This window comes from Eptesicus fuscus, chromosome 15, assembly GCF_027574615.1.
Source record: "Eptesicus fuscus isolate TK198812 chromosome 15, DD_ASM_mEF_20220401, whole genome shotgun sequence".
Classification (NCBI taxonomy): Eukaryota; Metazoa; Chordata; class Mammalia; order Chiroptera; family Vespertilionidae; genus Eptesicus; species Eptesicus fuscus.
The window spans coordinates 57207384-57425493 of NC_072487.1; the positions used below are offsets into that span (position 1 = coordinate 57207384).

The 218110-nt window shown below is 40.8% G+C and overlaps 1 protein-coding gene across 5 annotated transcripts; it reads left to right on the forward strand.

Moving 5' to 3' along the window:
- Positions 1-59008: 59008 nt before the first annotated feature.
- Positions 59009-211543, forward strand: SLC44A1 (solute carrier family 44 member 1). Of its 5 annotated transcripts, none has more exons than XM_054726933.1 (16): positions 59010-59504; positions 102216-102305; positions 112084-112226; positions 133786-133922; positions 142278-142368; positions 150520-150689; positions 152723-152812; positions 154541-154680; positions 156344-156530; positions 158009-158174; positions 158929-159085; positions 159781-159864; positions 165888-166025; positions 169204-169440; positions 171993-172073; positions 210840-211543. In XM_054726933.1, exons 1-16 carry the CDS (start codon positions 59469-59471, stop codon positions 210852-210854), a joined length of 1962 nt encoding a protein of 653 aa, XP_054582908.1. In that variant the 5' UTR covers positions 59010-59468; the 3' UTR covers positions 210855-211543. The 5 variants fall into 5 exon arrangements, with proteins under 5 accessions (XP_054582905.1, XP_054582908.1, XP_054582906.1 ...); XM_054726931.1 differs by lacking the exon at positions 210840-211543 and adding an exon at positions 175072-177454; XM_054726932.1 differs by lacking the exon at positions 210840-211543 and adding an exon at positions 177027-177454 and having other exon boundaries at positions 59011-59504.
- Positions 211544-218110: the final 6567 nt, after the last annotated feature.

Genomic DNA, 218110 nt, shown 5'->3' on the forward strand with positions numbered 1-218110 from the left:
GCAGGCATGAGAAAGGCAGGTGTTAGATTATAGTCATCGAGAGCATGGACTTTGGAGCAAACTGCCTGGATTCAAATCCCAGCTCAGCGGTTTACTCAAACCGTGAGCCCCGGCAAATTAGCTTCTCCATCTATAAAAGGGAGGTGACCATAAACCAACCTGGAGCTGTTGTGACTTTAACGAGCTAATAGATGTGCACACTTGCTAGAGTAAGATCCAGCCAGCATCCCCACCCTCTGGCCCTTCACTCACCCCTGCACGGGTGGGAGCCTGGGGCTAAAGTGAGCCAGCTCTCTCTGGAGCCTCCCCTTCACCTTCATTTCCGCCCAGCACTGGGCACCTCTGAGCAGAAATTGCTCGGTCCCCTGAGGGGCTGAGGCTGGAGCCCAAGGGAAATTTATTTTCTCCCGAGTGCTCCTTCCATCCCATCAGGCACTGACTCAGGGTGGATGAGGATAATTAAAGGAGTGTAGAGTACTAGCAGCTAAAGGAACTCGGCCTTTTCATGAAAGCAAAGCATCACAAACGGACCAGGATGACTTTAGTCCAAGGAAAAGGAGGGGTTTGACAGAGGCAGTCTGTGCCCTGTAACCCAGCCCTTCAGTTGCTGAGTCTCCTGAAGCTCTCTCTCTCTCCCTGGGCTTTCATAGGGTGGGACTCTCTCCTCTGTGTCTCTCCCTCTTTTTCTCACTTCTTTCTTTCTCCTTCTTCATCTTTTCCTCTATCCCTTCTGCCTCTGCTCCTACTCCCCCACCTCTCTCTTTAAAATCTGCTGCCCTAATGCAACAGGACTGGGTCCTAGGAGTAAGAGACACCCGGAGTCTGTGCACAGAGGAGCAGCCAGGGAGAGGCCTCACCAGAAACCAACCCTGATCTTGAACTTCCAGCCTCCAGAGCTGTGAGAAAATAAACATGATGTTTAACAAAACAAAAAACCTGCTTTACATGGGTTTTTACATGGGTTTTGGTGCTCGGTTATCTGTGGATCCATAGTTCTCAGTACACACACATGTTTTCTTCTCAATTACACCACCTGGGATCTCTTTCAGTCCTGTCACTGACACTGCGATGTGCAGCAGTGATATTAATAGGAAACACGTACACTTAATGTGTATCACTCACTCTTGTGAGTGCATTGTGTATAAGGTTAACTCATCTAGTTGTCAGGGCAACCTATGCATGGGGACTTTTATTGTCATTAGCTTTGTCTGTGGTAAACGAGATGAAGAGTCACCAAGTATTTTGGTTTCCCTCCCTGCAGTGCTCCTGCCTGTAGCAGACTTAAACATCCCCACCCTGTTGGACTAAGGAGTGACCATATGATTTTATTTTGCCAATAAAATAAGGGCAGATGTGTCACGTGTCATTTATGGGAAGAAGCTTTAAAAGCGAGTGTGTGTTCTGCTGTGTTCTCTGCTCACTGTGCCGTGATGCCTGGCAGTGTGCCTGCTGGGGGCTGCTCTGGCAGCCTCGGTCTGAGGGTGAAGATGTCCAGCTGGTGAAGGACATGCATGGTGAACAAGAAGCACTTGTCAAGGCCTATCATTGAGGTTTCTGGAGTTGTTTGTTACTGCAGCACAACTTAGTCTCTCCTGACTGACAGTACTCATTTTCAGGTAAGGAAGCTGAGCACATTCAGAGTGTGTCAGGGAGCCTGGCTCGGTCTGAGCTCTTAACAACTACTCCATATTATCTCAATGACCCTCAATTCCTGGCTTATGAGGCAGGGTGATCTGTACCCTACTTGAAAGCAATGAGTGCTATGTCTTTTTCAGTCCCATTCATCTGGCTTTCACTTTAGCCTGCTTTCTTTGTAGCTTTAAACATGTTAGGCTGGTTAAGCTCAAGGAAAATGAGGGAGTTCACAGCTGTCTATGGACGTTTCCATCATGTTTATAACTAGAGATCCTTATTTTCCATGTTCCCAGCTCAGGACACCCTGAAGGAAAGAATTCTCAAATCTCCACTCTCCCCACCAAGCTTCCTACCCCTGGTATTTGGGAAAAGATGGCAATAACTGTTAGTCTTTATTAAGTATCCAACAACCATACAAATAGGATTTCTAATTACTTTTTTCTTTTTTAAATATATATGTATATATTTATTTATGTCAGAGAGAAAAGGAGAGAGAGAAGAAACATCAATGATGAGAGAGAATCATCGATTGGCTGCCTCCTGCACATCCCCTACTCGGGATCAAGCCTGCAACGCAGGCATGTGCCCTGACCAAAAATCGAACTATGGCCTCCTGATTCATAGGTCGACGCTTAACCACTGAGCCACGCTGGCCAGACCCGGGATTTCTAATTCTTAAAGCCACAATGTAAAGCAGGAATTATTCTCATTCTTGACAAGGAAATTGAGGTCCAATCACACTACATAAGGTGTCTAAGGTCGCACACCTAGCATGTTCAGGCTCCTGGTTCCACTTCAGAGCCGCCTGGCACGAAGGCCTGTGTTCTCTCCACCAGGCTGGCTGTCGTAGCAAGCTCTGCTCCGCCTGGTTTTCCAGTGCTTTCTCTCATCGTTTGGGACCTGGAGGTATCTGAGCCTCATTATAGTCTATGCTAAATAATAGTTAAAATGCTTCTGAAGAAGGAAGTCAAGAGGCGGTGCACTGGATCTAGGCAAATTCCTAGGTAAGCCTTCATGTAACAGAAAGACAGAGAGGCTTGAAAACCAACTAAAACAGCCTGAGCAGTTTGAGGTTTTGTATTTTAATAATAAGGCTGAGCATAGAGCTGAGGAGTCTTTGATTCAACCTTTCTGAGCTCTCAACTAAACCGTAATGAAGCAAACCTCCAAGGGAGGCATCCCAATTAGCCCTGTTTTCCAGATGATCTGACCAGGACCCCGAAGTCTGATTTCCTGTCCCTGATGCTCATCTTGGAACAAAATTATCCCCATTGAGAAGCTGTGCACCAAATACCACATGTACAAACGACTGCCTAATTTTTCCAACAGGCTGATGTTGGACCATGGATCATGGCTGTGCTGCAATAATTTTTTTCCCCCTGATAATGAGCCAAATTATATTCTAAAGCCAGACATTGTCAAGCCTGGGCTCTTTTTTCAAAAAATGTATTATCATAATAATTATTATTTGGTACTGCCATCTGGGTCACACTTTAAAAAAGAGAAGGCTCTCTTGTGTTTCTGAAAGCTACTTCTTCTGAGATAGTGTGTCCTCAAGACACCCCACAGCATGACCTCACAAATAGCCTTCTCCAAACACGTTCTCCTGCGTGATCCTATTTTTCCACAAACCCCCTAAATCATAATACCCGTGTATGTGCTCAGCGGCCACTTATACAGAATGCCTGCAATATGCCAGGCCCCTTGCCGGATGCCCTAAAGAATGAAAGCTATATAAGCCACAGGCCTGCTCTTACCATTCAGTCTAAAGGGCGTTAAATAAAAATTAGGACTCTTATGTTAACCACTGGAAATCATGTAGGGTCTTTCACTTTCTGGAAGGAAATCAAGGTTCCATTCACTCTGCCAAGCCTCATTCTATCCCTACAGTCAAGGAAATGGTGAGGATATGAATTGATCAGGTTTACTATTTCTTGGACCACAGTGTCAGGACATGGTGTTTTTAATGTGAGAAGGAAAGAATCTAGAGTGCTCAGGTCCCCTGGGACTCTTCCTGGCCTCTCTGCAATCTCCTTTCTCCCTAGACTCGGGGAGTAAGACAGGCCCGGGGCTACCTCCCTCTAGGAAGGACCTTCTGTTTCCTGGAGTGGGACCACAGTGGAGCCCAGGGGGAGGCCACCTCGGCTGGCAAAATGCTTTCTTGTAGTTCCACAGGAGATGACATTAGGGCAGGAGTTAGTAAGGGGTGTAGTAAAGGGTAAAGGGGGTCAACTATATGGTGACGGCAGGAGGCGACTTGGGTGACTTTGGTTGGTAATCACACAACGCAATATACAGATGATGTAACACAGAACTGTGCATTGAGACCCACAGAATTTTATTAACCAATGTCACCCCAATAAATTTAATTTAAAAGAAAGAAGAAAAAAAAAAGAATACGCCTGATAGGATTTGGCAGGTGATTAGCTAAGGAGATGAGCCAGGCTTCTTCCCCGGAGCTTCTGTGTGGATGGGGGAGTCAAACAGCACACGAGGCCTGGGGTTTGTGGGAGCAGGTTGCTGAGCAGAGCACGGGTGCTCCCTGGCATGCCTCTCTGGACCATGAACTGAGCCGTGGGAGGATGTGATAAGCTGCCTCTTTTTCTTATCCTGTTATTGTTCTCCTCATAAGCTCTTTTTCTTACCCCGTTATTGTTCATGTGGTGTTACTGCGTGCAGTAGGTTTCTCGCTGCACGTTTTAGGGAAATTTGGATGTGGTGAAACTGTTAGCTGGATCTGCTTTATTCTGAAAAGAAGAGACTCCTGCCCTAGGTCGGCATCAAGATTTCCACAGTTTTATGAACCAGGAAGCCCTATGCTTTCTCACAAAGGGAGTGGTACTTGCACATGCCTGCTTTATCAGAGTGCTACACCAGAGGGCAGTATGGTGCTCTGTTCTGGAGAGGCCCTTTTTTCCTAGTGTCCAGCTGAGTAATGGGTCTTCTCGGGAGTTTTCCTGAGGAATGAAAGAGGAAGGGAGGTGTACTCATTTTCTACTGCTGTGTAACAAACTGCGAAATGTGTAGCTTAAAACAACACCCATTTGTTAGCTCAGAGTTCTGTAGGTCAGAAGTTGATTGCATTCACAATCGCCAGTGGGTGGCAACAGTGGGTGTGGCTGGCTAGGAGAAGTGATCCAGGAAATGAAGCCTTTTATAGTCAAGCCATAAACTTGGCTAGTGAACTCGCACGCTACAGCCACTTTAATCAAGGGGGGAAAGGACAGGAGTGTTTGTAAAGAGCTAAAGAGCGCCAGGGAGCAGCTGAATTGGGACTTTCCTAGGTTTACACGCTTTCCTGGGTGTTTCTGAAATTTGACTTCAGATCAGAGTTTTATTTCCTGTGACAGGATAGTTGGGACTGCGTTCAATTCATCAACACACTAAAATTTTTCTAAGTCTCAAAAGAATAACAACAAACGTCCTGACAAGAACTTTTCTTCTGTTGTCTAGACTCCCTTGAGGCCGCTCTTTAACTGTTCTCTTTTCCAGGTTCCCTGGAAGAAAATGAACCTTTCAGGGCTTCAGAATGACCAAGCAGCCAGCCTTGGCCGGAGTGACTCAGTTGGTTGAAGCGTCACCCAGTACATGAAAGGTTGTGGGTTTGATTCCCGGTCCCAGTTGGGGTACGTGCAGGAGGCAACTTATTGGTGTTACTCTCTCATATCGATGCTTCTCTGTTTCTCCCTCTCTCTTACTCACTCTCTCTCTCCCTCTTTCTAAAAATCAATGAGGCTTTAAAAAGAGAAGAAAAAGCAGCCAATCATCCATAAATCCACAAATGACAAATGTTGGTGAGGATGTGAAGAAAGGGGAACCCTTGTACACTGTTGGCAGGAATGCAGATTGGTGCAGTCACTGTGGGAAACAGTATGGCGTTTCCTTAAAAAGTTAAAAATGGAGCTATCATTTGGTCCAGCGATTCCACTCCTGGGCATATATCAAAGAATTTCAAAACACTATTTTGAAAGAATATATGCAACCCTATGCTCATTGCAGCATTACACTCATTGCAGTAATGTTTACAATAGCACAGAAGCACCCCAAATGCCTATCAATAGACAAGTGGATTTAAAAGCTGTTGTACATATATACAATGGAATACTACACAGCCATAAACAGAACAAAATTTTACCGTCTGTGACAGCATAGATGGACCCAGAAGGTATTATGCTAAATGAAATGTCAGTCAGAGGAAGACAAACACCATATAATTTCACTTATAAGTGGAATGTAAAGAACAAAACAAATGAACAAAACTGAAACAGACTCATAGACAGGACAGACTGATGGCTGCCAGAGGGGGAGGGAGTTGGAGGACTGGGTGAAAAAGGTGAAGGGATTAAGAAGTACAAATTAGTAATTATAAAAAAGTCATGGGGATGGTAAAGTACAACATAAGGAATATAGTCAATAATACTGTAATAACTATGTATGGTGCCAGGTGGGTTTGTAAGTTATATACATGTCTAATCACTATGCTGTACACCTGAGACAAATACAGTATTGTATATTAACTGTAACTGACCAACTAGTCAGAAGAAAAAGAGCGTGTGAAAGGGCTCTTCAGGGAGAAATAGCAAATGCTCCTCCCTCTGCCTCTCTTAGTGATGGTCCCACTTATAGGACACGGTTGTTAATCTACAGCAGGAAGGAGATGCTAAATCTGGTGAGAGTGAAGAAGATAGTACAATGAGGGAAAAGAAATTAATCTATTAAAAAAAAAAGGAAAATAAATTTTTAAAAGGAAAGGGAAAAGCAGCCAAAATTCTCCCTCCACATGTTATTGCTTTTGCAATAGATCACAGATTTTACTTGGCTAAAAGGAGAAAACTTAAGAAAAACTGGGTTTATTTAGTTGTACAGTCCCAGCCTGTAAGACAGAGAATTTGAAGCCTGCCTTTCCTTACCTTCTCAGACAGGCTGCATGTCTCCATCTTAAAGAGTGGAAGCAGCGGAAGGATGTGTGTCCTCTCTGGGCTGGAGGCATTTTTTTACAAAACTTTGTTAACCAGTTAGGAAGCTTTACTTCTCTCTTGTTATTTAAGATTTATGGGGTTTTGCTGTTCAAATTCAGTGAAGAATCGAGTGCATTTAAGTAATATCTTTGGTTCCAAGATGTCAGGAGAGGCTGGATACCTCTACTGACTCCTTGGGATCCAAGTTACCAACTAGTCACAAGAGAAAGAGCACGTGAATGGGCTCTGCAGGGAGAAATAGCAAATGCTCCTCTCTCTGCCTCTCTCGGTAATGGTCCCACTTATAGGACACGGTTGTTAATCTACAGCAGGAAGGGGATGCTAAATCTGGTGGAGAGTGGAGAAAGATAGCACAATGAGGGAAAAGGAATTAACCTATAAAAACTTGGTGGGGAAAGGCTTATTACTTTGAGTTGACTTTGAGACATTTCATTGCCTACTTCGTTCGGTGCCGCCAGCTGGCTTCACATGGACCATAAAGTCTCCCAAAATACTTTGTGTAGGACTGTTGTTTGTCTTCATTAATTTATGCTGGTGACTCCAGGTGGGACATCACCCCGTAAGGAGAAGCGGAGTCCCAGCACAGCCATCTAGCCACTCATTGAGTTACCAATGCCCAAATGTCACACATAGCCATTTACCCACTACTTCCTTTTTGGCAGCCTTCCCTATGTCTGAGGCTGCACCCTACTTCCCTATCAAAGCTGACTATGTATTTCTCACTTTTATCATGCATTTCCACTCAGTAGCCAAGCTGTCCCGGACCAATGACACTGTCTAGTCAATATGCCTAGCACATAGCAGACCCTTAAAATTCATTAACTGGATCCAATATTTCCTCCTTTACTTCCAAATTAACATTTTCTTTCAGCTGGATGGGGCTTATTCCTTCTTTGATCTAGATGCAGTTTTCTCTGGACTTTCCATATGAGTACAGAAGACAAACTATCCCCACTTTTGAAGACACAGCCCCACCGAGGTGTCACATACGTGTAAAGATCCTAGGCATTCATTTTTCTAAACTCACGTGGAGGATAGTTATACATTAAGCTGTTGCTCCTCGGTTCCTAATGGACAGTGGGCTTATTTAGGGCCTTGCTGACAAGTAAATTGTCAAAGCACATTACAACTTTCCATCTTGATACCACAGCCTCTCTTCTTCAGGTCGACACCGGAGAAAACACTTTAAACCTCTGGACACAGGAGGGCACTGAGGAAGAGAGAGAGGGGAGGAGAAGAAAAGGCCAAAAGGGAGGTAGAGTCTACTAGGAAAAAATGAGACTATGCTGAGAAATAACCCCAAAGCAGAAAAATGCCAGGTATGGAAAAAACATTCTTGGCATCCTTGCCTTTCAAAATTATCTTAGCCTACATGTCCAATATTAGAGGAATTATAATCTATTCATTCAATGGACTGTTGGGCAGCCATTAAATGTTTATTTTGAAGAATGTGTCCCAGCAGAGGAAAAATGTTTATGAAATGAAGTGATAAGTGGGGAAAAAAATCACCAGAAAATCATATTGTGCTGAGATCTACTTATCCATTTGTGTGTGTGAGGAAAGTGTAAGTTGGGGCAGAGGTCAGGTCAAGGCTAGAACCCTGAAGAAGACCGACATCTGTGGGATGTTGAAGGAAGGGGCACCTTCAGAGAGACAGAACAGATAGAGCAAAGAAACCAAGAAAGGGAGTGCATTAGGAGAGCATGTGCAAAGCGTCAGCCACTTTATATACATTACTACATTTAGTCCTCACCAAAAGTGGGAGATCCTGTTATAGCCATTGGCAACGAACAAATTTTGAGCAGTTTCAAGAGAAAATGAGCAAGTTGGACAACATCGCAGGGTAAGGAAGAGATGGGATTTGAGCTGAAGTCTGCTTTACCCCAGTTGCTTCCCTGCCATGTTAGAAATACCTTCTGAATGTACATGAGGTCATGGGTTAAGAGGGATCCGTCAATTGTATTTTCTTTCTTTTTTTATTTTCTTTTAATTTTATTGAATTTATTGGCATGACATTAATAAAATTATATAGGTTTTAGGTATACAATTCTATAACACATCATCTCTATATTGTATTGTGTGTTCACTACCCCAAGTTAAGTCTCCTTCCATCACCATCCATTTGTGTTTTCTATTCAGGAAGTTCACCTCTGATACAAGAACAGTGGAGTAAAGAGTGAGAGAATGGACCCCAGAATGATGGATTAGTGTAGGGATTGCAAACTCCATTGCCTAAAGGGCAGGTACGGTAGAAGGGGAAGCAGAGTGGCACACTGGAGCATGCACACTGTCTAAAGAGTGCAGGAATGCAGGAATCTCACCCACTGTTGTCAGATATTCTCATTTGTTTAGAGACACCAGAATTCTGGGTTTAATCTTCCTTTGTGAAATTTTCCATTTTTAAATGTTGGGATCTAAATAAAAACACTTTACACACTGTGCAGACAAAAGAAACCTATGGAGTAGATTGGGCCAGGTTTAGAGCACTATCCCTCTGAAGGTAGTTTGTCTTCAGGAAGCACACCTTCAGTTGTGCTGGTTCTATACAGAGCCAATCCTCAAGCTAAGAGGAAATCCCTGAACAGGTCTCGGGTGGGGGTACCTTGCTTTCCATCTTCCTTTCCCAGCTGGTCTCACTGGGCCAATCACTCAACCTTCCATGATGAATGCTTTGTTGGATGCTGTTCCATGGAGTTAAAGGAGCATGGAGTGTCTCTCATCACAGCCCTTCTTTTCTAGGAAAATAAATGGCCAGCTCCCTGGAGTTGGGGATTTTTTATGCAATGACTTTCCTCTACGAGATTTATTGCAGCAGCTTTGCAAGAGATTTGTAGTAAGTAGTGTTCCGGCTGTAGGTCTTAAATCCTCAATGCCACAGCCATAACTCTCCAGGAAGGAAATGATAGAAGATCACAGTGGCTAATATTGCATTATGATGATACGGTCTCAGCTGAAATGATTGCCATCTTGCTGCTGTTGTCTTATTTAGGCATCGTGAGCTCTTCAAACGTGCTTGAGGTATCTATGGGGTGGGGCAAAAGTAGGTTTCCAGTTGTGAGTGGGAGAAACACAGATTTTATGTGTATTGTTCTTTATTAATTATTGTATTATTTTCCATGCGAATAGCTGTAAATCTACTGCTGTCCCACCCTGTATCCTTGTGGTGCTTGGTGAAATCCAGAAGAACCTACAGAGGAGATGAAGAGAGCAAGCATTTATCGAGTGTCTTCCAGTCCCCTTTTCACTGAGGCACGAAGAAATTAAATAATGTTCCCAAGGTTTCCAGCAGCAAAGCCTCTCTGATTCCAAAGCAGATCTTGTCTACCACGACAAATGGAACATATTTTTATATATAAGAGAATGTCTAATGAATCCAAGTTGATAGGAGTGAAATGGTGAAATATTTTTATCAATTTAGGCTTAACCTGAATCTATTTCACTTTTAGACTTAGCGGATAGTGTCTGTCAAGCCCAGGAGATAAAGTCTCACTGACACCATGAGGAAACAATCAGACAAATCCAGACTGTGGAATAAAGATAAGTATCCTGGGCATTTCAAAGAGTCATTGTAAAGGTGAACAATGTCAGGGTTATCTTCTAGATTAAAAGACATAGAAAAGACAAATTAACAAATGCAATATATAAACCTTGAATCCTGGTTCCAAATGGAATGATATAAGATGCCTTGGAAGCAACTGAGAAAATGTGAATATGGACTGGACTTTAGATGATATTAGAGATTATTATTAGTTATCTCAAGTGTGATAATGGCATTATGGTTATACTGGAAAACAGCCTTATTCTTAGGGAGATATGTGCTGAAGTATTTAGGAGTAAAGTATCATGATATCTCCTCTTTCATTTCAAATGACTAAGAAAAAAATTATGTAGGTGTAAAATAGTATCAATTGCTGAATATAGATGGTGAGTATGTAGTTATTCATTACATTAATCTTTTAATTTTTCTGTTCATTTAGATTTTTTCATAGTATAAAGTAAAAATACACAAATAAAAAACTTGATTGGGTTAAGCTGCCTTAGAATGATGGAGAGGGGGCTGCCTTGAATAAAGTAAAAACAGTTTGAAATTCCTTTAGGAGATAAAAATTATGGCCCAACTTATATAGCTTAGAATGTGTTCATTATAGTAAATATAAAATATATTTTTAAAGGACAGTTGTACATAACTACAGCCACGTAAAAATACATTTGCAGATGGATAAGAATTAGAAATGTACCCATTAGGTTAGTGGAACTAGAGGTAAACTTTTGTTGTTGCTGTCGTTAATCCTCACCCAAGGATATTTTTCCATTGATTTTTAGAGAAAGTGGAAGGGAGGTGGAGAGACAGAGAGAGAGAGAAACGTCGATGTGAGAGAGACACCGATTGGTTGTCTCCCACATGCACCCTGACTAGGGCCAGGGATCGAGCCTGGAACCAAGGTACATGCCCTTAACTGGAATGGAACACGGGACTCTGTAGTCTGCAGGCCAATGCTCTGTCCACTGAGCCAAACCGGCTAGGGCTGTATTATCTTTTTCACTAACATAATCTCAAAAAGTAAACTCATAAATCAAGACAGAATAAAATCATAACTCATGCTCTGGTGTGGGGTTATACATGAATATTTTTCTTTTAAGAGCCAATCTTGAAGCCCATTGAAAAGAAATGTTCTGTATTTTTATAATCAGTAAATTTATTGAATTCATTGTATTACTAATAGCAAATCATCATGGGAACTTCAGCTTCATAGTTTTATGATGGTTGAAAAGATTTGGGGGAAAACAACAATAAATGAAATTAAATAATTAAAATTTTAAAACAACTTCAGAAAGTTAGAAGTTTGGTTCATGAATGGTCAAATAATTTCATCTAAATTATAAGAATAATTATCTAAAACAGGGGTCAATAAACACAGGTTGGCCATGGCCTCCTGTTTTCATAAATAAAGTTTTATTGGGACCCAGCCATGTTCATTCATTTATATACTGTCTCTGGCTGCTTTCCTCCTACAGCAGCAGAGGTGAGTGGTTTCAAAAAAGACTGTGCGGCATACAAATCCTAAAACACCACTATCTGATCCAACAAATAGTTTGCCCAGCCCTAGTCTAAAAATATATATGTAAATGAAAAAAGGATTAAATGAGAATATGGAAAACTAAAGTTGATTTATTATGGTGAAGGGATTGTGATTTTTTATTCATATTTTAAAATTTTACACCATTGTTACAATGTGGTTTTTTCATTAAGTATTTTTAAGAAAAAAACAGGGTGAGGCCTATTACTATTTTTATAATGCATAAAATAGTGATGGGGGAGCAAATAGCAAATACATATTACATAGTTATTAAAGCCTGACATGGAAATTCTAATACTTACAGTTGAGGATTAGAAACAGAGGGAAATTACCAATGTAATTCTCACAGGATTGTTCATAATAACAAAATAGTGGAAATAACAGGGTAACTATTAAATAAATTATGGTGTCTATATGATGGAATATTATATAATCATAAAAATGATACCTTTTAAAAAGTATTACTTTTGTAACCAGAAATAAATATTTTCTGTCAGGTATTCACTGACAATGAAAAATGTTCATGATAGTGATATTTAAGTAAAATCAATTACAGAACATTTCAAAATATCTATAAGCATTTTCTACACAGACTTCAAATATATAGGAAAATATAAATTATACCATCAATAGTGGTTAGGAAGTGGTATTTGGGAAGACTTTTCTTTCTCCTTAATATAATTATAGAGTGTTTAATTTTTTAGTGAGCTTGTACAGAAAAAGAAGAACTATATATATCCATCTTTTAAAGTAACACATTAAGCCTGGTTTGGCTCAGTGGTTAGGATGTCGGCCTGCGGACCACCAAAGGGTCTTGGGTTCGATTCCTGGTCAAGGGCATGTACCTCAGTTGAATGTTCCATCCTCCTTGTGGGGGAGGCAATCAGCAAATGTGTCTCTCTCTCACATCAATGTTTCTCTCTCTCTCTCTCTCTCTCTCTCTCTCTCTCTCTCTCTCTCTCTCTCTCTCTCTCTCTCTCTCTCTCCCTCCCTCCTTTCCACTCTCTCTCTCTAAAGATCAATGGAAAAAAAATATCCTTGGGAGAGGATTAAAAAAAGAATAATAACAAATTAAAAGATTTTAATGACCTAGTAAAATGATTATGAAAAGCTGAATACAAAATTACAGAAAGAATATGATCTCAAGTTCAGAAATAAAATGTGTACAAGAAAAGGACCAATAATAATGACTTCTACTATTCAACTCTACCAGGTCCTCTATTCTGTTTCACACTTTCTGGTCTCCTTCCCTCACAGCGTCCCAAAATCTGATATGTCATTTCAACTGGACAGGTGAGAGAGAGAGAGGAAGAAGACAAAAGCACTCAAGCATATATTTCCTGCAAGGCTCCTGATATTATGGAAAGGATGAAACACCCAAGTCCTTACAGTGGCCAACACATGATCTGTACCCTCCCACCTCCTGACACACACACTGCTCTGACCTCATCTCTTAACACTCTCTCCATCATTTACATTTCCTTCAGGTCCCCATGTAAATTTCATCTTATCATGGATACCTAACTTTGGCTTTCACCAATCTACCAACTTGCTTTTAAGGTATAATTAAAATACACTTTTTAAAAAACCTGAATGAAATTATCCTAAAAGCTAAAAGTTATGTGATTGTCAGCTCCCAAGATGGCCTTCTGATTTTCATATCCTTGGATAGTCCCTCCCACAATGAATACAGCTGACCTTCATAACCGCAGGATGCGGCAGACAGGACAGACTGTAGCTTCCAAGGTTAGATCACAAGAGACATTGGATTTCAGCTTTGCTCTCTTGGATCATTTGTTCTGGGGGGAGCTACAACGATGCCATGTAAACACTCAAGGAGCCCTTTGGAGAGACCCATGGGGTGAGGAACTGAGGCCTCCTGCCAACAGCCAGCATCAACTTGTCATCACGTGTGTAAACCATCTTGGAAGCAAATTGTCCAGCCCCAGTCAAGCCTTCTTATGACTGCAGTTTTGGCCAACAATTTGACATTAGTTTCATGAGTGAGCTTGAGCCAGAACTACCCAACGAAGCCACTCCTGAATTCCTGACCAACAGGTACTATGAGGGATAAAAAATCCTTACTGTCATTTAATACACTCTTTTTGGGTAGTCTCCTCTCCCGTGATTCTCTTATTTTCCATCCAGAACTTTACCTAAGTCTCAGGGTAAAAGACAGTTCCATTTTTGGCCCCTCCTTCACCTCAGGATAAATAATTAGCGATAAATGATATGCTCACTAACCTAACTCTTAAGTCCTTTTAATCCATATATCTCTAATTCCTTTAAGTGATACACCTCTCCACACAACTCCACACAAACTCAGGCAAAGAAGTAGACCATTATCCCTGTGGTTTGTCCCAAGTACCATTCTACATGTCTGGTCCACTTGGACTTTGCTTTTTCTACTTCCCTGTGTATCTAAGGCACACCCCTCTCTATTATTCAGTGAACGATATCCATTTCAGGCCTATGATGCTCTCATAACAGGTTTGGGGCAGATGTCAGCCTCCACCCTCTCCCTTGATTCTCTTATTCTCTATCCAGAACTTTACCCTAAGTCTCAGGTAGAAGACAGTTCTATTTTTGGCCCCACCCTCACCTCAGGATCCAGACAATCTAGAGTGCCATACCTCCCCCTCCCTGTGTGTGGGGGAGAGGCATTGAACAATTTACATAGGCGCTTATTTGAACTAGTCTCCCTCAACCTGCTAGGTGGGTCAGATTTTGCAACCCAAACTATTGCAATGATAGACAGCAGCCCCATCTCCACAAAGAAATAACAATTTCCAGGTAGAAGAGGATCAGTCTTCCCACTTCCCCTGATTTTTCATCAACAATGTTCTTTAGTTCTCTCTCAGCACCTTACTGCCTCCATCAACTAGATGAAGTTTCATCAAGAAACATTCTCAGTATGTATAGCATGAGCCCCTAATTCTGAGAGACAGCATGCATATGTATCTGTATGTATGGTATGTGTATCTATATATCTCTCTGTGTGTGTATGCTGTGTATATGTATGCATGTGTTTTGTGTGTCTATATGTTCGTCATGCATCTCTGTCTCTGTGTTGTATGTTTTATGTATGTCATGTGTGCATGTGTTGTGTGTATCTATTATGGTGTGTGTGTGTGTGTGTGTGTGTGTGTGTGTGTGTGTGTGTGGTTGTGCACACATCCAGTTACATCAGCCTGGGGTTCATACAATTTCCCTACACAAGGACACATAATGTACAACTTTGATAAGTGTACGATTGTTATGTAAGATGTTGGCATTAGGTAAAGCTAGATAAAGGGTATATGGGTATACAGTAACTCTTCTGTCATTCTAAAAGGGTTCAAAAAACATTTTTTTAGAGTTATTGCCCAGATGAGCAAGAAATCCAATCTTCCCCTCTTCTAAAACTTTCCAAGGGTATTAATTTGGGCCCAAAGTCACCATCCTGGTTGTGATGTTCTCATCAGCAGATTCAGAGTCAGGCCTTTGCCTCCCCCACTATAGCTCATTCGGACAACTCTCTAACTTGTCCAATTGGCATTTCAGTTTGCTAAGCCAACAGTGTGACCACTAGCTATCCAGATCCTCTTCCAAACTGTTTTTTCCTCTGTAAAATGTATACTAAAACATTTTACAGAGGATAAAAATAAAAGAGAATTCTTAGAAAAAGACAAAGGAAAAAAGCACAAATTGGCAGCCAATTTAGGGCAGAACTGCATTTTTAAGGGACTATTTTAAGGGAGGAGACAGGTCTCCTGCCTGGCTTTGATTATTCACATCCAGGCAGGGCTGGTTTCGGGTTGGGCTCAGAGGAGAAGGAGCAGAAAGCGGCCTGCTAGGGGGACTTGGGCCTTCAGTATTCAATGTTGCCATGGGCTTGACATTTTACAGATGGCTATCTTGGGTTTAAATATTCCTCCCCCTACCATACTCCACAAGTCAATTAAGACTTCTTCGGAGAAGAGTGGGTCTGCCCTGCCCTGCTGGACTGGAAACAAAGGGATCAGCTCCTTGAGGGGAATGTGGTCTGTCTTCTCTCTCAGCTCACTAAGCAACCTGTTGACAAGCTTATAATTACCAGAACTATGCGCTCCACAGTGAATGTTCTTGGGAATTTTAATGATCGAAGTGAATGAATATGCTTCAACATTTGGAAACGTGCTTGAGAAGAATAATTGCTTAAAGTGTTTCATAAATTGTTGCTAGGAGACCACATAAAGATAGGCTTTTTTACTTACAACTTGAAGTTCAACTGGCAGGAAATTCTCCCCATTCAAAATATAGATAAGCAAACAGAGCAATTCAGAAATCTACTACTGGCTATTAGAGAAAATCTTTCACCTGAAAGAAAATGGACAACAGGAGGCAGGAGAATGTTGATGGCAATTATGGACTTGCATCTCAGTTCCTTCTGGTTATATTATCTTGAGCAATTCTTTTAATGTCTTTTATTCTCAGTTTTACCATCTGAAAAATGGGGCTATCAGCTTCGTAGGATTAGAGATAATGAACATATGAATGTATTCGGCACTTAATATTTAATTTGTTTAATTATTTACACTCACTTGTTTCAAAAGATTTTGAGGTAGCTTACAAAATCATTTCCTATCTTAGATCCCCTCTGCCTCCCCTCTGTCCCATCCCCCCACCCCTCCACTACCACTAAAAGCAGCTCCCCCGCCCCCTCCCCCCCCCTCCCCCCCCCACCACACAAGGAATTTGGTATAGGTGGCTCATTTGGCAGGTATTACTGGAAGTTCAAGTGAGACTGTGAAGGAAGGAAGACTGGGAAGGGAGAAAAGTCAATAAATCAATGAGCAGGGAAGTCCACTATGAATCAATTCTGCTAAGAACTCTCTGGAGCACTACAGAGAACACATCTCAGAATTCTCCTGCTGAGGGATGCGGAAGCTCTGGTTTTATCCATTGACTCTCATCTCAATGGTTGAGAGATGCCCCTGGGACCTGAAATAACCAGCACCTTCACAATGCCATAAGCGATCTGATAATTTCTTGTAGAACAGGAGAAAACCATCAGGAAGAGAAGCAGGGAATACCGGGCATGAGAGGTAGGAACCTGCTAGTGTGCCCATGGACTATCCTACTCCAGCTGCATGTGAACTCAGAGGGGGCCAGAGGGATACGGGTGAACCAACAACAGAATCTGCAACACTTAGGATCCAACAAGGTAGAATTAAGATGAAGAAATTGGGATCAGATAAAAAGTGGTACTTCATAAATGTTGCTGAATCTAACAAATATTTTGTAGAAATGCTGGCTGTGATGACTGATAACATTCCCCCCTCCCTCTTTTTTCCCCCCTAAACTTCTAATCAACAAAATAGCCTGGAATTTGGGCAAGGGTTCCATATTAGTGTGGGCAATAAGTGGTTCAACAAATCCTTTATATATGGCAGTCCCTTGTTGATCATGTTCTCTAGGAGGTCTAGAACATTCTTTTGTGATGCAGCTGTGGCTGGACTTCAGACTTCAAGCATTAAATTTGAACTCTTGGCACCAAATTGTATTTGGAAATTACATTCCCCTTCCACATGGTTCAGGAAGGAAGTACTTTAGCTACTAGTAGTCCCTCTCCTGCCTGACAGCTGGTTGCTATCGAAATCACTAAAAAGTCAGGCAGGGCTCAAACTTAGCACTCCTTAGTATAGAAGAGCAAAAGCAGTGAAATGTTATTCTCCAAAGTTTTCTCAGCATGTCTGTTCACCCATCTCTGGGAAGAGACTTAGCGGCACCGTGATGCCCCCCAAAGGAATAAAAAGCCATGCTGACAGCATAGACAGGAAGCAAGGGGATAAGGCGGGGCAATAACCCAGGAAGAGGCAGTACCTCACGCCATACACCCAACCTTGGGCTACCCTGTCAGGAATCAGGAAGATGAGATATGGAAAGGAAAGAAGGACGTAAAGAAGGAGGGAAAACAAGCAGAAGAGAGACGACCAGACAATCATTAGACGCCTCCTGATGGAAGAACACAACCCCACTTATGAAGGCTAAAAAATTGAACTACAGTTTGATTAAGCTTTGCAGAGGACAGAGTAACATGTTATGTAAATGCCACCACAGGGCTGAATGAAAAATCCAGACTGTGGGAAACTCTACAGAATAAACAAACAGATTTTTTCAATAAATAAAAGAGAAACCTATAGATTAAAAGAGTCCTAAAAGATATATTAACTAATTGCAATGTGTGAATCTTATTTAAATAATGAGGATAGTTTCTATCTTACTTCATACAAATGATTTAAAAATTGAGTTTCTGAGAAAAGAAATTTGAATACAGACTGAATATTAAGAATCATGATATTGTTAATTATATGAGTCATGTGATAATGGAAAAAGAATCTGTATCTTTTAACGATACATAATTAAATATTAGTAGTGAAGTTATATAATTTTTGGACTATTCTTTTTTTTTAATATATTTTACTGATTTTTTACAGAGAGGAAGGGAGAGGAATAGAGAGTTAGAAACATCGATGAGAGAGAAACATCGATCAGCTGCCTCCTGCACACTACCTACTGGGTATGTGCCCACAACCAAGGTACATGCCCTTGACTGGAATCGAATCTGGGACCCTTGAGTTTGCAGGCCGATGCTCTATCCACTGAGCCAAACCAGTTAGGGCTTGGACTATTCTTTAAAAAGAACACAGGAGGTAGAGGTAGGTAAACAGGCTTGGTCATGAGTTGATGATGGACACCCGGAGCTCTTAAACTATTTTGTCTACTCTTGTGTATGTTCGGGATTCTCCACAATAAAAAGGTAAAAGTACAATACAAAACAACAACAAAACCCATTAGGAAAATGCGCTACCTTTAGGACATGACCAAGAGGCACATGAAGTCTGTTTCAGCAGGGGGTGTATTTTTGATCCGAGGATGTGTTCTGCTTGTGAGCAAGCTCTGGTTTACCAGCTCTAAATAGGATCAGGATGAGGTCCAGAGTGGAGGGAGCAGGATGCAACAAGACTGACACTTGATATTTGGGATCCAGCTTCCTGCCCTATGGCCCATTACTAGCCAGCCCATAACACCTATGTCTGATTCCAGAACCCACCCTCTTTATGCTTCTCACCCATAGGCCAAATTGCCTACCACTGAAAGGACACTGGCCTGAATAAAATCACAGGTCCATTTGAAAACTTTATAAATTATTGATTCCCATTGTCTAATGATCCTCTGACTCATGGCTGCCCAAGCCCTGGGCACCATGCCCATTTCTCCAAGCCTACTGGTTCCCCAAGCCTGTAATTTAACAATGTGATAGAGTAATTCTCCTTTTCGCTGATTCTACCCAGTGCTTCTTCTCTATCACAACAGGGGTGGGGTGGGGTGGGGAGGATAGGGCAATGAGTGTGTGTGTGTGTGTGTGTGTGTGTGTGTCTGAGAGAGAGAGAGAGACTGCCTTAAACAAACAAACATAAAAGAGGGAGGTAGCATTCAGCTTTAGTCTAGATAATCAAACTCAACCTCTTTCTTCATCAATCTCCACAAGATAATCATGCAAACTAAACATCCCATTCATTTGGTATATTTTACCAAAGATTTGCACATCACCACTGCGGGAAGCCACCGCTTTCCCAATACTGTCATAAGAGTGCACCAAGAAACCCGGAAGGCTGACGGACCTTGGGCGTTAGCAGGACTAAGGCCAGCACCATTGTTCTGTTGAGATAGTGGTGGCTCAAAGCAATTTCCTGACTTAATAGCCTCAAAGTAAATGTTTACTGAACCTTACTGATCTTTACTGATCTTTATTGACCTTAGAGACAGTCTGTCTGCTACCTGTTCGCTGTGCTTTACTGAGGGCAAGATGTGTATCTAAAATTGAATAAAAAGTGGATAAGGCCAGGTTTCAGTGTGCCTCTCCAAGAGAGAGGTCTCCACCTGGCCCCCCATGCCTTCTAAATTCATATTTCTTGTGTAATGTTTTCATTTGTACGTCGGCCCCTTCTTCAGATCCTGAACCCCGGCTGCAAAAGGTTGTGGCACACCACAAAGGGTTGCATCGTGCAGCAGACATCAATCTGGAATTGCATTGTGTTTGTGCTTTCTTCCCTCCACCTCCCTGCCCTCCCCCGTTTTGTGCCCTCTCTTAGGAGCAATACTATTCCTCTCCTGGTCTCATGCAAAGCAGGTTAGCAGACATATTTTCTTGATGGAGAAGGCCCTTGTGACTTCACCTTCCACTCCAAATGTCATTTCAATGTCTTTCTTCTCATCAAATAGAGAGCTCTCCCTAAGAGAGTCCTGGTGGCCAACATTTTCTCTGTTTTATTGCTTGTCCGTCCTCACAGGTCTGCTATTTGGAGGACGTTGGGATAAAGCCCAAACCTCAGGCCCAAACCAGAAGAGTGGATGGTTAACAGAACACAGGGCTAAGGAGCCTTTCAGCTCATCCCTCTGAGTCACCACGCTGCCCAGAACAGTGTCCGGCTCGCGTAATGGCTATTTGATACTGTTTGTGCAATACAGAGGAGTTTGAGTGATTAACCAGAGTCTCTCACAAGGCAGAGAAAAGATCATACACAACATTTGGAGAAAGGCAGAGCCTAGGAGGGCCTAGCAGATCCAGATGCCAGGCAAGAAGGGGTGAAGGGAGTCATGTACATGTCCTCCCTTGGTAGAAGGTAGCTTCCTGTTCCTAGAAAATGTGTCCATTTTTCTGCATTTAGTGTCTCCTAAAACTACATGTTCCTTTTATGTCCTTGTTTTTTATTTTATTATTTATAACTACATATATCCTTGTTTTTTATTTTATTTGTTTTGGAAATAGAAGCCTGAGCTATATAAAAAGAAATCAAGATGTTCTGAACTGACCCAAACTAAGTAGGTCGTTCACTCAACAGCCTCCAGGCTCTTTGGGTAGACATCAGTCGCCTTTGGTGCTTACATGTGGGTGGTAGCCTACAAACTCTACATTACAACCTGTACACCAAGTGAGGTCTTAGACCAAATTCTGCCAAAGCCACAGATGTTTACTAACCAGCAGGTACAAGAACAATCTTACAATTGATTCTTGAGGCCTTGGAGACCCATTCTCTGCCTTAGGCAATACAAGTAATGCAAGCATAATAGTCCTAAGGTGGACACAGAATGGTGATAGGACCGGCAGCCTTTTATAGAGTCAAGTCTCAGCCTTCGTGAAGGAGAGAATCACAGGACCAAGGGAACGCTAGACCCCAATCACTGTACAAAAAGTCTGACCACTGAACTTGCTGGAGCCATATACTCATCCATTCAAGCACAGTGGGGCTCATGTCTTGGACCATCACTTATTTTTACCTATTCAAAAATATTTCTAACATTCCTTATATAAATTAAAAACCTTCCAGTAAGATTTTGATAAGACTATTTGAAGTATTATGTAGCCATCTTTGGCGTGTTAATTCCTGGTGAGAGACTTTTAAAACTAACCACTCTAATATATAAGCATGAGTTCATATGTATGCATTGATATTGAACCACATGTAAAAGGTATTTGTAAAGTAAATGACCATGCAGACAATGTAACATTAAAAAATAGTGCTGCCCTGGCCTATGTGGTTCAGTTGGTTGGGCGTTGTGCACCAAAGAGTCGCCAGTTTGATTCCCAGTCAGGGCACATGCCCTTCCTCTCTCTCTAAAAATCATAAAGAAATCTTTTTTTAAGTACCTATTCCATGATGGAACAGGAGTTGTAAAGTTACAAGGAGAAAGTAAAAGCTCCCTCTTGGTAGGGGCACGAGCGGGAATACAGTAGGAGAATCTTAGGGAAAGGTGGAAGGTACACATTTGGGGCTGGAGTCTGCCCTGAAGGCCAGCTGATAAGCAGAACTTCCCTCTCCTTAAATATCACATGGCTTGTGTTTGTTTTCATGCTGGAGGCTGTTACATCCTCTCTGGATTTGAAAGAACTAATTTCAGCTCTCCCCCTGTCAGAAGGGACGTTATTCTCCTGCTGTCAGCAAATCTGATTGCACCTGTAGTTACCCACTTGCAGCCACAATTAGCCATAAGCACTCTCCAAATATGGCAAAAGCAGTTAAGCATGCCTGCAATTAACTAATTGTGGGCATCATTAGTTGCATCGTTAGTCACATGAGTAACTTTTATGGTCGCCATGGCTACCTTCTGATACCAAATTACCCATCCAATGAGGGAGCACTGGGGTTAAAAACTGACCCCTCCTTTTCCAATGTTGTGATTTTGTGTTATTTTCCCCCCCTAATTATTTCACATAAATGAATGGGGAATGTTTGCAAATACAAATTATTTATGTCAAACCAAAAATAAATGGTCACCCTGGGTCCTGTGTATTATCCATTCTTCTTCTTTTTTTCATTTAATATAAAATAAATCAAAGCTAACTTCCCCCCCTCCCCCAGGAGAATAACTCGCTTGTGGTATCTAGGTGACAATGCAATTTTTCATTTGTATATTATGTTAAATAAAGGTTTTTTTTTATACCAGAGTTATCATTCTCCAATTTTAATATCTGCTACAAATTTTCAATTGGAGACCTTTACTTCCTATTTGAATTGAAATGATTAGATGTTTTTTCCCACAGATAGTTTTAATCTGAAAGGGAAATGGGCTCAGAGCTAGGAAGATAGTTCCTGCTTGGAGAATGATGATCTGTGAAAATGTCCTTAAGAAGTGTATTCTTAATGAATCACCAGCCTGAAAATGAAACATCATATTCTAAGAAATCTAGGTGCATATAGTAGAGCAGAGTAGGGTAGAGAGGTGCATGTTTTAATCAATATTTATTCATATAATAACTTCAAGATGCTTGATATTTCAACATATTAATCATCCCTCACTAAGCAGTATGTTTCAGATCTACACATCCCAGAGGTAAGTAGCTAGAGAACCTATCCACTCCCATTTAAGTGTTTAGAAAGTATGGAATAAATGACTGAGTGGCTCATCCTCCATCTATTGGGCATTCATCTATTGGCCTCATGTGCCATTTGAAGAGAGTAAAGATTCTATCAGGCTTTCTGACCATAGTGACTTTGGACAAAGAAGAAAACCTGTCTCTAGAGCGTGCTATCCATCAGAACTTGCTGTAATAATGGAAATGTTTTCTATCTGCACTGTCCAATATGTCAGTCACCACCTACATGTGGCTAGTGTGTGCTTGGAATGGGACTAGAATGACCTGATTTTAAAGTTTAAGCTTTAGCAACACCACCTCTAAGCTATATGATCTTAGATAAAACACTTGTTTCTTATCCCAAGTTATGTTTTAAAAGTATCATGCTGCTGAAACCGGTTTGGCTCAGTGGATAGAGCGTCGGCCTGCGGACTCAAGGGTCCCCAGGTTCGATTCCGGTCAAGGGCATGTACCTTGGTTGCGGGCACATCCCCAGTAGGGGGTGTGCAAGAGGCAGCTGATCGATGTTTCTCTCTCATAGATGTTTCTAACTCTCTATCCCTCTCTCTTCCTCTCTGTAAAAAATCAATAAAATATATTTTAAAAAATAAATAATAAAAAATAAAAAAATAAAAGTATCATGCTAATGATGGTAGGGTGGAGACTGGAGAGAAATCAGGGAAGATCACAGTGAACCAGCTTGTCTTCCTGTTGCCTGGGTGTCTACTGTCTGTACAGTAGAAGACTATTCAGGTGAGAACACCAAAAGAGAAGCAAGATAGGAAATGTTCTTACACAAATTAGGACTCCCTTGACTACAAGTGGCAGAAAAACCCAACCTAAACCTGCCTTGAGCAAAAAGGAATATAATATCAAGGGGTCATATCTTAATCCTTAGACCTAGTGCTAGCTTTGGGCAAGTGGATTTGTTGGTAGCAAAAATGGCACCAGGTGCTAGACCTTTGGAGTCAAACTAAACCTCAGTTCTGCAACCTCAAGCTATAAGAGAAAGCTTATTTAGAAAGTCACAGAGGCGGGAAAGTGAGTTGTAGAAGAAATGGGCTCAGGAAACAAGTTACAGAGGCAAAAAGAGGGGGTCCTTGGAGCTTAGGAGGGGGAAATGTAAAGGAATCATGCCTGGGGGTGGAGAAGAGGGGATGGGAAAGGCACCCACATGCTCCCGACAGGGAGAGTGCACTGGGTCCTCCATCCTAAGGGCTTTTCTGAGTAGGGATTTTAGGGGTGGTCCCAGGGAAGGATCTCAATAGAATATTCATCAGCTTTCTAGTCATATCCTTTAAAGGCCATGGTCTCCATTGATTGCTTGATGCCAGGGCAGGTGGTCATAAGTCAATGCAGCTGATCCTGATGTCAGCCATGGCATCCCTTGTCTGCTTTTGCTGCCTTTCTGGGCCTGAAGCTAAAACACAACTGAGGCCTAGACCCTAATCCTTAGAGGTTAATGCTTAAGTGTGTGGTGTGCAGGGACCTGCATGGGAGTCGCATAGCTCATTCTTCAGCCCCTTGTTCCTCCTCCGAGGGGGTCTACTGCATGACTAGCAGTAACATGCCAGGAAAGGAAAAGTCAGGGGAGGGTCCAAACCGCATGACCAGTGATATGAAAGGTCAGGGGGTCTAAACCGAATGACTAACAATGTGCTAGGGGAAAACAAGGTCCTTGTTTTCTCAGTTTTGCCCATTGGTAGGCACCTGGGGCTCTCTACCCTGGTGACCTTCTTTACCTGGCCCACCGTCCTTGCTCTGCTCATGTCTGCCTAACTGCCCATCACAGAGTCAGGCTTCATTTGAAGTCATCTGGGTCTAGTTTCCTCTAATCTCTTGGCTCTGGCTCTACTATGCTTGTTTCAGCCTTGGGGTGTATGTGGTAGCAATACAGCAGCAACAGGCCAAGTCCCTATAAATTCTCAAGTCTACCTTCAGGGTAAAACAGTGATCCCCAATGTGGGGCACATGCCCCACAGGGGGGCAATTTGATTTTTAAGGGGCGCAATTTGAGAATGAGTTATTAACAGTGAATTTTTTGCATTTCTTATGGTTCTAGTAGCATCATATACAGTATATAAATATCTATTGTGACATATTTATGCATTTCAGTTCTCTATTATGTTTTGAAACTTTATTTGCTATTTTTTCATATCACTTCATATTATTATTTTTAACAATTTCTTCCTCAGTACTTCAACTGTCCTTTCGTTCTTTTATTTTTTTTCTTTCATGGATGCCATGGTCTTTGGAAGCTTGTTTAGACCAAGTTAAAGGCCTTTTAGGCTTCCTCCACATGACTAGGAGTTCACTTTTTGAATAATAAGAATTGTATGTCACAAGAGGGGCATCAGGATTTTAGAGATGCTTAGGTGGGGCATGGCCAAAAAAAGGTTGGGAAGCACTGGGGTAAAGAATGAGAATATCTGTCGCATGTGTCTTACAAAGATCCTTCATTATGGCTCATTGACCCTCGGAAACCAACTCGCTGTGAGTGTGTGTGTGAAGTCCAGGTCTCTTCTGTTGCTCAGCCTTGCCCAAGCCACAGAGGTGGTGAATGGAGGAGGGAGCTTCCCAGAGGTAAAGCCGAGTACTTCTGGGAGGAAGGTGAATTTTTGCATTGCGGCAGAAAACAACCAATGTCCTCTAGAGTCCTGCTTCCAGGACTTTGAAAGAATGAAGCTATGATCCCTTGAGTAATCACAGCAGCAATGAACGTAATTATCCACTTTCAACAAACACACCCTAACACTGCCGGGGAGCCTTCTGTTTCTAAGCAGATACATGGGGTAGTCACGAAAAGTTACCTTATTTTGGAAATGTATCTAACCTTCCACCTTCATACATAGTTCTGCTTATATAACAGATCAGACTTAAGTCTTTTCTACCAGCTGGATTCTAGGATTTTGTATCCTTCAGGGATTGTGCTAAGAATGGACAACAGTTCTTCAGAGATTCAATTTCCACTTGATTGAATGACTTGAGTGGCAGAGATCCCAAAGGTCATTCATTCATGCTGATAATGCTGCCTGAGAAGCCAAAACGCAATGTCGGTTTGCTTTCTTCACTCTCTACTATTCTAGGGGGAAAAGGAAGAATTGGGCAGTAGAATAGCTGTTATTAGTTTATCCATTTAATAACAATTATGCCACTACTATGTAGGTAGTTGGTGCTGGAAGAGCCACCAACATCGCCAGCTACTATATGAGTGTTGTGGGTAAAAAAAAAGCTCTGGGCATCAAAGACTTGAGTTAAAGTTCTGACTTTGACAGTAATTATCATTGTTCTTTGGAAACAAAGGCCTTATTTGGAAGATTTCGGAAAAAATCCCTTGAGCTGAAAAACTCTCAGATTCCATAAAAGGTTAGATCTCCATTAGCATGACTGAGGCTTGCTGCCTGACCTTTGAGAAATAAGAGAAAGAATACTCCCTCACCCTCAGAATTCTCCACACAATCCTCCTCTGGGATTCAAGCTGAGAGCATCAAATTAAAGTAGGAGACACAAAGGGAGCTTTTCATTAACTCTTAGAAATTGTTTTCTCCTTGGGACCAGCTTATTACAAAAGACTCCTTAGGAGCTGGGACACACCTCTACTGCAGGGTGGGGCTCAGAGAAGGATGGTCTTGCACTGTGAGCAGAATTCACCAACTGGATGGGTGTGGGGAAGAACATTTCAGGCCTTTGATAGGCTGAAGTAAGGCAAAACTAGAAGTGGGAGGCTGATAGCAACAATGGAGATAATTTGCTCCTCTGGAACCTCAGTCCTGGGAGTGAAGAAGGGGTGGTTCTCCGAAAGTAATGAAACTGCACTGGCCTTTTATTTTTTATTCCCCCCTTTCCCCCCCCCCCCTCCGCCCAGCTTTGACTCAAACTGGCCTCACCCAGCACTCTGACTCACCCATCTCCCTCTTAATCATTAATCAGGACAATGAGGTTCTTGTTAGGACTATAGGGCAAAATAATCCTAACAGCCATTTGTAAGTTTCCCACCACAGGATAACAAACACCAGGAAAAAGTTGCTGGACCCAAGAAATCAGACCATATAAGGAATTAAACTGTCCTAAAGACACCTGATTGCACATCTGTATTCCATCCGAATTCCAAGCCCACCGATTCAGCTCCCAGACCCACTGATGACAAGAGCTTCCTTCCAGTAACTGCATATAAGGATCAAACTCCAGCTCCTGGGTGCCTCCATCACTGACCCAAAGTCTGCTTGGCTCGGTGCTATGCAGCCCTTCCCTTTGGATATCCAATCTCTATCCTCTCCCCTTAAATAAATTCAATGTTTCTTTATCCACCATATGAGGTGGCTATTTAGTCTGCCTGAGTACCACCATGCTAACCTTTCAGTTCTGGTCAGTATCCAGTAGTCTTAGGAAAAAGGGTCTACTGACCACAGAAACAGAGTTTTCAATCAAACTAAAGACAGTATCTTGGCCTCAGTTGTGCTTTAGCTCTGAACCCAAGAAAGCGAAATGATACAGGGAAGCAGAATCTCAACGGATTGAGATAAGGCTCCAGAGAATGGCAGTTTTGCACCTTGTTTTATACACTGAGTGGCCAGATTATTATGATCTCTGAATGCATAATAATCTGGTCATTCAGTGTGTGTGTGTGTGTGTGTGTGTGTGTGTGTGTGTGTGTAGTGAGAGAGGGGGGGGGGCTGGTGCATGAATTCGTGCATGGGTGGGGTCCGGCCAGCCTGGCCAGGGGGAGGGGACATGGGCAGTTGGCTGGCCTGCCTGCTGGTCGAACTCCTGGTCGAGGGGACAATTTGCATATTAGCCTTTTATTATATAGGATATACACTGAGTGGCCAGATTATTATGCGTTCAGAGATCATAATAATCTGGCCACTCAGTGTACATTACAATCAGAAGGTTACATGAAAACCATTGGTGATAGATTAGGAAGGTGGGAGAAAGCAAAGCAGGGAAACCTCTGGGATTGGATAAAAAGTAAGATAATAGACAAATTTCCTTTACTTAGGTGGGTGCAGGATAGTTAACAGTCAACAATTAACTCAATAACAATGAGGGTGCTGTAAGCAGCAGGAACGGCACTAAGTGTCTGGCTGGTGGGTTCAGACCAAACCTGGGTTCAGCAAACTCGGTATTTGGGTTCTGGTTAGGAAAGAATTCAAAGTCCAGACCCAAACTGTAAAAGAACATGTACTAGGTAAATTACAAAGGTAGAAAAAGTAATTCCTAGAAGAGATAAGCTTAGCAAACAAGTTATGAAGTTAAAGGAAGGGCCCTTGGAGCTGGGGAGTGAGGAAGCTAATGGTAACGTGCCTGGAGAAGGGGAGGACAAAGGTAATGGAGAGGGAAGGGAAAGGCGTAGGCATGCTCCCTGGAGGGAGAGCACACTGGGTCCTCCATCCTAAGAGTTTTAAGGGTGGAGATTTTAGGGGAGGTCCCAGGGGAAGATCTCAATAGAATATTCAGTAGCCTTCCAAGTGTGTCCATTCAGAGTTGTGGTCTCCACTGATTGATTAGCTGGCACTAATAGAGTAGGGGGGACATTATTCAGTGCAACTGGTCCTGACGCCAGCCAAGTTATCTCTAGTGAGGAAAGGTCAGGGGGACCACACCTCATGACCAGTGAGTGATATGCTAGGGGAGGAAAAGTCACCCTGGGGGTAAGGTCCCACCCTACAATTGATTGTCCATTGCCAGGCTTTCCATACTTGTGACCTTCTGTACCTGGCCCATCGTCCTTACTCTGCTCTTGTCTAACTGCCTACAGCAAGGGGATTCGTGGTCGCTGCAGAGCAATGCCTGTGCTTTGAGGGGTCAGAAAAAAGAAAATTACTCTGACATTCCAATGGTATTTTACATAGATGCAAAAAGACAATAGACAGGCTCAGTTAAGGTAAAGATTGACCTTTGTCAGGTAAGATACCATCCTAGGACATGACTACTCACCATAAACTGCTTTTTACTTTAAAACGTTTTAATTTCAGACCATCCTTTGTAGTTACTTTAGGTCTCTGAGTTTGCAAGACTGCCATACAGGCCTTCCCTGAGCTAGTCAGGTTTAGTATATGGCCCCTTTTCATCCATGGCTGATATCAAAACCAGATGCACTAACCAACCAGTAGATACCATGACCCTAACCCCCTTAGTCTCCATGATTTATGAGTCTCCCCCCCCCCCCCCGCCCCCATATAATTCATCCCTGGAAGCGATTGGGGAGCCAGGTCTTTGAGCATTAGCTCACCTGTGACTCTGGGCATGGAGCCATCTTCTTAATGAATAAATCCTTACTTTCTTGGCTGCAAACTCCTGTTCATGTCTCATTGGGCTTTGATGTGTGTAGGCAAACAAACCCTTCAATCCACCAACAGCAACCATACTTTTTCCAGGTTGGCTTTACATATCTACTAGTATAATCTCAAGTTAGAGAACTAGAGTTCCAGATGGATACCTAAAAGCTCTTTGAAACCACCCTGTAAGCAAACTGGAGCAAGAGTTATCTGGTCCCCAGGGTTCTTGCCCTGCCATGCCTTGGAGAGCCTCCACTGATATGTGGCACCTGGGTGGAAGAATGGAGCCCCTGACCTCTCAGCCAGTCACCAGAGCTGTAGGATAAGAAATGGTGGCCTGTGTGGGGGTTCAGAATGAGCCACCCCAAAATGTGCCCCCGTGGTATGCAGACTATTTTGAGCTTAAGGCAAATTTAGCTTCAGGCTCAAGAGAAACTTCTTCCCCTCCATTTAACTACCTTGAACTTGAATTAGGGGCCTTGCCCATAATAAGAAATTATCAGAGACAATCTCTCTTTGACCTACCTACACGGCAGGGCAAACTTTTATTTACTGAACAGTTGAGTTTTCATAGTCTGCAATGACCCTTTGAAGCCCCCAAAGTTCACTACCTAATCCCTAGCTCAGAATATCTGATATACCTTAATCCTCTTTCTATCTCTGAACCTCTCATATGTGTGGGGTTCCCCCATGCACATAAGATTAAATCTGATTTTCTCTTGTCCATCTTTTTATATTGATTTGATTTGGCCAGCCAAAAGAATTAGAGGACGGAAAAGGTAATTTTTCTCCTTCCCCACAATTGTTTCCCTATATCCCTTGACTGGGAGCTGAAAAAAAAAAGAAACTCCATTTTCTTTTTTTCTTTTTTCACATTTTAATTTTTTTATTCGTTAAGGTATTACATATTTGTCCTCATCCCCCAAAACTCCATTTTATTGATAATACTTTCCCCAATCAGAGCTTGTGTCATCAAGTTGAGACGGGATGTGGAGAGGGAGTAGGTTGTGCCACAGATTCTTGCTGTTCTGATCAAGATATAATAGATTTTCTTTAATGAAGATTTCTTCATTTGCCATATTTCTTAGGACAATTTCCAGAGATTTTAATGAAAAAAATTTCCACAAGGAAAAACTTTATTCAGGTGAACAGTTTGCAAAACAGTAAAATGCAAAACCAAGAAAGTGAGCTCCACTGAGACAAAGAGGAGGCTACATTTTTTTTTGACATTTCCCTCATATTATTTTATTTTATTTTTTGTTAATCCTTGCCAGAGGATATTTTTCCATTGATTTTTTTAGGGAGAGTGGAAGAGAGAGGGAAAGACAGAGAGAAACAGATGTGAGAGAAACACATCAATTGGTTGCCTCCTGCACAAGCCCTGACCAGGGAGAAGCCTGCAACCAAGACACATGCCCTTGATGGGAATCAAACCTAGGACCCTTTGGTCCACAGGCCAATGCTCTATCCATGGAGCCAAACTGGCTAGGGTGGGGAGGCTACCTTTTATAGAAAAAGTTCCCGACAAAGCTCCCAATTGATCCAATTTTATGCAAATGAGGTTTCTAACTGGTCCCATCTGATTAGTCAGTATCATGCATTCTAATTGGTCATTATAGAGTAGTTCTGATTGATCAGTATATATGCAAATGAGGGTATATTGTGCAGTCCTGATTGATTGGGGTACGATTCAGCCCATTGGTTGGAAGATGAAACCAGGGCTTCCTTGACTCAGATTGTAAATAAGCAGGGCATAGTGCAGGAAGCCAAGAATTCAATCTGAGGTTCTTCCCAGTATACACAGTACACCAGGAGCCCCTGTCAGCAAAATGGCTGCTAGACTCTTATTTATAAAATCTGGACCCTCAGTTGACCATGGAAAGTCCTTCTCAGCACATAAATTCCTTCTTGGGGTTTACATCAATGAATCTTTCCTCACAGGGAAGAGTGGGTCCCCAGAGCTCCTCATATCACTGTTCTAAAAGTGAAACCCCTGGGGATTTGAAAAACGAATTTTAAACATGATCAAATGATTCTTCTGGCTATTGGGTAAAAAATGGATCAAAGAGAGATCAGAGTGTAAGCAGGAGATAAATGGAGTTAGAAGATAGATGGACTACCCAAATGAGACATAATGGTGATGAAAGTGATGGTGTGGAGATAGTGAAATGGACAGGAACCATATATATCTTTTGTTCATTATTGCAATCTCAGCACCTAGCACATTAGAAGATAGATACTCAATAAAAACTTGCTAAATGAAAGAATGAATGACAACTGCCAACTTTCTGCTTTGGAAATAAATTTACACATTTTCAAGCTTCCCATCATTGACTTTTCTTTTACTCTGATTCTGAAAAGACTTGTTCTGTAAAAAAGGATGAAAAGTTAGAGTAGGAATTCTGGTATATCAAGAAGCCTTTTTGTATTCTCAGATGGATCATTTCATCTGAGGCAGGAAAGCTTCACAGAAGACATTTGAGGGGCGGGGTCAATCGGGGGAAAAGGAGACATATGTAAAACTTTAGACAATAAAAAAAAAGAAGAAAAGACATTTAATCAGGGCCTTGAATGATAATGCTAGTAATGCTATAGAGGAAAAGTGCATATGTGTGTAGGGGCGGGGGGGGGGGGGGGGGATGGGGATGGGGAGACAAGGAGGATATACCAGACTCCGCTGACTACTTTTTTTTTTAGAGGAAAGAAACATTTTAATTAGCAGAAAGTCTCTGGAATATTGGCTGCACTTATTAGCCTAATAAATTTATCTTTGTCCTTTCCTCAGTGTCCTTAAATGTAAATTAAGGCGGTGAGTGATATGATCTGTGCAAATCCTGCCAGCTCTAACCTTCTAAGAGCCTGTGCACCCATGAATGGAAACCTGCAAGGAATAAATTATGAAAGAAACAAAAGCTCTTTCTACCAGATATTAAACTTGAACGAGGACTAATGCATTTATTTGGAATATAAGTTTTTTTTTTCTTCTTACCCTTGAACATCACACATGTGGAAGTGTAGTTTAGAAGAAATCAGAAAAAAAAATGATATTATTGCACAAATAATTATTATTTTGGTCACTGGCAGAGAGTTTGACAATTCAGCAACATTTAAATTAATAAACACTAGTAAAATCTGCTGCCCTTTTCCTGTAGTTGTTTGATTTCTAATTCTAATTTCTATTTTCAATTGAATTTTAGTCATATTTTGGAAATCAATGGATCCTCTGAAAATCTTATGAAATATATGGGACACAACATAGTAAAATACACGTATCCTCCAAGGAGTGCATGAGACTCGAGGAGGTTCCCTAAAACTTAAAGGCCCAGGGTTCCAGATTAAGTTTATACTATGATTTACAATTTACAAAGGACATTTTATTTTATTTTTTTGTTAATCCTCACCCAAGTATATTTTTCCATTGATTTTTAGAGAGAGTGGAAAGGAGGGGGAGAGACAGAGAGAGAAACATTGATGTGAGAGAGACACACTGATTTAGTTGCCTGCTGCATGAGTCCCTACCAGGATCGAGCCTGCAACCTAGGTACATTCCCTTGACTGGAATCATACCCAAGACCCTTCAGTCCAAGGGCCGATGCTCTAACCACTGAGGTAAACTGGTTAGAGCTACAAAGGGCATTTTAAATCTTGCTTAACACTTATAACTCCATCTTGCATAACACTTATTTGCTCCATCTTACATATGAAAAAATTAGATCTAGATTACTTTTTCCAGGAAGGTAAGAGAAGGCACTAAGACAGCTTACTACAAACCTCCCCAGTGCTACTGGTCTCCCAAGACAAGGAGAAAGGAAATCAGAGCCCAATCTTGCCCAAGACTGATTTCCTAAGAAGAGACCCCTTCATCCCAAAGAAGTTGGGGCACCAAAGGGTTATCTCTCTCCCCCACTTCAGGAGCTATAAGAAAATTGCCTTGTTGCTGAGTCCCAGGTACAGGAGGGAAAGACTAAAAGCTGCAACAAGTTACACTCAAATTTACAGTCTACATTCAGATAATTGAATTTAATTGATCCAAAAAGTTGCAATTTCTGAATTTATTTTAACATGATCCCAAATTGGCAATGTCTTTGAGCACTTGGCAGAATCAAATGTATATCCTCTCTAGAGGAAAACACTTTTGTCCTAGACCCTTGAAGGGTCTCTTATATAATTTTTCAAATATAAGAGCAACACATGGTAAAAAAATAATCAAGCACACAAGCATGGAACTATGAACAAGAACCTTTAAAAATAGTAGAACAAGCAGAAATAGACATTCAGATATTTCTTCTAATGTCAAAATTATGAGATCCAGGCTATACCCACTATGTTGTTGTTTTAATATATGGGAAAGGATATTTAAAAGAAAACCATGGACAAAGTAATCTAACATATTTGAAAAGAAAAAAATAAGAGGAGGGGGGGAGGAGAAGAGTGGGCTGGAAGCAGAAAAAAGGAGAACCTATGAAATACTTTCAACAATAAAGATGAAAAGAAAACAAACAAAAAACACACACAAAAGTAAAATTTAAAAAATAAGAATGCCTATAAATAAAAATTATAATAACCAAAATTAAGCCCTCAGTAACAAATCTATATATATAAAAGCCTAATATGTAAAGTGTCCCCTCGGGAGTTTGACCTACTAGGAGTTAGATTACTCGCTATGATGTGCACTGACCACCAGGGGGCAGCGCGGAATGAAAGGAGACCCCAGCTGGCAGCTGCTAGGGACCCTTCCCGTGCACGAATTTCGTGTACTGGGCTCTCTAGTTAAATATAATTGTATACAGAATAAATGAACTAAAAATAGAGCCAAAGAAACTACCAAGAATGTCACATGACAGATAAATATATGGAAAAGATGAGCATTAAGATACTTGTAGGATAGGAAGGTCTGATGTGTAGACCATTGAAGATCCAGGAGAAAGAGAAAGAATGGTTGTTTTGTCTCTTAAATAGTTTTATTTTTTTATTATAAAATTATTTAAAAATAAATGAAAAAGTAGAGAGTATAGTGAGAAGGCAAACCCCTATTTTGTAAAAACTACTGTTTGGAATTCTCTGCTGTTGTTTTAGACAGACTCTTATTCTAAAATATAACTTTGATTTCTAGCCTGCTTTAGCCTGCTTGAATAATGAGGAAGATAAACTTAGCTGTCTGACCTTGTAGGGCAGAGACTAGATATGCCCATAATTTCAATGCCATGCCAGGTGCATTTTTTAAATGGATAGAACTGTGTTGTTTTCAAGGCCAGCTGAGAGATAACCACTAAGTGCACATAGGGCTGGCTCCTTAATAAAAAGAGAAGTTCTGCTTGTAGCCTTGCTTAGAATTTGAATTCATTTTCTCTAAGCCCACCGCGGTGAATAAAGTGGATCTCCAAACTCTCCTGCATTGTTTGATTGATCTGAATCTCTGTAACAATAGTACTGAAAACCCCATATATCTGTCACCCAGATTCCAAGATTATCAAGATTTTGCCACATTTTTCATTTTCTCTTTCTCATTATGTCTATGTATTTGAAAGTCATTCCCAGAGATTATATCATTTTGCCCAAGGTAATATTTGAATATTGAATAACAGAATTTTCCAAAACCAATGAAAGATATCATCAATGTAGATTCAAAAAGTTCAACCATTCCTAAGCAGAATAAAATCCACATCTGGATACTTGGTACAGAAACCACAGAATACCAAAGAGAAAATCTGAAAAGCAACCAGGAGCTTACATAACTTGCTCAAGGCCATGTAGCTAATATATTACAGTCAAACCTCTTTTCTGGGTGATTTAGTTCTAAATTCCACATCTTTCCTCAATACTACATTAAGCCTCTATGCCCCTTGCTCAGGTACCATTCAGAGAGTTGATCTATTTATATCCTCCTTCAACACTGGGACCAGAAGAATGAATATCCAGTCCTTTACTGTTCTGTTTTTACTAGAGGATTAATTCTAGGCAGGGGTTTAGAGCTCAATGACTTTGTGTCTTCATTAACAGATAAGGAAAGTGAGTACCATGTGTTGAGACATGTTGAGGATCCACAGCTAACATATCATTGCCCGGATATTCAGGAAGCTTATTCTTGTGATAAAAACTGCTAACCATGCCCAAAATTTCTGAAGAGAGCTAGTTACAGGAAGAAATTTTTAAAAGATGGGAAAAAATATTCCTTCTGATTGGAAAAAAAGCTGGGCTGTGTAAATATTTCTTTCTTTAATTTCCTATTGAGAAAAAGGAATTGGATGTCCTTTAAAAACAGCAAAGAAGTAAATGAATGCCTTCTCCCTGAGAGGTTAGGAGCAATCAAAGAACTGGTAGAATTAAAGCCACTAACAGTTGAGAGTTAGAGGGCACATGAGAGAAGACAATAAAGAGACATGTACTTGCAGTGTAGTCCAGACATTGTTGGAAAGTGTGAGCTGTACAGAACATTTCAATCAAACTGTGTACGAAAGATCAGGATTCAGTGATTGCTGAGTTGACGATTCGCTAATTTTTTTTTGTTAGAATTCTCATTTATTCATTCAGTAAATATTTGAGACGTTAATTATGTCTCTATATTTTAAAAATATTTTTATTGATTTCAGAGAGGAAGAGAGAGACAAAAACATCAATGATGAGAGAGAATCATTGATAGGCTGCCTCCCTCACATCCCCTACTATGGATCAAGCCTGAAACCCGGGCATGTGTCCTGACAGGGAATCAAACCATGACCTCCTGGTTCATGGGTCGACACTCAACCAATGAACCACACCGGCTTGGCCATCAGTTTATTTTGTTCATTAGATTCCACATATAAGTGAGATCATATGATATTTATCTTTCTCTGACTGGCTTATTTCACTTTGCATAATAATCCAACATTTTAAAAATAAATTGATTAAAAATGTTTGATTTCACATAGAAATTTCACATTCTTTTTATAGAAATTTCACAAAATATTGCAACATATATAACAATAAAATAAAAATCATCGATAATTCAGTAAGTAAGAGTTAACCATTGGTAATGTATTACTGTTTCCTCCTCATCTTTCTTCCATGTACATAAATATGTTGTTTACAACTATCGCTGTGATAAATATCCTTACTCATAAATCTTTGAAAACAATCCTGTTTATTTCCTTTGAATATATTCCTAGATGTGAAGTTATAAAGATATAAAATAGCAGAGTTGTCAGGAGATTGGGCTTTTAGTCAAACAGATCTGTATTTGAATACCAGCTTGCCACTTATGAGCTCAGGCTTGTAACCATGGGCTACTTATATAACTTCTCTAGATCTCAGTTATCTTGCTCTGTAAAAAAACCAAAACAAAACAAAACAAAAAACAGTAAAAAAAAAAAAATGAACCTACTTCATAGGTTCACAATAAAAATTAAAATAATGGAATGAATGTGCAGCTTCCGGGATACAGACAGTAAGTGATCAATAAATTATTATTACCATTGTCTTTGGATAACATGACTAGAGGCTTTTATTGCCATTTGTATACTTTTAAAATAATTTTATATATATTTTAAATTAAAAGGCATCTATTGCTATTATTACAGAAAAACATTACTCTTTTGAAAAGATAATGATACTTCTTTATTGGGAAATTAAGTCATATTTCCATGTCTTTGTTTTTTTCTCTCTCTGAAACACAAAAGAAAGACCCTAGGAATCTCTCTGGTTTTAAAAGGCTTGTAGAGAAATAGTAACAGTTGATGCATGTTGAGTGCTTACTACTAGTATATGCCAGGAACTTCGCAGTGGCACACCAAGGGCAGGCAGTAGGAATGGCTGGCTCTGGTCAAACAATAGGAGGTGCATTGTCTTGAAGAATTTAAAAAAAAAATTAAGCCCAGTTTGTCTGCTTTTTATCATCACCATATGCCCACGATTTTAAGATTTCTTTTAAGAGAGAGAAAGGAAGAGAGAAAGAGAGAGAAACTTCAATGTGAGATCAACACTTACCAACTGCCTCCAGCACATAACCCCAGGCATGTGCTCTGACTGGGAACTGAACCAGCAACCTTTCAGTGCATGGGATGACGCCCAGTCAACTGAGCCACACCGGCCAGGACAATGCCCACAATTTTAAATAACTCAATGATAAAATGCTTTTCCCTAAAGCACCTTTGGTTGGTTTACCTTCAAAATCATTGTTTTTTGTTTTTTTTAAATTAATATTTTTAATTGTTTAAAGTATTACATATAGTAGTACATATATCTCCTTTGTATTCCCCCATTGACCTTCCCCCAGCCTCCCCTACCCCGTCGCATGCCTCATCCCACCCCCCCACCCCCTGTGTCTTGTGTCAATTGGTTGTGCTTATATGCATGCATACAAGTCCTTTGGTTGATCTCTTTCCCCACCTCCCCAACACTCCCCAGCCTTCCCACTGTAATTTGACAGTCTGTTTGGTGCTTTACTGCCTCTGTATCTATCTTTTTGTTCATCAGGTTATAATGTTCTTTATTTTCCATAAAAGAGTGAGATCATGTGGTATTTTTCTTTCATTGCCTGGCTTATTTCACTTAACATAATGCTCTCCAGGTCCAACCATGCTGCTGCAAATGTTAAAAATTCCTTCTTTTTTATAGCAGTGTAGTATTCCATTGTGTAGATGTACCATAGTTTTCTAATCCACTCATCTGCTGATGGGCATTTAGGCTGTTTCCAAATCTTAGCTATGGTGAATTGTGCTGCTATGAACATAGGGGTGCATATATCCTTTCTGATTGGTGTTTCTAGTTTCTTGGGATATATTCCTAGAAGTGGGATTACTGGGTCAAATGGGAGTTCCATTTTAAGTTTTTTGAGGAACCTCCATACTGTTCTCCACAGTGGCTGCACCAGTCTGCATTCCCACCAGCAGTGCACAAGGGTTCCTTTTTCTCCGCATCCTCACCAGCACTGGTCGTTTGTTGATTTGTTGATGATAGCCATTCTGACAGGAGTGAGATGGTACCGCATTGTCGTTTTGATTTGCATCTCTCGGATAATTAGTGACTTTGAGCATGTTTTCATGTGTCTCTTGGCCTTCCTTTTGTCTTCTTTCGAAAAGATTCTATTTAGGTCCGTTTCCCATTTTTTTATTGGATCATTTATCTTCCTTTTATTAAGTTGTATAAGTTCCCTGTAGATATTGGAGATTAAACCTTTATCAGTGATAACATTTGCAAATATTGTCTCCCATACAGTGGGCTTTCTTGTTGTTTTGTTGATGGTTTCTTTTGCTGTGCAAAAGCTTTTTATTTTGATGTAGTCCCATTTGTTTATTTTCTCTTTAGCTTCCATTGCCCTAGGAGCTGTATCGGTGAAGAAATTGCTTCAGCATATGTCTGAGATCTCTCTGCCTGTGGATTCCTCTAGTATTGTTATGGTTTCCCGTCTTATGTTTAAGTCTTTTATCCATTTTGAGTTTATTTTTGTGTATGGTGTAAGTTGGTGATCTAGTTTCACTTTTTTGCATGTATCTGTCCAATTTTCCCAACACCATTTATTGAAGAGACTGTCTTGACTCCATTGTATGTTCATGCCTCCTTTGTCAAATATTAATTGAGCATAGTGGTTTGAGTCGATATCTGGGTTATCTATTCTATTCCATTGGTCTCTATGTCTGTTCTTGTGCCAGTAGCAGGCTGTTTTGAGAACAGTGGCCTTGTAATACAGCTTGAAATCTGGTATTGAGATCCCAACTACTTTGTTCTTCTTTCTCAGGATTGCTGTGGCTATTCAGGGTCTTTTTTTATTCCAGATGAATTTTTGGAGAGTTCTTTCTAGGTCTGTGAAATATGCCGTTGGTATTTTAATAGGGAGTGCATTGAATCTATAGATTGCTTTGGGTAGTATGGACATTTTTTTTTTAAATATATTTTATTGATTTTTCACAGAGAGGAAGAGAGAGGGACAGAGAGTTAGAAACATCGATGAGAGAGAAACATCGATCAGCTGCCTCCTGCACACCCCCCCACTGGGGATGTGCCCGCAACCAAGGCACATGCCCCCGACCGGAATCGAACCTGGGACCCTTGAGTCCGCAGGCCGACGCTCTATCCACTGAGCCAAACCGGTTTCGGCTAGTATGGACATTTTAATAATGTTGATTCTACCAATCCATGAACATGGTATGTACTTCTATCTGTTTACATCTTCCTCTATCACTTTCTTCAGTGTCCTGTAGTTTTCCGCATATAGGTCTTTTACCTCCTTAGTTAAGTTTATTCCTAGGTATCTTAATTTTTTTAGTGCAATGGTAAATGGGATTGCTTTTTTAGTCTCTCTTTCTGTAAGTTCACTATTGGTGTATAGAAATGCCATAGATTTCTTGGCGTTAATTTTGTATCCTGCTACATTGCCAAATTCATTTATTAAGTCTATTAGTTTTTTGATGGAGTCTTTCAGGTTTTTTATGTACAATATCATGTCATCTGCAAATAAGGACAGCTTTACTTCTTCTTTTCCAATTTGGATGCCTTTTATTTCTTCTTCTTGTCTAATTGCAATTGCTAATACTTCCAGTACTATGTCAAACAGGAGTGGTGAGAGAGGGCATCCCTGTCTTGTTCCTGTTCTTAGGGGAAATGTTTTTAGTTTTTGCCCATTGAGTGTGATGTTTGCTGTGGGTTTATCATATGTAGCTTTTATTATGTTAAGGTATGATCCTTCTATTCCCACCTTGTTGAGAGTTTTTATCAAGAAAGGGTGTTGGATTTTGTCAAATGCTTTTTCTGCATCAATTGATATGACTATGTGATTTTTATCTCTTAATTTGTTTATGTGATGTATCACGTTTATTGATTTGTGGGTATTGTACCATCCCTGCATCGCTGTCTTGGACAAGGTGTATGATCTTTCTGATGTACTGCTGGATCTGATTTGCTAGAATTTTGTTGAGGATTTTGGCATCTATGTTCATGAGGGATATTGGCCTGTAATTCTCTTGTGTTGTCTTTATCTGGTTTTGGTATTAGGGAGATGCTGGCTTCATAGAAGGAGCTTGGAAGTGTTCCTTCCTCTTGAATTTTTTGGAATAGTCTGAGGAGGATGGGTTTTGGTTCTTCCTTGAATGTTTGGTAAAACTCCCCTGTGAAGCCATCTGGCCCCAGGCTTTTGTTTGCTGGAAGCTTTTTGATGACTGCTTCAATTTCTTCCATAGTTATTGGCCTATTGAGATGTTTAGATTCTTCCTGATTGAGTTTTGGAAGGCTGTATTTTTCTAGGAATATGTCCATTTCCTCCAGGTTGTCCAGTTTGTTGGAACAGAGTTATTCATAGTATTTTTTAACAATCCTTTGTATTTCAGTGGGGTCTGTTATTCTCCTCTTTCATTTCTGATTTTGTTTATTTGGGTCCTCTCTCTTTGCTTCTTGGTGAGCCTGGCTAGAGGTTCATCAATCTTGTTTTTCCTTTCAAAGAACTAGCTCTTGGTTTTGTTGATCTTTTGTATTGTTTTTTGGTCTCTATGTTGTTTATCTCCGCTCTGATCTTTATTATTTCCTTCCTTCTGCTTACACTGGGCTTTTCTTGTTGCTCTCTTTATAATTCTTTGAGTTGTAGGGTTAGGTAATTGATTACCATTGTTTCTTGTTTTTTGCAGTAGGCTTGTAGAGCTATGAACTTCCCTCTCAAGACTTTCGCTGTGTCCCATAGATTTTGGATTGTTGTGTTTTCATTGTTGTTTGTTGCCATGATGTTTTTTATTTCTTCTTTGATCTCTCTGGTAACCCAGTCATTGTTTAATAGCATGTTATTTAGTCTCCATGTGTTTGATTTTTTTGGATTGTTTTTATTGTAATTTCCAGTTTTATGCCACTGTGATCTGAGAAGATGCTTGATATGATTTCTATCTTCTTGAATTTGAAGAGACTTTGCCTGTGACCCAATATATGGTCTATCTTTGAAAATGACACATGTGCACTTGAGAAGAATGTATATTCTGTGGCTTTGGGGTGAAATGTTCTGAAGATGTCAATTAAATCCATCTGTTCTAGTGAGTCATTTAGGATTGATGTTTCTTTGCTGATTTTTTGTTTAGAGGATTTGTCCAATGGTGATAATGGGGTATTAAAGTCTCCTACTATGATTGTATTGCTGTCAATCTCTCCCTTGATATCCTCCAGGAGTTTTTTTATGTATTTGGGTGCTCCTGTATTGGGTGCGTATATGTTTACCAGAGTTATTTCTTCTTGCTGGATTGCTCCCTTTAGTATTATGAAGTGGCCTTCCTTATCTCTTTTTATATCCTTCACTTTGAGATCTAATTTGTCAGATATAAGTATTGCTACTCCTGCTTTTTTTTCATTTCCATTTGCCTGAAAAACCTTTTTCCATCCCTTCACCCTGAGTCTGCGTGTGTCTTTTTTTCTGAGGTGGGTTTTTTGTAGACAGCAGATATATGGGTCATGTTTTCTTATCCAATCCGTTACCCTATATCTTTTGTTTGGGGCATTTAATCCATTTACATTTAAAGTTATTATTGATGGGTACTTGTTTTTCGCCTTTTTTTTTTTTTTTTTTACCCCTGTGTTCCTTCTTCACTTCCTATTTGTTTTCTTTTATAGCAGACCCTTTAGCATTTCTTGCATTGCTGGTTTGGTGGTAATAAACTCCCTTAGTCCTTTTTTGTCTGTGAAGCTCCTGATTTCACCCTCAATTTTGATTGATAGCCTTGCTGGGTACAGTATTCTTGGAGTCAGACCCTTCCTTTGCATGACTTTGTATATTTCATTCCATTCCTTTCTGGCCTGATGTGTTTCTGTTGAGAAATCAGTCGCTAGTCTGATGGGGGATCCTTTGTAGGTAACTTTCTGTCTCTTTCTGGCCGCTTTTAAGATTCTTACTTTGTCGTTGGTGTTTGCCAATTTAATTATAATGTGCCTTGGCATTGGTCTTTTGGGGTTCATTTTGCTTGGAAATCTGTGAACTTCTTGGATTTGTGTGGGGTTTTTCTTCCCTATATCAGGGAAGTTTTCTGTCATTATTTCTTCAAACAGGTTTTCTATTCCTTGCTCAGTTTCCTTTCCTTCTGGCATCCCTATTATGTGTATGTTGTTGTGTTTCATGTTGTCCCAAAGTTCCCTTAGGCTCTCCTCCTGCTTTTTAATTTTTTTTTCTAGAAGCTGCTCTACTTGTGTATTTTTCCCCATCTTGTCTTCTATCTCACTGATGCGGTCCTCTGCTTCTTCTAGTCTACTCTTGATGCTTTCTATTGAGTTCTTTACAGCAGCGATGTCATTTTTCATTTCTTCTTGGTTCTTCATTTCCTCTTGGTTCTTACACATATTGTCGAATTTGTCTTCCATTCTTTTCATCCACGTTATGATCGTTTCTCTGAATTCTTTCTCTGACAGGTTGCTTGCCTCCATGTCATTTACTTCCTTTTCTGGTGATGCTGGCTTTTCTTTCATATGTGGGCTGTTTCTTTGTCTCCCATGATCTCTCTTCTCTGGGTGTCTGGTTATGCAGTTCTCTCTCTCCTGCATTGATTTAAAGGCACAAAAATACAACACAACAAGGTACAACGCACAAGGCACTGAACACAAATGTATTCACAATATTAATAAACCCAAGTAAAAGTGACCACCAGAGAAAGGCGAATTAGAGGACAGAAGAGAAAGGAGAAGAGTGAGAAAAAAATAAAAGAGTGCAAAAATGAAATTGGGAAAAGGAAAAAAAAGTAAGCGAAAAGAGAGAATGAGAAAGAAGAGGGGAAAAAACTATATATATGGGGAGAAAACACCAATAGAACAGCCACTAATCCCAACACATGCCAGCAACAAGTACCTGGAGATGAATGCAAACTACTAACAACAACTAATATCAAGTGAGGCGAGGGAAAACAGAAGCAAAAAACAAACAAAAACAAAACAAAAAAACAAAAAGGAAAAGCAAAACAATCTCACAACAAGCACAAAAAAATCGATATAATCATCGATGAAGCAAACAACAACAAAAGGACAGAGAGAAAAAAATATTTGGATAGTGATGAAAGAGAAGAGAGAGGTGTGTATGGACTTGGAGCAGGGGATTGGAAATTAGATATATAAGTAGGGTGAAATTTTAACAGGGGGTAAAAAGAAGAAATAGGGAAAATCTAAAGTAGAAATAGGGTAAGAGAAACAAGACAACAAAAGGGGAAAAGTGAGGAAGCGAGTGTTGGCATAAAGGTAAAGTTGAGATAGAGTAAAATGATGCTAAAGGAAAGATGAAAATAGAATGTAGAACACTAATCCCAAAGTAAAGTAAAGAGAAAGTACAATGACACTTCTTTAAAAAAAGTAAAATAGTAGTAGTAATAATACTGATTGAAATAAAAATGTAATAATTAAAAAGGTAAAATCAAGTGAGGGAAAAAGAAAAAAAATTTAGTTTCTTAAATAAAAGATGAAAAAAAAAATGTGCAGTAGTGAATGTCATTCACTTCCTCTACTGTTCTGTTTGGCACGCCTGTTTCCTAGTTAGGACAGTATTGAAGTTCCCTGCATTCCACTGCTCCTCAGTGTGGTAAGCCAGTCCTGATTTTTAAGCAGGCAGTTTACTTGTGTTTACATTTACACAAGAGTCAATTTGTGCTTCAACCCCTGGGTGGCAGTGTTTCTGGCTTGACCTCCGGGTCTATAGGTCCTCTCTAGCTAGTGTTTAGGTTTGATTTCCCTGTGACACCCAATACCGGCTTGGGGGAGTGGGTTGCCCCAGAGCTGGTTTTCTGATGGTTATTCTCCGCTCTGATCCCCAGGTTCCAGAAAAACAACTTTCTCCTGCAGTCTCTTAGAGTGTCCCCAATTGGGTGATCCTATGTATTGGGCCCAGCAATCAGAAGCAAGGATTCAAAGAGGGGGAAAAAAAAAAAAAGTCAGAGTAAGAGTGCGGACTCTGGGGCTGCGCGCAAGTCTGTGCAGTCTTTTTTCCCCTTGGGTCTAAGCAGCCGGCACACTTTTAAAATTTTTAGGCTGTCCTTTTGCGCCCAGATCAAAATGGGTTGCTTTTTAGAGTTCCCTTCTGTTAGCAGCTCTGCGGACCCCCTTCCACATTCACGGATCACGCTAGCCCCAACAGCCACGGATTTTTCTAGGCACAGACTTCCCCAGGTTTCCAGCTACTGCTGTGCGTGGATTTCTCTCTCCTGCGGGGAACACAGATCTCACCCTATCCCAGGCGAAATCTGACCTTTTTGTGAGGGAGTGTAGAGCTCCTCTGAATCCACATGCTTGTGGCACTTGGGGATTGGTGTTCTCGGGTTCGCAGCTGTTCAATGGGTGCCGTAGTTGTAGATTCCACGGGCTTCTCAGGCTTCCGATAACATCCACTTTCCCCTTCAAGATGGCGCGGTCTCCGCATCCGAGCGGGTCGCTCTGGGAGGGGACCCAGCAGCAGTGGGGGCTGCCTGGTCAGGGGAGCCCCGTCTGACAGTCCCCCACAGTCTCCGGGAGTATAGCTGTCCCTCAACTCACCAACAAACACTCCCCGTGCGACCACACACTCTCCCTTTGCTTTCTCGCTCACACACTATCTTGCAGTCTGCCTTCGCATCAGCAGCCATCTTCTTACTCCCAAAATCATTGTTTTAATAATATGTATATACCTATGTAATAAAAGCCTAAACGACCATTACGGCGGTACGACCAGAATGACTGGTCGCTATGATGCGCACTGACCTCCAGGGGACAGACGCTCAATGCAGGAGCTACCCCCTGGTGGTCAGTGCTCTCCCACAAGGGGAGCACCGCTCAGCCAGAAGCCAAGCTCACAGCTGGTGAGCTTAGCAGCAGTGGTGGTGTCGGGAGCCTCTCCCTCCTCCACTGCATGCAGCAGTAAGGAGCGAGGTGTCCTGGACTGTGAGAGGGATGTCTGACTGCTGGCTTAGGCCCGATCCCGATCGCTGGGGGGATCAAGCATAAGCCAGCAGGCAGACATCCCCCGAGGGCTCCTGGACTGCGAGAGGGCGCTGGCTGGGCTGAGGGACCCTCCCACCCAGTGCATGAGTTTCATGCACTGGGCCTCTAGTATTACATATTATGTATATATAACTTATAAGTATATAACTTTATCATATAACATGTATATATAATACTTCAAATTAGCAAAAGTTTATTACTTATCTCTTAATAAATATTGTATTCTGATTGAAGTTAATCCAGAGAACCCCTAGATACACAGTCAACCCTGACACATGTGGACACAGCTTCACAGGTTTGCTTCAAGAGTAAGTTCATAATGGTTAGGAATTGTTCAAGTTCACTTAAGGAATTTGTTCATGTTTCCAACCCCTGTGGTAGGACCTGTCCCTACATTTAAATTTTAATATAAATAAACCGTGATAACACAGTGGCTCTAAAGATGAAGACACAAAACTGGATTACTTTACTTCAATCATTCTATGTGACAATTTTAAAAAACACTTTTGATTTTTTTCTGTGTGTGAGAAAGGGAGAGGAATAGAGAGACAGAAACATCAATGAGAGAGAAACATTGATCAGATGCTTCCTGCATGCCCCCTACTGGGGATTGAGCCCGCAATCCTGGCATGTGCCCTGAACCAGGAATCAAACTGGTGATGATGGTTGGCTCTCAATCACTGAGCCACATCGGTTGAGCAATTTGTTTTTTAAATTAAAGTTTAAACCTAAAACAGTAAAACTACAAGGTGTAATTGTTTAGTAAGAGTATATTTCAGCTCAAACTGTGGAGAAGGAAAAATAACTCTCCCTCTACTCTTCTAGGTTCTTAGCTGAGACACCATGTAATACAAAGACAGATTAACAAGAGAAAAACAAACAAGTTTAATAGCATGTTATATCTCCTGTATACATGGGAGATACCCAGGAAATGTGAGTAACTCTGAAATGGCCAAAGTCACCACCTCAAATATCATCTACAGCTAAAGACAAAAGAAAGATGTTGGGGGTTGGGACGCCACTTGTAGAGGGTTACCAGGAAAGCACAGTAAACAAGGGTATGTTTTTTATGCAGATTTGCCAGTACCTTCTTCCTTGATAAGAGTTTCTAGGAATTTGGTCATCCCCTCTTCCCAGTACAGTGAGGGAGACACCCTTACAAACAGAGATTTCCCTTATACAGGTGTCTCTTACACAAGGGTAACTTCTACCTGGTTTTCAGAGCTTGCCCTGTGTGTGCTGTTTCTTTAAAAAGAATTAGGCTAGTTCTCCCATCCAAGTACTAACCAGGCCCGACCCTGCTTAGCTTCTGAGATCAGGCGCATTCAGGGTGGTGGAAAACAGTATGGCGTTTCCTCAAAAAAATTAAAAATGGAACTTCCATTTGACCCAGTAATCCCACTTCTAGAAATATATCCTAAGAAATCAGAAACACCAATCAGAAAGGATATATGCACCCCTATGTTCATAACAGCACAATTTAAAATAGCTAAGATTTGGAAACAGCCTAAGTGCCCATCAGCAGATGAGTGGATTAGAAAACTGTGGTACATCTACACAATGGAATACTATGCTGCCATAAAAAAGAAGGAATTCTTACCATTTGCAACAACCTGGATGGAGCTGGAGAGCATTATGCTAAGCAAAATAAGCCAGTCAGAGAAAGATAAATATCACATGATCTAATGAACAACATAAACTGATGAACAAAAACAGAACCAGAGTCACAGAAGCATCGAATAGACTGTCCAACCTATGAGGGAAGGCGGGAGGTAAGGGGGTAAGAGATTAACCAAAGGACTTGTATGCATGCATTTGAACATAACCAATGGACACAGACCTGGAGGGGGCGGGGACAGAGATTGAGGGCATGTGCTGGAGGTTGGGGACGGCCAGGGAGAGGTCAATGGGGGAAAAAGGAGACTTATGTAATACATTAAACAATAAAAAACTTAAATTAAAAAAAAAAAGAATTAGGTTAAAATAATCACTATGCCAAAGAAGCATATTTTGGGGTAACAAATTCTGCTGCCCTTCAATACAAAATGCACATTTAGATATTAAAAGTTAAATTTATTCTTTTAAATTGTTAATTACTTTAAAACTAAAGGACAAATTAAGAAAACGATTATTACTGAAAATAATGTTGTCTAAAGGAGTGAATTTAAAAATGATCTGTTCCAGGTGTCAAACATGCCAGGTACACCATTTGTGACCTTGCAAAGTGCTATCCTTCATTTAATAATCACGATGCAATGTCACAGATGAGGACACAGGAGCTCAGAGGCTACGTAACCTGCACGAGGTCCTTCAGCCAGTAGTTTGCTGAGCTGGTTATCAAACCCACATTTGTCTGATGCTAGAGTCCAAGACTGCAACCCGTGTGTCAGGATGCTGGTTTGCTGATGCTAACAAGAAAGGCTAAGTAAGAAATAAAAGTTGTGGTGCTTCAGGCTCCTTTTGAAAAAGGAACCTTGCTTCAGGGAAGCTCATTACTTTTGCCCTGAATCTTGACTCCTAAAATTGTAAATTATCTCTACCAATACTCTTCTAAACAATTACCCTGGGGCCTTCTGAAAGAATTTATGCATCTTCCCACAGGAAACCATTAATTGTCCTTTCCCAGGAGATAAAAGCCCATTAAGCTTACAAATAAGACTTGTTTTTCTTATTACCTGGTCACTTTAATTTTTTTTTTCTAAATAACATTAAAATAACATAAAGGACCTATTTTCAGAGTTTAGAAGAGGCTGCAATGATAAATAGGTTGATACCTGAAGGCATTGGCATTCACTCCATATTAATGTGCCTTGATATTTGCTGCCTAGAGAGGCACCAACATTTACAGTGTTTTTAAAAGTAAAACAGCTCTTAAGCCACAATTTTTAATTCTACTGTGACATTATCCTTTCCTTTCACCAGAAGTCATGAATGAATTGTGCTAAGCAACACATGAAGAAAATTGCTGATAGGGAAAAAGGACTGGTAACATAACCAGAACTTCAATGCCAGAAGTGTTGGGATCAAGTTACTGAAGTCTTTCCTCTGGCCAAATTTCAACAAGAACTTGGAATGAAAGGTCTCACTATGGAAGTACTTACATCCTTGGAAGGCACTTGTGTAAAAGAAAGAGGGGAAGGAGGAAGAAATGATAAGAATTCAGGCTTAAACATTTGTTAAGGGGATGTTGTATGTCAAGAAGGTTCCCATTTTTTAAATCTTCATAATTATCTAAATGAGTTTTATTCATCCCTACTTTCTAGATGGTAAAACTCTTCTTAGCGGAGAGGCTAAGGGCCTTGCCCAAGGTCTCACAACAAAGTCAGCGGCAAAATGGATATGCAAACCTATCTCTGTGTCAAGGCCAGGGATGTTCCTCCGATGCTACAGCTGCCTTCCACACCATGGCCACTTCTATCCCCCAAATGGCATGATGAACTTATGAGAAGAAAATGCAATGGTTAAGAGCATGGGCTCTAAGAGTCAGATAGCTTCGGTCTAGATGCCAATCTTGCCACTTAATAGCTATGTGATGGTGGGCAAATGATTACCTTGTAAAGCTGTGATAGTAATGCTTACCATATATCCCATTTCTTCTATGTTCTTTCCCCTTACTGTTATGTGAGGATACGTGACTAATAGTAGCTAATGAAATACAACCGAAAGAATGTGTCATTTCTGGGCTGAAGCAGTGTCAAATCCATGGGTAATTATCCGTTCCTTTCCTTCTCTCTGATAAGCTGAAAGACCTCAAGTTACACAGGATGCAGCTAAAATATCTTTGAGTCTCCATAAGCCTGGGTAACTGAATGACTATGTGGAGCAGATACTACCATCCCACCTGTCCCCAACTGGGTCAACTGCTGTGTCATACAAACTGTGAAGGAGAAATAAACCTTTGCTCTATTAAAGCACTCAGAGTTGAGGGTAAATTTATTGTAACAACATAATCCAGTCTATTAAGATGATTTGTTACACCTCATTTTCCTAATCTCTAAAACAGTGATAAAAGATTTTACTTAATAGAATTATTGTGAGGATAAAGTGAGACTTTTTATAGTCTAGCAAGAGGCAGGAGGAAAAAGTTGAATATATGTCAATCTTGGTGAATCGTTGTCTCTTTGTTTTTTCCAAAAGTAGTGGAAAACGGAGTACATAATTAAAGGTGCCTTGCCACCAACCTCAACATTCAGTTACTTCTCACCTCTAAATTTCCCTCTCACCTCTAACTTTGGTTATTCAATTGTTTGACCCAAATTTATGTTTGACCTCAAAGGCAAGTTATAGGAAGGGGCAATCTGGATTTTCTCTAAATCCAAACTGAAAATAGAGTATACATTTTTTTTTTTTTTTATGGATGGACATATACTTTTTTAAAAAACATATTTTTTATTGATTTCATTCCTTTCTCTAAGCCTCACTTTTAAAAAAATATTTTTGATTGAAGAGAGAAAGGTAGAGGGAGAGAGAGAAACATCAATGATGAGAGAGACTCATTGATCAGCTCCCTCCTGCACGCCCAACATGGGATCAAGCCCGCAACCCAGGCATGTGCCCTGACCTCCTCGTTCATACGTCAGTGTTTAACCACTGAGCTATGCTGGCCAAGAAGGATATACTTTTTATGGGAATGGAGAGAGGATGGTTTGGAGAACCTTGGCATAGTCTCTTTTCCTGAAGAAGCCATAAATGAGACCCTATAGGAGGGAATCTAGGGAGGCTGGTGATAGCCATGAGATGGCCCTTAGGGAGGGGAACAGCATGTCATTTTTACTTTAGCACTCCTTTTAAATGTCTTTCTACATCCCTGTAACTAGCTGCGAGGGAGTAAGAGAGCAAAGCTGTCAGAACAGCAACATCTTCATTATGGAGATTAGAAATATTTTATACAATTGACACAGCCTCTACTAAATTACATAGTATTAGGGAAAATGACTCTGTCTAGTGCCAATGAGAAAGGAGCTTGGAGAAAAAGAGCAGGTGGATTTCAACAGTTTGTCCAATAAAATAATAATAGCTGGGGATGGGGAAACTACTTTAAACACCAGGCTAATGCTACCATTTTCATAGCCTGACAGAAATCTTTTAACAGGACTTGAGGGAAGCTGGGAATGACTGTTGCTAGTCCAGCCAGACCTCACAGCCTCCACTGCCCCACTTCCCTTCATCTTGTTCTGCAGCACCACGCTAGGAAACGGAATATTGGGAAGTGAGCTGGTGGTCAAATCAGGCTTGATTCCCAGGTAATCTATGCCCTTCATTCAGCTGGAGAAATATCAGTTAGTAACCCCAAAGTGGTACCTTGGTATTCTCAACAAGTTCAATGACCTACTATGGCCTAGTAATTTCCTGCCAGGCATAGGCATAGGAACATCTGGTCCTATAAGAATTGAGACCCATTCAGGGCGTCCAAAGACTGAATGCTTTGAGCAGAATATTTAGGCATCATTTTACTGAATTGAGCAGCTGAGTTAATGCGTAGGGGCAACAGCTCTAGCACCTACTGTTTTTATTTATTTATTTCTTTATTTTAAAATATATTTTTATTGATTTCAAAGAGAAAGAAAGAGAGAAACATCAATGGTGAGAAAGATTCAATGTGCCCTGACCGGGAATCGAACCAGGACCTCCTGATTCATAGGTCAACGCTCAACCACTGAGCCATGCCAGCCAGGAGCACCTACTGTTTTTATTTTTTAATCTTGCCTTCCTCTACATGCCCCCACTATCATCATAGTGACCTCCAAATCCTCTGCTCTTCTCCTGTGTGGGAGGTGCAAACTCCAAGGCCTCTGGGAGCCAGCGGGTAATGCAGATGGGAGAAGGTGGCTCCTGTCAGAAGAGACCTCAGAGAGTGCTGGGAACTGTGGCAAATTGGAGAGCTCACGACAAGATCACCCATCCCACATGCTCTTCTCATGATATGACATGGACATTTCTTCCACTGGGGATGATGGGTGGTGGTAGCATCTGCAGTCCGTTCCCTTGAATCTGAGTGGGGCTGTGACTATAGCAAAAGGCATGTTATCTGCTTTCTGAGGCTGGGCTATAAAAGATAACGACGCAGTGTCGGCCTGGTCCTCTTGGAACCCAGCCACCATGCTGCCAGGAAGCCCAGGCCACCAGGCAAGGCTCCATGTAAGTATTCTGGCTGACAGCCAACAGCCAGCATCAACCACGAGGCCTGGGAGTGAGGAAACTTTGAGATGACTCCAGCCCCATCCCTCTCTGACTGCAACCACATGATAGCCTCCAAGTAAGAACTGCCAACCTACCTGAGTCTACTCAGTCCCCAGAACTGTGAGAGATGATAATATATGATAGTTTTAAGTCACCAAGTTTTGCTTTACTTGTGATGTAACAATAGGTAACTGGAACATCCAACAGATCTTATTCATTTCTAAGACTTTACTCTTGCTTATGACATTTTATGCCTACAACTCTGCCACCCTCTCCCCCCATCTTCACATATTGAAAACCTTCCTGTTGATCAAGGACCAGCTCAATGCTGCTTCCTTCATGAAACCTTTCCTAACTATCACATTTAACGGTGCTCTGCTTTCTCTGTACTCTGGATACTTTGCATATTTTCACCATGATTAATAAGTCATTTGGGGAGAACTTCCTTCCCTCGTCAGTCATTTTATAAAAGTATGGTATTTTAATATAGTTTAAAAAACAGTACATGCTTTTGTCAAAACTACAAACAATACAGAAGTCTATACTTCAGAAAGTGTCTCCAATCTGTCTTGCTCTATCTCACTCCAATTTACCCCATCTCCTCTCCAAAAGTAACTGCTCCAATAGAGTGATATATACAGTATTCCTCAGAACCTCTTCTACACACACATTCGCACGTGCGAGCACACACACACTATTCACTGAAACAGGATTCCATCACAATACTGTTTTGTAAAGTGCTTTTTTCAGTCAAAGGTGTATTGTAGGTATCTTTCTTTCAATTAATACCCACTGACCTCATACTTTTTAATAGCTGTATAGTATTTCCTATTTAACCAATATTCTATTTATAGAATTTATGTTTTCCCCCAAGTTTTCCTTATTGAAAACAAGACTGTATTGCTGTTAGATACATTCCTAGGAGAAGAATTGCAGCAGTTTAAAAAAAAATGCACCTTTTAATTTTTGGTATAAATTCTTAAAATCCTCTTCAGAAAGCGGTAATGATATCCCCATCAATAGCACAGAATACTGTGACATTCTCTGACACTGAATATTATCAAGCTTTTAAATCTTTGCCAACTTGTTAGGTGAGGGATGAAAGCTCCTGATTTTTAACTTACAGTTTTGTTATTAGTGAGGTTGAGCAGCATTTCACATTTTATGAGTCCCTGTATTTCTTCCACCATGAATTTTGTCTGCTATGTGCTTTGCCCATTTTTCTATGGAGTTTTTAAGTTTTCGTTTTTTTGTTTGTTTGTTTTTTAAAATAGGAGCTTTTTAATGTTATCTATACATATAAAAGCCTAATATGCAAATTGTCCCCACAGGAGTTCAACTGGGAGATCAATCGCTCACTATGACATGTGCTGACCACCAGGAGATGGCGCGGAATGAAGGAAGGCCCTGGTTGGCAGCTGGCAGCTGGCAGCCTGGGGAAGGGAGGCCCCGGCTGGCAGCCGGAAGGCCCCGATTGGTCCTGATCACCGGCAAGGCCTAGGGACCCTACCCATGCACAAAATTTGTGCACCGGGCCTCTAGTGGATAATAAATGTCTTGGTCTGCTCAGGTTGCTATAACAAAATGCCATAAACTGGGTGACGTATAAACAACATCAATGTATTTCTCACAGTTCTGGAAGCTGCAAGTCCAAGATCGGGGTGCCAGCATGCTTGAGTTCTGGTAAGGCCTCTCTGGATTGCAGACTGCTGACTTGTTGCTGTGTCCTCACATGATGAAAGGGGCGAGGAATCTTTCTGGAACTTATTTTATAAGGCACTAATCCCATGCATGAGGTCTCCACCCTCATAACTCAAGCACTTCCCAAAGAGCCAACTGCTAACACTCCCATTTTGCGGGGTTAGAATTTCAATATAGTAAACCTTGATTTTGTGAACCTAAATTTAATGGACTTTGGATTTAACAGACAAAATTTCGGGCCCATATGTTATATGTGAAAATCAAAACCCTGTTAATTTTTAAATGCTTATAATTAAACTAGCAGCTCAGTGCACAGATTTGTGCACATTGAAAGAAAATTAATTAGAAGAAAGATTCGTGCAGTAATTACATTACTGAAAAAAATTACATGTCAAAATCCTATATAATAAAAGGCTAATATGCAAATCGACCAAACGGCAGAACAACCGGTCGCTAAGACCACCAGGGGGCAGACCACCAGTGGGCAGACGCTTAATGCAGGAGCTTCCCCCTGGTGGTCAATGCACTCCCACAGGGCGGGGGGGCAGGGGGGCACCACTCAGCCACAAGCTGGGCTGACAGCTGGCAAGAGGCAGTGGCAGTGGTGGGAGCCGTCAGTTGGACATCCCCTGAGGGCTCCCGGACTGCGAAAGGGCACAGGCTGGGCTGAGGGACCCCCCCACCCCCCCACCCCGAGTACACTAATGTCATGCACCAGGCCTCTAGTAGTATATATAATATAGCATTATAAAATTAAAACACACATGTGATTGGTGCGAGAGCTTTATATGTATTGTGCATGTGCAAGTCAACGTTTATTTTTAAATTGCCAGTAAGCATCATATGTATTGGCCGGTCGGTCGGTTGGATGGTCAATGAATAAATCACAATGTGTTTCACATTGAATGTCAACAAAAACAACCAAATTCACGATCAACAATGACAGATTGAAACACACACATGTGCCTGGCACCAGTGAGAGCTTTATATGTATCATGCATGTGTGAGTCAACGTTTATCTTGAAATTGACAGTGCGCATCATATGTACCGACTGGTCAGACATACGTCCGGTCGGTCACTTATATATATATATAGATTAACTGGTTACTTTTTGTTATTAATTCACTGTTATTTTAAACAAATTTTAGTGAGTAGGCCATTATATTGGAAAATACACTGTAGTAATTGCGCCAACATAAATAAATAGTATATATCTACAACTATAGTCTACATATTTAAATCCAAGAGTCACTACTCCTAAACAATGTTATAATCACACCACATCACAGGCGGTAGGTAATTGGTTCTGCATGGTGTGACTTTCTGTAGCAGTCTTTTAATGTTTTTATTGATTTCAGAGAGAGGAAGAGAGAGAGAGCAATAGAAACATCAATGATGAGAGAATCATCAATTGGCTGCCTCCTGCATGCCCCCTACTGGAGATTGAGCCTGCAACTTGGGCATGTGCCCTGACTGGGAATCAAACCACAACTTCCTGGTTCATGGGTCCACACTCAACCACTGAGCCACACCGGCCAGGCTCTGAAGCAGTTTTAACATCTGCTGTCCATGTTCTGATGTGCGCTAAGCCATGGCCCAGCCGTGTGCATTTGTTTACTCTTGGTGACTGGTGAATGCACATGTTTACTAGACCTATTCAGTATAAATTTAAAATTACAGTAATTCACATAGAAAACTTTTCTGTGAAATTAAACTTTTCATACATAATTAACTTTAATTACACAAACGTACCTACATAAGTAAAAATAGGTAGACTAATTTGTCAATTTTTAACATATGCACTAGGAAAACCTACTTTATTATGTAACAGACTTTCACCTCTAACGGACACCTGAATTAGCCCATTATATCGAGGTTTTACTGTATATGAATTTTGGGGAACACAAACATTGAGTCTATAGCAGCAAGCCTTTTCTATATTGCTTTGCAAGTATTATTTATCTGTTTGTCCGTTGTATTTATTTATGGCACCTTTTGCATCTAGAATTTAAAAAGGTTTATGTAGTTAATCCTATCTGTTGTTGTTTTTTGCTAAGCCACTAGGCACAGGGTGTTTTTTTTAAAAAAGCCTTCTATATATTTCCAATATTATATAAATAAATATATATTATTCCAGATGTTTTACAGAAAAAGCCAAACATTGAAAAAAAGCTATCATTAAATAGCTCAGATAACGCTTTCTTTGAGACATTCTTATGTACTAACAAATCTAAATTCTTAGGAACTTATTGATAAAAAAATCATGTATTTCTTGAAGAAATAATTATGACACATTCCTGTATACCAAGCTCTTTCCTAGGCTTTTGGTATACAGCGGGACTTGTTGAATGGAAGTAAGAATATAAGGGTTAACAGGCAAAACACCTCATGTACCATTTTTATAAACAAAATGAATCAATCTCTGTGGATCTCCCCTGAGCTTATATAGTTTGTGGACTCCTTCCTCTCATTACATTTAATCTTTGCTCTAATTTTTGAATTAAATGTCTTTCTGCCTCACTAAAATATAAATGACTTAAGGGCAAGGAATGTTTCTCATTCACCTTTGAATCCCAGGTATCCAGCTAGGTATTTGGCCCATTGTAACAGCTCAAGAACTATATTGTTAAATAAACAGATTTCCCTACTTTATAAATTGTCTCTTCTAAATGAATATTCATAATCCTGCCTCCCTCCCCTCCTTCTTTGCCCCACCACCCCAAATAAAAACCAACACTAGTTTTATGTTAAAAAACAACTCAAATCCCCAAAGACTGATGTTTGCATATGTGATACTTGATCAAACACACTTAGTTCATAAGAAAGATTCAATTTAAAATACTGGATAACTACAGATAAAAAATGTTGTTCAGAAAAGTAAGAGGGGAATGCTATATCCCTCTAAACACAAATTCACTGCAAGCATTTTTGGAGAACTTAACAAATCTTCTGATCTTGTAACGAAAATCTAAGTGAAACCATAAATAAAAGTCAGAGTTATTCATTAACACTGGAGAAACATCAACTTACAAGTGTGGGCAGAAACCAAGTTGCAGAGCTAAGGATTTATGATTCTCACCTGAGTTTTGCTGGGAACAATGTTGTCATGTTCTGCTATATGCCCAAGTCCAGGGAAGCTCTTTTCAGGGGTTTCTAACTTCAGGGCTAAACTGGGAGGCTGAGATATATTTCCATCTTCTGGAATAGAGACCTGCTCCTGCCTCTCTGGAAATGAATGAACAGTTACAGCCCTTGGTTACAATTAGTTTTCCCTTTTGGAGCATTTCCCAGGGGTGAGTGATATGTGAATGCCTCAAGGAGGAAGTTGTGAGGCAGACCTGGAAGCTGGGGCTCTGCAGAAGCAAATGTGCTCTTGTGGGATGCGGCTGTGAACACAGTCTGTGCTAAAATGTAAATAACACAGCAAAAGCACCAAATGCCCCCCTCCCTCTTTTAAATCAGAGGTCTATTCTGAGCAGTTATAGACATACACACATGTAGATGCATTTATATTTCTGTTACGCAAAAACCTGAAATCATGTGAACAATGAGTCAGGCTTTATTACTGTTGTCGGAAAGACCGCTAGCTCAGTGCTTCCCCCCATGAGTGACCAGCACCAAGCCCTCCATCAGAAGCTGGAAACCCTGGAATTCACATGGCCAATTATGCAATACTAGACCACTGGGAAGCATTTCTGGCTGGCTCAGCTGGTGATCCGCTTTTACCCTGCAGCACCAAGATGGATAGACCTTGTAATTTTATCCTGGTTAGTGCAGATGCTGTGCTTAGCTAAGTTTTTATTTTTAAAAACTCTTTTTTTCTCAAAAACAACAACAAACAAAGACCTAGCCCTAGCCAGTTTGCTCAGTGATTAGAGCATCGGCTTGCGGGGGTGGTCTCAGGTTGGATTCTGGTCAGGGGCATGGATTGCGGGTTCAATCCAGGACCCCTAGTTGGGGCATGTGTAGAAGGCAACCAATTGATGTGTGTCTCTCAAACAGATGTTTCTCTCTCTGTCTCTCCCTCTCCCTTCTACTATGTCTAAAAATCAATGAAGAAAATACCCTAGGGTGAGGATTAACAACAACAACAACAAAACCCTAACTTGTTCCCAAGTGGCTTGTCTTCATGACACCTCTTGGTGGTGAGAGCAGTACCCTGATCACTGGCTAGGGGGGAAAAAAAAATCTCGAGATTTCAGAATTCTCAGGAGTTTAACTTCACTGAATGCTGTGTGCGCTTGTTTATGAGAATGAATGAAAAGAAACAGTATTTTGGCCCCCTCTAAATCACTCCTTTTATGAGGCTTCTTTGGGTGTGAGGGGGATGGGAAAGCGACTTGTTCTTAGAAGGTACAGAATACAAATTCAGGAGTGTAGTTTCCCTCATGCTAATGATGAGGCATAATTTTAAAACATCACATTCATATGCATATATGGGACATACATACATAATTAGTATATTTACAAAGTACCTTGCAGAACCTTAGAACTAGGTAGTTCCATTAACCCTTAAAGGGAAAGTTGGAGTTCAGCTCAGTTAAGCACAATGGAATGTGCTCCCTTTCCATTAGATTCACATTATCATCCAGGTCTTGGAAAGAGACCTCCAAAGAAATGAAATACTTTTTCTTTTTTCCTGAAGAACTGTAACAGTCTGTTCCGTATTTATCTATTTCTGCAGTTTTAATTACAAAATAAGCACTAGCTACTACAAGGAATAACTACACTAGCCAAAAAGATTTTTATAATCTGAGAGAAATGCTCCCATATTGACTACACTAAGAAAAACAACTCCCCTTGCCTTGATTATAGAGAAGGAAGACAGATGGCTTCTTGTTTAAGGCTGTAATTTTACTTTCAGCCTCCTCCCTCCGTTAAAAACAGAATGTACTTTGAGGCTTTAAGAGGAAAAATCTCAAGGGAAGGTTTTTTTTTTTTTTATTCCTGGCTACACTGAATAATTCAACACACATTTGAGATTGCCGAGGGAGAGACAAAGGAGAAGATGTTTTCCCTTGTTCTCAGGGAGTTTGCAATCTAATTGTGGAGAATTGGGGCTGGAGCCATTCAAGTTTTATTTTATTTTTTTCACTTTTATTTAAATGACTGAATGTTACTGGTAGCACTGAGAATTCACCACCCCAGCAGCATGATGGGCATTCTGATAAAATTCAAAGAGAACACAGGAAGAACGCAGAGGAAGACTTAATCACCTCAAGCAGGACTTGTTGAGTGCTTACTGATGTTATCTAATCTTGACAACCTTTGGAGGTCATCCCTATTATTCCCATTTCACAGAGGAGGGTTAGGAAGTGATTCATCCAGTCACAGAGCTAGGACACGATATAGGAGCACAACAACCAGGGTTTCTCCTGTGGCCTTTCCTTTGGCTGTCCCCAGGTTCCCATCTTTATTTGCTTCGATTCCCTTTCCAAAGCCCATTCAAGTCAACTTCGTTCTGTGCTATTCCTCCCCCTTAGACTTTGGGTGATCCTTAAAACTTGCTGTCTTTTATTTGGTCAGGCCATCTAGAGTCTCATGGCTTTGCATCTTTGCAAATAAACTTTTTTTTTTTTTTTTAACTGATTCTGTCTTGGAGACATTCTTTCACAGGATGAAACATGTAAAAAGGCTTGTAACAGTGCCTGGTACAGGTGATTCTCTTAATATTAACCACGATCTTTAGTTTTATTCGTGCCACCTAATAACTGTTCTCATCTCACACTATTTCCCAAGGACTCTTTTGGGGCTGCACATTTCTTGAAGGCAGTGACCACGCCAACTCTAACTTCTCGCCACGCTACAGTAACAACAGGTCCCTGTAAACTAGCAGACACTTGTCGCTTTTGTTCGCCTCTTTATTCCCAGTGCCTACAAGTTACTGGAACTTAGAATGTCCTCAGTAAAATTTTAAAATATGAATGAATTAATACTTGATTGTTGTGGACTACCCTGTACATAAGAAAGCGTAGTTCAGAGCCAGTATGGCCCTGGATAACTCTTTTGGGTGCTTTTCATTACGCTCTCGTTTCAAGGCTCAGTTTCCACATCGGCAAAATGGGGCCAGTAGCAACAGATGCTTGCTCCTCCTCGTCTTCTATCACTTACCCCTTCTCCAGGGAAGGTTTTTATTATTGTGTTCGCTTTCCTCTGGATAACAAGCGGCCGTCGGAGCAGAATAAGCCAACGAGGACTTCGAGTTGCGCTCCCAGCGGGGACAGCGAGCAACTCCGCGTGCCTGGCCCGTGTCTCCCGGGCCCGGAAGCAACCCGGCCCCATTTCTGCTGCGAGCCTGCACAGCCCTCGGGCGCCCTCTCGCCCGGAGCCGACGCTCTGCCTCGGTGCCACCGCTAAATGGGCTCGACACCGCGCAGGCTCCGAAGAGCGCCAAAGGGCCCGGCCTTGTTTTGGCCGCCGCCGCTCGGCCGCCCGCGCGGCGCTGCACTGGGGGCGGGGAGTCTGATGGGAGACGCGCGCGGCGCTGAGGAGGCAGCGGCCCGGGAGAGGGAGCGGGAGAGGGACTGGGCGCGGGAGGCGGGAGGCGGGGGACAGGGGGAGGCGCCGCCGCCGCCGCCGCCGCCCGCCCCTTTCCGCTGGGGAGCAGCTGCCGCAGCAGGAGCGGAGCAGGAGCCGCGCAGCCGCCGCCGCCGCCGCCGTGGGATGTGGCCGGCGCCCGCGCCCAGCCCCGCTGCCTCCTGAGTCCCCGCCGCCGTCCGAGCCGCCGCCGCCGCCGAGCCGTGCGGGGCCAGGCCGCGCCCTCCCCGGGCGCCCGCCGGCTCGCATGCCGAGGGGCTCCGGGGCGTAGCTGCGCGCCCGGCGCCGCCTCCGGGCTCCCCCGGCCCCGCCATGGGCTGCTGCAACTCCGCCTCCTCCGCCGCGCAGGTGAGGGCTCCCGCCTCCCGGCCGCCCGCCCGGATGCCTCCCCCGCGCCCACCGCGGGCGCCCGCCACCCACTTTCCTCCCCGCAGCCCGCGTTCCTCCCCGCAGCCCGCAGCCCTTCCCGCAGCCCACCTGCGCGCCAGAGCCCCCGCCCCCGCCTCTCCGCCCGCCTGTCCCGCAGATGCCCCCGCGCTGTCTCCGCGGCTGCCTACCCGCGGGCGCCTCTGCGCGGCCCCTGGGCGCCCGCAGCTCTTTGCCTCCCGTTCCCGACTCGGCCTCACCTCCCAGTCACACCTGAGCGGCCCGTCCCGCCCGCCCGCAGGTAGAAGCAACACGGGCGCCTCCTCTCTGCCCCAGGTGGCACCCCCTTCCCTAGCCTTCTGGGCCTGGCCCCTCTCCTCCCAGCTCGGCGGAGCCTCCCCCCTTCCTATTCACCCACTATTTTCTGTGCTTCCCGGAGGAGTGCCCCCAGCATGGGCTCTTCACCCCTCTTCCCCCGCTTCCAGCTTCTGCTACCTTAGATGTCCCTTTTCTCCGGCCTGCCGCCCCCCGATCGGGTTCGGGTATTTAAACGGGTCCCGCAGCCCTTCCACGGCCCGCTCCCCGTGTCCCACCCGCTCGCTTCCCACCCCATCCCCCCTCTGTGCCTTGACCCCGGGCTCCGCGGCCTCTCTGCACTCGGAGGCCCCCGGAGCGCCGGGACTGGGCCGGGAAGGAGATTGGGCACCTGGGCAGGGGGGGGGGGGGGGGGCGGGTGACGGGAGCGTTACGGAAACTCCCTCTTTGTTGCCAGTGTAACAGGAGGAAGAGGTGCCGAATTTAGTTTTTCTGTGGGCACTGGCTGACTGTTGTCGCCGAGGGCTGAGATGCAGAGATTTCTCCTCGCTTCTACCCTGCCCCCATCCAAATTTCGCCAACCTCCCTCTCCCTTGCGGATCCCAGCCCTTAACCTGGGGATGGAAATGTTGAGACAACTGTGTAAGGATCAGATGTAATAGGACTTGACTGCTGGCCGCTAATAACTGAGAGGACCTGTTTGTAAATTACCCAATTGAGTGGATTAGTGAGTGTATTTACAAATACGATAAAAAGCAATCAGGAATACTGCATCAAACTGTCTGGTGGTGGTGTGTGAAAAATAGGCTCTGACAACGCCTGGGATGTAATCACACAGTTTGATTAGCGCAGAATTGAACGGTGGGCTTTGATTTGTTTATTTGGGGGGGGGGGAGAGATAAGGGCTTTTGTTTTAAGAAATAAAGGCTGATCGGTTCTTGGTGAAGAAAAATTCTAGTTTGGAAGAAAAGATTCCTCCAGAGATCTAGCATCTGTGATAATGCCAGAAGTGTTTTGCTGCTGCTAAATGACTATATATAACTCAGTTTTAAATAACCTGCATACTTGTTCCGAAAATCTGCGATCTGTTAGAAAAGGACTAGAATTGCAGATGAATGGAGGACGTTTATGTTTTATCAAGTACCCATCCTATTTGTCCAGTTCTTTTTTTTTTTTTTTTTGAGTGTTTGCTTACCCGTGTGTTGTTGTTTTTCACAGGCTGATTGGCTTAGTTAGTTAAACCTTCCTATTTAGTTAGAATAGCAAAGAAAAACTACTATGTGGTGGTACTATGAAGGAGAGGTCAATAGACCAGAGTTTTCTTATTAGCAAATGACGGTGTAGCTTTCAACTGGTTGGGGATATTTGGGTGGAGGAGGGAATCAAGTTGGGTATTTTCATCTAATGTTAACTTAAATGTTATTTTCAACCAAAAAGCTATCTTTTATACTGCCTTTCTTTAAAGAACCGGGTAACTTGACATCCTCTTTTGATGGTGAAATACCTTTAAGGCAGGAAAGTATTGATAATTTATGGATGACTTGTTCAGTGACTGAACAATTAATTTTGGGAGGGATGCTGCACCAAAACTCTGCTCTGATAACAGGTAGCGAGTGAGTCTTGCCATTTGTCTGGCTCCCTATTATACTTTTCAGGACGCTGTCACATACATTCTCTTTGCTTTTTTCTCCACTTGGAGCCACTGTTTCCTTCATGCCATGTTCTACAGACAAGATGCATGTCACGCACCCCAAGGGGTGCATTTTTTTTCCCTGTGAATTCCTATAACCAATCAGCAGCTGTCACATGCCTTTAAGTTCAGCTGTAGGGACTTGTAGTGTTCAGTGGAGCATTGAGAAGCAGGTTTTGTGCGGAAGAGCTCATCCTTCCCTCCCCCACCCCTCCTTACTTGAGATTTTGGCATCATTCTTCATTTGTGAAATGTTACCAGTCTGCTGACATTTTAATGCCCCTTTCAGGAGCATCACCAGCTTTAGAATAATACTGTATCTATGTGTGTTATGCTGAAACACAGTAGGGACGCAAGAGGCAATCTTCTCCAGTTGAGAACCTGCACACCACTTCGAACCTCTCTTAGAAGCAGAATATGTCTCTTTCATCCCTTCTGCTGGATTGTAAGCTCCTTGAGTATAGGAGCTACTTTTGTTTTCCCCATCCTCGGAATCCACCGCAGTGCCCTCTGTACCTTGTACATAATAGTTGTTCAGCAGTAGTCAATGAACAGAATTATGTACACAGATTCGAACATCTGGCTGCCAAGTAACATTGACTATGAATCCAGCCCTGATCCAAGTGTTTGACTTTCTCGGGCTGGTTGACTAATTCCACCAAGCATCCTCTTCTAGGAACTGTTTAAGATTCACTTACCTGCCTTTCTCACATTCCTTCCTGTTTTGTCTATGGTCGTGTCCGTTTGCAAAGTTGAGTAGGTTTTTCCTTTTCTCCTGGGAGCTTCCTTTGGAACAGGGGCTATAACACCTTAAAAGAGCTTGTCTGCAAACGCTAATGATGACCTGCAAGGCACATCAAAACACTGTGCTTGGAGGTAATCTGCATTTCAACTGAAGCTTTTCTCAGTGAAACCCTGGCAGGTCTTATCAATGTAAATATCGTGTGTGTTTTTTTTCTAGTAGAGATTCACTTTTTTATTTTCCCCTGCTTTGTTGTAGACTCTCATAAGAGAGTTTATGGCCTTCCAAACTGTTTCATCTCTTTATAGTCTGTCCTGGTATTATTTTCATAGTTTGCCACCAGAATAATTATCCTGTTTTAGGATTTAGATCAAAGGAAAGTGTCACCATTCTGTGTTTACTTGTATTTTATTGCTGAAGGAGCAGGTTATTGGCAAAATAATTTGTACTGTATTGGGTGTGTACATCTAAGAATCTTAAGCGTGTCTGATGAGTCACGGCTCTTATAGGACTCTTAATTACGTTTCCTTTTTTTTTTTTAGTGACCACTACAAGTTGTTTGCTAATATTAATACTTGCTCAAAACAAGCCAACACATGATAGTCTTTGCCTAAAAATCTCTTTGAAGAGAACATAAAAGTGATACAGTGTTCTTGTGTGTTTTTTGTGAGGTTGTTTTTATTTTTAGACTAATCCTCCCTAAGACTCTTAAAATTTATTCCCAACTCTCCATAATTCATTGGTTCTGTTCTAACCTGACATAATTTCTACTCTTATAATGTCAAACTTCAAAGTTCACTTGTAAATCTTTAGGTTTATGAAATATTCTTTCCGATTGACAAACCAGTTTAAATGAAGGAAGCTTTTGAAAGATTACTTAGCAAATTGCCCTAAGTCTTTGTCATTAATGGCTAGATCATTATTTCTCACAGCAGTGCCTTGGAGGCCAGGAGAGTTCCCAAGTGCTCTCAAGTTCTCTGTCCTTCCCTTCTAACCTTAGGAATTGTGGGAGGGATGGAGGACAGTCTCTCTGATTGAATGAACAAACTGCCCATCTGTCTGACTTCAGGAGAAATTGTACTTGCCTACTATCTTGTCCCATGGTCTTTAAATTGAGAGCTATACATGTAACTGTCTTTTTTCTAGCCTTTGTATCATGGGAGTAATGAAAAACAATCAAGTGGTTCATAAATACTGGTTAAATTTTGAGTATGTTAACTGTTCCTCAACAGATTTCTTTTATAATACTGTAGTCTCCATCTGCTTTGTGGAATTTGAAGTCAGATGATAATGAAATGTGAAAAATGTAGTGGGAATTACCAGCAGAGACTAAGTTGTTCCACTAAAATATGTCCAGCAACGTAGATTTGCTCTACTTCGGAACAAAAAAGTCATGGCATGAAGATAGTTTTGTTTTTGTTTTTTTCTCCTTTATAATACTGTACCGGTAGCAAATAAGAGCAACTCCTCAAAAATGTAAATGAAAGTTAGTGTTCAAATTGGCTGGAAATAATGTAAAAGTAAAGTATTGCTATTTTTCACAGCCATTTTCATGTTTTAATTTCTACAGTAACTCTGAACGTCCATTGTACAGCTAAGGAAATGGAGACTTGGGGACTGGGAAACCTGGCTGACGTCACAGAGCTTCTAGTGATCCAAACTTCACCTCAAGTCTTCTGACTCTGAGTGCTCTTCTGTGTTCACATGCATGCTTCCCAAATCTTAAAATTGCAGCTCACTTTATCTTTAGAAATGGTCCACTCAATAAAATTTTGAATGAAGGAATTTCCAAGTTAAATTCATACCACTATTTTGAAGTCCTTGCAGTTACTAGCTGGGGAGCAACAAGTACAATATAGCAAAACTAGTCCAGTTAGAATTTTCCCAGGCTTAACAAATACTATCAAATACTCTTTGATGTATTCTCTCATTAAAAATGTTATTGGCTGGCCCTGGCCAGTATGGCTCAGTTGGTTGGGCATTGCTCCCTGCACCAAACTGTTGCCAATTTGATTCCTGATCAGGGCACATTCCTGGGCTGTGGGCTTCGTTCCCTGTTAGGGGTGTGTGGGAGGTGGTGGACCCATATTTCATTCTCACATTAATCTTTCTCTCCCTCTATTTCTAAAAATAAAAATAAAAATTTTAAATGTTACTGGCTGGGGAAGATTATTTATAAAAATATATTCTGATAATTGGTTAATACCCGTTTTCTATTGCCCCCCCCCCCCCAAGAAAAATATTTTAATTTTATAACGTTGGCTCAGATTTTTGAGACTCTGGGGGGATATCAGAGAAAAACTAGTCCTACTATCTCACTCTTCTGTTGAGCTAAACTAGAATTTGGAGATACGAAGTAGTCTGAGGCAGAGATACCTTAAAGTGAGGTAGCTAGGACTAGAACCCTGTTTAGTCTCTTACTCTTGATCTTTCTGAAGTACTGGTCATTCTTAATGTCTTAAGTCTGGAAACACTTGAGAACTCAAAGAGCACTGATGCCAGGTTCCCACTCCCAAAGATCCTGATTTTATTTGTTCAGTACTGCCTGGACGTCAGGATTTTTTAAAGTTACCCCAGTGATTCTCATGACCTGCCAAGGTTGAAAACCTTTCTTCCCCCTTCCTTTCCCCCTCCTCTTCCCCCTTCCCTTCCCCCTCCTTCTTCCCTTCCCTTCCTCTTTCCTCCCCCTCCCCTTCCCTTCCCTTCCCTTCCCTCTCCTCCCTCTTCCTTCCACCTTTCCCTTCCCCTTCCCCTTCCCCTTTCCCCTCCCCTCCCCTCCCCTCCCCTCCCCTTCCCTTCCCTTCCCAATATCTCTACGACATATGTCTGATATTTTGCTGCCTATGGATTCTTCTAATATTTTTATGGTTTCTTGTCTTGTGTTTAAGTCCTTAATCCTCTCCCTGGCTGCCCTCACCCCCTACTCTCTGTGTCCATTGGTTATGCCTATATGCATGCATACAAGTCCTTTGGTTGTGAGATCATGTGATATATATCTTTCTCCAACTGGCTTATTTCACTTAGCATAATGCTCTCCAGGTCCATCCATGCTGCTGCAAATGGTAAAAGTTCCTTTTATATATATATATATATATATATATATATATATATATATATCAGCGTAGTATTCCATTGTGTAGATGTACCACAGTTTTTTAATCCGCTCATCTGCTGATGGGCACTTAGGCTGTTTCCAAATCTTAGCTATTGTAAATTGTGCTTCTATGAACATAGGGTGCATATATCTTTTCTGATTGGTGTTTCTGAATTCTTGGGATATATTCCTAGAAGTGGTATTACTGGGTCAAATGGGAGTTCCATTTTTAAGTTTTTGAGAAAACCCCATGCTGTTTTCCACAGTGGCTGCACCAGTCTGCATTCCCATCAGCAGTGCACAAGGGTTCCTTTTTCTCCACATTCTGGTTACCACTTGTCATTTGTTGATTTGTTGATGATAGCTATTCTGACAGGTGGGAGATGGTACCTCATTGTTGTTTTGATTTGCATCTCTCAGATGATTAGTGACTTGAGCATGTTTTCATATGCCTGTTGGCCCTCTGTATGTCCTTTCGAAAAGTATCTATTTAGGTCCTTTCCCATTTTTTGATTGGATTGTTTATCTTTTGTTAAGTTGTATGAGTTCCCTATAAATTTTGGAGATTAAACCCTTATTGGAAATATCATTGGCAAATGTGTTCTGCCATGCAGTGGGTTCTCTTGTTGTTTTGTTGATGGTTTCTTTTGCTGTGCAGAAGCTTTTTATTTTGCTGTAGTCCCATTTGTTTATTTTCTCCTTAGTTTCCATTGTCCTAGGAGCTGTATCGGTAAACATGTTGCTACGACATGTCTGATATTTTGCTGCCTATGGATTCTTCTAATATTTTCATGGTTTCTCATCTTATGTTTTAAGTCCTTTATCCATTTTGAGTTTATTTTTGTGTATGGTGTAAGATGGTGGTCTAGTTTCATTTTTTTGCATGTATCTGTTCCATATCCTTTCTCTAGGTAATTTCATCTCCTCCTGTAGTTTCAGTCACAGCCCATATGCCGACAATTCCCAAACTGAATTATTGAAATACTAAATTGAAACAAACTGTCCTAGCCTCTGATCCTTATAGCCATCTGATTACTTAGCACTTTCACTAGGGTATCTTGTACACAACTCAAACTTGGCATGTCTAAAACTGAACTCAAAATGTGTATAACACACATACTCCCTTTTCCCAGTATCTCTGGTTCACTGAATGATACCATTTTCCTGGCATGGAAACTGAAAACCTGAATCATGTGGGAACCTGCCTTTCATTAGGTTAGCAGGTTCTAGTCATGACATCTTGCCTCTTTAACCTTCTAAACACCACTGCCGGCACCCTAGTCCAAGCTCCTGTCGTCTCTGGCCAGAATCTTGCTTACAGATCTCCCTCTGTTCATTCATGCTCCCTTCTAAGTTTTCTCCGTACTGCAGTTTTAGTGATCTTTAAGAAAATACAAAGCTGATTGTGTCCCTCTCCTAGCTGAACGACTTTAGTGGTTTTGGATTGCTCGTAGAACAAAGACTAGAATCCCAGACCCTAGCCAGCAAGACCCTCTGCCTGCTCTTCTCCATCTCTCTCCAGTGTCATCTCACGCCATGCTTCTTTGTGCTTCGACCTCACAGATTCTTCCGTCAATTGCATTCCTTAATTTAGGGCTTTTGCACATGCTGTTCATTTGTGTAGAAGGCTCTTTGCTTTTCTCCCCTGCCAGTGGCTGGCTACTACTCATCCTTTTAAGTTTCAGCCTAAAAATCCCTTCTTTGGAAAAGTTTCCTTGATCATTCAAACCAGGCTATATCTCATCATCAAACTCTCACAGCTTTATGTATTTCTCCCTTGAGTACTTAAAGCAATAAACAAATGGTTACACAGTTAATATTACTGTCTAAACCAGAAGTTGGCAAAACTATAGCCCATGGGCCAAATCTGGTCAACTACCTGCTACTGTGTGTCTTGCAAGCTGATGATAAGCTGGAACTTATCATCAGCTTGCAAGCTGGAACTCTTGTTGCAGGTTCTTGTCCTACGAAGTTTGAAGAATAAAAAATCACAGACTAAAGGATTTTAAGCAAAAGTGTGGAAATTTATTGCAAGCATATACAAACTCCTCCCCCCTGGAGAGGGGTCCCCAAATGTGAAAAAGTGAAAAACCTGTTCTCTCTCTCCAAAATGGGAAAAAAACAGTGAAGTCTCTTTGTCTAAGGGTTTATAAATGCTGGCAGCTTCTCTGTCTATATGGCTACCTTCTAATTGGACCCTTCCCCATCTTATGTCCCCGTGCTTTTCCTAATTGGCCACTTTCCCCCTTTTCCCTGCATGATATCAGTTTCAAAGTTTTAAAGCTCACCTGGTGCCTTCCTCTTCTTCTTCCCCTCATCTTGTAACATTCTTGTAAACAACCTCCGCCCATCACCTATACATTCCTCTCCATGGACCCCCTTTTCCCTAACTGCCTCTCCTGTCTCTAAAATCCTCTCACTAAAAATGCTAAAAATGGTATCTGTATTTCTAAATGGTTGAAAAAAATCAAAAGAAGAACATAATTGCATGAGAAATGTATTTAATAAATATTATATGAAATTTGAATTTTATTGTCCACAAAGTTTTATTGGAACACTAACGCTCATTCATTTGCATATTGTCTATCGCTGCTTTTATCCTACAAAGACAGAGTTGAGTAGTTAGATGTGAAAGAGACCTTCTGACCTATAAGTGTAACTATTTACAGAAAATATTTGCTAACCCCTGGTCTAGACTCAGCTGACAGACTTCCCTCCCCTCCCTTCCCCTCCCATCTGATTTGTTCATTGCTCTTATTTTCTCTGCTTAGCTGGTACCTGGTATATGATAAGTGCTCATTCAATATTTGAACAAATTAACGTCTATGGATGGATGTGGATGAGCTAGCAGTTCTGATGTTTTGAAATTCAATACAAAAAAAATTAAAGGATAAATACTTTAGAAGATTATGAACAGAATTTTCAGAAGCAATCTTAAGCAGCTTCTATGTTGCAGGTGTACATCTACTGTATGAAGCAAGTGTACTTATTGAGGTATTAGTTACCAGGTCAAGGTGGATGGGAAAAGACTAGTCCACTTCAGTAATGAGCCATTTGGATTTACAGTGCTGGTGTTTTTATAGCAGATGCACATGATGGGACTTTATGTGTAGTGTTATAAAGAAAAAGTGTTTGATGTAAGCAATAATAAAATTGAAAATTCTCACCATTATTCACAATATCTATTACATAAAGACCTTTCACAGTATAAAAGTTGCATCTCTGCAACCAATAGTTAATTTACAGAAGGGGAAATAAACTAATATTTAAATATGTTCAGTCTTACTGATAATCAAATGAACTCAATTTAAAGCACAGAGACACCCTTTTACATCTGTAACTTTGGTAAAAGTTAACAGAATGATATTAATTGCTCGTGTGGTTTTGACTCAAGTAGACTTTATTGATTTGCTGAATAAATTGAAATGACCCTGTGGGGACACTGTTTGACAACATACATTGAAAGCCATAAAAAAAGTTAACATCCTTAGTAATCCAAAAGTAAAATTCTATATGCAAGAATCTTTCCATATGGCATTATTTGTAATAGCAAAAGAATTTAATTTTAAACATAATTGTTTCTGGTGTAAAATTTCTTAAAATAAAATTCAGTTGAATTTTGTCTATTATATGTGTCTCATTTTGCCATCATCCCCAACGAAATGATCCTCCCTCAATGGATGAGTGACCTTTTGCTGTCCTTGTAAGAAATCCTTTCCCTATTGCTGCTCGAAAGGGCTCCTAGAATTCAGAGAATTGAACCCCATCTTCTCCTGGCAGGAGTATGGACTGTATAACCAGATTGTAAGGTTTTGAATTTCAGGCCTGTCACCAGCTGGGTTACGTGGATCAAGTCCTTAACCTTTGGTGCCTCAGTTTCCCCAGCTATAACATGGAAACAATCATAAAACTCACCTCATTGGCTTGTAGCAAACTGCACAACCCATGAAAATATCTTAGACATTACAATATTAATATAAACTAAATCTCTTGGATGTCCTCATATCCATTAATCCTCCATAAAAATGAAATTTAAAAATCCTGTGTATGGGATTTGGAAAAAGGACCTGACTTCCAAAATTTTTAAGCAATCAGGAAGATGACTGCTATGGGTGAAATAAATAGCAGTAATAGTAAGGACAAGTTAAATTGGGTGGTTAGGAGTTCAGGGAATTGGGGAAATCGAGAAGGGTGGACTATTTGAAGTCTACTCTTGGAAATGACCTTTGATCTGGCCTTGAAGGATGGATTTAGAAAAAATAGGATAGAGAGGTTTCAGTAGAAAGCAGGGAGAAGAGAGGACATACCAGTAAAAGGAATGGTTTGAGCAAAGGCAAGGAAGCCTTTAACTTAGTGCATGTCAGTTTCAAAAGTAGTCCTGGCTGGAGTAGAGAGAAGAGAGGTTACATGCAGGGAAGGCATTCATTACTTCAAGGGGAAAGAAACAGGCTGACATGGAGGGTTTTTCAGAATGATTGAAGGAAGATTCAACTGACAGCATAGTCTGTGCCTGAGGTGGCAGAAGGGAAAGCAGTTGTTCACTAACTGGAACCAAATAGTGTAAATGGGGAACAGAGAAGCGGCATTATGCAGTTGAAATAGGACAGACTTTCCTGACTTAGTCTGGATATGTGGGATGAAGGAGACGGATAAAGCCAGATTAGAATGCCACATAATTGGAGAAAGGTCTTGTAATTGTTAGACATGGGAGTTGAGATGGAAGCTAGTATCTGGGGAGGAGAAGATGAATTCAGTTTTATATAGCCTGAGTTTGAGATGATACTGACGTTAATACCTCCATGCAGCAATTTCCCATAGGCAATCGAAGACCCAGCACTAGATTTCAAAAAAGGCTTTAGGTCATTTGCGTAGAGGAGATGCTTTTAAGGATGGGTGGTCTCTGAAGGGAAGGGAAGTGCATGAAATAGAGCAGACAACTAGGGAGTGAGTGCAGGGAATAGTGACCAGCCATTAACGGGGTTATTCTGCACTCGTTTCCCTGCTTGTCTGCTCTCATATAATTTCATTTTACTTCCGCAACTCAGATGGGTACCAGTGTTAGCCCCATTTTACAGATTAGGAAACAGAGGCTCAGAAAGTTCAGCTAGCTTGCCCAAGGTCCCCCAATTAGTATACATCCAGAGCAGTTGAAAGCCTTCCATGTCCTGCTGCTCTGCAGTTTCCTTCTCTCTGCTGGACTGAGAATTGCTACATTTAAGTAGCATATTAAATGCACCTTGGATATCACTTCTCTGTCACTTAAATTCAGAGATTGTGTGTACTGTTTACTCTCACTTTAAAGAGTGAGTATGTATATGTGTGCGTGTGTCTATAATGGGAGGGATGATGTTGCTTTTAAATCGGTGCACCTCAAACTAGAGGTCAAAATGTGAAAATTTTGGAGCAGAGCCTGTGTAAGTGGTGGTTATAAACTTCAGACTTTGGGAACCCCTGACCGCTGTGCATTTTCTCCTGAGCCTTTCTGTCCTTTCTTCTAAGAACTTAAGTCTGAACAAGTCTATTATGGCAATAAGTTTACTAAGTGTGACTACTGTTGTGATCTTTCCTCTTAACTGAGATTCTTGATAATACAGTTTTAAATAAAGAATATGTGTATAGCCCGGCTGGTGTGGCTCAGCAGTTGCGTGTCGACCCAGGAACCAAGAAGTCACCAGTTTGATTCCCACCCAGGACACATGCCCCAGTTGCAGTCTCCATCCCCAGTGGGGGCGGTGCAGGAGGCAGCCGATCAATGACTTCCTCTCTCATCGATGTTTCTATCTATCCCTCACTCTTCCTCTCTCTCTAAAAATCAATAAAATTATATATTTTTAAAAAAATAAGTGTGTTGCCGAAACCGGTTTGGCTCAGTGGATAGAGCGTCGGTCTGCGGACTGAAAGGTCCCAGGTTCGATTCCGGTCAAGGGCATGTACATTGGTTGCGGGCACACCCCCGGTGGGGGGTGTGCAGGAGGCAGCTGGTCGATGTTTCTCTCTCATCGATGTTTCTAGCTCTCTATCCCTCTCTCTTTCTCTCTGTGGAAAATCAATAAAATATATTTAAAAAAAAAAAAAATAAGTGTATATATTTAGTCAATTTTTGGAGATTCATGGACTCTGAAAAGTTTAATGTAGTTGCTGCTGACGTTACTTAATAATGAATACCAACAAGGCTCCGCAGAGCTGTTAGGAAAGAGAAAGGTGAAGAAAACGGCCACAGTGAAGTTAACTGTAGCACAAATAATTAGCATGCACATTAGGATCAAATACCAAGGCAGAGATTTTTCACCACGGGCAAAAGCTGAATTTTTTTTTTTTTTTTTTTTTTTTACTTTTTACTAGACTGCACTTTAAAAAAATCAGCATATTTATGAGAGCTTTATCCCTTATTTGTTAGGCCCTAACTTTTTTCACATCTCCTTTGCATGTGATTTTGTATTTTCATGACAATTCTAAAAACATCAAGTGTTTAAAAACAATTCTAAGACAAGTTTTTCCCGGCCGGTGTTGCTCAGTGTTTGAGCGTTGACCTCTGAACCAGGAGGTCATGGTTCAATTCCTAGTCAGGACACATGCCTGGGTTGCAGGCTTGGGGGCATGCAAAAGGCAGCCGATCAATGATTCTTATAGCCCTAACCAGTTTGGCTCAGTGGATAGAGTGTTGACCTGTGGACCAAAAGGTCCCAGGTTCAAATTTGGTCAATGGCACGTATCTTGGTTGCAGGCTCCTCCCCTGCCTGGCGGACCCTGCTTAGGGCCCGTGCAGGAAGCAACCAATCTATGTTTCTCTCACATCGATGTTTCTATCTTTCCCTCTCCCTTCCACTCTCCCTAAAAATCAATGGGAAAATATCCATAGGTGAGGATTAACAAAAATAAAATAAATAGAAATAAATGAATCTCTCTCTTCATTGATGTTTCTATCTCTGACTCCCTCTCCCTTCCTCTATGAAATCAATAAAAATATATTAAAGACATCAAGTTTTAAGTCTAGTATATTAAATGTTTTTTGAAACTAGCCATACATTTTCAACAAGAAAAACAGTAGAGATTTTAGTTATGAAGATTTGGAAATAATTCTATTTAATAAAAGGCTAATATGCAAATTGACCGAAAGGCAGAACAACCGGTCGCTATGACACACACTGACCACCAGGGGGCAGATGCTCAATGCAGGAACTGCCCCCTGGTGGGCAGTGCGCTCCTACAGGGGGAGCGCCACTCAGCCAGAAGCTGGGCTCATGACTGGCGAGCACAGTGCAGTGGCAGGAGCCTCTCCCGCCTCCACAGCAGTGCTAAAGATATCTGAGCCCTAACCGGTTTGGCTCAGTGGATAGAGCGTCGGCCTGCAGACTCAAGGGTCCCAGGTTCAATTCCGGTCAAGGGCATGTACCTTGGTTGTGGGCACGTCCCCAGTAGGGAGTGTGCAGGAGGCAGCTGGTCGATGTTTCTCTCTCATCGATGTTTCTAACTCTCTATACCTCTCCCTTCCTCTCTGTAAAAAAATCAATAAAATATTAAAAAAAAAAAAAAAGATATCTGAGCCGTCCTAAGCCATCAGTTGGACATCCCCCGAGGGCTCCCAGACTGCGAGAGGGCACAGGTTGGTCTGAGAGACGCGCCCCTCCCCCCCCCAACCGGGCCTCTAGTACTTTAATAAGACACTTCATTTTAAAATTGAATGCAGTTCTAGTTTTGATGATAGTTTTTAAAAGTTTATACTTAATCTGGGAAAGTAAGCCAAGACCAAGTGGAAACACATGTGACCAGCAAACGGAGCAGGGAGCCTCCTGTGGGGAAGGAACACTTTCCCAGGACCTGCTACTCACCAGGCTCTACCCTCAGTGGGTGGTGTGCTGTGTGCCATCCCATTTAAGGATACAGATGTTCTCATGTAAGGTACTTTAATCAGTGTTTCCCCAAGGAGGTACTCCCAAAGCATCGGGATGCTCCTCCAAGATGGTCCTCCAAGGAAGGCTCTGAGGTCAAGAAAAATTTGAGAAGTTCCTGCTCATTCCATACCACTTCCCCAATACCTCCCCTTCCTCTCCCCATATGCATATTAGCATATTAAGGGCTCTTTGCTCCTTATCCGTACCTCCAGGAAACCAATTTAACTAACTTTGCTTATCTGGCCTTCATTGAATTTAATTTGTCCTTAATTTTTTTCATTATATCTTGAACTATTCTTCTGCAGAACACATTTTAAGAAACAGTGCTTGAAATACTCCTTCTCAAGTACATTCTTTTTGTTGTTGTTGTTAATCCTCACCTGAGGATATTTTTCCCATTGCTTTTTAGAGAGTGTAAGGAAGGAAGGGAGGGAGAGAGAGAGAAACACCCATGTGAGACAGACACATTGATTGGTTGCCTCCCACACCCCTCCATCGCAGGTATGTGCCCTTAACCAGGAATTGAACGTGAGCCACTTTTGTGGGCAGCCAATGCTCTTACCACTGAGCAACACAGGCCAGGGCTCAATTACATTCTTCTTCTTTTTTTTAATCTTTACTGTTGAAAGTATGACATATGTCCATCTTTATTCCCCCATTGACCTCTTCTAGCTTGCGTCCTCCTCCCCCCCCCCCCCCCCACCACCAAGGCCTTCACTCAATTACATTCTTTTAAGTGGCAACTAGAATGTTCTTTGATCTGCAGACTTGAAACAGAACTTCAACATGCTCTTTAAAATAGTGGCAAAATAATGTACATACATTTCTAGTCACTCAAGTATATTATAATTTAAAAGCCTTTCATGTGAACTGTTTCTCAGGTGAGTAGTTCGAGGTCTCCAGGAAGTTAGGGAAGAGTTAGAGGTTTACACAAAGATCCTTTAAGTTTGAAACTTCAGAATCTGAACTACTGTGAGGCCAGCTGTGCCAACAGCAAGAGGGAACCAGCCCCGTGTGCTGGGGAGTTTCCTTCTTTCCCCCGGGTCTGCGGCAGGGACACTAGAGGCACTTGAATGGCCTAGCTCTCCAAATGGCCATTCAGAGCTGGGACCAGCTGATCGAATGCTGCCTATCTTTTGCTGAAGAAAGAATTGAAGACAGAGATAATGTTATATGGGCTAAGCAAATACTAGATCCTCAATAAATGTTTATTGAATAAATATTGTGTGTGTGTGGGGGGTATGGGGTACTCAGAAACTAAAATTTCAGTTTATGATGCTAATGATACTTGTCAAAATTACTATTTTATAAGAAAACGTAATCGGGAGTGAACCTGAAAATTAAAATTAACCACTGTTTGAAATGGTTTGAAGTTAATTCTGCTGGTTTTAAACCTGACCCTGCTAGCGTGTGCTCCTACATGATAATGACACTAGAGGCCCGATGCACGAAGATTCGTGCAAGAATGGGCCTTCCTTCCCCTGGCCTTTTTGCTCTGGCCTGGAGCTGCCTTTCGGCCTTCCCATGCTGCCCAGAGGTCCAGAGAGGCTGGGGCGGTGCAGAACGCCTGCGTCATCGCGCCTGCATATGCAAATTAACCTGCCATCTTTGTTGGGTTAATTTGCATACTCCTGATTGGCTGGTGGGCGTCGTGAAGGTACGGTCAATTTGCATCTTACTCTTTTATTAGTGTAGATCTTGGTGAAGATGTTAATACTAGCCAGCCAGGGAGAAGGAAAAAAAAAAAAAGCATATCATAAGCTAGCAACCTCTGAGCCCTGTCAGCACCTAAGTATGCTGGGTAATCAGCATTGGTAGATGCACAGATTTATAAGAATGAGGCTTCCCTTCTGCCAAACCTCCTGCTCCCTTTGTATTTTGCTGGCCCGCCCTGTGGAAGAGCACAGAGAAAGCTCTTCGGGGCCACCTCCGTGCCTTCCTGGGAGCACAGTGGGTAGAGATGCAGATCCTACATTTTCAAAGGAAGACCTGAAGCGTGGAGAACCCTTCTACAGAAATGACCCCTGCTTGTGTCTGGAGTGCAGGAGTGAGGAAGCTCCAAGGGTGGTGGGAAGGCACTGGAAAGAAAATGTAAAAGAATCAAGGATGTTGATAGAATAAAGAGAAAAGTCTTGGCCCATCGCGTGTTTCGGTTCAGTTGGACATTTATTGACTAGTGTGCTGCTCAGGCTGCTAAGTACCGGATTCCATCAAGAAGGAGGCTTTCCCTCCAGAAGTCTACAGTCTATTAAGGGAGACGGGACAGAGGGGTGGAGGGCCTTCCACAGAGTGTCAGAGCACACCTGAATCTTTCTTCTTTTTTTAATCCTCACCTGAGGACATGCTTAGAAGGAGAGAGAGAGAGATCATTCGATTGCCTCTTGCATGCTCCCTACTGAGAATCGAGGACCGAGCACACAACCTGGGCATGTGCCCTAACTGGGAACCGAACCAGTGACCTGTTGGTTCATGGGTTGACGCTCAACCACTGAACCACACCGGCCGGGCTCTGGTGGCTTTCTTGCTGGTCATCTACATCTGTTGACTGAGTCACAGACCTGTGTCCTTTCACCCTGTCAGGAAACCCAAGTGCTCTTGTCATGACCCCAGAGTCTCATACCTGAGTGGGCGCTGTGCCCTGTTGTTTAATGTCCTCTGGCCACTGAACTACAGGGTCCCGAGCGATTATTCACTTCATCTCTTAGTACTACTCGGACCATCTTCCTGTTTTTCTCCCAGCTTTCTTCCACTCTTCTACTCTTTTTTAAAAAATATATATACTGTTATTGATTTCAGAGAGGAAGGGAAAGGGGAGAGAGAGATAGAAACACCAATGATGAGAGAGAATCATTGATGGGCTGCCTCCTGCATGTCCCTACTGGGGATCGAACCGTAACCACGCCAGCTGTGTTCTACTCTTTTAAAGTATGTGTACCTCATTTGCTCTCCAAAATATTTTAGATGATTTATAAACAAATGTAAATACATATAAGACTTTTGAAATGAAAAGTCGAAAGCTGAAAGGGTCTATGGAGGTAGGGTGAAAGGTCCTAACGTGCCTGAGCTTCCTTATCAACATGTGCTTCCAGTCCTACCTTCGCATGGTACTAATTCAAAGGAGATTTATTACATGGAATCCCTTCACAGAATCCCAAACTGGAAAGACTTAAGAAGTCTGCCGTCCGATCCACCACTAAGGTATCATGTTCACCAAGTGGATTTTGTCTGGGCTCTGCTTACATACCCCCCATCTAAATATTACATGACTCAGCTACGAAGAACATTTACATAGTCACTGCTTTCTGAGGCAGTTCATTCTATTTTCAGACAGTTTTAGAAATTCCTTTTTTTTTTTTTTTTTGCACAGCTGAGCTCTGTGTCCATGTAACTTCATTGTTGGTTCTTATTCTCTAACCATTAACCAGATAAGAATAACTGAACAACTGAAGGTAGGACAACTGAAATTAGCCTTTAATGTGTGCCATGTTTTGTGTGTGTGTGCGTGTATATTTTGAACCTAACTCAGTTCATACAACCATTTCTAAATGTCATGTTTCCAGATCCTGTACTATTCTGAACCACCTGGAGCCCCCTCTTTTCTTCTTATGCTTTGATTTTTTAAATTTAATTTTTATTTTTATCAAAGCTACCTGCATACATTTTAAAGAGCCAAACATTTCTATCAGGATTGTTAGTATCTTTTTTAAAAAAATCCTCTTTTTTTTTTTTCTGTCCTGTGGCCATCACTTTCAAATCTTTGAACAAAATCTTTTGCTTTTCCCTCTATACTGAAACACGCTGCCCCCTGATTCTTCCAGTTTTCGGTCTTGCTTTTGGCCTTCACTATGGAAGATGAAGATCAAGCTCCCTTCCAGTACTATTCTTTGTCCCTCTCCCATGTCCATATACTTTCAGTCTCCCTTATTCTTCTGCTGTGGATATATTGTAATCTTGTTTGGTTCAATGTTCAGTCTTTATGACTTGGGAAATGTTCTTCACAGCTGAGTCATGGAATATTGCATCATTCCCACATAATTTTTTGTTGCTCTAGAGATAGTAGTTGACTTGTTTGGCTGTTTACCTATTTTTTCTATGTACTTAATGACTCACTGACCTCTAAGTTCCTTCCTGGTTCTGTGAATTTCTTTCTGAGAGCTCAGATACCTTAAATACTCTTTCAATTTCAGTGTGTGTGTGTGTGTGTGTGTGTGTGTGTGTGTGTGTGTGTGTGTGTAACATCAATTTCAATTTTTTGATGAGATCTCTGCCACAGCTCCAATCTGGGCTGGCCCCTTTTCAGTCCTGCTGCAAAGCTGTCTATTTGAGATCTCCCTTCACATCATACTGTCTTTTTTTAATTATTGTTGACATACTATCTTTCTTGTGTTGGATTCCTGATTACCTGGATCTTATGTACTTTATAAGCATTCATTTTTTTAAAAAAATGTTAATGGCTGTGTGGCTTCCTTATTTTACAAATCTGTATAAGGAAAATTAAGGAAGAAAAGGTGAAGTATTGTTAGAGGAAGAAACCTTCTATTCTGCCTTCAAACTAGAAGGTCTGGAAGGAGTGCAGAACATCTGTATTTTTGGAATGAGACCAATGGATCGGGTCAATATGATGCATTGAACACAGGCACTTATCTCTGCTCCTCCCCCTAACTCCTTGGCATCGCATAAATACAGATCCAGCTCACCAGGAATCCAAGGCCCAGGGATGGGGGAGAGGGTGAGAAGAGAGGCTGAAAACATCAGGACTGATTGAACACTGTATCAGTAGGTAGACCCTCAGATCACTTCCCCTACCAAGCAGCTTAGGTAACACAATATTTTATTTTTACATTCAATAGTTTACATTTTTACATTCAATAGTTCACATTTTTACATTCTATACTTGTTCTGTGGTCCATTTTGAATTTGTTTTTGTATAAGATTTGAGGTATAGGTTTATTTTTGGGTTTGGGTTGGTTGGTTTGTTTGCATATGGGTGCCTAACTATTCCAGCACAATTTGTTGAAAGGCTTTACTTTTTCCATTGAATTGTGTTTGAAACTTTTAAAAATGTCACCCATATATAGATACTTGGGTCCATTTATGAGCTTTCTATTCTGTTTCATTGATCTGTTTGTCTTACCACTAATACCATATGGCATTTGATAATGGTAGCTTTGTAGTAGTATATATTGAAACCAGGTTATGTGAGTTCTCTTTTTTCTTTTTGAAGAACTATTTTGGCTGTTCTAGTTCTTTTGCCTTTCCTTACACATTATAGAATCGGCTTGTCAATAGCTACAAAAGTTCTGCTGGGATTTTTATTTAGCTTGTGTTGAAACTATAGATCAATTAGGGAAGGATTGTCAAATAATATTGAGTCTTCCTGTCTGTGAATATGGTATAATACTCCATTTATTTAAGCTTTTGATTTCTGTTCTGGTGTTTTCTTTCTTGGTTTGTTACCTTAAAAAGACCTCTTTTAATAGCTTCTTGAGAAAAGATACATGAAATAATTGTTTTGATACCTTGAATGCTTTTGTTCTTACCTCATATACATTTAATGTTTGTCTGGATGTAGAATTCTGGTTGGAAATTCTTTTCCTTCAGAATTTAAAATGTGTTGTTCCTTTGTCTTCTTGCTTCTAGAGTGGCCACTGAAGTCTGATGCCATTCTGGTTCTTGATTTTTTTTTTTTTTTTGGTATTAAACTTCTTTTATTATCCCAGGAACCTTTTAGGATCTTCCTTGTAACCCATGCTTTGATATTTGTTAGTGATGCGCCTTTTGTGAATCTGTTTTCATCCATTATGCTGGACCCAGGGTCTTTCAATCTGGAAATTTGTATTTTGTAGTTGGGAAAAATTTTCCCAAATTCTTTCTTTGATTCCTTCTCATCTGTTTCCCTGTTTATTTTCTTTCTTTCTTTCTTTTTTCTTTCTTTCTTTCTTTCTTTCTTTCTTTCTTTCTTTAAAATATATTTTATTGATTTTTTACAGAGAGGAAGGGAGGGGGATAGTTAGAAACATCGATGAGAGAGAAACATCAATCAGCTGCCTCCTGCACACTCCCTACTGGGTATGTGCCCGCAACCAAGGTACATGCCCTTGACCAGACTCGAACCTGGGACCCTTGAGTCCGCAGGCCGACTGCTCTATCCACTGAGCCAAACAGGTTAGGGCTGTTTCCCTGTTTCTTAATTTTTCTGTCTTTTCTTTTATTTCTGAACTTCTTGTCTTCTCCTTATTCTGATAGACTTCTTCAATTTATCTTTCAGTATTGCTATTGCATTCTATTTCTGCTATGAATTCTTAATTTTCTAGGATATTTAATTTCATTATCTTCAATTTTTTTGGCATCATCTGTTCTCTCCCTCTGTGCATATATATGTGCATTTGTTTTAAGTTCACTTCTCTGTGTATCTGCATCATCTGTTTCTTCCAACTTTATTCTGTCTGCATTCTTGATAAAGTTTCCTTAAATGTCTGGTGGTCCTTGGCTATCTGCTTATTTAGATATCTGTTATTTAGATACAGATATCTGTTATTTAGATACAGGGCTCTAAAAGGTTGTTTGAAAGCATTGTATTCATTTGGGAATGGGGTTGTTGACTCAGTTCATTGTAGAGTAATCTGGCTGGCCTGTTTCCTTGGGAGATGCCTCGTGTCAGTATCTCTTCTTGGTCTTTTCTCTTGGAGGGCATTAGTCTGGCTGTAAGCATTCTGGGACCCAGGCAGGGAAAGAAGGTTGGAATGGGAGTTGCTCTCAGTATTTAACATACGAATTTCCACTTTTGTTTTCCTGAGGTACTCCTATCTCTTTTGGGTAGAAGAGGGCCAGCCAGTTAGTTGCCCAGCTCACAGAGGGTTTAATTGCTCTTAAGCAGCTTTTCACTAATCCTCCCATTTTTAGCCCCATTGTTACTTCCAGTTCCAGGGATATCTTATATCACTAGTTCCTGAGGTTGAGAGGAGTTTTGTGGCATAAATTGGTTTGCTTCCTGGCTTTTCCCACTGTTGACTCAGAAATTAACGTTTTGGACTTGGCTGGGTCAGCTTTCTCCCACAGAGAAAGTTCCAAATATTTTCAGTCCTTTACTGTCATTTTAGTGGTGTTTTAGAAGAGAGCAGAGTAAAATGCATGTATTTGGGTAGCATTTACTGGGAGTACTATCCAAGTCTCTCAGCTGTGTGAGTTCTAGTGTTAACAGTTTTATTAAAGTGGGGCGCACAGGAACTCATTAACTAGATATGGTCAGTCCTTTCTTCTGGATTCTTAATGTTGCCTAAGGTGGAATTTGCCTTTTCAACAACTTCACTTACATTAGCTTGCAGTCCACCAAAGCCTTGTCATTTCCCCCCCCCTTCCTTGTCCTGATGTTCCTTCAATGTTGAATTTTTAGAACAGAAGAATAAAAGTTGAATTTCCCTAGGAAATTTTAAACTCTTGATTTTTGGGGGGCCTAGTTTTCTAGGCTGTCATGAGCTTTTGGAATTCGGACTTTATTAACCAGTATAGTTGCTATTCCTTTCTCAAGTGTTTATTATCCAATAATTTGGTCAGCAAGCCAATTATGTCTTCATATTCATTGGGGCAAGGGCTTGTTGAGTGTGGGTTTCACTGTAGTGTGGTCTGTCTGGCCTTTTTCCTTTGGGAACCTCCAGTGTCATTATCTTTGTCCTTGATATTGTTATCTTTTACTTATTATTAAAAATATTTTTTATTTACTTTCAGGACCTCTCTTTTCTCAAGACCATTTGAGCCCTTCCAAATATACTTGACCCTTATTTTAGTCCTTTTCCCCCCATCTCATCCCCAGAGATAGTTTTAGAGGTGGGAATCAACAAATTTTAATAAAATTCAGGTCTATTGTGTACTTTCCAGTCTCCATTCTCCTGTCTATCAAATAAGAACATGACATTAGCCAGGTATGGCTACATGTGCTGGCTCTTAGTGTTCCCTTTTTCTTCCTCTTCTAAGTGCCCATAAATCTTCCTTTGATCATCTGTTCTAGAATTTTACTCAGAGTTGAAGGTATGCTCAATTGCAAAGCTTATGGCATTCACTTTTTTCTCCTTTCTAAAAATTGGGGTGCTAATGTCTATGTTGCATTCCTCTCTCATTCTCTGCTATTGCTCAAAGGTTACTGACGCAGATCAGCAGGTTGCACGAGTCCTCTTGGTGCTCAGGCATGTAACTTGTCTGGACCAACCAGGTGTGAACTCTTCCTTAGGAGACAGGAGAGGCAGTGTTTTCAGAATACTGCACTGGTCTAACATGGAGGAGTCACTCTGTAAATACTTATTAATTTGAAACAGTGTAGGGTTCCTTCTGAATTCCCTCACCTATTAGGGCTTTGGTGTTTACAGACCAATTAAAATAAATTTTGGTGATACTTGTAAGGGTATGCTTTCTTACTTGTGTTTAAAGTGTCAGATTTATTGAAAAACTAGTGGTCCGGTGCACGGATTCGTGCACATTGAAAGGGAAATACTTAGAAGAAATATTTTAATATTGCTATTTGCCCTTTCTCCCTCAGTGCCTAGGAGCCGGGCGGCAGCCCCTCCTGCCGCTACTGCTGGTTGCCATCTGCAGGGCGATCAGCAGGGTGATTGGGCCCCCACCTGGCTCCCTCAGTGCCTGGGAGCCAGGCGGCGGCCCCACCCCCCGCTGCTGCCACTGTCTGCAGGGTGATTGGTGGGACAGTTGGGCCCCTGCTTGCACCTGCATTGGCCTGGCGATGCCCACTCACCTGCTCCATCATCCCGCCACAGTCCCGCTCTCGTCAGGGCCCATTGGGCCAGCAGTGCCTCCCCTGCTGCCTGCTGCCAGCATTGCGTCGCCAATGCCCGCCATGTTCTGGTGGTCAGTGCACGTCATAGCGAGCAGTCGAACTCCCAGTCGAGGGGACAATTTGCATATTAGACTTTTATTATATAGGAAGTCTTTTAAGAGTACTTGCTTGTGTTCCCAGCATTATGCTGGGCTTTGGAGAGAGAGCAACAAATAAGACAGCTCCTGCTCTCACGGAGCTCACCACCCACAGAGGCGGAGAGGATTAGAGAAGTGCTAACAGTGAAGTTTCGTGCATGACCCATCCTGTGCACATGTTATGGCGACATTGAAGGTCATTTACGTGATGCTTCCCATTTTTCCAAAAGTTTTCTCTTAGGACCGCCTCTTTACATGCCACATATGACATGTGCCAAGTTTACTTCCACCATCCTAGCTCACTATTGTCTCACGTTTAGGTGTCTGCAGTCTTTTCTCCACACAGCAGCCCAGGTGACCAAAAGACTAATTCAGATCCCATCTCCTCTGAGCTTAGAGCCCTCCAGAAACGTTCATCACGTTTAAATATAACATCTAGACTTCCTCTCCACCTTAGTCTGTCTGTGTTTACCTCTTCGCCTCCCCTCCTGGCATTGATGTCATTCATTACGTTCTGGCTGCGGTCACTGTTTTCAGACATGCCTGGATTCTTCTCTCTGCCTGGCTCTACCCTCAGATCTGTCAGACTTGCTTCCTCAGTTCTGAACAGCCCTCTGCTCCAGCCTTGCCATGTGCTATTTCTTTACCTGGCTGTGTTTTTCTTTAAGCTGATCATCACCCGAAATCATGTATGTATTTTTATTGACTTTCTCCCTTCATAAGCTCCATGAGGTTTGTCTCTTACCGATTGCTGGATCCCCACTGTTGGACCAGGCCTTGGCACCTCGGAGATGGTCAGCCAATGTTTGTTGAATGAATGATGCATTATAGAATCAGTTCACATCATTTCTTCCGCCTCTCCCTTTTTTAGTTCAAAGCCCTTCTGTTGAGACAGGCCAGTTTCTCAGCAAAGACATCCTTCCAGACTTAATAAGGCGCCCTGTGGTAGAGTTAAGAGCTTAATCTACCTGTAAAAAACGAAATCCTATTCTTTGATGCCATCTGTGTAACCAGTAGTTCACTTTCCACATGCTTCTTAGTCCTGTTGGAATAATAGATAAAAAGACCCGCTGTGGCTTTAAGTCCTGTGGTTTCATAATTCCTGGGTACTTTTCTTAGATTTCAGCTACTGTTTTTTGTTTGTTTTTGTTATTTTATAATCTTGACAAGCTTTTTTTTTCACCTCTTGGATTCCTCCTATTAGACCTTCTTAGGCTTGTTAATTTTTTGTGTAGCATGACCTGATGGTTTTCTAGAAAGTTCTGACAAATCCTCGGTCTCATATTTATCTTTTAGCTCCTCTGGTACAGATTTTTTCATTTCTTTCTTCTTCATCTATATTCCCTGGTATCATTTTTTTTTTTAATCTTTCTTTAGTTTCAACTGGGCAGGGTGAAAGACCTTGTGAAGGAAAAGGAATAGGATTTGGTCTTGAATGATGAATAATAACTTCAGTGGGACATAGTAAAGGGACTCTAGCCTGCAGGAATGGCATCAGCAAAAACATAGAAGTTGTAAACTGCATAATGCGTTTGGCAGAGTAGTTTGGGATGTCTGGAGTATGTTTTTATCTAACATGTGAGGTCTGGCTGAAAAGGTAGATTGTGACCTTCAGGGCTAGCCTGGGGATTGTGGAGGGTATGCACTCTGGCCTCAGTAGTTTTGTTTCTAGACTAAGAATTGTTTTGTTCTTTTTATATATTGGCTATTTGAAGTTGAGGGACTTTTCCTTTTTTCCTCTATCATTAACAGCATATAGCCAGTGTTAAATGTTGAGCTGAATAAGAGGGTTTAATCTTCCCAAGAATCTAGGAGGCCAGACTTTTTCTAGAGAATTAATCTTAGAAAGGGTATATATGTAAATTGCACACCTTATATGAGTTTGCACTGTGGATGCTCATTTTTTGTCTTCGTATTTCCCATATCACTTTTCCCATTTATAATATGTGATCACGACCAAAAGCAGTGCTGGCATCAAGGAGAGAGGGGCTGGGAGGTACTTAGCTTCCTCCGTATCTCTACCGGATCCTTGTTCTTTGATAGGAAAGTTAACATTGACATAATCTTCAGTGCAGTGATGTGCAGAGGCATTGTCATACACCCACTTCCAGTCAGAGAACTACCTCTGTGTCCCTCAAAGAAGAAAATCTAGGTGCACCCTTAAGAACAGCCTTTCGTGTTAGGTGTAACTATCCTTTTTACAGATGAGAAAACCAGTTCATGAAGGTTAAGGATCTAAGATTATTTAGCTGGTAAGCAAATGAGCTAGAATTGGAACAAAGGTCCAGTGTTACTTTTCCTTCCTGTATTTTTTAGGCATCCCAAATTTCCCCGTAAGGTTAATGAATGGACTGCTGGCCAATTGGGAAAAGTGCAATTTGTGCAGCATTGGCCAGTGCATGTACATAAACATCCCCATCCGCTCAGGGATGTGGGCCTATTCAAAGCCTCTGATCTTCCTTGTGGCACATACAGGAAAAAAGATAATAAAAAGAAAATAAATATTTTATGCCACATTAACTATTATGTTAAAATAATTTCACTCAACATGTTTAGTTTTTCATTTTCTTGCCTGTATTTTACAATGATGATGTAATTCTAAAAGGGGCTTTCTCCATTTGGCATAAACTATTGCTATTGACTGATAATTTTAATTAGAATTAACCAAAATTTGTTTCTGGGACATATATAGTGTTGATAAATTAGAGGTAGGGGTGTTATTCCTTATTGTCAACATGGTTAATGTGGACTATGGAGATGAGTGGACTCCATCTGGTTTCATTAATACTTGTCAGCTAGGTTTCTCCTTTTTTTGCTTTTTTTTGTTTTGTTTGTTTTTCAAGTTCTGATTGAGTAGGTGCCCATTGATTTGAAAAATCCATATGTAAACTCAGGATGCTGGATTCTTATACCATATCATGATGGATGATTTGTGTAAAATTGCAACTGAGTGAGTTCCACTCAAGCAGTGGGACTCTAGAAGATGTGAGTCCATTGCTAAAAAGTGCTCTGCATATATTGCCTCATTCTTTACCTGCAGTCACAGAACAGTAATAGTTTATACTATTGTACATATCAGTACCATAATTCATTCATCAGTTTGGTTTTGCTCTAAAATTACAGTTCCTATTTTTTTTCCTCAATAGAATGTGCCTACTTTGGGGGGAGGGGGTCGTTGGTAATATTAATAATAAGCTATGTTTCCTGGCCCTGATGGCCTTTAGAGATCAAACAGCACTTTTGAGTTGTTGTAAGGGACCGTTAGCCCTGTTGTCTTCTGTATTTTATCCACACCCACAGTCACATGGGAGTGAATAACTTAGATAGTTCTCTAAGTTATTACTTCTTTATGCACACAGATATGTTCCACAGTGCTAAAGGACAGGGTAAGGTAGGAATACTGACATAGATGTTACAGATAAAACAGTGAATAAAGCTAATAAAAGATAGGATATATCAGTAGAATTTTGCTTATGCTCATTTTAGCAAATTCTTATTCATGTATTCATTAGATAAACCACTAATTCTTACTTAACTGGATGTTTCCCCATAAGCGATACAAAGCTTTTCCTTTGTCACTTTTATTCTATTTAATAGTATATCTTTTATACCAGCATTAAATTCAAAATTCCCCCTCAACTCTACCCTCAGTTTATTCATTTGGCCTTTGTCTACTTAACAAGAATTCTACTAGAGATACACTTTTTGAATAAGCATCTTTACTCTGCCCTACTGCTTTTTCTTATAATGTTCTCCTTTCTTTGGAATTTTCTCTTTTCTGTCCAAATCCTGTCCTGATGAGCCAGTTCATATTCCTTTCTTTCATGAAGCCTTTCCCTTTAGTTCACACCGATCAGTCCCTTCTCTGAACACTTAGCATTTAATTTTACACTAGCCTGGGTATTATCTCAGTGTTTCATGTTATGTACTTACTAGAGGCCCGATGCGCAAAATTCGTGCAAGGGGCTCAGCCCTCACAGCCGCGGCGGCTTGCCTTGGCCCTTGCAGCCCTGGCTTCGTCCAAAAGGTCATCCGGAAGGACATCCAGAAGGTCATTCAGCTGTCCGGTCTAATTAGCATATTACGCTTTTATTATTATAGATATAAATATTGACTTTCTGAAAGTATAGAGATGAGGCCCTGTCATTCTGGGCATGAAACAAGTCCTCATGGCCAGAATTTTAAAAAATATATATTTTTGTTGATTTCAGAGAGGGAGAAGTAGAAACATCAATGATGAGAGGGAATCATTGATTGGCTGCCTCCTGCACACCCCCTATTGGGGATGGAGCCCACAACCCGGGCATGTGCCCTGACTGGGAATTGAACCGTGACCTCCTGGTTCATGGATTGAGACTCAACCACTGAGCCATTCTGGCTGGGCACAGAATTTAATAAAAGTAACACTTAACTATTTATCAAGTGTTCAGTTTGCTAAATGTACTACTATGTATTTTACACATATTATCGTTAGTCTCACAATGTTACAGAAGAGGAATTAGGGACACATTGGTTTAGTGAATTGCCCCAGGGTCAGATAGCTTCTTTGTAGTAGAGCCAGTATTTGTAAACAGGTTTGCCCAGCATCAAAAGCTGTGTTCTTTGTACTATGCAAAAAAATATATATTTGTATCTCTGATTCACACATTTGTGTGTGTGAATCACTGATAGAAATAAATAGAAGTCTTTGTTTCTCCGGACGTGACTTGCTTTTTTTGACAGACACTGAGCACTGCTACCCCATGGCACTATCATGGGCCCAGGTGGTGAAAGCTAATAATTTAGCTGTATCTGTCCTGAAAGCTCTAAAATCTAATGGGTAATATAGACATATATATGTTGTTACTTATATGCAAGGCCTGTGCTTTTAAAGTCATAAGTTATATAATTTGAAATCCATACATCTGTGGGCCAATGTGAAGCTTATTGAATTCTTAACAATACTGACATAAATAGCTCTATAATATTAAAATTTCAAAATTAATTTAAAAAATCAGTTTGAAAATAATGAACTTATTACCCCCCAGCATGCAAAGTCACAGGCCTGGAGTTAGTCATAAGCATTCTCGTGTTGTTTTTTTAAAATAGATTTCAAAGAGGAAGGGAGAGGGGGAGAGGGAAACATCAATGATGAGAATCATCGATCAGCTGCCTCTTGCATGCCCCCCTCAACCTCTCCCCCCACCCTCCCCCCAGGATCGAGCCCACAACCTGGACATGTGCCCTGACCAGGAATCGAACTGTGACCTCCTGGTTCATAGGTTGATGCTCAACCACTGAGCCACACCAGCTGGGCAGTCATAAGCATTCTTGATGTAATGATAGGAAAGTGGCATTTATGAAATAACCATACCCTACAACTATGGGGATATAGTCAGGATATTTTAGTTCATCATGACTTTAGGTTTACATCATAGATGGTATGGCTTCAGTGTTGATTTCAGCCCTTTCATGAAAAAGAATGTTTTTACAGCATCAGAGATAGTAAGCATGCCCCAGAGTTGAGTTCATGTCAGTTTTAAGACTGCTTTAAGCTTTGTAAATTCATCTTCAGAATGCCATGCATATTGACTTTTTGTTGGTCAAATTTTGTTTTTACCTCTTGTGTTTTTGTGCAAGTGTGAACCATACCAGCAGGACAAATGCTTCGTAATTCAGGCTTGTCCCTGAAGGGCGCACTTCAAAGGCAAACTCAGACACTGATAGTGTGCCTCTTTCTTTCAAAAATGGGTGAATTTCTTTTGGAATTGATTGATAAGATTCTCTCATTTTTAAATTCAGCAATCCAATGAGTGTGGGGGCTGGTCAGCTGTGGAAAATGAATGTAAGTTTCCAGTTGCCCGATTCACCTGTCCAGTTTGCGTCGGACACTTGTATTTCCCTGGTCGTATCAGCAGAATTCCTTCCCCCCCTGCAGTTTCAGTGCCCTGTGCTCAGATGTCTTGTCACATCATGCAAGAACAATCTCGAGAGTCGCCAGGGGGTCTGACAAATCGGGCCACTCAGAGCCGTTTAATTCCAAGTGTCCTTGATCTGCGGAAGCTGCTCAGTAAATCTCTTGAATAAGTTCTCTCAAACCTAGACATATGACTGCATTAAAATAAACTTCTCTGCACGGCTTCACCTTCTTCCAAGTATTCCTTGAATTTGTACCGATGAAGGCCGTAACCTCAAGAGCCATAATTTGTTACTTCCTTCATCACATCCTGCGGTGAACCTGATTCATTCATTTAGTAAGTAGTTATTGAGCATTTCTACGTGCCAGGAATTATTGTAGGTATTGTAGGTTATTGAGCACCACGCTTTTCTAGTGGACAAGACAGGTACATAAATAAGTAAAATATACAGTTTAGCAGATTAAGATACGTGCTGCTATGGAGAAAAATACATTAGGAAAAATCACAGGTGAGCCGATGTGACTTCTCCATTATACCAGCATCATTCATCTGTTTGCCAGTGAGGTAATGTGTATGAGGTAATGTGTTTCAAAGAAACACATGTGGCAGAATGGACTATACTGCTGATTTAGGACTCCTTAGAGCTGACACACACATCAGGACCGAACTCAGATCTGCCTCCTTGGATAGTCTAGAATTTTTCTGTTTAAAATAGGGTATTCAGTAGAAAAACCATAAAATTATATCAATAGTATTTTCAAAAAACATTTGGAAAAAAATCAACATCTGTTCCTTTAATAAGCTATTTAAGCACAGCAGGTGTGGCTCAGTGGTTGAGCGTCAACCTGTGAACCAGGAGGTCACTGATTTGATTCCCAGTCAGGGCAGATGCCCAGGTTGGGGGCTCAATCTCCAGTAGGGGGCGTGCAGGAGGCAGCTGATCAATGATTCTTTCTCATCATTGATGTTTCTATCTCTCTTTCCCTCTCCCTTCCTCTCTGAAATCAATAAAAATAGTATTTTTTTAAAAAAAACGCTTTTAAAAAAGTAGAAACTAAAAACTATATCTTTATTTAATAAGATTTACTGTCTTAAACCAACAGCCAGTATCGTACTTGACAATGACGGATAACTAGAGGATTTTCTGTTTATTTCGGGAACACATAAACAAGTCTTCTAACACCATTAACATTGTTCTAGAAGTTCTGACTAGTGCAATAAACCACAAAATAAAAATAAGTATAATGATCAAAAAGGAAATAAAATACAAAGGTCAAGAAAAGCAACTAAAAATCATCAATAAGGGCTGTATATGGTAAGTATAAAAAATTAATAGCTTTCTGAAATATCAACAATAACCAGTTAGAAACATATAATGGAGAAAAAATTCCATTCACCATAGTCACAGCAAATACAAAATACCTAGAAAATGCTAACAAGAAATATGTGCAATTGAAATGAAAAAGACTATAAAACTTTTCTTGAGATTTATAAAATAAAACTTGAATGAACCAAAGGGACATATCTTGTTGCTAGATGTAAAAATTGGAATACTGAGATATCCTGTTTTTCTTTCTTTTTTTATTTATATATATATATTTTATTGATTTTTTACAGAAAGGAAGAGTGAGGGATAGAGAGTTAGAAACATCGATGAGAGAGAATCATCGATCAGCTGCCTCCTGCACACCCCCTACCGGGATATGCCCGCAACCAAGGTACATGCCCTTGACCGGAATCGAACCCAGGACCCTTCAGTCCGCAGGCCGACGCTCTATCCACTGAGCCAAACCGGTTTTGGCCTGTTTTTTACTTTATTTGTGAATTTAACATGATCTGAGTAATAAAACATATATATTTTAGAGAGGCTTTACAAAATGGTTCTGAGCCATAAACATAAAAGAGAGGTTAGTATCAGATAGTAAAACTCAACGCTATAGCAGTTAATAGTGTGTAAGTTTCATACAGGGGTTATCACTGTAGGTGTTGGAGGTAGAGTTCTTGGGGTCCTGGCTTGTCACTTACCAGGAATGTGACCATGATCCAGTTATTTAATCTCTTTGAGCCTGAGTCTGCTTGCCTGTAAAGCATGAGATTATGTAAATAAAAAGCTAAGGATATTGCTGGAATATGGAAAGTACTCCAAAATAGCTCACTGCTATTGTTTTGTTGTGACACAAGAGTAAAATAAGTCAGTGGGAGAGAATAGTCTAAATAGAGACCATAGTATAAGTAAGAATTTGTTATATACTAGAGGCCCAGTGCAAGAAAATCATGCACAGTTGGGGTCCCTAGGCCTGGCCAGTGATCAGGGCCTATCGGGGCCATCTCGCCCAGTCCCGATTGGGGCCAGGGCATGCTGGCTGCTGGCTGAGGCCTGGGAGCCTGCTGCCAGCTGACAGATGGGGTCTGCCAGACAGGGGGAGAGAAGTGGGGAGGGACCACAGGAGGTTTGCCAACTGGGGGAGGTTGGCTGGCCATGGGAGGTTGGCTGTGGGAGCGCACTGACCACTAGGGGGCAGAGCATCTGCCCCCTGGTGCTCAGTGCATGTCATAGCAACTGGTCGAAAAGTCGGTTCAGTTGTTAGGGAGTAACAGTTGCTTAGGCTTATGTATATATAGATAAAAGGGGCAATTTTGAATCTGCAGACAATTGGTTAGCTATTTAATTAAAATTTTTTGGATAACTCACTATACATGAAAATAAATTTCAGGAAACCATAAGCAAGTAGGATAAGAAAAAAAATCAAGTAATTGAAGAGTTTCTAAAACCAGTGAAAAAAAGTCCGAAGTCAAATTCATTTGGCTGTCTGTTTAAAAGAAAACTCACAAGTTGGATGACAAACAGGCTCACGAAGTAGTGTATTGGTAAATATTTAGCAATCAGCTCTGCAAGGGAAGAAAGAAAATGCCCAGATTTGTCACATTTGCAGATTTCCATGATATAACTACTTCAGGCTTCCAAGGTGAAGTCGTGAGCAGGAGTTGGGAAGAGCTGTGCTTCGCTGGCTCTCATGAGCTGGTGCCAGCTGGCTGCAGCCCACTACTTGCACAGACGTGGCAGAGCATGCCGAAAACCGCCTAGAGAGCCCAGGCAGACCACATTCCTGCTTGAAGCTGACTTCCCTGGGAAGCATAAAACAGAGATAATTGAGAATAAAAATCCACTGTGTTTCATCATGGAGGGTACCTTGAGCTGGACCTGTACAAGCATAAGGATGCTGGACTCATAAAGGGTCTCTGGGGTAGAAAGAGTCTTGTAAGGTGGCTGGGGCCTACCCTGGGAGCAGCCTCCTTGGGGCCAAATCATTCAATGGCTGAGGACTAAGGGAAGAGGTGTTGGTAGGCAAATGCCTAGCAAAAGACCAGTTAGACCAGAACAGAGGGTGTTTTGTTCCTTGCTTTCTTCTTCTGAAGCCCATAGAGTAAGTACTCTTGGCAGTGGTGTGTGTGTTTTGCCGCCTTCCTCTTTCTCTGCATATTTATATTCTCATCTCTATTTTTTATTTTCCTTAAGATACTGTTAAATTACTATCTATTATAGTTTTCCTAAGTATGGTCACCAGAAAGATCAGTCATGGGGGGAGGGGTGCTGTACAAAACTATGAATGCTTGTGTCTAGACAGTGATAAGGTGACCCAAGTGGTATTTTTTAATAGACCAGGAGGCCAAAGATGTGTCTCATCGTGGCCAGGGATGAGATGTTTCATGGGCTTGTCAGGAAGAGAAGCTGCAAGGTTTGGAGCCTCGGGGCCCTGTGTCATGTTGGTTAGATGCAGGGATTCCATTTGGGGCATGCACTTTTACTCCACGACAGACTGCTAGCTGGTCATTTGGTAAGCCAGTCTCACATGTGCTATCTTAGAATGGATTGTATGTTTGTGTGATCATATCTGTAGTTCTAACAGAAGATTGGTTTATTACAAAGTTTACTTTGTACAATGAAGAGATATCTTACTGGATTGCAGAGAAGTGGAGACTTGCTGAATATGGGAGCAATCTTGTTAGAAGTTGTATAGTTTGAAGCCTGTGATTTTTTTTAAATATTTTTTTATTGAGGTATTATATGTGTACATATCTTACCATTACCCCCCCCCACCCCACCCCCATACATGCCCTCACCCCCCAGAGTTTTGCGTCCATTGTTTATGCTTATATGCATGCATACAAGTCCTTCGTTTGATTTCATATCTCCCCCACCTCTCCCTAACTTTCCCCCTGTAATTTGAAAGTCTGTTTGATGCTTTACTGTCTCTGTATCTATCTTTTTGTTCATCACTTTATAATGTTCTTTACTATCCATAAATGAGTGAGATCATGTGGTATTTTTCTTTCATTGACTGGTGAAGCCTGTGATTTTGAGCATCATTACTTTGGGCAGTCCAGAAAGAACCAATTGGTATGGCGTGGGATAGGAAGTTAGTTACTTTTAAGGTGTTAATGAAAATTAACGGTGCGATGTGAGAGACATAGTTTTAACAGATACATAGAGGACTGCCTGGTGGGAGGACAGAATTGAATTCAGACCAGTCGAAATATAAACAAGGTCTGCATGAGCTTGAGACTTGGCCTGGGAGATGGACAAAAATGGATTCTTATGAGTGGGATGTTTTTTATGACTCATTGGGCATGGAGATTTACAGATGCTCATGTTTTTAGAGCATTTACTCAAGGTTGGTCCGTGAGCAATAATTTTTCTTGGTTGATTTTTTTAAAAAGAAAATTTAGTATCTGTCATTTACAGGGCTATTAATTTGATGATTCACTGTTCCTTCTCATTTATTTGGGTGTTTCTTGTCTTTGTGTGTGTGTGTTCCCTCTAACCATTTTAGAACTTTAGCTGGCTTCATTAATTGAGCTTCTCCTGAAAATCTTCGATGATTGTGGAACCATTGTATCTCACTCAGGGTTGGAATGGACTGTTACAGTCTTCTAAGCCAACTGTCAATTTGATGCTTGGATCCCCTGTATTATTCTTTTCTATCTCAAACTTAAATACTTGATGTCTTGACTTTTAGTTGAGTTTACCAAGAAGTAGAATTTGGGGGCTTTATGATAATATAATAGTCTCAGACCTAGCAATCATTTGGAGATAACTAATTATTCATACTTTGGGGTGGTTGAGGGCCAGCTGGTTAACTGATGCATAAATTTTGGCATCATTCAGTGGCCCCTACTACAGGGTACTCTGACCTCTAACTTTAAACTTTGGGCTGTGGATGAGATGTAATTGGACTTGGGACTGAGATTTTAGGGCCAGGCTGAACCCAGGACTCTCCTGTTCCTAGGGCTTCCTCAGTGACTGATCTATTCATGGGCAGGGAGAGCGTGTTGATTGGTGGTGGTATAGAACTATCCCTTTGCTTCCAAAGCTCGGAGCTGCCTGTTTGTAAATTATGCTGAAATGCTGGGAGAAGTTCTCTGGAAAGGTTCTAAATTTTGCCTCTTTACTATTTTCTGCTTATAGATTTAAATGCAGAATACTTGGTGTGGTTCAGGCTTAACCAGGGAAGCCTAGCTGAAGGCTGTGAGGAGGCTTTACCAAGTATCATATATCTTAAAACTATCTCACAAGTCACCAAGCCCCAGAGCTTTGAAGACTCAGAAACTTAATTTTGCCAGTACATCCTTCTGTTAATAGGAGACTCACGTGAGCTAACATCGTAAGACATGTGTCAAGTCAGGAGGCTGATTTATTAAACTGACATACCGACCAGAAATTTTTTGTCAGATCAGCTAGTACTAAGGGAAAGCCAAATTATTATTATTTAAGAGTTATCATATTTATTTCGAATAGAAAAGTAGTATGGTTAGATTTTTTTAATCCAATCCAAATATGGAAATGTGTAAGTAGAAAGTCCTTTCTGATCTCACCTCGTGAGATGACAATTGTCAACAGCTCAGTCGGTATGTATTCACCCAGACTCTTCGCACATGAAAGAACTCTTTTGCTCTGTTGATTTGCTTTTGTGTAGCTCTCGAGTCATCAACTTGTGGGAAGCCAGAGGGAAGTCGGGAGGCTGCCTAATGACACGGAATCAGGTGAAGGGGGGTGCGCTGGATGACTCACGGAGCAGCAGCGTCCCAACTCGTCCCTTCAGCAGTCTGGAGTCTGTTGCCCTGGCAGCCCTTCCCAAGATAGTTGCAAAGGGCAGTATCAGTGTGTATCTCTCAGATTGTTATTTTTTGATGTAACTGGCCAAGCACACATCCTGGCACCTAAAGGTGCTAACTAAATAGCAGCTGTGCATGTACTGCCCTGTCCAGTCCCTTTTTTCTGGCAAGTACATTCTTTCTGTAGCTGTGTTTATACCACAATCTAGTTTCGCCTCGATGTGTGTGTCCTCTGGTCTGTTTAAGATGACTGTTCTATCTCTACTTTGATCTATTTTATCTTTTATTTCAGTTATCTGCAACCTTGTTTCTTGTATCCCTGTACTGCCTATAGAGGGACTGAACTATTCTGGGGAAATCAGCACTTTCCCTAGTAATTCTTGTAACTTCTGATTTCTCAGAAAAAAAAAAATGCAGTCTTCCATCACATTTCTTTATTACTCAACTCTTTGCCTTAGTTAAAACTATTCTGCTTTTAGTTTGTTGAATACATAGTATAGCTATGTCAAAAGGGTTCATATTGAGTCTGTCATGAAATCAGCAGAACTCCACATGTGAAGTGGACAGTGTAGAGCCCTTTTAAGTGTTTTGGGTGATTTCTTTTATATATCAACTTTGTTGAGATATAATTGACATAGCATACTGTTCACGCATCTAAAATGCACACTATTCAATGGTTTTTAGTATATTCACAAAATTGTGTATCCCTCACCACAATCAATTTTAGAAAAAAATTTTTTAACTTTAATGGGTATTTGGTCACTTAAGAGTTCTTAGGCACTACTACAAAACTGAACATATATTTGTTTCTGTGCAAGATTGCTGTGGATGAAAACATCTTCATCGACAAAGACAATGTCTGACTTTGATTTAAAACATAAATTTATTGAATTCCTCACCCATTAGCTGTGTTACGACCAGTGTAATTTTTAGGTTCTTCTCCATAAGTCAGTATAGTCTTCATAAATCAGTTTTTACCTGTTCCATCATGGAAAGGAAGCAAGATTGGAATGAGAATCCTATATTGTTTTAAAAAAACAATGGTTACGGTATAGCAAGAAAAGTCAGGAAACCCAGTAGCTCTCTGAAAATGGCTGTACTACAACAGGAGCAGGTGCAAAGTAGAGCTTTGGTCCCACCAATCTGTCATTGGTATCTTCACATACTTGAAGAAGTTCTCACACTTGTAGGATGTGATGAGGAAAAATGAACCCCATAAAAACTGTATACCTTTAAAACATTACATAGTAACTTAGAATTAAAAACATTGCTCACCACTGATTCAGAAAAAAAAGACAAATTAGAAATACTGTTTTAAGATTCCAGACAAGGCTTGGCCTATATAATTTTGGTCATGTTTCATTGATAATAGAGGTAAAAGATGCTGTTAGCTCTGTTGCACAACAGGATGAACTTGGCCTCTGCCCAGTAATTGTCATGTGCTCGTGTGCAAGTAAGACAGTTACCGAGAAGTCTGATGTAAGGACATCTAACAGGCCCACAATGATTATTTTTGAGGCGGTTAGAGGAAGAGTGAAGACATTGGCAAGAACCTCCCCATGATCTTTCTATCGCTGTATAAATACATAATTTACAAAGCAGCGCTAGGCGTCATTTCCCCTTTTTCCCTTAAACGATGCATGTTCGTGGCTTAGCATAAAGTTCACGAACTAAGAAAAGGAGTTGGGCACAGATGCCTGCATTTTTCCACTCAGTACATCTTATTACCTTTAACTTCCTGCTAAAATCATGCTTTTATTTTTACCTTTCAAATATGAACCGCCATCACCAGGCTTAGCAAATGAAACGGATTACGTATAGTAACTGTAAGTAGTTTTGCACTCCAAATCCTTGACAGAGCTTTCCCAAAGGACAGGCAATGTCTTTCAGAAATCCTATTACAAGATTTTATTTGCAGGTACTTATGAACAGAAAGCTAAAAGCCTCCATGTTTTATTGCTACCCAACTTCATCAGGTCTGCTCACTCTATTGAAAATTGTGGCAGAAATGATACACATCAGCTCTTTTATTCTTTTGTTACTACTCCGCACAAATAAAAGCATATTGGGGAATTTAATGAGGCAGTATTCCCTGGGAGCGAGCTTTGAGGATTTGGAGTATATGACTATTTGTCTTTAATACTGGAGGTGTTTGTGTAAAACAGATGGGCGTGAACAAAATAAAGTCCTCACAGACAGGCCAGCGTTTGCCATGCATGTACTTCAGTCACACACATGTCTCTGTGAGCAGCGGCTTTGGAGATGCACTCGGTGACTGCTTCCGAGTGTGTCAGGCTTTCTGAGTGTGTCAGGCAGTAATTGGGACAATAAAGACTGTTAGCAGAGCTGGAACTTTGAGGCTGTTTTTGGAAGGAAGTCGGTTTACCCAGAAAGTAGAGACTGTGATGGATCAATAAAAGAAGTAGGGAAGGGGGATTTGATGATCCAACAATTTAACCCACACTTCCCAAGGATGCATTCTGGGAATCGGTGCTGCGTGAGCGGCCACATCTCAGCTTGCTTTGGCCTTCACATGCAGCATGGATCTGTACGGCAGAGATCTAGGCACACTCTAAGGATGGGCATTTGTGTGCCTGTCAGTAGGTGTAAGCTTCAGGTTATTGTAATTCCTAGCCAACCAGTCCAGCTCTCCTTTGTTCCTGGCCTGTAGGAGTAAAAGCATGCATCGAGGTTAATATTGATTCTGCTTAAATTTCTAAGCCTCAATACTTAATTATTAGTAATGCATACTTGCAAACTGATAAAAACACCGAAGTGTGAGCAGTGCTGTAGTTGTGAATTTCTGGCCCAAATGCTATTGGAATCGACTCTGGTTTGTCTCCCCACTCCCCCTTCTTTTTTTTTTTTTTTAACATTGCCTGTACATCAGTTCTCTCCCTCTGGACCAGCCTCCCAGATTGCCACTTATTGTTGCCTTCAATGTAAGAGAATTCAGTTCTCTGGCTTATCTGTGGAAATGACAAGAGAGCCTGTAAGTCATGTAGCCCATCAGCAATTCCAAGTTGCAGCAACTCCAGATGTATGTGACCAGGTAGTACTAACTCAGTGGTAGCAGAAATCTCACCAATGGCATCAACATGAAAATACTATTCTACTAGCTTAGCAAATATAGCGCTGCCCTGAATGTGTCATAAAACAAAGGAAGCTATATTTCCTGTTTTCCAAGACCGAAAGGCCCCTGCCTAAGGGAGCAGCCGTACGTCTGTAGTACAAAGAAATCTTAATGGATACTACATGAGAAATGGCTGGTGTGTGTGTGTGTGTGTGTGTGTGTGTGTGTGTGTGTGTGTGTGTGTTTTAACCCCGTGGTCGGCAAACTGCGGCTTGCAAGCCACCTGCGGCTCTTTGGCCCCTTGAGTGTGGCTCTTCCACAAAATACCACGGCCTGGGCGAGTCTATTTTGAAGAAGTGGCAATAGAAGAAGTTTAAGTTTAAAACATTTGGCTCTCAAAAGAAATTTCAATCGTACTGTTGATATTTGGCTCTGTTGACTAACGAGTTTGCCGACCACTGTTAACCCAACCGAATGTTCCATTTGTTTACTACTAAGTATTTCTGAGTGGGATAATTGTTATTTGGCAGTCAATATTTCCCCATCATAGCTAGCAAGAATTTTTAGTGTGTTCTGGGCATAAAACATATTCTATTTAATTTATTTATTATCCTCAACCGAGGATTTTTTGTATAGTTTCTGATAAGAAGTTTGCTTAATCTTTGGTTCTCTGTATGTAATATGTCTTTTCTCTTTTTGCTGCCATTAAGATGATCTCTTTATCTTTGGTTTTCACCAGTTTAAATATAATATATGCAGGGTGTGTGTGTGTAAGCGCCTTCGCACTCTTCCATGCATGTGTGTTAATCCTGTTTGTATTAACCCTGCCTGGATTTCTCTGAGCTTCTTGGGTCTATGCTTTGATTTCTTTTATTATTTGGAAAATTCTCAGCTATTATTTCATCTAAGATTCCCTCCACCCCATTCTATCTTCTCCTTCTGGGATTCCAATGACACATACGTTAGATGGTTTGGTATTGTCCTATACTTCTTGGATGCTCTGTTCTGGATTTTAAATTTTCACTTTTTTGCTTTGTGTTTAACTTTGGGTCCTTTCTATTGAATTATCCTTGAGTTTATTGATTCTTGGCTGTGTTTAGTCTACTGATGAGCCTGACCGTGCATTCTTCATGCCTGTTACCATGTTTTTTTATTTCCAGCATTTCCTTAACTCTTTCTTACAGTTTCCATCTTTTGGCCAGAGTCTGAGGACCCAGGATTCACAAATAGATTTTCCACTTATTTTCTCTAAACTTAGGGTTTCTCTTTTACAAAAAAAAAAAAAATAGTGGAATATATAATAACTAGCAGAATTGTTTTGAGGGTCAAATGAGGTTCCTTGGGCAAGTCTCTTCTTTCCCTTCCCCCGGTCTGTGACTCTCATGAAAGGCTTAGACTGTGTCATTACTTTGGTCCTATTTAGTTCCTAATTGTATGACTCTGTGAAGCGAAGGTGACTTAACATTTACTGACAGCCTGTATTAATCTCATGTAGAACTTGAGAAGCAGATAAAAGTCACATTTAAAAAGTGCTTTTGCAAAACATTTTACTTTTGCCAGGTCTGTGTGGATTTTAATAGGAGGAAATAGGCAGCATTAAATCCAGTTGCCACTTGGTTAAATCTGTTAAAGAATCATTAAAATTTTTCAACTGTTGGGTTTCCTGACTCGTTTGAGATATTTTATGGTTCATAAAACATCTCACTTTCTTCTCCTGTGCCTACTTGAATTTAAAATTATTGGATTGGCTCCCAAATTTTGCAGGGTGAGAAAAAAAACTCATGGAGGTTTTTGCTCTTTACTGACTAGTGCAAATGGATGACATTCTCGTCGGGTTTGGCTTTGCAGTAATAGATTTGGGTTCATATTCTGATTGCACCGCTGTGAAGCCTTGTGATCATTTCACTTCTGAGCCTTGATTTTCCGTATCTGTGAAATGGGGACGATATCTACACCAGAGAGCTGTTTTAAAGGTAGACTACATAATGTGTGTAAAGCTTTGAGTGTAGTGCCTAGTCAGTAGTAATCAATAACTGATAGCATTAAAACAGTAGCTAAAATGAAATTTGCTACCATTAAGTCAAATTTTTAGTTAATATAAGGGGAAAGCCAAGTTCTATATTCTTTTTATTCCTCTTACTGGGAAGATCCACTTAGTAAAAGGATAGTTTAACAATAGGGAGAGGGTTAACTGAAAAGTGAGTGTTGATGAATAAGACTGATGGCCAAGAATTAGAGCTTTACCAGGTGGCAGGTGCTCACACCTAATCCTCAGAACAGCCCTGTGAAGTAAGCTGCCTCTGCTCTGAGGAGCTTTTCTTGATCTGAGTGGGGGTGACCCCCCCACCTTGGGTTCTTCCACTCGGTACTATGTCACAGTCCTTTCCGGATACTCCTCCCCCCTCTCCATTTCTCATCCCCACTGAAAGGTTTTCTGTGTATTTGGCCCAGAAGTGGCCCACAGTAAGTTGAATTGAATTGCCGAGATATAGAATCCTCTTGGGTATTTTTCTGGTCAAGGCTGAAATTCCACTTTCTTTATGTTTTAAATGAAAATTAAAGCATTGAAAACCGCATGTTGGCCCCAGGCGAAAATACTAAGAAAATAGTTGTGGATAAAGAAATCAATCTGAGGTCCTCTGCCCCCCTAATATATACTGCTTGCTAAGATAAACAAATAGACTGTCTTAAAGTAGCTATTACTCTGGAAATTACCTTGGAGTAAATATTATGCATTTCAGAGAGGTGTCCACATTCTGTGTTTCTAAGTAATTTTACTGTAATGGGTATTATTCAAGATTGAAATTATTTAATACAAAGAAACATTTATTTATTCATACTGTGAGAAACTGTCATCCAAAACACAGCTCATAATATAGGCATTCAAGTTGAATAACAGGAATAACGTCAAATTATTTTTGCAGCTTTTTTTCTTGTCATAACAAACATTTTCACAAAACTGCATTCCTGATCATAGATTTTTAGAGTTGGAAGGAACCTACGAGGTCCAGTCTAATTCCTTCCTGCCACCCAGAGGTATAAAGCAATTTATCTGAAGTCATGCAGCTAACTAATGACAGAGCCAGGGAGAGAGCAGTGTCCCTTATCCATTTGCCATAATGCTGCGTTCCCCTGGAAAAAGCTGCCTACTCACTCTTGGTTTTTAATGCTGGAGTCTTGGGGTGAGGTTTTTTTTCCATGACTAACTAGTGTTCTTTGTTCTTGTGTGGGTGTCTGGGAGCCAGCTATCAAAAGTGGTGGAATGTTTTTTGTTGTGGTTGAACAACTGAACCGTGTAAGGCACTCAACAAGGAAAAGGCATTTATCTAGTCCCCACTTAAGGGGTCAGAAGGAAGTGGTTGGAGTTCAAACGCTCTGCCCTCAGTGTTGACAGGCAGGTATTTTAAGGTTGAGTTTCTTAATCTAAATTCCCTAAATGTTTATGAAAATTATGCAAATATATGCTTACCTCCCCAGAAATGCATCTGCAGCTTTCATCAAGTTATCAAAGGGTACATAATGAAAAACTCTTGTTTTCAGAGGGAGGCAAACCTAAGCAAACCGGGCTGAGGACTGGTTCCCCACTCTTAGACGCTACATTCGAATTTATACTAGAGCGTTTCCTTATCTCCAGCCCCTTCCTCTGCACCCCTTCCCACCGGCAAGCCCTCCCCAGACGGCTTCCTGGATCTTGTCATGGAAGCCATCCAGGAAGCCGCTGGAGGCTCAGCCTTCTTTCCGCAGGAGCTTTGCCCATAGGTTTCCCAAGGCTCCCTTCTCCCTCCCTCTCTGCTTCCTGCTTCCAGGAGAGGGTATGAGACCCGGGGATTTTTGTTTGTTGAAAAGCTCAAGAGTGTTATTTCAGTTATTATATCGTGGTTAAAAGGAATTTGTGAGCTGACTTGAGAACCTAAGACAGTTGTTATGAGAAAAAAAATGTAAGTCGTGACCCGGGGCCCAGTTTGTTAGAGCATCATCCAAAAGGCTGTGGGATCCATTCTCAGTCAGGGCACGTGCCTAGGTTTCGGGTTCGATCCCTGGTTGGGGCATGTGCGGGAGGCAGCCCATGGATGTTTCTCTTTTACTTTTTACCCCTCCCTTCCTCCCTCTCTTCCTCTCTAGACATATCAACGGGTGAAGATTGAGAAAAAAATGTAATTAGAATTCCAATCTAATACTTTGAAAATTAACTTTTATTTATTTTAATTTGTCGTTATTGTTGAAAGTATTATAGATGTTCCCCCTTTTTTTCCCATTAATCTCCCCACCCCCACCCTAAAGCAAATTAACTTTCAGAATGCCTCTAGTTCTCTAGTTAGGCAAACTCCGTGTTTGAAATAGAAACTGTTGGCATTTTCCAGAAAGAGAATGAAAATTTATGGATGGATGATGATTTCGGAGTTGCCCAGATCTGTCTGTAAAGTTGTCTTAATTTAGGGTTTTTTTTTCCTCCCTGAATTTTATAAGACTTAGAAGAACCTACCTCTGAATAGGAATTCATTTTAATGGGCTTCCTTCCTAGGAAAGAACATATGGAAAGCACTTTCTAAATTTTTAAATCTAGCATCCAGACACACTAAGAAAAAGCTACCGCCAAAATTGAAGTTGGAAGAACTTGTTCATTTGTTTATTCGTATGAAAAACACCATACTGCCCTGCAGGTGTGGCTCAGTAGTTGAGTGTCGACCTATGAACCAGGAAGTCACGGTTTGATTCCCAGGCAAGGCACATACTCAGGTTGTGGGTTCTATCACCAGTCGGGTGCATACAGGAGACAACTGATCAATGTTTCTCTCTCACATCCATCTTTTCTTTCTCTCTCCCTTCTTCTCTCTCTAAAATCAATAAAAACATTTTTTTAAGAGGGGATCTCGGTGTAAGCGGTAGGTTTGTGCTTTCCTAATTTTAACGACATTTAACATTTACCATTCCCTTACTTTATATTTTCAATTAGAGCTCCAAACGAGAATGGAAGCCCCTGGAGGATCGTAGCTGCACAGACCTACCATGGCTGCTGATTTTTCTCCTCTTCTGCATTGGGATGGTAAGGAAACTCACAGATGATAAGAACTTGAACTCATGATCCAGGGGAATGATGGGGAGTCGGTTTAAAGAGGGAGCCTGTTATTTATTTATTTATTTATTTATTTATTTATTTTTCATTCCTCCTGATACTGCTCATATAACGAGGTCATAGGGTACCACCGAAGCAAGTTATTTTTCTGCCATACAATTTACTGGTACTCTCTGGTACCCCTCGGTTTGATCCCTGGTCTGGGCACATACAAAGAAACAACCATGGAATGCATAAATAAGTGAAACAGCAGTTCGATGTTTCTCTCTTTCCCGTCTTCTCTCTCTCTAAAAATCAATTTAAAAAAATAGAAACCATCAAAATTTAAGTGATCATTTCAGAAAGCCAGATTTTTGTTTTTTAAATCCTTACCTGAGGTGTTTTTATTGATTTTTAGAGAGATGACAAGGGAGAGAGAAATATCGATGTGAGAGAGAAATATCAATTGGTTGCCCCAACCAGGGATTGAACCCACAACCTTTTGGTACCCGGGACAACCTCCAACCAATTGTGCTACGTGGCCAGGGCAGCAAGTCTGATCTTGGTGGGGTGGTGAACAGAGCACGGGCCATGGAGTCCAGGGTCCTGAGTATTTATCCAACCTGGTTATACAAACGTGACGGCTATTTTTGTGTCAGTTCATTTTCTTCTCATGTTCCTTTGTATAAAACTAGAGATTTTGCTAGATGGTATCTACAGTGCTTCTAGTTCTGACATTTTTTAGTTCTTCCTAAATGGGGTGGCTGGTTGCTCACTGCTCCTTCCTCCTTCTGCCCACACAGGCCCCTGCTGCCTGCTGTGTCTGCTGTAGTGAGTGGCATCTCTCAGTGGAGATCAAGGAACCTGGTGACTTTCCAATGCGTGTAGAGGTTGTAGGAGCAGAGTCCCTGGTGCCAAGTGTGGGAATGTCCTTCTCCAAAGTGCAAACCCACTCTGCCCTGCAGTAATTTCTGATACAGGCTTCAAAAAAGATAGAAAACAGCTGGCTTTAGAGCTAATGGATGTTTAGAGCTAGAAAAGACTTGGAAATCCTCATCTGGTCTGTCACCCTTAATTTTGCAGGTTGAACACGTCAGACCCAGAGATGGATATGACCATCCCAAGACAACACTGCTAGGGAATGGCAGAGCTGGGAACAGAGCCCCAGTCTCATAACTTCCAGGCCGGTGCTCCTTCTGCCGCCTGGTTCCTTCTTCCCCAAGGGGGCTGTGCAGACAGTACTCCTCTGTCTCATAGTCTTCACAGCTCAAAACAAACATGCTATCTCGGGCAGCCCCTTGTCCACATATGCGTAGTGTTTTTAACACCCTCCCCCCCTTTTCCATACCTTTTATAGAGATGCTTTGGGAAGGTCTTATTCTGTGTGTCTCTGTAACTGCCCACCTCACAAATACCATTTGAGAATTACAGAACAACCCTAATCGTGGCTTCTAGGCCTAATTATAGGTGCCAGTTCTGCCCCTGACACACAGAAAAGAAAGCAGTACATTTTAATGAGATAGAATAAATCCAGCAAAATTTTAAAAAATGATAGACAGCTCAGTTTCAGCAAACCTAGGATATTTAGAAAAGTCAGAAGTACCACTTCCTAACTTAGGACTTCTAGTGTTCTCAAGAGTCCAGTTAGTTTAGTGGCGTGGCCACGGCAATGAATATGCATGAATATGCATGAATATGCACGGAGACTGTGGGAAGAGTCTTTGCTAACAGGATGAGTCCGCAGCTTGTCCCCACCCCCCGAATTTAACCCAGGGACAGAGAGCAGCTTAACCTTTCAAAATTAGGTTTATGAAAACATGTACCTGCCACCCAGGTAGATGTTTTGATTTTCTGAGCTAAAATAATTCAGGAAAGTGCAGTCATTCATGTTAACAGGCTGGTTTGGGAGTGACTTGTGAGCAAGGAGCTGTTTGTTTACTGAAATGGTTTAATGCAGTGGTAGTTAATATAATGTTGACTTTCGTGCGATGATGATAGTTAAGACCCACTGTGTGTACTTTTAAATGCAGGCATAGCGTTGTTTGTTTTGGAATGATTCTTTTAATGGATTACTACCTTCATCAAATTTGAGCTAACATCACATTTTGCCATGTGAAACTAGAGAAATCTCCAAGTTCTGTTACCCAACAGTAGTTCTCTTCTGAGTATTTATTTTATATGTTGTTGTTTTTCTTTTGGATTTTATTCTGTTATTAATTTAAAGAGAAACAGTCCAACAACCATTGAGAATTAACTTATGCTAGAGGCTTTCCTATATGTATTTATCTCATTAAATTCTCCCAGTTATCCTGAGATAGGGTTATTCCCAGTTCACAGACAGGGAATAGCAAGGTTAAATATTAGTTTGTCTAAGAATATACTGACGGTAATAAATGGCAAAGATAGAAGTGGAACTTTTCTGTTCTGTTCTTTTCACATGTGGCCCAGCAGCTGCTTCTTTCAAAGTCTCCTTTCTCGGTCCTCCTGTGGCCTAATATTCAAACCATACCTTGTTCACTACCTTTACTTGCAGCTCTTTGCTCTCTCCTTGACTATGCTCCTGCTCAGAAATGTGTTAAGATCTTGCCATCTTTCACTCATCCTCTCCAATAAATATTTTTATTTATACATGCTCACTTTATTTTCATCGATATTTGTACTTTTATTTCTTCCCTTTCAGGGTTTTTCCACACTTGTCTAGAGCTTAGGGTATTTTTCAAAGTAAATTTCTATCAGTATTCTTGCAAGCTGTCACCTTCCACATGAGCTTTCATCAGTATTTTGAAATTATTGGACATAGGTTATGGGGTTACCCTGCTCTAAAAAAAAAATTACATGTCACATTGTACTTCTAAAGGTTTATTTTTTTCATTAAAGTAGTAAAAAATGGTGCTCAACCTTAATTGCACATGAGAATCAGCTGGGATCTTTTAAAAAGTGCTCATTCCGAGGCCCCACCTCAGTGATTTAATCTCTGTGATTCTTATGTTCAGCCAGGGTTGAGACCCACTGATAAGCCACTGAAGAATTCTGAGCAAGAAATGATAAGATTGGGTTCAGGAAGATAGCCCTGGTGGCCAATGTTAAAGATGCTTGTGCAGCCTTAGTAAAGGAAGAAGGGATTCAGGCAGACCACTGTGCTGGCTGATGCAATAGTCCAGATAAGAGGTGAAAAACCGGAAATAAGAAGAGAAAAGAGAGATTTTAAAAGTAGAATTTGGAGTCATCAATATTGCAGCCAAGGAGAGAGAGATTAAAGATGACTAAGAGGCTCTTAATGTTAGAAGTTCAGGGTAGGGCTTTTTAGTTCAAGTCCTACATTATCTCATCGGTTCTCATAATATTTGTACTTTTTTAACTTTTATATTCATAGATATTTGTACTTTTTCCCCCCCTTACTTTCAGGGTTTTTCCATACTTGTCTAGAACTTAGGGTATTTTTCAAAGTAAATTTCTATCAGTCTTCTTGCGAGCTGTCCCCTTCCACATGAACTTTCATCAGTATTTCAGGCTTTTCTGTACACATGAGGTAGCAAGAATGGGGTGGATAAACAAAGTGGTACTTTATTAGAAGCTGAGCAGACACCTGATTATTATATCCAATAAATACTCCATTGTAAAATGACTTGTGGAATAAAGCTTGGGCTAAGGGTCCTTCCCATCTTGGATGGTCTCACTTAATTCTGTCTCAGGGAGAAGAATATGGGAGGAGAGAAGAGGAGAGAAAAGAGTCAAGTCAGCCCAGATCAGCTTAACAGAAAAGACAGGAAAGAGCCCTGGCCAGTGGCTCGGTTGGAGCATTGTCCCATACACAAAAGGTTTCGGGTTTGATTCCCGGTTAGGGCACATACCTAGGTTTTGGGTTCAATCCCTAGTGTAAAGCAAGCATGTCAAACTCGCGGCCCACAGTACTTGGCACAGAAACATATTTAATTTTCAAAACTGCTCAATGAAGTAGACATTATCATCATCATTCCCATTTGACAGGTAAGGAAACAGAGGCACCCAGCTGTGTTAAATAGCTTGTCGAGATCACACAGGGGCAACACTGAACACAGGAGAGAGAGAGAGAAAGAAGGAGAGCCTTCGAGAGAGAATCCCTTTTGTTGCCTGGAACGGGGGACAAAAGAAAAAGTTGTTCAGAACATGGACCTGTAGGACACACGTCACCTGCCAGTAAAATGTGGTCCAATCAATATTTCAGACACTGAACAAATAGTCGAGCAACACCGCTTCCTCTGGTGTAGAGTTAGGAAGCTGGGGTGCTGCCAGAAGCTGTGGCGAGAGAACTGAAGCAGCCTCTCACTCCTATCTGACATGTGCAGTCTAGTGAATAGGGATGCTCCAAAAGGAGAGAGGGTATATGCAGGAAAGGGAAGTGGTTTGGCGAAATGAGAGGATGGCTTTGGCACACAAAATGTATGGGTAAGGAGAAGCAATTGGAAATGCAGAGTTGGAATTTGGGGCAATGATCTGGACTACAGCTGATGTAGGCGACATCATTGCAGAGTTTGTCCCTCCAGACTGCTCTTGAGGATCTTTTTCGTTTTATAGCCTGGGTCTAGTTCCCAGAGCTCAGGGTTTCTACCTCATTGACTGTTGTTGAGAGCAGCACAGAGCGAGAGACTCAGACTCACTGCAGTGTTTTGTCACCTGTGTGATGGTCTGTGCTTTGCCAGGATCATGGAATAGGAAGAACAGCATGCCAAAAACTACCTTAGACTACCTGATCCAGATGATTACCTACTTTCTGTTAAATCCTCTGTTTTTTGTTTGTTTGTTTTTCTTTAAAAAATTTTTAAAAATTATGGTAAAATATGCATAACAAGACTTACATAATGTATATTTTAAAGTACACAGTTTTGTTAAATCCATTTTAACTTTTTAAGCGTACAGTTTAGTTAAATCCATTTTGATTTTAGTCTACTCTTGTTTTTTTTACTTCCTTGGTCACTGTTGTGGACCAAAGGGATTTATACTTACTTCTCTCTGCAAGTATACCCTGAAAGCATTTACTTTGTACCTACTTTCCCGTAGAATCATAAAATTGTGGAAGCATAAAAGGCTTTTGAGATTAATGTAGTCCAATCATTGTTACAGGTGAGGAAACTGAGGCTCAGAGAATTGAAAGTGACTTGCCCAAGATCATGCGTATTTGCAGCAGAGCTGGGTTCAGTCCCTGGTAGCCCTTGTGTTGTTTTGCTTGTTTGTTTGTTTGTTTGTTTTGCTTAAGCTGCTCACAAAACTGAGCTCCCTGATTTTGCTCCCTCACCACCCTATTATCTTCTTCTCTTTTGAGACATTTCAGGTTTTCTCGGGTATACTTTTTTGTATTAAAGCCCTTTTGTACCTTGCATGAAATCTTTCATTTGTATGTGTGTACTTAACAAGTGTTTATCGAGTGGATATTTCCTAACTTCCCATCATTATTGTCTTCCACTCTCCTCTTAGAGTAACGCATCCTACTTAACTTTAAGGAAACCTAGCAGATTGGCAGAAATTTTAACTCAACTTTTTTTTTAGTTTGTTTGCATGAACAATAGTTCTGCATCGGGCATTCTAATCCTACCCTGTCTGCTGGGTCTAAAAGTCTTCCTGTTCTCAGTGTTCTCGGGAGCAACAGGCCAAATATTGCTCCAAGGTTTGACAAACTGGCTGTCAGGAGACTGATGCTAAACATTGGTTGAGATATAGTATTGGAGGGGTTGGAGGTGGGGCGGGGAAGGAAGAACCTGGATATAATTTAATTAATTTCTGGGAAAGGGCTGTGTAAGCATAAGTCTTTTTTCCTCTCTTTTTATTTTGAAACATTTTGCCATATTCATATGCCATACTCCCTCTACCCCTCATGTTTTTGTTGACCTTTTTGTTTCAAAACTAAACTAAGGCTTTCTACCTTTCCATTGTACTGTCAAGGCTCCACATGTGAACTTCAGCATGCTTGTGAAATAAAATATGCCTGTTATTTTGACTAATAATGAATGAAGCTAAGCAGAAGCTCTTACATCGAGCTAAACCTTGAGATATTAAGGGAAAATGAGCACCGTTTATGATCTAGCAAATTGTCTTTCTCCTCCTTAGCAATAGGCACTTATTAGTCTCCAGATCTTGCCTGAGACCCACCCTCCCTGTATGCCTTCATCTGATTTGAGGCACTTCTTGTTTGTCATTAGAAGTGTCTGCTCCTCCTCTCTCTCTTCAGAGCAGTTCTGAAAGCACTTCAGTAACTCCGTCACTTTTAGATGTTAGCCGTGGTTTTCTCTTCCTTACTAATAGGCTTACTTTCTCTCTGTGATTGCTCCCGATTGTCGTAGGATAAAAGCTTTCCTCATCTCTCTTATCATTTGCTTTATGAATGTGATTTCCTTCTGTTGAGTGCTTGCTCCCACCCCACCCCCTCCCTCTATGAAGGCATTACATTACTGTGTTCTGTAAAGCTTCTCGCACTATTTTAATTTCATGTACGATATTAGCTTTCTCATCTGAAACTATATTGTTTCCCGTATGTGGATTTCAGGATCTCTTTTTAAAAGAGGTTGTTTTTTTTAATTATATTTGGCCTCGTTCCCCATTATCAATGCTTGTACCATATGGGAAGTCCCTGGGATAACCATCATGGTTTCTTTCTAGCTTATTATCTCACTCCTCTCCTTCCTTCCTCCCCTGAAGCTTCTCACCCTCTCTACTCGAATGCTTTTGGGAGCTACATGGCCGATATGAAAATACGTTAGTGCTCCATTTTACCATATATTTGTGCCATTTATCACTTATACTCTGATTAAAAAACAAACAAACACAAACCCACAAAACCCACATGTCCAACGGTACTATTAAAAATAGAAGGGGAAATCACAAATCATTTAAAGGAATCTGCAACACTAGGTACTTATCAAGCATAAGAAGAAAATTCCTATGAAAAGTGAAAGAACATAACCTCAATTATGTAAGGACTTTGCTATTTTAGACTAGTATTGAAAGAAGATTGTAACTGTGGTCTGAATATTTCCGTGTAGTAACACAATTACTGACAATAGTTCTCAATTTTATCCCCCAAGAAATTTTTGTTCCAAAATAGAGAACTGAAGGGGTTTTTGTTTAGTTAACCTCTTTAGTCTGACTTAACACAAATTTACCCCTAACAGCTACCGTATATTGATTACCTGCCATGTATCAGACCAGTTAGGGCCTAGATATGTATTATCACTTTTAGTTCTCATCATTATGTTGTGATATAGGTATTACAATAGTCCCCCCTCCCCAGCCCTGGCCAGTGTTGCTTAGTGGTTAGAGCATCAGCCTGAGCACCAAAGAGTTCAGGGTTTGGTTCCTGGTCAAGGGCACATATCTGGGTTGCAGGTTTGAGTCATGGTTGGGGTGTGTGCGGGAGGCAACCCATCAGTGTGCCTCTCTCTCACATCAATGTTCGTCTCTCTCTCTCTCTCTCTCTCTCTCTCTCTCTCTCTCTCCCCGCCCCCTTCCCCCTTCCTTCCACTCTAAAACCAATGGGAAAAAATCCTCAGGTGAGAATTAACAAAACAATAACAACAAATAGTCTCCCACTTATTCACAGGGGATACCTACCAGGACCCCCAGTGGGTTCCAAAACTGAACCCAACTATACTATGTTTTTTCTCCTATATATGCATATAGTTTCACTTACAGGAAATACTTTATTGCTTCTCTCTGGCATATCCGAATTGCCAGCATCACTACTCTTATACTTTGGAGCCATTCTTAAGCAAAATAAGGGTGATTTGCCTACAAGCACTGTGATACTGTGGCAGTTGATCTGATAACCAAGAGAGCTACTAAGTGACTAATGGGGAGGTTGCCCATACAGCCTGGATACCGTGGACAAAAGGATGATTCATGTCCCAGGTGGGATGGAGTATGGAGTGAGATTTCATCACGCTACTCAGAACAGCATGCAATTTAAAACTTATGAATAGTTTTATTTCTGGAATTTTCCATTTAATATTTGCAAACCATGGTTGACTATGGGTAAATGAAACCTCCAGTAAGAAGCCTCAGTACTCTGTGTTAGGGATGAAGAGGAGACACTCTTAGTAGGTAATTGGGTCAAAGTCACACAGGTAGTTAGTGGCCGACTTGAGGGTGTGAATCAGGTCTTTTTGGTTCCCTTCCTATTGCTTTGTGATGCTTTTTGTTAAAGATCCCTATTGGAGAGTTTAGCCATTAACTTCTTGAATTTTGTCCAAGTTCACACAAGGAGAAAATTGATCAGTGCAGGGTTATCTGACCCACAGCCCATGGTCTTTCCATTACAGCATGTTCTCATTTCTAACAATAATAGCTAATATTTACTCACCTCTTATTTATCAACCTCTTAATATTTATTGAAATCTTACCACTTTACTGGATTATTTCATTTAATCCTTACAGCAGCCTTATGAGCTATCACTATCTCCATTTTACAGGTCAGTAAATTGAGGCACAGAGAGTTAAAATAACTTGGCAAGGATAGCAAATCAGGGATAGTCACTACTGAGTCTACTTTCTTACAAAGTGTAGTTTCAAGAAGTTTCTACTACCAGAGCTATACACTCTACTCTCCCTGCCTCACTTTTCCTTACTTAAATGATAAAAATAGAGATTATTTAGAAAAAAAGAATTTGTTCACCTTTTCAGGGAAGCATGTTCAAGAGAGGAATACTATTCTCTGAGGAACTGCATATGAGTATAGTTATTACCACTGCAGGCCCGAGATCTTGCAGGGCTACTTGGTACTACTCATGATACTTGGTTATGGTGGGTAAACAGTGGCCATCTCTGCCTTCATTAGCCACTTTAATAAAGATAACAAAAACTCAAGCTTGTAATGACCAAGAATATGTCTTAACCCCAGTCTTCCCTCCCAATTCAGTGTATCAATGGTGATTCACCCTACTGCCTATACGCCAGGCAGCCTGCAGTGGAATACAGGCGGTACTGCTTTGTTTTGGCCAGCAGCACGCACTCCTCCACTTAGCAAGCCCAGTGCAGCCGTGAGCATCTGCCCTTTGCCTTTGGCGCTGTGCTGAAACATGTTCCCATAAAATGAAGTGGCCTTTGTGGCACCCGGACCCGGGCCTCACTCTCCTGGATTCTCCAATATTAAGAGCATGGCAGTGCTTCGTCGTGTAATTCTTTGGCTTATAAACAGCTTTATTGCAGGAAGCAAATAGAAGTTGTGTGCACTGAAGTGATAATAATTCAAAACCCACAGACCTATTGTTCTTTGGTGTGTTTTTTCTTCCATCCATTGCTATTGTTTATTTAGTAGGACTCCTTTACAACCAAAAAAAAAAAAAAAAGAAAGAAAGAAAGAAAGAAAGAAAGAAAGAAGAAGAAGAAAGCTGGGTTTAATTCTGTCCTGTGTCCTTGGAAAAAGTATTGGACCTCTCTGGGCCTCAGTTTCCTCGTCATGAGGATTAGCTATAATGTATGGTAAGCACCCAGTACAGAGCCTGGCATAGAGCAGATGTTCAATACAGAGAGGCTGCTATTATTAGTATAAAATGCAAAGACGATCTTATGATGTAAAAGCTTAGAGATTTCTTTTGTTATGCTAGTAAATAGTGTTTCCCGGGACTACTTTGTGCTGCTTATGCGAAATCCTAGGAAAACAGTGGAATAGTGTTTGCAACAAGGAAAGAGCTCTTTGTTCCTTCAACAGACAAAAGAAGCTCATTATCGTATCAAGTAGTGACTGTTGCTATTGAAATGATTTATTTGTATGTGTGTTTTTTTTTTCTGTTTTTCTCCCTAGGGATTTATTTGTGGCTTTTCAGTAGCAACAGGTGCAGCAGCAAGACTAGTGTCAGGATACGACAGCTATGGAAATATCTGTGGGCAGAAAAATGCAGAGTTGGAATCAATACCATACAGTGGCATGGACCACACCCATCGGAAGTGAGTAGAATGTTCCTGAATGATGAACACAATGGAAATTTTGAAGGGGGGCGGGGAGAAGTCTGCTTTTCTTACTGTTTTAAAGATATCTTTCTGAATATTATTTTTACATGATTCCTGTTGATTTTTTTTTTATAACTGTCCACTTGAATCATTCCTGGCCTATAAATACATTTTCCAGGGAACAAAATTAGCCACCATGTTAAAATGGGGTACCTTGAGGTTTTAATGAGGAAAAGCTTGATTTGAGTGAGCTGCTCTTGTACTTGTTTTCCCGTTAGCTTTATGGTTGTACAGAAAAGAACATGATATTTTTCTTCCTACAATTATACTTGATGGGAGACAGAGGGATGATAATGGATTTTGAAACATTAAAGTTATAATGAAACATCTTGCAATGCATAATTTATAAGTACACATCAATCCAATTTTATAAAAGATGCATTTGTTTTGTCAGACATTAAAATTTGTTTTGGGTTCTCAAGGTTCATCTTTTGGATTTCATGAAATTTCTGACTTAATTGTGTGTTTTTTTTTCTTCAAAAGAGCTATTTCATTTTTAATGTCTCGGGGGAAAACGTATTTTATCAATCGTTATTTATATATGATGTCAGTATATTTGTTTAAACTATATATTTATATCTCCATCAAAATTTATTAGACAGGTCTAATAAATAAAGACAGGACTTCAGAATTAACCAAACTAATTTTAAGGTAACCGGTTAACCAATTCAATTAATGAACTGTATTGGAAAGGCTAAGGAGATAAAAAAAAAAAAAATAGTTTTTAGGCTGTATTTTTATTATGAAGCACTTTCCAGGGTGTAATAACTTATATTTATTATGAGATAAACCTGTTGGTCAAATCTGGGTCCCTACTGGAAAGTGTAAGATTAATTTGATAATTTTACAAATGTGAAGAAATCCTAATAGTTAATCACATCTTAGAGATATTCTTCCATTTAATGAAGGAATAATAAAGTATATATATATATATATATATAATTTTATTTATTTTTCAGTATAGTTTTATTGATTTTAGAGAGAAAGGGAGAGGGGAGAGAGATAGAAACATCAATGATGAGAGAGAATCATTGATCGGCTGCCTCCTGCACATCCCACACTGGTGATTGAGCCCGCAACCCAGGCATGTGCCCTGACCAGGAATCGAACTGTGACCTCCTGGTTCACAGGTCAACGCTCAACCACTGAGCCACGCCAGCCAGGCCTACATAAAATTTTAAATGATAATAATGAATATTTGTGGAGCACACCAGAGTCAACAAGCATATGACACCACCCTGTGAGGTGTGTGTAGTGGAAGCTTAGAGATACTGAAATGACTTTTCCAAACATCTGGTGGGCAGTGGAATATCCAACGCGGACCATGACCTTTCCTCTTGTGTGCACCTGCATCCGTGACAGGAGAAGTGAAAACCAGACTCTCAGGGCAGCATGAAGGGTTGTTTCCTTTATCCTTTCTGATTGCCTCATGAAATTCACACAAATTTTAGGCCTCGTGTTATTTCTTATAGCAAGACTATCCCTATATTTTTTGCTTTTACTTTTTATTTTGAAATAATTTTAGTTTCATGTAGAAGTTGCCAGACAAGTTAAGAGTTCCACATACCTTTTTTTTTATGTAGCTAGTGTCCATGCTGTCAAACATTGTTTAACTCTTTAATGCTGTTGACATGTACCAAACATAAAATATTACCGTTTCGGTAATTCAGGAAATAGGAGGAAAGGGCTCTATCCCTCAGGTGTGCTGCTCACATGAGGTTCTAATTATTTTTGTGGCTCCCTTTACAACTTGCTGATGACTCCAAGAATATTCTCATTATAAGGCTTGTGCAAATGTCACTTTTCACACTTAACCTAATAGAGGTTCATTTGGTCAATTTTTAATTTCAAATCCGTGGATTATTCTATGTACATTTTGACCTCTTACAAAGAGACTCTGCTATTATTACAAAAAGTGGTTCCTTTTCCCTGAATGCTTAACATAGTCAAGAGCCATTCATGGATAGCTGTAGGGGAAATAATTTCCGAAGTACAGAGATGCCCTAACTCGTGTAGGTTTAACATTTACTAGTATGTTTAATCTCTACTTGCCTCATCTCTGCACATGAGCATTTTAGTGCTGACCCATCTAAGTATTTCTATCTATAAATTGTACTTAAAAAAAAAAAAAGAATGGTGCATTTTGAACATATGTTTCTCAGGTAAGTCTGAGTTTGGAAAGAGGCAGAAAATCTTTATGTTTGTTACCTTTATTCCATCCTCTCCTTTTTTTCTGCTAAATGCATTGGTTTTCTCCTTTTTCACTCATTTCCTCAGCTATCATTGGCTTTATTATGAATGCCCGGACCTTCTGTAGCTATAGAATACATAATTTTACACCTGTTTTGTGTGCTATAACCTCAACTTGATCCCCATCTCCAGTACCTAGTACTTCCATACATATTTTTTGAATAAGTTAATGAATGAGTCCTCTAAAATCTTGAATACAACTAACTCTTTCTTGCCTTCATGAATATTGTTTTCACTATCAGAAAAAAACAATTTCTCCCATTCTTCATATGGCTAAACTAAATTCCACTCATCCTTCAGTTATCAGTATAAATGTTACTTCCCCCAAAAAAAGTCTTTTTTTATCTCACAAATTTAAATCAAGTATTTAAAAATACTCTCATTGTGTCCAGTAATATGTGTAAGAATACATTTATTTTGTGATTATTAACTAAATGTTTGTCTCTTCTAAGTTCCACAAGAACAGAGATGAGGTCTGTTTTGTTCATTGCTATATCCTCAGTACCTAGAACATAGTAGGCACTCAATTAACTGTTTGTTGAATGAGTAAATACATTTATTTTCTTTTTAGAATATGTCCTAAGAAGTGAATTACTGGGTCTGAGGGTCTGAATAGTTTAAGATTATTAATGCATATTTTTTAATGGCTTCCCATGTAAGCTGTTCCATTTACATTCCCACCAACAATGGGAATAAGGGCTTATTGAATAACGATTGCTTTACCTTTGCTAGTAGCATTACTAGTTTTTATTTTTAACTAATTTGATCAACCAAAAAATGTTTCTTTTGTGTGTCTTTGATTATTCATGAGTGTGAACCTTTTTTCCCTCATGTGTTTGTTAGCGTCTCATGAAGACTTGTGCTAGCATATTCCTTCCTGGTCTTACCTCTAGTCTTCCCCATCCTTTATACTGTGATAAGAGTAAGTTCTTTAAAACACCTGATTGTCATTGCCCTGCTAGTGTTGTTGCCTATAGCATCAAAAAAACGAGCCCACTCAGCTCCTGCCACTCTAGGCCTCCCATGATTCAGACCCTTCTCTCACTGTTCCCCAGTGTAGTAGTGTTGATATTCAGTTGACTCTGCCTCTGTGTTGTTTCCCCTACCTCTCTGCCAATGAATTCTGGAAAGACATAAGGTGGGTTTCATAACTAGTCTCTTTATGAAATATTTCAAAGTTAACTTTATCTGTCGTGATCTTACCTTTATTACCTGAACTTCCCTGTTTCACATTTGTTTTTCTGTTGCCTCTAAGTTGTTCTCTAATTATATTCTATGTTTCCACCTGTATTAATTATCAGTAGCGAGGTAACACTATTACCATAAACGTAGTGGCTTAAAATGGGATGCAGACACATTACTATCTCACCATTTCTGTGGCCAGGGGTCCAGACATGGCTAAAGTGGATCTCCTGCTTCAGAGTCTCTCCCAGGCTGTAGTCACGGTGTGAGTCAGGGCTGGGCTCTGCTGGGAAAGCTCCCCTTCCAGGAAAGTTCCCCTTTGTGGTTGTTGGCAGCACAGCCCTCGGGGGTGGTTGTACTGAGAGCCTTAGCTATTTCCTGGCTGTCAGCTAGAGGACTCCCTGGCTGCGCGCTGGGTGGGCCTCCCCATGGGGCCTAAACCACTCCCTATAGCGGCTCACTTCAAAGCCAACCAGGGAGAGCATCCACAGAGAGTCTGCTGGCAAAGTGGAAGTTACAAACTTATATAATGTGTTTATAGAAGTGACATCCCATTCCCTTTGCCATATTCTACTATTTAGAAGCAAGTCACAGGTCCCACCCAAAGTCATGTCTTTTATACACGAGGGCATAAATTCTAGGACGTAGGGATAATTGGGGCATTTATCCCTAATTATCTGCCACAGTGCCCAACTCAGTCTCCCTGGACACCCTGTTTTATATAACTCGCGGGTTCGAGCACTCGAAAGTTACTTCAGAAGGGCTTAGTGAATGGCAATAAATAGGAAGGAGGAAAGTCAGGAGGGACGGGGAAAGGAACGCCTTTGACTTGTTCTATCAGAAAATTTAAGATGCCAAGATGACGATAAGAATCCTATTAATAGTAAAGAAAAGGCAGTATTTTATTTTCTTACTTTAATTTTAATGTGCTCTTTTTCGCCAAATAATATTTTTGACCTGATAATTTGTTCCCTATAGTAATAAGGATATAGAGCAGGGGTCCTCAAACTTTTTAAACAGGGGGCCAGTTCACTGTCCTCAGACCGTTGGAGGGCCGGACTATAGTTTAAAAAAAAACTATGAACAAATTCCTATGCACACTGCACATATCTTATTTTGAAGTAAAAAAACAAAACGGCAAAAACACCCGCATGTGGCCCTGCGGGCCGTAGTTTGAGGACGCCTGATATAGAGGAAAATGGCAGATAATATTTTATGAGAAACAGGAAGGCCCTGTCTTCATAGATTATGTTCCCAAAGTTGATTTTTAAATTGGTTGCTTAAAATGTATAGAACTTTTCTGCATAGAAACAATGCTTTACATAAGGTTCTGAGAATGGCTCAATTTAAAAAAGCTCATTTATCTTAGAGCCATAAAGTGCCAGAGATGAAAGGGACCTTTAAGCTTGCCTAGCGTGTAGCCTCCTTAAAACATCCTATCAAATATTTGTGAGAGCCAGCCACAGCCTGGAGGAGAAAATGACTTGTTTTGTAGCTCAGCTATGGTGATTAGTGGTAATGGTACCACATGGCATGAGTATGGCTTACAACCAGTGTTTTTTTGGTCTTGGGGAGTGGGGTGGTGATAATAATATATTTTGAACTCAGGTTGACAGTTCCAAAAACACCTCTTCTGCCACATTCTAGATTGCCTACAATTTTCCAAACCATAAAGCTAGCCTTAAAGTGTAGGTATCAACTTTTAGACATACAATGATGATGAAGATGATAATTATAGTAATTATAGTAATTGCTCCCAGACAGGAAGCCTTCTCCCCCCCATCTTCCATACCAGTTTGGTGTAGAATTATGTCCATTGACATGGAATCCTATATAATTAAAGCCTAATATGCTAAGTGTCCGGTCGTCCATTCAACCAATCAAAGCGTAATATGCTAATGATATTCTAAGGCTGCTCAACCACTCACTATGACGTGCACTGACCACCAGGGGGCCGACAGTCAACCAGTCAACCAGTCACTGTGATGTGCACTGACCACCAGGGGGCAGACACTCCTACCGGTAGGTTAGCTTGTTGCTGGGGTCCAGCCGATCAGGACTGAGCGAGACAGGCCAGACACGCTCTGGAGCCCTCCTGTGGTCCCTCCCCAGCTGGCCAACTTCCCGCATCCCTCCCCAGCCCTGGTCGTGCACTGGTGGGGTCCCTCAGCCTGGCCTGTGCCCTCTTGCAATCCAGGCTGAGGGACACCCCCCCCCCCCCCGCAAGTGCACAAATTTCATGCACTGGGCCTCTAGTATCTACATAACATTATTAATAGAAAAATAGGTTAAAAAGCAATATAGATTGTATGATTTTTATTTACATATATAAAAATATACATGTGCATAGATAAGTATAAAATGACTTGTAGCCCTGCGCATGAATCCGTGTGCCAGTAGCTCGCTGCCGCCCTCCTGTAGCTCCCTCCACCCCACCCCACCCCCGCCGCTCCCTTATAGCTTGCTGCCCTGCCCCCTCCTGTAGCTCTCCACCGCCCACTTGTAGCTCACTGCCCCCACCCTCCTGCTGATCCGTGATCCCGTCGTTATGCGTTCGGTCGTTACGCTTCACAGCATAATGATCATTTGCATATTACATCTTTATTATATAGGATAAGAAAATGTCAAGAGTGTGGTTAACTAGTGAATTATGGATGGTTTTAATTTTCTTTTACACTCATTTATTCTTTTAAGTTGTCTGCAATCAGTATATATTGAAGAAAAAGACACCCATAGTCTATGTCCTTGAAGAGGTTGCATTTGAGTGAGGAAGACAAAACACACAGATAAAGCTATGACAATGCAATGTGGGTCAGCCTATGAAAGTGTGGTATAATGAGAGCTGGGTGACTCTAGTTTCCTGGGTTCCTAACAGCAGGCTGGTGGGGAGAGGAACATAAGGCAATTGGGTGGTAACATTGGGACCACCGCTGCATTAGTTTCTACTACTGTTGTAACAAACTTAAGTGGCTTAAAACAACAAAGTTCTGTAAATCAGAATTCTGTGCACAGTATGGCCCAGCTGGTTCCCTTCTCCAGATTTCACAGGTCTGAAATCGAAGTGTTGTTAGGGCTGCCTCCCTTACTAGAGGCTCTGGGGAATGAATCTTCTTCCAGACTTATTTAGGCTGCTGGCAAAATTCAGTTTCCTTGTGGCTGTAGGCCTGAGGTCCCATTTCCTTGCTGACTATCAGTTAGGAGTTGTTCTCAGCTTCTAGACACAGCCTATATATTGTGTAGCTATATTCTGTGGGTTGTCATAGTCTGCCTCCTTCAGGGACAGTGGGTTAAATCCTTATGCTTCAATCTCTCTGACCTCCTCTTCTTCACAGTAGCACCTTGGTTCTCAATTGTCCTTGTGGGTTGAAAAATCTCTTAGCCAGTGATGGGTGGAGGGGGGCCGGGAATTCGGGGACACTGTCATTTTAAGTAGGGCCTTAGTGCTCCATTTGGGTGGGTTCAGAGAAGAGCTTGCATTCTAGCAGGGGAAAATCAAATAAAGTACGTCTCTGGAAGGGGGGCACACACAGTGATGATGGAGGAAACCTGGTGAATGAATGGTCCAGAGGGTTCTTGAGTAGTGGCTTCAAGGGCCCATCTCTAGTGGTGATGGAATTTGAGTTAGAGCACCAAGCTTAGTTCTTGTTGGCTGAAGAGCATGAGCTGAGGCTACAGGTTGGAGTTCTATAGACCAGGCTAAAGCCCGGTGAAGAATGGCAAAAACAGGAAGGAGTCCCGACTCTGTCTTGTGGAGTTGCAGAGGTTTAGGAGGGAGGTGAGGTAGTGCCTTTATTCACTGTGTTAACCTTTTGCACTCGGATGTCGAGTGTGACTCGACACAGTTAGCATCCGTAGCAGCTCGAGAAAAAAGCAAGCGAGTGCAAAGTGTTAATACCTGAGATTTGCAGAATGTTTGGAGTATTCTTCAGAGCAGCCCGGTAGATCACTTGCTCATTCCCACACTCAGGGATAAGTCTGAACAAACGGAGACACTCTAAGCCTTGGACAGTTCTGGCTTTGCTTTGAGGGAATGTGCTCTCCCCTCTGCCTCCTGTTAAATAACTCTGATTTCAGCATTAACTTACTTCCTCACCTAGTTTGGCTCAACATGAAATAGAGCAGCCTGTGTCGATACTTCACTTGAACTTGCATTTGTGGGCTCATTTCTCCACAAATTTATAAGCATTTAGAAACAGCAGCATTTATGAAGTTCTAAATGAAAACTTCCCGTATTTATTCAATTTTTCTTAAACTTTTATTTTTCTCTCATGTCAAATTTTAGAAGTTGTAAAAATGAGAGCTAAATGTTCAGAAGGTGAATTTATGGAGGCATATTTGGAATATATTTTTTTTCATTTTGTAACCACACTACTCTTTAGCCTAACATTTTTTTTAACTCTTTACAAAGGTAATATCTGTATTACAAGTGTAATTCTGCCTCTAGAATAATACTTGCTAAGGATGATACTGCTAGCAATTTGAAAGAAGAGATCCAATTGCATACCTTAGAAATTGCAGAAGTTGAAAGTCGAAATGTTTAGCAGATTCTAAATAGGGAGGTAAAAGCTACTTAACAGAATTAGATGACATGCGTGTGCGTACCAAAGCAAGAATGGGGTGGTTGGTTTTTCTCTGTGTTACCTGCCTGGGTGTGTATACTAGTCATATCTAAGGTAAACAGCTCAAACCAGAGTCTCACTACTAGGTTTGGTTCCAGGTTAACCAGGCAACTGTGAAGATTCTAAAAAGCTTTCATCAGTAGAAATGAGGTCATAGATTTAGATAATTATTAACTACTTCAACTATGAATTTTTATAGTCACCAGTTTACCACCTATTTATGTTTAACTGGATATGAGAGTTGAGGGCAACTGAGAAATTAGAGTGTTGTGCATAGCCCACACATAGCCAGTCTCACTTCTGACACCAAATAAGTTCAGGGGTCCACAAGACAACCCACAGGTTCTATTATTGCCAGAAAGCCTCTCAGAACTCACTGAAATCTCTTATACTCACAGTTACAGCTTATCACTGGGAAAGGCTACAGATTAAAATCAGTCAATGAAAGAAATACACAGGGCAGAGCTTAGTTGCTCTTCCCCAGAGAGTAGTCAGGACATGTTCCCTTCCTGGCATTGATGTGTGACAAGTACACATGGTGTACTGCCACCTAGTAAGCTCACCCAAACTTCAGTGTTCGGAATTTTTGTTGGGGCTCCATTACTCAGGCATAGTTCATTGCCCACTAGCTGGTTCAGTTTTCAGCTCCTCACACCATGATCCAGAACTCCCAGTCTACATGACATTGCTGATCTAAAATTGGTCAACCCACTTCCTGCATTAACCCACTTCCTGCGTTCTATCTGGTGTGGCCTGCCTCCCCCACCCCCCCCACCCCAGCCCACCCCCGCCCCCACTCCCTTCCCCCAAATCACATTGTTAGGCTCTCTGCTATGACCTGGAGGCTGGGAACCCAAGATCAAGGCCCCAGGCAAATAAAGACTGCTGGAAGGTTTAGAGATTAACTCCCAGAAGCCCAGGGCAAAGTCCAGACCTCTTGTCTAAGCAGTTTTAAACTCTTTACTGCACACTGGGACTCCTTAGATTAAGTTGGATTTTATAAAGTATATTTTTTAAATGAAACTTAAAATATTTTATCTTAATACTTTTATTAAGGTATAATTTACCTATAATAATTTACCGATTATAAGTGTACAGTTTGAGTTTTGGTAACTGTATGCAGTCGTATACCCTCCACCACAATCCACACTTCTGCTGTTGTCCTTAAGAAAATTATCTCAGGCCCCTTTGTTGTCAATCCTTGCCTGGCTCTGTCCCTAAGCAACCACTGATCTGCTCTCGGTCAGGATAGTTTTGCCTTCTCTAGAATTTCATTACATGGAATCATATAGTACAGAGTGGTTTTACATAGGATTTTTTAAGCACAGCATAATAGTGTTATTGAGATTCATCCATGTTGTTTAATATATCGGTAGTTTGTTCTTTTTTAATAACTGAGTAGTATTCTATCATGGGTATACCACATTTTGTTTATCTGTTCACTGTTTTTTGGATAGTTGGGTTATTTCCACATTTAAAATTATTTTTTTTCTATTGTGAATAACACTGCTTTGAAATTTTGTGTATATGATGTTGTATGGATATTTCATTACTGTTAGGCAGATCCCTAGGCTTGGGATTGCTTGAGTCACATGGTGAGGGCATGTTTAACTTTATAAGAAATTGCCAAACTGTTTTCCAAAGGGGTTGTACCATTTTGCATTGCCACTAGGAAAGGAGGGGCGTTATAGTTGCTGCATCCCCTCACTAACATTTTGCATTGTCAGTCTTTTTAATTGTAACTGTTTTAATGTGTGTATAGTGGTATCTCATTGTGGTTTTAAATCGCATGTTTCTAATGACCAATGATGTGGAACATCTTTTGACAAGCAGAATATTTTTATTTTGATAGTCTAATTTATCCATTAGATACATTTAAAACCAATCACACAAAAATGTGTCTTTTTCATAGTTTATGCTTTTCATGTTCAAGCTAAGAAATTACTGATGTATCCCAAAGTCTCAAAGGTATTTTTTCTGTGCTATCTTCTAGAAAATTTTTTATGTAGCTCTTATATTTATGTCTATGATCCATTATGATTTCATGTTTGCATATGGTGTGAAGAGGTCGAGGTTTATCTTTTCCTTCCATACAAAAATCTACTTTTCCATAATCTTTTATTGAATAGACTATCTTCTCCATTGAATTACCTTGGCACCATTGTCAAAGTAGATTTTAAGTCTGAAGCCATGAAAGAAAGCTGATGGAATTTCTATTCATGGCTAAAACAGTCTATCTAAAATTAAACAAAACAAGAATATCACATTTTTTATTGTGGATTGTTGTAAATAACTAGCTGCAACAAATCATATAAAAGAGATAAATTGAATGTGTCTAGGTCAATAGAGAGAAAAATAATGCTATTAACCAATTACAAGGGACTATAACCTGCATGTTTAGATTGAACAAAAATGTATCTTGAAATGAGATGCTTAAATCATGTGTTATAAAGCATACGCCTAACTGAATTTAGTCATTTATCAGTAGACAAAATATGAAAAAGATAATACTTGTTTTATTAAAAACTAAAACCTGACAAAAATATGGGGTCAAATACAGAGAATTATAATATTTTAATAGAAAAGAAAACTAATAAGAGATAGATATATAATCTACTCCTTGCTGAGTAGTCTTAATAGAATAAAGATGACAACACTAACAAAGTTAATTTATGGATTTAATACAATAACAGTTAAGATCCCAATAGGATGTTGAATTGAACTTGATTGATAGTATAAATCACAGAGTAAAGGAGCAGCCAAGAACTTTAGGGGGGAAACCTTTTTAAAAATTACTCTTGTTCATAGAATAATTTGAGAGCGTTAGAATTAGATGAATATATTATAAAATAATTAAACAAGGGATAAAAGATCAGGAGCCATGCCAGGAAGTAGAGAAGAGATTAGACTAGAGATCTAGGCTAAGTATAGTTTCTGAAGTTGAACACCAAATTAACTGTAAACTTTCTGTCATTGATGGTAGAAAGGGAAACTGGATTCCACCAGGGGTTGCAAATCCAAAGGCCTTTAGGCAGATACTGTAAATCACTTATGTGGACTGGAAACGAGACAAATGTTGGGTACTTTGGGCTTTATATGTGTGTGCCCCATAAAAGGAGATAGCTGCTACTCAGCTGTAGCTGATTTTTGGCATGTGGGTTGATGGGCCCAGTGATGCTAATTTTTCAAAAGAAGCTAGGAGCAATCTATTGGCAGAGGGAGAGTAGGGGTACACACAACCTATTGTCTTTGTTTGGGCTGCTTATAGCCAACAGAAACTTATCTCTCTTGGTTCTGGAGGCTGGGAACCCAAGATCAAGGCAGCAGCATGATCACATTCTCATGAGGGTCCTCTTTCTGGTTCATACTGGCACCTTTCACTGTGCCCTCACATGGTGGAAGGGGATGGGATCTCTCTGGAACCTCTTTTATGTGGCACTAAACCCATTCACGAGCACTCCACAGTCATGGCCAAATAATCGCCCAAAGGCCCTTAAAACCATCATCTTTGGAAACTATAATTCAACATGAATTTGCGTGTGGGGACACATTCAGACCATAACACCTTTGGATCTTCTGGTTTTAAAATACTGGCAGTTAGTGTACTGGCCATACAAACCATGTAGGGGCGTGGGATTACTTGGTAAGGGTCATGTATCTATAGTTGTCATTGTCTAATTAATGATTGTGTAGAGGGAGCAAAAGGAGTGGGGTTTTGTTTGTGTGTGTGTTGTTGTTTTATTACTCCTCACTGGAGGATATTTTTTCCATTGATTTTTAGAGAGAGTAGAAAGGAGGGAGAGAGGGAGGAGTACAGAAAGAGAGAGAAAAACATGTAAGAGAGACACATTGATTGGTTACCTCCCGCATGTGCCCCACGTGGGGCCAGGGATCAAACCTGCAACCCAGGTATGTGCCCTTGACCAGAAATCGAACCAGTGACCCTTCAGTCTAAGGGCTGATGCTCTAACCACTGAACACACTGGCCAGGGCAAGGAGTTTTGCATTTAATACCGAAACTATTCCAAAGTATATTATTAACAGGACTACCTGAATGTAGATTAATTACAGTGATGGAAACAAAATAGAAATATCAGAAATAAACTGATAGTTTAATGTATCTACACTAATAAAAGAGAAAGATGCAAATTGACCGTACCTTCACAACGCCCACCAGCCAATCAGGAGTGAGTATGCAAATTATCCCAACAAAGATGGCTGGTTGATTTGCATACATATTATGACGATGCAGGCATTTTGCACCGCCCCAGCCGCTCCGGGCCTCTGAGCAGCGTGGGAAGGCGGGAAGGTAGAAAGGCGGCTCTGGGTCGGAGCAAAAGCAGAAAGGCAGCTCTGGGCCAGAGTGAAGGCGGTGCTGGCAGCCAGGGGAAGGAAGGCTCATTCTTGCACGAATCTTCGTGCATCGGGCCTCTAGTTGATTAATAAAGTAAAATAAAAACTGAAAGTAGTTGATGTTTAATAAAAGACATTGTTGAATGACAATATGAAGAAAACTACATATACATCTAATTTAATCTCAAGTCATGCAAAATAAATTCCAGATGAGTTAGATATTTTAAAGCAAACATACAGTACTTACCTTTGTTGTGGAGAGGAGATCATTTATACATTGTTGAAGCAATAAGATATAAAGTAGTACCAAAGTGACCATGTTTGATCAAAAAGTTTGATTCTCTGGCCGAAACCGGTTTGGCTCAGTGGATAGAGCGTCGGCCTGCGGACTCAAGGGTCCCAGGTCAAGGGCATGTACCCTGGTTGCGGGCACATCCCCAGTAGGGGGTGTGCAAGAGGCAGCTGATCGATGTTTCTCTCTCATCAATGTTTCTAACTCTCTATCCCTCTCTCTTCTTCTCTGTAAAAAATCAATAAAATATATATATATATTATATAAAGTTTGATTCTCTGATATAAAGATAAAAGCAACACAGTGGGAATAGTATTTGTAGTTTTTCTATGATGGTAAGATTTTTCATGTAATTGGAGATAGGTCTATAAAGGTAGATTCAGTAGACAGATAACCAATGATGATATACACTGGAGAAAGTCACAATAATATGTTTGGCCTAAAGATCTTCATTTGTAAAATGAGGATAATAGTAGTACTTACTTGCTAGGGTGTTTTGAAGAATTAATATGATAAATGATGCATACTCCTTAACTCATTGCCTGGAACCATAAATGTTAACTGCTATTTATTATAATCCTCTTCATTATCGCCATCTTCCAAAATAAGTTTCAAAGCTACATGTCAAAGCTTCTTCCCTTTTTTTAACCCAGATGGGCAGACTCAGCTATTTTAACCACCTCTGAATTCATGCAGTTTACAAAGCACTTTCACATATTCTGTTTCATTGATTTTCATGCCAGCCCTGGGAACTGTTTGAGTTTCTTCTCAGTGGGGGCATTCAGGATTCACTCTTCCAAAGTCACAGCTTGGTCTTTGTCATCACCCTTAACTGCTCCACCTATAAAATCAATTCACACTAATTACTGAAGAATCTCCCCATTCTGACCACAGCCTTCTCTCCTCCCAGCTTACATGTTCTGTGCCCACTGGAGCCATTCTTTTACCTCTAGTCCAAATCATCAGAAGGGAAAAGAGAGAGAGAAATGTCCCCTTTCTGTTCCTCAAACACTCCAGCACAATCTCACATTGGGGACATTGCCCTTCTCTCTGCAACCTGGGCATGTGCCCTAATGGGGAATCGAACCATGACCTCCTGGTCTTAGATCGACACTCAACCACTGAGCCACGAAGTCAGCATTTCTTAGTAGAGATTCAGTAGCCTCCTGAGCAATCTCCCTACTTTCTTGCTCACTTTTAATTCAGACTCCCCATTGCAGCTGGTGGACTTTCAGTGGCTTCCCAGAGTCTTTAGGATGAACTGCAAACATTCTAACATCTTTAATACCATTTTCAGGGCCCCACAAGATCTGGCTCCTGCTTGCCTGCCCAGCCATCTGTGTCTTTCATCACAGTCCATCTCAGCCATCCTGACAGTTTTCCTTTTCTCAGTTATGCTATGCTCTCACTTTGTAAGCCGCTGCATGCTCTCTTCCCGCCCTGCTCCCACCTCCATTCCTCCACACTTTGCAAACTCTTACTCATTCTTTAGGTCCTGGCTTTATTTATTTTTTTAAAATATATTTTATAAATTTTTTACAGAGAGGAGGGGTGAGGGATAGAGAGTTAAAAACATCGATGAGAGAGAAACGTTGATTCAGCTGCCTCCTGCACACTCCCCACTGGGGAATGTGCCCGCAACCAAGGTACATGCCCTTGACCGGAATCAGATCTGGGACCCTTCGGTCCGCAGGCTGACGCTCTATCCCCTGAGCCAAACTGGTTAGGGTAGGTCCTGGCTTTAGATTGGACTCCTATCCTGACTCTCCATTCCTGGGGCCCTTTCGATGCATCCTCTGCTGTCCTCTTTTCTCTACTGTTTCATTTACATGCTGTTTTGTAATTGCCTCTCAACTCTCCAGACTAAATGCTGGGAAGGGAGACACTTGGTGTTGGTCTTATTTATCACGGTATCGCTAGTGCTTATTTAGCCCTGCACCTGGCAGAGATGTTAATACATTTCTGTTGTATGAATGAGAGTATTTCGTTCTACCTAATATATCTTCTTCCTTCCTTTCCCTCCACCCCTGCCTCACTTGGCAAAATCTTACACAATCACCACCCATTTATTAATTCAACAAATAGGAAAGGAGCTTCTTCCTCACCCCAGGCACTATTTTAGGATCTGGGGATATAGTGATGAATTAGGCAGTTAGGGAGCTGGCGTTCTACCTGTGGAGACAGATAATAAACAGATTAAGTAAAATATGCAGTGTGTTAGTGAGCGTAAGCGCCGAGGAGAAACAAACGAAGCAGGAGAGATGGATAAGGCACATCCGAATAGAGAGTGCTGTTGGCATTGTAGATAGGGTGTCTGTGGAAGGCTTCGCTGAGAAGGTGACCTCTGAGTGCCGACTTAAGCAGGTCAGAGAGCTAACAATCGCTGTGCTGCTTATCCGAGAGGGAGTAGTCCAGGCAGAGAGATGGGCAACTCCCCCAAGGTGAGAGTGTGCCCAGAGTGTTTGAGGAACAGAAAGGAGCCGATGGGAGGTCAGAGGGTCGGCATTCTCTGTGTAGAGGTGTCTTAATCTGACCTCTGGGCATCCTCCACAGTTTTAGGTTGTTTTTAGCTGTCAGTGCTATGAGTTTACTGGGAAAGCCCGTGAAAGTTCCTCTTCTTAGAATCAAGGACTCTGGAAGAGACAGCCGTGATACTGAGACTTCAGTGCTTCCTTGCACAGGTCCAAGCGGGGCATGCTTAGGCATTTCTTCAACAACTGCTACCTCTTTCTCAGGATATTTTTGCATTTTCCTCATTAGGATTGGGGAGGCAGTGGGGCATCGCTGCCGTCGAGCTCATGGCTGGCTTCCCACAGCTTGGTCCTCTTCTGTTCTCCGGTCTGTGTTTGTAGTCTTGGCCGTTATGAACAAGGTGCAACTCTCGCAGCCACTTTCGAGAGTTACAGCTTTAAAGACACATTGCTGCTGTCAACTTGTTTCTCTCTAACCCATCGTTTTGTCCCAGGAAGTTGAGGGCCAGCAAAGTTTTAGTTGACTATGTGTTGCAGGCAGTTGGGTTGGGTCATTTTGGGTTGTGCCTGCGTTCGTGTGCCGGCCCCAGAGCTCTGCCTTGTACACCCCTTTGTGGCACAGTTGGGTCCCGCCCGATGGAATGACTGGAATTGCCTTGCAGGCACCCACATGGGAGAAAAGAGGGCTTCTCTGGGCAAAACTCCACTGTGGGTGGTGGACAAGTCCCGGCTCTCTACGGTCTCTATTTAGCAATAGCTGAAGCCTCCATTAAGCTGTTTTCCTTTTGGTATGATTCACTAGCAGCACCATACTCTGTAGAAAGGGGCTATAAATTGTAATTGATATGAGGCAATAATTGGACAAATGATCAGACTCCATTTTTATTCCTCTCTGGGGAAAGCACGTGTCAGGAATCACTAATGCAGAAGACGACGGCGGGATTTTTCAGCCAGCTTCCCCGCGTTAGTGCTTCTCTCCTGATTAGAGAGGAGAGAAGCCAAATTCGGCAGGAGGCGGCCAGCAGACCCCGGATCTGCTTGCCACCTTTTGCTCCAAAGAGCCCTGCCGCAGAGAGTTGCCATGGCAGCAGGAGGCAGTTTAATGGCAGAGGCTCATCTCTGGAGGCGCGCTGCTGGTGCCCTCTCTGGCCTTCAACCCGAGGGGCTGGCTACACCAGGCAGCACCGTGCCATGGCCATTTGAAAGCATGTTGCCTAATGGAATTGAACTGTAAGATCCTCCAGATTCCAAGGACGGCTACCTCTCCCGCCCCCCCCCCCTCCCCCCCCCCCCCGCCCGCCCCGGCTTCTCCTTGGCGCCTAGCCCTTTGATGTCCCGTCCCGTAGCCCACCTTATCAAGTTATTTGCAGTTCCTTGAATAATGCTCTTTCATGTTTCTGTGCTTTTTACACATGCAGTTTCCTCTGTCTGGAGTGCTCCCTTCCCCAGCTGCCTGGAAAATTCCTACTCACTTTCAAAATGTGGCTTAGATACTGCCTCCTCCTCCATGCTTCCCCCGGGACCCCTGACCCCCGTGCAGAATCGCACCCTTTCCTCCACCATCTCAACCTCGCCACGTAGCACAGGATTTTGAAATGACTCTGTATTTTTGTCTTTTCTTCTCTAGACTCTTAAGTTACTTGCATTCCAAAGTTGTGTGTTTTTTATGAATTTCATATCCCCAGGGCCTTGCTCAGGAGTGGCCACCTAGTTAACACTTAAGAGTGTTTGTTGAATGAATGGTTTCTCCTCATTTATTTAGTCCTTATCATGGGCGTGTTGCATACGACAGGAGGACAGCACCGTCGTGTCCAGAAAGGGCTTTGTCTGCTCTGGGGTCCCAGAGGATCGCCCCAGTTTAATCAGCTGACTTGATGGGTCTGTAACTGACACTCCATTACATTCATTCTCACTCTCCAGTGTGAATGGGCATGGCGGTGGTGGGAAGAGCCACACTTGGGAGTCGGTCTCCCCAGGGTTCAAGTCAGTTGCCCAATTTGTATGTCTCAGTTCTCTCTTGTTGAATTAGAATGTGTGAGGGCAGCGCCGAGGTTCCTTGTGGCCCAAAGTAAATTCTTGGTAAATCTTCCTTTCTTTACCTTCGCCCTGAATTCCGGGAAGAAAGTGAAAGCAACATGGAAGTTTCAACTAGTTTCTAGTTTTGAACCTTCTCGTGTATCTTTACCTACATCAGATCATTCAGTGCTATCTCCTTGCTCTGAGCACAGCTTCAAAGGTCACCCCTCTTGTCCCTGTGCCTCTTGTCTCATTTCCTGAGCTGCTGTGAGGTAGTGCCCTTTTGTTCCTCAATCGCCCGGCTTTCATCTTTGGTGTATCTGTCCCTTTGAGTTCGCTGTGTAGATAGACATTTTTAAAGAGATTTACACTGAGTCGCCAGATTATTATGATCTCTGAACGCATAATAATCTGGCCACTCAGTGTATATCCTATATAATAAAAGGCTAATATGCAAATTGTCCCCTCGACCAGGAGTTCAACCAGCAGGCAGGCCGACCAACTGCCCATGTCCCCTCCCCTTGGCCAGGCTGGCCGGACTCCACCCATGCACGAATTCATTCACCTGGCCTCTAAAATACACACACACACACACACACACACACACACACACACACTGAGTGGCCAGATTATTATGCGTTCCGAGATCATAATAATCTGGCCACTCAGTGTATTTTGGAGAGAGAAGCATCGATGTGAGAGAGACACGATTGGTTGCCTCCCATACACGCCCCGAAAGGGGAATGAACCACAACCTAGGTAGGTGCCCTGACCAACTGAGCCACCCAGCCAGGGCTAGATAGATGTTTTATTTAGATATCTCTCCTCTCCTGTCTTTTTGGGGATAACTTAATGTATTTCTAGAATTTCAATTTAAAATAAATTTATCTTTTTTCTCTCCTTTGATAATTCCCAGAAACCACTTTGACTATAATATATATTTTGTTTTTCCTTAGTTTCTTTTTTGTTTGCTTTATTTTATTTTTGTTTTGTTTTGTCTTTTTTCTTTTTTGTTGCAGTGTATATTTACATGCCTTAACTGCCATCCTTTATATTTACCTTACAGTTTACTCCAAGCATTTTTCTTCATTCCCTTAACTTACGTTATTAATAGGTCTAGTAAGAGATTTAGTGAGGATAGCAATGAAAATGTACTCTTAACTCAGTTATCCGTGCCAGTGGGTCTCCCCCCTCAGAGGATGCGGCCAAGGGGCCAAGGTGTGTAATCAGAGTTGCCTGAGATGCTTTTTCAGATTCATATGCCCCATCCCTTTCCCAACCCTGTTCCTGGAGGCAGAATGAAAGTAGGCTGAGAGTTTTAAGAAACTTTTCTAGAATGTTTTACAGCCTCTCACCTGGGGTCTGTCACCCTCTCGGTTGAGAAACACTCATTGTATATTTGTTAGTTATTATAGTCTGGTCTGCCAATGCCATGCTTATTTGAGAGTTGGGTATTAGTTTTATTTCAAGAGAACCAGAAAGCAAGCTCAGGTTGGTCTGACCCCGGTGAGGTATAAGGCTGCTGCCCAGTCACTGGCATATCAGTCAGGGTGATGTGCTTTAAGGTATGAAAGAAGCTGGAAGTATACTGAGGGCACTTTTGGCTTTGGATTGGGGAGAAGCCTGCAGGACAGTCAGACCAGGCATCTGTCCTCGGGAGGCTGAGAGAGCCACTAGCGTTGACCCAGCGGCCAGACCCTGGACGCCTCTGGCTTTCTCTCCTTTCCTCTAGCCTGCTATCCTGCTGTCCCGTGGTTTCTCCAGGTATTTCCAAGGCATCACTTAAAACTGTGCACCTCTCCCCACCCCAGTTCCACTGCCCACCCCCCACCTTCCCATGCAGAAGCGTAAAACGGGATTGTTGTGAGGATAAATGAGTTAATATGTGTAAAGGGTTTAATAAGGTGTCTAGTACATAGTAAGGACTCAACAAATGTTAGCTACCATTATTTTTATTTTTTTGTTAAAATAATAGTATTATTCGTGGTGGTAGTAAATAATCTAAAGGTTTTTATGACACCTTCCTCAAGGACCGGTGTGTTCCCTGGCCAGGGGCTGGCTTTGTGTGGCTCATTGCACGGGGTCCCAGGCATGGGCATGCTCAGTAAGATGCACAGGACGGAGAGGGAGTTAGTAAGGGAGTGAGTGTCTCCACACACAGGTTGGCAGAGTTTTCTCTGTGCTGGTTCATCGTCATCAGCCACAGAAGCAGTCCCACTTCCAAACCACACCTTTCTGCCTGGCTTCTTTCCTTTTTTTCTGTTGAACATGAATGGTATTGGAGTCGTTAACAGGGTTACACAAAAATTATTTATTTTAGTTTCGCGGTTTGTAGCCATGCCTGCACGTGTCGTCCTCCTCCCTCCACTTCCCCACAGCCCCTGTCCACTGCTCCACGGAAGCATGCCAGTCCAGCGTACTCCACCTGCAGGGGTCTCTCTAGTCCCATCCCCCCACACACATACTGTTTTTTCCTATTTAACTTTTTTCTTTATATGTATTGACTTTATATTTTTAATTACATTTATTGGGGTGAATTGGTTAGTAAAATTCTATAGGTTTCAGTTGGTTTTATGTTTTTGCTTTTCAGTTTTCTCACCTATTTCTTACGTTTTGTTATATTGCCTGAATTGAGTCATAGTTTGCATAGCAACGGAGTTTAACAGTGTGGGGAAGGCTATTGGCAGATGCATGATTAACTTTTCGTATGGACCCAATAGAATTGAACCCAGGGTTGGGGGTTCTTTAGCTATAATCTTGCATGAGAGCATTTCTATTTGTGCTCCCTCCCTTGACCCACAATATTAGGCTTTGCTTCTCTCAGTTAAGAAGATTTGGCTCTTACTTTCTCTTTGGGCAAATGATAACATGTGCAATCTTTGTCATCTTTTCTACCTCAAAACATTAAAAAAAAAAACCTGTTTTAATGTAATTTCTGATTAATCTTTCCTTTTCTCAAATATGTACATTTGTACAGTATACAAAAGGGATAACTTACAATTTGGGAATTATTTTGTTTCAATGAAATGGACTATTATACTAAATAATATTTATTATAGTATCAATTCAAAAATAATTTTCATTCTTTCTAGACAATGAGAATTCTAAAAAGTAAAAGAAAATTAAAATTAATGAAAAAAAATTAATGGCTGTTGTTAAAATGTTAGTATATTTTCCTCTAGTCTTCATTCAACTTTATATATTTAATTTTATAATGCATTTTTATAATTATATATTCACTAGAGGCCCATTGCACAAAATTTGTGCACAGCCCAGGGAGGGCGGTGCCCTCAGCCCGGCCTGCACCCTCTCCAACCCAGGACCCCTTGGGGGATGTCTGACTGCTCCTCGCAATTCGGGATCACTGACTCCTAACCGCTCACCTACCTGCCTGATCACCTCTAACCCCTCTGACGACTGCCCGATCTCCCCTAACCACCTCTGCCTGCCTGCCTGATCACCCTAACTGCTCCCCTGCTGGCCTGATCGCTCCTAACTGCCTCTGCCTTGCCCCACACCCGGGACCCAGGATTGCCTCCTCCAGCTGGTTGCAGGCACCTGGGACCTGGGCTTACCTCCCTCTGGCTGGCCGCAGGCACCCAGGACCCAGGCCGGCTTTGCCCGGGACAGCCGCAGCCACAGGGGACCATGGGCGGGCGGTTTCGCCTGGGCCACTGGCGCCCGGGACCATGGGGCAGGCAGCTTGTCCCTCTCCCGGGCTGCAGCCTGGCTGGTCCCCATTCCTCTCTCCCCAGTGTTGAGCGTCTGAGCCATTACAACGTGACGGTGTGACAACCATTTGCATATTATCTCTTTATTATATATAGGATTAGCTAAAGTTTTATATACTCATTTTTATAATTAGACATTTTATATATAATTATATATTCATTAACTAAAGTTTATATATAAACTACAATTCATGTTATATAGCAGTATTGCTATATTCCAGTAATTTTGGGGGGGTACAAGTTTGACCAAAAAATAAAAATAAAACCAATTATTTTTAAAGATGAAAATAGATCATTTCTAAGTATAAAATACACATGACAAATTTTAATTTTGGAAAAACAGATCATGAAAAAGGAGTCCTACAATTACTTTTCATCCCTGCTTTTAATAGTATATTTATAAGCAATTCTTCTTTAAAAAGCTTATCTGTGATTAGATTTGTGAAATGTTCCCGCATCTATGATTAAATTTGTGGAGGAGTATGGAATAGATGTTCTTTGCTTTTAGGCTGAGTCAGATGCGCAGTGAACCAGAATGTATTTTGTGGAAATAGTATCTCAATATTTTTCTCCATGCTGTAGGTATGTGTTCTTTTTGGATCCGTGCAATCTGGACTTGATCAACCGGAAGATCAAGTCTGAAGCACTGTGTGTAGCAGCATGTCCAAGACAAGAGCTGAAAACCCTGAGTGACGTTCAGAAGTTTGCAGAGATGAATGGTGAGACTTTAGGCATCTGAGTCTACACCCCAGTCACTTATTCTCACTTAAATTTTATGTGTTTGCCTTCTAATATAAGTTTGCCTAGTGTTTAAAAATAAAAGTCATAAAAAAAATCGTAAAAAGAAAAAGAGACCTGAAAGTACTATAGAATTTCCTTGATATACAAATGTTATAGTCACCTAGGAGCTTGTTAAAACCAGATTCCTGGGCCCCACCCGGGAAATTCTGACTGAGTAGGTCTTTGGACACTGGAAATTTGTATTTTTAACAAATGTCTCAGGTGATTTTGATGTATCCTAATTGAGTACTTGGGAATTACTAGACTACACCAGGTAAAATTGGGGGGGAGGGGGGGTTTCCTTCCTAAGTAACAGATGTTTATTATAGGAAATTGGAAAAGTTCAGAAAAGAGATAATGAAGTGAAAAACAAAGTTTCACCATTTTCCAGTGTGTTATCGTATATAATTTTGTCTTTTGCCTTTTTAATTTAACATTATGTCTTAACCATTTTTCTAAGAATGAAGTTTTGAGAAACTTTGAGGTCAAACGTATGAGAATTAGCTGTGAAAACAAGCTGTCAATTTCTTTAACTCTGGCTCTGTTCTCTTGATTTTCTAACCTCATCAAAATTCTCTCAGATAATTTTTTTAACCTCTTTTTGTGAAGGGCCACATACTAATAGCCCCCAAAGCCTGTGTTTTTTAACTTGCATGAGGTTTCATGTGTGTATTTTGTGTGTAGGAGTCCTCAGAGCTGCCACAGTCCTGCCCAAATGCATAGTCTAGCTCTAGTTTCTTCGAACAAGGGTTGACTCAGGTATAACTTCTAGCTGGCTGGAGAAACAACCTCGGGACACAGCTATACACACTAGCATGGCTCCACAATCTATCTAATGGGGATGCTAGACGTCTGAGGGCAAAAACTCTACAGACTGGCCGTATTCCTGTCCGCTGCTAAATGCCCGCAGCATTAGGTAGTGGGAAGGGCATGGGATTAATTTGATCTGGATTCTGCTTCTGCCTCTGTCACTGACAGGCTCTGTAATGAGAGACAGAAGGTGTAGCCTCTTTGAGCCTAGATCTCCTCATCTGATAAAGTATGGATTTAAAATAATGCTCCCCCTCCTAAGTTGTTGTGAGGATTAAATGAGATGACACATGAGGAATACTGGACACTTACTTGGTGGGCATTGAATAAAGAGGCATCAACTACTCTTTAAGATCTCATTTTCTCTTCCCACATGATATCCTCAGATGTGTTGATGTGCTGAGTCTGATGCCAGAACTATCAGCCTTGTCATTATCAGGTTTCTTAGGGAGGGATGAGTTATTCTTTAAGGGGTTTTCTAAAATCTTAGACAGTGTGAGCTTATACATAGTGTACTTTGGGAGGTGGTGCCATTGAGTGGTTAGGAGTGTGGGCTCTAGAGGTAGATTATCCAGGTTCATAAATTGGTCCTTCCATTTAAAAGCTGTGAGGCTTGGACAAGTTACTTAATCTCTCCATGCCTCAGTTTCCCCATCTATGAAATAGGAATGATATAGGTACCTGAACTACCTCATAGCGCTGTTATGAAGAGTTAATACATGAAAAATGACTAGAATAGTGCCTGGTAAATAGCATTTTGCTACAATATGGATAAAACTTGAAGACATTATGTTAAGTGACATAAGCCAACTACAAAAGGACAAATACACTGAATGATTCCCCTGGGTAAGACATATACACCTTCATTTTATTATTTTTACCACTGACTTCTGAGCAAGGGATTAACATGAGCTGGAAGTAGAGAGGGACTTGAGGCAGGAAGACTATTACATTCCACTGGTGGAATAATAATAATAATAATAATAATAATATTGCAACAGTAGAATGGTGGTTGCCGGGGCTGTAGGGAGAGAGGAATGAGAAGTTGTTGTGTTATGCATAAAGTGTTTGAATTTTGCAAGAAATGAAGAATTTTGGAGATGGATGGTGGTGATGGTTGCACAACAATGTGAATGTACTTAATACCACTGAACTGTACACTTAAACATGGTTAATACGATAAATTGTTATCATGCGTATTTTACCACAATTAAAATGTTCATGAAAGGGAAAGAATGACAGTTCATTTTAAATGATAATTGTAAACCTTATTTTAAAGTTCAAGATAAAATAACATTTTTCTTACCAGAATGAAAAGATAATATACATCCTTTTCAGGGAATTTTATGTTTCCATGACAACATTTGGGAGTACTTTTTAGCACTTACAACTGTTCATTCATATGAACTCCTATTACCTTTACAAATCATTTAAAAATTTACAAAGGAAAGCTCTTGGCTCCTGTAGTAAGAAATGCATTCATTAGGCAAATAAAATATTTCCTCAATTTTTGTTTCTTTTAGATAAAAAGAGGAGCTGTTTTCTTGGACATTTACGTTTGTGGACCATTCTGTCCAGTATGTCTGACTAGAATAGAAAGTTTGGAAGAAATAGCTGGAAATTAGATTGGTCATGTAATATGCTCTCATATTACAAAGAGTTTGGAAAGCAAGCAGAAGGATTTAGGTGAATATAAAAGTATAAATTCTTGTATGTGTGTTGGGTGGTAAGTGTACAAATGTGCATTTTATTATTATGGTGCATAGTTTATATGTGACATAAATATCACAAATACATAATGCCAGGGATTAAAATAACTTAAAAATTGCTCTAAAAAAGTGAAAGTTGCCAAATACCACAGGGACTGAGAATTAAACTTCTTTGTTTTATCATCTTCCTTCAGTAGTGCATGAGTTTCCTGGGGGCTGGGTCATACTCTCTTCATCTTGGAATATCCCAGCCCTAATATAGGACTTAACATAGTAGCTATTCATAAATGTTTCCCGAAAGAACCACGGGCTGAACTTCCCCCTTCATCTCTGTTGCCACTTACTGATTTCCCATTCTCTCAGCGTACTATATAGCCTTTGCTCAATTCTGTATCCATGTGAGTTGCCACCAGCAGGTAAATTGTTTAGCTTCAATCTAACCAGAATTGCTGTGAAATCAGTTCTTTTTATTCACCTCTTAAATAATTCATCTTATGTATTCATTCATCTCTCTCACACATATTCTCCAAGTGATTATTCGTTCCATTTTTTTCTTTTAAGCCCTCTTGTTTTTCCTCTTTCCTAATCTTATTCCCTACAGAGAAACTGCAACCGGCCGGGGAGAGCTCATTTTCAGCAGAGCATGAATTCCATCAACTTTCGCTCCCTCCAGTTTCCATTGAACAGGTTTCTGTCCTCTTTATTATCATTATTGTTGAAAACTCAAATAATGTGTACATTGTAGGGAGTGGAAATAATCCTTCTCCCGCCGCTGCTAACTTCATCTCAACCCAGCCAGACCATGACAGGTGGCGAAGGGAAGGGAAGATAATGCCTGTTCAGCCGGTTCTCCCCTCCTCTCCCTTCTCTAATTCTGGCCCGACCACCACCTCTGGCCAGTAGACCACCCTTCACTTTACTCCAGGGCCCCATTGTTATCATGGGCATCTAAGGCTGAGTGGATAAATCCTACTTAAGCCCTGTGTTGTGTTTGAGCAGACCACGTATTGGCACCTGCCTTATACCATGCACTGTGCCAGAGGCGTTGCATGTCATTTTAGCCTTTCCACTTGCGATCTGAATTCTAAACAACAGTTTAGAAATGAGAATAACCTGTGGTCAGGTTAGGGTGCTAATATTTTACATGGAATTCCTTATCATCTTTTGCATTATTCCTATCCAACTATTTTATAATGTATGTTTTGTTTTTCTGTAACCTAGTAGTAAACTGGCAGAAACTTTTATTTTCCCTTTGTTTGTGCCCCGTTTATAGCTTGTAAGAAAGCACTCCCACTTAAGAGTGCTTCTTCGATGTTCTGTAGTTTGGGTCCATTTTGAGAGCTTTGTGACCTGCCATTTGGACCACGTTCAGATTTTGAGCAGAGCCATGCAGCTTGGTGCTTTCTTGGTGATCATCGCTTTGCAGTTGAAAATCTTGAAATATTATGTGATCCATTTAGATAAAATTTGTGAATATTAACAATACTTTTGATTATCATTAACTAATCAGTGATAATACAACTTAAACCACAGAGTTAGTATGGATTCTTTTTTTTTTTTTTTTTTTTTTTTTGGTACACTGAAATCAAAAGATTAGAATTGTTATCAGTTATAATGAATGAAATAATCAACCCTACCAACTGATTTGATTGACTCCAAGTCAGAGATCAGCAAGGGAAGCTTGATTGTTAAAAAGTGGGAAAATTAAAAAGGTGAAGGGGTTAAGTAAAAAAAAAAAAAAAAAAATCAGACATAGACAATAGCATGGTGATTACCAGAGGGAAAGGAAGGTAGAAAAGGGCATAGGGGGGATAAATGGTGAAGGAAGGAGACTTGACTTGGGGTGATAAACACACATTACAATATGTAGATGATGTATTGTAGAATTGTACACCTATATAACTTTATTAACCAGTCACCCCAGTAAATTCAATTTTTTAGAAAGTGGGAAAAATTCTTACATTTGATAATGCAATTTAAACTAATTCCTCATTCTACAAATAATTAATTAGTACTTGTTAAGTATGTGCCAAAGAGACAAAAACAAGGTGTAGTCCTCATGTTTAAGGAGATTGCATCACAGTAGACAGTCACACTCCTCTTTGTCCTCCACAGTACATAGGAGTCTTGCACATATATGTCAAAAATTCATTCACTCAGCAAATATTTATTGTGTGCCTAGTATGTGCTACTTAGTGGTTGGCTTGATATCACACCACCAGCTGGTTACTGGGTGCTTCTTAGGTGAGGGAGAGATAGAAACATCAATGATGAAAATCAATCGGCTGCCTCCCACACGCCCCCTACTGGGGATCAAGCCTGCAACCTGGGCATGTGCCCTGACTGGGAATCGAACCTTGACCTCCTGGATCATGGGTGGACGCTCAACCCCTGAGCCACTCTGGCCGGGCAGTATCTTGCATATCTTGAATGGCATGGAAGGACAGTAGATAAAGAAGAAGAGGAAGGATGACTTCCACATTTCATCCTGGGGATTTCACGGAGCCATTAACCAGGATTGAAAATATATGGAAGGAGGCAGAACAGATTTGGAGAGTGGGTGATAGAAAGGTTTTGGGTTTTTACAAAAATATGTTGTTTTGGGATATCTATGGAACAATATATCTTTTGCCTAAGAGCTTATTGAATATTGGTCTGATTACGATTATTAGGAATGACACAGAAGACGCATTATGGCCTAGAAGAATTCTGCTTCTAAATTTGCTAGTGATTGCTCATAAGGCCTTGGAAGTATTAGCTTCTCCCCCATCTGTAATGTTTAGAGTGTGGTGATGGAAACATAACCTCTTAGGGGAGTTATAAGTGAATTGAGCTGCAGAATAAATGATTGAATATTATAAGGCATTTGAAAAATTGTGGTAGTTAAACATTCTGGGAGCTATAGAAACCGTTTACTGAGATAAATGTGTATATACAAACGTTAGATTCCTAAGATCATTCATTTTGATGGCATTTGAATAACATAGGCTGAGTTGCATGGATTGCCTCTGGTATGGTTGAGATAAGCTTTTTGTTTTTTGTTTTAGACTTTTCATTACTCAAGTATGTTTTTTCCCAACTCTTTGCATTAGAAAAGAAAACTTTGTTTTACTGCTTATAACCAAACCTCTTGTGCTAATATTGTTTATACTTCCATTATTTTTTTTTTTAAAAAAAGATAGATACTACCTTAAAAATGTTCACTGAAAATGCATTAGCTAATAAACATGGAAAGAAAAACAGCAACTGTAAAACGTTTGCCATTACTGGGTTGTCTTAATATTCTTCATTGAGGCTTCTCTGTCCATCAGCCCTTCAAACAGGAAGCAGTATAAGGTTTCTTCTGATTGTTATGACTAGCACATTGTAAAGATCTTTCTCCTTTAATCTATTTAGTACAGGATCTATTTAGTACTGGCCTGTGTCCCAGAATACCATCAGAGATAAGGCTATTATCCTTTCATTGAGCATTATCCTAGGAAAGTATTTATAAAATTGAACTCTGTTGCACCTGCTGACCTCCTTTTTTAAATGGAGAGAGAGAGTGGGGGTGGAGATTATGTTCCCAGAATTCAGATGGAGCAGTGTTTGACGGCTCCGACGCAAAGTGCTTTAGTTGGGCCTTTCATATTGTGCAAATCGATTCCATCTTGGACTCTGAAAGAAATAAGTTGACAATTCAGATCAGGAAGTTGATCACATTGGGTGCTCTGCAGTTATTGGCACAGTTGCTGTTTTTTTTTTTCATGTGCAATTCCATAATAGGACTCCCAGCTATTTTAGGGATTAATCTGAAATGTTTGCTTGCCATTGCTGTAAGTGGAGTCAAGTGGCATTATCTTCATACAGGAAAGACTAATTTCAGAAGAGGTGGGTTTTTAATATTTTGCGAACTTAAGTAGTCATTACAATGGAAAAGAATGCTTAAAAATAATTCCAAAAACTTTGTTTCCTATTGAGACTATCTTAAAAAGATGAAGAAACTTGAAGAATAGTGCCCTGTAACTTCCAAGTACCTCTTGAATTATCTTTATATAAAATAAATGGTACATGTATTTATGTAAGTATGCTATTACAGCCCACGTATTTAAACACTTGACAAGTTGGTTGCTGGTTTGGGGGGCAGCATTACTGAAGTAAATGCAGGTTTTGTGGCTTTCTAAAATCTTATTGTTTGATAGGACAAGATATAAATGAAATAAAATCACTTCCATTTGTGTTGTCCCAACAAATCTTTTTCTGTATTTCCTTCTAGTTTCTTCTCACATCCTTACATGATGTTTCTGTAATTATTTCAGTGTTAAAATCCAACTTTTTCACTTCACATTATATTTTGCACTTTTCCTGTGGTGGTACATGATAAAAGTCCCTTTTTTCTATAACACAAATGCAAAGCTAATCCTATTTGTATTTAATAATAAAGTATTTGATCAAATTAGTAATCTGGTAAGAATGTCAACTAATAAAATATAAAAGTTTACATGATATAAGGCTGTAGGTCCTCGGAAAAATTAGACTATAGTCTAAATCTCCTCAGTTAACAATATCTATTGTACAATGAACCTTACAGTATTTTAGTTGCTATATTACAAAGTTATCAAGTTCTTAAAATATTTATCCATTTGGTGGATTGTACTCATCTGAATTTTATATATTGTGTAGATATATATTAGCCATATAGTCAGAGAAATAGATGGTTGCATAACCAATCTAGGATTGAATTTAAGTTGTTTTAAACTATCTGAAAATTGAGGATTCTTTTATCAGTTTAATCAATTTGTTCAGTTTATTTAATTATCATGTCTTGCCTTTTAAGTAAGAAAAAAGTAATGTATTATCTGAATGTGCATGTGCTCTATGCAATAATTTTAAATAGTAATGGAAAACATAGGAAAGAGAAGCAGCATATGTAGGTGAATGTGGGTTTTGTGGTCAAAGAGATCTAGAGTTTAATCGCACCTCTACTGCTTAGTAGCTGTGTCATTTTGGGCATGTTATTTACCTTGTTTCTTGGCCTCTATTTCCTTCTCTATAAAGTGGGTTTAATAATACATACGTGCCTTATAGGGTTATAGTAAATGATACAATTAATATTTATGGGATGAAAGGAGAGGCTTACCCCACCAGTAACTTCCTAAGAGTTCCCAGCATATGGGAGGAGGGGACAGGTTACCCTTCCCCACCACCACTCGCAGCCCTCCTCTGGAGATGAGAACCTTAGGAATGGGCTGCTTGGCCTAATCCTCAGAAGCAGTAGGGCTGGCAAAAACTCTTGGTTTCTTCAACAGGAGAATTTTATCATGTTTCTTTGGTTTATTTGTTTAGAGACATTCTTGGATGCAGTTTGGTCAGTTAGAATTGCAGTTGCTTATTTTTAAAAAATTGTATATATATATATATATATATATATATATATATATATATATACACACATATACACACACACACAGATAGATAGATAGATAGATAGATAGATAGATAGATAGATAGATAGATATCTTGACATATGGCAGGCAGCAATCACTCAATAAAGGTAGTTCTAGTACTTGTTATTACCCTTAATACTATCACTTAAAATTTGTATGTAAGTTACTGCAGGAGAAACGTTTTAAATGATGGAGGACCAATGCCATAGACCAAATCAGATTCTTTTTGATTATATAATGTTTGAAAGTTGTATGTGTTGAATTAATATTCACATTCAAAATAAAATTAAGTGCCTTAATAAGAGAACTTATTCAGACTGTTTGCTAACGTTTAACTTTCTTTCAACAGGCTCAGCACTATGTCACTACAAACTAAAGCCTTCTGAATATACATCTGCAAAAGCATCTTCTCTGTGCCCCAAATTACCAGTTCCAGCGAGGTAAATGTTATCGTATTTTTTTAACTTGTGACTTTTGTTTTCGTAGGTGGATTGTAAACTGTATGTTATTTTGAGAAAAGAGTCGCTCGATGATACCAGTTGTCTAAGTCCAGTACTTTTACATCTAAAATTTTAAAGTAGTAGTAGAAATAAGAGCATCTAATTTACATCTTAAAACACACACACACACACACACACACACACACACACACACAAGCAAACAACTTTTCTCATTATCAGGTATTTTGCATTTCTTGTGGGGGCTCCCCCTTTTTTTAAATGCCTTAATATTTAAGTATACAAAATTGCTGAATCATACAATCTGCAGTAAACTTAGAAGCCAAGCCTCACAGTCCAGAGATTCTTTGAAATTGATCCTACAAATACTAACGAGGATTATTTTTCAATTTATTTTGCAAATTAAAAAATATATATATATGGCAGGGATTATTCTCCACAGTTTATTTCAGGCTATCTCCTTCAGGTATATTCTCTGCTATAGGCTGTTTGCATATCTTATCCAATGTCTTATTCAACAAACATTTATTATTAAGTACCTACTGCATATAATGGATACAAGGATGAGGAATAATCTCACGGTAGTTGTAAGTAAAGCAAATTTTAAAATTATACCAGTAAATAGGTTTATAAGAAAGGAGATAGCCCAGCTGGTGTGGCTCAGTGGTTGAGCGTTGACCTATGAACCTGGAGATCAGGGTTCAATTCCCAGTCAGGGCACATGCCAGGTTCTGGGCTCATCCCTGGTGGGGGAAATACAGGAGGCAGCCAATCAATGATTTTTTCTCTCATTATTGATGTTTCTATCTCTCTCTCCCTCTCCCTTCTTCTCTGAAGTCAATAAAAATATATATTTTTTAGAAAGGAAGATAAATTTTCAAGCACTGTAGAAAATAGCCTCAGAATTAGGCATACAGGATTTGGAACATGTCTGATCTTCAGAACCTTTGCATGTATCACTAATCAAGTATGACATGAGTCAGATTCTCTAGGAATACTGAATTGAACCACTTTTATTGTATCTCAGTATATTATAGCAAGCTGTTGTTTAAAATTTTGACAGTCATGTCTGTTTTTCTTTGGATTGCTTATAAGTGTAATTTGTGTGTTATTAACTTGAATTTGAAATTTTCTGTTGAAAAGTAGACAAAGGACATATCCATTAAATTGATTTCAGCTTTTAGTCTTGTCAAGTTGCTATTGATGTTAAAATTTTAAGCCTTTGGACGTAAAAATAAAGGGACTATTTTAAAAGATATTAAATAAAAGGGATCTACAAATTATGGGCTTAGTCTAATAGGTAAGGAGACTCCATTTGTGAAAATTGAGAATATTGGGGAGGCTATCACAGTAAAGAAATAGAGGTCCTTTGAATAGAGTCTCTAGAGAAAATTTATCAATGTAAAAAAAAGCTATATCTTACTGAACTGTTAAAGCCTGTTTGAAATGCATATTTTGAGTAGAGTCACTATTTTAAGGCATAAATGTATTCTAAAAGCATGACCAGAGAGCCTTGGTCTGAGAAGGAGGTTGCTCTGCTTCTATACAGTATGGGCAGCTCATACCACACATTCTCCTCCGCCTCTGATCTCTGATCCTACCATGTTGGGGGCTCCCTGTTTCTGATTATTTGAGGTGTTTTAGTCTTGGCTGCACAGATATACACATCTCACATACAGCATCCTAAGGGCATTCCCCAAAAGACAAAATCTAGTAAGAGGGGCTTAGATTTTAGAGATGGACAGACTTGGCTTCTAACAAGGTTATCCACTAATGTGTCAGTAATCTAAGATGCAGTGATGAACCTATACACCTGAAAACTAACTATATACTATGTTTATCCTTTATTTAAAAACCCTTATAATCTAAGTGTCTTATCACTTTTGTCTGAACTCAGCCTATTAGAAAATAGGAGAAGAAATAGTTGATAGGAGGAAGGTAAATTATAAATATTATTATTTACTATTTGGCAAGCAAAGTGAAAGGATCAGCAAACAGAATAAATTGGTTTTAATAAAACACTTGGGACGATACCTTGTTCCACACTAATATTAGGTACCAAATCTAAAAAGTCGACTAAGATCTAGTCTCTGTCCCCAAGAAACCCTGTCCTTAAAAAAATTAGGGACTGTTTTGTACATGATGAATATATCTATATATACAAAAGCCTAAGCGACCGAAGGACTGAATGACCAGTCAACCAGTCACTATGATGCACACTGACCACCAGGGGATAGACGCTTAATGCATGAGCTGCCCCCTGGTGGTCAGTGTGCTCCCATAGCCAACCTCCTGCACACACACCCCTGTACCCCACACCGGCCCACCCCTATGATCCTGATCAGGGCAGGCTGCTGGCCAACCTCTCACAGCCCCTCCCCCGGGCCTGCTCACCTGGATGGGTCCCAGGCCCCAATCTGGGCAGGAGACAGCCCTGATTGGCCCCGATTGCTAGCCAGGCCAAGGGATCCCACCCGTGCACGTATTCATGCACTGGGCCTCTAGTATACCAGTATATATATTGCTCTAGGCAAACTTGTGATGCAGGCAAGTGGCCCCTGGCATCTTTTATATCTCTTTTCTGTCCTCCTGGGGGCACCCTAGTGGGACAGAAAGAGTTGCACTTTGAGCCCAGATAAGCCTGGAAGTGAATTTTTTTTTTTAAGTGAATTCTCTGTCACCACGTTCTCTTGGTCAGCTTGAGCAAGTCTCTTAACCTCTCTGTAAACAAAGTTTCCTCATACGTGACATGGGAATTTAATACCTCTGCCATAAAATTGTAAGAATTAAATGCAATAATATGTGTTACACTCCCATTATTGTGCTTGGCTTTTGGCGTGGTAGTATTATTTCTCTCAACCTCTAGAGCAGGAGTGGGCACCGTCCAGCCCAGGGGCCTGTAAGGCCTGCGAAATCATTTGGCCTGGCCCTGCCAAGGCGTTAGGGGTGAGTTAATTAAATGTTTGACCGAATATAGCAGGCTAATTTTTAAGTTGATAATTTTGTATGGCCTGTGAAGGATGTTATAAATATCTAAATGGCCCTTGGCAGAAAAAAAGCTTCCCCGTCCCTGCTCTAGCACCCGCCCTCCTTTACCCCCAAACTTCCTAGGCACCCAGGCACGGTCTGCAGCAGAAGGCAGTGCCTGTTTTAGAGAAAAGCAGTTGTAAACTAATTTCCAGTAAAACACCAGTGCCACATAATTGCCAGTGGTTGCTATTTTGAAGAGCTTTTGACTTTTAAAAACAAATGCCTAGAAAGGATCATATTTTACTCAAATTCGTAACTCTCTGTTGGTGACATGCTAAGCAATAAGGAGGCAATCTAGTCTGTATACTTACAATGCTTAAAGGTTTAGGTACAGACAGAGAAAATCGAAATAATAGGAACAGGTTACATAAATTTAGTTTATTCATCAAACATTGATTTGGGTACCTCTGGGTACCAGAAAGGATGCTGGGTGATGGGGAGTTAATAACATAATTTGGAGATGATAAACTAACAGCCAAGAAAAAAATGTTATCTATTTATTTTTAAAATGAAGGATTCAAGGTAATTTTTTTTTAATTTAAGGTAAATTAACATTTATAACTCATCTTCTGTATGCCAGCTACCATATTAAGCTACTCATATATTGTTAGGAATCAGAATTTGAATCTAATATCTTGTAAAGTCTATCCTACAGTTCGTTTTTGTTTTGTTTTTTGAGAGGGGGGTTGTTTGTGTTTTAAAGAGAGAGAGTACAGGAATGAGAGAAGAGAAAACAATAAAATAAAATGTATGAAAACCATTGCATTTTGCCATTAGATTCTTGACTTACTCTTTTCCTACCTTTTCTGTGCTTTGGAGATATTGTCAGAATCCTCTATTTTTTTTCTTCGTTCTTAAATAAACCTCTTAAGTAGAAATCAGGTGTAATTGTTTATTTATAACCTGAGGTGTGTTTTTTTTAATTGAGGTAACCTTGGCTTATAACATTATATAAGTTCCAGATGTGCAACATTATAATTCGACATCTGTGTGTATAGCATATCATGCTCACCACCAAAAGTCTAGTGTCCATCTGTCACTGTATAACTGACCCCCTTTACTCATTTCACCCTCCCTCCACACCCCTTGCCCTCTGGTAACCACTGATCTATTGTCTGCCTCTATGGGTTATGGTTTTTGTGTGTGTGGTTGTTGTTTGTTGTTGTTGTTGTTTTATAAAATAATTGTGTGAGATGCCAACACCTGTCTTCTCTTCTGAAGGCATATGGAGAAGAGATATTAGGCATACTTTGAGGGAGCTCATTAATTGTGATAGTCTGGGCTTAAAGGCAAATGGACAGTATGTTTGCCAAGGTAAGATACAATTTTCCTATGAGTGGCTAATTTTTAAAAAAAGTCTTTAAAAGACTCATTATAAATTCATTTTGTTCTTGTTCACTAATGTTTCAATAATGTGAAACAGCAACATTTCCTAATGGAACAACATTGACTTCTTAAAGATTCAGTGTTCTGTGGGCTTTGAAAAGTAGTAAAACTTACTACAAATATAGTTCTTTATGCTTGTCCTCTTAACTAAGAAGCACAGAATGTGTCATATAGGTTAGTCACTAAAGCAGAAATGATCCTATATACTAGGTTCTCAGAATTATTACTTTCTAAGAGGTAGATGAAATCAGCTAACTCATCTAATCCTAAATTCATTAGATCACATGGGATTTAAATAGTCAAATACAAGACAAACCATAATGCCACTATTACATAGATTTTAAAATAAGGAAACAATTTAAGCATTCACTCATGGATGGTGGAATTATTTTGGGGCAAGAGTTGAGAAAAAGAATGACATAAAGGGATCGATTGCTTTTTACTTCAAAGCTGTGTTTAACTTCATTTCTTACTACTCTGTCCAGATATTATCTTCTCCTTTGCCTTCTACTTCTATTACTCTGTACCAGTGAGAGCAGATTTTGACCATTTTGACCGTCAGCTAAAAAATGTAGTTAATCAGCTTGTGCTAATTTTATAACCTTCAAATTTAGAGCTGTCAGGATTTTTTTTTTTTCCTTAACTGACATAGATTGAATGATAAGGCCAGGGACTATTGTTATTGTGCTTCATTTCTTTGAGGGATACATGTAAAAGTACCCTCTTCAGTTGCCATGGGTTTATATACATTATAAAAATGACGTGAAAGGGTAAGTTCAGAGCAGATATTACTCAGTCTTTCCTCTTTAAAAAATGAAGGATTTGAATTTTAACAGAAGAACCCTTTCCCTTTTCAAGTAATCTGTTCTCATTCTAAGTCTGAAAAGCAGAAACATACTAAAGATACTGTGCTTGCTGCTTCTGTGAACTTAGAATCACTCATTGCTGGGTGAGCATAACATTATTGTTATTATTGCTGTTCCTATCAGAAAAGACAGAGGACTTATTCCTACCCTTTCACCTAACAGATGGAACAACTGAGAAAGAGGGAGGTGGAGTGATGTGGAACTCTGTCATGTTAGAAGAATCGCCCAGGGCTTTTGAACCCAAGTCCAGGTTTCTTTCCTTGATCACAGGCTTCACTCTCTTTTAAAAATGATGCGTGTTTCTTTGAGTATAAAAATACATCAACATGTTGCTGGTTTGACACAGCAGATAAGAGCATCAGCCTGTGGACTGAAGGGTCCCAAGTTCGATTCCGGTCAAGGGCACAAGCCTGGGTGGCAGGTTCAATCCCCAGTAGGGGGCATGCAGGAAGCAGCCAATCGGTGATTCTCCTCATTGATGTTTCTGTCCCTTTCTCCCTTTTCCTTCCTCTCTGAAATCAATAAAAATATATATTTTTTAAAAACATCCTGTTAGGATATGGGAGCTGTAGGTGGAGCCACCTCTGGCCAGGGGATCAAGTTCACTGTGGTTATCTGACAGGAAAAGGGAAACAGGAAAGCAGGGCCAACAAATTGGTGGGAATTAAGTATGAGAAAAAGACATCGGTAGTACCCTTAAGATGGATCGATTTTATGTTTAAGGTTGGAGGCAAGTGAGTTCAACAGAGGCTGCATCAGAGATGAAGGGGTAACAAGGCAAGTGAAGATGTATATAATCATGGACTCAAGAGGACTTTAGTTTTGAAGGCTAGAGAACCTTAGTTAAACATAGGGTTAGGCTTCCTTAGATGGGACATTAACCTGGTAGTAACAGTATCTAGACAGCATCAGGAAAAAATACCACGCACATATACACACAAAAATGAAAAACAGTTGTAGGTCCCAACAAAGTTACCAGTTTAAAGGTTTCTTTCCCCTAAATCAGCCTCTATTGACTTAGGAATTTATAGTTAATCTTATTTGATCTTTTTTCTTGTACTATGTCTAAGTCCATCTCATTTAAAAGTATTCTGTAATTTAATATCTTTGTATATCATTAGTGAAACAACTTTTGGTGAAAAAAACACAGTATGATTTGCATACCCGTAATACAGGCATTACTCAGAATGCTTCAGCTTTCTGCAATTTCTGCCAAAATATCAAATCCTTGGCATCAACTTTCACCAAAACTATTTTACTAACACCATTTTAGAGGTATACACAGATACACCCATTAATCACAAGAGGCAAATTTTTACAAATCAACATTCATGTCACATTGTCACATCATTTTGGGATACATTTTACTGAAGCATAACTGAGGTAAGGCAAGATCTTCAAAATTGTATTGTTTTATTATTCCATGAAGTTTACCAGTATGGAAGGCGTTGCTTATTCTGACTCCCAGTGGTGCTTATTGGTCAACATTTGAGAAGGGAAACCAGGATAGTATTTTGCTTGTGGTCATACAAAGTTGCTTTGCTGAGATTAGAAACCTTAGAATCTGATGCTTAACCATGTACTCTTACCTACTGATTTGACCCAAATACAGTGCCAACCAAGAATAAGAACATACTTATATCATTCTAGTCAAAATGGTATATTAGAAGTGTGACTAACAGTCCTACAAATAATTCGGAAGATGTGGGATTTACATTAGCCATGGCTAAAATCTAACTTCATGCACACATAAGTGTGTATTCATGCATTGATACACACATGGAGCTGTCTTAGAATCCAAAGAAATCTCAGCTGAGGGCATGTTCATAGCGCTTTCTTTAAAATCTCTTAGTGATTAGATATATACCATCCTCTCAGAAGCTAAAGTAGAACCATGTTAATAACAAACCTGATTAATGTCATGGTGCACACTTAGCTATGTTCCTTCACAAGTAAAACTGCAGTCCGTACAAGCCTGAAGCAGCAGATTATCTCATTTTTGGACACTAATAATCTTAAAGTGAAAACATACAAAAAGAAAGCAAATAACCCCAAATCTCATAATACTACCAAATAGAGATTTTTCATTTGTTTATATTTTTTGTCCTGATTCATATGTATATATCTTTTATACAGAGATGCAATCATCACATTAGATATAGATACATATTTTTGGTTATGTTTCCCCCTTGTGCTCTTACATCATCCTTATTTCCATACATCAGTATTCATGGTTATTGTTTTACATAGCTGCATATTGTGCTGATTAAGTCATGCTCATGCCTCAGTATGACTTAGTTTACATGAGTTCCTAAGCTTGTGCCCAAGCATCTTTTTAAATCTAAGGTTTTGTATGTCGTTCTGATAGAGGAGACCATTCCATTAACAGGGGCACATTTCAAGCAAAAGCCCATGTGTGTCTTTATTTTTAAATAGCTTACGGCAAAAATTCATTTTCAGTTCAATGAAGGAACCTTTGTAAGTGTTGTCATCTGCCCCTTGATGGATAGATGTGCAGGCTGAGGAGTTCAAGTGTTTAGGTTTGTTTCTGGAGGTTGTATCTGTGTGTACGTGTGTGTATATGTGTGTGTGTTTCTTTTCAGAAGGGGAGGGTAATGTCTTCTGTTGGAACATGCACTCCACCCTCTTTGATAAGGTTTGTGGTAAGAGTTGCATCACTGCCCATGACAGCCATCTTCATAGCATTAAGCTCACAGCTCTTAGCCCCCATATGACGTGTGGAGGGTGGAGTGTATTGCAGTCACATTCACCTTTCATTTGTGTGTTTGATGTGGCATTTATATTAAGTAGGAGTAATTTTTTTTCTGATTTTTTTTTCTTGTGTCACCAGTGCACCTATTCCATTCTTCCATCGCTGTGCTCCTGTGAACATTTCCTGCTATGCCAAGTTTGCAGAGGCCCTGATCACCTTTGTCAGTGACAATAGTGTCTTACACAGGCTGATTAGTGGAGTAATGGCCAGCAAAGAAATTATATTGGGACTTTGCTTGTTATCACTAGGTAATTGTTTTTCTCATTATTAGCTATTGCATAGTACTGCAGCAGAAGACTGTTTTGTCTTTTAACCAAAAATATGAATACAACTGGGGATACTTGTAAAATGTTTCACTTCCCATAGCCAAAATACCTGTTTCAGATTATATATAGTTATATATATCTGAAACTCATTTCTGTTCTTTTCCTCTCATTGGAGAAAACTAGTGTTTTCTCCAAACTTTGGTTACTAAGTCTATAATAACCTCTAACATTATAGCAGGAGGCTTCTTTTAACAAATCAATGCCCCTTTGTTTTTAGTTATGAATCTAATCTTTGGTTTATTCGCTTATAAAAAGAGGCCACATATTTCTATATATTTTTCCATCAAAGAACATAGATTTCTGATTGATTACTTTTGAAGTGTTTAACCCTCCCCACCCCCCATGCAACAGGTCATAATATCACTCTATTGCTGGGAAAATTAGAAAATCTCCACTTGTTAGCCATTGAGTTTTCTCATCAATAAGTAGACAATATAATCAAATAAAACTGTTATTTTTAAGATGTAAACACCCTATATTATCGCAGAACTATATGTAGCCATATTAGAATTTATAGACTTTTTTAATAAGGGAGAAGGAAACTGGTAGGAACCAAACAACCATTTCATTTTTTACGTAAAATGGTATTTATGCCTGTTAACAAGTATAGTCATAGGGAAGACTAGCTGTATTTCCATCTTATCATTAGAGAGTCTTTTCTTTTTGCTTAGGGGTAGTACTTGACTCAGTTGAAAAAAGATTGTCCATATGAAAAGCTATTTCTATGATATTGAAATGCTCCTATCTATTTTTGGTTCCTATATACTTTTTGCAAACGTGAGTACCCTAATAATGTTACCTAGTCACAGATCTTAATTTTTTTGGCTTTGTGAATGGCCCATAGAAGCTTGACTATTAGCCTGGTTTTATATAAAAACTCGAGGCCCGATGCACAAAATCTGCAAGGGGCTCAGCCCTCACAGCCCCGGCTTCGTCCAGAAGGTCATCCAGAAGGACGTCTGGAAGGTCGTTCGGCTGTCTGGTCTAATTAGCATATTATGCTTTTATTATTATAGATTATTTGGTTTCTGAAGTAGTTGAATAATTCACCAAGAAAAAAAATTTAAACCTTAAAAATAGTGATAATAATGTTAAGTCATTGGAATTCCGGCTTTTTCTTAGAATGCTTCTCTTTTGAGGCTTAAGATCTTTGTCCATTTGTTTTTGAAGTGGGCCTTTAGATAATTAAAAGGTGAACAAGTTATGATTTCAACAACAAATTTCGCCATAAAATGGGCTAAATCCCCCCACTTTGTTTTTTGAGATTTTTTTACTCAATATTTTAGCATGTTGGAATTTAGCTGGGGATGGGTAGAAGGGTTAACTAAATAACTCAAACTTTGCTCCAACCCCAGTTGAGGAATGAGGCCAGAGGAATTTTGGCTTCAGTAGGCTTCAGGATATTATCCCATAGCGTCAGACCATCTCTTGGAATTTCAGAGGAGAAACAACCAGAAAAAAGATAAAATACCATCTAGTTTATTGACCAACCATCAGAGAAATTGGTCCTAAAATGTATAAATTACTCAAGGAAGTGTAGCACCTAATTTAACTGCTCTCTCTCTCTACGTGTAAGAATTTTTCTAGTCACCAACATGACATGTCATTCTCTGCACTTTGTGTGTTGGCATGTGTGTTTGCATGTGAGTTCTGATGCCTTTCTATGGTGAATCCACAACAGTTCTGTGCTGTTTTTGAGTCACCATGTGCATTTGCATGTATTCTTTTCTGTGTTTATACACCCACCGTTAGGTGCCTTTGGTTTCAAGTGGCACAAGTACCGAAGTCAGAGTGCAAAAGCAACCTGTTTCCTTTGTTACCTAAATTGGGATCATGAACTTGTCAATAGCAACAAATTATTTCCATGGGAGAAAACAACTGAAAGAATTTATCTTTATATTTTCTAGTGTTTTCCAAATAATATTCTACATGTTCTCTATTTATCTTCCCTGCAGTTCTATCCATGATTTTGATGGTGATAATCAGGTATATATCAAGAGTACTTGTGTGGATCGTGACAATTCTGGTCATACTGGGGTCACTTGGTAAGCTGCTTATTTCTTTGTTTTTCAGTAATTAGAACTGAGAATTAAAGCTTGTTTCTGACACTGCCTCAGTTTGGAACTACTTTGAGTATTTAAACAAAAAATTTCTGCTTTGCATTAATTTAAACTGTAAAAAAGACTGATAAGTGGATTACATTGAAGTTAGGTCATGCTGAGATCAATAAATCAAATAAAAAGGTGAGGTAGTTGGCAAATGGAGATTATTTTTTAAAGGAGCTAACTTTTTTTTTTTTTTTAATTTGGGGGGAAGAACCCAAGAGAAAAGACAGCAATCGAGGCTCTGTTTGGCTTCCGGCTCATTAATTTTCACTTGATTCTTCCAATGTTCTCTGCCAAGCAAGTAAAGGAACCCTTTCCTTTTATCTGGCACTTTGTAAAGGCCTAAGTCAGCCATTGTAAGGTGTTGAAGTTCTTTCTGTTTGAAAAGTGTTTCTGGCAGAATAAGGTGTGTGTGTGTGTGTGTGTTGTGTGTGTGTGTGTGTGTGTGTGTGTTTAAAATTTATCACTTTTCTGTCTATTGACTTTCAATTTTGTTTACTGTTTGTAATGATACTTTCTGGGCCTTCTGTGTTTATTGTCTTTTTTTTTTTACTTTCCCCTTCCCACTTAGAAATGTGATAACTACTCATGGTATCTAACTACTTCTGTGGTAGAAAATAGAAATATAGAGAAGAAAATAAAACTTTTAATTTTTACATGCTATATCTTCTTTTTTAGAATTTACCTCTTGCTTAGGATACTCTTTTCTTAGTTTCATAGATTTTTTTCTCTTCCTGGTTTTGTTTTGCTCAAATCCATCACCGGTGAGGCCTTGCTTATCCATCTTATATAAAATTACAATGCTTTCCCAACACCAGCACCTTCTATCCCTCTTACTAGATGACTTTGTTCTTAGACTTTACATGCTGTGTTTTTACTTTTTCCCCCGATTTTTATGTTTCCCCATTGCTATGTAAGAAGCTTCATGAGGTGTGAGGGTGGGGACTTGGCTTTGTTCACTGCTCTATCCCCAACCCCTAGAACAGGAGATGCTGTTAGACATTCAGAATATTTGCTGAATGGATTGAATGAAGGGTTTGCCTCTGTCTTCAGTCCAGTTCTCGGAATCTCTGAACCAGCAATGGAGATAAAAGTTTCCATCCCTAGCACCCACCACTATCAAAGATTTTCTGCATTTGTTTTTTACCTTTGGTGGGAACTACTCCTTTGATCTTCATTTATTCATTGTACAAATATTTCATCCGCTGCATGACTGTCGGCACTCGGTGCTGGGGTGACTGATGTGTTCGCAGAGAAGATCTTTGTCTTTCTTGTCTCCGTTGCTGATTTCTATTGTCCCTTACTTGCTCCCTCCAGGATCTCTAGCTTAAACCGATGCTGAGGCTCTTTTTGTAACCAGTTCCTCTTAGGTTATCTATCTATCTCAGCGTCAAAGTCAGTAATCATGACAGTTGAAGGAAGTGTATTTGATGTACTGAAAGATTTGTGAGTGTCTAATATGGAAGGTGGAGTGGAGTAATTGGAGCTCCCCCTATACTGGCAAAAAAGTTACAGCCATGCACCTCCCAGCCAAGTGGATTGCTGCTGCACTAGTCTCATGATGATACGTAGGAAGGATCCAGAAAATTGAGGATTTGTCAACACATTTTCGGATGCTAATTATTGCAAAAACAATTCTTTTTTTTTTTTTTTTTTTTTTGTCTCCAGGTGGCACAGGTGTACTATGGTGGCTATATGCAAAACAAAGGAAGTCTCCCAAAGAAACAATTATTCCTGAGCAGCTTCAGATAGCTGAAGACAATCTTCGGGCCCTCCTCATCTATGCCATTTCAGCTACCGTGTTCACGGTGAGTATAGGTTCAGGTTTATGGTTTTATTTACAGGAGATCATTAACGGAGGAGAAACTCACCTCTAGCTATGGCATGCCTAACCTTGATCTCCATTAGATAAAATCTCTGTCCCACAGCTGGCTTCCCTAATTGATGAGTGCCACTGACAATGACGTTTTGCTCTGCACAGCCTGCTTTTTGAGAGGATTTTCACCTAGAATATTTACATTATTATTTACTAGTAGAACATATTTCTTATTGTCACAAGATAATGTAGTAACTTTTTTAAAAAGCCTTTCTTTTTACTATAAAAAAGTATGGTAAGAAATGTCACCTCATCATTTCATTTACTTGTTTACTAATTATTTCCCATTTTTCCTTGTAAACTTTTCTTTTTAACAACATTATTTCAAAAATATAGGTGAGCTTTGCTACCTAGCACCTGTACAGTAAAATTACTAATTAACATGGGGTTAAATCATCTATATGCATATCTTTGGTTCATCTCCTTCTCTCTGAAAAGAGAAAAAAGATATCTCCCTCCACTTCTAGGTATAATCCCAAGCTTTTTTTAAAAAAAAACAAAACAAAAAAAAAACAACGTATATTTTTAATTGATTTTTAGGGAGAGAGATAGAAACATCATCGATTGGCTGCCTCCTGCATGCCCCCTACTGGAGATCAAACCCACAACCCAGGCATATGCCCTGACTGGGAATCGAACTGGTGACCTCTTGGATCCTGGGTCGTTGCTCAACTGCTGAGCCACACTGGCTGGGCCCAAGCTTTATATTGAGCATTAGAAACAAAAAAAATAAAGCCATTGGTGTAAACGTATATGTTTGTTATTATTATGCAAATATTTATTAATCATCTTTTAAGCTCAATTATCTATACCAGGGCAGGAGGATAGAGGCTGGTGAACAAAGAGTGAATCTGGCATGGACCCTGTTCTTAAGGAGCTTTTGCCTTAAGTGGGAGATGAGGCACAGATACCCCCAGTGCTCCTGTGCTCACAGCATGTAGTCTGCTCCTCTATTTTTCTTTTTTTTGTTTTGTTTTTGTTTTGTTGTTGTTGTTAATCCTCACTCAAGGATATTTCTTTCATTGATTTTTTTAGAGAGAATGGAAGGGAGGGGGAGAGACAGACAAACATCGATGTGAGAGAAACACATCAATTGGTTGCCTCCTGTACATACCCCGGCAAGCACTGTAGATCGAGCCTGCAACCTAAGTGCCCTTGACTGGAATCAAACCTGCAACCCTTCAGTCCACAGGCCAATGCTCTAACCACTGAGCAAAACCAGCCAGGGCTGCTTCCCTATTTTTCAAAGTGACAAGCACAGAACTATTCAAATAAAGGAGGTGTCTCATCCTGTCTGACAAACCACACATTTTGATTGGTAAGGGGGGAAGAAAGAAAAAGTGAGACAAATTCTAGGATTTAATAAGAAATTGAGAAATCTTATTTAGCTTTAAAGGACATTTTCAATATACCGTTGAAAATGGTAAGTGCTGCAAGAGAGATGCAGACCAATAAAGTATTCCTGGGATTCAGAGAATGAAACTTCCATGATTTAGAATGAAGGTGTTACAGTAAAAATTTCCAACATTGTCCAGTTTCAGTTTTCACTGTTTAACACAGTAACTAACCCCTTTCCCTCTATTCTCCCCACACAGGTTATCTTGTTCCTGATCATGTTGTTTATGCGCAAGCGCATTGCTCTCACTATCGCCTTGTTCCACGTGGCAGGCAAGGTCTTCATTCACTTGCCACTGCTAGTCTTCCAACCCTTTTGGACTTTCTTTGCCCTTGTCCTGTTTTGGGCGTACTGGATCATGACACTTCTTTTTCTTGGCACTACTGGTAAGAAGACATGTTGCTTTTTTCTCTCAGGGATGAATCTGATTCACATTAACATATTTAAAACATCAAAGAGATATAAGTCTTCAGACATTGATTGACTAAGTTCTAAATAGCCATCGGAACTAGCAGGGGCTATGGTTCTTCAGTAACCCATTTTCTAATCATGAGCTTTATCATCCTAGCAAAGTGGGTGTCAACCAGGTAAGGCCTGTAATTGCATCCTGGTTTTGAGATGGTCATGGATTTGAAGTAAACTCCTCTAGTCCCTCAGACATTTGGATCCATTCTAAGATGAAAGAATGAATGTGATGCCACTTTGGAATTGCCTTAAAACTCAGAGCCAAAGCTCAACTTGCTTCCTTGGGATTTTCTAGTTTGGAAATGACCAGAACCTAGCTAGAGCTCCTAGTGGTGATTCAGTTCATAGACTCTCCGATTTGCTTGTAGCCATACTTTACATCAAAGGCTACATCTAAATGGAATTCATTGTGAGGAGCAGTGTAAGGTTAGTACACTTGTATGTGATTTCTCTGACCTTTCAGTACACATTCCGTTTTCAATTGAATAGAATATGAATTTCTGTATCTTGCTAAGAATTTAGGTCTGTAATTATTAGACAAGTAATAGCTCTGAAAAGAAATTTAAATATTTGCAAATTCATGCTTAAACTAAATAACTAATAATGTGGTAAGAACTATATTCAAACAAAACAAATTATGTATATATATATATACATGTATATATATGTATACATGTATATATATATATATATACATGTATATATATATATATATATATATACATGTATATATGTATACATACACACACACACACACACACACACACACACACACACATATATATATTAGAGGTCCAGTGCACGAATTCGTGCATGGGTGGGGTCTGGCTGGCCCGCTCCGATGGGGGCCCATTGGGCCGGCCGGTGGGGTGAGGGGCCGCAGGCTGTTGGCGGCTGGCCCCACCCCCGATCAGGATGTTGGGGGCCAGTCAGAGGGTGCTAATTGGGGCGCAGATCAGGCTGGTTGGCTGCCGCACTGCGCATTATAGCCACCGGTCGTTCCACCATTCCAGTCGCTGGGCTTGTGTGTGTGTGTGTGTGTGTGTGTGTGTGTGTGTGTGTATACACACAGATTTAGATAGATATATAGATTTAGATATATATATGCATATGTATATGTAGATATAGATATAGATAGATATAGATATAGATATAGATATAGATATAGATATATCATGGCTTTGGGGAAAACAAAATGCTTAACTGGGTAATATTTGGCTTCACAACTTTTCAAGTGATAATTATTTTTGTCCCTTAATGAAATAGCACTGTGATTATAAGTTTGTGGTTTGGGTGTAGGGACCTGTTCTTGGAAAGTAAATCAATCTCTTAAATTAAGTAGCCATATTTGTGGTTTCAACTTTATGTGATTCTTCCTTCCTTCCTTGCTTTTTCCCAGGCAGCGCTGTGAAGAATGACCGAGGCTTTGTGGAGTTCAAGGTCTCTGGGCCTCTGCAGTACATGTGGTGGTACCATGTGGTGGGCCTGATTTGGATCAGTGAATTCATTCTTGCCTGTCAGCAGATGACTGTGGCTGGAGCGGTGGTGACATACTATTTTACTAGGTGAGAATTCATACGTGTCCAACAACTTAAGATCAGCTAAGCATTTGTGCCTGAAGGGAATGGAACTGAAGCTTGTCAGAGTGTCATTTCTTTAAGAAGTAATTGGAAGTGAACATGACAAAATGTGATAGTTGATTGTTCTGAGAGGTAGGAAAACGAGAGGTTGCTATTTTATTCTTTGCACTTTTCTAAAACTTTCTAAAAAATGAATCAGAACTGCAGGCCCTGATATAACTGAAATTATATTTAACAGAAGAATGAACCTTGTTGTAGTGCCTTATGTACTTTGGCTTTATATGAAAGTCCATCAAAGGAAAACAAGCCTCTTTAATTTGTTTGGATCAGAGCAATTGTGTGGCTCCCTTTCCTGACTGCGGAGCTGAATACCCGCTGTAGGCCTATTGTTGCTGTTGTAATGAGGTGCCTGGTTCAGGTTGAACATCTTTTTAAGTTCCGTTTTCTGATTGTACAATTAACGTCATAAGTATTTACTACCAAGAGCTTTCAAAGCACAGTTGTATTTAACTTAAAATATTAGAGCTCAAGAACCCCATGAAACTACTGTAGAGAAAGGACACATTAATTTTATATGGTACATGTGTAGCATTTATATTAGTTATACTGTATTACTTTGACATTTTTGTCATAAACCTACAATAAGAAAAATGAACCCATTTTTCGCTCCAAACATTCCTATGTTTCCTGCCTGGCCTAGGCTCTGTTTTAATTGTCTTTTTGGTCATTTTAAAAATAGGGATAAGAGGAATTTGCCATTTACACCTATTTTGGCATCAGTGAATCGCCTTGTCCGTTATCACCTTGGTACTGTGGCCAAAGGATCTTTCATCATCACATTAGTCAAGATTCCACGAATGATCCTTATGTACATTCACAGTCAGCTGAAAGGAAAGGTAAGGGGGAAAATACGTTCTTGGACTTTCCGTGGGCACATTCCAGACCTCACTTCTGCACCCAATGACGTCATGTCCAAAGCTGCAATTGTTTTCTTCACATTCCTGACAAAGTGGAACCCAGCCCTTTCTCCCTCGCCCCCACCCCCCTTGCACTCCATATGCTCAAGCAAAATCCATCTCAGCACCGGTTTCCAGAAGTGTCCCTTCCTCTGTGTCAACTCAACACCTTCCTCCTTAGAACCTCTTCCCTCTCCTCGACAGTGGAAATAACATGCATGTGAACATGGCTTAGCTCATTAACACCTCTTCCAAGAAACCTTCCCTGATTCCTCCCATCTCGCAAATGATGTCTCTCTCTATTCTCCACTCTCATAGCACTAGCACCTATGTCAGATTCTGATTCTAATCTTTTTGTGTATTTAGCATTTTCTTTCCTCCTCCTAGATTGTAAGTTCCTTGCTGGTCTTCTATACCTCACTGTATCTTATATGCAATAGGTACTAAATAAATGTTAAACTGATTAAAAATAATTCAGTCAGTCCATCTTAAGGGAAAAGGCGAGTGGATATGGAAGCTTGGAAGCATAGTTTGTGCTTTTAAAATGTTTTATTTTTCTAACATTTGGATTATTCTTTATGATGGTGTAATTCTTTGAGTTTTCAACAATTATTTCAACTTTTGCTCCTTTCCAGGAAAATGCCTGTGCTCGATGTGTGTTGAAGTCTTGCATTTGTTGCCTTTGGTGTCTTGAAAAGTGCCTCAATTATTTAAATCAGGTAAAATGTTTTAAAAATAAGTCTAAGATTCACTTTCAAAGATAGGTTTGTCGTTTCTTCTTCCAAGATAAAAGGATTGAGCTTACTTGAAAGGTGTTGGTTTTCTCATGGTGTTGTACATTGTGCCTTGATCAAGTATCTCTATTTCAATCATATTCTTATTTTTAAAAGTAGCACATGCACTTACCAAGGCTCATTATTAATTAATTGTAATACATGGATAAAATATTAGGGTTCCTATCTCGGGAAAGACATTTATTTCTTATGCCTTAATTCGTATCCTTTTATCTTTGATTTTCCCTAAGAATTTGTCTACTCTAGCCATGGTTCTTTAATTCTTTAAAAAAAACAAAACTCTGAGTGGGCCAGAGCAAATAGGTCTTTAGGACACACAATGTCAGTTTTCATGGGCCACCAGTTTGTTGCCTCTGCTTTAAAGAATTTAGGGGATAATAGTAAACAAGAGTGCTGATATGGAGGAAGAGTAGGCCAGAGTCATTTTGCAGCACAATAGGAGATTCCTAATCCTAAACCATGCTCCACTGCCACGCCGCACGGGAAATACAGTTGGCTTCAAAACAGAGCTTTAGATATTTTAAATGACCCACTTAGTATTTGCAGCATAGGTGTTAGTTTTACAAATAAACAGTGAACTGTGAGCCACTCGTTGTTTTTGTAGGTGCTTATCTTAATGGGACATGAAGGTGATTATATATCTAATCTAACAGGTAGGATTCACTTTATGTAGAGAGATTGTTACAACCAGGATCTGTTTCTCTTGGGCATTGGATTACGCAGGCCTTGGTTTATCTGGCACTGTTTGAAGGTAGTACATTTCACACTGGAGAGCATCTGCTCTCTGGCTGATAAGCTCTTCGGATTATAAAGCTGTTCTCTATATGGTATGAGTGGAAGTTGAGAATATTTTTTTGAGCACCACTAGCTGATACTACAGTAAGCACTTTATGTATATTATCACTTTCCACAACTCCGTAAGGAAGGCTCATTTCCCCTGTTTTTTAGATGACAAAATTGAGACTGGGCATCTCATGACAAATAATCACATAAGCTAGAAGTGGAGGAAGTTTTCAAATCTTAAGTTCATCCAGCTCTTCCCTTAATATTACACTGCCGCTTGTATAAATATATACATGTTTTGTGCAACATAAACTATATAAGTTATAGTTTATTATAGAGAAGAATAAGTAAACATCTCCAATTTTCATGTATCGTGCTGTAAGCTAAGACAAGTGGTTTTAAATCTATTTTAATTAATATTTTCAACATCAGCTTAATTCTGATGACCCCTAAAAAGTCTAAAAACTTAAAACCAAACTGAATGAAATCTATGGTTTAAGTTTGACTTTGTGCCCCTTTCACCCCTCACTCGAAATAAGAAAGGGATCATTTTAATTGCCTTTTCCCTTATTTCATTTATAATGATCCACACATAGATGTGCACACATCCTATTTACCTTTTCCTACCATTGCTGACTAGCTTGCCCTTATCACCTGAGTTATTATGTAAGATTTTAAACTTTAAGAGAGTTTCTAGATAATTAAGTGAAGAAAGGAAAGAAAGTGTGAGACTGTGGAAGCTGTGGTCTGGGACAGATGGCCACACAGGTGTGAGTTACCTGCATGGTGCCCTCTGTCCTAACATATTCCTTCCACATGGTCACTACTTTCACTATATCCTGTCACACAGGAATGCTACCAGTGACCACGTGGGCTAATAGGCATCCTTGTAAAAAGATCCCTGGAGGGTGAGCAACTTTGGTCTTGCGCTGGGAGTTAATTAGTTTGAGGCCCCTGTCCTGCCTGAGCAGAGGTTGGGCAGGAGCAAAATGTTAATCAGTGATGCCCCTCTGTGCGGGTTAGCCCAGATCAGGAAGGCTGTCAGGGGAAGCTGCAAAGGACTCTGGATTCCTTGAGAGCCTTCGCACGAATCCTTTTAGACTAGGAGGTACAGAAGCGGAGGGAAATGTTATTTTTCTTTTAATATATTTTATTGATTTTTTACAGAGAGGAAAGGAGAGGGATAGAGAGCTAGAAACATCGAAGAGAGAGAAACATTGATCAGTTGCCTCCTGCGCACCCCCTACTGGGGATGTGCCTGCAACCAAGGCACATGCCCTTGACCGGAATCGAACCTGGGACCTTTCAGTCCACAGGCTGACGCTCTATCCACTGAGCCAAACCGGTTTTGGCAACGGAGGGAAATGTTATTGACCTGCTGTGATCGGTAGCACATTTTTCTTTCTGAAGAGATCATCTCGACTTGTGTGGATCACATGCAGCTCATCTAACTGCCTTGGGAGTGGGAGGAAACTCATAAAATATCCCCTCAGTTTTCAGTTAGGTTGCACGCACAGATCTACAGGAATATTGCCAGGAAATGTCTATGGAGCCCATCCAACCCTGGAGTTGAGAAGTAAAGAAATGAAATCACTGCCTCCTTCCATGTCTACAAATAAAAGGGCTTCTGCTCTAAATGAAAGTAGATGGAATGGGTGGGGCAGCGTCCAGAGAGAAGAAAGAAGAAGCAGAGGTGGAATACTAATAGTTCTCAAATAAACTGACTCTCCGGAACACTAATGAGGGCAACGGGAAAGCTTTTATAGTTTACGTTGGAGGTGTTGGGCCTGTTCCTGGAGGCAGCTGGTCTGGTGATGATAGGAGAGAAATTGCAGGTGGTGGCTCCTCTCTTGCTTCTGTCTCCTTTCAAGGAAAGTCGTACTCTAACTGCAGCAAGGAGAACCGCATAATTAAGAGAGTTGTCTGTCCTTGAGGGGGTGGGATTAAAGACACTACGTAGTTGGTTTAAATGGATTGTTCAGTGACCTTGATTCTTGACATTATAATGCTTTTTTATACTTCAGGAAGCATCTCATCATCTATATATTTAATATGACATAGGGGATTTTCCTCTGAAAAACAATTAAATACAGTTGACCTCACATATCTGTGTGTTCCATATCCACAGGTTTCATATCTGCATATTTAACCAGCCATGGATAGAAACATGGGGGGGAAGGGTGCTATGGTGTTGCTGACCTGTACTATGTGGTTAGTCCTGTGATGGCTGCATCTGTACTGAACATGTACAGACTTTTTTTTTTTTTTTTTTTTTTTTTTACAGAGAGGAAGGGAGAGTGATAGAGAGTTAGAAACATCGATCAGCTGCCTCCTGCACACTCCCCACTGGGAATGTGCCTGCAACCAAGGTACATGCCCTTGACTGGAATCGAACCTGGGACCCTTGAGTCCGCAGGCTGACGCTCTATCCACTGAGCCAAACCAGTTAGGGCATGTACAGACTTTTTTTCCCCTTGTCATTATTTCCTAAACAATACAGTAAAACAACTCTTTACATAGTATCTACATTGTATTAGGTATTGTAAGTAATCTAGAGATGATTTAAAGTATATAGGAGGATGTGTGCATAGGCTATATGCAAATACTAAGGGACGTGAGCCTGGTCGGAATTTGGTGTCATGGGCGTCCTGGAACCAAAACTCCTGCAGATACCGAGGGACGACTGTAACTGGTTCATTGGTCTCTTGATCATGTCTTAGAATAAGGGGAGTAATCATTTTTGGTGTCGTGGGCCATATAGTCTCTCATAGTTGCTCAGTTCTGCCATTGTAGCATGAAAACAGCCCTAATCAACATGTAAACAAATGAGCATGGCTATGTTTCAATAAAACTTTATTTACAAAGTAGGCAGCAGGCAAGATTTGGCCCATACACAGTCATTAGAGGACCCCTGCTTTAGAATAAATTGCTAAGTCGGTGTGCTTTTTAGTGAGGACATAGGGAACTGGTGAGAACTGAGAGCTAGTTTGGTGGGTTTTTTTTGAGAATTGTTCAGATGAAGGCAGTTCTCCATGGTTTTTCAGAAGAGTTACTATTGCACAAGATCAAACGTATGGTTATTTTGATGTCATGGAGGCATTTAGCAGAATGTTTCAAAAGGAGCTTTGTAAAAAATGAAGAAATGTGGGCCACTGCAGTTAGGTAGTTAACTCTTTGGTGCCTGCTATCTCTTAACTGATAAGAAAAACAGTGAGATAACAATAGAAGAGAGTCAGCAGCAAATGGATGCTGAGAAAAACTTAAGAAAATGATTTCTTTAACATACTGTATATATTAGCTTTTGAGATAAAAAGACCTGCAAACATAATATGGTCATATATTCTGAGAAGAAATTACCCCATTCTGTGTGATGGAATTTCATATGTTAAAATCATACTGTGTTTCTCAAAAAAGCATGGTAATTTCGTACTGCTCCATTTCTGAAAAAAGTGTCTGAACCTTAAGTAGCCTCTACGCTGTCCAGTACTCCTTCCTTGGCCCTCAAATGCTCTGCATTTTTAATCAGTGAATTTAATCATATAATGGCAAATTAAATTTTTGATGAGTCAAACCTCATCTCCATACCAGCATTAACAAGCATTCAGTTGGAACATTCAGAAATTAAAGACTGTCTTTCCCTAGCTCAGTGTTGAAACGTTATAGACAGCACAGTGTAGAGCAAGCATGTCAAACTCAAAGGCTAACACGGGCCAAATAAACGAGGCATGTGGCCCACGGGCCGCAAGTTTGACACGCTTGGTGTAGAGTCAGCTCTTCCTGCCCAGCCGTCTCCTAGCCACTTGAACATTTGGGACCCACCAGTGATTTCTTGAGTTGGCACTAAACCAACAGTTCCTCAGGACCAAACATTTTCATCACAAAATTCATATACTTTCCTAAGGCTCAGACATATTTGACATTCTAGTACTTATTCACATTTCCCAGAAAATGTCAATGCTCTTCTCAAATGTAATGTAAAAAAGAAGGGAGGAAATCAGTCTGTGACTAGTGGGTCAAAGAGGACACGGGGCAGCAGATGCAGGTATAATTGAATAAAAGTATGTCATCTGGGACTCAGTGCTACAAGGGACAGAAAGCCAGCTCAGTCTGACCTAAAAAAGAGAGAGAGAGAGTGAGAAAGGGGGAGGGAGTGGCAGGAGAGGGTAGAGATTCTTAACAATGTATGAGCTTCTGCAACGGAAAAGCCCAGAAATCTGGCTAGTTCCTAATGATGTCAAATATTGTCACCAAGTGCAGGGACCTGATTTCTCTCTGCTCTGACTTCCGTGGTGTTTGCCTCACCCTCAGTTTCACACTGTGACCGCCAGCAGCTCTAGGCTCTTCCCATTATGTTGGCAAAACATCCATGGCAATTCATACCCTCAGAGCTCCTCATCCAGGAAGAGGAGAGAGCTGCTCTGTCAGGATCACCTATGGATGAAGAAGGAAACTTCTTTTTCCCAGAAGCCACAGGGGGGTGTCCTTTACATCCAGGGGCCCTGGTTCGTTTATATGCCAGTTTCTGAACCCATCCTTGCCCATCGCCACTGCTGAAGGTGGTGTCAATTCCACTCAGACGCTAAGACAGTGGGGAAGGGCTGTTTCCTCAAATGAGAGTTCAGGCCCCGCTTCCAGATTGGAGGGGTATAAAATAGTGGGCAGCAAACCACGATCGCTACAAGAGCTGTGAGAAGTAGACAGCGGAGAAGAAAGCACCAAGGAGGAGGTGGTAGGCGTTCCAGATTAAACAGCACCGCAATCTGATGCCTTTACAATTTGTGTAGCTTCCAAAGCATCACTGAAATGGTACTAATGCATCGTGGGTTTTCACAGTGACAGACCTGAGACATCTAGGCAAGGTTAAATTCTGTTTGATTTACTCAGACAAGGGAGAAGTTCATGGACATGGGAAAGGTAGTCTGTGTTATCATAAATATCAGTGTTTTCAAAGGACCAAAACTAAGTCTACTGAACAGTTCTTTTTATCATATCAGACTTTTTTTTTTTTAATATCTCATATTTTCTTGTGGTTCAGAATCGTACTCTTGTATCTCACCAAAGCCATGGGTTTAATAGTGATATATTGTTACAAGCTATGTTTAATTATATCTTAACAAAGTAGGATTATATTTATTGATGAGAATATTGTTTTTGCCTCTGCCCAGAATGCATACACAGCCACAGCTATCAACAGCACCAACTTCTGCACCTCAGCGAAGGACGCCTTTGTCATTCTCGTGGAGAATGCTTTGCGAGTGGCTGCCATCAACACAGTAGGGGATTTCATGTTATTCCTAGGCAAGGTAAGACCAAGTATATTACCTGAGATGTACAGTAAATTTTCTAATTTCATGAAACATCTGGCCCACCAAAAAAAAAAAAATTAAAAGTAACTTAATATATCGCAAGCACGTACAAACTCCTTAATATGTGCTAGGCACCTTTCTAAGTACTTTATATATGTATTGTGCTCATTTAATCCTCACAACAGATTTGTAAAGGAAGGTCCATTGTGATTATCATTTTATAGGTGGGGAAACTGAGGCCCGGGGTGATTAAGTGTAACTTGTCTATGTTTTTCCTTACATGTTTTGAAGTAGTATTAAGTAACAGTCTGTGTAGTGGTTAGGGCTACTGCATCTGGAGCTTGACTGCCTGGATTTAAATTCTGCCTCTTTTACTTACCAGCTGTGCGATCTGAGGCAGGCTACATAACCGCTCTGTGCCTCAGTTTGCTCATTTATAAGTTTGGGATAATAATAATAATGAAGCCAAAACCTTAGGGTTGTGAGGATTAAATTGGTTAATACGAGAACCTAAGACATTGCTTGACACATTATAAGTTCTCAATAAATGTTAGCTGTCATGATTGCTATATATAAACCCCTTTAAAATAGAGTTATATGTCTAGACTTTGCTAATATATGCATTATAAAGTAAAGTATAAAAGAAACTGTAAATACATGACAAATAGAACTAGCAGCTCCAGGTGATTCTCTTAAACACTCCCTGGGGTATATGTACTACACCATCACTGATATAGACCAGTACTTCTTACAGGCTGTGGACTGTGTCAGAGTTACCTAGGGCACTTTTTTTTTAATCCTCATTTCAGGATATGTTTTCATTGATTTTTAGAGAGAGAGAAACATCAATGTGAGAGAAACATCGATTGGTTGCCTCCCATACACACCCTATTGAAAATCAAACCCACATCCTAGGTAATGTGCCCTGACCGAGAATTGAACTGCAACCTTTTGGTGTACAGGATGACACTCCAACCAACTGAGCCACCTGGCCAGGATATGGGGCACTTTTAAAAAGCATATTGCTGCACTTAGGTCCAACCTATCAGACTTGGGGATGTACCAACTCTACAAGTGATTTCTAGTTGCCTCTAATAGTTTGAAACCCCTGTGTTCTCTGCTTGAATAAATGAGTGACACCCTTCGATTATATTTGGGAATAATTAGTACATTCTTTGACTTCTTTGCCTAAATATTAATAATTCTCGAAGGTTTTTCTCACGTGACAATATCCACCTTCCACCTCAACAGCTTTTTCTCTCATCATCTAAGTTTGTCTGGGCCCCACCTTCTGCCTATAACTAACTTAACATTCCAAATGTGGCTTAACTTTTAGTGGCATAATGAGACCACAAAGAACCTCAGTCTTTCTATAGGGTGGATATAAAAAATTTGAGTAAGAGTATAAGAAAGAACTCATTCTAAAATTGAAGCCAAAAGAGTGGAAAGTGAATGTGATTAGCTCTCTGTGGAAATCACCTCAGAAAAGTTACTAGCAGAGAAGTGTCATAAGAGTTGGCCACAGAAATGGAGCGTGCGTGCGTGCGTGCGTGTGTGTGTGTGTGTGTGTGTGTGTGTGTGTTGGGGGGTTGTTTTCCAAATCTTGGACAGACCCAGATTTGCTCCCTAAAGTCATCTGATAGAAGGATCACTTTGCAGCTTAACCAGTATGTTACCCAATCCATTATAACTCCCAGTTAAGTTCATGGTGAATGGGAGACACTTTGTTGTTGATAAATAGTAAAGAAGAGATGAAAGAGGAATTCTTGGTCTGACTGTCCTCAGCACTGGACAAGGGAAGGCCACGGTAGTTCTGGAGGACTCTTCCTTTGTTGTTTAAGGCTTGATGCTAGGCCGGTAAAGGTCAAGAGTGTGTCTGAGATTCAAAATAACCTATTCCTGCTTTGTATAAGTATCCACGTATTTTCAGAGTTTTTACCTGGAAAGGGCCCTGAAGTTGGCATCATTAGACCATTATTTGAGTGGTATCTGCTGACCTTGGGTGGGTTGGCTAGCATGCTTCCCAGTCTATAAAATGAGATGATAATGTTTTCCATCAACCATTCATAGGGTTGATGAACAACTGATCCCTAACCGGTTTGGCTCAGTGGATAGAGTGTCGGCCTGCGGACTCAAGGGTCCCAGGCTCGATTCTGGTCAAGGACATGTGCCTTGGTTGCGGGCACATACCCAGTAGGGAGTGTGCAGGAGGCAGCTGATCGATGTTTCTCTCTCATCGATGTTTCTAACTCTATCTCTCTCCCTTCCTCTCTGTAAAAAAAAATCAATAAAATATAGTTTTTAGAAAAACACAACTGAAATAAAATGTACTGAAACACAGCAAAAAAATGTAAAGTGTTGAGTATGAGGTAATGAGGCATCAGAGTAGGTGGTTCTTGACAATAATCAGATTGGTTATTTCCTTTATTTTCATGGATGTTTTTAGCAACCCTTTTTCTCACAGATAGTCCAAATCTAAACTTCATGGCAAATTATATTAAATTTGCCCCATATTCTATTTGAAATAATGAAAAGGCTCTTAGTGATGTTTGTTGCAGCATTATTTATATCTGAAAACAATATACATGTCCAACTGTAGGAGAATGGTTAAGTAAATGTTATTTTGTTGTTAAGTAAATTTTAAATCACCCATAAAATGAAATTATGTAGCTGAATAAGTATTTATGAAACATTTATAATGCTACTATAAATATTAAGGAAGAGTTTTTAATGATTTGTTTATACAATACTACTTCATAAATGTAAAAATGCTTAGGAAAAAATCTGTAGCAGTACCCTGAAATGTCGGTAATTTTCTTCTTCTGAGTGCTAAGAGTGTGCATAATTTTTCCCCCTAAAAAAAGCGTACATTGATCTTAAGAATTGCCACAGGTGCCAAATAAGGGAAGCTTTAGAAAACAAGCATAACATTTGGAAAACTTGATTATTTTTAATGTCAACAAGAATGATTTTTTAAATTTATATTATATGATCTACATGAATAACTCTGTGTGTAGGTGGTACATGTGGGTTATACTTTCTAATTTGGGATGGAAAGGACTCATGTTGACCATCAGATATAAGTAGTAAAGAAAATTTTACATCTGCCAACGATGAAGAAATAGTGGTTTCTACTGCAGGGTGTTCCATGTGGTCTTTGTTCTCTCTGCCTCAGGTGCTGATAGTCTGCAGCACGGGCTTGGCTGGGATCATGCTGCTCAACTACCAGCAAGATTACACAGTCTGGGTGCTGCCTCTGATCATCGTCTGCCTCTTTGCTTTCCTGGTCGCTCATTGCTTCCTGTCCATTTATGAAATGGTAGTGGATGTGTTATTCTTGTGTTTTGCCATTGATACAAAATACAATGATGGGAGCCCTGGCAGAGAATTCTATATGGATAAAGTACTGATGGTAAGTACTTCGAATGCCCTCTACTGCTTTAGGGATGAAAAGACTAATGAAATTAAACCTGGAACACTGGTGAATGAGGTTGGTCTTGGGGGAGCCAGGGAAGAAGGCCCTCTTGGCGTGGATGAGACCATTTAAAATCCACTTAGCTAGAGCAATACCCATTAATAGGCCTGAGCTCGCACTATTCCATTCTGCTGCCCCCTCTCTGCAGTTAGACAGACTTGAATTGACTTTTAGCCCTTGAATTAGAATTAAAACATTGGGCCATTGATAGTCTAAGTGCACTTTCCTGTGGGGTGGGGCTCAAAGACAAAAAGTCTTAGTTCCCAGGTTGAAGTTAGTAACTCCCTGTATTTCTCTATCTACCACTTTTCTAAGTATTATTGCTGTCTACCCCATTAAAACTCATTATCCTAAGTATGCCAGGCCAAATGAAAGGCATTTTGTAATGAATATAGGTGAACAGACCCATGACTGGTAGATTGTCTTGTTTTATATTATTCAAGATCTGAACCTTTACACAGGTACATTCAGATTCTTTATAGTTGTGTAGCCTCTGCAGCTTCCCTATATTAGAACCTCATTGAAACCTTTTATTTTTTTTAATTTAGAAATTATGTTAAACTAGAGGCCCGGTGCACAAAATTCGTGCACGGGGGTGTGTGTCCCTCAGCCCAGCCTGCACCCTCTCCAATCTGGGACCCCTCAAGGGATGTATGACTGCCCGTTTAGGCCCGAACCCAGTAGGATCGGGCCTAAACGGGCAGTTGGACATCCCTCTCACAATCCAGGACTGCTGGCTCCCAACTGCTCGCCTGCCTGCCTTCCTGATTGCCCCTAACTACTTCTGCCTGCCAGCCTGATCACTCCCTAACCACTCCCCTGCCAGCCTGATTGATGCCTAACTGCTCCCCTGCCAGCCTGATAGCCCCCTACTTCCCTCCTCTGCCAGCCTGGTCACCCCTAACTGCCCTCCCCTGCAGGCTTGATCGCCCCCAACTGCCCTTCCCTCCAGGCCCAGTCGCCCCCAACTTCTCTCCTCTGCCAGCCTGGTCACCCCTAACTGCCCTCCCTGCAGGCTTGATCATCCCCAACTGCCCTCCCTTGCAGGCCTGGTCCCTCCCAACTGCCCTCCCCTGCTGGCCATCTTGTGGTGGCCATCTTGTGTCCACATGGGGGAAGCAATCTTTGACCACATGGGGGCAGCCATCTTGTGTGTTGGAGTGACAGTCAATTTGCATATTACTATTTTATTAGATAGGATGGTTTAAATACTAGATACTACAAAATTAAAGGTGCTTTTTCTTTTTTTCATTTTCACCTGAGAATATATTTATTGATGTTTAGAGAGAGGAAAGGTGAGAGAGAAACATCAATTGGTTGCCTCCACCCACCCCCAACTGGGGATCGAACCCACATCCTAGGCATGTGCCATGACCGGGAATCAAACCCGCAGCCCTTTTGGTGCATGGGACAACACCCAACCAATTGAGCCATCTGGCCAGGGCTTAAAGATGTTTTTTAATAATACCACCTTGCTATTAAGTTATGAAATATTCCTATCTTAAGAGTGGATAATATTGAAGACTATCTTAATGTTAGATATTGAAAATAACAAGTCATCTTCCAGGAGAATTAATTTAAATTAAATTTATTTATTTAAAATAAATGTGTTAATAAATAAACTAGATTTTTTTTTTTTAGATTTTTTTTTAATTGCAAAATTATCAAATGAGTTAACTCACCTATTTGGTACTGATTATCTCTTTTACTGAGCACATCGTCAACTAAATTTTGGGCATTTTCAAAGTGGAATTTGGCCCATGATAATTGCATCTCTTTTGTGATTATAGCATTTAGGAGAAGCGTTTATTTTTTGTTTTTCAGCCACTGATCAAAGCAGAGCAAAAAATCCAGTTTTTCTCCTTTTAGTTATCTCTGTAAGATTGAGGAGGGTATTTAACGAAGTGCTTTGACAGGAGAGGAACGTTTTATTGGGGGCCAATCCCATCTCAGATACTTCTGACCACGGGTTCTGGTGGTTGCACCATTTTCCTGCTTTATGGTGTAATTCCAAGTCCAGGCAGACTTTTCTTTAAGTAGCTGATTTATGATTTGGTAAAAACAGTATTCTGTGCTTATAGTATCAGTGCTTTCTTTTACCTTCTAGGCTTGTTTTAAAGAGGAGGCTTATGGAGTACAATGTTTTTGCTATTCCATTTAACCATGATATGGAAAAAGTAAATCAACAAATAAAACAAATTCTCCATATGGGAAAATAGTCTTTTTTTTTAAGTTAGGTATTTTCTCTTTGGGCTAGAACTAACATTACCTCTCATAAGTGAGCTTGTCACAGTGAATGGATAGAAACATATATTACCTATCAACAGACTGCAGTTCATCCTCACACACTTAGCAGCTCTTATGTCTGCTGCTATTATTGATGGCTATTGTTTAAGGGTCTCCACTGACCAGTATTGAGTCGGAAATGTGAATGTTCTTTAGAATGTGAAAGGACCTAAGAATTTTGCCATTTGGTCCCTATTTTGCAGGAGTTTGTGGAAAACAGTAGGAAAGCAATGAAGGAAGCTGGTAAGGGAGGCGCTGCTGATGCCAGAGAGCTGAAACCGATGGTAGGTGGAGATGAGGAGGTGGCCGCCCTCCCCGAGTTTCACTTTCACTTCCTCTCTCTCTGTGTCTTCACCGACTGCGCCTCCTCTGGAGAGGCGTTTGCTGTTTGTATCACGCAGGACGTGCTGCTCTTTCTGTTTGTGTGTCTACCCATCACTTGGATGGCAGAATTCTTGTCACGCCTGAGACCGCCTTCTGTAAAAGTAAGCTGAAAGGAACACAGCATTGTCACAATGAAGAGTGGTCATGGCAGGGTAGGGCATAGTCTCATCCCTAAGGTGAAATTGCTGTTTCCGTTTTTTTTGGTTTTTTTTTTTTAATTTCCTTTGTAACTGTCAGTGGCTAGTTTCCATTGGACTGAACATTTGGTTGTGCACTCAAACTGACGGTTTGAGTTTTGTCATTTTGGAAGGTGATAAGAGCAGTTCCTTTCAACTTGCTAAAATCCATACTCCCCCATTTTTTTTTTTTAATATTAGTTTGTTTATGTTTCTGTCTTTTCCCCTTGGCTGACTTTTTCTTCTGTTGCCTGGATTGTACTTTCTTTGTTTCTAAAGCTATTTTTCAGTAGCAAACAAGTCTCTTTTCATCAACACCCACATTTTCTACTCAATAAGACAACCTGGTCTTCTCCAACTTCAGCTCAATTGTGAGAAGGATAAGTTACCTCTGGTCAGTGATACAGACATTCTACTATCATTTGGGGGCGGGAGGGGCGGATTGGGGGAAGGCACCTTAAAGTTAATCATTGTAAGAAGACTCCTAAGCTGATAGATGTTCTCACCACTGCATAACAACAGATGTCTCTAGCATATATTGGTCTAATTACTACATATTTTACAAATGTGTTGTTCTTAAATAGCAGGTTTATTTCAAATATTATATAATTGTCTTAAGCAATTAATTTTAAATAAGCTGCCTTCTAATTGCATATAGTGTCCAAAAGTGTGAGGTAAAGTCTCTCTTTTCTTCTTTATACTTTAATAAATGGATTGATTCATAGTTTTCCAATGTAAGAACTATATAATATAAAACAAGCCCATTTAAGTATGTAAGAGTAAAGGAAATGGGTTCATTTAAGAACAGTGGAGGAAGCTATATATATATGCATGTGTATATATATATGGAAAATAATCACATATTCAACCTAAATAAAAGTCTTAGCAGACTATCTAGATATAAATGCTTTTCTCTGAACCCCTTCCAATACCTATTTTGATATGTTCTTAATAGCGTAGATGATTATGAAGCAAAATTTCAGTGTTTAGATTCCCAAGGCACAGATCACTCTGATCATAAGTAAAAGAATGTAGCCAGTGGTTATATAGCTCTTACTTTAAAGTGTGCATTAGCCGGAACTGGATTGAGTGGGCAAGAGACGCCAATCAGCAATCCCGCCTGTCAGGTGCCTTGCCTCCCTACCCCTTCTCTCTCTACCACTCTTACTTCACGCAGGCCGAGGGGGAAGGCAGTGAAAATTGTGCCAGCCCTATGGTGGCATGGAAAAGTGAGGAAGACTTCTTTCTTACTACTGCTTGGTTGTCCTAATTACTCAGGAAATAAGGTTCCAAGCCTAAGACTTAGAAAAAGGTATAGAAAATCTTAAAATGTAAACCATCCTTCCCCCTCGCCCCTCCTCTGTCTTCCCAGTGGTTGAAGTTTCCATTCAATTATCGTGCAGTGATAAGCATTTAAAGAAAGGGAGAAATATTTGGAGGTTTGGGACTAGCTAGATTGACCATGTAATTGATTGGCATGTAGTTCTGTATTCTTGAGGGACAGATAGAAGGATTGTGGTAGACCAGAATGCAAGTTTACCTAAACCCCTTATTCATAATTAATAATACTAGGTTATGTGGCATTCTACCAGAAGCCAAAAATTGAGAAATGTTTTCCCCCTCTAATTGCTTTCAGTTTTAAATTAATGACACTTAACTCAAACAGTGCATTCAAATCTTCATTCAGGTTTTTTGCTTTTATTTTGTTGTTGTTCATAAGGTCATTGCTTGCAATTAATGGCAAGTCCCCAAATACATCTTTTACGTGCATTGTTCTTCTGGTGCTCTGGACTTTGTAGTATTTGGTCCCTAAGAATGATGGTGAAAGTGGCGAAAAAAAACTCCTCAGGAGAGAAGTGTGAGATGGTGCTCACAGGGCCATTAAAGTCTTATCAGTACCTCTAATTCTTACCTCTTTTCCACGGTTTGCATGGTAAGAGTCTACCCCATACTACCACCACCATCTTGTATGTGTCCCTAAAGAACTAGCTGAGAAATTCCCCCCTGAAGTTTGGGGACTGGTAGAATTGAGTATACTGCTTTGTATTCGCTTGATTTAATTGACGTTATTCCCTTAGATGAGAGTTCCTGAATGCTGGCATACCTAGTTCGTCATATTTGTAGAAACGCTACTGTTTGAGTTCACTGTCTACCTCCCTCCTTATGGGTTATTTTAATTTAGGGTTTATTTTTAGCCTATAAAATAATGTTCAGAAAAAAATGAGGTTTAAAATTTTCCTTTTGACAAGAGAGATCATTGAACTGGATGTATAAGTACTCCCAGTTTTCCTCTTGGACTTTTTTTTTTTTTTTTTTTTGAGAGAGAGAGAGAGATTCTGCTAGTGAAGAAAACTTGGAAGGTTTGTGAGGTCTCTCTCTAAATCTTTGAAAATGGTTTTAGGAAAATTTGCCAAATGTGATATAGAAGTTTAAGCAAGAGACATCTGGTCATCTGCAGGAAAGCATCTACAGAGGAAAGGGAGAGGAAAAAACCCGGGCACTCTAGCAGCATAGGCCAGAGAGGCTGCAGAGCTCGGAGATTTTTCAGAACAGCGCATGCAATCGCATCACAGCCCCTGGCATATAGGCTCAGGGGAGAAGGATTCTCAGCTCCTTTTGCTTTGTTGCTGTTTGTGACCATCTATGCATTTGTAACATCGTTCATGATCTCCTTCTAATGTTAATTGTCTAAGATGATACTCTGTGTGACTTTGTTTTCTAGGCCTCGGGAGCAAGTTCCGCTTGAACCTAGCCGACCTTTACGGAACCCATTGACATTCCAAACCAATATATACACATAACTATATGTGTGTGTGTGTGTGTGTGGGTGTGGGTGTGTGTGTGTGTGTGGGTGTGTGTATATGTATATGTATGTGTGTATGTATATGTATACACACACACACACATAATCAGCCAAAATCAGAGAAAAGGAACAGGGATTTAATACCTTTTTTATGATTATTTTTGTCGAACATGTACTCCTTTCATACGGGTGGCTTTTACAAGGCAACTGCCGTCATTTAATGTTTTCAATTGTAATTGTCTTAATGGAAATGTTAAGATTCATATCTGATTAACATTTTTAATAACTTAGAGGAGATTTTAACTTTAGTTATTTAAATTAGATAAAATTATTGTCCCGAATTCTCTGTCTAAAGTTTATTCAGGGGTGATTTCCCTGACAAGTGCATAAAATCAAGATCTTATTTTCCTGATGAACAAGTCCTAGTGGGACCAGACTAGGCGTATGCTTTCCGAGAAATAAGGAATTATTCCAGTTTTCCCCAATCAAAGAAGCCATGTCATTTTACTTTGAGAAACACATAAGAGGACCCGCTATGGGAAGTTTCATAATCGCTCATGCATTTGTCAGCCAACATTAAAAAGTAACCAACTCCTCAGGTATTTGTAGTTTACCCTAATGCTTCTATAGGAGAGTAGGTAAAAAAGAAAAGGGTAGATGATCTTTCTTATGCAAACTTTTTTCTTATGGTTTGTCTTTTTTTTTTTTTTACTTTAATAGCATCTTTCACACATTTTGTGCCTAATTTGAGAGGAAGCTGGAGCACCCAATGAGTTTATGTAGCCTCCAAATTTCTGTGTATTGATTTGCAGATTAAGTAATGCTGGGGGGGATAAAGAAGGGAGAGAAACACTGAACACAAAATTGACCATTCCAATGGTTTAGGGCTAAATAGGCATTTTATTCAAATGCTATAAACTTGGAAAACAGATTGGAGGGTGCTCCTCTCCTTGGCAATTCATGAAGCATCCAGAATTCTACAATGTTTAACTGAAGAATTGGTTAATGTTCTGATCCTCAAGTGTTGAACGTTTTTGTTTGTTTGTTTGTTTGTTTGGGGCTGAGTTATGGGGTTCTGTTTGTTGGTTTGTTTGTTTGATTTTTCTATTCCTGAAGCTTACCAGATATGAATGGCTAATATTCCATTGTTCTGCTTATTGTAATGGTGAATGCTTTAAGAAGAAAAAAAGTGTAATTTGCTAAGAATAATTCATGATCTGTTTATGCGATAACTCCTTTTTGTTACAATTTTTTTAATAAAAGCTATTTTTGTTAATGTAAAGTAAATATTTCAGAGCAAATTTTTTAAACTTATTGCACTAAATACAGGCTCTGTACAGAAAAAGAAAAGCCTCAGCATTTTATCATTCCATGGAAGGAGAATCTTTTGAAAGAAAGCATTATCTCCTACCAGAATTAGACAGTGAATTGGACCGGTATTATGGAAATGCATACAATTAATGTCAGTAGGGATTAATAAGCAGCTGTTTGCTAATGTGCTTCCTTTCAAAGGGTTGGACCTTTAAATTGCTGCAAAAGGTAAATTTTATTTTTTCCTTTTAAGTATCTGTGTTCTTTAGCTAGGCTAAAATTTGCTAAAATGCCTTGGTTTCTTTTCAAAGCTCATGTAATATTTCTGATTTTTCAGAATATTTGCAATAAGAATCAGAAATTTTATTAAAAAAGAAAACACACAGTTAGGAGCTCATGTCTTGGCAAGATCTGGGAAACCAGCATTGTGAGACTCGCTATTTTGAAACAGTAATTCTCCAGAAGTTAACATCTAACATTGACAAACTGTATCATTGTACTATTTTATATCAGCAAAAAGGAATAAATATAATTATGTAACTAACAAAAAATTATCCAAATAGGTGAGAGAGCAAATCATCTAAGAAAATTCAGAATACCTTCTGTTTCGTAGCCACACAGATTTGGGACATTAAGGAACATTGGGAGCTAAATTTATGATTGGCAAAAATCTGGAAGATGGGTATCAAAACAGAAGACATTTGAGGAGCTAGCTATTTTAGGAGGTGTCCCTCCAGAGTGACCTGACGGAAGTCTTGAATTTGGAAATTGGGTTCTGCTCACTCGGACATCCCAACATCACGGACCCTTGCTGCTCCCTGTTCCAATTGCTCGCAATCTCAACTATTTGGAAACCGCCAGGAATGCTTTCTAATTATCATTCGCAACTAGAACTGTAATCAGAAAGAAATTTTGTATTTTTGTATAACTCGATTGTGTGCCATTTTATATAACAGGTCCTGTTTTACAAATAAATTTTGTTTTACTAACATTGTGTTTAGAAACTATGATCTATGTGTAACCATGTCATTTGAGTTCCAAATTAATTGCCAGGCTCTTTCCCCTGAGTAAGTTTGTGTATGCAGATATGTATATGGACTACACAGGCACACACATAGAGACATTTGATGTGTAGAATATCACTTTCATCTGAGCTTCATTCTTGGATTCATTCTATAAAGCCTCACAGAGGCCTTTATTTTCTAAAGCAATATTGAAATGTTTTGAGGTTATGTCTGGATGTTCCTGCTGCTTTCTTCATCCATTGCAAGTCATCCCTCAGCGAGCTGTGGGCTGGCTGCCTTGTTGCTCAATCCACTCACTGCCTCCATCTTCTGCCCAAGTGAGAAAAATAGATGAAAACAAAAATTATCTGCAAAATGGGGTTACCTGAACCATTTTATAGACCATTTGACTCTGTGTTGTGTGTTGGTTTTTTTGTTTTGTTTTTGTCTTTTTCTATGGTGGATCTTCACAGTTGCATTCCGGACTCACATCTTAAGGTCCTCTTAACTGTCCATGAGGATCCTGGTGGCCGGAACATCATTATGGTTCCTGCCACCAGATGATTAAGGGTCTGGTGCACAATTTGGAGTTTCTAGGCTCCTGCCTCAAAAGTAAGTTCTGCTGTAATGTAATATGGAAGGGGGGAGGTTACATTTCCCTATAAATTTAAGGGATCCATCTTCAATGGGAAGCTTACCAGTGCTTTCGGTAAACATTAGGAATTCAGGGCATTGAGATTGTATAATCCTTGCATGGATGAGCAGAGATCAAAGCAGGTCGTTGCTTTAAACCACTTAATGCAATGTTTAATGTTCGGGATTAAAGCTTTTATCCCATCCTATAGCATAATCAAGTTCTAAGTCACTGTAATTTAGGTAGCTTAGTAGTGTGGTCGCCAAACCTTTTCCATATGGTTGAGGAGGAGGCACTCACTGAGTCTGTTTGAAAATCATGCTGGAAATAAGTTTTTCCATTGTAGATAATGCTCCTGTACTCGTATAGTTTCTTTTTTCAGTAAAGGGCATTAATCTGCCAATTTTCAATACCACTGACCTTGGTGTCCGCCAAGGGCTCCTTTGTCTTCCTAGGGCAGTCCCAGGCCTGGCAAGGAGATGCCCCTCCCTTTATCCTGGTCCTGAGTTGCTTTTAACCAGAGGGATGCTTCTCCCACCCCCTTCCTCAAAACAGCTGAGGGAACTGCAGGCACCCAGTATCTGTGAGGCCACATTGCTGCCCCTGAGGCTGCAACCATTTTCAACATGCACCATACTAACTGGTAAAGTAATGGCCTATTCATTTAGGCCATTTCCGGAAATGCCCCCTCTAACTAATAAAGGCCATTTCCGGAAATGCCCCCTCCACCCCACCACTAATAAAGGCCATTTCCGGAAATGCCCCCTCCACCCCACCACTAATAAAGGCCATTTCCGGAAATGCCCCCTCCACCCCACCACCCATCTACAAAGTGGATTCTGGGATCCGTTCCAGTACCAGAGCTGCCAATTACGATGACCTGAACATTATTTTATTTTCGGTCAGTAACCATCTCCTTTGAATTTTGGGAGTTTCCAATGGCCTTAACAGAGCCTTTGAGAAGTTACCTTCAAGAAGGATCTTGAAGCTCTCACCTCTCAGTGCGTTCTCTACTGCTTTCTGTGCTGCAACTTAAAAAAAAAAAAAAAAGAAATCCTGAGTCGGGAGGCTTATCAATGCACCTGCCACAGTTAATTTCTGTATTGTTTTCATATATTCCACCTGACAGGAGTGCACTATAACAGCTTGCCTAGGGTAAAGATGTGGTCTGTGAATACATATTGGAAAATTGCGGGTTCCTAAGCAAATGCATAAAGCCGAGATTGGTGTATTATGTATTCCTAGCATCGAATGCCTTTGGCGTTAAGTGCATATCCATGCGTCTTTGTGCACCACGGTGCGTGTCAGCCCTTTGAGAAGCAGGCCCTGTTCAGATACGGTGGCGGCCTTCGGAATTAGCTCATCTCTGTTTATTGGCATAGAGCCCACGTTTTGAAAAAGCGACCTTGAGTGTGCCAGGAGAAAAATCTAAAGCTAACAGACATAAAAAACAAAACAAAAAGCTAAACAGGTTGTATACACTTATAAAGTAGCATACTTGCCCACATTCAAATTTTGTAAATTTGAGCTGAATTCTTACTCTCTAAGAGGAAAATTTTAATCCAAGATTTAAATCTTTGAAAATAGATTTCTTATACAAAATTTGAATGCCAAGTTTTTAAACTTGAGAATTTCTGTGGAAAATTTTTCTTTTCTGTCTAAATTCTATAGTACTATTCCTCCTCATCTCTCCTTGGGGATGATATTCCTATTTGAATTTTGCATGGCCAAGGATCACTTTTGTAAATTACATGGGCAGGATTTAACTTGGATATTTTCCAAAGGAATTCATTACTAAATGTGTTGAAAAGATAAATTGTTAGGGACCCAAATATTAGGCTACTCTGTTCAGTTTTGATTCTTAGTTTCATAACTTAAGTGATTTCCTGAGGAGTAAACTCTGCAGACTAGGGAGTTCAGAATAATACAGCTTTCAGGTGACCCATGGGTCTAGTCAAGATCCAGCTGAACATGAAAATATTGTCATTCCCAGAGATTTCGGAAGTTTTTCACTTTCCTTTGCTAAAACCTGAATTTCATATTTGGCATTCAGAAGCAGGTTCCTAATCATTTGAGGGGACATGAACCCCTTTGAGAAAGAAGCTTAGGAAAGCAACAGACTCGCTCTCAAATGCACATTGCCCGTCTGTGAACATTTAAAATGCTACTGAGAATTTCAGGGCCCTCATACGGCCAGCCCCTCTCCACCTCCCCTCGAGGCCTAGTGAGCACAAGTCAAGGGTTTCTCTAAAGTTGGTTCGATCATGTGTTCTGAGATGAGGTCGTGATTACGCCTCCACTGAAGGTGTCTTTAAGATGGCACCCACCAACATCTGATCTGCCATCGTTTTTATAACTTGAAGTCTTTGACTTAGTGCTAACTTTGGAAATAGAAACGGAATGAATAACAAGATGGTCAACACTGAATCTTCAGGACAGTAAGATTTCTTTCCTTGGAGATGTGAGGGTGTATATGTCTGGTGGGGAGGGCGGATTTTTGGCGAGGTGCCACATTATTTGCAGTGGACAAGAAAATCCAAAAGAAATGAATAGGAAATCCTTGTAAGTTTCAGATATGAAACAACCTACTGTTACCAGTAGATTGATGTGTAAAAACACATCAGTCAGCATGGCTGACAACAGTTAAAGTTGAACAGCATGAGCAAACTCAGTGTAGTCTAGCAGTTAACAGAGTTTCAGTGCAAAGTTGGCGGAGCAGATGCCCAGGGTAGAAATTCAGAAGTTGTTTTTCTCTCCGTAAATCAAGGAGGTGTTCCCTGTTTTGACTTTTCGGTGACGAGAGCAGCCTTGGACCACTGCCAATGGGACCGTCTCCCCTCCCCCATCATCCGCTCTTCTTTCTGTGGGAGCACGTGGATTTCTTCGCCTCTGTACCTCACTATTAGGAAAGGGTCCTACAGGGAGGACCCGCAGGGCCTCTGAAAAAGCTAGCAGAAATTCTTAAAGGAGTTGGAAGTTCTTTTAAGATTTGGGTCATAACTTACGGTCATGCATCAAACCCTTACCTACATTTTCAAACTGAAGAAAACAGAGGAAATCCCATAACTAACTGGCTGGTGAAGGAGAGCGTCAGCTTCCGACCCCCTCACTAACCCCCAAAGGAGCTTTAATAAACTGTCCACGGTAGCAAATGGAGGGACCACAGGTGGAACTTCCCATATCGGGCGGAAAAGGGCCCAAGTGCAGTGTAAGTACCTACATCTAACATGTCCTTTTGTCGTAGAAGTGTGTGATTTTTAAAACAATGTCCTGACCTCATGAATCTGGTCCACACATCAGTTAGGAAATTCCTTTGAGATCGTTATTTTTGGAGGAATATGTATTGAGCTTTTCCATGTAAGGAAAAGGAAGCCTTGAAAAGAGGAATAAATGGGAACAGGTCTGGGGTGAAGCTACTGCCAGCATCCTGCAGACCAGTCTACCTGCCACAGGAATGAGACAGTGATAGGTCAGCTTTGGGGGCTGATTTGAGACAGAGACTAAGTTAATTTCCCCAGTATCTGTGCTCAGAACGTCTTTTGGACCTGCTTGTTTTTGCTGGTTTTGGTTTTCAGAGACATCACATGAGGAAAGTTGCCTTTCTTCTACTCTATTGCCCTGGTTAAGGTTTTCTGATTTCTTCCCTCCTATAAAAGGGTACTGGAAGCTCCATAATTGAAAAGATGTTTCAATTATACTATCAAAATAGTCTTGACCCCTGACTGCCTGCCCTTTGAGTAGGTCCTGCATCCAATGAAGTAAGTTCAGTGGGTTGTTAGCTGATCTGATTACAGGAGTGAAAAACTTTGCCGCCAATAAGCAACAAGGTGGGATGAAAAGTGTGGAAGGCACCTAACAAAAGGATAGGCTCTCTAGAAAAACAACCAAAGACAAAAGCATATCTTCCGAAGACCAAAGGTCCAACTTCAAATATTTGCTGGCACAGCCTCTCTGGGCTCCTGGAGTTTAGAATAGGGCTCCTAGAACAAGGCAGCCATCTTTAATGATCAGTCAATGCAATAGTGACCTCTCAGGCTCTGAGCCTTCACATCCAGTGTCAGGCCCAGCCCAGCACATGGGATGATGTGAACAGAAAACACACATCAGTGTGTCTCCATTTCTCACTGCTGTGAATCTGGCATGAGAAGTATGTTGTGGTGCTGCATACTTCTCCATCTGAGGCCTTTTGGGTCTCCCCCCACCCCCATGTGCATTCTATTTCATGGTGTCAAAACGAATTTTGTATCACATCCTGTCTTAGTCCATTACGAACTGAAGGATCACAGTGAAGCCTTCCATGAATTCTGTAGTTCAGGATCTGTGACCTTGGCATTATTTAGAGTTTTTCCTTATTGCAGTGTATTCAGGTGGGGAAACTAACATGTAGGTGCTTGAACATGCCCCACAGACCACAGTCGTAGCCCTAGTATTTGTGACTTGTCATCATTGACACAGTGCAAACTTTACAGACAGAGCCTTATGCTCTCAGAGGACTTTAAAAATATGTACATTGAGCAGTTAACTTTCTGGGGTTATCATATCTTGCTGGAAAATCAACTTCCAAGAGCTCTGAATTGGATGGAGTTCCATCTGGCTTCAGAGTGCAATGAGCCTATATGAAATGGAGCTTTGAAATGTTTTTCTTGTGCAGAAATATGAACTAGAAGAAAAAAGTGCTGATCTAATGCTAAGTTTTCTCTGTGTACTGACTCAGTTGCCAGAATTATAATGAAAACTGTATTTTAGTCTAACAACTGTACAGAATTTTTTATGTAATAAATAAAATTTTATAGGAAAGAGTGTCATTGTTTACTGTGTTGTAACACTTTCCCATGCCCAGGGTGGTGATTAATAGTGTAGGGGAGGAAAATAATTTTCCGCTTACCCCTCTGAGTTCTTAGCTGAGACCTCTGTAATCGAAGACAGATTAATGAGAGAAAAACACACAGAAATTTATTAACATGTATATCATGTGTACATGGGAGATGCCGAGGGAAAAATGAGTAACTCCTGGAGGTGGCTTAGAATTCAAGTTTAAATACCATCTTTATAGGGAAAGGGGAGAATAAATGATCTTTAGGAAAGATGAATGGGCCCTTAGAAGAATGGATGGGAGGTCTGATAGTTGTGAGAAAGTTTGTCCGGGTGTGGTCTCAACCTCTAGTCTCCTCTCCTGTGATAAGAGTCAATCTTCCCTGGTAGATGAAACTCGCAAGAAAGGGATTGATGACTTTTGGGGGATCTGTCATTAGGCAGATAAAGAGAGTTCAGAGAAAACCTCGCCCTGTATTTCTTGTTTTTCAGATGACTACAGCTCAAAATAATCATTTTTTAAGGCGGCATGTCCCGCTCTCCTACAGTCATATTTTGGGGGTGGCATATTCTGCTACTCTTCAATAGAAAGTAATCCTGAATAACATCTTGGTTTCAAATTTAGTCACTTGGGCCCTAGCCAGTTTGGCCCAGTAGATAGAGCGTCGGCCTGCGGACTGAAGGGTCCCAGGTTCCATTCTGGCCAAGGGCACATGCCTGGGTTGCAGGCTCGATCCCCAGTAGGGGGCGTGCAGGAGGCAGCCAATCAATGATTCTCTCCCATCATTGATGTTTCTATCTCTCTATCCCTCTTTCTTCCTCTCTGAAATCAATAAAGAAATATATTTTTTTAAAAAATTTAGTCACTCGGCTGCAAGGGTACCCTGCAATTTCCCAGCTATTTCTTTCTAGCATCTCTCAGTGTGGCCTAGGGTCCTTGAAGTATGAAATATAAATGCACTAAAAACTAATTTCTGAAGTATAAAGTTCATCCACTGCCGGGCCAGACTTCCTAGCTGGAGTCTGAGTCACCCTGTGAATGCTAAGGTTGCAACTGAATTCAGTCTTCAGGCACAGTAGGAAAGCCTATTAGATAAGGTTTACCATGGAAAACACTCCTGCCTGGTGCAGTGGCCTGCACATAAATTGAAGCTTGGATATGTGCTAAATTAGTGAAACTTTGGTAGGCCATAATTTAGGCAGTAATTGTGCCCCATTAAAGTTTGGGGGAAAATTAAGTGTAATCTATTTTCAGTGATATTGGGGACTAAGGAAGGGGTATTATGAAGTGGAAGATTTTTTGCAATACCAATAAACCTCTCCTGAGTTGTTTTATAATTTGGGGTTTTTCTTGCTGTACAGAATGCTTTTTTTATTTTTTAAAATATGTTTAATGATTTTTTATTTATTTATTTTTCAGAGAGAGAGGAAGGTAGAGGGAGAGAGAAAGAGAAACATTCATGTGAGAGTGAAACATCCATCAGCTGCCTCCTGCATGCCCCCTACTGGGGCTCGAGCCCACAACCCTGGGCATGTGTCCTGACCAGGAATTGAACCGGCAACCTTTTGGTGCATGGGAAGATGCCCAACCAGTTGAGCCACACCATCCAGGACCAGAGTGCTTTTTATTAGCAAATATGAGTATTGCCCTGATCATAGCCCTGGATGTGTGTATATCCTATCTTAAAGAAGTTTTTATAAAATATCTGTGAGGTGTCCTCAAAAGTAGGAGTGTTTGAGATAATGAAAAATATTAACTAGTCCAGACTGTTCATTCTTTCTTGGGGGCTCATTCTGCTGCAGAGGCGCACAATTTCTAGTTATACAGACCAACTAGCGATGAAAGAGCTCGTTGAAAAACCTCACATCTCCTGAAGTACTCAGAATTTGTTTCTGTCTTTTTGGCTATGGAAACTATATTCAACCTCAAATTTTAGAAAATAAAGAAGAATCTAGAGGATTTCTTTTTACAAAGAAGACTATTTGTGACTTCTAGGTTTATATGTCATTATGATTGACATTTGAGCTTCTTCAAATTGCTCTATAGCTCAAACCTCTTACAGATGTTGAAAGGTTCAGAAAGAAGCCAACATCCTATGAGGCTGTTTGGCCTTATATCTTTGATCATGTTTGCTGTGGGACTAACCTACAAGACCATGCCTCTTCACATTATTTTTTTGTTGTTGTTCTGGCAAGTGGCAGCGTAAGTAAAAAAATGTTTCGTGCCTTTAATTTGACACTGTGCATTTACTGTCCAAATCGTGAGAAAAATAACTTGCAGGTGCACCTAGCTTAAATTTAGGATTCCAGAAAATGCAAAGCTCAGCTATTAGGCCATTTCATGGGCTTATCAGCAGTTTCAGCAGAAGTCTTAAAGCTCTCTAGGTAGTCATAAGCTCCCCAGCTAGGTATGTCAGACTAGAGAGGCGACAGTAAGGTTTGCCTTCAAGGCAAAACAAAACAGCTTTCAGCCATCCAAACTCATCCTATAACCTTACACAGGATATTAGGGGCTTGTGTTTGGTCTACTCTCTCCATCAGCTGGAAATGATTCTCACAGTTTATCACAGAATTAAACAATTGTAACACAAAAATAAAAATTGAATTACATAAAAAGGCAAGTGAAAATTGAGAAAAGGGGATTAACTGTATAAGACACCCTAGGCTGAGTGTAAGACTGAACTCTAACTTTTCTGTCAGTCCTGCAAAGGGGAACTCAAGAAAGGTACATAGCTTTACGTCTAATAATAAGAAGCATTGAGTAGAACTTCAACAGGAGGGACTGGGGAGGCATTAAAAATGATGTAAATAATATTTAGTGACTTGAAATAATGTCTACAATATAGTCAAAGAAAAATGGGATAAAGCAGTTTTTATAACATGATCTCATTTATGTAAAATCAATATCTGTATACATTTTTAAGTGACAAAAGATATAATAGACGTTCTCCTAACTAACCAATTCTGTAGGCACTGGTAGTTGATGGGTTAATTGAAAAAGTTGGTGAAGGAAGAAAATCATTATACATGAAACATTTTTTAAAAGTACAAGTAGCTATTCGTTGGCCAACCTTTGACGTGGGTGCAGTTCTTTTGCTGTGGCTCTTTGGCTCCTCTCAAGTCTGTTGTCTTTTTTGCACTAACCACACCAATAATGCAATCACCCCATGTAATAATGCGAGATATTGATTTCTTTAAAAGGGATCAAGAATTTAGAAATGCTTATGAAGCCAGCTGAGTATAGACTCCCAGATTTTTATAATTTCTTTCCAATGTGTATAATTCTCATGCATACATAATTTGAGACTGATATTTTTAGTATCTATAGAGTCTTTCCGAAGCATTCAACTTAGTTTTCATAGAAATTACTCTCTTCATATTCATTTTTTATCCATATACATAATTTTGAAATGAGTATACCATGAGAATTTAACAACTTCACCTGGCGTTATATGTTGGAATAAACACACCTGATTCCTGCCGAGCACAGTCCACTGATGCTGAGAACAGTACACGGGTCCCTGAGCGTAGGCCCGCCTGCTGTGGGCATCAGCCAGTACATTCCACAGAGGACTGACTGGAGGATGTCAGCTCATCTGGCAAGAGGGTTAAGTGCAGGTCCACTGAGAAAACCACCCTTTTACATCAACATAAGAATTGTGATTATCTCTGTATTATGCGGTTATGAATAGTTTAAATGTTTTGCTTCTCTGTATGTTTAAAATATTCCCGTATAGGTTTATAATATGAAAAAAAATAAGAGTTACATTAAGGAGAAAATAGCCAGGAATGTATAATAAAATGACAGTAACTAAACCTGAGTGATAATGGGACAATGGGGTAGAAGAGAGTGTTCCCAAAAGAAATTACATTATTTATGTGGATAAAATAAAAGTTAAGGATACACCTCAAATGAATAAGAAAAGAATCCATGTAATAAGTGGTGTTTAGGATGATTAGCTTTCAGATTGAAAACAAATCTAAGTCAAATCCAAATGGATTAAGGCATTTTCTTTTAATTAGACAAGGGAAAGGTCTGGGGAAGAAGTGAGGAGGACTTACTAAATTTAGAAGGATTAGAAAAACATAATAGAAACAATAGACTGCTGGGAGTTGGTGAGATCCACATCTCACATTTCCTGGAAAGTGTGATGCGTGAGGCCCATTTCAGATGCATTTACTACGCCTTCTATGGCAATGAGCTAATCATATTCACTTTCATTCAACAAGCATTTCCCGAGACCTCCTCTGGTCAACCAGATTTATATTCTGGGAACTCCGGGTACAAATATTCACTCCCTGATCTTCAGTAGCTCACAGCCTAATGAGGTGATAGACAGCCTTAAGGGTTGTGATCAGTACAGATTGCTTTGGGAGCACATAGGGAGGTGTTAGGGTCAATGGGAGAGGCTAAGTCTTGAAGGATGAGCAGATTTAGCCTGATGATACAAGGGGAGCCGGGAGAGGGGAGAAGGTTTCACCCAGAGGAATGACATGGGCAATCATCGCAACATGAGGAAACACCAGTGGTTCGGGATGTCCAGAGCCAAGAATATGTGGATGTGCAGCCAGGGGTGACCCTGGAGAGGATATAGAAATCTGGCATGTGCATTCAGACCTAAACTGAGAGGTGCTGGGTGAATGTGATGGGATTGGAGAGGAAGCCTGAGAGAGGGAGGCTTGGGAGAGAGGAGGACAGGGGAAGAGGAAGATTCCAGTGTGAAATCTTCAGGCCTGATGACTAATTGGATTGGGAGAGGAGGAAAGATATCACGGAGGCCTACACTCAGCATGGCGTGTGCCACTTCATTTAAAGATCGGGGCTTGTGCCAGATGCTCACATTCATCCAGGCTCTGATTCTCGAGTGTACTGAATATTGGAAATAGTTACCTTTCTTCTCAATGTTGTCTGATGCAAATTCTCTGTAATGATAAGGAGTCCTTTGGAGAAGAGTTTGAGAGTCTGAAAATATTTCTCTGTGCCAACAAAACATTTTTCCAATCCCTGATGAATCAAATCTTTTTTTTTTTTTTTTTTTTCATTTAAGAGACCCCAGTCTAACAATGGCTTGGACAGCTTAGGTAACCAAACACAAAGTTTTCCCCAATGGCTCAATCTGCTTTTCTACATTGTCACCTTAACATCTGTGTGCTTTTAAGCTAACAATAAACATGCTATGTATTTTTAGTGTGTGTATATTTATATATGTATGTTCCAAGTTTTTCCAAACAGGCTTATCTATACTAATAAAAGGGTAATATGCAAATTGGTCAGGACGCCCTCACAGTAACGACAGAACAGCAGGCTGCATGGGGCAACCAGACCGGCAAGGGGGGGGGGGGCGGTTAGTGAGGGATGACCAAAGGACTGAACAGCAGGCTGCGTGGGGTGACCAGGCCAGCAGGGGAGGCAGTTAGGGGTGACCAGGCTGGCAAAGGGGGGCAGTGAGGGGCAACCAGGCGGCAGGTGGGGCAGTGAGGGGCAACCAGGCCGTTAGGGGCGACCAGGCCGGCGAGGGGGGCGAGGTGACCAGGCCAGCAAGGGAGGGCAGTTGGGGGCAACCCAGCTAGTGGGGAGGGGGGGGGAAGTTGGGGGCAACCAGGCTGGCAGGCAGAGGCTGTTAGGGGTGATCAGGCTGGCAGGGGTGCAGTTAGGGGCGATCAGGCAGGCAGGTAGGTAAGCAGTTAGGAGCCAGTGGTCCCAGATTGTGAGAGGGATGTCCAACTGCCAGTTTAGGCCCAATCCCTAAACTGGCAGTCGGACAGCCCCTGAGGGGTTCCGGATTGGAGAGGGTGCAGGCTAGGCTGAGGGGACCCCCCCCCATCTCCCATGCATGAATTTCATGCACCGGGCCTCTAGTAGATAATAAGATTATTAAAATAAAAATAGAAAAGCAAAGACATAAACAAGAAGAAACAACTATCCTAGACACCATACAATGACACATTAATACTTTAAGCTTCCCAGCAACTTGAAAAGAAAGGAAAACACCAATGTTTATAGAACTTTACTATTTGATGGAAGAAGGTATATGCATTCTTCAAGTTACTGTGAAAGCACAAATAATCTTCATATGGCTCTTGAATTGGGGTTTGGGGGTGCTGAGCTAGTGGAGTCCAAGCATGTAACTTCCTTTTCTTTTTTCTTTCTTTCTTTCTTTCTTTCTTTCTTTCTTTCTTTCTTTCTTTCTTTCTTTCTTTCTTTCTCTCTCTCTCTCTCTCTCTCTCTCTCTCTCTCTCTCTCTCTCTCTCCCTTCCTTCCTTCCTTCCTTCCTTCCTTCCTTCCTTCCCTCCCTCCCTCCCTCCCTCCCTCCCTCCCTCCCTCCCTCCCTCCTTCCTTCCTTCCTTCCTTCCTTCCTTCCTTCCTTCCTTCCTTCCTTCTTCCAACTTCCTGATATGATTCTTTAACTTAATTGGTTTATTCAGATCTACTGCTATTAGTGCTTATACGTTACATTTTAAGTATAAATAAAACAGAAAGGCGGTTTTCATTTATTCCAAAGACATTTACCAAGTCCTGTGTTGACTAAAGATACAGAAATGAGAGAGACCCAGTCTTTGCCTTCCAATACCTACAGTCTGTTTAGGAGGCAAAGGGGTAAGCAGATGATTGTACCAGGTAATATAATGTACCAGCTGCTCTAACAGTTAACTCAGGAGCAGCCTGAAGACCACCTGCAGGTGGGAGGGGCAGGGACACAGAGATGTGGTAAGATGCAGAAGCCTCTTGGGAACAGCATGTGTCTGAATCTGTCCTAGAGACATGAAATTGGAGAAGTCAACAGGGATCGGAGCTTGAGGGTCTGTAGCCATACTAAGGGACGTGCTTTTATGCTGAAGAAGATGGGGACTCACTGAAGAATTTTAGGAGAAAAAAATTACTATGACAGCAGTGGGGGGAGCTTTCTCAACCTGATAGAGGATGTTTATGAAAAACCCACAGCCTACATCATACTCAATGGCAAGCTTTCCTCCTGAGAGCAGTAACAAGACAAGCAATGCCTACTCTTGTCATTCCTAGTCAACACTGTACCGAAGGTTCTAGCCAGGGCAATCGGGTAAGAAAAAGAAATGAAAGGCACCCAAATTGGAAAGGAAGAAGTAAAATTATCTTTCTTCTCAGATGGCATTACCTTATATATAAAAAAATCACAAATCATTCACACATACAATTAGACTTAAAGGAATTAAGCGTTGTTGTGGGATTACAAGATCAACACAGGAAAATCAGTTTTATTTCTATGCACTAGCACCTTTTCATGATTCTTCTCTGAAGCAACTACTACCGTGGTTTTTGCCTAACAGTGATTTTCTAATACCATCCTTCCTGCTACATTTAGTCATTGGTCTTCTATTGTAAGGAGGACTTTTCCCTTCTCTCCCACTTATTTATTTATTCCTTAAACTATGGGTTATTTTTTTCTGTTGTCATCATTATTTTTTATGCCCAAGTTGTCTCAGATTTGGCCAATAAGAGCCCATTCATGCTGGCTCCTGTGGACTTTTGACCCATCTCCATGGTTCTTTGAGTGCTTTCTTGTTCGCTGACACAAACCAGATGTACCAGGCTCATCTCAGGCTTCTCTGTCTTCAAGGAACCCTGGTTCCTTTTCATGGAAATTTATATTTAGAAATCAAGATCTGGGCACTGGATGGACTCATTGTGTAGCTATTATTGAAAATATAGAAAACTGGCTTTCTACCTACTGCCACTTTGGAATGCTATTTTTGTTGTTTAATTGCAAAGACAGTATGAAAATATTTTTTAAAAATTACACCCCTTGCCCACATCTTGTGCCAAATCTGTTTTTATCTGAACTTTCCTTCAGTTCTGTGTTGGAATATATATATATTTCATTTATGCACAACCATATGTCAGCTACTTATGTCTTCTTTTTCTTTACTTATGTTAAATCCTAAATATGTCTTTGTGCTGTTACAAAGAAAAGCTCAATCCCTCTCCTCTCAAATGGCCACCCATCGTTCCATTGAATGGCTGTGCCCAGCACACTGATGTGGGCATGTAGTGGCTTTTAGGTTTTAGCGGTTAAGAGATAGCCCTGAAAGTCTAGCATCTCTGTTTTTGCTTCAGTTGATTTGTCCCTTTGGATAAATCCCCAGGAGTCAGCAAGGATTTTTTTTTTTAAAGAATAACAGTTTATTTTCCTCCCTGTGTTTTGTACCTTTAATCTCTCACATTTCTTTCTCCTTCACGGGCGCCTGAAGCTCTAACAGTGGGTTGGCAGGTCACTGGCCATCGTCAGAGTAATAAAGCAAGGAGCACCCACCAGGAGCCAGACTCTGAGCGACATGGTGTATAGATGTGTCGTGTGCATGCATGTGCAGGCGTGTTTCACCCGTCACAACAAATGCACAAAGTAGGTCTGATCTGAGGAAATTGAGAGACCAAGAGGTTAAGTTTGTCCAGTGGCAAATGGCACTGGCAAATGGAAGATCCAGAACCCGCCCTGAATTCTTTCCTGCTCCACAGCCCTTGGCCTTTCCCACACCACAGCACTGCGCTGCCATGGTGTTTGCTCTGCTTCCACACTTGCTCCCCCCATTCAGGCCAGAACTCCCATTCTTCTCAGCATACTCTGGTGCTGGGACCTGACCCTGTTTATCCACAGTACAAAGGACAAGGCTCACCCTAACCGGTTTGGCTCAGTGGAGAGAGTGTCGGCCTGCCGACTGAAAGGTCCCGGGTTCGATCCCGGTCAAGAGCATGTACCTTAGTTGCGGGCACATCCCCAGTTGGAGGTGTGCAAGAGGCAGCTGATCGATGTTTCTCTCTATTCCTCTCCCTTCCTCTCTGTAAAAAATCAATAAAATATATTTAAGAAAAACAAAACAAAAAAACAAAACAAAACAAAGGACAAGGCTCTTAGGAGCTAAGCAGACCTGAGAAGAAATATGAGTGGAATAGTCACTAATTGAAGGACTAAGCCTCAGGCTTGCTAATTAATTTCACCCCAAGGGAGGACTGCAGTGAATAGGCAGGCTCCAGATGTGAGTAACAAAAGCATCCCAAAATAACAGTTGCCAAAATAAGACAGAGGTTTCTGTCTCTCACACATTGCCCAAAGGCAATGCATTATAGTGATTCATCAGGAGCATGAGCTCCCACTCCAGCACATCTGCATCCCTCCGGAGCTGTACGCCGTGGGCTCCAGCCTCTCTAGGCCTCTTTTCCCACACGTGTAATAGAGTCATAGTGCCCAACCTCAGAGAGTATTTTTTTGTGATGATGAATTATATTATTACATATAAAGCACATAAGGCAGTGCCTGGCACATAGTAAGTGCTCAGTAAATATTAACTCATTATTGTTGGTCTTTTGCCTTAGTCTTGGACAGTTGAATATTTTTACCATTGATATGGATTTTTTAAAAATGAAATTTGTGGCCAAGACTAAAGTTGTCTCCCAGTATCCTTTTTCTCAGTCTTTGATGATCAGTCCCCTGATTTGTAAATGGACATCCACTCATCCTGAACAAAGACTACATTTCTCAGCCCCCTTGCAGTGGGATGTAAGTAGAAATGACATGTAACTACCAGGATGTGTCTTTGAAGGGAAGAGCCATTGTCCCTTTCTTCTTCCCTGCCGGCTGGAATTCAGATGTGATGGGCAGAGGTCCAGTAGCCATCCTGGACAACAAGGTGACCTTGAGATTTGAAGAAGCATGATGGAGCAACAATATAGAAGGTACCTGGATCTCAGACACCTTGTCAACTCTGGGCTGAGACCCTCCAGACTTGTTAAAATCAAACCTCTGTCTTATGCTGGCAAATGCTTTTTTTTTTTTTCCTTACAGCTGAACACAATCCTAACCGCTACCAAAGATATATTTTCAGGTGACTTGGAGCTAAAAAAAAAAAAAAAAAAAAAGAAAGAAAAGAAAAGAAAACTAGCTGTACATAGTTCATTGGGTAACAATGAAAGCTTGGAAGCAATGGACTAAATCTGACAGCATGGCGTTTAAGGTAAAGTGCTTCCCTGGGTCTATCAAGCCAGCCTTCAGTGGCCAAATGAGCTTCCTATGGCCTGGGGTCTTCTGCTGGGTGTCTTATAAAGGAAATGGCAGAGTGGTGCCCGTCCCAGGGTGGGCATTCAGTGATGTGTGTCAGCCAAGTACCCAGCTAAAATGCCTACATTCCCATATTCTTCTTCTTCTTTTTTTTTAATATATATTTTTTTATTTCAGAGAGGAAGGGAGAGGGAGAGGGAGAGGGAGAGAGCGATAGGAACATCCATGATGAGAGAGAATCACTGATCAGCTGCACCCTGCATGCCCCACACTGGAGAATGAGCCCGAAACCTAGGTATGTGCCCTGACCAGGAATAGAACCGTGACCTCCCGGTTCATAGGTCAACGCTCAACCACTGAGCCACTTCAGCCGGGCTTCCCATACTTCTTGAAGGATGAGGTGGCCCTTTGACATAGTTCTGTCAGCAAGACAGAACTGACACACCATGGGGAGTTCCAAAAACGTTTTTCTTCTAGATAGAGGTGCTGCCCACCCTCCTGGTTTTCCCCTCCTCCGGCCTGTCTGGAATACAGATGTGATGCCCCGAGGGGCAGCAGGCATCTTATAAACAGGAACAAAAACCACACACAAACGATAGTAGAACAGAAAGACGGGAGAAGATGGAAGCCCTCCCTGCACAGCTTCTCTCACTTGAGCTTGCTGTCTTCTAGGTGTCTTCTTATATAAGAAGCATTAGGCCCTCTCTGTGTAGGGCACTGTGACAGGTTTCTTGTCAATGAAGCTGAGATACAGTCTTAACCCAGGGACGAGGCTAAGTTCTAGAGGCGAAAGACTTTCTTGTGAAGCCACTGCCTTTTCCTGCTCAGCAAACAGGAGATGTGGAAGAACTTCCTAGAAACTGGACCAGGCCCTAGCCAGTTTGGCTCAGTAGATAGAGTATGGGCCTGCGGACTGAAGGGCCCCGGGTTTGATTCTGGTCAGGGCACATGCCTGGGGTTGCAGGCTCGATTCCCAGTAGGGGGCATGTAGGAGGCAGCCGATCAATGATTCTCTTTCATCCTTGATGTTTCTATCTCTCCCTCTTCCTTCCTCTCTGAAATCAATTAAAAAAATATTTTTTTTAAAGTAAAATAATTGGACTAGTCCCAAGATTCACCAAGCTCCAGGGGAAGGAGGAATCCCCTGACCCCTGAGGAATGCACGCAGAGGGCTGTGGGGCACTTCACAGCTGGGATGTTGTAAAGCAGCATTGAGTGTGGAGTCCTATGTTAGAGTCAATGACCTTTAAGCTTCGTCCTAGAACAAAAACTTTTCTAATGGTCAGACAGTTAGAAAAATAGGTGGACTAAGTTTGGGTCACTGAACAGTGATAGTCTGGAGTGGAATACGCTATTTTCATTGCAGTTTCTAAGAAAGCCCTCAGCCATATCATAGCAATATTGAGTTTCTGATGGAATTTCGGTTTATTTTTTTGTTTGTAGTAATGTAATTTATCCCCCTTTTTCTACTACTAGGATTTTAATTTATCTTGAATTTATCAAGTTAACATGGCAGGGAAACTTAATACTCAAATACTAATGGATTTATTATTTTGTCTATGTTTTAAAGCCATGATTTATTATTTTTTTTGTCTGTGTTTTTGAAACTGATTCTCGGTAACACAATTGCTTTCCAGCTATCTGAGGGGAATGTTTACATCCTATAAGCTAACCATAAGGGATCGGTTTATTGGCAGAATTTCTGTAAACGTGTGAGTGTTCTTTATGGGGAAGTGGGGCTCTTTGCCTCTCACGGTGGAAGCCAGGTTCTCTGATGGAGTGAACGTAAGAAAGGATAGGTTGAGTGCTTACCTCTGTGTTGATCCCTTGATGGTGCTCTCACGCCTGAGACAGACAGGAGGATGAGCTGCAGAACTTTGCAAAGATACCCAATGGACTGGCAAGCTGTAAGGGCTCAATAGGTGTTTGGTGAATGAAGGAACAAATGAGTCCCTTTCCAGCCTGACTGTCTCTCAGATGATATTGTACAGTCGGCGTGGGTGCAAATCAGTGCTTCTCAAAGTGCATCACGATGGGAGGATAAGAAGGTGGTGCTTGCCCTGGCCAGTTTGGCTCAGTGGATAGTGTCGGCCTGTGGACTGAAGGGTCCCAGGTTCGATTCTGGCCAAGGGCACATGCCTGGGTTGCGGGCTCCATCCCCGGTGGGGGGCGTGCAGGAGGCAGCCCATCAATGATTCTCTCTCATCATTGATGTTTCTATCTCTCCCTCTTCCTTCCTCTCTGAAATAAAGAAATAAATAATATATATATATATTTTTAAAAGGTGGTGCTTATAATGAAAATTACTCAGGGCCCATCCAGACCTACTGACTCAGAATATCTCAGGGATCTGCGTTTGAACACCCCTGACCCCAAAAAATGGTGATTCTCCTGTATAGTAAACTTTGAGGACTACAGCGTGTATGCTGGCTGTTCTAGCCAAAGCTTCCAAAGAGGGACGGGACCTTCGGAGGCAGCCGAATTCCAGCTGGAGCAGGATTTGGGGTGATCATCCTTGAGAGGGCAGCCGCAGCAAACTTGCTTATCTCTGACGACACCTACTGGTGGAGAATAGCAATTAGCAAATGCTCAACCCCTCAACCTACAAAGGTGTTTTTTCTTACGGAGCCTATGGTATTGAGGGTGTAGCATTTTAGTGTGAACTCTAACGGTGATGATTTCTATACCTAAGTCCCCAGGAATCTGGGGGACACCTGCTTTGATATCTGTATTCTCTTTTCACTTACTGCAGGTAGAATCAATATATACTTGAAGAATATTGTCCTTCAATTATCTTGCATGTTTCTTAGAATTCATGTTCCTAGTTTACACTCGGTTTGCAACATTACCAACTTTTAGATGACCTCTGAAAGGATTTACTGAACCCTTCAACCGGGGAACTTACTCTTTGTGGTTGTTTTAGGGAAATAATGAGAAGCTAACTTTTGTCTCTCGTGGAGGACTCCGGGCAAAATAAAGGAACATGTTTCATGTCTTAGAGCAATTGGCTCCTTTCCTTGAGTCAGCACCTACTATAGGCCAGCCCTCCTCTCAGGTAGCTCACAGTTCAGGAAGGAAGAGGGGCAGGTGTGTATAATTCGCAGAAGCAGTGGGGATTGGGGGAGGGGAGGTTAAGAGTCTTCCAAATCATACACAGACATTGCCAGATCAGAAGTTCCCAGAAGAGAGACTGGTATGTGCTAAGATATAGAGGTGCAAAATGACACTTGGGGTGTTTGCACTTAGAAAGTAACATCCAAATAATTTGTTCTTGCCAAATTATTTGGCAAATTATTGAAGCTGGAAGTGATAGGAAAGGGAGTCAAGCAGTCAGGCCAGACGTCACCTACTTGCCAAGGTTGGATTTCATCCCTTAGGTGGTGAGTAATACCTGAAGAGTATATCTAAACCTGAGGCTTGCTTTTTATCAGATTGTTTATTCTATTGGAATATCAACGCACAAAGTATAGCACCTCTTTTTTAATCTGATGGTGGTCAAACCTGAGTCCAAATTCCTGATTAAGATTATATCTATGGGAGACATCTGTAATACTATCAACGATAAAACAAAATGTTAAAAAATATATTATATATAGTAGTTGAGAATTTCATGCAGATTTAACACCGAAAGTCCCAGCTGATTTGGAAAGTCTCTTGATCCTGGTGATTGGATTTGGCCTGTACGCTGTAACAGGAGGTTCTTATGTAGGTATTTGTAGGTATCTGGCAGAGCTGGATCTCTGTGCCTTTATTCCTGAGATTTTTTTTTAATTTTTTTTTTTTTTTTTTTTTTTTTTTTTGGTGGAGAGGTAATATTGGCCAGCCACTGACACCTTTAATTTGAAAGTTTGAATTGTCAAATATGTCTAAAGTGCACTCTTGCAGCTAATCAATAGCAGCATTTGTTTTGTTTATAAAACCTTAGGAAATATTCAGGCAGGAGCTGGAAAAGTCACAATAAAAAATAAAGCATAATCTAGATATATTATTTTTTAATCATCCAAGAGAAACACTTGCATGAATTAGTTTATATAAACACTTGCATATATTAGTTTCTGCACTGTCTCCATCTCTGTCCTAACAGGGTTTCCAAAGTCCCATTTTCCTCAGTCCAGTCATAGAAGAAGTGTGGTTGGTGTTTCAGCAGAGGTAAATGCAGAGCCATGCCTCTTTCCATGTTGTAGCTGGGTCCAGTTCGGCATCATGCTAGCTGCAATCCATTAGTCCATTGCGTGTTGGGTCCACAGGACCGTGGGCCATACGGACAAATGCAAGAGAACCAAGAGAGAGCCAAATATCCCAGGTGTGATCGACAGGCAAGTAGCTTCCCTGTGTCACCCCAACTTTACTGGCTATGCATCTGTTTTCTCTGCTGGGTTCCCCTCCCCCCTACCCCCTGTGTTTTGCAGAGAATATGCCTGTGATGTCTGGCCTTCCCTTTGCTCCCTTCCTGTTATTAATAACTAGTTAATTACAACGGTATCATCCCCATTCCATTTCCTTCTGCCAGGTCTTCAGACACACTCTGTAGGTCCTTACATGCTTGGCATGGTCTAGTGGGAAAAGCATGGGATTTGGAGCAATTGGTTCCTTTTGATGGGCTTATATTTGAATCTTGTCTCCCACCCTGCCCCATTATGTTGGAAGTCACTTAACTTTTCCTCTTTCTTTGCCTGACAAGAGGAGCTAATAATACCATCTCTTGAGGACTAAGTGAGAAAAATAAGTTAAAAATGCCTGGGACCAGTGCCCAATACAGACAAGTCCTTCATAAATGTTAGGTCCTTTCCCTTCTTCGACTCTCCTTCCATTGATAGGAGAGTGAGTCATCAAAACCCCAGGAAGCACACAGCCTTCAGACTGCAGCAGCGTTAAGTGGTCGTTAGTGCATGCTGTTCTGGGCTATTCTGTGGGGTTTACCTCTTAAGCAGGCTAATTCAGTAAGCTATCTTTTCTTAGCTTACAGATTTTTCTGTCCCAGTCGCTCTGTAAAGGTTTTGAGCTCTATCAAGTATGGCGTCTGATGGTCATGAACAAGCCACCCACCCTCTTTCCCCACTTGCTGTTTTGAGAGGAATCCAGTTCTGTCAATATTTGCTCATCACTGGACATGGCCCACATCCCTGGATCCCAAAGCCAGATGCCCCTGAGCTGTGGGCAGGGTTGCCCCATCTGCACAGACAAGCAGCATGTGCCTGACTGGCCTGGCCCCAACTCAGGCAAGGGTCTCTTAACCACTGGTACAGAATGCTGAATTTCTTATCTATACTAATAAAAGGGTAATATGCTAATTAGACCAGAAGTCCTTCCAGACGGAAGCCTAAGTCTCAGGTGCCAGAGGGAAGCCGGTGTTGGCAGAGGGAAGGAAGGCCTACTCTTGCACGAATTTTCGTGCATCAGGCCTCTAGTTGGCAGATATTAAACTAACAGACCACAGTATCTTGCTCATCAGTCAACAGTCTAAAGGGCATTACTCTCAAAAGCTTGATTCAAAGTTAATCTTTGACTTAAAGGGACCACAGAATATATGCGATGGGACAGTCCCCACTCATTCCCTCTTAGTGCCCCGGAAATGCCGGGATGTTGGCAAACTGCGACTAACCAAAGTTTGGCAGTGAACGTGACAATAAAAATAGAGCCAAGTAACAAAAGATTGAAAAGCCACAAAAGAAAAAGCTGGAAAACCGTAGTGTTGGCACAGAGACGTGTGACAGGAAGCACGCTGGTTTGCAGAGCTTCGGTACTTCCGAGTAGCACTAACCTAAGTGCCTGTCTAAGGCGGTGGCTGCAAGACAAAGCTGGCGGCTGATATGGGGAGATAATGATGCTGAAACATTACCCTGTTTTCCTTGTACTTTTACTTTGAAAGGATGTTCAAAATCATTTTTTAATGTTTAAGAAGCTCAAAGGGCAGGAAAGAAATGGTACCTTCATTGTAATTTTACAAAGGGGGTATTTTTCAGCAAATACACAAGTCGGGAGGAAAAGCCTTTGGACCATGTCCCATTCTGGGATTTAGAAGGTCTGAACATCCTATATTCCAGGAAGCTTCTTGTTTGCTCTGGATCTCCTACCTTGCAGGGACAGCCAACTGCTAATTAGTGGAAATGAATTCAGTCACGCCTCCCTTCTAGCCAGTTCAGTGCTCTGAGAAGGCAGTGTGTTTCCGCCGGTCTGCTCTGAGGGTTAGAGAGCGGATTCCGCTCAGAGTCCACAGAGCTCTCTGCTCTGTCTCCTGGCCTGGCGGTGCCTGTGCCATTCCACAGCCCTCTTTTCATCACAGGTCTCTTTCGTCTGCCATTATTCAGGACCAACGCCGCCATCTCCAGAGCCCTTCCCATCCAGGATCCCCTGATTGGGGTGGAATGCACCCCGTTGCCTGCAGTACCCTGATGTTCTGGTGAGAAGAAAGGGGAGAGACTAAATGCCCCGTTTTATTTCTTGTTAGATTCCTAGGAAGAGGGAGGAAGTTAAAGCACTTCTTACCTTATAATAGACAAATATGCAAACTGACCGCACCTTCGCTACGCCCAAGCCTCGCCCACCAACCAAGCCACGCCCACCAACCACACCCACCAGGAAACCGTTGCAGGGACATTGGGGTGTGGCGGAGCCCAAGGCCGGGAAAGCCGCCCGAGGCTTTCCCGGCCTTGGACACCAGCGGGGAGCCTTGGACACCACTGGGGGTCGGCTCCTGCGATCGGTAGCAGGGACGCTGGGTGCGGCCGAGCCCAAGGCCAGGAAAGCCTCAGGCGGAGGCTTTCCCGGCATTGGGTACCAGCGGGGAGCCTGCACGGATCACAGGAAACCACTGGAAGTCGGCTCCTGCGATCCTTAGCAGGGATGTTGGGTGCGGCCGAGCCCAAGGCCACCGCCCGGGACTAAGCCCCGACCCTGAAAGAAGGCAGAAGGTGGTGGCCACAGCCAAGGCCTGGGTCCCCGGTGCCAGCAGAAAACTGGTGCAGGCAGCCAGGTGAATGAAGGTCTATTGCACGAATCTTCATGCAAACTAGTGATTAAATAAAAGTCCTGGTCATCTGTGACTTTTATTGCTTACGAAATGGTGGCCTCCTATTGAGAATCAAAAATGAAAATGATCACATTTCTTATTTTTGCTGGAGACGTGTGCATGGCGAGGTCTGAGGGGGAGTTGGAAACACTCTTTCCTTTCCCTGGGAAAAGCATATCCCTTTTTCTACATCTTTCTTTTCTTCCAAAGTAAGGCCGTCTGCGGAGTGCCGGAGGCTGTGCTGGTTATAGGCGGTGTAGTGCTTGTTTGCCGAGGTGGCCTAGATCCATCAGCTGGTGTGTTGATCCCACTGAGCAAAGAACTGCAAGAGCCCAGTCAGAAAGACACAGACACATGCCTGATGCTGGTAAATGAAAAGGGGCCAGCAAACTGACAAATAGCTAAAGTTCCAAAGGTTTAACCACATCATGTGTTTTTTAAAAAGCAGATGTTTAAGCCTTTTAGAAATCATTGTACTTGAACTTACTCTTCATTCCAAAACAATACCTGGCAATGGTTCCTCTGGCTTTCAGAGAGGTGGTCTGGGAAATAAAATGCACTAGTATTTTGTGAACCAGGGCTGTGAGGATGGAATACATTGCTCCATTTACTGAACGCCTACGCAAGAGTGAAGGTGACTGAACGGTGGGCTTTATGTGATTCTCTCTTTCAATCCTTATAAGAATCTTGAGATGTAGGATTGTTGCTCCCATTGAAAGATGAGGACACAATGACTCGGAGAACTCAGGAAACTATTAGAGGGCCGAGGGCCTCTGGGAAGTTACTTATGGAAGCATTTAACCCACAGTCATTAACGGAGCTCTGGAGTCCAGTGCTTCACGTCATAGCCCATGTTCAGAGACGAGAGCAACAACACGCGTAACCGAGTCTTGCGTTAGGTTCACAATACTGCAGGAATCTCTTTCTATTTCCTTCGGCACGCAGGCGCGCTGTCACCGTTTTCCAGCCTTGTGTAGGGCCTACAGGAAGTCTTCGGGAACTAGCAGTAAATGGCGTTGTGCACGCTGAAGTCTTCATTCGGTGACAGGTGTTGGGTTGGACTCTCCTATCTGAGTTACAACAATAAGGAAGCCCACCAGGGCCTGGCTTCACTCAAAGTCAGAGTCAAACCTAGAAATGTAGGTGCTCAGGCTAAGTAGTGTGACATCTACCCTCACATCAACAGGGTGGGGGCTGGCCCTAGTGTGCACAAAGGGGCCTCATGCTGGGCACTCCCGCCCTGCCCTGGGGTCTCCTGCCCCACCTTCTCTATCAGCTGCCCTGAGACAGACCCCTGGCCAGGGCAATCCTGCCTCGTGACCTGGAGAGGGAATGCAGCCGTTGTCTAAGAGGGTAACATTGGCATAATATTTTAAAAGCTCGCTGTAAAATCATACCCTCAAAATTATAGTTCCTTGGGGGCAAAGCCTGGTCTCAAGAGTGCTATCTGTGGACTGCACAAAGGTCAATGTTTGTTTCTTCCAAATTCTCCGAGTGGCATCACCAACCTTAATGAAAAAGGGATATTAATGTATTTGGCCTGATACAAAGTAGAAGTGTGTGAGTAGGATATCAAAGTCATCCAATTCGAATTCCAGAGTCTTCCAGAGGTTGTCCTTCTCCCCAGTCATTTCCCAGCCCTCAACAAGAAACAGCTAGACAGGCCCCATGTAGGACGTAGCAGATCCTTGACAAAAGTTTTGTTACTGAATGGACAAAGGAAAAGTAGGAGGGAGGAAAAAAAAGAAAAAGAGGGAGGGAGACGTAGAAATTCGGCATTCAAAATCTACCCCAATTGTGAGGAAACAGCTAGCTCTTTGGAAAGTTATTTGGCAATGTGTATTAAAAATCTAAAGAATGTGCACATCCGTTAAACCAGCAATTCTGTATTTAGAAATTAAGGATGTGTGAAAAAATTCTGCTGTAAATCAGAGTATTGTTCTAATTGTAAAATATTGCAGTCAACATGAATGTCCAACAACAGGGAATAAGGTCAATAAATTTTGGTACATCAATATCCATTCTTCCCCTGGTCTTCCCCATGTCATAAATCGCACCACCATTGAACCAGTTGCTCAAGCTGGAGATGTAGTGTCCTTTAAATATTTCCCTCCCTCTCTTTCAACCTATCATCCCAAGTCCTATCATTTTCCAAAATATACAGGGAGTCATCTTATAGATGTATTAACTTAAGCAGACGGCATTGAGTCTAAAAGCCAATGTATAAAGAAGAAAGGAATATTTTCAAGAGTTTTACTCACCACGGATACAGAAGAAATGCATCATTTAAGTAGCCAGGTAAGTGGGTGCTGATGACTCCACCAACATCATGGAAGGTGAAGTTAATTTAACTGAAAGCCGTAGAGAAAGGAAGAATTAGAAAACAATGATATAGGGTTGTACACATAAAACATGTATATAGTACTATACTTTATGGATGATTTAAGAGATTTTTCTAAATTAATTTTAACTAGATGTAGTCAGTACCACCTTAATAACCTCAGCATCAGGGTCCTCACTCTTGCCCTTCTCCCTCTGAACCCTTTACAAAGGGCAAGGAGTTCCTGGGGCTAAGGGGCTGTGCCTACCCCAGGTCCACCTCTTTTCTCCAAGACCACACTGGAGAATCCCAGGTCCCTGGAACTCCCTTCTCAAATAAGATCTGCACGGGTCTTTTCTCCAGGCACTTTCTCCTTAGGTGGATCCTGGCCATGGCACGTGGTGTGGACTGGGGCTTGAACCAGTGGGCTGAAGTGTCCACAGGTGAGCGCGAGAGAGAACTCCAGAGCAAAAGATGGGAAGAGGATGAAAGCAGGGCCTTCCATTCATCTTCTTGCTTCAGACCTGCAACTGTTAGCAGCCATCCTGGATGCAATGTTTACTGCCAATTCTCTGAACTAGCCAACTCCCTCACTCCATCCTATCCAACTATAATTACCACTACACTACTCCAACCCCCCTCCCCATCTCTCATCTGAATTATTGCTGTACTTCCCTATCTAGTCTCCCATCTTACACCCTTGCCTTCCAATCCCTTCTCCTGCTCAGAACAAGGCAGAGTGAGCTCTCTAAAATATAAATCAGATTATGCCACTGCCACAGACTGAAAATGCAGTGTACACTATTTGCCATGCCATAGAAGCCCTCCAGCTTCATGTGCCTCAGCCTCACTAAGCGTGAGCCTCTCTGACCATCTTGCTGTTTCTAGGAATGTTTCCACCTCAGGGCCTTCACGCGTGCTGCTCCTTCTTCCTAGAATGTTCTTCCGTGTTCACATGCCAGATTCTTCATCCTTCAAGTCCAAACTTTCTCTTTTCTTTCAGACAGTCTTTCTGCAACCACCTTGTGCATCCTATTACTTTCTGGCTAACATCCTGTTATTTTCCATCATGGCATGTCATTACAAAACAGGCTTCTCTCTTCACTTGTCCCATTTATTTGCTTAATGCCCCATCAAATTGTAAGCACTGTGTTTAATAATGTATATACTAGAACTTAATACTTGAAAGTATGTGTGCAATTAATATAACTATATAATGGGATGCCACTTAGTCAATAAAAACAATGTTTTCTACGGGTATTGCTGGCACAGAAAACTTGCACATGACAATTTTAAATGAAAAGAAAGGGCACATAGTAATATAATCCCATTTTTGTTTTAAAAATTGTGAATACATACTACATATATGTTTATACATCTGTTACACATAGTATATGTGTGTGTTTAAAAAAATCTGGGTTGGGAAATTATTAGTGTGGTTTATTTTCTCAATTTTGCTTTTCTTTGTAATGAGCACATATTTTAATGTTTATAACTCAGTAAATGCACCCATATGGTACAAAACCATCACAGTGAATAGCGTGTCACATTACTGGGCAGCCATCCAGATGTCCTGTAGGATCGGCATGTTGAGCCAGGGTGTGGCACATCCTTCAATAAAATGTTAGGCACCCATTAAAAATCATTGTGAAGAATGTCACTGCGTGGAAAATGCTAATTACATAACATTAACTTGGAAATTAAAAGGAGAATATTTGTATAATTCAGCCTGTCCATATAAATTACTTTAAAATAAAATCCCAAAATCCCTGGGATATGTAATACATCACTAATTCCACAAGGTGGCAATATCATAGTTATTAAGCAGTATTGGGGAAATTTTCAGGGGTGCATTGCATTGTTTCTAACATTATTTTTGCTTAATTATATTTTAATCTTAGTTATATTTGATCTTTGATTTACATTGACACTTGCATTCCTTTTAAGTCCAGGGAATATAGAATGTTTTATGGGTGTGTGTGTGTGTGTGTGTGTGTGTGTGTGTGTGTTTAAGTATAAATTAAATAATTCCTCTGACTGGAGAATGTGAAGGTCTCCACCCATTCATTTTTGCTTCCTGAATCTTTTCCATTTTCAAAAATAATAATCAAATAATATTGTTATTTCTTGAAAAACTTTTATTGTAGGTCTTCGTGCTGCGTCTTTATATACATTACCTTTTTTACTCTGCAGAGTAGATGTTATTCTTCCCATTTTACAGATGAGAAAACAGAAGCTAAGGGAAGATTGATAATTCACCCAAACTCAATTATTTTTTGCCAGAGCCTGAATTCAAGCCTAGTCTTTGTAAAGAAACTGTTAAATGGATAAATAAAAAATAAGCAAATAAATAAAATGACTATATAGAAATAAATGAGTGAGAGAGTAGTGTGTGTGTGTGTGTGTGTGTGTGTGTGTGTGTGTGTGTGTGTATTCATCTATCTACTTGTATCTACTGTCTATCTAATCCTGGTCATATTAAAAAGAAAAGGTTATAGTAAATAAGATACATGTTAAATAATTCCTATCTTCTTTTTCCTCTTAAATAACATTTGAGAATTTCCCCCATGTTATTAAAAATTCCTTGGAAACAGAACAGAAAAGGTTATGGTAAATATAACCTATATGTTGTTGTATAATGATAGTAAGACCTATATTGAAATAGATTTATAATATTCTTTCATTTGAATGTACTATATTTTATTCAGTCTTTCTCCTATTTTTGAATATGTCAATTTTCTCCAAAATTAGGGGGTTATTAATGATCATCCCTGTATAGAAATCTTTGTTTATATCCCTGTCCATTATTAAGGATACATTCCTAGAACTTAAATGACTTATCAGACCCCAAAAATAGAGTATGAAATTTTCATTTTAAAATATGCAAACCATTTTTCCAGAAAAGAGAGAAAAACTATGCTGCATTTCTCTAACTGAAATAACTAATTTATGATTTTTGCATTTTTCCTGCTAGATTTATATATCTATATTTATATAATATGTATCCAGATATATACCTATTTTCAAAGAGTTCATAATAAGACATACATACTCAGAAACTTTCATATCCTGTCCTTGTCAATTAACATTATATAACATTATATATGATATATAGTAGGCATGTTTCATATCATTAAATATTCTTCAAAAAGATGAGTTTTAATAGTGGATTTAATTCTCTTATATTAATTAAAATTTTAGATTATTTATAATATTTTTGTTATTGTAGAGAGATATTTGTCACACTGTGGCTTATTTCCTTAAGAGAGACTCTGGAAATGGTATTACCAGAGCAAAAGGTAAATATATGAAGGTTGATACATATTGCCAATTTGATCTTTAGAAATGTTCTACCAATTTTCATGTGCATTAAAGTCTATGAATATTCACATTTTCCCACACCAGGCAGATACTCATGACATCATTCTCATTCACCTTTGATAGCCCTAAAGGCTAAAGATAACAATCCCTTATTTTCATTTTCATTTTTTTATTAGTGAATTAAATATTTTGCAATAATTTATCAGCACTTTATATTTCCTCTTCTCTAAATTCTCTATTCAGGTCTTTTGCCAATTTTGCTATTGAAATATTGCTGCTTTTCTTACTGTTGGATAAAACATTTTTATATATTAGGGATATTAAAACCTTTTTGGTCACATTATAACAAATACCTCTGTGAAATTTGTCTGTAAATTTTGTTAGTTATATTTTACCTAGAGATGAATTAAATTTTATGATAAACAAATTGATAATTTATTTGTGTTTTTTGCCCCTTTTTTGTTTAAAAGTCTTTCCTTAACCTCCTAAATCAATAGAAGACCTATATTTTCTTCTGTTCCCCACCCCACCCCCAATTTTTTCTTTTTAAAATTGAGGTATAATTTATGTTCTACTTTAATGGTTTATCTCTTTCATTTTTCATATTTATTAATAGTTGGAAATAATTTTGTTATATAATGCATAGTGAGACCCATATAGAATATTTAACACTGACCCATGCATCTTACCTGTCACCTGGTGTGGGTAGGAGATTGACATCTTCCTCTGAGACAGGAGGATCAAAGAAGGAAATGCATCTGAAAAGAGGGTGGAAATCTGATCAATTGCAAGAGTCTCCTTAGAGACAAATTGACAAATAAGGCCCAAATTCCAGTCCAAGTGTGGCTTCAAGAATTTGAAGCCTAGACAGGTCAGCATGGCTCAGTGGTTGACTGTTGACCTATGAACCAGGAGGTCATGGTTCAATTCCCCGTCAAGGCACATACCTGGATTTCGAGCTTGATCCCCATTCTGGGGCATGCAGGAGCAGCTGATCAATGATTCTCTCTCATCATTGATGTTTCTATCTCTCTCTCCCTCTCCCTTCCTCTCTGAAATCAATAAAAATACCTTTTTGTAGAAAAAGAATTTGAGCCCTTACCAATTTGGCTCAGTGGATAGAGCGTCAGCCTGCGGACTCAAGGGTCCCAGGTTCAATTCCGGTCAAGGGCATGTACCTTAGTTGCGGGCACATCCCCAGTAGGGGGTGTGCAGGAGGCAGCTGATTGATGTTTCTCTCATCGATGTTTCTAACTCTCTATCCCTCTCCCTTCCTCTCTGTAAAAAAATTAATAAAATATATTATTTTTAAAGAAAAGAAAAAGAATTTGAAGCCTAGGAAATTTTAGGTAGATAGAACCCCATACACCATTTTAGCATCCTTAAAATAATCTGGTAAATATTTATTGAGTCCCTGTGCACAATAAAGCAGCTTTGATTTGAGTACTTTTTTTTTTTTTTTCTGGCGTAAACTGTTAGCAAAGTTACCAAAAACAACAAGCTGATTATATAAAAATTACCATTTTTTTTATAGGTGAAAAAAGTTGAATGGCAGCTCTAGTTTTCCAACAGTGGATTTGTAACCCTTCTCTTTGTCAATAATTAGCTAGTAGGCCAACTTCCTATTCAGACCACTCCCTGTTTAAGGTAATAAAACTTTATTATATGTGCATAACAGAATGTTTGTCTTTCTGTTTCACTTTGTTGGGGGTCTGCAGGATCGCATAAAACTTATCCAAAATGAGTTTCAATTATTCATAGGCAATGTGTAAAGAAGTGGGTGAAGATAGTGATTTTCTGGGCCTGGTAGCTTTAGGAACCAAAGCTTTGTTACAATCCATATGGTTGACCAGAACAACCCAAGATGGCTCCCTCTCTTTCCCTTTACTGGTCTCAGGGATAGCACGGTATCACTTGTGTTGTGCCTGGTAACGTTAAAGCTCGATGACAGCTGGAACAGGAACCGTAGCCATGAGCCCTGTCAATCTGGATGGTATTACATGGATTTGTACATGTATAAAAAATTCATTAGCCATTCTTTAGCTAATGAAAATGCATTCATGAGCCAAAAATTAATTCATTAGCTTAAGATTTGGGCACTTTAAGTATATTTAAAGAATAAAGTTCTGCCCTAGCCAATTTGGCTCAGTGGATAGAGCGTCAGCCTGAGGACTGAAGGGTCCAGGGTTTAATTCCGGTCAAGGAATGAAGGTACCTTGGGATCAAGCCTCCAACGTACCTGAGTTGCAGGCTCAATCCCTGGCCCTAGTTGGCTGGTGCACGGAGGCAACCAATCTATTTGTTTGCCTCACACAGACGTTTCTCTCTCTCTCTTTATCCCTCCTCCCCCTTTCCCATAACACTTTCTCTAAAAATCAATGGGAAAATATCCTCAGGTGAGGATTAACAAAAAATAAATAAAGTTCTCCAGACACCACCATCTATTCTGAGGAGAGTGTTGAAAAACAAAACAAAATTTAATTGAGTACACTGGATACCAAACTGGCCGTGAATTGGGCGGCATCTCGTGCAGCAACTGGAAGGGCGCTCCAAGGAGTTGTATAAAATGGGAGGTTTTCACAGGAAGAGGAGTGGGAGGAGGGCGCTATTAACAAAAGAAAATGAAGGATTATTTGGGGCCTGGATATCTTTTGAGGGGTAGAGGGGTAAGAGAACTGGAGGGATTTTTGTTATGCAGATTGCTTCTTCTTTCTATTTGGGGGGAAGAAAATGGAGACTATATACTTCATTTACATTTGGCTTTTAAAACAGTATTTTAAAATTTTATAATAGGAGGAAATCTAAATGTACTGTGTTCTTCTGGATGGAAGCCTGGAACAGAAGATGGCATTAGGGAACATGAATGAAATCTGAATAAAGTATGGAGTTTAAACTATGTCATTGTATGTTCATTGGTTGTGACAATGCACCATAGTGATGAAAGAGGTTAGCAATAGGGGGAACGAGGTGTGGGGTACATGGGAACTTTCTATATTATTTTTGCAACTTTTCTGTAAACCTAAAACTATTCTAAAATGTAAAAGTTTATTTACATTTTTGAAAATTGGAGGAAAGAATGTTTATCTCAATCTCAGAAAAACCACAATTTTGGCAGAAGTCTAGTGTACAGGCCAAATGACCATAACTAAGCATCAACCGCTATCAGATGTCAGTCTAATCCCAGGTTCTGTTATTTTCAGTGACAGGGAGAAAAAAATCATGAAAGTTGAAACAGCATGTCAAAATGTGTAAAATCACAAAACATGGAGTGGATTAGACAGGAAAGTTTTTTAAAACATATTTTTAAAAATATACTTTTATTGATTTCAGAGGTGGAGGGAGAGGGAGAGAGAGAGAGAAAAAAACATCAATGATGAGAGAGAATCATTGATCGGCTGCCTCTTGCACGCCCCACACTAGGGATCGAACCCACAACCTGGGCATGTGCCCTGACCAGGAATTGAACCATGATCTCCTGGTTCATAGGTCGATGCTCAACCACTGAGCCACGCCGGTCAGCTGGGCAGGCAAGTTTAGATAAGCTGTTGTGGAAAATGGGAAGCCTTCATTTAACTTCTTGAGTGAGAAACTGATGTAGTGAGAGCAACAATTTAGGGATTAATTCTATAAGCAGTTTGCAAAATGGATTGAGGTTGGGCAGAAACTGAGACAGGTGATAGCAAAAAGGCAATAACCGACATGTGAAACCAAAGTTTCAATTCTAAAACCCTCAGCTGAAACTTACCGCAAAGGTTTCAAGCCATGTTATTCTGAGTGCCTGGTTTAGGCATCTGGGGACAAGCAAGGCCTATTGTGGAGATGGGCGTGTCAGGCGATCTTGGCCCAACTCCACTCGGTATTTGAATCATGGAACTACTTTTGGTGCCCTTGTTCCAAGGCCCAGCTCTCCTGGGGTCTTGTCACTTGTGCTTGTCCTGCAGCGGCCCTGTGTTTGTTTGATAGTCAAACTTGGGGGGAAAAAAAGGCTGCTTCTTTACTTTTAACCCATCCTAATGAGTTTTAAAAAACTTATTTGGAAATGATTTCAAACTTACAAAAAAACTGCAAGAATAAGAATACTACACAGAACAGCCACTTGTTACACCTAATGGTAAACATTTCTTTCTCTCTCTCTTTCTGTATATACACTGAGTGGCCAGATTATTATGATCTCTGAACGCATAATAATCTGGCCACTCAGTATATATATATTAGAGGCCCGGTGCATGAATTTGTGCATGGGTGGGGTCCGGCCATCCTGGCCAGGGGGAGGGGACATGGGCGGTTGGCCAGCCTGCCTGCTGGTCGAACTCCTGGTCGAGGGGACAACTTGCATATTAGCCTTTTATTATATAAGATACACACTGAGTGGCTAGATTATTATGCGTTCAGAGACCACAATAATCTGGCCACTCAGTGTATATGACTGTGTGTATATTTATGACACATATATGACTATATATGAATGTATGTAGATCTAATATTTTTGAACTATTTGAGGATAATTTATGTAGAGCATGGTCCTTTAGTACCAATGACATCATTGTGTAGTTCTTAAAAATTAAGATACCCCTTTTACAAACATCAGTGCGTTTACTCAGTCACTGTTTCTTGAATTGAACTGGCCTTTGGAAATACCCATTATTCTGGTCTGACCTGTCCCACTGCTAACTGAGTCACAGAAGTGAAAAATCCAAAGTTTCATTTGAATTTCAGGTTTGGGTCTTTGAAAGTAAACCATAGAATCAGATATTTCAGATTAGTTTTGAATTTTATTCATTATGTGTTTGACTCAGTGTTCAGCTATTCTAAAAAAACATCGTTGTCAAAGAATCGTCATATACCAAATAATGGCAAACACTAATCCAGCATTCATAACTATGTGTCAGGCAGTGTTCTAAGCACTTTATATTAATACATGCATTTAATCCTCACAACAACCATAGAGGAACATACCACGATTACCTTCATTTTAAACATGGGGAAATGCAGGCACAGAAGGTAACTAACTTGCCCACAAATAAATAGCTGATAAAGAGGTAAAATCAGGATTTGAACCTAGGCTCTCAGATATCTCTCTCGTGGTGTGTGTGTGTGTGTGTGTGTGTGTGTGTGTGTGGCCTTCTTACATTTCACAGTCTTTTCTCTAAAGATGATCCCATGCCATTTTTTGTTATCGATTGCTTCTCATTGTGTTGTGTTCCCTTAGGAGAGAAGCATTCATTTCCTTGATGTGTTTATTTTTCAGCTGAAGAAAAGGTGACTGGTCCCATGAGCCGGGAAGAATGAACTCAGAGGAGGCTGTTTATACAAGGTTCTCCCACTCACCAGCTGTTGAGAGTATGTGGATGAAGGGCAGGATCTTATTACTTCAATGGAAGCAATGGAAGCCTGCGACCATGTTCCCAAGCCACAAACAGGATTTGGCACAGTGGGGCTGCCTCATAAATAATTAATCAGAAGCCTCTGATACAAATCTGTCTTGCAGTAGCCTTCAAATTCCGTGTTGCCTCCTTCTCCAGCCTTGGGTACATTAAAGAGATCCCCTCTCCTTCTCACTCTAGTGCCAGTACTGGCCTGAAGGCTGGATCCACAGTGGAATTCTATTCATTCAGTCTGTGCCTCCCCTGTTTGAATGCCATTTGTAGGACCAACATGGGTTAGTAACTATTTATTGAGCGCCTGTTCCATGCCAATTATTAGGCTGAGTGCTTTACAAACATCTACTCCTTCCAAAAACTCTGTAAAGCCGCACCTATTGTCTCCATTTTGCCCCCGAGCAAATGGAGGCTCAGAGAGGTTGTGTGCTATGTCTAAGATCACACAGTTGGCAGTGTCAGGCTCAAATCTAGGTTGAAATTCAAAGCCCCTCCTCTTTAACATGATGCTTCGCCCATCACTATTCCAGAGATCATGAGCCCATCGTATTATCATTGGTCTTCCTCTCATAAGTGGAGGTGAGGCCGTGGTATAGGGGAAGTGTCTGAGAGAGAGGATTAAGGAGGCTGTAATTTTGCTACTGTTAATGAATCGTAATGTAAATATCTGTGTTTTCCGATGGTCTTAGGCTCTACAGCAGCGACCCACAGGTTGAGAACCGCTAGCAGGGTCACCTAAGACCATTGGAAAACACAGATATTTACATTACGATTCATAACAGTAGCAAAATCACAGTTATGAAGTAGCAACAAAAGTAATTTTATGGTTGGGGGTCACCACAACATGAGGAACTGTATTAAAGGGTTGCGGCATTAGAAAGGTTGAGAACCACTGCTTTAGAGGCATCGAAGAATCACGGAATTATTTTCTGAGAAAAATAACCCAATGTTCTTTTAGATCAGGGATTGATTAACTATGACCTGTGAGTCAATTCCAGCCCCAAACGTAAATAATGTTTTATGGACACACAGCCACACCCAATCTTGTATGTCCTATCTATGCCTGCTTTTTCTCTATGATGGCAGAGTTGCATAGTTGTTACAGAGACCATATGGCCTGCAAAGCCTAAAATACTGACTATATGGACCTTTCTGGAAACGGTTTGCTGATCCCTGTTTTACATGACTTAGGAAGGAAGCCAACAGTTTTCATTAAGGTCAATGTATTATTTTTCCCATTTGACTGAAAAACTACTTAAAGATTTATAATGCTACTTTAATCACTGTATTCTAATGGTGGTGGGTGGTGGAGTGGGGCGTGGGGAGAGAGGGAATCTAACCAGGGAAGGTTAAGGGACAGGGAGTAGAAGGGAGAGGTCTGGACCTCTGGGTCCCCAGCCAACTCCTCACCCCAGGCTCATCCCACTCATTCTTTCTTTTCCTCCTGCCAAATCAAGTTTCCTAAAATAACTCGTTGCTCATAAACTTGTAAGTGGCTTCCCACTTACCACATGCTCAAATCCCAAACCCAACCTGGAATTTAGAGACCTTAACAATCTGACCCCTACTAACCTCGCTCTCCACCCCCACTTTACCCTTTACTTTTTATCATAAAGTCATGCCAAATTCGAGTTTATATTTCAAAGCCAATGTACTTGTTCTTGATTCTTTTTTATGTAAGCAGGAAAGGAAATATGTCATATTTGTAGGTGGTGTATGTGACAATAGGAAACCAGGCCAAGCTTTCAGGAATGATGCCACTTCACCTATGGTAAAAGTTACAGACCAAGGAAATATGTATGAATGTATTACTTTTCTACTGTAGACATGGTCCAATTGCATTTCGGAAAACAAATTCTAAGGTTTTATTCTTAAATTGTAATATCGTAAGCTATCTCCCACGTTGCTATGTATTTTTCATAAAGATAATTTTTCGTGGTTGCGGAGTATTTCATCTTTTATACGTTCCAAAGTTTTCCTAATACTTCCCTGGCATTTGGGCATTGAAGGTGGCTGTTTCCATTCATTTCTCCTCCATTCCCTGGAATTGTTCTTACTGTTTCCCACCTTTGCTCAGGGTCCCATCTTCCCTTCCCATCTGCTTAAGTCCTACCCTTGTTGCCTAAGTCCTATCACCACCTTCCCTCTAGGGAAAAGTTCGGATTGACCTCCAGAATGAGGGATGGATTTCAGGACACTTGCTCCCCTAGGAAGCGCTGACATAGCACCGTCTGAACCTGACAGCAGTCATTGCCGTGCCAAAGGGCTCGCAGACACCGCTGCTTCCTGGCGCTGCACTCAGGAGAACGATTTACTTTAGAAAATAACAATACATAACTGACACACGGCAGGCATTATTCCAAGCACTTCACACACATTGTCATTATCCTCATGACAACGCTTTCAAGTGGGTATTATTAATACTTTCATTTTACAAATAAGAAAACTGAGGTACAGACAGATTAAAGTGACACAACTGTAAGTGGTATTTGAATTCAGACAGTCTGGAATCAGAGTCTGGGTGCTTAGCGAATGAAATAGAAGCGCAGTCAATTCCCTGTGGCCCTGTATCTCCCCAGTCTCAATCACCCAGTCCCAATCTAGCCCACCCCATTTTCAGAGGACATGCAGAGGGAGAGGGGCTGCGGAGTAATGGTCTCACCAGGAACACCGAGCCTGTTCCTCTGTGTTGGAGAGGGGCAAGAGGCCAGCATCCTTTCACAGTGAGATCATCAGGCTGATAAATCTGCTTTGTCTTGGTCGTTCTCTGACCAAGGGCATTTCCAGAGCCGAGGCAGGATGTGATGGGAAAAGCTGCATCTTTCAGACCTCGCTCATCTCAGTGTCTCCGGTGCCAGCATAAAGCAGGCCGTCTTATATGGAGAATGTACTGTGACATGTAACACAACAATGGCTACAGTTTTTAGTTAACAGTCCTTCTCATGCCCTCTCCCAGGAAGAATGGGGCTCATGTGCAAGTGGGGTTGGGCAGAAGAGAGTCAGAGTTCATTCCAGAGTTGAGCACAATTACAAAGCTGAGTCAGAAAAGGAATGAATGGTTATTGGCCTCTAGTTTGCAGAATGATAGTACCTCGAGGCTCAGAAAGATGTTAAAGATCATCGTTGCCAGCTAACTTCCAGTGCCTGATTCCCCTAGGACAGTGGTCAGCAAACCGCGGCTCGCAAGCCACATACAGCTCTTTGGCCCCTTGAGTGTGGCTCTTCCACAAAATACCACGGCCTGGGCGAGTCTATTTTGAAGAAGTGGCGTTAGAAGAAGTTTAAAAATTTTGGCTCTCAAAAGAAATTTCAATCGTTGTACTGTTGATATTTGGCTCTGTTGACTAATCCGTTTGCCGACCACTGCCCTAGGACAGCTCTGCCAAGCAGATGTCCAGCCCCTGCTTGGATACCTCCACTAACGGGGCCCTCACTACCAACCAAAATCCAGTTCTTTATGGCTCTGTTAGAAAGGGGAAATCTATCTTCCTGTAGCTTCCATCGATTGGGACTAATTTGACCTGTGGGATGCTAGAGAACAAGTCAGTTCCCTTTTCCACACAGCAGCGCTGGAGGGATTGGGAGTAAATGATCATGTTCTCTATGAGTTTTTCCTCTCCAGGCTTAATACTCACAGGGGCTTAAATTGTCTCTACTCACATGGTTTCCAGAACCTGTGTCAAGTCTGTGTGCACTGACTGCTTCCGACTTTGCTTAGAGTTCTCCAAGTATGGAGCTAACCCACCCCACAGAGCTCCAGCTCACATCAGAGGAAAGCCACCCTTTCCCTAATATGAGAACTTTAATGTCTGTTGTGAGTTCCTAGGAACAGAAATTAGTTCTGAGTTCCAAGGGAATCCAGGGCTTTTCAGTGAGTTTTTTAGTCAGATGGGGGCAGAGGAAAAAGGAATTAGTTAGGCTTCTACGGTTGGGAAGAGAAAGTGGCTATATATTTTTGAATGCTTATTACATACCAGACACTGTGCTAAACACAGAACATGGATTATCTCATTTAATCCACTCAACACCTCTTGTAGGTGGTACTGTTAGGACACCTATTAAACAGCTGAAGAAACCAAGGCTTGGAGAAGCTCAGGGTTTTCCCAGTCAAGGGGGTGCAATCTGACTCAGGCCAGATATTAACAGGGAGCAACAGGTGCAGATTTGGGACTTCAACAAAGAGCAGCATCAGGGAAGTGACTGTGCTTCAGTGAAGCCAGGTGTAACAGCGGGGTGGAGGGTGGTGTCAGAATAGGACTTCTAAGACCCTGAAGATGGAAAGGGAGAAAGCACGCAGAGTGGCACAGAAGGATGGGTGTGCTGGGAGTAATAATAATAACAGCTACCATGTGCTAACGGAGTATGAAACCAGGCGTTTTGCATCTGTAAACTCTTTTAAGCCTCACAGCAGCCCTAACTGGGAATTACTATTATGGTCGCTATGGTCAGATGAGAAAATTGAGGCTGATCGAGGTGAAATGGCTCACTGAAGGCTACACAGCTGGTAAGCAGCAGTGTCAAGATTGGAATTCCGACCGCTGACTCCAGGCTCATGGTCCTATACTGACTCCCAAAGGGGAAGGCTGTTGGCAACATTTTTTTATTTTTATTGATTTTTTACAGAGAGGAACGGAGAGGGATAGAGAGTTAGAAACATCGATGAGAGAGAAACATCGATCAGCTGCCTCCTGCACACTCCCTACTGGGGATGTGCCCGCAACCAAGGTACATGCCCTTGACCGGAATCGAACCCGGGACCCTTAAGTCCGCAGTCCGATGCTCTATCCACTGAGCCAAACCGGTCAGGCATGTTGGCAACATTTAAGGGAAGGAATTTCTTTCTCAAGAGATGAGGGACTCCCAGGGCGATGTTTGGCATGTAGGACAGGGAACTTGGTTCTAGATGAGATGATTTTGCCAGACTCCCTACATCTGCAGTGCCAACCCTGAGGCTACCCTACCTTACCTCAGAATCCGACAGTGAAGAAGTGAAATGTCATGTTTTCATGCATCGTAGTTCCTTTTTGAAAGACTTAAAACAATGTGCGTTCTCTTAGTTTAATGGTTCTCAAACTGGAGGACTTGTTAAAACAGATTGTTACCCCACTCCTAGAGTTTCTCATTTAGTCCATCTGAAGATGAAGCCTGAGGATATGCACTAACAGAGCTACCAGGTGGTGCTGATGCAACCGCTTGTAGGATTACATTGGAGAACAACGACTTTGGTTTATAAGTAAAGCTACTTGTGAGATTTTCTAGACCCGTGGTCGGCAAACTGCGGCTTGCGAGCCACATGCGGCTCTTTGGCCCCTTGAGTGTGGCTCTTCCACAAAATACCACGGCCTGGGCAAGTCTATTTTGGAGAAGTGGCGTTAGAAGAAGTTTAAGTCTAAAAAAATTGGCTCTCAAAAGAAATTTCAATCGCTGTACTGTTGGTATTTGGCTCAGTTGACTAATGAGTTTGCCAACCACTGTTCTAAACTGATGTGGCCGTGAAAAGGTAAGTACAGAAAAGGCAAAGGACATGCCCATAAGTCAGAAGCAGCGACAGTGGGTTGGGGGTGCAGGCTCAGTGGCCAGCTCGGTGAGTGAGAGCCTGTATGGGCGGGGGAGAGAAGGCACAGCCAGAAGAGACTAGCTATTCCTGGATGGAAATGAGGGGAAGCAGAAGGCCAGGGTGAGCTGGGCAGGGGAGCCAGGCTGGCTACAGAGACAGAGATCTGGCAAGGGCAGAGGTCAAATGGGGTAAAGCTCTTGTCAAAAGCTGCAGGCTCTTGCCTGGGCAGGAGGGAAAGAACAGGGGAGGGAGGACACCAGCAGCCAGGAGTGAGCTCCTGGGATTGTGGTCTGTGACAGAAGCTGCCGATCACATTTCAGCTGCGACTCACTGTCTCCAAAGCCTCTCTCTGCCCATCAGTCATAAAGTGCCCAGGACTTGCCCTCTGACAGTAGTGAGGCGATGTTCTTGCAGCTAGAGAACTGAAGACAGCACTAAATGCTGTTTCTTCCCCTTAGTGGTGGTCAGAGGGGCAGGCAGGGCCAAATCTGGGGAACCCACAGTCTGGTGGTTTGACCTCTGAAGTTCTCTAATTCCTAGGCTGCATTTCTCCCGCCTGGGAAACTGACTCCGCTGCAGTGTTTGCGCAGTGCGGAGAGCGGCCGGGCCACCGTGGCTGCAGCAGTGGCTAGTGGCTGGGCGCCTGGCTGCTCTCACCACTCCTGGAATTGGGTCAGCTGGGCTAGGAGGCTCCTTTCCCTTGGTACCAAGAAAGGGAGCATCTCTCTGCAACACTGCATGCCATTATTCCTATAGGAACAAAACTGTGCTCAGAGGTCCTTCCTGGACCCTGGCCTTCAAGCACTACCAACCTAGCCTGAGCCAAGTTCCTGTTTTCCCTTTGGTGCCTTTTAGCCCATTTCCTCTACAGGTCTGTTCAGTTATTGAGCCCTGGCCGGTGTGGCTCAATGGATGGAGCGTCAGCCTGAGGACTGAGGGGTCCCAGGTTTGATTCCGATTGGGGGCATATGCCCAGGTTGTGGGCTCGATCCCCAGTGGGGGGTGTACAGGAGGCAGCCGATCCCTGATCCTCTCTCATCATTGATGTTTCTATTTCTCCCTCTCCCTTCATCTATGAAATCAATAAAAATATATATTTTACAAAAGGATTTATTGAGTGCATACTAGATGTCTGGCGCCTCTGTGCTGCGGATACAGACATGAGTGCAGCAAAAGAAATCTCCACCGTCAAGGAAATCAGTCTAGTCAGGGGGACCCCTGTATAGAGATAATTACAACCTTGTAGAGTGAATGCTGTTTCTTAAACAAAAATCTCATGCCCTCTTGGGGCCTTTGTATTTGCTGTTCCTTCTAGAATGCTCTTCTCCAGGTCTTCGGCTGGTTCATTCTCTCCCTTCACTCCGGTCACTCCTGGAAGATAGGCCTTCCCTGACCTTCCCATGGAAAATGGAGCCCTCTCAATTCTCTGAGTCTATTTCACCCCATAGTAGCTTTTTTCTATAGCATCTCTAGCCACCTCACATTATCTATTTAAATTGGGGAGAGGAGGAAAGAGTCAGCCTCCCATACTAGATTGTAAGCTATAGAACTCGTACCTAATAGGCACTCGGTGTATATTTCCCT

Coding starts and splice junctions, on each gene's coding strand:
- SLC44A1 (XM_054726930.1), top strand. CDS start 59,469: ATGGGCTGCTGCAACTCCGCCTCCTCCGCCGCGCAG. Junction 159,086..159,780: donor ACAGTCAGCTGAAAGGAAAG/GTAAGGGGGAAA, acceptor GCTCCTTTCCAG/GAAAATGCCTGTGCTCGATG. Junction 166,026..169,203: donor TCATGTTATTCCTAGGCAAG/GTAAGACCAAGT, acceptor TCTCTGCCTCAG/GTGCTGATAGTCTGCAGCAC.